Raw genomic sequence first — 288,358 nt, forward strand, 5'->3', positions numbered from 1 at the left:
CGACTCAGTTCAACTGGGGACTCCAAATTTTCGAGCCAAAGCAACGGACCTTCCCACAGTGGTCAGCTGTTGCCTCGATGTCTCGTCCTTTGATGTCCGAACAGAATAGACAAAAGTGTCGTGCTCTGCTATTCTCTGGGAATGGCTGTGACAGCACGGCGCCTTCTGAGTTCACCCTATTATGAATGATCTTATAACCCGTATAATCGTTTTGTCTTTGACTGGCTTCATATTTTGGGAATACTTTGTTCTGAGTAGCTAATCCTAGTGCACTGTATGTAGAATTGTTGCCTGTCATAATTAATTTAGAGAGATACGCTTCAGTTGTACTAACAATTATTCAAACCGCGACCGGTTTCGGGAATTTAAAATTCCATCTTCAGTTGTATGAAATTATTGTATTTGTTAAGACATAACATGCGGTCAGGCCAGTCAGCGCAAAATTTCCTGTCATTGCATGTTGGCGGAAACTGTCTTCCACCCGAACGCATGTTATGTGTTACCAAATGTAACCACTTCATACACCTGAAGATATGATTTTAAAATCCCGAAACCTGTCGTGATTTGGATAAATATTACTACAACGTAAGGGTATCTCTCCAAATTAATTATCATGCCTTTCAATTGTGAATGTCCTACGTAACAAAGCTTGTGTCTCCTATCACATTCACCCTTTTCATACCTAAAGCGTCTCGTGCTGCCTCTTGTATAATCGATCTGACAAGGATCCCCTTAAGTGCGAGGTCGTAATAGGTTAATGACGTTCACGGCAATCGACGCCCCACATATTGTATCCCACTTAACCTCAATATTGGCTGCTAAAGGCAACGCGGGGAGGGACTGGAGGTACCCAGTGGTAAGCACAGTGTGAGACTATGGGGAATACTTGAACTGCTTAGTCGACGAGTAAATCACAACAGTGCTACAGTGCTAGTGGCGTTGGTTCAAAGCAGAGTAATAGCAACGATAAACAAAGCAAACACGGCATTGTATCTACAACAGTTGCCAAAGTTGACATTTCATCAGGAAGGAACCCAAGGAATTCCACAGACGTGGGAGATGAAATAGTAGCGTTTCTGCAAGATGAGTCAGTGGAATGTTTCGTGTACATGAGGAGTAGAATGATGACGATACGTGCTTAACAAGTGAAAGGATACTGAAACAAGTGTCAACTCATGTAGTTCATTATCCTTGTCGGACAGGGAGCCACAAATCCAGTCTCCAGTGAATCGCAGTAAAGGACAATCGTTGCCCAAGCAGCGCGTACTTAACCATGTACATGGAAGATCATCCGCAGCATATTAAAAAGCAGCTGTGAAAAGATTTCGAATAATTTGATAGCCATATGATTGTGTAGCGCATAAGAATAACTACAAATATTCAGGGGCGGACAAGGCGCAGTTGTCACAAAAACTGGTGTTTCCGTGTTTCAAGGATGCTCGATACAATTTACAGGATATGCACGATAGTGACCTACTACGTTATGCACATCAAATTTCGCGCAACATAGATTATAGTGATTTTAAGGGAAGCTGTTAATGGTTGCATAACTTCAAACAGTGCTACAGGAATGGGTGACGTAAGATAAACAAATTTGAAACAAAGCGTCAACTTGACGATTCACAGCAAACTTTGGAATCGATCAGAAAATTTGTAGATCAGATAAACGAACTTATCCCATCTTCCGGTAAAGAATTCGTTTTCAACTCCGACCAGTCGAGGTTTGAAGAGGAAATACATATGAAAATACCCTGGGAATTAGAGGTAAAAAGAGAGTTCTGTCAAGATCAACTAACGTCAATGCCTTGAAGCATTAGTGTAAATTTAGTCCGATTGTTAATTTGGAAGGTAAATTAGCTGGATAGTTATTTACTGTGATGTGAGAAATTGGAGTTGCTCTGCCCCCTATGATTATTTGTCGCGTGACTGATCTTGCGAGGTCAGTAGGGAATATTTACATCACAGCAAGCAAGGAGTGGGAAAATGGGCTTAAGAAAGCTACAACTATGGTATGTGCACTACTTTTGGCAAAAAGCTGGCCAAAATAACTTGCCTTTCCTTGATTCTGGGTCTGCGTATAAAAAACCATAGTTCTTTAGATCAGACTGTCCCTTCTGAAGAGTGTGTGACATTGTAATTCATAATACCTGGAGCCAGTGGATAAATTCAACTTCTGGATGTTTGTGTTTTTCGTGTCTTTAAAATATGTTATTGCACTATCTGCAGCTACGCCTTATAGGATAGCATCAGTCTCATTACTGGGTTACAGCAATGTGATTCTATATGCATTCTTTAATAGAGGATACCTTGATGAAAGTCCTGCATGGCTTGTAACTCCAAGCGAACTCGCCTTCGATCTTGACGGTGCCAACCAGTGGAGCGCCATTTTTCATTCGGTGTTCATGGTTTCTTTGAACATTTCTTGGAAGTCGACGATATCCATTTTGTGAAATGTATTTTCCATGTAGCAACTCTTAAGTACATTATTTTCCCATTCTTTGTCCTTTTATGAGAATGATCCCGTTACGAGGGGTTTATTTTTTCTGTGACCAGCCTTAGGATTTTTTTCTCCCATGCAGGAAGCTAACCTCAACCAGGGTTTTGTTCTTCGACGTCTCCTTCCCCTGGCAGGCTGCCCTCACTGTGGCTCTCATAGATCTTACACTCCTGGAAATTGAAATAAGAACACCGTGAATTCATTGTCCCAGGAAGGGGAAACTTTATTGACACATTCCTGGGGTCAGATACATCACATGATCACACTGACAGAACCACAGGCACATAGACACAGGCAACAGAGCATGCACAATGTCGGCACTAGTGCAGTGTATATCCACCTTTGCAGCAATGCAGGCTGCTATTCTCCCATGGAGACGATCGTAGAGATGCTGGATGTAGTCCTGTGGAACGGCTTGCCATGCCATTTCCACCTGGCGCCTCAGTTGGACCAGCGTTCGTGCTGCACGTGCAGACCGCGTGAGACGACGCTTCATCCAGTCCCAAACATGCTCAATGGGGGACAGATCCGGAGATCTTGCTGGCCAGGGTAGTTGACTTACACCTTCTAGAGCACGTTGGCTGGCACGGGATACATGCGGACGTGCATTGTCCTGTTGGAACAGCAGGTTCCCTTGCCGGTCTAGGAATGGTAGAACGATGGGTTCGATGACGGTTTGGATGTACCGTGCACTATTCAGTGTCCCCTCGACGATCACCAGTGGTGTACGGCCGGTGTAGGAGATCGCTCCCCACACCATGATGCCGGGTGTTGGCCCTGTGTGCCTCGGTCGTATGCAGTCTTGATTGTGGCGCTCACCTGCACGGCGCCAAACACACATACGACCATCATTGGCACCAAGGCAGAAGCGACTCTCATCGCTGAAGAAGACACGTCTCCATTCGTCCCTCCATTCACGCCTGTCGCGACACCACTGGAGGCGGGCTGCACGATGTTGGGGCGTGAGCGGAAGACGGCCTAACGGTGTGCGGGACCGTAGCCCAGCTTCATGGAGACGGTTGCGAATGGTCCTCGCCGATACCCCAGGAGCAACAGTGTCCCTAATTTGCTGGGAAGTGGCGGTGCGGTCCCCTACGGCACTGCGTAGGATCCTACGGTCTTGGCGTGCATCCGCGCGTCGCTGCGGTCCGGTCCCAGGTCGACGGGCACGTGCACCTTCCGCCGACCACTGGCGACAACATCGATGTACTGTGGAGACCTCACACCCCACGTGTTGAGCAATTCGGCGGTACGTCCACCCGGCCTCCCGCATGCCCACTATACGCCCTCGCTCAAAGTCCGTCAACTGCACATACGGTTCACGTCCACGCTGTCGCGGCATGCTACCAGTGTTAAAGACTGCGATGGAGCTCCGTATGCCACGGCAAACTGGCTGACACTGACGGCGGCGGTGCACAAATGCTGCGCAGCTAGCGCCGTTCGACGGCCAACACCGCGGTTCCTGGTGTGTCCGCTGTGCCGTGCGTGTGATCATTGCTTGTACAGCCCTCTCGCAGTGTCCGGAGCAAGTATGGTGGGTCTGACACACCGGTGTCAATGTGTTCTTTTTCCATTTCCAGGAGTGTATTTCCCTGTGAGTTGATAGTGAAGAGGAAAATGAAAGACGCTCTTGGGCCTCGGAGCCTAATACCGTTGTGGTCGAAAAAACGAGAGATAGCCAAGAGAGGCTGACAGGGAAGGACGTGGAAGAAGCCTGACGCACGTGGAAGTAATGTCACACTTAGCTAAAGGCTCATGTGGTTGCGATCCACACGCTCTCAAGAAGGGAGCTCCTTGGTCACTACATTTTGTCTGGAATCTCACCAGCTGACCATTCTGGCATGGGTGGCCCTATCAGGGGCATACCTCCCGCAGGTCTAGCGCATTGGATCATTGACACACACAAACTTCCCCACCAACGTTAAGATGATAGTCCATGGAGAGGAGTGTCACTTCGCGGTTAAAACAGGCCGATGAATCTGGAAATGCTATGCAGAAGTGCAGAAGCATGCTGGTGGTCGTAGATAGATCAACACAACACAATAAGATCGATACGTAGCCCTAGTGACGAAAGGAAACAGACATCCCACTCCTAGGCACATCGCTGCATACCTTGCAACCGCTGCCAGCACACTTATCTCTGCCAGAACGATTTCGCAGCCATTAAATCAGGCTTGTTTGTGTCCTCGGAAGCTTATTAAATGCGTCCCACATCGACCTCCTCATCGCGAAGAAAGAGTTTGTCGAACAAAAGAGCATGTCGGTTGAGAGCGGCAGCCGTGGTCCAGAGTGATGTTCTCTGACAAATGCCACTGCACTATGGCAAGTGATTCTGGCCACCAGCCAGTGTGGCGGGAGAGGGGAACACATTACACACCACAGCATATTCATGAACGTCATCGGTATGGCCTAAGCGTTATGGTTTCAGCAGGGATTATGCTCAATGGCCGAACACGGCTGCATATTTGTGCATGAGGTACCGTTACAGCGCAGTGGTACTGTTGTGAGATATTCTGGATCGTGTCCGTCCGTTTATTGGTGCGGTGGGCTCCGACTTTCTGTTTATGGACGACAATGCCCCCCCCCCTCCCCGCAACCCCCCGCCACCCCTTCCCACCCCCGAGGACCGCTCAGGTGTCGGAGACACACTGGGAAGTGAAGATATTGAACGTATGGAATGGCCTGCGTACTCCTAGAACCTAAACCGTATAGAGCAAATATGTGCGTGCATAGAGGCGGAGACAATCAGCTGTTAAATAATCATTGAAATTCATGGTGAAAACCCTTTAGTTGTCTTTTATTTTTCGCAGTGCTATTAATTTCGGTCATGGACCATTTCCAAGCTTAACGAGCACGAATGGCAGGAATGTTACGTCATGGTATAAATGATTGCAAGCTGCTCTTGCCGGCCTAGCTGAATCAATAAAATTGTCAGCAATATAATAACTGTACAGAGCAGTCGTCACCGGAAGGCTTAGTCACCTCATAAATCCATAAGCCTGTCAGTTGAGAAAAATTGTAGAAAAATATTGGTTAGAAACAATTATTCAACTCGAATACTCGTATTCTGTTTCGTTGACTGTTATTAGCGTATCGCAGGCGGTCAGCTAATTCATTTCCAGGATCACTGTTATCTCTTCGGCCCATTGGATGTGAGCAGAGACATTATTACATACTCCTCAAGGGAACTGCCAGGACGCCAGTAAAATGTTTTGAGAAATCGGTGATTAACCGTTGAACACGACAGTAAACGTTGTCTGGTACCGTCAGAAGTGAATGGGGCATCCCGAGACTTTGTCCTCGCATTATCTGTGCTGTTATTTCACAACACGTTGACCTTCTGGTTCTCTCTCTCGGCGTATCTCTCGTAGCTCTGCTGAAAATACCGAGAACACAGCTGCGACTGGGCACGAATCTGCTTCCGTAGCGAAGATCGCTAAGGCAGGAGATGACTCTCTGCCAAGAGTTGGCTGGTTCGCACCCAGGTGGCGAGAAAATATATAACCACCGTTATCGGGCTGGTTAGGAGAGGTGATGACATAAAGTTTCTAATCACCGATCTGTGTGTCAGTTTTCAAAATCGAATTTCACATCCTTTCATGGAGTGGATCACTATTAACGGTGGTTCATATGTCGGATGGAATCAAGCGCTGCTGTGTTATTCCATACAAGTAGGCTGTTTACCTTGACCTGGCTTAACCCACTTACTCCTTCCTCTCTCACTCCCGCTAACAAGACGAACACACTATCTTACAACCACTCACCTATATATTTAAACAGCTTAAATGCTGCACAGTTGCAGGTTGCCCTTTTAACGACTTCTAGGCGCATCAAAAATTTGCTCTTCAGTATTTCATGTAACTGTTGACCGAATTTAAAAATTTAAAGTCCAGTCGTCATCCATAGAGGAATGTACTTCAACGTAAGATTACAAGAAAATACCTTCAGCAGCGCCAAACCTGCATTAGATTAGAAGTTTGACAAGGAGAGACTTAGATAACATTGGAGAGAAAGCTGAAATGAAGAAACATGAAAAAAAGTTTTGCATCACCCCAGTTCTCAGAACTCCTGAAGATAGGCGTTGACTGTGGATATTGTATCAGAAACAGTCCCTTTGACTTTCAGAGATGTCACTAAACCCGCCCAAAGATGTAAACAAACATGCCTGAGCAGCGCCTATTAGACGGAGGGGTCCGACGACCGATCAATTCCAGTCATTCCACCAGGAAGGAGGTACACTGCTCGTTTTGTCTGTAGTTCAACCACGCCTAGACGTCAATACCGCGGGTCGATCGCGTCCGCATTGTTACTTTGTTCCAGGAATCGCTCTCAACAAGGGAAGTGTCCAGGCGTCTCGGGGTGAACCAAAGCGATGTTGTTAGGACGTGGAGATACAGAGAGAGAGGGGCTGTCGATGCCTCGCTCAGGGCGCCCAAGGGGTACTACTGCAATGGATGACCGCTACCTACGGATTATGACTCAGAGGAACCCTGACAGCAATGCCACTATGTTGAATATTGCTTTTCGTGTAGCTACAAGACATCGCGTTACGACTCAAACTGTGCGCAATAGGCTGCATGATGCGCAAATTCGCTCCCGATATCCACGGCGAGGTCCATCTTTGCAACCATGAAACCATGCAGCGCGGCACAGATGGGCCGAACAACATGCCGAATGGATCGGTCAGGATTGGCATCATGTTCTCTTCACCGACGAGCGTCGCATAAGCCTTCAACCCGACAATCGTCGGAGACGTGTTTGGAGGCAACCTGGTCAGGCTGGACGCCTTAGAACACTGTCCAGCGAGTGCAGCAAGGTGGAGGTTCCCTGCTGTGTTGGGCTGGTATTATGTGGTGCCGACGTACTCCGCTGGTGGTCATGGAAGGCACCTTAACGGCTGTACGATACGTGAATGCCATCCTCCGACCGATAGTGTAACCATATCGGCAGCATATTGGCGAGGCATTCGTCTTCATGGACGACAATGCGTGCCCCCATCGTGCACATCTTGTGAATGACTTCCTTCAGGATAACGGCATCGCTCGATTAGAGTGGCCAGCATGTTCTTCACACATGAACCCTATCGAACATGCCTGGGGTAGATTGAAAAGGGCTGTTTATGGACGACGTGACCCACCAACCACTCAGGGATTTACGCCGAATCGCCGTTGAGGAGTGGGACAATTTGGACCAATAGTGTCTTGATGAACTTGTGGATGGCAAGCCACGAGGAATACTGGCATGCATCAATGCAAGAGGACGTGCTACTGGGTATGAGAGGTACCGGTGTGTACAGCAATCTGGACCACCACCTCTGAAGGTCTCGCTGTATGGTAGTACAACATGCAATGTGTGGTTTTCATGAGCAATAAAATTGGCGGAAATGATGTTTATGTTGATCTCTATTCCAATTTTCTGTACAGGTTCCGGAACTCTCAGAACTGAGGTGATGCAAAACTTTTTTTGTGTGTATGTGTCACAGACGCACATTGAAGAGGATTGTGACGCAAAATAGGATTACGTTAACTGCAAAAGTCACTGCAGAACTGAATTTCGCACTCGCAAAACCTGTCGACATCAAAACAATACGAAGAGAGCTCTGCTAAGTAGGAAATTGCGGAAATCCAAAACAACTCACCTGTGATACAAATACCCGCAAAAGGAAAACGTGCTCCCGAAGCCATAAAACCAGGACCGTGGGGCAATTGAAGAAAGTCATTTGGTCGGATGTGTCTTGTTTCACACTGTTTCCAACTTCTGGGAGAGTTTACATCCAAAGAGTAAAATTTAGCGGAGGGTCGCTGATGATGTGGACAGCCATATCGTGGTATTCCATGGGCCCCATTGTTACTCTGCTAGGTCGCATTACTACCAACCATAACACTACTGGCCATTAAAATTGCTACACCACGAAGATGACGTGCTACAGACAGGAAATTTAACCGACAGGAAGAAGATGCTGTGATATGCAAATAATTAACTTTTCAGAGCATTCACACAAGGTTGGCGCCGATGGCGAAACCTACAACGTGCTGACATGAGGAAAGTTTCCAACCGATTTCTCATACACAAACAGCAGTTGACCGGCGTCGCCTGGTGAAACGTTGTTGTGATGCCTCGTGTAAGGAGGAGAAATGCGTACCATCACGTTTCCGACTTTGATAAAGGTCGGATTGTAGCCTATGGCGATTGCGGTTTATCGTATCGCGACATTGCTGCTCGTGTTGGTCGAGATCCAATGACTGTTAGCAGAATATGGATTCAGTGGGTTCAGGAGGGTAATACGGAACGCCGTGCTGGATCCCAACGGCCTCGTATCACTAGCAGTCGAGATGACAGGCATCTTATCCGCATGGCTGTAACGGATCGTGCAGCCACGTCTCGATCCCTGAGTCAACAATTGGGGACGTTTGCAAGACAACAACCATCTGTACGAACAGTTCGACGACCTTTGCAGCAGCATGAACTATCAGCTCGGAGACCATGGCTGCGGTTACCCTTGACGCTGCATCACAGACAGGAGCGCCTGCGATGGTGTACTCAACGACGAACCTGGTTGCACGAATGGCAAAACGTCATTTTTTCGGATGAATCCAGGTTCTGTTTACAGCATCATGATGATCGCATCCGTGTCTGGCGACATCGCGGTGAACGCACATTGGAAGCGTGTATTCGTCATCGCCATACTAGCGTATCCCCCGGCGTGAAGGTATGGGGTGCCATTGGTTACACGTCTCGGTCACCTCATGTTCGCACTGACGGCACTTTAAACGGTGGACGTTACATTTCAGATGTGTTACGACCCGTGGCTCTACCCATCATTCGTTCCCTGCGAAACCCTACATTTCAGCAGGATAATGCACGACCGCATGTTGCAGGTCCTGCACGGGCCTTTCTGGTTACAGAAAATGTTCGACCGCTGCCATGGACAGCACATTCTCCGTATCTCTCACCAATTGAATACGTCTGGTCAATGATGGCCGAGCAACTGGCTCGTGACAATACGCCAGTCACTACTCTTGATGAACTGTGGTATCGTGTTGAAGCTGCATGAGCAGCTGTACCTGTACACGCCACCCAAGCTGTGTTTGACTCAGTGCCCAGGCGTATCAAGGCCGTTATTACGGCCAGAGGTGGTTGTTCTGGGTACTGATTTCTCAGGATCTATGCACCAAAATTGCGTGAAAATGTTATCACATGTCAGTTCTAGCATAATATATTTGTCCAATGAATACCTCTTTATCATCTGCATTTCTTCTTTTGGCTGATCAGATCCATCTCAAGGTAACCGTTTGTTCCCCAGTGCTCATGCTGTTTTCCAAGACGACAGGGTCCCTGTTTACACAGCTCACATAGTCCAGGAATGATTTTTTGAGAACCAGGATGAATTGTCTCACCTCCTGTGGCCACCACAGTCACCAGATCTCAATATAATTGAGCCTATGTGATCTACTTTCGAGAGAAGGGTGCATGATTGCTATCCACTTCCATCATTGTGACCAGAACCTGCCACTATTTAACAAGAAGATTGCTATGAAATTTCCATATAAACTATACAGAAGCCGTATTTATCCATTTCGAGACGACTGGAAGCTCTTTCGAATGCCAACTTTTTTTATGCACCGTATTAAGCATGGTTTTGTATTGTATTTTTGGTGTTTGAGTATTTTTATCCACGCCCTGTCCGTATCAAAAATGAAGGAGCCAGGCAGTCAGCTCAACAAGGAAAATTAATTAACTGCTAGTGCCTACTTTGACGTTTATGATGATCTTCTCAGCTGAGTCAGGTGCTCCAGCTTCTGCTGTTGGGCCACTCTGTCGCTCGGTTGTAACACTCGCATGGAGTGACACTTGCACGGAGTTTGGGGCTCGTGCCGGGCTAACCGGCTTTTCACAGGCATAGGCACACTAAAAGTCATCGATGGTCGAATACCGATGGTCCATGGTCCCTTGCCTACTGCAGTCGCAATCTATGATGTCGTTAGGTCAATATGGGAACACGTAGGGGTGGCCTGCTGTGAAGCTCCATGTTCAACAATGAACGATGAACGGTGTGCTCCAAAACACCTGGGCGTTCACCGGCATTGTGCTCTTTCGGCAGAGAAGCCACAGATGACCATCTATCCTAATTTACAGCGCAGACAACCCTTCGAACCCACGCTCTGTGAATTTAGCGCCTAATGGTAGTTTCACTGTTCTTCTGCCTCTTTCCGTACATGCTCGCGACGTTGCACGTGAACATTTGACCAGCGTCGCCGTTTTCGCGACACTGGTTCCCAGGCTCTGCGTAATAATAATCTGCCATTTGTTAGAGTCGCTTATCTCAACGGATTTTCCCATTTGCAGCTCGTATCTTCGCTAGGGTGGTTCCCCGTCCGTATCTGTTTCGCTTACATACTTTTGTTGCCACGTCACGTTCCCGCAACGCCACCAGGCAGCATCCAACGTCACGATTGGCAGGGGTCGTAATGTTCTGGATTATCCGTGTATATCTTGCAGAGACCTAGTAGATAGTGTCGGAAGTTCCATGCGGCTTTACGCGGATGATGCTGTAGTATGCACAGAAGTTGCAGCATTAGAAAATTGTAGCGAAATGCAGGAAGATCTGCAGCGGATAGGCACTTGGTGCAGGTAGTGGCAACTGACCCTTAACATAGACAAATGTAATGTATTGGGAATACATAGATACAAGTATCCTTTATTGTATGATTATATAATAGCGGAACAAACACTGGTAGCAGTTACTTCTGTAAAATATCTGGGAGTATGCGTACGGAACGATTTGAAGTGGAATGATCATATAAAATTAATTGTTGGTAAGGCGGGTGCCAGGTTGAGATTCATTGGGAGAGTCCTTAGAAAATGTAGTCCATCAACAAAGGAGGTGGCTTACAAAACACTCGTTTGACCTATACTTGAGTATTGCTCATCAGTGTGGGATCCGTACCAGGTCAGGTTGACAGAGGAGATAGAGAAGATCCAAAGAAGAGCGGCGCGTTTCGTCACAGGGTTATCTGGTACTCGTGATAGCGTCACGGAGATGTTTAGCAAACTCAAGTGGCAGACTCTGCAAGAGAGGCGCTGTGCATCGCGGTATAGCTCGCTGTCCAGGTTTAGAGAGGGTGCGTTTCTGGATGAGGTATCGAATACATTGCTTCCCCCTACTTATACCTCCCGACGAGATCACGAATGTAAAATTAGAGAGATTCTAGCGCGCACGGTTCCGGCAGTCGTTCTTCCCGCGAACCATACGCGACTGGAAAGGGAGGTAATGACAGTGACACGTAAAGTGCCCTCCGCCACACACCATTGGGTGGCCTGCGGAGAATAAATGTAGATGTAGAAGCTATGTTCAACTTCTGTCAGCTATGCATGGTATTTCACAGTTCCTATTACAGACTTCTGTGGCTTGTAGCCGGGTCTTAGTAGATGAAGTTTTGGTAAGGAATCCATATTCGGAAATTTACTATTGTGATGTAAAATATATTTGAATATCGAATGACTTCACTTCACGTTAAGTGCACAGCGCAGACAATGACTGCGACCTATGTGCTCTACATGAGATGTTCCACTTGATGACCCTGCTGTTCGTTGCACAAAGTACATCTGCGACGTGAGCTTCCACACACATTTTCCACAAACCGTGGTGCGCATCGGTGGAGCACCACGGTTAACGTCCCCTAGTTGCGAACGTACCAGTTTCAGCCATTGCTGTAGTTACACGAAAACGGTAGATCATGGACTGAGGTGACCCGGAAAATGTGCAGCTGCGCCATTACACACGGTTCAGTGAAGAGTGAGATTACAAAATGATCCAATCTTTGAACGTGTATAAAAACGGTACATTTCAGGACATACGTTCCTTATCAAGACTTTATGTCCTACATCCCCTCTAGAGCCCCTATATGCCTGTAATAGAAATCGTGAACAATCCCGCATACATGCAGGTTCCTGGCCTTTTAGTTAGTATGACAACGCATCTTACGTATATTACATATACCATACACTGATCCATTGGTATGGACCACATATTATTTTATGGTTCCATAAAAGTGTGATTTGTAAAGTAAAATTCCTTGCTTGTAATTTAGTGTTAATATTCTCTGTTATAGTTAGTAAAGATCCGCTCAGAAGTAAAAATTTTGTGATTGCGTCGGAGAGGAAGTAAACTAAATTATGCTGTTTTGCTGAAACACTGGTTGATTTTTGAACAGAAGAAAACAGCAACCAGTCGCTATTGATAAGACAGTTATTTACACAAACACCTCTCCGTTACAGGTTGTGAACCGACAGATTCACATTCAGAGGATCGTTCATGTCTAGGTATACTTTTGTTGATGTTTACATTAGTTTTTGTTTCCGAATGAAATAACAGGTTTACTGTTACTTGTAGCTGTTTATTTATATCCACAACGCGTTTCAGTGGTTTAAACCTCCATTATCAGGTGGGTTTACTTATGTTATCGCGATACGTGTGTAGTGTTACGACTTTGGGGTAACATGGGGCATTGTCAAGTGGACAAACAATAACACTATTTCAGAACATGGTTTTGAGGGGTTTTGATTACAAAACTAAAGCCGGCCGCGGTGGTCTAGCGGTTCTGGCGCTGCAGTCCGGAACCGCGGGACTGCTACGGTCGCAGGTTCGAATCCTGCCTCGGGCATGGGTGTGTGTGGTGTCCTTAGGTTAGTTAGGTTTAAGTAGTTCTAAGTTCTAGGGGACTTATGACCTAAGATGTTGAGTCCCATAGTGCTCAGAGCCATTTTTTTGAACAAAACTAAACCTTTATCTGAATCTGAAAATAAAACAACTGAAACGGAATACCTGCAGTGGTCACTGGTTCCATTCACTGTCGTAGTGTATCACGTATAAACTATCGTACTTTTTAAGCAAAGATGGTTTCTGGAAACTGTCTGGAGGAAAGATCATAAAAGAAAAACAGAAACATTATCTCGAAGTGCAAAGAATATATAGAGAAACAACACTATTATTTCACAATATATTTTAAGGGATTGTGGAGATCTTTGTTTGAACTGGCAACTTTATGCGTTAGAAATAATATTTCAAATGGTATAAAATTTTATGTTAGGTTTATACTGTTTAAATTTCATAGTTATGTTGCCAACAGTGGTAAAATTGTACATAAATAACAATTTTGGCTGAGATTTAGAGGATGAAAGGATTGTGGAAAATGCAACTAATTTTGTATATACTAGAGCTGTGGGTTTTTAAAAATTACATTTGTTACATGTTTTAACTAAGTAAAGAATGAAGTAACACATTGATACCGATTTAAAGATATGGAGATAGATACACTCTTAATAGTATAAGCAGATATACGGATATCAGGGTGCAATTTGTTGGATTTATTTCGGTGGCTCTATTGATTTTTGTGAGTTAGGCAAGTTATTTTTCATTTGGAAAATACCAAAGGAAACATGCTAATATCTAAATTAATTCGTGGAAAATGTGAAAGGGAGGATGGAGACAGAGGGAGAAAGAGAGAGGGAGAGAAGAGAGAGAGACAGAGGGAGATGGAGGGAGAGAGAGAGATTCAGGTAAAAAAAAAAAACATTAAAGGAGTGATTGGAGTACAGCAAAGTTTTTTGGAGCAGGAAGTTCTTAAGATTACATCTATTACATGTTTTAAGTAAGAAAAGGTTGGAGTAATACATTCGTTATGCATTAAAAATATATAGATATGCAGTTTGTGCTGTCATTTGATATATGCCTACTCCAAGCTGAGAGGGGGTACAAGTATTGGTGTGATACTTAATTATCTATCGTAAATATTAGTTATGGTACCACAACGGTCCTCCAATGACAATGAAATGATCTCATTTACAAATATACCATCGCACTCCATATCACCTTAAGAGTACCTCAGCTAACAGCGCATACTAATATCTATCAGCATATTTTTGAAGGATAACCAATGTACAGTCTTAGACATAAAAACTGGCCGCCGGCCGGCCGCCACAGAGACTAAGTCCGAGTCGTTTGCTTAAGGTGGCCAATAAAACTGACCGCCCCTGCCAACTCTAAGTCCGGCTATCTGCACAATCTGGCAACACTGTAAGATTCGGAAGTGTTAGGAGGAAGTGTTATCTACTTCCGAGGTGTTCTCGGGCTGGGTGAGCCCGTGGTCTAGATCAGTCTGCACTAGGCAGTGGCGCGGCACGGAACTGCTGTCCTGGCCGCGGGCGCGCGTGGACGAGGAAGTGTTTACACCGCCGGTACTCGCGTGTGTTGTTGTCTGACTCGATCGCCATGGCACACAATTTTCGAAAGAGTACGCTCCAATTTACGTTCGACAACGAATTTGCCAGACCCAAAGCTTTCGAAATAGAGCGTTTTTTGAGGGAAGAAGTTCGTTTACCTGCTGCAGACATAATTGGAATACACCTGTCCATTGTAAGCAGTACAATGTACGTAAAGATGACCGATGAAGCTGCGTGTGAAAGAACTCTCTCCGCTGCTCAAAGAGGATTTCAATTTCGACACTCTGATGGCCATATCATCCATGTAACAGTAGCTCCTTCAGGATTGGGTGTGGGGGTCATTCGGATCTTTGAATTGCCGTTTGAGGTGCCAGAATCGACGGTTACTGAATCGTTGCGACCATATGGAACGGTACTTAGTCATACGCCTGAAATATGGGCAAGTTTTAGTACCTATCCTGTGCTAAACGGCGTGCGACAGGTGCGGATCGTCCTTACTAAACATATCCCGTCTTATTTATACATTGGTGGATGTCGAGCTATTGTGATCTACGATGGCCAGCCACGCACCTGTTCTGGCTGTGGTGGAGAGGGACATATCCGCTCGGAGTGCATACAACGCCGCGTCGTGCAACTGCCACATGGAGAAGCGTCACAGCGAGCAGTTCCCACGCAACTGCCGATGACGTACGTGTCGGTGGCCCCCCGGGAGGTGTTGCCAAGTACGGAGCGTGACAAGGACGTGTTTATGCAAGAGCAGACCGAGTTACGGGAGCATGGAGGTGAGTCGGAGAATGTCCCTAACCCACGTCACGTCAGTTGAGGGAGGAACCTTCCGAAAACTCACATGTAGCACGCGACGTGGAAGTAGAGGTCGAGACAGTGGCAACGGACCAACGAACGATCGACGAACACAGTGAGGCAGCAGACGGCAGGACACGCAAACAGCGATCGCCGAAGCGTCGCAAAAAACGTCGCCATAGTTCGGGTGACACGTCCCCCCCTAGACTCGGGGACACGGAAGGTATCCTAGCCGAAGAACTGTCTGACACAGAACACGTGCCTTTAGAGGACGCTGACAGGATTCCGTCAGATGATGACCGGATGTCCTGCCTTTTAGATGGTCCCTCTTCATTGACACCGACTGACCCAGCGCTGCCGACGGAGTCAGGGACACCACTGTCCCGGCGGCCACGTCGAAATACATCAGAGGACGTTTCTCGGATGGATGACCACTGCGACTGGGCGGAACCAGTCGAAGACATACAGGAATTGTCACCCCCAAATGATGACCACTCACCTACAGGATGCACACCACGGAACGACAACAAAAGAGGGCAGCCCGTTGGCGGGCACCCCTCTGAGCACGAATAGTGGACTAAAGCCCTTGGAGTTCTCAATGACATGACACGAGCATGACAACGACAACAAACCAAGCATATAAGGTGGGCACAGTGAACATTAACACCGCACGTTCGTTTGCAAAGATGCAACTTCTCCGGGACATGATTTACGCCACAGACGTTGATATTCTGCTGATGCAGGAAACCTTCAATGCTGCTTTTCCCGACGTGCACGGATACAACACTTACCTAGCGCCGACTCCAGATGGAGGACGTGGCACAGCAATACTAGTCCGGGAAGGGATTCCGATGTGTGACCTCGATTACCTTCCTTCGGCTCGGGCTTTGGCTATGACCGTGAACGGCATTCGTATCATCAACATCTATGCACCCTCCGGATCTGACAATCGACAGGCGCGTGCACGACTCTACTCGGAGGAGATTTCCCCCCTATTTCATGGGAGGTTTGACTACATCTTGGTAGGGGGGGATTTTAACTGTGTACTCACACCGAAGGATCAAACTCCTAATTTCAGCTCCTGCCACGCATTGAGCACGATCTGCCGGGACATGGCCCTTATGGACACGTGGGAAAAGATCCATGGGCAGCGAGAGGGCTACACGTATTTTACTAGCCACTCGGCGAGCAGGGTGGATCGGATTTATGTTTCTGACGGATTAAGAGATCACGTGTTGGCTGCCGAACGTTGGCCCACAGCTTTTACAGATCATCTTGCATATTTATGCACGTTAACCCTTCCACGGCAGCGGGTCTGGCGGAGTCGTAGTTCCTGGAAACTTATTGGTGGATCTCGAATGTCGCCAGCGGATCGAAGAGACATGGCAGACTTGCACTCGCCGTCTGCCGCTGCACCGTATGATTCTTTCGTGGTGGCTGCAGTGTGCAAAACCGGCGATACGAAGAGCTCTCATAACGTATGGCAAGGAAAAAGCGAAATGGCTCCGAGATACGCTTGATTATTACTACATGGTGCTCCGCGACCTGTCCTCCAGGGCCCCATCGCCCGAGCGTCAAGCGGAAGTCCACCGCATTCAGGCCTGCATTTTATCGATCACGAGACGTCGACTGGAGGGACTTTCGATCCGTGCTCGGTGCTTGGACAACGTCGATGGAGAACGTATTGGCATGCATCATGTGTCCAAGGGACATGCGCGTAATCGCCGATCCCTAATCACAGTCCTCCATGATGACGATGGTCAGCCCTTGACGTCACAACAGGCCATTGCTGCTGAGTTTCTGGAGCATTACCGCCTCCTTTTCACTGGGACGCCGACGGACAATCGGACAGGAGAAGAAATTTTGCGACAGATGCAAACGGAGGTGGATGGTCCGGATGCAGAGACGCTATTGGAACACCTAACGGAAGATGACATCCGGGGCGCACTCGCGAAGGGTGCGGTGCATAAATCCCCTGGGCCAGATGGGTTGACACTCGAATTTTAGCGCGCATTTGCGGATTTAATGATGTCCCAGTTGGTATTGATGTATAATGAGTTATTGAGGCCTGACACGGACGTTCCGTCGCAGTTCATGGCGGGACTGCTTATACCAATACCGAAATCGACAGCGAGTGTCAGCGCCCATCACTTTAGACCGCTCACGATGCTCAATACTGACTGTAATATCTTTGCGCGAATGTTGGTGGCAAGGCTCAAGACTGTAATATCCAAGACAATACCACCAGACCAGGCTTGTCTAGGGGTTCGGAGCAACATACATTCTATCCTCGGCGAATACCGTGACGTAATTTCCCTGACGGAAGCTTGTCGCATGCGAGCGGCGTTCGTATCGGTGGATTTTGATCGTGCCTTTGATAGGATCGCGGCGCCCTTTAGACGGTGAGAGTCAATGGCAGGGAGGTAGGAACGATTCCTGTTTGCAGCTCAGTTAGGCAAGGATGTCCCTTGTCGATGATACTGTTTACAATAGCGCTCGAACCATTGATGCAGACTCTTAGACGGACTCTAACAGGCGTCCGATTCCGTGCGAGCTCCTTCACGTGTCGTGCATATGCCGACGACTTGATGATACTCGTCCGGCCGGAGAACGAAGTAAGTCAGGTGGTTACCCTTCTTACTACGTACGGAGTAGCTGCGGGAAGCAGGGTCAACATGAATAAAACCAAGATCATGCACATCGGTCGAGGGTTGGACGCTCTGCGCAGTCCGTTTACGACGGTGGACATCTTGCGATGCTTAGGTGTCTTGTTCACCCGATCGCTACGGCAATCAGCGGCGGCGAGCTATCGACGTCTCCTCCAGAACGTCCAACTGCACATACGCAACAATTCACTCCGAACGCACGACCTGCTCCAAAGGGTGGACTACACTAATGTTCACCTGGCCTCGCGACTGCCGCACTTGGCACAGGTACTGCCTATGCCACATGGTATTGCTGACAGATTAATGGCGGTCTTTGAATACTATGTCAGCCAAGGAATGTTGTTTAAGATCAAATGCGAGACTTTAACTCTCCCACACCATTCTGGAGGACTTAACCTCACGGATGTGCGGAACAAGGCTCTAGCTCTATACCTGCGAGCGACGCAACGAACTTGGAACCAACGGCAACACGCCATCACGTCGGTCATCCTGGATGTGCTTATTCCCACGTCCTTTGAACCACCGGTGGCGGTAGGCACAATCTCGCCCTCGTTTTCACACGTCGCGCGATTTTTTGTTGATTTTAGTTATGTTCAGTTACAGATACCTTCTACCAGAATCCCCACTACCCGTGAGATACATCGATACTTGCGGCGTCATCATGGCAGCAATGTTGTCGAACTTAAATACCCAACACGAAACTGGCGACAGATCTGGCGAGCTGTCCATACACCACTCCTCACCACAGCAGCGCGATCGTCATGGTATACATTAACCAACCGAAAGACAGTCAACTGCCAACGATTGTACGACATTCGCATGGTGGATTCCCCGCCTCTGCCTTATATGTGGCATGCAGGACACCGACGAACATTCTCTGCAGTGCGGTGAGGCAAAGGATGTTTGGCGGCTGACGCAACGCATCACGGCCCTCCTCCGACACACCGACGAATCAACGATCACGACGGACGCTTTATTTTTCCCTGACGCTGTCTTTTTCCCCTCACAAAAAACATCGGCAATCCGATGGATTGGAGGACACGCATCGCACTACGTGCTCTCGCGGACCTTGATATCGGGCATGGACTATTGGCACTATCTACTAGAACAACACGAAATCACCCGACGCCACTCTAAATATAAAACGCATTTTGCGAACTTTCTAGGCAGTATGTTTCATAACCCCCCGAAGCGGTGGGGAGTCCCAGGTTTACGTTGTTTCGAGGGATAGGATTTACTCCCAGTGAAGTGACGAGGATGTCACTTCGGCCCTATATTATTTCCCTTCTTTTTTATATATGATTTTTCTTTTGGGACATTAAAATTAAATGAATAAATAAAATATTATTGTTGCTAAAAAAATTACAATGTCAATGTTTCCTTCCTGCTGCCTCTCCCTTATCCTGTCAGGAGACGGAGACACCGTGGCCAGGCCTCCAAGTTCGACCCCTGCCCACTCTGCCCCCTGAAATACTTAATAAAAAAAAACATGAAAAAAGAAAAATAAACAAAAAAAGAAAAAAGTGGTAATTGCCGTGCATTCAAAACTCGTAGTCGCATGTTCACGCCCACTATTTTTTTTATTTTTTTAACCATGCGTCGGTCTAAAGTTATGAGTCTGATTGAACATGGAAGATAATTCGCTTAACATTCTACCCACCAGCAATAACAAGTATTCCAGAAACAATTCCGCAGTACAGCTTATGGCTGCGTCGCGATCATAACAGCTTACGCGTTTCCTCGCGCTGCAGCGGCTACCGGCCACCGGCTAGACGCCACCCGCAGCCTGAAATCCAGCGCCGCACAGGTGAAGGCGGCGCGACGCTGTCGGTGTATGTATCAACTGTCATTTTCGAATTTGAAGTTCTAATTATCATCTTGCAGTTAAGCATTGGATTTTGCATACTTGAAAATCATGAACTACAGTTAAACATTGTAAAATTGAGTCACAAGTGGAAAAAGGTGTAACATCTGCAACACAACGTTTACTTTTGGTATAATAGAGGGGTGAACGCAGAGGAGGTAGCTAGAAAGATTTGAACTGTGTTTGGAGCGAGTGCTTTTGGGAAAAATACGCCAAAGACCGTTCTGGCATGAATGATTTTCCACATTAAGGAAGTCACGACTACTGATATATGTGATAGATTACCATTTTATCATCATGCGACATTTGCATTCAACAGGCACAGTTCAGAAGTCTGGTATAGGAGTGCTGCATGCTCTAATTCGAAACAACAAAAATCAACGGAGTGACTGTTATTGAACGTCATCAGGTCGCTCATTGAGCATTCCTATGCAGTACTGTTACTGGTGACGTGTTATGATGCCTTTATCGTTAACTTCCTAAGAAGAATTAAAGGCTGAGCCGCACCAAAAGACGTAAACTCGAACAAAGAGTAGTGTGAATATAATATTTTACATCTGATAGCTCCAAAAGTGTGTTTTGGGCTACGAATTCTGTTCCAAGGGGTGTGTGCAACACAGCTGGAATTTGTTGGCATCAACTGAGACACCTTTCGGTCGCAGAGTAAGAAAATCGAGCAACAAAACTACATCACCTGTGCTACTGCATGATAACGCACTCCGTTGATTTGAGAAAGAAAACTATCCAGGAGATTGATAGGAAAGTCGTCTCTCAGGCACTTGTATTGATAAGGAAGTCTTCTCTCAAACACTTGTCCCTCTCGTCAGCTATTAGTAAAATTTTACCTTTTCCGCTCCTGATCGATCAACCGTCAAGGCAAATAATTTCTAGACGAATATACTCTTAAAACTACTCTGGTTTAATGACATCGTTAGAACCTGTGGAATTCTACGGGCGTAGAATATGTAAACAACTTTAGCACTGTCAGATTGTTTTAGATATGGTGAAAGAAAATTCTGCTGCTGATTAATTTCTCTTTGATGATTACTGTTGCGTTTAGTAAACTAATGGAAAATGCAATTAAAATATGCACAGTACTAATACAAATTAAATTCAGCTTACTACAGAAACATCACGACGGCAGTCTATCTTAATAAAGCAGTAAGTTCAAAAACGTTTCAAATGGGTCTGACCACTATGGGACTTAACCTCTGAGGTCATCAGTCCCGTAGAACGTAGAACTAGTTAAACCTAACTAACCTAAGGACATCACACACATCCATGCCCGAAGCAGGATTCGAACCTGCGACCATGGTGGTGCCGCGCCCCAGACTGTAGCGAAGCATAAAGTGTCCGTAAGACGACTGAGGCTATTTTAATAAGAATTAGTAGGATATTATCGACTTCTGACTTCGAAAAACTCTGTATTTACTTCACTTCCTGTATCATTCGCAAGTATTATGAAAATGTGGCAATTCATAGATAAAACTGCGTATTCACTACAGCAAAAAATATGTCTTCAGAAAACAAAAGTGACATTATGAAATTGGCAGTACCGTATGGTTTTCGCTCTGACACTAAGGATTACTGAAAGAAGCAAGACGAATTTTGCTCGAGCGTTATCTTACGATTCCCTTATTGAATTTGTATCTGCCTGCTTGTAGCTCTGCTACAAAAGAATTAAAAATCTGGCTTTCATAGAATCTCGAAAGGCGAACGAAAGCAGCTTGCACCTGGTAGCCTAGCATATTACCTGAGAAATGGTTTTTTGCTAAAGTGGGAAGACATCATTTTGAGGTTGAATTGTTGGCAAATGTCAGTCAGATGTGTGCCGTTGGTCTAAGCGTTTCGGTGTGTTGAATTTAAATTATTTTTCTATAGGTTTTTTCTGTCCCAAAATGAGAGTTGAAGTCTCCCATTAGTATTTTCACGTCATCTTGGTGAATTTTGCTCATAGTATCTTCGAGTGTGTTCCAGACTTTTTCGACATTTTCGGTGTTTTTCTTATTTTCGATGTTGGTGGGGGCATGTGCATTGATGAGTGTATATTTTTTACTGGGGCTCTGAATGAGCATAGTCATAAATCGATTGTTGATGGGTGTGATTTCTTTGACAGAGATGATGATAGATCTGTGTTCGAGAAATGCCATGCCGAAGATTGGTACGCTTTTCGCTACCTTTTGTTGTATTTTGCTCTTGAAGATACAATGGTTTCCGTAATGCAAGGTTTCATTGTCAGTTAGTCGTAGTTCTTGAAGAGCAAGGATGAGAATTTTTTGTCGGTTGATTTCTTATGTGAGATTATTTAGTTATCGTATTTGGATCAATTTATCGATGTTTAGTTTTCAAATTCATATTTTCGGCTTGTAGGGAAATTTACCAGAGATCTTCGATATTCTCTGCCGTGCTAACCTGGACTTCCCAGAATCCGAAAATCCAACTGCCGCCTGTCGACAGCCGGGTTGTGTACCACCAAGGGTAAGGTTGACTTTGCTTGCACAATTCATGTTTGTTTGTGTTTCATTGATTAGCCTGGGTGATTCCAAGACCGGACAGGACCAGAGGGTGTTGAAGCTTTGGAAGCAAATATTTTCAAAAAATGGTTCAAATGGCTATGAGCACTATGCGACTTAAGTTCTGAGGTCATCAGTCGCCTAGAACTTAGAACTAATTAAACCTAACTAACCTAAGGACATCACACACATCCATGCCCGAGGCAGGATTCGAACCTGCGACCGTAGCGGTCGCTCGGTTCCAGACTGTAGCGCCTAGAACCGCACGGCCACTCCGTCCGGCTATACAGATGAACAGAGATATTATTTTATCATCTTAAATAGTCTCTATTATCTTTGATTGCTGCATATGTTATATCTGATTTATACTTTGTCGTGTTCTAAGAGTTTAATGAAATATTTGAGATAGTATTTGTGTCTAAATTCTTTATGTTTATTTAACATTCCTCGTGGGCATTTTCTCGTGTGTATACAGACTTCCCATTCTTCAAGAATGTTCATTGCAAGACTTTTGGTACTCAGTGCAGGAGTCGGAGTGTATTTTCAGCCAAGCTCATTGAGCTAACAGACGGTGACCAGAGTAGCGGTGATTTTCACTCAGACGTGTCTGGATTTTGGATTCAACGGATTGAGTAGCCGTTCAGGATTGTGTTAGTATTTGGTTCACCACAAGTATTTGATTTCAAAATGGTTCAAATGGCTCTGAGCCCTATGGGACTTAACTTCTAAGGTCATCAGTCATCTAGAACTTAGAACTACTTAAACCTAACTAAACTAAGGACATCACACACATCCATGGCCAAGGCAGGACTCGAACCTGCGACCGTATTGGTCGCATGGTTCCAGACTGTAGCTCCTAGAACCGCTCGGCCACCCTGGCAGGCAGTATTTGATTTCCTCGGTACCACCCATATGGGGTAGGGTTTCCCCTATCCGCCACACGGGGTAATTATTATATTTATTATTATTATTATTGTTGTTATTGTCATTGTATCATCAGCAAATACAATATGGTGTATCATCCCACCACTGAAATATATGTGTATTGTTCGATTCAGTATTTCCATCACATACATATGGATTATAATTACGTTACATTGCTGCTAGTAGACATATTTCTCACTTTTTCTTAGACAGTTGCTACCTGTGACTCCATCATAGGAATTTATGTGCGCAGCATAGTTGCAATACAGACGTTTAAATTATCCGATTTCTGTAATTTCTTTTCGATACCAGATCGTTCTAATCGGATTCAGCCAGTCAGTCTTAATGTGGATATCCGACTACGGCTCTCATCATATGATGGATTTTGTAAACCACATTCTTAATTGGACTGTTGAATCTAGATCACTTATCTATGACAGGGCCTGAATTCTTAAACACTGTGGAAAATAATAATGGAATATGCTTATTACAAACACGTTACTTAAATATAAATATATGGACTAATGAGATAGTTTATTTACAGGAGTAGAGCCCTATCCATCATAGCAGAGCAGTGCGAGATTGGTTTCAGGGCCAAGAGAGGATAAAACTGTTGCCGTTTGTTCCACGATCACCGAACATCAACCAGATAGAGAATATGTGGGCAGAGGTAACAAGGTCATTTCCATGTGGACCTACAAATGCAAGCGACCTTTGGACGAATATAGAAAATGTATTGTGGGAAGTAAACCATCACGCTACACTGTCGACGACTTAATGAAATCAATGGCCCTACGCCTTCGAGAAATCTTACGTAATGATCGTGGGTGGGGTGGTTACTAAAAGTATGCTCGTCCACAAAACCCATGTGGACAGTTATCTGATAATCGGTCAAGCTTTGCTTTGTCGCAGGTCTTTAGCATACAAGTCCATTTACTTTCAGTCTCCTCCTTACAATTCTTGCAATGCAAGGTAATTGAAAAATCTCATCCACTCAACGCCAGCTGAGGAATTGACTGGTGCATGTGTTGTTCAACACACAGTAGTTGTCACCCTCACTGGAATCAATGACTGTTTGCGTGTGTGTGTGTGTGTGTGTGTGTGTGTTTTCGTGTTCACGCACAATCTGAATCAAATTGGTTTAAATGGCTCTGAGCACTACGGGACTTAACATCTGAGGTCACCAGTCCCCTAGAACTTAGAACTACTTAAACCTAACTAACCTAAGGACATCACACACATCCATGCCCGAGGCAGGATTCGAACCTGCGACCGTAGCGGTCGCGCGGTTCCACACTGTAGCGCCTAGAACCGCTCGGCCACTCCAGCCGGCGATCTGAATCAATACTATTAATATTGGAGAGACAACCAACAATAAATATTGCATCAAATATGACTGTAAAGTATTTTAATGCGATGGGAAGTTACAAACTGAAGTTTTACCCAACCCTCGTCCTGCATATTACGTTAAGTAAGATGTATTAACTCCATAGTATCGTTAGCAGAGACAGTGAGCTCTTGTTGTCGAGGCTCGCGACAAGTGCAGCGATTAGCAGTGCCCAATGCCGGCTCGATTTGTTTATGTTGACTGAGTGTGGACACTGCAGCAGACGCTTCGCCATAAACAGAAAGAAATCACCTTGGCTCTGACTGCAGTGAGCGGATATCACTGCCTGCGTGTTCTTATAGTAACCAACGTGAGACTCTACTCACAGGTGCCATGGAGCATTTGCAACGGGTATCATGTCATTAGTCATCAGAATATTTACCAGTGATGAAATGTCCACTTTATTTGAATCCCAAGAAAATAGGAACCTTCTCACAAAGGAATGTGAGGTGATATCAAGATTTATCCAACATACAAAAATTAACTGCAGCGCTTTCATGTATGCAGTAGTAGCACATCGGTATATGACTTTCTGCGGTTCTGTTGATAGTGCTAATTTCTTCCTAGTTCAGTTCCAAATTCTGATTCTATTTTCACATAAGAAGATGTGCGCTACAGTTTCTACAAGCCGACATTTGTCGCAGTATGGAGATGGCAATAATTTGATTTTCCATAATCGTTCCGCTGTGGGTATGATTTCGTTTACAACGTCGCACCATACAGCACTGACTCTAGTTGTTAGAATTTTATTGTTGATATTTGTCCAGACGTTCCTCCAGATTCTTTGTAGGTTAATTTACCAAAATTGGTTTGTGAAGACTATTTCTGGTAATATAATTATAGACGGTTCTAGTGTTGGTTTGTGCTGGTGGAAGTCTTATACAGCTCCAATCGCCATAGTACTTCCGGACGTAATCTAGGCTGGCATGCTACATTAACAGGAGGAGCGTTCCTATCCCCAGGATCTAACCAGAGGAACAGAACTTTCGTGATGCCTGTATTAGTGGCATGTGTTAGTTTAAAAGTACGTCTTTAATTCCAAGTCCTCCGTTTTGCCTCTGCAAAGTCGCCATGTGGGAGGATACTTTGAAGAAATTTTGTTTTCATACATACCAAGAGGCTACAGCTAATATTTTATGTGCAGTGACCTGTGGTATCGGTAAGACTGCTACGACATGATATATTTTGCTAAGTATGTATGTATTTATAAACTAAACTTTCTGCAGTCGGTCTAACGATCGCATGTCATACTCCTTCAACAAGGTTCCGATGACATTAAGTTTCCGCGCCCAATTGTTCGTAGGCATGCGCTTGGGATTCGCCCTCAACCACAATTCGAGTTGGAGTCTCTCATCAGTTACATCTAACCAGTGCGCACCTAATGCACTATTGTAAGAACCGAGATGCAGTATTTTGGATTTAAAATTTTGTAAATTTGCAATAAGAACTTATGAGACCAAGCTCCTTAGGTCATCGGTCCCTAAGCTTAGACACTACTTAATCTAACTTAAACTGACTTACGCTGTGGACAACACACACACCCATGCCGGAGGGAGGACTCGAACCTCCGACGGTGGGCACTGTCGGGAAACAGCAGCCAACCTCTCTACAGCACCTGTCTACACACTCTCCTCGTCAGACGCGAATTCCCATCTTTGCCGCATACGTGGAAATGTCCGAAAGAAAAGACACTACGAATTCGGGCTCGAACTTGATCAGGCACAAATTTTCATCTGACGCCGTTGTTCTGTTATAATTCCCATGACAGCCTGGACATCTGTCCTTCAATCTTTAACTGATTAACAAGGCTGTCTATTTCGATTCGTAGTGTCTGTTCATTCTGATATGTCCGAAAGAACAGACACACACACACACACACACACACACACACACACACACACACATTTTTATCTTAAGTGCCATTCGGAAAATGTTTGCCAACTCAGTGATAATGCCGGACTGGAGCTGCATCAACCTACTCATTTCGCTAGACATAGTTGTAATTTTCTGAACAATTCCCGTTTAAAAAGTGACAGCAACAGTGTCTCTCACCGTTTACTTTGTCGGAAACCTGCTTCTTTCTGCCCTAGCCTATACTATACCAATGAGTGATTGCTCACATTCTTGATACCTCACTGGATGTGCTACTGCAACTGTAGCCAAATATTCAAATCCCGCTGGAAAAGTACACTCCTGGAAATTGAAATAAGAACACCGTGAATTCATTGTCCCAGGAAGGGGAAACTTTATTGACACATTCCTGGGGTCAGATACAGCACATGATCACACTGACAGAACCACAGGCACATAGACACAGGCAACAGAGCATGCACAATGTCGGCACTAGTACAGTGTATATCCACCTTTCGCAGCAATGCAGGCTGCTATTCTCCCATGGAGACGATCGTAGAGATGCTGGATGTAGTCCTGTGGAACGGCTTGCCATGCCATTTCCACCTGGCGCCTCAGTTGGACCAGCGTTCGTGCTGGACGTGCAGACCGCGTGAGACGACGCTTCATCCAGTCCCAAACATGCTCAATGGGGTACAGATCCGGAGATCTTGCTGGCCAGGGTAGTTGACTTACACCTTCTAGAGAACGTTGGGTGGCACGGGATACATGCGGACGTGCATTGTCCTGTTGGAACAGCAAGTTCCCTTGCCGGTCTAGGAATGGTAGAACGATGGGTTCGATGACGGTTTGGATGTACCGTGCACTATTCAGTGTCCCCTCGACGATCACCAGTGGTGTACGGCCAGTGTAGGAGATCGCTCCCCACACCATGATGCCGGGTGTTGGCCCTGTGTGCCTCGGTCGTATGCAGTCCTGATTGTGGCGCTCACCTGCACGGCGCCAAACACGCATACGACCATCATTGGCACCAAGGCAGAAGCGACTCTCATCACTGAAGACGACACGTCTCCATTCGTCCCTCCATTCACGCCTGTCGCGACACCACTGGAGGCGGGCTGCACGATGTTGGGGCGTGAGCGGAAGACGGCCTAACGGTGTGCGGGACCGTAGCCCAGCTTCATGGAGACGGTTGCGAATGGTCCTCGCCGATACCCCAGGAGCAACAGTGTCCCTAATTTGCTGGGAAGTGGCGGTGCGGTCCCCTACGGCACTGCGTAGGATCCTACGGTCTTGGCGTGCTTCCGTGCGTCGCTGCGGTCCGGTCCCAGGTCGACGGGCACGTACACCTTCCGCCGACCACTGGCGACAACATCGATGTACTGTGGAGACCTCACGCCCCACGTGTTGAGCAATTCGGCGGTACGTCCACCCGGCCTCCTGCATGCCCACTATACGCCCTCGCTCAAAGTCCGTCAACTGCACATACGGTTCACGTCCACGCTGTCGCGGCATGCTACCAGTGTTAAAGACTGCGATGGAGCTCCGTATGCCACAGCAAACTGGCTGACACTGACGGCGGCGGTGCACAAATGCTGCGCAGCTAGCGCCATTCGACGGCCAACACCGCGGTTCCTGGTGTGTCCGCTGTGCCGTGCGTGTGATCATTGCTTGTACAGCCCTCTCGCAGTGTCCGGAGCAAGTATGGTGGGTCTGACACACCGGTGTCAATGTGTTCTTTTTTCCATTTCCAGGAGTGTATGTTTCAAGTCAGATGGTTTTGCTGCTCCCCTACAGTCATTGAAAACGATCACAACAAAATTAAGTATAGGTATCCTATGAAACCCTTGAGTTCATACTGCGGTGCTGTGAAGATGAAAAAAGTAGTTTTTCACAATTATCAGATGACAGATGGAATTTGTCAGATTCCACTAATTATGATTGCATTATTAACTGTTGGTTCACAGGCGCTTTTCTGCCGCTTATTGTAACTGTTATTTGAATGTTAGAGATGGAAGAATAGAAACATCAAATTTTCGCCGTATGGAATGTTCGAATTAACCTTAAGTCTTCACGTTTCGAGCAAAGGCAGAGTATCCGTCAGGAAAGCTGACAACAAAAAGCCAAGCCATGCCTGTCTTCTGGCGGATGTGCCAATGACAGTTATCTCAATAACAATATTGTACAGCAAAGATACATTGCCAACTCAAGCACTGTAGAAGCTCCAAAATTGTGAATCGCATCTGGTGAATACGCTTTCAAGGTTTCGGTCCGATTAAGACAGTAAAACACAAATAATTGTCGCAGTTATTAATTTATGACATTTAGTTTGCATTCAGTACATCGATGTATCACAACTAATTGCACTCTAGCCCCTAAATCTAGTTACAGAAATGCGAATAAGGTTCATTGACATATAATGAGGATCTTGCCACCCGCAACTTTGAGACGAAGCTATAGTCACTTCCGAGGTCACTCACAGAACACATCAGCTGGTATGCTTCCTGGCAGTATAACTGAAACTTGGGAACAGTGCAGAATATGTTTGGCAACTCTGTGACCGACGAGTTACTTCCTTGATGGCATCGAACTACCCTGCTAAATGCACTTGTTATTATCGTGTCATTTCAATTGAATACTGTGAGTGATTTTCTCTTGAGATGTGACATAAGGATATCAGTTAATGCTTTTGAGTCATCGAAAGTGGTTCCACACGGGAAATACAGCTACTCTCGTCTCTTATGTTGCGATTTATCTGCCATAGCGGCTACTGAGCCAATAAGTACGTCAAAGACCCGCACCTATTCGCTAGCTCCTAGGTAAGCCGGCACAGTAGCTCAGCGTGTTCGGTGAGAGAGCTGATTGGCCTCTGTAATAAAACAACTGAGTGGGAGGATGAACAAACGAATTTTAACGGATGTCATGTGACCTCCGCAATGACCAAACACAACGATCAACAACAAACAAAATGAAGGAAGAAAAAAAAAATGCGGTAGCGTTCGTTAAGAGCCGGCACCGTAGCTCAGCGTGTTCGGTCAGAGGGTTAGCTGCCCTCTGTAATAAAAAAACTAAGTTAATCGATCAACAAAGAACTTAAACGGATGTCTTACAACGTCCGCCCCGAGCAGATGCAACGAACGAAAGCGAACAAAATGAGATTAAAAAAGAAAAAAAAAAGGTAACGTGCTTGTCTGTCAGGGGCACGCTGCCTTTGTTCGCCTTTCGAGACTCGCTGAAAGCCAGATTTTTAATTCTTTTGTAGCAGAACTACAAGCAGGCAGATACAAATTCAATGAGCGAATCGTAAGACAACGCCCTAGCAAAATTCGTCATGCTCTTTTTAGTAACCCTTAGTGTCATTGCGAAAACCTTACGGTACTGCCAAATTCATAATGACACTTTTGTTTTCTATCGACATATTTTTGTTGTTGTGAATACGTAATTTTATCTATGAACTGCCACATTTTCATAATACTTGCGAAGCAAATCGTGTGAAGTAACACTGTGGGAAAAGCACTACCCTTTCTGGACGCTCTCTGTATCTTCCTGGATGTCGAGGGGATTCTAGTAATACGACCTTCGAGTAAATGGTTAGAGATGAAGAACTTAGTGGTGAATGAACTCATAGATGAGCTGAATGCGAGAAACTACTCTTCAAAAGAATAAGTAGACGATTTATTCACAGTAAGACTTAGAAAATTTGCTAGTACTGTTAAACATATGTGCAATGAACATTGTGAAAAAGTATTTAAAGACGAGCCTCACGAAAATTGGTGTAGTATTATTTATGGGGAAGCATATCCAGCACACATACCGAAAAATTACGTTTCTCGATGAAACTTTAGATAGGGTTGTAGTGTATATAGAGGTAGCCCTGGATGGAAAACTATTATGAACACCTCACATAAGGAATATGTTCCACTGCGAAAGATAATCTTACAAGCACTAGAAGCTTCTGAAGGGTAAACTGGGGTCTAAACCCAGTATGTACTGGGTATTCACCTATGCAAAAAGGCCAATGATAATTTATTGGGCTATAATATGAACAAAGTCGCACAGAAGGTGGCTGCTAGGGAGTCTGGCAAAGTGCAGAGACTGGCCTGCTTTCACAAACAGAGGGAATTAGCAGGACATCCACTCTCGGAATGGATATTATGCTAGACATGCCCGCCTTACACCTGTGGCTTAAAATGGAGGCAGCGGCAGGGACATGAAGGCTAAAAATTGGCAATAACTGGATATAGTTAGAATATACGGAATCCCAAATCAGTATCGCGATGGCTGGGGAAATGCTGACTAACTATACAATAACTTCTAGCTGTTTCAATAAACCTTGCCATGTAACAGTTGGAAGCAGGGAGCAGTGGAAGAACGAACCACTAAACAGTGCAGGAGACATAATATAGTGGTTTATTGACAGGTCGAAAACAAATGAAAGTACTGGGTCTGGTGTACTGCCTACAATCTCTTTAGGGATGATGGCCACAGTATTACACGGTATCTTCTATCAGCACGTGCACGGAGGAGAATTAAGAGTAGACCCTACAAAAATCGTAGCATCTACTTTTATTCAGCCAGGCAGCTCTGAAATCTCTATCAGCCCCTGCAACTAGATCGAAGGTCGTTACAGACTGCCATGAAGCATTTTCCTTCGGACATATCCGAAAGAACAGACACCACACATATATCCATATACAGGGTGTTTCAGGAGGAATAGTATATATTTTAGCAGGTGGTAGTACAGATGAATTGCATAAAACAAATTCCATATAAATGCATCTACTTTTTATTGAGTACAGAGATACAGCTGATAGTACGTAACCCTAACAAACTCAAAGAAAGGCAAATGAGGACGTTCAAAGTTGATTTTCAAAAATTCCCCCACCATCCTTAATGCACATTTAACTTCTCTTGATAACACCACGTGTAGCTCTTCTGAGGTCGTCTTTGCGTTCTTTTATGAGGACTGCACTATTCATAATCCGAATGTTCAAATCGGCTCTTGGGTTTACTTTTTCTTTGTAGACTTCGCATTTAACCATCCCCGCAGGCAAAAATCCAAAGAGATAAGGTGCGGGGGCCTTGGAGGAAAAGAAAATTGCCCATATCTAATGATCAATCTTCCGGGAAATGTTAGGATTGGATAATGTGTCACCAGACGACTAGAATGTGCAGGAGCACTGTCATGCTGGAGAAACATACGCATTCTTGTAGCCAAATGAACCTGCATCTCGGTTCTTACAATAGTGCAATAGGTGCGCACTGGTTAGATGTAACTGATGAGAGACTCCAACTCGGATTGTGATTAAGTGCGAATCCAAAGCGCATGGCCACGAACAATTGGGAGCGGAAACTTAATGTCATCGGAACCTTGTTGAAGGACCATGACATGCGATCGTTAGACCGACTGCAGAAAGTTCAGTTTATAAATACATACATACTTAGCAAAATATATCATGTCGTAGCAGTCTTACCGATACCACAGGTCACTGCACATAAAATATTAGCTGTAGCCTCTTGGTATGTGTGGAAACAAAATATTTTCAAAGTATCCTCCCACACGGCGACTTTGCGGAGGCAAAACGGAGGACCTGGAATTAAAGACGTACTTTTAAATTAATACATGCCACTAAGACAGGCATTACGTAACTTCTGTTCCACTCGTTAAATCCTGGGGATAGGGACGCTCCTGTTAATGTAGCATGCCAGCCTAGATTACGTCCGAAAGTACTATGGCGATTGGAGCTGTATAAGACTTCCACCAGCACAAACCAACACTAGAACCGTCTATAATTGTATTACCAGAAATAGTCTTCACAAACCAATTTCGGTAAATTAACCTACAAAGAATCTGGAGGAACGTCTGGAAAAATATCAACAATAAAATTCTACCAACTAGAGTCAGTGCTGTATGAGGCGACGTTGTAAACGAAATCATACCCACATCGGAACGATTATGGAAAATCAAATTGAGACCATCTCCATACTGCGACAAATGTCGGCTTGTAGAAACTGTAGCGCACATCTTCTCATGTGAAAACAGAATCAGAATTTGGAACTGGACTAGGAAGAAATTAGCACTATCAACAGAACCGCAGAAAGTCATATACCGATAACTGAAGCTTTACAACCAGACTGGAAATGTTACCCGTCCGCAAAGAATAACAGATATTCGTGGCTTCTGGGACAGTTTCTGTTTTACGTCGTAAGAAACAAAACTTAGAACTTAGAAGAGTACATGTTTTATATTACAGAAGAACATTTTAAGCTGAAGAAGAATAACAAATATAAGGAATGGTTTCAAATTTTTTTATCTATTGCTTTATGTGGGCTACAAAGAGGTAGACAGTTACACAGGTTAGAAGCAGAATACTATTCTTTACTTTTTTTTATTCCTGGAATATTCTTTTACGTTGATTCTAAAATCAGAACAGTTCTAATTTGGCAAAACCCCTCCGGCTCCGAAATTTCTTTCATTTGTTGAAAAATAAATGGCTTCGTTACAGACCTCATATGCATCCAGTGCATAATAACTTAAACTGTGAATATATTTCTGAATGAATGTTTGTTATGTATTTTTCCGTCACCCTTTTCATTGTTATAAGTTATGTTCTACAAGGAACGCACGCCATTGGAGGCTGCAATCTGTAATTTATTTTACCTTAATAACTACATCAATTTTGTTCTACAATTTAAAGTAATATATGGGTGCACACATGGAATACACGCGTATAATGCAGCTGCTCAGTGACAGGTATGGGGGATGCATTGTGGCCAGGCCTCGGATCTTCGACCCATCTCCTCTTTGCCTCCGCCTACCTGGTGCTGAAAGTCGTCTCAACTTAAAAAAAAAAAAAACACTAGTGCAGTGATCAGCACGTGTGTCTAGTAAGCAGGAGGTCCAGGTTCGAAGCCCAGTCGGTCACAAATTTTCATCTGCCGTCGTTGCTGTATTTCAACGCGCTGTGACAGTGAGGACGTCGATCCTTCGATATTATAGATGCAGTTCTTTTTTGAGGCAATAGAGGTGATTTGCGAACATTTGTCTTGCCATCAATGTAACAGGACGTCAACGGCATCCAACCCTTAGTCATAGCTTTGTGCCAACGCTAGCCCATGTCATATATATACGAATCAGATTGTAGTTCATATTTAGTCAAGTAACGAATGGTCAGTATACAAATATGCCGTCTGGAGTGGCCGAGCGGTTCTACGATCTACGGACTGGAACCGCGCGACCGCTACGGCCGCAAATTCGAATCTGTCTCTGGCATGTATGTGTCTGATGTCCTAAGGTTCAAGTTCAAAAAAAATAACGAATTGTCAGTATACAAGTATGCCGGCTGGAGTGGCCGAGCGGTTCTACGATCTACGGATTGGAACCGCGCGATCGCTACGGCCGCAAGTTCGAATCTGTCTCTGGCATGTATGTGTCTGATGTCCTAAAGTTCAGGTTCAAAAAAAATGTGTGTGAAATCTTATGGGACTTAACTGCTAATATCATCAGTCCCTAAGCTTACACACTACTTAACCTAAATAATCCTAAGGACAAACACACACACTCATGCCCGAGGGAGGACTCGAACCTCCGCCGGGACCAGCCGCACAGTCCACGACTGCAGCGCCCCTGACCGCTCGGCTAATCCCGGGCGGCTAGGTTTGAGTAGTTCTACGCTCTAGAGGACTGATGACCTCAGAAGTTAAGTCCCATAGTGCTCAGAGCCAATTGAACCAATTTTTGAAGTACACAAGTATTTACGACCAGTAGAAGCAGCATTGCAGCGAACTAAAAAAAAATGGTTCAAATGGCTCTGAGCACTATGGGACTCAACTGCTGTGGTCATAAGTCCCCTAGAACTTAGAACTACTTAAACCTAACTAACCTATGGACATCACACACATCCATGCCCGAGGCAGGATTCTAACCTGCAACCGTAACCGTCACACGGTTCCGGACTGCGCGCCTAGAACCGCGAGACCACCGCGGCCGGCAGCATGGAATCCCTGATGCGCTGATGCAGCCCTGGAGAATGGCGTATTGTATCACAGCCGTCCACAATACGAGTACGAAGAGTCTCTACATTTGGTACCGGGGTTGCGTAGACAAGAGCTTTCAAATGCCCCCATAAATGAAAGTCAAGAGGGTTGAGGTCAGGAGAGCGTGAGGCCATGGAATTGGTCCGCCTCTACCAATCCATCGGTCACCGAATCTGTTGTTGAGAAGCGTACGGACACTTCGACTGAAATGTGCAGGAGCTCCATCGTGCATGAACCACATGTTGTTTCGTACTTGTAAAGGCACATGTTCTAGCAGCACAGGTAGAGTATCCCGTATGAAATCATGATAACGTGCTCCATTGAGCGTAGGTGGACGAAACTAAAATGAGCTCTAACGTGGAAATTAAGCGTTCCCGGACACATGTCCACATAACCTCTTTTCTTTATTTGTGTGTGAGGAATGTTTCCTGAACGTTTGTATATTCCTATGATGGAGTAACAGGTAGCAACTGTCTAAGAAAAAGTGAGAAATGTGTCTACTAGCAGCACTGTAACGTAATTGTACTAAAATGTAGACTTTCACGGCGGGAAATATCATGTCCATTATAATTATCTGAGCTGTTATGCCGTGGTCGGTTCACGAATTATGTGTCAATTCCCAACATTTCGTCTCCGATTGCGGGTGTGTTGGACCTTCCATCGAGCTACGGACCCCCTTGAAGATGTCTCCCGCAGTCAGAGACGAAACATTGGGAATTGACACAGAATGCATCAACCGACCATAACAGCCCGGATAATTATAATGGACAACGTAATTATAACCTATATGTATGTGATGGAAGTACCGAATCGAACAATACACAACTATTTCAGTGGTGGGAAGATACACCATATCGGACTTGCTGACATAATGACAACAACAATAATAATAATAAAAATAATCCCTTTGGGGATAGGGGAAACCCTCCCCCATATGGGTAGTAATGAGAAAATCATATACTTGGGGTGAACCAAATACTAACACAATCCTGAACGGCTACTCAATCCGTTGAACCCAAAATCCAGACACGAGTGAAAATCACCGCTACTCTGGTCACCGTCTGTTAGCTGAATCATCTCGGCTGAAAATATTTGCTTCCAAAGGGTTCAACACCCACTGGTCCTGTCCAGTCCTGGTATCACCGAAGCCAAACCAATGAAACACAAGCAAACATCAACTATGCAAGCAAAGTCAGCTTTACCCTAGGTGGTACACAACCCGGCTGTCGACAGGTGGCGGTTGGATTTTCGGATTCTGGGGAGTCCAGGTCAGCACGGCAGAGAATATCGAAGATCTCTGGTAAATTTCCCTACAAGCAGAAAACATGCATTTGAAAACTAAACATTGATACATTGACCCAGACACGAAAACTAAATAATCTCACAAAAGAAATCGACCGACAAAAAATTCTCATCCTTGCTCTTCACGAACCACGACTAACTGACAATGAAACCTTGCATTACGGAAACCATTGTATCTTCAAGAGCAAAATACAACAAAAGGTAGCGAAAAGCGCACCAATCTTCGGCATGGCATTTCTCGAATACAGATCTATCATCAATTCTGTCACAGAAATCACACACATCAACAATCGACTTATGACTATGTTCATTCAGAGCCCCAGTAAAAAATATACACTCATCAATGCACATGCCCCCACCAACATCGAAAATAAGAAAGCCACCGGAAATGTCGAAAAATTCTGGAACACACTCGAAAATACTATGAGCAAAATTCACCAAGATGACGTGATAATACTAATGGGAGACTTCAACTCTCTATTTGGGACAGAAAAAAACCTATAGAAAAATCATTGGTACAAATTCAACACATGGTAACACTTACACCAAAGGCACACGTCTGACTGGCATCTGCCAACAATTCAACTACAAAACGATATCTTCCCACTTTAGGAAAAAACCAGTTGCCAGCTAACATGCTTGGCTGCCAGGTGCAAGCTGCTTTCGCTCGCCTTTCGAGACTTGCTGATGGCCAGATTTTTAATTCTTTTGTAGCAGAGCTACAAGCAGGCAGATACAAACTCAATAAGGGAATCGTAAGAAAACGCTCGAGAAAAATTCGTCTTGCTACTTACAGTAACCCTTAGTGTCGGGGCGAAAACCATACGCCACTGCCAAATGCATAATGTCACTTTTGCTTTCTGCCGACATATTTGTTGTTGTTGTGAATTCATAATTTATCTATGAAATGCCACATTTTCATAATACTTGCGAATGATACAGGAAATGAAGTAAATACAAATCTGTACGAAGTCAAAAGTCGGTAATATCCTACTAATTCCTGTTAAAATAGGCTCAATCATCTTACAGACACTTAACGCTCTATTAAGATAGACTGGTGTCGTGATGTTTCTGTAGTAAGCTGATTTTAATTTCTATTAGTACATTGAATATTTTAATTGCATTTTCCATTAGTTTACTAAACGCAACAGTAATCATCAAAGAGAAATTAATCAGCAGCAGATTCTTCTTTCACGATATCTAAAACAATCTGACAATGCTAAAGTTGTTTACAAATTCTACACCCGTAGAAACCCACTGGTTCTAACAATGTCATTAAACCAGTGTAATTTTAAGAGTATTTTCGTCTAGAATTGAATGACGTCGACGGTTGATCGATCAAGAGCGGGAAAGGTAAAATTTTACGAATATATGACGAGAGAGGACTTCCCTATCAACCTCCTGGACGTTGTTGGCAACAAATTGCAGCTGTGTCACACACACAGCCCTTGGGGGCAGAATTCGTAGCCCAAAACTCACTTTTGGAGCTATCAGATGTAAAATATTATGTTCATACTACTCTTTGCTCAAGTTTACGTCTTTTGGTGGGGCTCAGCCTTTCATTTCTTCTTAGGAAGTTAGCGATAAAAGCATCATAACACGTCACCAGTAACAGTAGGAACGCTCAATGAGCGACCTGATGACGTTCAATAATAGTCACTCCGTTGATTTTTGTTGTTTCGAATTAGAGCATGCAGTACTCCTACACCAGACTTCTGAACTTTGCCTGTCGAATGAAAATGTCGCATGATGGTAAAATGTTAATCTATCACATATATCATTAGTCGAGACTTCCTTAATGTGGAAAATCATTCATGCCAGAACGGTCTTTGGCGTATTTTTCCCAAAAGCACTCGCTCCAAACACAGTTCAAATCTTTCTAGCTAGCTCCTCTGCGTTCACCCCTCTGTTATACCAAAAGTAAACGTTGTGTTGCAGATGTTACACCTTTTTCCACTTGCGACTGAATTTTACAATGTTTAACTGTAGTTCATGGTTTTCAAGTATGCAAAATCCAATACTTAACTGCAAGATGATAATTAGAACTTCATGATCGAAAATGACAGTTGATACATACACCGACAGCGTCACCTGGGCGGCGCCGGATATCAGGCGGCGGTTGGCGTCTGGCCGGTGGCCGGTAGCCGCTGCAGCGCGAGGAAACGCTCGAGCGTAAGCTTTTATGATCGCGACGCAGCCACGAGCTGTCCTGAGGAATTGTTTCTGGAATACTTGTTATTGCCGGTGGGTAGAATGTTAAGCGAATTATCTTCCATGTTCAATCAGACTCATAACTTTAGACCGACGTATGGTTAAAAAAAAAATACAGTGGACGCGAACATGCGACTATGAGTTTTGAAAGCACGACGATTACCACTAGACCACGGGCTCACTCAGCCCGAGAGCACCTCGGAAGTAGATAACACTTCCTCCTAACACTTCCGAATCTTACAGTGTTGCCAGATTGTGCAGATAGCCGGACTTAGAGTTGGCAGGGGCGGTCAGTTTTATTGGCCACCTTAAGCGAACGACTCGGACTTTGTCTCTGTGGCGGCCGGCCGGCGGCCAGTTTTTATGTCTAAGACTGTACACTGACGGGAAAAAAATTAATACTCCTGAAAAGACGACGTCGATTTTGATCTGGTGATGGTATATGTCAGCTGGGGGATAGTAGATAACGTTTTAGCGTAGCCCACCAACAGATAGCGTAGTGGCACAGCTACTTGAGCGTCATCAGTGTCTACCTTCTAATAAGTGATGTTCACAGCCAGCAGGTTCAGTGTGTCGCAAACGTGTCAAGCAAGCGGGCAATCATGCCATGGAGAAGCACTCATGCTTACTACAGCTAACTCAGCGAGATTGAAAGGGATAAAATTGTGTCCTTCCGAGTGGCGGGATGGTCCTTTCGGAGAATCGGCACACAAGTTGGACGTGCTGTGTCAGTTGTGGAACGATCCTGGTATCAGTGATCACGTCAACATTCTCACACACGTAGACGACGTTCTGGACGTCCAGGCAGCACAGACGCCAGCCAGGATCGCCGTATTGTAAGGGCAGCAGTGGCAGATCGAATAGCTACCATAGCACAGATAAGAGGACTTGTGACTCCAGACGTGTCAACACGATCTATGACGAACCCGTTATTAGCACCAGGACTATGGGCACACACACCTCCCGCCCACCATCGACTCACGCCACAGCATCGACGTGCACGGCTCGACTGGTGTCGTCAGAAGATTTCTTGGAAGACGGAATGGCATGCCTTTGTATTAAGCGATTCTGTTGTACACAAGTAATGGTCGTTCGCGTGTACGATGTAAACTTCATGAGTGCTGTCCCATAGAGCCACATTACAAGCGAAATACTGCCGAGTCTACAGTATACAATATGAATATACACATGAATCGAATGGTCGAAGGTTCCTATCACTGGGCAAATGCGAATTTTGAACGTAACATGGACATTTATAAATGAAAGATTAAATTAAATAAAATCTGCAGGTAGTATTTTAACGACTTTAAATGATGAGTACAAAAGCAGACATACCTTTGAGAATGCCCTCTATTACTGTAAAACACTGGTGTCGATGGTCCAGCAATTAAATAAAATAGGAAACAATAGATTCCTACTTCACGTACTTAGTTATGGACAGCAACATAGCTCGCAAGATATTCAATTCTAAATGCATACTACGTCTCCACTGCAGAAGTCACGGAGATCTCACAAGTGCACAAATCAGCACTACGAAATATTTCTATCTCCCGTGACCACACGCAAACTGCTCCACTCTCCAAGCCTTTCCCCCGACTGTGCGTCAGTCGCCGTACTGTCCAGAACTCCCCTGTCCTCTCTCGAAATGATGCTCCTCCCCCACTTCCATAAAGTCTCTCCACGTGTCCTTTTTGGAAAGATCGCAGTGATTGGCTAGAGCGCTTCCACCCTGTCTCCAAGCCAACGCACACTCATAAACATAATGAAACACATTCGAAATACTGGATTTACATTGAAATAACTTGAAATTAAATAAATATTCCTACGGGTGGACTATAAACACGCTCTAACACACAGTATTAAATGCATACACAAATTCAATAAACATATATCAAAGTAGTAGAACAGAACTAAGCCAGTAGACTAATGTCTCTGCGCTTTCTAAAACACAGTAAATAATTGACCAATTTCTTCATGAATAGTGTATGTCGGATATAAACAAAGACATGATGAATAAATATATTTATAAGCATGCTGCTACCGTTTTTTCGTAACTGTGGATTACTTATGGCCTGACGCGATCGATAGTAATTGGCCACTTCGACCTCCAATAACTCATGTACTATTCAAGTTACATGCCTGTAATTTATACCAATTTAGGTTTACACTAATAGCTTTCTAAACGCACGTCGATCTACGAAATAGGATGAAGGTTCTAGGTTTTGGAAATTCGTTGCTGGGTGCTTCTAGTATAATTTATCATCAGACTCTTAACTTTAAACTAATAAAAATATTGAAACTCTGATTACACCATCAGAATCTTCGTGCAAATAATGGTAATGCACATGTTTCTTTTTGAATTATCATGATTCATCTGGCTACTATTAGTTTCTATATTAACTGTGAAATGTCTGCCATTAAGATTTCACAAAGTACGCCATCTTTGGTACCCCCTGCATGTCTCCTTCATCGACACAGCATCACCGTGGAATTTCCAGACACGCGGTCGGCCTGGACCACGCACTGGGGCTACTCCTCTCGCTCCGTCTAACGTTCGGCACCACGCGGCCGCCGACGAGCCGCGCGCTGCCAAACGGCAAGAGCGGTGGCCGCCAACTCCGAACTTATAATATTTTCAGGGCGCCACAACTCGCCCGTTACCTCACAGTGTTTCACCATGTATCGATACATGATACCTCAGAACTGCTTGTGCTGTTGATCTGTAAATGCAATCATTTCTTGCACTCCGTATGTACTGTTGCAGCCTACTGCTGTGGCCAAGAGGTTCTAGGCGCTTCAGTCCGGAACCGCGCTGCTGCTATGGTCGCAGGTTCGAATGCTGCCTCTGGCATGGATGTGTGTGATGTCCTTAGGTTACTTAGGTGTAACTAGTTCTAAGTTCTAGGGGACTGATGACTTCAGATGCTAAGTCCCGTAGTGCTTGGAGCCATTCGAACCATTTACGTATTGTTGCAACAATAAACGTTGAGTGAATTGCAAATATCTAAAAGGGTGTACTATTTTTTTCGGTAGTGTATTACTCCATCCTTTACTTACTTGTAACAAGTAACAATTGTAATTTTAAGATCTCCCTGCTTTAAAAAACTTCGCTCTCCTCCAATCACTCCTTTCCCCTTTTGTACCTAAATGTCTCTCTCTTTTTCTTCCTCTGCCTCCATCTCCATTTCATATTTTCTATGAATTTATTTAGTTTCTTTCCCTCTGCCTGCTTCCTCCTCTTCATATTTTTCTTGAATTAATTAAATTATTTACATGTTTCCTATGATATTTTCCAAATAAACAATAACTTACCTAACTCACAAAACTCAATAGATCGTCCGAAATAAAACCAACAATTTGTACCTATGTCAGCCCGATATTACATATATCAGTTAATTTTACTAAGAGTATATCTATGTGCGTATCTTTAAATCGGTATCAATGTGCTACTTCAGCATTTAAGCAGGTGTAACACATAACCAGTGCAAGTTTAACAAACCCACATCTCTAGCTTATCCATAAGTTGCTCCCTCTCTCGCAATTCTTTCATCCTCCATCTCTGAATCTCAGCCAAAACTGTAATTTATGTGTAACTTTACCACTGTTGCAACATAATTATTGTATTTAAGGTTTGAAAAATGTGACTTTATCATATAACGACTATGAAATTTGCCGGCCGGAGTTGCCGTGCGGTTCTAGGCGCTACAGTCTGGAGCCGAGCGTCCGCTACGGTCGCAGGTTCGAATCCTGCCTCGGGCATGGATGTGTGTTATGTCCTTAGGTTAGTTAGGTTTAATTAGTTCTAAGTTCTAGGCGACTGATGACCTCAGAAGTTAAGTCACATAGTGCTCAGAGCCGTTTGAACCATTTTTGACTATGAAATTTAGACTATATAAACTTGTATACCACTTTAAATACTTATTCTAACGCATGTAATTAAAAATTCAACCAAAGATCTCCATAACCCTTTAAAACATATTCTGAAATAATAGCGTTGTTTTATTATACAATATTTGCACTCGAGATAATGTTTCTGTTTTGTTATTATGTTCTTTGCGCCTAATGATTTCCAAAACCGTCTTTGTTTACAATGTATGACATTTTATATGTGATGTTTTACGACAGAGAAAGGAGTCTGTGAGCAATGGACGTATTCTGTTTTAGTTATTTTATTTTCTGATTTAGACAAACGTTCAGTTTTTAGTCAAAAACCCCGCGATACCACGTTTTGAAATAGTGTTATTGTTCCTCCACTCGACAGTGCCACAAGTTACCCCAAAGTCGTAACACAACACACACACATGTCGTATTAACACAGGTAAATCCACCTGATGATGGAAGTTTAAACCTTCGAAATGCGTTATTGATAAAAACAAACAGTGACTGCTAGCAGTTAACTTCTTGTTTCATGCGATATCAATAACAACCGCAGTAAAGCCTAACTTAAAATATTCGCATTTAAAGTTTTCTGGTTCTTATTCCCCCTTGCGAGGGAAGCACCTTCGCGTGGTAGTGCCTTACAGTAAAAACGACGTTGGAAATGACGTTTCTTAACGATACTATCTTAATAACGACTAAACACAATATAAAGAAAGCTTTAAGGTTGAGTTGTTATAGCTGTACTTTACTTGCGTCGAAAATCTCGCTTTACTGTTTGTTACAGTGTGTTTGCTTGTGTTCGCGAAATACTGAACAGTATATGAAGCAGTTACTTGATGTATCTCTATACACTTAGTTTGAAACCCCACACACAGACACGCACACGCACACACACACACACACACACACACACACACACACACACACACACACACACACACAAAACAAAAAGTTTTTGCTAATCGGAAAAATGTGTACAATGATGGCGATATCATAAACACAACAGTGCCAAAGAATTTCTCTCTCAGAAATATTACAACAGTTACAATGATAAAATAATACAAAATCTCCGCATATATACTTTCAGTTTCATGAAATTTGCATTCAGTGGGCATCAATTACAAATAAAGTAAACAAGTGTAGAAATCAGTTTGTTACAAAATATTACTTAAAAAATATAATGTAAATAATGTGGTATATAGAGGAAACAATATAAACTGTGAGAAATAAGTGTTTATAAATAAATACTACGACAGTGGAATTTGTATTAACAACTGCTGGCAGTTGAAAGTTTAAATTAATGAGACCATTGTATTATTGAGTGCCTGTTGTATTTTAGAGTAGAGTTTCATGTTCGTAACTGTCTGCATGTTGTTACTTTCAAAGGGAGTTGCGTCTGTTTATGTTTCAAATTGGAAAGTAAATGAAAGAAATTTTGTAGAAAGGCTGTATTGGCCAACTCAGTACATTCGTTAAGAAAATGATGTGGTGTTTTCCTTTTAAGTACATATATTTATATCTCTTCGAGTAGATTCATAAGACTACACTGCTCAGCACGATGCAGTATCGTATGTGGTCTTTAATGCATTTTGCTCCATATCTATTGAGAGTTGTGTACATTGCATCTGTAGATTTTGACGCGTTGTTCAATTTACCGTCACTTTCGTGTGTAAAAGTGGTGTTTTCCCTTTATGTACATAAATTTCAATTTTTTCGAATAGATTCATAGGGCTACATTTCTCAGCACGATGCAATATCGGATGTGGTCTTCATTGCTTTTTACTCCATGTCTGTTGAGAGTTGTGTGCGTTGCAAATGTAAATTTTGATGCGTTGTTCAATTTTGGCGTTACAGTAAGTGTCCGAGCTTCTTCAAGGCTTTTCATCAGTAGTTATTATCGTGTTATGACAGTACTGCATTTGAAGCTTGTCGACGATCGATTAAAAACGAATCGTTGTTGGTGCAATTTGTTGTAATTAAATTTCAGTTAGTAATATACGTGTATCTACAACTGAATCTTTTAGGATAGAAATATGCTAGGTACGGTCATCCAACATACATTGTCACTTAAGCACAATGAATAGCGTCACAGATTCGTGACGAAATGTATGATCTCTTGGTCGTTTGTGTCCCACTGCATCCAATTTTCTTCTAACTTCATGTTTTTAATAGGTCCAGATACTTTCTTATTAAGGGGAGGTTTACTATCTTTGGCCTGAAAAAAAAGCATGTTTGTTGAGAATTTTTTTCTCAAGATGTGTTACAGATGTCAATGTCAAATTTGGTCAAAATTTTTATTGATATTTCCTCTACAAACTGGAATTTTTTTGACAGGAAATGTCAAAGAGCAAAGGCGGAACTGCCGTCGGAACGAAACAAACTTTCGATGTAGACCTCCACGCGCGGTATGTCACAGGTCAGCCGACTCGTCTGAAATCAAAATTGAATTGACGTTAGCGAAGTACATAAGATTCTTTAGGAGTTGTACCTCGCTTAAGTTATTTGGACCATAGGAAACAAAATGGCGGCCATATGAAAAAATAGGGCTTTTTTCATCGATTTTTCGACTTCGTTGGCCAAGTAAAAATATTTATAGTTGATGGATCGGAATAAAAGTGGTACAACTCCTAGACAATTTAGTTAGCTTCGTCGGAAACAAAGAATCATGCCAATCGGTTCAGTAGATTTGAAGTTACCATACCGTGCTATAAAAATTCATTTCGAGAAAAATGCGTTTGAAGTTTTGACTACATATAAATGCAATATTATGCAACTTACGTTCAATCTGCTATTCCGGGTCCATAAACTAGTCCTTCCTCTTCCTCATAGAGGGCGTTCTGCTCGATCTGGGTCATCCTGCGCTGCTCCAGAGCTGCTCGTATAGCCGATGACAAGCGGTTGTCCGCCGCTTGAATCCGGTGGTCGTCCAGATGCTTGGCGAACTGTGTCGAATAGAGTCCCAGGGTGATGTCCATCGTTGTCATGGTCTTCATAATTGCTGAATACCCGTCGTTGAAGCTGCTCACTGCCAGTAAAGTCGCAATCTCCACAGTCTTCGCACCAGAATGCAAATGCTTGGGGGCTAACTTCCAAACACACGCGTTCAAACTTTCATTTGAATTTTGTGTGTTTCCTCCCAAGCACCGGTACAATAACTCGTCCTCCGAAAGGGCCTCATAGATGGGATCAATCACTTTTTGAGCTTCTCTGGAGAGCGGCTGGTCGTGTTGATATTCGTCCAGATGTCCGGTAGCCTCTGCAATGCGTCACTTGTACCAACTAGTTTCCCCAGCCGGACAATTTTGGTGTTTTGGGTGGTCATCCGTCGAACACTTGTGGAAATACGTTGCCCAAATTGCCTTCTTCATCTGTTCCACCGAATTGGAATGCCATCGGATTGCCAAGCTGTAGTACGGTCGTAAGCTCCTTGATCACTTTATCGGTTTTACTCATGGGCAAGCACAAAGAATAATTTTTCGTGGCTACAAAGTCGAAATTCCCGAAAAAAACTGGCGCGTGGAAAAGGCCGATTTCAGGCAGGTGCATTTTTTTGTTCAACCGCGAATAACAAACATTTCCGTTCCGTATTCGGAAAAAACGTTTCAGGGGTGGATTCTAAACACTATTATGGAGCTAAAAATGCATTTTTTTAAAAAATAGATTTTTTCGAACCAAAAGATAGTAAACCTCCCGTTACGTTAGTATAAGTATATAGTATAATATTCGATGTTATGTAAATGTAAGAGCGCTCTTTTTGAGGAGTGAGTTCGTTCGATTGGCTCAGTCTGCATGACACTTTGCACTACTTGCATTAAGATGTTTTGCCCATTTTTTCTTTTAAGTTTTGTAATTAGCATGTTGCAGAAATTCTGCTACTAACTAGGGACAGTGATCAAGCAAGAATGACGTTAGCGTATTACTAAAAAGTGAGAATGATGAAATAATTTTTATCCTATGTGGAAAACTATTGTGAATTTGTATCGCACTATTAGTAATGGAATTTTTATAAGCCTATGTCCTTATTGACTGGACATTGTACTTTCCTTTTTGCCATATAATATTCTCTCGGTTATTGACCCTCCCGCCGGTGGTTGGAGTCGTCCCCCGGGCATGGGTGTGTCTGTGTTGTTCTTAGCATAAGTTGGTTTAAGTAGTGTGTAAGTCTAGGGACCGATGACTTCAGCAGTTTGGTCCCTGAGGAATTTACACACATCTCGGTTACTGAAGTTTTTTTTTTTTTTTTAATATACTGCAGACAGAACAAACTGAGCTGGATAAGGGAGGAAAGTACGATTTAATAGAGCTAATTATTACGATTATGTAGTATTCTGCCTAGTGGCAGGTTCCTGTCTTCGTACGGAGAATTTCTGATTACACTGTTCCCGGTCTTCAGCTTCTTCCTTCAGTCTGTTGTATCTCCTTCCATCTTTGATGTCGTCCAGATGTTGAATTCTTCTTCCTCGTCCTGCGTTTCCTCTGAGTTTCCCTTCGATGACATCATGCATGAGTCCCTCGCGTCTAAGTACATGTCCAACCCAGTTGGCCTTTCTCTGAAGAATTGTACGCAGAATACATCTCTTCTCGCCTACTCTTCGCAGTACATCGTCATTTTTTATGCGATCTGTCCACTTGATCTTTTGCATTCTCCTCCAGCACCACATTTCAAAGCTCTCTAAGCATTTTTTCTCCTTCTTTCTCATGGTCCATGTCTCTGCTCCATACAGTGCAATGCAATGTAGCACTTTATCAGTTTTTCCCTCAATGCCAAACTCAACTTGCTGGTCAGCAGAGTCCTCTTCTTGTTGAAAGCAGCTTTGGACATTGCTCGGATTTCGTTGGTGCAGTGGGCATCCTTTGTGATAAAACTTCCCAGGTACTTGAACTGATTCACATTTTCCACTTCCCGATTGTCAACAGTTATCTTCAAGTGTTTCTCACGTTTTGATGTGCAAAAAACAGGAATTTTGCGCCCGTCCACTTCGTAAACGAAAGATATAGCCGACAACTGCACCAGGAACGCGTTGCGATCGCTCATACTACGTTGAGGTCCACGTACCATATGCACAAGTCGCATCGTCTCTGAGCGTTCAGCAGAATATTGAACTCGGCACGCTCAATGTTCAGGTTCGACAGCACGGTCCATGTGACGACGTCATAACCTCCTTGGTCCTGACAGAAGCGGACGAAGCAAATCGGACGCACTGCGACCAAGCTGTCGGTCGATATTATCGGGCGACCTCCGTCGACGGCGTCTGGCAATCGTTCTCGGTGCCACCACAGTCTAACATAACAGTCGCGACACTCACTGCTGCAAAAGTTGTTACCGTTTGACAGGTGGAGGGACACTAGGGCTCAAAGCGGCGAGTGACGTGAACGTCAGACGCGTCGTCAGCATAATGCTTGTTTCCATCCATTTCCTACGTAATTTACGAAATATTTGAGTTATTTCCTTGCCTCCAAGGGTTTGTGTAGTATCAGAAGGCATATATGTTTCTAAAAATGGTTCTAAAACAAGCGCAAGTATAAAAAAAACCATGAATCGAGTGGCAAGCTACAACACATGTGACGTTAGATAGAATTACAGCTTACCACGTTGAATCAAAAGAATATAAACACACAGATTCACACGTAAGAAGCACTGGCATGAACCTCTATATGCAAAAGCGATCGACAGCTCATTTATCGTTCTGTAGGCCTACTGTGTTTGTCATTATCGCCTGTTGCCACAAGTACAACTTTCATCTTTGTATGGGATAAGCAACTGCTAAAAAGTGGGAGAAATATGTTGAAAACATTATAATGAGCTGATTACATTTCACGCAAAAGCAAATATTTGAATAATTTTCAAACAATCTGTCAGGTGCTAACAAAATAATGTCATCACACGAAGGAAGCAAGGAAAATTAACTGACAAACAACAGAAGTGAATGAAATACATACCAAACATTACGCTTTTATAAGACATGAATAACTGCACTTAAACTAACAACTTCATCGCCAAAGCAGGTCTGTGTTGACGATTCACACGAATCTTGCATTGATACATGGAGAGTTGAACTGGCTGTTTCTGTGTCATAGGACTGTTTTACAGCTTTAGATGGATTGTCGCATGTTTGTGGCAGTTTTCTCTTCATCGTCAGTTGAGGTGACTTATTTGGGATGTCAAACAGTATAGGTACTGCATTCCACACGAGTTTATTATTGTCTGCGTTCATGAACTGGTTTTGTTCGAAATGTAGCGAACAAAACCTAATATTATTATACAGGAAAACTTGGTCTTTTTTCATAAGGTCTTCTCGTCTGCTATTAACTAGCCATTTTCTGCTCCTAAAACGAAACATTAATCATTAATACACATGTGGTTTGCAAGTGAATCCTGACGATACAGGATCCTTAGGAAACCCAAAAAAGACAGCTCTGGTGTCTTCTTCCTGTTGTTGCTGCAATTTATTGCGCTACAAACGCTACCGCTTGTAAAACCCATTGTAGAAATCAAAATAAACTACCACTATTCGCTTGACGATTGCGCCGAACTCACGGTTTAACTTACTGGCCGCTTGGGGCGCTGCTGGTGCGGTACTCAACAAAATACATGCGAAGTGTCGCAACTGTTACGTTAGACTGTGGTGCCACTGTGAACACAGACTGTGGCGGTGACTATTGGAACGGTGCAGGTTGCGCTGCGCGGTGAGGAGAGAAGACGTCGCGACTGACACAGCAAGTCAGCAGGCGAGCAGCGAGCAGGTAGCCGACCGACGGACCCCCAGCGAGCGCAGCGCAGCACGTGGTCGCGGCAGTGGCGGGGACCGCCGACCCCACGTGACTCGGCGTTCGCCTCTGCTGCCCCCTCCGGCTCGGCGGCTCAGTCACGCGACGCCATGCCTCGCAGCCGCTACTCGCTGCCTGCGGTCGCGCTGTCGCTGCTGCTGCTGCAGGCGACGGCGGAGGCCGCCGACGACGACTTCGAGCTGCACATCGTGCACCTCAACGACTTCCACGCGCGCTTCGAGCCCATCAACAGCGGCGGCAGCTCCTGCTCGCCCAGCGGCGCCTGCTTCGGCGGCATCGCGCGCGTCGCCACCGAGGCGCGCCGGCTGATCGACGCCGCCGGCGACAACTACCTGTTCCTCAACGCCGGCGACAACTTCCAGGGCACCGTCTGGTACTCGCTCTACAAATGGAACGTCACCGCCGCCATCCTCAACATGCTGCCCTGGGACGCGGCGGTGAGTTCTCCCGTTAGTTAGTTACGAGTTTCCCCATTAATCAGTCTCGCGGTAAGCGTTGTGATGAAGAACGTGTCAATTGCATAAGAAATGCACGCATGAGTCAAGGGTTTTGTTTCTTTAAAAAAATGGTTAAATTCTTTTTTACACTATTAGCCATTAAAATCGCTACACCACGAAGATGACGTGCTGCAGACGCGAAATTTAACCGACAGGAAGAAGATGCTGTGATATGCAAATGATTAGCTTTTCAGAGCATTCACACAAGGTTGGCGCCGTTGGCGACACCTACAATATGCTGACATGAGGAAAGTTTCCAACCGACTTCTCATACACAAACAGCAGTTGACCGGCGTTGCCTGGTGAAACGTTGTTGTGATGCCTCGTGTGAGGAGGAGAAATGCGTACCATCACGTTTCCGACTTTGATAAAGGTCGGATTGTAGCCTATCGCGACTGCAGTTTATCGTATCGCGACATTGCTGCTCGCGTTGATCGAGATCCAATGAATATGGAATCGGTGGGTTCACGAGGGTAATACGGAACGCCGTGCTGGATCCCAACGGCCGCGTATCATTAGCAGTCGAGATGACAGGCATCTTATCCGCAAGGCTGTAACGGATCGTGCAGCCACGTCTCGATCCCTGAGTCAACAGATGGGGACGTTTGCAAGACAACCATATGCACGAACAGTTCGACGACGTTTGCAGCAGCATGGACTATCAGCTCGGAGAGCATGGCTGTGGTTCGGCTTGACGCTGCATCACAGACAGGAGCGCCTGCGATGGTGTACTTAACGACGAACCTGGGTGCACGAGTGGCAAAACGTCATTTTTTCGGATGAATACAGGTTCTGTTTACAGCATCATGATGCTCGCATCCGTGTTTGGCGGCATCGAGGTGAACGCACATTGGAAGCGTGTATTCGTCATCGCCATTCTGGCGTATCACCCGGCGGGACGGTATGGGGTGCCATTGGTTACTCGTCTCTGCCACCTCTTGTTCGCAATGACGCCACTTTCAACAGTGGACGTTACATTTCAGATGTGTTACGACCCGTGGCTCTACCCTTCATTCGATCCCTGCGAAACCCTCCATTTCAGCAGAATAATGCACGACCGCATGTTGCAGGTCCTGTACGGGCCTTTCTGGATACAGAAAATGTTCGACTGCTGCCCTGGCCAGCACATTCTCCAGATCACTCACCAATTGAAAACGTCTGGTCAATGATGGCCGAGCAACTGGCTCGTCACAATACGCCAGTCACTACTCTTGATGAACTGTGGTATCGTGTTGAAGCTGCTTGGGCAGCTGTACCTTTACACGCCATCCAAGCTCTGTTTGACTCAATGCCCAGGCGTTTTAAGGCCGTTATTACGGCCAGAGGAGGTTGTTCTGGGTACTGTTTTCTCAAGATCTATGCACCCAAATTGCGTGAAAATGCAATCACATGTCAGTTCTAGTATAATATATTTGTCCAATGAATACCTGCATTTCTTCTTGGTGTAGCAATTTTAATGGCCAGTAGTGTATTATACCTATAGACTTATTTATTCCTGTTAATGAGTTTATCTGTGGTATGGAAAGAGTTGTCAAGGGGATATGATTTCAACTTATTTTTGAAACGATTACTGCTGTCTGTCAGACATTTTATTTCATCTGGTAATTTATCGACAAGTTTTACATTAGCACATTTTACCAGTAGTGGATAGTGTAAGTCTCTCTTTCTTCTGATATTATAATCATGAATGTCACTGTTGTTTGTAAATTGATCCATGTTGTTGAGAACAAATTTCATTACCTGGGTATATGCACTACGAGGCTGTTGAATTCCTAACCTTTTAAACAGATGCCTACAAGATGTGCGACTATGAGCCTCACACATTATTCTAACCATTTTCTTTTAAGTAGTGAATACTTTTTGCCTGAGTGTTGAGTTACCCCAAAATATTACTCCTTAATACGTCAGTGAGTGAAAGTATGCAAAGTATATTAGTTTATAAATTCTTATATCCTCAAAATTGGCAATTATTCTGACTGCAAAAGTTGCTGGACCTAGTCGCTTAAGGAGATCTAAAATATGAATTTTCTAAGATTCTCATCTATACACCTAAAAACTTAGTAAGGTCTACCCTGTTGATGTGTTATATTAATTGAAGGAACTATACAAACGAATCAATAACTTTTCAAAAGACATTACTTGTATCATTTCCTATTAATAATGATATTTGTATCACCAGGAAACAGTTCAGATTCTTGTGTCAGATAAGAATGGAGCTCATTCACATATATCAAGAAAAGAAGGGGATCTATGATCGAATCTTGTGGAACACTTAATGTAATTTCACTCCAGTTAGATGAAGTGATTAACTTCCTTAAATCACTTAAACCATTTAAAAATTATTTTGCTTCCTGTTCTGTAAATATGACTTAAACCACTCATATGTTGATCAATTTATACTAAAGAATTGTAATTTCTGTAACATAATGTTATGGTTCACATAATCAAACGCCTTGGATAAGTCACAGAAAATTCCTATTAGTGACGTTTTACTATTTAAAGAGTCTGTTGTGTGTGTAATGAAACTGTATATTGCTGTCTCATTGGAACAGCATTTTTGAAATCCGAACTGTGATTTACTAAGTATCCCATTAGATGGTTAACTGCACTTGAGTACATTACTTTCTCGACGATTTTTGAAATTGCTGTAAACAAGGATTCTGGCCTCTAATTATTGACATATATGGTGTCCCCTTTTTTTGTAGAGAGTCTTCATGGTAGCATATTTTAACCTGTGTAGGAAAGTGACTTGAATTAGTGATGCATTATATGTGTGACTCAGAACATCAGTTGTAAATGTTCCACATTGTTTTAATACCTTGTTAGAGATGTCATCTACCCCAACAGAACATTTACTTTTCAAAGATTTAATGATTTTCCTTATTTCGCAAGAGGTTGGCTTCTTCTTTTGAACTATTCTCACCAATTTTTTCACCTACCCTTAAGAAATAGTTGTTAAATACATTAGCTACTTGTATGATGTTGGTTAAGATGGTCTCATTCTCCTTAATAGTAATTCTACCTATCCGAGTGGTTACTTTTCTCCCTTCTAACAACATTCCATATTTATTTGATTTTATTGCCCGAATTGTTAATTTCATCGTTAATATACATATTTCTTGATTTTGTGAAAAACTTTCTAAGTGTGTTACAATAATTTTTATAGTGTAAAATCACTTTTTGGTCTTTACTGTTTCTTGCTGCCTCATACAATATTATTTTTCTTTCTGAAGACTCTTTAATACCTGTAGTAATCCAATGCTTCTTTGAAAACTGTTTGGTGTTACATTTAGTAATTTTTTTGGGTAACAATGTTCAAAAAGGGATATAAATTTAACATAAATATGTTGCACTTATCATTAGCATTTGGTTCGTTGCATACATCTCCCCAATTAATATTTCTTAAACTTTCTCTGAAATACTCTATAGATACTGGGTTGAGCAACCGTACATTTTTACTTAATGGTTCCTGAACTGTACAACCTGCTAGGTTTTGTAAGTTAACCAATTTTGCATCATGGTCTGATAATCCCTTTATCACAGGAAAAGCATGTGTTAGTTTTACATCCTCTTGCTGTACAAATACGTTATCTATTAGAGTGATACAGTCTTGAACTATATGTGTAGGGAAAACGATCACTAATTCTAAGTTATATGTCGTTAATAACACTTCTAGTTGACTTTTCCTATCAGAATTGCTTAGAAAGTTTACATTGTGATCACCACGGATTAAGAACATCTTGTTTCTGTCTGATAGACAGCGTAATAGGGAGTCAAATTTTTTTTATGAATAGCTCCCTGTCTCCTAATGAGGACCTATACACTGTAGCTAATATCAGCAATATCGGGCAATAAAATCAAATAAATATGGAATGTTGTTAGAAGGGAGAAAAGTAACCACTCGGATAGGTAGAATTACTATTAAGGAGAATGAGACCATCTTAACCAACATCATACAAGTAGCTAATGTATTTAACAACTATTTCTTAAGGGTAGGTGAAAAAATTGGTGAGAATAGTTCAAAAGAAGAAGCCAACCTCTTGTGAAATAAGGAAAATCATTATCTAGCTGTAGTTCACATGCACAGGCTTCAAATTGCTGATCGACACAAATTTGCTTACTTCTACAGTTTTGTATTTATATCGTTGTTTTATGTAAATGGCAACTCCTTCTTCATCCATACTAGATCTGTAAGTGTAAGACGCTAATGGTGTTCAGACAGACAAAGTATATCAATCTCATTCTTATTTTTGAGATCATTTAAATACACTACCAGCCCTTCCCCTGATATTTTGATGAAGTAATTTGATGCTACCCTTAGCTTTATCCCTATTTACTGTACGTAGTTTCTTTTATTATATTTGTAGTGGACTGACAAGGCAGCCAGTCCACAGAGACGGGTAGCCGAAAGGGCACACGTACACACACGCCGACTGGCGCGAAGTCTGGAACAGGATACGTGGTGAATGTGATAAAGAAAAGAACGTAGCTACTAGAACACTTAACTTTTATGTCGTCCTTTGGTATACAGCATTCTTGATGATACAAGTGAGACTCTTTAGATTCATGAAGTAACTAATGGCGCCTTGCTAGGTCGTAGCCATGGACTTAGCTGAAGGCTATTCTAACTGTCTCTCGGCAAATGAGAGAAAGGCTTCGTCAGTGTAGTCGCTAGCAAAGTCGTCGTACAACTGGGGCGAGTGCTAGTACGTCTCTCGAGACCTGCCTTGTGGTGGCGCTCGGTCTGCGATCCTGACAGTGGCGACACGCGGGTCCGACATGTACTAATGGACCGCGGCCGATTTAAGCTACCACCTAGCAAGTGTGGTGTCTGGCGGTGACACCACAATATTTTTCTTGATTTCCGTGTATTTGGAATTTGGATTTACACTAAAAAACCAGTCTGTCTGGTCCCATTAACCACAGGAATCATCCCTTGTGTGACTGTGCCCCCCCCCCCCCCCTTACAGTATCTGCTAATAGAGAACCTAACTTATCTTTCCCCTTCCTATTGAGGTGCAGGACACCTACCAATAGCATCAGCTGGAGCAGACACTTACGTGAGATTTTGCCGGTGTCTGGAACGTCCCATTCAGCTCAGTGTTAACATGTCTCACAGGTGTTTACCCAAGGCCGATAATGGCGCTGAAAGACCTTCACAAACCCCACATTTGTGTGCCCAGTTTCCGCTGCTATTTTATCCAGGTCACTCCTAATACTATATCTTGGATTTATAGCCAGGTTGTTTCCTGCCCACCCATCTATAATTACCTGATCTTACTTCTCGAAGTCCCTACATAGCTAACCTATGTTTTCTGTCACCTGGCTAAGGCTAGCACTTGGTTTCACAAAACCTGTCGGTAGTAACTACGGCCAAATCTCAGATATCTTCTAAACAGGGCGTTTGGAAATTCCGGTAACAATCTTCTAGGACTAGCAGAGATGAGTGATTACATAATATTTTGAATTGAAACCCCACCTGAAAATGTACCGTTTCCGTTCTACGACGGTTTCAGTTCAGATCTGAAACGCGTTCACACCTGCTGAGGGAAAGCGAAGTCTCAGAGTTGCTTGTCCTGGTATGCAACAGGGCAGACAAGCGGTCACCTGATGTCACTTAACGTCTGCCTTGCTGCGAGAAAGAGTAAGATCTGCTGGCCACTGAACTAGAAACTGAAGAAACACCAAGTGGGATAAATGTAACTGTCGTGTGATTAGGGCCTTCCCGTCGGGTAGACAGTTCGTCGGGTGCAAGCCTTTCGAATTGACGCCACTTCGGCGACTTGCGCGTCAGTGGGGATGAAATGATGATGATGATTAGGACAACACAACACCCAGTCCCTGAGCGGAGAAAATCTCCGACCCAGCCAGGAATCGAACGCGGGCCCTTAGGATTGACATTCTGTCGCGCTGACCACTCAGCTACCGGGGGCAGACATCAAGTGGGATGGAGAGTGTGTACCAGAATATGCATCGTTGGTACAATGTCTGTAACAACGCTTGTGGTCGTCACATCGAGCCGCGGTTACAGTGCATCAGTACTGTTCTGTACATACAGTGCGCTGGGTTATTTTTCGATCTTTAATAATGTAAACATGTGATGTCTAAGCGTTAATACAAACAAATGTTCTTAAGTGATAACTGGATGTTTCCTTGTTTCCTTTCGTGTTGTTACTTAATAATTGTAATGCGTCAAGTCTAATTCAATTCCTCAAGCAGAAGTGAGTTAAACATCAGAAATGAAACCTCGTAGAACGTAAATGGTACGCTTCCGAACACGGGTTCTTCTTAAAAATATTATGCATTCACCCCCCTCTACAAGTCTTACGAGTTTGTAACGGGAATTTCCAAACGCCCAGCATGCAGGGTGATCCTGTGATAATGTTACATGATTACAGGGATAAATTTATTCGATTCGATTCGAAAGTTACAAGCGAAAATTATTATGATACCTCTGACTGTGGAGTACGTGTACCTGTACCGTTGCTGCCACAACTGAGCCTTAGGCAACTTTCACAGATGATAGTGTGGACCGAACAAGGAAAAATGCCAGTTAAACATGGGCTCTAAAATGCATACCTCTCAAGAACGATGAGCACTTGTTCATCTCCGATTCTGTGAAACACATCTCTTCTACTCCAACTTCTTTTTCTTTTTTTTTAAATTTATGTTACGGATTGAAAACCAACCGCATAGCCCTTTGTTTTATGACCATCGGTCAGTTGTACTGGCCACGCTGTTTTTAATTACGTCATGTAGTTTTCATATTATTTTAAGAAAGGTCTTAACGATGAGTGAAGCTGTAATGGCACCACAACTAATAAAGAATTTTTTACGGTATGAAGATGGCTAGATTATTTTCCAAACAAGGAAGAGTTCATGCTCGACCTTATAGATGTTCAATCCCTAACATAAATAAAAAAGAAGATGCAGTAGAGAAGAGGTGTTTCACTGAATCGAAGATGAACAAGCGCTCAAAGTTCGTAAGGACGATTTTTAGAGCCCACGTTTAGTAAACTTTTTTTTTACAACACTAGCGATGCAAGTATTACACTATAAGAGGTACCAGAACGATTTTTGCTTATAACTTGCGACTCGGTCGCTTCCAGACGAGAGTCCTTTAACTTAAAATCATACATTTAGTCTTCTCTATCATCCCTGAAAATTTGTAACATTATCACGGAATCATACAGTATAAAGATGAACATTTGTTATTTCTTCATCTCCTGTGTTTTCCCATGCCATTGAACCGAAACTTTGATAAGCTGTTATGCGCATGCCCGTGAATGTTTCTGTAGGGGTAAAAACCACCTACCGCCCGTAACAGTGAGGGTGAAAAGGGTGACACAGAAGCTTTCAGAAACATCTGGAGTAATTTCACTCATATATATATATATATATATATATATATATATATATATATATATGTGTGTGTGTGTGTGTGTGTGTGTGTGTGTGTGTGTGTGTGGTGTCTTCTGTCCAGAGACTGGTTTGATGCAGTTCTCCATGATACTCTATCCTGTGCAAGCTTCTTCATCTCCCAGTACCTACTTCAACGTACATCGTTCTGAATCTGTTTAGTGTATTCATCTCTTGGTCTCCCTCTACGATTTTTACCCTCCACGCTGCCCTCCAATACTAAACTGGTGATCCCTTAATGCCTCACAATATGTCCTACCAAGCGATCCCTTCTTCTAGTCAAGTTGTGCTACAAATTTTTCTTCTCCCCAATTCTATTCAATACCTCTTCATAAGTTATGTGATCTACCCATCTTACCTTCAGCATTCTTCTGTAGCACCACATTTCTAAAGCTTCTATTCTCTTTTTGTCTAAACTATTTATCGTCCACGTTTCACTTCCATACATGGCTACACTCCATACAAATACTTTCAGATACAAATACACTTAAATCTATACAGATGTTAACAAAATTTCTCTTCTTCAGAAATGCTTTCCTTGCCATTGCCAGTCTACATTTTATATCCTCTCTACTTTGACCATCATCAGTTATTTTGCTCCCCAAATGGCAAAACTCCTTTACTACTTCAAGTGTCTCATTTCCTAATCTAATTTCCTCATCATCACCTGACTTACTTCAACATTCCATTATCCTCGTTTTGCTTTTGTTGATGTTCATCTTATATCCTCCTTTCAAGACACACACACACACACACACACACACACACACACACACACACACATATATATATATATATATATATATATATATATATATATATATATATATATATTGCTTCAGATGTTTCTGTTCTTTGTACAATTATTTGTACGAAAAAAAAATTGGGGTTAGATACAACCATCCTTAGGGCTGGGGATGGGAGTGAGAGGATGTGACATGCAAAAATATTTGATAACTTCCGACATTAGAATAAAATCCTTAGTTTTCGCAGTCGCTAGACTTCTTTGTAACAGGTGAAAGGGAACATTTCAGCATGTCTCTGTAATGCCTGAAGAAATTTTCACAAAAATTGGCACAGGTTTCACTTGATATCTGGAAAAATATACTGTGACGGTAAGACAATCCTAGCACTCCTATGGCTGACGGTTTGGAGTGAAAAGAACTGAGACAAAAGCATACATCAGGGACGCTTGGAGCTATTTGAACCAAATTTGGTGTGCACATGACTCATTTGTATAAAAATATCATGGGCGTAAGATACTCCTATTACCGCAAGGGATGGTTGTAGGAACATCTGAGAGCGACCGGTTGCTATTTCTTTGTTTTAAGCAGCTGACTCGGGATACATTAAAAAGCATAAAGGGCTGTCAAAAAAACGGGACAGATGGAGAAAACGTAAATAAACTGTTACTTCGAAATACACTTATCCCACTGTGTGATGAGATGGTTACCACCATCATGGACTAATGTTGGCGGTTGCCTGTGGAACCATGATTGTACCCCACCTCTTCCTCAGAACGAAATCGACGGCCACAAATTTCTTTCTTCAGGGCTCCAAAAATATGGAAATCGCATGGGGAGAGGTCGGGCTCTGTATGGAGGATGAGGACGGACCAACGTATTGCCAAGGTTGTTTCGACTGCGCTGCAAAAGTTTCGCTGGGAAACTGTAACACTCCGTTGCACAGTCCCGGTCTTTCCCCACGCGATTTCCGTATCTGTGATTTGCATATCTTTGGGACCATGAAGAACAACGTTCGTAGTCGTCAGTTTGCTTCGGACGAAGAGGTGCACTCCTGGGTATGGTCATCATTCCGTAGGCAACTGCAAACATTTTTCCATGAAGGCACTGTCCGTCTTGTTCCACAGTGAGATAAAAGTATTACCAATTATGGCGATTACTTCTTTTTTCATCTGTCTCGTTTGCATTTGGCTGTCACATACGTGAAACGCAATCTGTCTAATATTTGCGTTGTTCAGTGCACCAACCACATCGTGAAAATGAGTTGTGCAGCGAGCCAATAATTTCGCCAGTATGTTTCGGGGCCAAAGACAATACCACTCGACCCAATACCACACAAACTGTCTCTATGTGCGTGTTGTGTTGACGAGTTGCGCAACGGGTTGCTCTGACAAGTACCCTTTGGCTCCTGCAAGAAGCAATTTCCACCCCACACTACTACAGAAGCCAGACAGACACTCCTAACGTACCAAAAAGAAATGCCTGAAAAATTTTCAGCAATAAATATCTTCTGGAGTCGTCCGCTGTAAGAAAAAGACACAAAAATATTCAATTTTCTTACGTAACTAGTGTGATACTTGGGTACTGGAGTATTGCTAGTTAGTGTAAGAAGAACATTAAATGAACGGAAAATATTATTTATTGCAAAATCTGAGAAAATCAAGTGAAACTTTTATTTATAAACTGATACACAAATTTATAGGTTCTTTTCGGAATAGGAGGTTACCTCTTCCATAACCTGTTAATGAAATTTATATGCAAAGTGTGGGAAAGCTCTTTTATCCCTTTTCTTTAAGAATGTTATTTACTCGGCAGAATGGCTGAGAGCCGCGCCTACTGAACTTGAATAATTATCCGACTGAATTTTTCTAAGTACGGTCGAGGCTGTCAAGTGAGAAATGTAATGGAGTGACGTGAATGAAGTATGTAATTGAGGAAAGATGGGGCTCGCCTATGCTGTAGCGTACAATACCGTGAGCTGCAACGACTGCTGCCTGCGTAGTTCGCCGCTGAAAAATAACAAAAGAATCTCTTTCTATCTGGATTGACCTTCGCCAATCGAACTCTCACTACGCCTTGATGAAGTCAAGGACTCCTATCTGCCCCTAGTCTATTGGCGTGGTACACCGGTCAGATAACCAGTCCACCGTGATGCCACTCAATGTTCACTCGCAGGCGCTAACTAATTCTCTGTCTGTGTTCACACTGCACAAACAGTGAACAAACGCTTAATCGCGAGCGACTCAATATAGAGTATCACTCCGATTCGCTAGCGACAGAGGTGCTCTCTCAGTGCAGTACTGAGTAGAGACTTTGTTCCTCGCTCTCTGCGTACACGCACGAGCGCACTCGCTCCTGCTGCACGTTCCCGCTTCAAGAGTGTCAACGGAACTACCACTCTCCACGCAAAAAGCGAAACGGTATATAATTCGCTGTATTTTCCTCACTCGTCCGGCTCATTGCGTCAGAAATAGTCTGCCAGTCAGCGTTACTCTTACAAACAGGAGAATGGGGCCCCGTTTAAGCCTACCAGTCTGGAAATATATAGCATCTGCATTAGGTGTTTACTGTCCACTTCTGAGAACTCTGAAACTGCACACTAGGTCCATCAAAAAATGTGTATGCTGGGGCTCTGCCAAACAAGACCGTGGGTTTTGCTTTTAAGGTGAACACGCAGGCCATTATTCCTTTTCTCTGGCAAAAACTGTTTTGGTCCCAGGGCAGTCAGCCACCTGGTGCAGCTGCATGCTAACTCACCCTCCTACGGACTTTCCAGCTGGCTAGTTACCTCCACTGAACAAAAACTCCTGTGGTCGTTGTGTCTTGAATGTTTGTGTACGCCAGCCTCGACTTTTTAATCTCAGTGCGCACTTGCGATTTACTTATTAGATTTGCATATCGATTGAATGGAAATATGTAAAATTGACTCTACCATATTGAGTTAGGGCTCGATTGAACGTCTTGATATGTAGAATACGATGGTGAGGTCGGAATATGTAGGAAATGGAGGACAGGAGACCACTCCACTTTACAAAACGTCCTCGCTAAAGGCACATGGTGCAAAGCAGCGGGGAATCAGCTAGTTGCCAGCGACGCTCCTTTTTCTCGAAACGACAATCAGTCACTGGCAGGATTACTAGTTTTCTATGAATTCAGATGAAACTGCAGCGCGAAATTCGTCCTAGATGCGCATGAAATTCGTGTACAAATATGTATGAAATATGTTAAACGTGTGCAAAATATATTTCTATGTGTGAAATGCATGTGACAGGTGCATACGCACTGTGACCTGGATATCTGGGGTTCGATTCTCGTTTTACAAGATGATGATGTTTAGTTTGTGGGGCACTCAAGTGCGCGATCAGCAGTGCCCCTCGTTTTACATCTACAGCAAAAATTTCTCAAGCACCTTGCATTGTCTGACGTAGCATATTTCGTGTAACAGTACAATTAGCCTCTACTGTGTCTTCCATTCAAGAATGTTCAACGAAATAATCACTTTATTTCATTAATTTAGTTACTCTACACTATAGTTTATCATGTAATATTCTACAATGGTTCACACTGATCTTAAGGCAACCTGCGGATGATCGATGATTGGTACAAAGTTTGTAAGCGGGCCCTGGAACTAAATGAATATAACAATCTGAGCATAAATAGACGAAGAAATTCGCTACAATTGGATTACGCTACTGACTCCAATAACTGGAAGCTCAGTAACTACTATAAAGAATGTAAAGGAGCCTGCGCATGTTCAGTATTTATTGACGATACTAGTTTGTGAAACCTTCAATATATTGAAGCAACTCACACACCATCATTTGTCAATATTATCAGTTGGCAGCACGTTTGTACAAGGTTAAGATGTCCAAAACCCAGAAGGAAGCGTGTGCTGCGGTACTGTAGCAGCTGTAACAACAGGAAACAATGAAAACGAAGAAAGTGGTCTGAAAATGGCTGAAAAAGATAAGCGACTTGGAGTATGTTAATTTACTGACTGCAATCAGAATCACCTTCCCGACAGATTTCGTAAACCATTTTCAGATCAGTCCTGCATCGCACGACAAATTGTTGTCAATACACAAAAAAAGAAAGAAAGGTTAATGAGGGATCAGTTGCTGTCGACGAAAGATAAGTAGTAACTTCTAAATTTCTGTCGACAGTTCATCCGAATGCTTGAAGTGTAGTTCAGTAATAACACAATTAGTAAAAGTGTATGGAAACCTGTGAAGCACTTACATCTGAATGGCAAAAATATGTTCAGGTAATTAACGTAAAACTTCTTTTTAATGTTTGGTGAAACTGACATACACGTCGCAGAACCGTTACTTGTCATTGCAGATGGGTCTATATGACATATTTTTCGAAATGGAAGCGTTTTTCCAAACTGCTATGTAATTCACTAACCTTTAGTATATTTTCAAATTAATAAAGTAACCAGTGTCATAGAGCAGCGTCCGTTGATCATCCTGAAGTGGTACATACTACGATTACCCTAGCGTAGTGCTGTTAATATCGTTTTGTGTTAAAAGACTACATTACTTGAGAAACTGAGTCTCAAGTATTATGCACAAAGGCGAATTGAAAAAACAGTGCAAACTAACGCCGTGCGGCTGGTTCATCAAGCTTTATTTACTTCTGAAAGGAGAATATTTTCAAACCGTCTATACTTGACCTCACACGGCATGCATTCACAATACTGAGAGCTAATATGCCAAAAATCCGCTTCAGTTGTTAAATGTAACTGGTCTTTACCCAGGATTCAGCTACAATAATCTAGCCTTCTTCAGAAGCATAAAATAAACTAATACAGGCCAGAATTAGGCACGGTCAAACATAAAAAGCTAAAGTACCGTGTTACCATGTCAAGCTACGTTACTTAGCTGAGGAACAGCTGAGGAATGGAAGCGACTAAGGATTGAAATCCGATTTTTTTGTTGCTTAGGACACACTTACACATTTCGGTTTAACATTATAGGTAATTTCCCAGTACATAACATAAAGACAGCCAATGGGAGTCTTGGTCAGTACATATCCACATGCCACAGTCAGTTCCAACGTAGTGTCCGCTGGCTGGGGAAACCATTTCAACGGTCGGAGAAACGCAAGGACATACTACATCAAATAGGATCATTACGCTTAAAGCGCTGCGGTGCTCACACAAACCTTTGGATTAAGGACAACGTTAGCTAATTTGCTCATAACAAGCAAGAATATTTACTCAGGTCACAACGTTCTTTCTTTTCGTTGCTATCTTTTAACTCGTGGCCCCTAAGGTAATGCTTCTGTTTATTTCCGTATACATATGCTGCACATTAATAGCGGCAGGAGAAAAATATGTCCGTGAGAGAGAGAGAGAGAGAGAGAGAGAGAGAGAGAGAGGTGAAGACGAGCGTGCTTCTTAGGTATTACTCCGTCCTACGCAGCGAGCTCGGCATGTCGCAAAATATCGCTAATTGACGTTTGGGGACCGTAATGTCGCAAGATCAGTAATTTCCCCCGACACGTGGAAAGTCTATCTCTGTGTGCTGTCAGCTTTAGAAGTATCTTGCAGCCAGTTGCACTGTGACAAACAGGATGGCGTAATGGCACGAGTTTTACCACAATAAGACCGTCTTAGAGCAGAGGCAGACTATCTCAGTAAACAGCTAGTTGCACGCACAGCATTTAAACTTGTGGATTTTCACTGGTTGACAAAAAAGTTATAAGGCCATTGTTCAAAAAAGCGTAAAATCAACTTTATCTACTTATTCATGCGTTTGGTTCCTCAGGAAAGATAAGAGCTGTGATATCGTATCTTACATCTACCCGCGATCCTTACCAGATAGCACTGGCGGAGGACATCGAAAAAACTCCAAAGATGGGCAGCTCAGGCTGTATTATCGCGATATAGGGAAGAGACTGTCACGGATATGATAAGCGAGCTGGGGTGGTATTCGTTAAAACAAAGGTCTCTCTTTATGTCCATCTTTACATCCTGTTCGCTAGAGGATGTCAAAACACCTTTCAGCCGTCTAATTTCCAAATTTATTTTATTTGGCTACCAGTTCCGGCGATTTACTACGCCATCTTAAGGCCCTATGTACAGGCAACAATGGTACCAGTATGAAATAGATAACCAAAAAAGGGGCGCAACTCTTACATACAGTGGTAGTATGTGAATAACATAACAATACCAACCAGTACAGGAAGTGACATAAAGTTACAGATAAATTAAGGAATAAAATAAGAGAACAGCTGCACGCTGTGTTAACTTAAACTTGTGAGCGAAGTATATACGTCAAATAATGGTAAAAAAGGAGCCTACTAAACGGAGGTCAGTATTTCATGCTATGCATAGATAATCACAATATAATGCTAATGCAATGCCCGTGAAACAACTGGAGTAAAATAATATAGTCATATACTGATAAGTACAGACGGAAGGTAAAACATTTGATTACATGCTGTAACCACTTACTGGAGGTCAACCCCATAACTATGTGTATTATGATGTTGATCACAAACTCATGAGATGCAACGTATTTTTTAAAACATTTATAGTGAACCAAACTATGAATCTAATGTAATATACCGTAACGAATTCCCACTAAGCAGCAAGTATTGAAATATATGGAAAAGGCAAAACCAACTTTATCACGAAAGTGGTAAGTCCGCTGGTAAGCAGGCGTGTGGCTAGGTGACACAGCAAACCAAAAGCTATGAAGTAAGTCTAAAGCAAAGTACTGCGATACATAAGCAGTACATTAGAAAGACACTCATTAATATCACAAAACCAAAGGCGCGTCCCTCTATATCTCATGCAGCTCTTAAGCAAGGGGAGAGAAAGGATACTAAGACCTACGACAGAAAAACCACCATATAAGTTGTAATATGTCAGTTAGTACATCTGTGATTAGATGGTTAGTTGAGAATGTAGATGTCAAGGAATTTACCAGAACACTGTGTCGGTTATTATCAAGGCATTAGAGGTTCAGGTGTGCAATCTGAACAAACACCCATGTCAACTAATAAATCTAGTAGTCGCGTGAAAACGAACACTCGTCATGTAACAAGGAAACAGTGTAAAGAGGGAAGAACTCAGAACACTAACACCACAATGCCAACCAATGTAGAGTTGCAACTATCGTAGTTACATGTCGAAGAATGAAACTAAGGAAATAAGTAGGTTAAAGCAACGTTAACCTACGTCACCCATGACTTGTTGAAAAAACTAGCAAGCTGCAAAAAATTAACGACATCTGTATTATCTGATGAATAGTAACTGCACTGCTGCAGTGCAGCCTAGAAAAAGAAGGTTACGAATCAAGTAATGAAAATGTGTAAAGAAAAATTCCTGTACATGTTGAAGATAAGTAAAAACAATATCGTGTGTCGTTACACGTTTATTGTACGGAATTGTTAGCGGGAATTACGAAGGTCACAAACCACAATTATGTATTCCTCATAGAGTGGTGTCTCAAATGCATAGTACACATGAAGGCATTGCACTCAGTACTGAGTCATACTATGTTGATGTATTTTAATACACAGGCTAACACAAATGTAAAGTAGAACCCCTTTTTAATTAACAATTACCAAAATGATCACAAATTGAAAACTTGCAGTCTGTCGTGCATTAGTCTACGACTACACTTGGGAAACCAAGTCCCTCTATTTCAAGTGGATCAATCCCAAATGGAAAAAGAAAGAACGTTTTGCACAAGCTATCGACAGTGGTTATGGCATAGAACCATATTATGTGAAAGAATGCTCAACGCACTGGCATGAACTAAGCATAGGGGAAAAAAAACAGAAAGTACATCCATATCAGATTGAGAACATCATGTGTTACCAAGATTCCTGTGTTAGAAATCATTAATAATATACTGTTGCAATTTGAAACCGTTAAACCAAAAAATGAGACCCATGTTATCTCCACATAAAGTGCTGAGGACGTTGTAATGTTGTCTAAACGACAATTGTCAATTCAATAAAACCTGTGGAAACCTAGGTGATTAACCTCTGTAACATGAGAGATGACGTGACCTCATCATTTACCGGATTAGAATTATCTGTGGCGGTGCAAAGCAGCGAGAAGAGAGAGATAGAACTTCAACGAATTTAAATAAAAAATTGTTCATCTATTTAAACATAAATTTGTAATGTAGCACCAGTTGTTAACCTCTTAAAACGAGGTAAAAATTCATATTTACTGTCAGAAATACTTCGCATTTAAGTAAGAAAATACATAAATTTTTTAAATACTTCGTTTCTGCAAATTCAACTTATATTCGACTCTCTTTGAAATAAGATTCATTATCTGTCCCTATCGAACCCTAGTCAAATGGTGTTTGTGTTGTCCTCATCATTGGATCATCATCATCATCATCATCATTCGTGACAGTGGCTAGATTAGATTGTGAAAAAATTGGACTGTGTAAAAATTGGAACTTTGTACGGGCACTGATGACCGCTCAGTTGAGCCCCCCACAAACTAAACATCATCATCTACCCATGGTGACGGCTGGAGAGAGTGACAAGGAGGAACCCGCTATACAGCGCCGATACACTCTGCTAACCAACGCACGGCTGCACTGCGGTTAACTAACGGAGGTTCCGTCCATTGTCTAAAGCATTACCTAATTTAACGGCATAGGTTACAGAGTATGACATAATTGCTTAATAAGATTGCAGTAAAGTGTAATTGAACTGACGGAAAAAAATTGCAACACCAAAAATATAGTTAATAAAGAGTAAAGAGATTTCGGGAATACATTAGTCTAGGTAACATATTACAAGGTCGCAGGTTGACGTAAGCCCAAGATGTTGTTGTTGTTGTGGTCTTCACTCCTGAGACTTGTTTGATGCAGCTCTCCATGCTACTCTATCCTGTGCAAGCTTCTTCATCTCCCAGTACCTACTGCAACCTACATCCTTCTGAATCTGCTTAGTGTATTGATCTCTTGGTCTCCCTCTACGATTTTTACCCTCCACGCTGCCCTCCAATGCTAAATTTGTGATCCCTTGATGCCTCAAAACATGTCCTACCAACCGATCCCTTCTTCTAGTCAAGTTGTGCCACAAACTTCTCTTCTCCTCAATCCTATTCAATACCTCCTCATTAGTTACGTGATCTACCCAACTTATCTTCAGCATTCTTCTGTAGCACCACATTTCGAAAGCTTCTATTCTCTTCTTGTCCAAATTGGTTATCGTCCACGTTTCACTTCCATACATGGCTACACTCCATACAAATACTTTCAGAAACGACTTCCTGACACTTAAATCTATACTCGATGTTAACAAATTTCTCTTCTTCAGAAACGCTTTCCTTGCCATTGCCAGTCTACATTTTATATCGTCTCTACTTCGACCATCATCAGTTATTTTACTCCCTAAATAGCAAAACTCCTTTACTACTTTAAGTGTCTCATTTCCTAATCTAATCCCCTCAGCATCACCCGATTTAATTTGACTACATTCCATTATCCGCGTTTTGCTTTTGTTGATGTTCATCTTATATCCTCCTTTCAAGACACTGTCCATTCCGTTCAACTGCTCTTCCAAGTCCTTTGCTGTCTCTGACAGAATTACAATGTCATCGGCGAACCTCAAAGTTTTTACTTCTTCTCCATGAATTTTAATACCTACTCCGAATTTTTCTTTCGTTTCCTTTACTGCTTGCTGAATATACAGATTGAATAACATCGGGGAGAGGCTACAACCCTGTCTCACTCCTTTCCCAACCACTGCTTCCCTTTCATGCCCCTCGACTCTTATAACTGCCATCTGGTTTCTGTACAAATTGTAAATAGCCTTTTGCTCCTTGTATTTTACCCTTGCCACCTTCAGAATTTGAAAGAGGGTATTCCAGTTAACGTTGTCTAAAGCTTTCTCTAAGTCTACAAATGCTAGAAACGTAGGTTTGCCTTTTCTTAATCTTTCTTCTGAGATAAGTCGTAAGGTTAGTATTGCCTCACGTGTTCCATCATTTCTACGGAATCCAAACTGATCTTCCCCGAGGTCCGCTTCTACCAGTTTTTCCATTCGTCTGTAAAGAATTCGCGTTAGTATTTTGCAGCTGTGACTTATTAAACTGATAGTTCGGTAATTTTCACATCTGTCAACACCTGCTTTCTTTGGGATTGGAATTATTATATTCTTCTTGAAGTCTGTGGGTATTTCGCCTGTCTCATACATCTTGCTCACCAGATGGTAGAGTTTTGTCATGACTGGCTCTCCGAAGGCCATCAGTAACTCTAATGGAATGTAGTCTACTCCCGGGGCCTTGTTTCGACACAGGTCTTTCAGTGCTCTGTCAAACTCTTCACGCAGTATCTTATCTCCCATTTCATCTTCATCTACATCCTCTTCCATTTCCATAATATTGTCCTCAAGTACATCGCCCTTGTATAAACCCTCTATATACTCCTTCCACCTTTCTGCTTTCCCTTCTTTGCTTAGAACTGGGTTGCCATCTGAGCTCTTGATATTCATACAAGTGGTTCTCTTATCTCGAAAGGTCTCTTTAATTTTCCTGTAGGCAGTATCTATCTTACCCCTAGTCAGACAAGCCTCTACATCCTTACATTTGTCGTCTAGCCATCCCTGCTTAGCCATTTTGCACTTCCTGTCGATCTCATTTTTGAGACGTTTGTATTCCTTTTTGCCTGCTTCATTATTCTGCATTTTTATATTTTCTCCTTTCATCAATTAAATTCAATAGTTCTTCTGTTACCCAAGGATTTCTATTAGCCCTCGTCTTTTTACCTACTTGCTGCCTTCACTACTTCATCCCTCAGAGCTACCCATTCTTCTTCTACTGTATTTCTTTCCCCCATTCCTGTCAATTGTTCCCTTATGCTCTCCCTGAAACTCTCTACAACCTCTGGTTCTTTCAGTTTATCTAGGTCCCATCTCCTTAAATTCCCACCTTTTTGCAGTTTCTTCAGTTTCAATCTGCAGTTCATAACCAATAGATTGTGGTCAGAATCCACATCTGCCCCTGGAAATGTCTTACAATTTAAAACCTGGTTCCTAAATCTCTGTCTTACCATTATATAATCTATCTGATACCTTTTAGTATCTCTAGGATTCTTCCAGGTATACAACCTTCTTTTATGATTCTTGAAAAGCCATTGCAAATGTGAAATGCTGGTACATTCATGACCGATGTAACCGCCAGAATGTTGAATGCAGGCATGAAAATGTGCATGCATTGTGTTGTACAGGTGCCGGATGTCAGTTTGCAGGATGGAGTTCCTTGCCTGTTCCACTAAGTCGTTGAGTACAGGACGGGTAATGCTGTTTGTCCGGCGTTGTTCCATATCTGTTCCATTGGAGACAGATCTGGTGATCGACCAGGCCAAGACAATCTGTCGGCATCTGTAGAGCATGTTTGGTTACAACAGTGGTATGTGGGCGAGCGTTATCCTTTGGGAAAATACCCCTTGGAATGCTGTTCATGAATGACAGCGCGACAGGTCGAATCACCAGACTGTCGTATAAACTTGCAGTCAGGGTGTGTGGGTAACCACGAGAGTGCTGCTGCTTTCATACGAAATCACACCGCAGACCATAAGTCCAGGTGTAACTGCAGTGTGTCCAGCAAGCAGACAGGTTGCTTGCAGGCCCTCAAATGGCTTCCCCGTAACCAACACACGGCCAGCACTGGCACCGTTGCAGAATCAGCTTTCATCAGAAAACACAACAGACCTCCACCCTGCCGGCCAGTGAGCTCTCGCTTAACACCACTGAAGTCGCAAATGGGCGCGGTTTGGGGTCACAGGGAGTCTGTCTCGCAGCTGTCCTTGACGTAACCGATTTGTAATAGTTCGTTGTGTCGCTGTGGTGCCAACTGCCGGTCAAATTGCTGCTGCAGATGCAGTACGATGCGCCAGAGTCACTCGCTGAACGCGGTGGTCTTCCATGTCGGCAGCGCCATGTGGACGTCCGGAGCCCGGTCTTCTTGCGGGCGTACTTAGTAGCCACCGCTGCCAGCACCCATGTACAGTTGCTACATTCCTGCCACGTCTTTCTGCAGTGTCGCAGGAGCAATATCCAGCTTGTCGTAGCCCTGCTACGCGACCTCGTTTATACTTTGTGAGGTATTGATAATGACGTCTACGTAGCCTTAGAGGCATGAAGGTAACTAAAGCTCACGACCCTTACATCATGTGTTTAATGCAAACCTCATTTGCATCCTCAAAGTTGCGCTCCTATCGCCCCTCTCATACGACTGGCGCGTAATTTTAATCATCTTTCGGCTGTAGAAACACCCCTACCAACTTTCGTGTACAAAGTTGCGCAACTCCTTCTTGGCGTTGCAACTTCTTTCCGTCAGTTTGTTATTGATGTAATAGTAAAAAATACAAATGTGAGACGATACATAAATTATGCAGCGAAAAGAAATTTTATTTGCTATAGAGAATCGAAATGAAGTAATATCCCGTAACCTACGGTATTTCAGCGTGGCCTGCCCTTTTGTAGGAGGCTGCAACAGCGACACGTAGTCCAAAGGTGACTGGCAGGAGAGGAAACCTGAATCGACACACACTGTTGTCGATCGACGACATTGCAGAATTAGTGATGGCCAGACGCAAGTTAAAATGCGTCGCCTTCATTTATGACAGTATGCCATAACAAACGTTAAGCTTAAATTGTACGTCAAGGTACGTGATACCTGTATATCGTAAAACGAAAGTCAAGTTGCGTAAGCTAAATGTAAGTTGTAACGTTATAAGCAAAAAGTGCAGGGTTCATGTTCCTCTGTCAATCTAATCACGTATAATGAAGTATACAAGAGCGTTTAACATTTTGCAAATATGTAAGAAGTGGCAATAACAGAATTCACCAAGATGTCAACGGTTCGTGGGAAGCTGGAAAGGAAGCTACGTATTGTTTCCTGTCGATGGACAGAGTATATACCGTGAAATAACCATAAGTGTGCGCATGGATGTATAAACCATGCCATCGTATGAACGCTGGTTGGTTATATGCTCCTTGCCACTCTCTTCAGCCGACGTCATGGGTAGATGTGGAATCGTACTTTAAATTAGTTACATTATTTACATTCACACCCAAGTCTTGTCCTTTAAAGCTTTGTACGAGGGTCGTCCACAAAGTAAGTTCCGTTTCTATTTCTATCCGCGGGAGCGCTACGATCGCAGTTCCGAGCATGCGCGGCAGTTACTCTGACTCAAGGAGAAGACATGTACGCCATTTTCAGATGGCTGCTGCCGACGTGTGCTTTGTAGTGCTTCTTTATAATGTCAGCCGTAATTGAAAATGCCGCCGCGTGTGAAATCAGATCTGTGACTCGTTTTCTAAATGCAAAGAAAGTTAAACCAAAGGAAATTCATCGGCAAAGCTGCGAGGTTTAAGGACAAAATGCAATTGAGTGATTCAATGGTTAGAAGATGGATCAGACTGTTCAATGAAGGACGTGATCAAGTGCATGATGAAGAACGAAGTGGACGCCCGTCTGTGGTTACTGATGAACTGGTTCACACAATTGAAGAGAAGATTAAGCACAACCGCAAATTTCACGATAATTCCTCAAATCATTAGTGAAACACTGAAATTTCGAAAACTTTGCTCACGTTGGGTGCCTAAAATTCTTCCTCAGCAACATAGAAAACAACGGATGGGCAGTGCACTTCAGTTTCTGACAAGCTGCAATGAAGAAGGCGATGGTTTCCTTTCTCGGATAGTCACGGGGGCTGAAACTTGGGGATCATACGACACCCCTGAAACAAAACGGCAATCAATGGAATGGACGCACACTTCATCCGCAACGAAGTCTAAGCCTAAGCAAATCTTGACACTTCGAAAAGTCATGTGAACCGTTTTTTGGGACAGAAAGGGCATTTTGCTGATCGATTTCTTACCACGAGGCCAAACAACCAATGCACATGGTCACTGCGAGACCATTAAGAAATTGCGCCGCGCTACGGCATTTTCAATTACAGTTGACATTATAAAGAAGCACTACGAAGCCATCTGAAAATGGCGTACATGTCTTCTCCTTGAGTCAAAGTAACTGCCGCGCATGCTCGGAACTGCGATCGTAGCGCTGCCGCGGATAGAAATGGAACTTACTTTGAGGACGACCCTCGTATTACGCTTCTCACAGATTTTTAATGGCCTGACGATGATCGTACCACGATCGTAATCGGTCATCTGATTAATAAATTGTAAATTTTAACAACTTACATGCGACACTAGACTGTTCTTATTTAAAAAAATTGATTCAAATAATTGTCGTTAACTATCAGCGATTTGTGTGTAAGTCTGCTGCCTCACGTGAAATGAAACCACTCAAACCCGGTTGAAACCTCCCCCTACCTAATCTGCCTACTGGATCGCATATGCCTAATGAAATTTTGCAGTGACTAAGACCATCGTTACCGAAGGAAAATAACGCCGGTTAGTTGGAGGAAAGTGTACAGCAGACTCTACTGAAGGAAGAATCTATTCTAAAATTAACCTCAATACTGATGATAATTTTGAAATTGGTGGAGTATAGTGCAATCGCTCACGAACCGCATGGGAGGGAAAAAGTGTTCCACGTAATATTTACTACAGAATCACTGATAACACTTAGAAAACACTGATTAGCTAAAAGAGGATAATTAGATGGTCGCCATCTCGCTAGGGCAATCTATCTCCAGAATCCTGAGAAAGTTAATGGCAAAGAATTTTAAGCAAATAATCACTGGCATGGGAACAGAAGGTGGTCACGCTTTTCCACAGCTAAACGGTTCACAAGAAAATAAATGAATCAGAAAGCACTGAGTTTGTAGTTACTTATTCTGAAATACTAAATTTTGAAAGTAAAATTGAATGGAGTTATTGGTTAAATGAATGACTGGCTTAACTTAAATTCTGTCATGTAAAAAATAATATTTTCAGTAACGTCAGTTTAACAAAACGCAAAATTTAGAAAAAGGCGAGCAATTTACTTTTGATTATTGAAGGATTGAACTAAATTTACTTGAAGCAAATGAGCAATTGGTTTTACTTTTAAAATAGCCACAATAAAATACATACCAAGCCAGCAGAAGTCACTCGATAAGCTAAATACAGAATAAATGAAATTGCGTTCTCTTAATTTTTGCTGCATCTTTAGTTATTAGTTTTGCCAGTGAATTTTACTTTCGTTTAAGTAGCCTCTGTCATGCAATACAAGAATGAACTGTTACTCAGGGAAAAAATTTAGACTGACACTGGTCACAAGCAAACACACAAAACTGGCAGTAAATATTTAATCAGTTTTCGTGTTCTTACGATATTTATTGCATCTAAAGGGAAAGTGACCCTGCTTGGTAATAATGTCTGAGGACAATGACAACACAGGTACCCTAAAAGTTTTAACTAATGCAAATTATTATTCAAGTTATTCAAACTTTGTGAAAGAAATCATCTGGGTAAAGCCTCTACATTATTATATCTGTCATTTGACAGTGTTACGGTGTTGTAGCTGTGCAGACGACGGAGAATGTAGCCGAAGACAATACTGAGCTGCCATTGTTGCTGCTGCTGCTGTTCGAATACCCCGCTTCGTCTCCAGAGCCACGGAAAATTATGGGCAGGCAATAACTGGAATCGCAGCTTCCTCCGCCTGTCCACTCCTACCGGGTTAACCAATCAGGCGCGTCTACATTGGCGCGGTCATAGCATTACACCGCGTCGGCGGGATCGCCCAACAAACACTTCCGCACTCTTTGTGACTCAAGCTGCTCTGCCTCCTCTCCGCTCGCAGTGCGACAGAGACTCTCCATACCCAAAGATAAACGGCGGCACAGCTACTACCATTTTGTCGTTGCTATCGATACATTTCAATAAAGTTCTCTTGGATATTACTCAGCTATTTACAATATTTTCATTATAATTACAAGCAATTATATACAGTTAAAATAAATACACTAGTACATCGACTACATATTAAACATAGTTTCTGTAATACAGGTTCCAGCTTCAGAATCAAAAGTACAGTGCAAGTTATCAACGGATATTAAACGGCGAAAATTGTGGATGGTACAGCAGGTATTTTATCTGCATTTTCGGTGTTACACGGTGACTGAGTGAAAACGTTCAAGTTGCTGACTTGCAGTGCAAACTAGCTTCATTCGGCTGAGAAAATCGGCTGAACGAGAAAACAGTCGCGTGGCCAGTCTATTGTTGAAACCTGTCAGTCGTTCCATCATTATGCACAAAGACTATAGGGAACAATTAGGAGTACCACCAGACACAAAAAAACCAGTGGGATGGGTTTTGTTTCTAGTGCTATCCCTTGCTGCCGTTTGCCGTATAGTGCTTGTGCGATAGCAATAGTGACGTTCCTCTTCAGTTACTCCCCTCCTTATCGATAAGTATAGGTAAAGGTGGATAAATGGGCCCCCACTTTGTTTTTTTTATATAACACCTTTTATTTTTAGTATAATCATCTGAAATTAACAGAAATCATTTCTCTAGTATGTCCTGCAAATAGTTACGACATGTTTTGGTTCAACTTTTTAATATTTAAAACAAAATTTTATTTTTCCTGATAGTCTGCATTTTGTTGCGTCAAGAATTTGTGCTGGTAATGTGGGCCCCAAGGTAGTTTGAAATAAAAAGAAACAAAAATTTGAAAAAATAACTTTATTTAATTTTTGTGTATTATGAAAGAAAGATTCACTCTGAACATTGTTAATTAGTCTACTGGTGGGATGATTTTCACAGCCTATGCCTAGTCTATTCACAATAGTCACACACATAAGCATCTTTTTACACGTTACAAGTGATCCCCTGTCAGCTGCAGATAATGCACCAACTTGCCTTTTTCCCCTCAGGCCGATGACACGAGAAATTTTTCTTTGAATGACACTAAGACCTGAATCGTCTGCCAGCCGGGGTGGTCGAGCGGTTCTAGGCGCTACAGTCTGGAACCGCGCGACGGCTACGGTCGCAGGTTCGAATCCTGCCTCGGGCATGGATGTGTGTGATGTCCTTAGGTTGGTTAGGTTTAAGTAGTTCTTAGTTCTGGGGGACTGATGACCTCAGCAGTTAAGTCCCATAGTGCTCAGAGCCATTTTTTGACTCGTCTACATTAAAAACTCTGGCCGCAGGATATTTGTAGTTACTGAAAGCAGCTTCAAGTAAACTGAAGAAATTGTCGACAGCTTGTTTATTAAACCCATTAGCACATGAATTCGAAGTTGCGGATGGCTTCAAAATAGACGGAATATTTTTGTGCCGTGACATAAACCAAGTTCGACCAGAAACTTCGCCCTTTACAAATGGATGAGGGATTTTATTTCTTGTACAAAGCGGGTAGGCTATGCGCCTGACGTCATTTCTGGTAAGGCTGTAGAATTTGGATTCCATAATAAGAAGATATTTAACCAGTTCATCCTCAAGTCCCTGTGGTAAAATCGGTGGACGGTCCAGTTTAATATTAACTATTTCTTCGACCGGTTTATCGATTCGTGAAAGCCTTTAGAGTGTAGAACGAGGGACAGAGTACAGAGTACACTTCAACCGCTTTTTTCAACCCCATTTTTTTTCTCTATAATAGCTACAATAGCATTTGACATATTTGCTTTGTCCCACGATTGCCGTTTCGATTTTTTTGGTGGTACAAGATGTCTTCGAGGCATCTGAAACATAAAGAGTAGCAATATTTGTAAATGCTCCCATAAAATTTGATTGATTTTACGGGGCCCATAATACCAGCAGCAAAAGGGGCCCATATATCCACCCTCGACATCTTGGGAAAAATGATTTTGCCTACGGTTAGTTTAGTTCGCAACCGACGTTAATTAATGTAAAACGGCATCCCAACAACAAGCCAAATACGTACCTTACCTTAGTTTTAGTAATAACATGTTAGAAATTTGAGTTTTATTCAAATAAACACTAACCTTTCAAACTTTTGATGACAGCGAAAAAATTCACAGCACAACTACTCACAAACCATGACAGCTATTACGTCTGCACACACTACAGTGAAGTTTGGCAACTATTTCTAGTAGTTCATGTGCTTTCCGCTAGAATTCGTTTCCTGTACTTCCAAATATGTAGGGGGCCCATAATACCAGCAGGGGCCCATTTTTCCACCTTTGCCTCTAGTATTACTTGATGATCGATTGCGGACAGTTCATTAAGCATAATGGATTGATACGTCGTTATTAGTTTATTACACTCAGGTGTCAAAAGCCCGCATCTCGTGGTCGTGCGGTAGCGTTCTCGCTTCCCACACCCGGGTTCCCGGGTTCGATTCCCGGCGGGGTCAGGGATTTTCTCTGCCTCGTGATGGCTGGGTGTTGTGTGCTGTCCTTAGGTTAGTTAGGTTTAAGTAGTTCTACGTTCTAGGCGACTGATGACCATAGATGTTAAGTCCCATAGTGCTCAGAGCCATTTGAACCATTTTGAACCATCAGGTGTCAAAATCATGGGATACCTCCTTATTTTATGCTGGACTTCGTTTTGCTCGGCATAGTAAGGCAACTGGACGTGGCATGGTCTCAACAAGTAGTCTCCAGTCCCAGGCAGAAATATTGAGCCATCTTCAAACATCCATAAATGCGGAAGTGTTGCCGGTGTAGGATGCTGCGCACGAACTAAGCTCTCGATTATGTTGCATAAATGTTCGATAGCGGTCACGTCGAGCTATCTGGGTAGTCAAATCATTCGTTCGAATTGTCTAGAATGTTCTTCAAACCATTCGTGAACAATAAGCTTTTTTCCTATGTCAAAAACATCTTTGGAATTGTTGTTATTCTGAGTGATTATAAGATTCAGATCAGATTTACGGACAATATTCTTACGAACTATCACTTATTTCACTATATCACTATGTAATTAAAGCTTAGAAATCATTAAATATCAAGATTTGGTCACGTGATCGAAAGCGCTGTGCTATTGGCTGACGCTCTCTCTACTTCACACACTACAATTAAGGAGCAGTGTTACAGCTGTGTTAGCGGTAGTTACTAGGCTTTTAAGTACTTTTTCTGTAAGAAAGTTTGCTATTTAGTGGTGTAAAACAGATTTACAACTTTTAAGTAGCAATAGAAAGGAAACCTTACGAAAATTGGTGTGTTTATGCTCTACTCATTTAGAGTGGCGGTATGTACACGGACGGATATTCTTTTCCCTGCTCTCTGCAACATCGTTAAACCCGCTCAAAACGAAGGAACTGTGGAACTTTTGCAAATGGGTCTTATATCTAGATTGTCGACTATGAGTCGTGAAATATGATCCAAAACCCAATTCTTGGCAAATCGTAGTGCTGATTTTCGCTGTACAAGACACTGAGCAGACCGATGCTTAGAAGCACGGGTTTTGTGGCGCAGCGGATAGAGTATCTACTACCCATAAGGAGGACGCAGGTTCGAATCCTGAACGTGTCATAAAATTTGAAAACTTTCACACGAAACATGAAAATAGCGTTAGCGGGGACTCAATGTAACAGGTTTTCCGATTGTGGGATGTACTGTATATAGCTTCGCATTACTCTTAGTCTGAGAAATGGACAAGTGAGGATAAATCCATCTTCTTTCTTTACAATTAGATATTATGGAAAGCATTGCTAGTATTGAATATATCATAATCCCGCAGTAGAACGAGGTGTGGGACGATGAAGTTTTGTATGCGGAGAGATGTATAGCATGTACAACATGCAGGTAACACAAACGTAATGGCTTTGCTGTTTGTGAGTGTAAACGTCAGTGTCTAAAGCAGACTTGACTTCATCTTCTGTAAGATGATGAAAATTCAGTAGCTTAAAAAATAAGGAATCTGGCTGGACAGTACGAAGAAAAAAACATTGTTTCTAATAAAGTAAAAAGTGTGTGTTCACGTTAACTAGAAAATACCTATTTGAAGATACGTATGTGAGCAGATATTTCAAATGTAAGCGTATGTAAACACCTAGGAAAACACAATAATATTCTGTTTCTAATCGGTGCGGTGAAGTTTTGTAACTGTCATTTGGTTTTCGTATGAAAGTATTGTATATTTGTTTAATAAATAAATTAAAACATTGTTGCAGGCTAGATTCGAACCAGAGACCTAAGGAAATAATGTGTCAGTACTCGACAGTCCACCTTTCTATCAATCAGGCTACCAATAATGTGACAAAGTAACGGCTATGACGATAATGTTTACTAAGAGTTTAATGTAGCCTTCTTTGTAGCAGTGGGAAAGCATATCTCGGAGATAAAATAATTTGAACTTCAGACGCAGACAGCTGGGGTACCCTAATTCCGTCCCGGGGGGTATGGGGTGGCGGCAGGAAGGGCATCCAGCCACCCCTACAATTAACCATGCCAAATTCGTACTTAACCCTGCCGACCCTGCGCACAATGCGGGATAAAGGCGGTAGCAAAACAAAGAAATAAAGTAAGTGAAAGACACTTTTAATTAAGTAAGGGAACTTGGGCATTAACATGGTGGCATTTAGCCAGTACAGTGCAACCAACTTTTATGCACCTTCTCATTCTCTGAAACACTGAAAAACAACGGTTTCAAGAGTTTGTATGGAGGTATTTGTACAATGTGCTGCTACACACCATTTTAATCCATTTTCCGAAACTGGACAGTAGGAGCACCGAGCTAGCCAGTGACGTCACAGGCATCAAGTGACTCGAATGGAGCGCTTTAGCGTTCACTCAAACAATTTTAATTTCATTTCTGTTTTTATAAAAGAATACTGAAATTTAGGAAGGAAAAAAGCATGTTGTGAGCGTAAAATGACATAATTTACCATTTAAGACGGTTTCCAGAAAACCATCAAATACCCTACTGTGGCCCAGTGACATGACGCCGTTGTTTTGGAACGTGAAGCCCATGAATGGCCGCAAATGGTCTCCAACTAGCGGAACATAACAATATCCAGTTAATGACATGTTCAGTTGGACCAGACGACCCCCAGCCATTCCAAGTAAACACAACCCACACTATTATGGAGCCACCACCAACTTGTACAGGGCATTGTTGACAACTTTGGTATACGGCTTCTTGGGGTCCGTGCCACCCTCGAACCATAACGTCATCTCTCACTAACTGAAATCGGGACTCGTCTGACCCAGCCACGGTTATCCAGTAGTCTAGGATTCAACCGATATGGTCAGGAAACAAGGAGAGGCGCTGCAGGCGATGCCGTGCTATTAGCAAAGGCACTCGCTTCGGTCGTCTGCTGCAAAAAGGCCATTGACGCCAAATTTCGTCGCTCTGTCCTAAGAGATACGTTCGTGGTTTCAGCGTTTATTTCGCGCAGTGTTGCTTCTCTCTTAGCAGTGCCACCACTACGCTGACGCCGCTGCTCTCAGTCGTTAAGTGAAAGCCATCGGCCATTGCGTTGTCCATGGTGGGAGGTAATGCCTGAAATTTTGTATTCTCGGCACACTTTTGACAGTGTGGTACTCGGAATATTGAATTCCCTAACTATTTCCGAAACGGAATGTCCCATGCGCGTAACTCCAACTAAGCGTTTAAAGTCTGTTAGTTCCCGTCGTGCGGCCATAACCACGTCGGAAGCCTTTTCACGTGAATCACCTCAGTACAAATGACAGCTCCGCCAATCACTGCCCTGATATACCCCACGTACGCAATACTACCGACAGATTATGTGATCAAAAGTATCCGGACACCCCCAAAAACATACATTTTTCATATCTGGTGCATTGTGCTGCCACCTACTGTCAGGTAATCCATATCAGCGACCTCAGTAGCCATTAGACATCGGGAGAGATCAGAATGGGGCGCTCCGCGGAACTCACGGACTTCGAACGTGGTCAGGTGATTGAGTGTTACTTGTGTCATACATCTGTACACTAGATTTCCACGCTCCTAAACATCCATAGGTCCACTCTTTCCGATGTGATAGTGAAGTTCAAACGTGAAGGGACACGTACAGCACAAAATGGCTCTGAGCACTATGGGACTCAACATCTTAGGTCATAAGTCCCCTAGAACTTAGAACTACTTAAACCTAACTAACCTAAGGACATCACACACACCCATGCCCGAGGCAGGATTCGAACCTGCGACCGTAGCAGTCCCGCGGTTCCGGACTGCAGCGCCAGAACCGCTAGACCACCGCGGCCGGCCTACAGCACAAAAGCGTATAGGCCGACATCGTCTGTTGACAGACAGAAACCGCCAACAGTGCAAGAGGGTCGTAATTTGTAATAGGCAGACACGTATCCAGACCATTCTACAGGAATTCCAAACTGCATCATGACCCATTGCAAGTGCTATGAGAGGCGGGAGGTGAGAATGATGTGTTGGCAAAAGGGCCAACACCGTGTTGCTAGAGGAGGCCGAAATGCACGCGTTTAATTACATGCAGACTGGCGTGAGGTCTGGAACAGGACAATGTCTTGAGAATTGCAAATAAAGTACGTAGATGATGTAATACTTAACTTTAATCCACAATCGGTGTACATCGCTCTTGACGGTACTGGTTTTATAATAAGCTCAATATAACTGGTAATGGCGCCTTGCTAGGTCGTAGCAAATGACGTAGCTGAAGGCTATGCTAACTATCGTCTCGGCAAATGAGAGCGTATTTGTCAGTGAACCATTCCTATGTACGTCGGCTGTACAACTGGGGCGAGTGCTAGTAAGCCTCTCTAGACCTGCCGTGTGGCGGCGCTCGGTCTGCGATCACTTACAGTGGCGACACGCGGGTCCGACGTATACTAATGGACCGCGGCCGATTTAAAGGCTACCACCTAGCAAGTGTGGTGTCTGGCGGTGACACCACATTCCTCCCCCGCAAATCGGCGTATGGTTGTGTTATAAGGCTTCCGCCCGCCGGGGGAAGGACCCCATGTTGACGTATGCGACGAGGTGGGGAGCCTAACAACAGGCGAGGCTGTGCCACCCGCACCCGACCATTCGGTCCGAGGGGAGCTAGGAAACGCCTGAAAACCTAGTCCAGGGTGCACGTCAACATGCGGTGTATGCGCCCTTAGAGAGACAGGAGGGGCCGAAGGCTCGACCTCCATCGCGTCGGGGTACCCGACGGGCGAAGACATCTGGTCCGGAGCGGGCAAGAGTTCCACGTCGGAGGACAGCTGGTCACGGGAAGCGATCGGCGGCGCGTGACCCAGGGAGGCGCCCGGCGGCTGCAGCGACGCGTCCACTGCGGGCGGCGCCGGCGGGAGGACCGGCGGTGGCGGCGGCGCGTCGCCATGGGGCAAAATGGAAGGCATCGTCGGTAACACCTGGGGATGAGGCGAGCCAGTAGATGGGTCCCCAGGGCGCCGACCGGACGGCACCGTCGCTAAAAGCAGACGGGGAGCGGCAGAACCCGTGCGACGACAGAGTCGCAGCTTATTGAGATGCCGACGCACCTCACCAGAGGCCCCCAAAACCAGATACATAGCGCGGCCGAGGCAGCGAAGTATGCGCCCTGCGAGCCAACGCCGTGAACCTCGATAGTTGCGATAGTAGACAACGTCGCCTGGAGCAAAAACAGGTGGCTGCCGCTGCACAGGAACCTGATGCGGCGGATGCAGCAAAGACATCAAGGTTCGATGAGGACGACCATGGAGCAACTCAGCCGGCGAGCGACCATCTCGGGGCTGAGAGCGATACGAAGACAAGAAGAGCAATAACGCGTCCTCCCGAGAATGAGACTCTTTCAACTTCAACATCTGTGACTCGAAAGTCCGGACCAATCGTTCAGCGGCACCGTTTGAGTGAGGCGAAATTGGCGCGGATGTCAGATGTTGAATACCATTGGCCTTGCAGAAGACTGAAATTCTGCGGACATGAATTGTGGGCCATTGTCGGAGACAATAGTCTGTGGAAGACCTTCACTGCAAAAGATAGCGGATAACGCTTGGATGGTGGCAGATGACGTCGTGGAGGACATCCGGACAACAAAAGGAAAATTACTGAAGGAATCTACCACAACCAACCATCGAGTATTCCAGAACGGACCAGCAAAATCGATGTGTAAGCGTTGCCAAGGGGAAGTGGCTTTCGGCCATGCAAAGAATTTCCGCGGTGGTGCGGATTGTTGTTCGGCACACGCTATGCAAGAAAAGCACATATTCGTAATCGCAGCATCGATTCCGAACCAAGTACAGTGCTGACGAGCAAGTTGTTTCGTTCGCACTATACCCCAATGTCCTTGGCGGAGAAGCTGTAAGACAGAGGACTGTAACGAACGTGGGACCACGACCCTGGACTGATCATTATCAGAACGCAACAGCAAAACACCACGTCGTACAAAAAGTCTCTCCTTGTGAGCAAAAAATCAGCAACCAACGGATCCTCGATCCGTGACTTTGACAAGGGCCATTGAGTAGCAACAAAACGCAAAACGGTAGCAAGGACAGGGTCGGTAGCTGTGGCAGTAGCTACACGACGAAAATCAATCGGAAACGATTCGACCACGTCATCGGTTTCCGCATCAATGAACAGGCAAGCAAGTTCGGAAGAATCGAATGCTCTATCCTCAGCAACAGGCAAACAGGACAACGCACCGGCGTTTCCGTGCTTAGCAGTGGACTGATCCAAGATATCGTAGCGGTACTGCGAGAGGAAAATAGACCAGCGAATGAATTTCTGCGCTGTACGTGGAGGTACAGGCTTGTTCGGATGAAAAAGCGACGTCAAAGGTTTGTGGTCTGTGATGATGGTAAAGTGACGACCATACAAGAAATCATGAAACTTAGTAACACCAAACACGAGAGCCAATGCTTCTTTCTCGATCTGAGAATAATTTCTTTGCGCAGACGAGAGCAATTTGGACGCAAAGGCAATAGGGCGATCATGCGATCCATCTTTGTGCACAAGCACAGTACCGATCCCGAAATCCGATGCATCTACCATCAACAAAAGGGGTTTCTGGGGATCGAATGGCGTAAGGCAAGTATTTGAAAGCAACGCCGATTTCAACTGGCGAAAGGCGCGTTCGCATTCCGTCGTCCAGACGAACGGAACACCTTGACGGCGTAAGCGATGAAGCGGAGCTGAAATGGAAGAGTTGTTGCGCACATATTTCTTATAGTAATCCATTTTTCCCAGCACACTCTGTAGCTGCTTCAAATTCTGCGGCGATGGCAAGTCTTGTATGTCACGGAGGTGCTCTGGACTGGGATGTATGCCTTGGGCATTGATTACCTGTCCCAGATATGGGAAGTCACGAGCAAAAAACACACATTTGTTTGCTGCCGCGGCAAACATAGCGGAGAGCTTGGCGGCAGCTGCACGGACGAGCGCGAGGGTTGTTTACTGTTCCGTGCAGCTCGCCCGGCGGGCCGGTTAATGTGACACACAGCTGGCGAATTTTCAAATGATTCCTGAGCAAAGTCAAGTGTGTCTTGCCTATCCAATATGTCTATCACTTGTTGAAGGGAGGGATTGACTAGTTTCAAAATCTGTTCCCTGATACGAACATCAGAAACGTTCTGTGCAATTGCATCACGCACCATAGTATCTGAATAAGGGAGTCCACATTCACACTCAAAAGCACAATCCCTAGTAAGGCCTTGCAAAGTTGCAACCCACTCCCGATTAGTTTGACCGGCCGTACGTTTTGTACGAAAGAACGTATACCTTTTTGCAACGACATTGACTGATTCTTTAAAATAGGCATCTAATGCAGACAAAATTTCGTCGTAGGACAGAGTTGCTACGTCGCATCGTGGAAATAATTTCACTATTACTCGGTACGTGTGCACCCCGACGGATGCTAACAAAAAAGGCTGCCGCTTGTTACCTTGAATTCTGTAGGCGGCGAGATGGAATCCAATCTGACGTGACCACTCCGTCCAGCTTTCCAGTGCCGCATCAAAACGACGAAAAAGTGGAGCAACTGCGTGTTGTGGCTGCGGTAGCGGTGGAGCGGCGGCCGCCGCATCGTTTTTCATTGCACGTTGACCCTGGACGAGCTGTCCAAGGGCATCCAATAAGGCCTGCGTCTGCTGATTCTGCAAGCGATAAAATTCGGACAGTATATCTGGAGATTGTGGCGAAGCCATGACACACGTAAATTAGAGCAATACGATCGTTAAATCTTCGTCGCCATATGATGTGTTGGCAGAAGGGCCAACACTGTGTTGCTAGAGGAGGCCGAAATGCACGCGTTTAATTACACGCAGACTGGCGTGGGGTCTGGAACAGGACAATGTTTTGAGAATTGCAAATAAAGTACGTAGATGATGTAATACTTAACTTTACTCAACAATCGGTGTACATCGCTCTTGACGGTACAGGTTTTATAATAAGCTCAATATAACTGGTAATGGCGCCTTGCTAGGTCGTAGCAAATGACGTAGCTGAAGGCTATGCTAACTATCGTCTCGGCAAATGAGAGCGTATTTGTCAGTGAACCATTCCTATGTACGTCGGCTGTACAACTGGGGCGAGTGCTAGTAAGTCTCTCTAGACCTGCCGTGTGGCGGCGCTCGGTATGCGATCACTTACAGTGGCGACACGCGGGTCCGACGTATGCTAATGGACCGCGGCCGATTTAAAGGCTACCACCTAGCAAGTGTGGTGTCTGGCGGTGACACCACAGAGAAAACTTGGATTTCATGGTCGAGCGCGTGTTCAGAAGCGACACATCACGCCGGTAAATACCAAACGACGCCTCGGTTGGTGTAAGGAGCGTAAACATTGGACGGCTGAACAATGGAAAAACGTCGTGTGAAGTGACGAATCACGGTACACAATGTAGCAATCCGATGGCAGGGAGTGGGTATGGCGAATGCTCAGTAAACGTCATTTGCCAGCGTGTGTAGTGCCAGCAGTAAAATTCGAAGGCGGTGGCGCTATGGTGTGTCGTGTTTTTCATGGAGGGGGCTTGTACCCCTTGTTGTTTTGCGTGGCACTATCACAGCACAGACCTGCAGTGATGTTTTAAGCATCTTCTTGTTCCCACTATTGACGAGCAGTTTGCGGGTGGCGATTGCACCTTTCAACACGACCGAGCATCTTTTCATGATGCACGGCCTGTAGCGGAGTGGTTACACGACAATAATAGTCCTGTAATGGACTGGCCTGCACAGAGTCCTGACCTGAATCCTACAGAACACCTTTGGGATGTTTTGGAACGCCGACTTCATGCCAGACCTCACCGACCGACATCGATAACTCTCCTCAGTGCAGCACTCTGTGAAGAATAGGCTGCCATTCCCCAAGAAACCTTCCATCACCTGATTGAACGTATGCCTGCGAGAGTGGAAACTGTCATCAAGGTTAAGGGTGGGCCAACACCATACTGAATTCCAGCATTACCGATGGAGGGCGCCACGAACCTGTAAGTCATTTTCAACCAGGTGTCCTGATACTTTTGATCACATAGTGTATGTGCATATTGCTATCCCATGGCTTTTGTCGCCTCAGTGTATATCCTTTGTCAAAATATGCTACTGAATTGTAGTAACAAAATCGCGCCACGTAACTCGAATTAAAGGTCAACGTTCATTAATCCTTCAATCTTCGACAGTATTCCCTACTTGCGAGTTACTACTCAGTGATCTTCCAACACGCAACCGTAAAATTCAGTACACTACTTTTCTTTCTTAAGAATGGTTCCTCGGACACAGTGCTCGCGCCCCAACACCTCTGTACACTTCACTTTAACGACTGCCGCGCTGGCAAAATTATTCATTGTTGAGCCTAGAGAAGCTTAACCGCGTGTTGTCGCTCCGCTAACACAGCATTTCTTTGATCTCGTATAGATACAGCAACGGGGATCTCACATAGAGGTTGCGCTCCTATGTGGCGAGCAGTATAGGCATAATTTTTTATACTGCGTCAACAAAAGAGCACCCACAACATGCACTGTGCCCCACAAGTGATGACTCATGGTGTAAATTCCAATCAGGAAAGGAATATGCCCATAAAAAAAGTTTTCCAAATGCTGTAATTGATGTAATTAAGCCCATATTTAGAGATTTATCACAGATAAGTTTATTGGAAAAGTGTTTACATGGGAAAGTGTAAATAAATTAATTTGGATTAGGATTCCCAAAAGACTGTTTACACAGTTAAAAACATTGCGTTTTGGAGCGTATGATGCAGTGGCAACATACAACGAAGGAAACATTATCAAATGTGATGTACTGAAACGTTTAGGTTTCCAAAGAAACGTTTAGGTTTCCAACCAGGACACAACACCATTTCCACAATGCACCTAATTGATGAAGAATGACTAAGAGGTGCAGGAAGAAGAGACAAAAGCATACAAAATGCAGCAAAAGGGAAGAAAAGACCAGTGAAAAGGAAACTAACACTGGAAAAAGAAGAGAATGCTGATAACTCATCATATGGGGCAGGAATGTATTACAAAACTTCGGAAGCCATTTCCCGTAACTTTAAAATTTTCATGTTTGAGGAACATTTTCTCAAAAACTGTTTACTTCTTTTCCTTCATTTTTATAACAAATTGTAAAAAAAATTGTATAATACAAGAGTTATAGAAGAAAAAGTGCAAAATTTTGGAGAAAAAAATAATCATCTGTTTGAAAAAATTGTAAAACAAAAACCAATAAATATTTCTTAACATGGCATTATAACTTTGTAGAGAAATATTCACCAAACATGTAGTCCAAATTTCAGAGCAATATGTTAAATGGTTTTATAAAAAATATTCCTTCTATTTGCTAAAATTAACATGGAGGAGATGGATCGTTCCGGCTCTCCTTAAGTGGTCTCTGTCACATCGTGGACGGCACGAGTACATGCTACAATCTCTTTCACATCGATTTTGATTGATGAGGCGCCCAAATACGAACGACCTGTGCGAAGGCGACATGGCTGCAATCGCGTGTTGAGTTGTTATCTCCACAGCTGGCGGTAGTTGGGTTACATTCCGCCGACGGACTGTTATCAGCAGATAACGGCTGTCTCCGGCTGTAATTACTCGTGGACGACCTTGTCGTCTCTTCCCGCAGTCTGGAAACCAGTATAATCCGTGCCACTCAAGCGACCACCAAATATGACCGGTCTTATTCCAGTCTCCCAGCGGCTTGTTGCACCATAAATTTCCACAGATAACGATGTTAATGCGTTGCGTGCGTGTTTTCATCTGTGAATGACAAACAACATTCCTGGTACTACAGTACTGGAGCTCTATCACTTACCTCTTACACCTACGTCACCCACAACTACTTCCCTTCAATTTCTCACCCTTTCGATAGTTATGTGCATTGATACATTGATTAGTCTTTTCCCACCTCGTCAATAATACAGGCTGCCCAGGTTAAAATTATGGTAATATAAAATTTAATAACCTGCTATATACCTTTGTTTCTACACCTATGGTAACTCAAAATGTATTCCGTATTTCCTTGCGGCACTTAGTATCGCGTACACGTGCCCCTACTGGGTGTTGTGTGATGTCCTTAGGTTATTTAGGTTTAAGTAGTTCTAACAAGGGAACCTCCCCATCGCACCCCCCTCGGATTTAGTTATAAGTTGGCACAGTGGATAGACCTTGAAAAACTGAACACAGATCAATCGAGAAAACAGGAAGAAGTTGTGTGGAACTATGAAAAAAATTAGTTAAATATACAAACTGAGTAGTCCATGCGAAGGTAGCCAACATCAATGACACTCTGAGTCTAGGGGCGCCGTGGTCCCGTGGTTAGCGAGAGCACCTACGGAACGAGAGGTCCTAGGTTCAAGTCTTCCCTCGAGTGAAAAGTTTAATTTTTTATTTTCAGTTTATGTGACAAACTCTTATGTTTTCATCACTTTTTTGGGAGTGATTATCACATCCACAAGAAAACCTAAATCGGGCAAGGTAGAAGAATCTTTTTACCCATTCGCTAAGTGTACAAGTTAGGTGGGTCGACAACATATTCCTGTCATGTGACGCACATGCCATCACCAGTGTTGTATAGAATATATCAGACGTGTTTTCCCGTGGAGGAATCGGTTGACCTATGACCTTGCGATCAAAAGTTTTCGGTTTCCATTGGAGAGGCACGTCCTTTCGTCTACTAATCGCACGGTTTTGCGGTGCGGTCGCAAAACACAGACACTAAACTTATTGCAATGAACAGAGACGTCAGTGAACGAACGGACAGATCATAACTTTGGGAAAATAAAGAAAGTAAAATTTTCTGTCGAGATAAGACTTGAACCAAGGACCTCTCGTTTTGCAGCTACTCACGCTAACCACGGGACCACGGCGCTGCTGAGCCCACGCTTTCCTTGATGTTGCCTATCTTGCGCATGGACTACTCAGTTTGTATATTTTACAAATTTTTTTCACGGTTCCACACAACTTCTTCCTGTTTTCTCGATTGGTCTGTGTTCAGTTTTTCAAGGCCTACCGACTGTGCCAACTTATAACTAAATCTGGGGGGGGGGGGGGGGGGTGCGATGGGGAGGTTCCCTTGTAAGTTCTAGGGGACTGATGACCATACGGCCGGAGTGGACGTGCGGTTCTAGGCGGGACAGTCTGGAACCGCGTGAGCACTACGGTCGCAGGTTCGAATCCTGCCTCGGGCATGGATGTGTGTGATGTCCTTAGGTTAGTTAGGTTTAAGTAGTTCTAAGTTCTAGGGGACTGATGACCACAGCAGTTAAGTCCCATAGTGCTCAGAGCCACTGATGACCATAGATGTTAAGTCCCTTAGTGCTCAGAGCCATTTGAACCATTTTGAACACATGCCCCTAACTGCTTTGTTTACGTAAACGCTCGTCAGTAGCCATGTTGACTCCACAGCAGAAGGTGTGATATGGGCTTTTACTCGAGGAGATAAAGTCTGTTGCGTGAGTATGGACTGACGACGTTCCCATTCCCGCAACATTCGATAAATGGGACAAGCGGCTTCGGGAAACTTGGAGTTTCCTTTAGATGTCGGGCCACCAAGCCAAGCACGCCTTTCGAGAGTCTACTGTTGAATTAATCCATACATCCTTCCAGCGGAGTCCTGGTAAGTCAATACGACAAGCAAGTAGGTAGCTACACTGTGATTTCGTAGACTTTCCCGGTGTAATAACTGCTGATATTCTTCACGGGTTTGCAGCAGGATCATGTCGTCGTCCAGACACAATATTTCGGCGGACCAGCTGGCCTCCATCTTCAGGTGAGTTAATCCTAGCGCACTGCCTCGCCGGAACTGAATTCCAGCCACAACGACGGAAACCTTTACACACCATGAACAGAGCACCGCGCGTGCGTGAGATGATGGGTTCAAATGGTTCTAATGGCTCTGAGCACTATGGGACTTAACTTCTGAGGTCATCAGTCCCCTAGAACTTAGAACTACTTAAACCTAACTAACCTAAGGACATCACACACATCCATGCCCGAGGCAGGATTCGAACCTGCGACCGTAGCGGTCGCGCGGCTCCAGACTGTAGCGCCTAGAACCGCTCGGTCACTCCGGCCGGCGAGATGATGGGCAGCGCCTCCTGGCGGCAAGTAGACACGCAGCGCGCCGGTGGGAGAAGACGGCAGAAACGATAAATCGCAACAGCACTAGTTGGAAGAATCCAGTGATCGAAAAGAAGGCCGTTATTGTTTAATGTCTGACAAAATCGGATTCCATATCTTACTTAGAGGAAAACCTTTATCCCTGTTAATATTATTACTGGATAATCTAATTTCAATGGATATTTTAAGAACACATTCCCAATAGCGAGAAGCAGGAGAGATCAATTGTGTCTTGTCATACATCATCCTGTGTCCTTCGTTAAGGCAATGTTCCGCCACTGCCGACTTCTCAGGCTGGAACAACCGAGTGCGCCGATGTTCCACGCACCGGTCCTGAATAGTTCGAATAGTTTGACCAATATACGTCTTTCCACAGTGACACGGAATTTGATAAACCCCGAGCCTCCTCAAGCCCAAATTATCTTTAACTGGGCGAAGAAGGGCTCTAGTCTTGGCCACCAGCGTAAAAACACTTTTAATATTATGTTTTCTTAAAATTCTTGAAATTTTTGATGACATACTTCCCGCAAACGGTAAATAAGCACCAGCTTCAAAAGTATCCTTTATTTGCTCGCGTGACAGACCAAACTGAAGAGCACGGCATATTTGTTGTTCCGTATATCCATTCTGTTTAAAAACAATCTTCAAATGATCAAGTTCTTCTTTCAAATGTTCCTCGTCAGAAATGGCATAAGCCCTTTTGACCAGAGTCCGCAAAACTCCACTACGTTGGTGTGGTGTATTACAGCTGGTCGCATGAAGATAGCGGTCAGTATGAGTGGGTTTCCTATACACACTATGTCCAATAGTCCCATCATCCTTTCTTTGCACTAAAACACCAAGAAATGGAAGTTTACCATCACTTTCAATTTCCATAGTAAATTTAATACTTGGGTGTAGACAATTAAAATGATCTAAGAAACGATTCAAAGCATCAGTTCCATTGGCCAAACCATAAAAATGTCATCAACGTATCTCAAAAAAACACTTTGGTTTAAGAAACGAAGTTTTGAGTGTCATGTCCTCAAAGTCTTCCATAAAAAGGTTGGAGACTATGGGGGAGAGTGGACTCCCCATAGTCACCCCGTCAGTTTGCTCAAAATATACATCATTAAACCGAAAACACGTTGGAGTCAAGACATGACGACATAACTTGGAAATTTCTTCATCTAATTTTTCACCGATAAGTAACAGGATCTCTTCAAGAGGAACCTGAGTGAAGAGAGAAATAACATCAAAGCTAACGAGCAAGTCAGAAGGACCACAGTACAGACATTTTAATCGTCGAATAAAGTCGGACGAATTTGATATGCGGTGTTCACATTTTCTCACATATCGCCTGAGGACTGAAGCTAAATATTTGGCCAAAGTATAGGTAGGGGCGCCCAAGTTGCTGACAATCGGACGCAAAGCAATACCACTCTTATGAATTTTGGGTAAACCATACAACATAGACCTGGGGTTTATGAAATTCCGTGTCACTGTGGAAAGAAGTATACTGGTCAAACTATTCGAACTATTCAGGACCGGTGCGTGGAACATCATCGGAGCACTCGGTTGTTCCAGCCTGAGAAGTCGGCAGTCGCGGAACATTGCCTTAACGAAGGACACAGGATGATGTATGACAAGACACAATTGATTTCTCCTGCGTCTCGCTATTGGGAATGTGTTCTTAAAATATCCATTGAAATTAGATTATCCAGTAATAATATTAACAGGGATAAAGGTTTTCCTCTAAGTAAGATATGGAATCCGATTTTGTCAGACATTAAACAACAACGGTCTTCTTCTCGATCACTGGATTCTTGCAACTAGTTAGTGCTGTTGCGATTTATCGTTTCTGCCGTCTTATCCCACCGGCGCGCTGCGTGTCTACTTGCCGCCAGGAGGCGCTGCCCATCATCTCACGCACGCGCGGTGCTCTGTTCATTGTGTACAAAGGTTTCGTCGTTGTGGATGGAATTCAGTTCCGGCGAGGCAGTGCACTAGCATTAACTCACCTGAAGATGGCGGCCAGCTGGTCCGCCGAAATATTGTGTCTGGACGACGACATGATCCGGCTGCAAACCCGTGAAGAATATCAGGCAGCTACACTGTACACAATGTCGTCCATAAAACGTTGTGCGAACGACTGTACAAACTTGGACTTCGAGAGTAGGATCTTTTTGTGCCAACGACCTTGCGATCGTGGTAACACCAGTTCCCGTCAGATCACCTAAGTGAAGTGCTCTCGGTTCTGGATTGGACTAACTGTGTGTGTGTGTGTGTGTGTGTGTATTAAACCGGGGACCTAGAAACGATGGAGAAGCTTCGTCCCGCCGTAGTCCTCAGTGGTTCACAACCCCACAACAGGCCACTGCAGTCCACCCACCCCACCGCCGCCCCACACCGAACCCAGGGTTATTGTGCGGTTCGGCCCCCCGGGAACATCTCATACCAGACGGGTGTAACCCCAAATGTTTGCGTGGTAGAGTAATTATGGTGTTCGCGCACGTGGAGACAGTGTTTGCGCAGCAATTGCCGACATAGTGTAACTGAGGTGGAGTAAGGGGAACCAGCCCGCATTCACTGAGGTAGATGGAAAACCGCCTTAATAACCATCCACAGGGTGGCCGGCACACCGGATCTCGACACTAATCCGCCGGTCGGATTCGTGCCGGGAAGTTCGGGAAGCAGCGCGGTTGACCGCGCGGCTAGCAGGGCGGGCAGCACTTTAAAGCCGTCGGCACACGGACCGTGCTGTCGAACGTTAACGCTGAGCGTGCCAAGTTCAACGTGCTGCTGAACGCTCAGGAGCGATGCGACTTGTGCATACGGTACGTGGGCCCCCAACGTCGTATACGCGATCGCAACGCATTCCAGCGGCAGTTCAGGAATGTTTCTAGTTCGTAAATTACACCGATTACTCAACGGACGCGCGTAAAATTCCCACGTTAGCTCTATTAAAATGCACATTTCCTCCATCGTCCACGAAAAGGAAAGTATCATGTCCAATCAATAAGGACACAGGCTTATAAAAGTTCCATTACAAAGAGTGCGGTACAAATTTGGAATACTTCTCCGCATAAGATAAACATTATTTCATCATTCCCATATTTTAGTAAAACCCCAAGGTCAGTCTTCCTTGATCACTAGTCATACCCAGTAGCAGAATCTTTGCAACATGTGAATTACGAAGCGTAAAAGAAAAAGGAGAAAAATATCTTTATACAAGTAGCGCAAGCTGTCCTGTAGATTAAGTCAATCGAACAAAGTCACCCCTCAAAAAGAGGTGAACTTATATTTACATAACATCAAATATTATAGTATATAATTATATTAAACTAATAATAAATAATCAGAACATAATAAAAACGCGAATGTTAGGACAAAAAAACTTGGATGTGTCATGGCGTGAACCACTGCCCAAATCAATAATTGCATTCAGGACAGTGGCACTACTCATTACGCTAAACCAACAACTGACTTCACCCCGCTAATCGTATTATGTTACTGAAAACCTTAATCGTAGATGTGTTACTAATTGAAATTTAATTATAACAAATTGTACCAAGAACAATGCGTTTTGGGTGGATCTTCAGTGTGCCGCTGCCTTCAAATAGCCTCCTCTCGTAATACACAAATTACAGCAATTCTTTTGCCACGAATATGATGTTTCTCATTATTTTATTGGGACAAATCACAAGTTAACAACGGGTTTTCCAGTGATGCTCAATTTGCTGGTGCTCAGAAACGGCATATATACGTATAGGCTTGAAATGAATGCCAATATGGCGCCTGACAACTCTCTACTGAAGGGAGATGGCATGTGTGTGACGTAGGTGGCGATGTGCCATCTCATTGGTCAACGCTCAGACGCACGCTCAGAATATCTGACATGCCAGATACCGCTCTGCACGTTCGGAAAGACTCCCGAACGTGCTATTCCACGCTATGACGTCAGAAACTCGGCACGCTCAACGCTCGACGTTCGGATGCACGGTCCGTGTGCCGACGGCTTAAGGGCAGGTGACCGTCCGATCTACCAAGCGCTGTTGGCAAGCGGGGTGCACTCAGTCCTTGTGAGGCTAGCTGAGGAGCTACTTGACTGACAAGTAGCGGCTCCGGTCACGAAAACTGACAACGGCCGGGAGAGCGGAATGCTGACCACATGCCCGTCCATATCCGCATCTAGTGACACCTACCGGCTGAGGATGAGAGGGCAGTCGGTCGGTACCGTTGGGCCTGCCGAAGTCCGTTTGACGTAGTTAAGTTCTAGACCTTCTTTGCAGGAAATTTAATGTAGTACAGTTTTGTAGTGCGGCACGATTTCGAGTTATTCAAGACAAACGTAGAAGAGTGATATTAAATGTTATCTATCTCAGAAAACATTTGGAATAGGTCATATGTCCATATGAATTTTTTTGCTCAGAATTACTAATACTGTCATCCTTCAAAGCATGTAGCCTTCCTACTGATTCGTCCTGTATACTTTACCTTACCGCTTCACTTGTCTGCTAACCAGCAGGCGATATTGTCGCTGTAGGCAGTCGTCGAAATATTTTGTTTCACCAATTTGGCTGATCCGCAGCAGTTTACATCATTGTGTCTGTGTGGAACATCACTGAATATCCTGTTTCTTTCCTTTTCTTATTATGGAGACCACTGTTTCGAATAATTTTGTAACGCGCGTCTTTCACTCCAAGCGCACGCCAGCCTCTTCGTCCTTAAACGCTTATTGCACCGACGTCGACTTCACTGGTCTTGAGCACCTGCTCCGTTAGAAATTCTACGTTTCTCTCTATATTGTCAGAAACTTCCACAAAATTTTGGAACATATCACAAGTAATATTTATTCTGTGTTGGGTGAAATGAATATTAGCAGTTAAGAGTAGTGGTGAAGCTAATATATCACTCACATTGGCTAATATCCGTTATTCATCTTACAAGGGGAGGCCGCCAATTGTGAAATTCAGATTCGATTCATACTGTGGATAATAAAAGCTCATGGCCAGAGGTGTAATGTGGCAAAGCACCAAGATGCACTTCTCAGCCGTTGTCGAGATAATCGAGTTAAAAGAAACCGTTTCGATGAAATACTCTCTACGCTTATAAGTTTTCTACAGCGTCGTGGCGCAGCGGTAAGTGCTCGGGTTCCTAATCCGAAGGTCGCCGGATCGATTCTCGCGCCATGCAACTTTTTTTTATTATTTGTTTTTTTGTAATTCAAATGTATACACACACACACACACACACACACACATATATATATATATATATATATATATATATATATATATATATATATATATATACTTGAAATAAATCCAATCCATCGTCCACCACCAATTGTCTTCTCCGATTTTTGCCGATATGATACGATACGCGTGGTATGCATCAAACCTGACGAACGATGGAACAATGTCAATCAGGTGTTTCCCAACAGATAATTTAAAAAATAACTGTTCTTGTAAAAACGCATCGTTTATCAGATGTGCTCGATGTCGTGCTGTTTTCTGCTTTCCATGTTTCTGTGATAACTATCACTCTGGTTCGTGCGATACTCCAGCTACTTCTGGTCACTAATTGTTAATTATGTGCGAGTGTATACCGAACTTTTCAATAAATTGTATCCACTTGAATACTATTTGTGATATTGTGTTTTATTTCAAAGTTTTATTTTTCCACGACAAAAGACTTACAACAACTTATTTTATGCATAATTGTTGCAACTGATTGCCGGGAATTATATATATGTATACATTTGAATTACAAAAAAAAAACAAATAATAAAAAAAAGTGGCATGGTGCGAGATTCGATCCGGTGACATTCTGATTACGAACCCGAGCGCTTACCGCTGCGCCACGACGCTGTAGACGGTTTCTTTTAACTGTCGATTTTCTCGACAACGGCTGAGAAGTGCATCTTGGTGCTTTGCCACATTACACCTCTGGCCATGAGCTTTTATTATGCGCCGTATGAATCGAATCTGAATTTCACAATTGGCGGCCTCCCCTTGTTAGAGTAGCACCTACGGCCAATATCCCAATTCTTTTTGGACGTTCGAATGTATCTTCATCTACAATTTTCATCTACAGTTCCCTCTAGTCGCCATGGAAATTATTTCTTAATGTTTTAACTCATGTCCCATCGTTTCTCTGTTCTATTTATTACTTTTTCTCAAACAGCATTATCTTCATCTACTCTGCGGAGAAGCTCCTCATTCATTCTATTAAAATATTTTATAAAACCGAATTTTAACCTTCGCCTGTTTACTCGTCTCAGTAGTCGTCTACTGGTTTCGGTTATTAACCATGATTGGGGGTGTAGGATACAACAGATTAGTTAAAAGCATCCCATATTCCGTGGAAGCTGAACACTTTGATATAACTTATCAAATAGACAGACATCACATGAAAAACAAGACGATATCTTTGATATAACTTGACTAAGATTCTTCCAGTAATTGTTCGTCTTGTTTTTCTTGTAACGTCTGTCTCTTTCACTTGAGTTATGACTGCCAGTATTCTAAGATAAATTATGTCAGGAGTTTGCACAATTTCACTGGATAATTTCGATATTGTTCAGGATCAAAGAAATACGGGATGCTTTTAACTAATCTCATGTACCCTGCCTCCTCCTGATTGATGGTTAATAACCGAAACCGGTAGGTGACTAATGGGAGGAACAAAAAGTTGATGGTTAAAGTGCATTTTATGAAATACCTAACGGCTGTTGAACCTCACCTTGTGGAAACATTCTCTTATCAGTCCACTTAACTTTCAACATTTTATTGTATCGTCGCATCTCAACGCTTCGGTTCTCTTTTTCTCCGCTGTTCTCACATTCCAGCCGGCCGCTGTGGCCGAGCGGTTCTAGGCACTTCAGTCCCGAACCGCGCTGCTGCTACGATCGGAGGTTCGAATCCTGCCTCGGGCATGGATGTGTTTGATGTCCTTAGGTTAGTTAGGTTTAAGTAGTTCTAAGTCTAGGGGACTGATGACCTCAGATATTAAGTCTCATAGTGCTTAGTGCCATTTTATTCCTACATTCCATAAATTCACTGCCATACAATGCTGATCTGCAGATGTACTTTGGCAGAACTTTCTTTCTCAAAAAACGTTCTATTCTTTTGGCGAGCAACACTCTGCTTGCTTGTGGTACCCATCTTCTTATGTTCTCCTTGCTGCGTCCAACACGAATCACTTCGGTAGCAAGGTAACAGAATTCCTTCATTTGTCCGCCTCCGTAGCGTAGCGGTAGCGTTACCGCCTACCACGCAGGGGGCCCGGGTTCGATTCCCGGCAGGGGGCTGGGTGTTGTGTGTCTTTCATAAAAAACGGCTGGTCCCGGCGGAGGTTCTAGTCCTCCCTCGGGCATGGGTGTGTGTGTTTGTCCTTAGGATAATTTAGATTAAGTAGTGTGTAAGCTTAGGGACTGATTCAAATGGTTCAAATGGCTCTGAGCACTATGGGACTCAACATCTTAGGTCATAAGTCCCCTAGAACTTAGAACTACTTAAACCTAACTAACCTAAGGACATCACACACATCCATGCCTGAGGCAGGATTCGAACCTGCGACCGTAGCAGTCCCGCGGTTCCGGACTGCAGCGCCAGGACCGCTAGACCACCGCGGCCGGCCTAGGGACTGATGACCTTAGCAGTTAAGTCCCATAAGATTTCACATATATTGAACATTTTCCTTCATTTCGTGAGCCTAGTGATCCGCAGTACCTATGTCAAGTTTGTCATTAATATAATTCTTCTGCATCTTAGTACTTGCGTCTTTGTATGGTCTACCGTCCGTCCAAATCCGTGTGCAGTACAGTGCCGTTCCTACAGCATCTCCTATTTTTCGCAGAGTATAGGAAAGTTAGTGGCGAATGAACCCTGTGTCCGCAACCGATGTCACTGAAGCCTGGTCTACGTGTAACTTTTTTGTTGCCAGTCTTGCATGATCATGCAATACTGACGGCAATACTGACAAATTTTGCTGCTACACTATTCAAACTTTCGCTCAGTCTTTTGCCCAGTCGTTTCGAAATAATCGTGGAGGAAGAACTGTTAGTGATGACGGTTGCACTACGTGCTCTTAAACTGAAGAAGAAAAGTCCGGCCGCGCGGGGTAGCCGCGCGGTCTTTGGCGTCTTGTCACGGTCAGCGCGGCTTCCGCCGTCGGAGGTTCGAAAAAAATGGTTTAAATGGCTCTAAGCACTATGGGACTTAACATCTGAGGTCATCAGTCCCCTACACTTAGAATTTCTTAACCCTAACTAACCTAAGAACATCACACACATCCATGCCCGAGGGAGGATTCGAACCTGCGACCGTAGCAGCAGCGCGGTTCCGGACTGAAGCCCCTAGAACCGTTCGGCCACAGCGGCCGGCGGAGGTTCGACGTGTGTGTGTCGTCCTTAGCGTAAGTTGTTTAAGTTAGATTAAGTAGTGTGTAAGCTTAGGGACCGATGACCTCCGCAGTTTGGTCCCATAAGACGTTACCACAAATTTCCATTTCCAAAACAAAGTCTATATGTCGTTCACGATAGTCCCGGGACTGATTAATGAAGAAAGAGAGTTTCACCCATGTGAATTTTCTCCGAGAGCTGCAGCAGGAACCAGAGTGTTAGCGCAGTTACTTATGTATGGACATAGAAACTTTCTGTAAACTGATGAGGCTTGTAACCCATGAAATTGAAAGATAGTATCATGAGATTGCTACCAACCTCTGCGAGAGACTTATTGCAACGTGAAGGTTTTAGCGACTGGCAGGCGGTAGAAAGGTCCTGAATTGTCTCATTTTGTATGAGGGACACAATAAATAATGGTTGCTAGCCACGAGAATTAAAAGTGTTTTGTAGTACTTAACTCTTTTTCAGAATCTTCTATGTCTGACCGTGATCTTCGACATGCAAGAAGGAAAGTAAATTAAATTCCGCTTCCAGATCTCTGGGACGATTTTGTTTTCGCTCTCTGTTTACTATAAACTGTTCGAAATGAGTCAATCTCTTTGGTAACCAACTATTTTGTTGCTTTACGATCCACTTCCTTGTGCTTATGAACCAAAGTGGTGTATGCCTGGTTCTTCTCGTCTCGGTTGCTGTAATCCTTAGATTTTAGTACAGTTCTATGAATTCTGTGAAAATTCGTGAAGCTGTTGCCGCAGGTATACCATTTTCTTTCGCCACTGCACGCGTCACCGAGAATAGACTGGCAGCAGAGCTAAGTTTGAGCGATAAGACTGACGTGCGCCTACAAGCACAGACTTGTCGGCCGACTTGCATGTACACAAAGCTCGAGCCCATCTGGCTTTTGTGACTCTGTGAAACTTCCGTAAGGTCATGTAGGACTGACAAACTTCCGTCCACACGTAACGTTTTATTTAACTAATCTGGCATGATCATGCAAGACTGACGACAAATCGTTACGTGTAGACTAGGCTTAACGTAAACCTGTGCGATGGCATTCGATTCCGAAGCAGCTAGTTTTAATCCTGGAGGATGAATGAAATGTTCAGAGCCAGTAGTTAGCCCGCAAAGGAGGAGGTGTGGGGGGGGGGGGGGGGGCGTAAAACCTCTAGTAAACAGACACTGCAGAAATTTCCTGGATTAAATTCCAAACCTTTTCACATTGCCTCATGAAGTAAGGACGTGCTACACTGTGACATGTGACGTTAACCTGGCGGCCCCCTTGGTGCTGTTCGAAAGGACCAGGCTGTATGCCGGCAGCAGGTTTCACCCTTTTCTTCTCTTATCATCATAACATGTCACTGCACATATATCAGTTACAGTCACGCACACACACATTAGAGACAATTTTCTCGCAACGCAAGGGTAGCATTCACCTTGCACTGAAGAAGAAAACCCCTTACGATTAAGCGGCTGAGCCCACGCTTCGGGCCTCCCAGTCAACAATGCCGCACGTTACACTGGAGACAGCGGTAGGTTAAAACTGGAAACCTTTAGGATATCCATCATACCGCACTAATACACTACTGGCCATTAAAATTGCTACACCACGAAGATGACGATCTACAGACGCGAAATTTAACCGACAGGAAGAAGATGCTGTGACATGCAAATGATTAGCTTTTCAGAGCATTCACACAAGGTTGGCGCCGGTGGCGACACCTACAACGTGCTGACATGAGGAAAGTTTCCAACCGATTTCTTATACACAAACAGCAGTTGACCGGCGTTGCCTGGTGAAATGTTGTTGTGATGCCTCGTGTAAGGAGGAGAAATGCGTACCATCACGTTTCCGACTTTGATAATAGTCGGATTGTAGCCTATCGCGATTTTCGGGATGAATCCAGGTTCTGTTTACAGCATCATGATGGTCGCATCCGTGTTTGGCAACATCGCGATGAACGCACATTGGAAGCGTGTATTCGTCATCGCCATACTGGCGTAACACCCGGCGTGATGGGGTGCCATTGGTTACACGTCTCGGTCACCTCTTGTTCGCATTGACGGCACTTTGAACAGTGGACGTTACATTTCAGATGTGTTACGACCCGTGGTTCTACCCTTCATTCGATCCCTGCGAAACCCTACATTTCAGTAGGATAATGCACGACCGCATGTTGCAGGTCCTGTACGGGCCTTTCTGAATACAGAAAATGTTCGACTGCTGCCCTGGCCAGCATATTCTCCAGATCTCTCACCAATTGAAAAGGTCTGGTCAATGGTGGCCGAACAACGCTCGTCACAATACGCCAGTCACTACTCTTGATGAACTGTGGTATCGTGTTGAAGCTGCATGGGCAGCTGTACTTGTACACGCCATCCAAGCTCTGTTTGACTGAATGCCCAGGCGTATCAAGGCCGTTATTACGGCCAGAGGTGGTTATTCTGGGTACTGATTTCTCAGGATCAATGCACCCAAATTGCGTGAAAATGTAATCACAAAAAATGGCTCTGAGCACTATGGGACTCAACTGCTGTGGTTGTCAGTCCGCTAGAACTTAGAACTACTTAAACCTAACTAACCTAAGGACATCACACACATCCATGCCCGAGGCAGGATTCGAACCTGCGACCGTAGCAGTCGCACGGTTCCGGACTGCGCGCCTAGAACCGCGAGACCACCGCGGCCGGCATGTAATCACATGTCAGTTCTAGTATAATATGTTTGTCCAATGAATACCCATTTATCATCTGCATTTCTTCTTGTTGTAGCAATTTTAATGACCATTAGTGTATAACGAATGTGATAAATACAGGAATAATAGGCGAGATTCCAGCTGGTTTTACAATAGCTTCCAGCTCCTTCAGCAAACCTTCCAGTGTAATAATTGGAATTAGGGAACAGTGGAAGAATGAACCATCAGACCGTTCAGGAAACATACTATGGTTTACTGACGAGTCGACAACAGGCGAATGTGCTGGAGCCAAGGTGTAGAAGGTACAGCCTAGAGCTCGTTTGGGAAGCTGGCTACGGTATTCCAGGCGGAGAGAATCTACATAGGTTCCCAGAATTCATTCTGGAAACAATCCACCAGGCTATGGCTAAACCATGTCACCGCAACATCCTTTCTTCCAGGAGTGCTAGTCCTGCAAGAATACCGAAACCATATTTTAAGAGAAGTTCTATCGTTGTGGGCATCAACAGGAGGCAGACTAAACTCATAGTAGGTTTAATGACTGGCCATGGAACTTTAGGAAACATCTGCATACGATGGGTATAGAGGAATAAGCTCATAAGTGCAGACTGTGTGGTGTGGTGTGGTGTGTGTGTGTGTGTGGGGGGGGGGGGGGGGGGTGAAACCGCACCACATTTAATATTTCAGTGCGAAGCGTTGCACGGCAAAAAACACAAAATATTTAGGTCACTAATTCCTGAAGAGATTGTGTCTAACAAAGACCCAGTGAAGTGACTACTGTTACTCTTGGTTGGCTTTTCTAAAATGTCACGGAGAGAAACCGCACAATAAACTCTGTTTCGATGCGGGTGACAAGGGGCTAAGGTCACTGTTGTTTCGTCTCCCAGATTCGAATCAAATCAAATCAGTGTCGTAGGACTTTCTATTTATTTCTCCGAGTCTATCTCACTCTTGAACGTTTCTTCCATTTCTGTCATTACCTCTTCGATGTACGGGTTGAACAATAGAGGAGAAGAACTGAATTTTGGCCTGACGCCCCTTTTAATTTGAGCAGTTCCCCCGTGGTCTTTCATTCTTTTCATTCTCTCTTGGTTTTTTTGGATACTGCCTTTCCCTATAGCATATAAATTTGAGGATTCGAAACATCTAGTACCACCTTTTGTTGTCGAACGGTTTCTCTAGCCACGTAGAGGAGAGGAACTGCCCGATCGGACGTGCGATTAAACAACTGCCGTCCGCGTCCTTAGTCATCGGAGTTCTGTGTCACTCTGTGGGCGAACTGCCAACTGCTGACACCGGGAAGGCAGCCGCGAGCGGGAAACATCTGCGCATCTGAGTCGCTTCTTATCGTCTCTGGACGCCACCATTCAGACACGCTTAACTTTCGTGTTAAGTTGTGGGCTGTCACGTCATCCATTACGGTCTGCTTCGTACACCTCTCCGGTCGACCGTGTCAACACTACTATGAAATGGAACAGAACTTCTTGGAAGAGTGGAAGGAGGATTAACTCCTTGATGAATTTTGTTTCATCTACATCTACCATCTACATGACTACTCTGCAAATCACAGTTAAGCGCCAGGCAGAGGGTTCATCGAACCACCTTCACACTCTCTACTATTCCACTATCGAACAGCGCGCGAAAAAAGAGAACACTCATATCATTCCGTGCCAGCTCTGATTTCCCTTATTTTATTATGATGACTGTTTCTCTCTGCGTAGATCGGCTCAACGAAATATTTTCGGATTCGGAGGAGGTGATCGAAATTTCTCGAGAATATCCCGCCGCAGCGTAAAACGCGTTAGTTTCAATGGTTCGCATACCAAACCCTGTATCATGTCCGTGACACTCCCTATTTCTCGATAATACAGATCGTTCTGCCCTTCTTTGAAACTTCTAGATGTACTCCGTTAATCCTATCTTGGTCCATGGCACATTCGCAGGGATCGGAAAAAAATATGTAAACACGTGAGAAATGCGTGCTTGAACATACGAGGGTCACTCCAAAAGAAATGCACACTATTTTTTTTTAATCCATCTTTCATTCTACATTTTTGAAAGTTTTACAGTGTGTAGATACATCCTTTAGGCACAATATTTTCATTTCTCCACATAATTTCCATCCCTCTCAACTGCCTTACGCCATCTTGGAACCAGCGCCTGTATACCCGCACTGTAAAATTCTGGACCAGCCTATTGGAGCCAATGTTTGGCAGCGTGCACATGGGAGTCATCATCTTCAAACCTTGTTCCACGAAGAGAGTGTTTCAGTTTCCCAAAGAGATGATAGTCACATGGAGCCAGGTCAGGACTGTAAGGCGTGTGTTTCAGTGTTGTCCTCCGAGTTTTGTGATCGCTTCCATGGTTTTTTGACTGACATGTGGCCGTGCATTGTCGTAGAACATCAAAACATCTTGCTTTTGCCGATGTGGTCGAACACGACTCAGTCGAGCTTGAAGTTTCTTCAGTGTCGTCACACATGCATCAGAATTTATGGTGGTTCCACTTGGCATGATGTCCACAAGCAAGAGTCTTCCAGCAGAAGATGTGGTTTTGAATTTTTTTTCTTGGGTGAATTTGCATGATGCCACTCTACTGATTGCCTCTTCGTCTCTGGTGAAAAATTATGGAGCCATGTTTCATGACCTGTCACAATTCTTCCAAGAAATTCTCCACCATTCTCGTACTGTCCAAATGTTCGCTGCATACCGTTTTGTTTCTTTGTGAGCCACTGTCAGTATCCTGGGAATCCACCTGGAACAAACCTTTTTTAACGCCAACACTTTCAGTATTCTACAAACATTTCCTTCCCCTATTCCAACGTAGCGTGGCAAATCGTTCACTGTGATGCGTTTGTCAGCAGTCACCAATTCATTAACTGTCTGCACATTGTCTGGCGTGTGTGCAGTACGAGGCCTGCCGCTGCGAGGACAATCCTCAATATTGCCGTGCCCGGTTTCATCACGTAACCTGCTTGCCCACCGACTAACTGTACTGCGATCGACAGCAGCATCTCCATACACCTTTACAACCTCTTGTGGATGTTTCCCACTGTCTCGTTTTCACAGCACAGGAATTCTATGACAGCACATTGCTTCTGACGAACGTCAAGTGTGGCGACCATCTTGAAGACATGCTGTGGCGGCGCCACTCACGGGAACAGGTTGAACTAGGTTTGAAAACAAGCGGGAAGAATGTATCTATACACTGTAAAACTTTCACACACGCAGAATGAAAACTGTATTTTTACAAAAATAGTGTGCATTTCTTTTGGAGTGACCCTGGTAAATGCGGATGCTAGCCATGCCTGCAGGTTGCGCTGTTGTGTTTCGCTACGAACGCCGTCTGCGCAGTGTCCTCAGTATGTTGCAATTGTCAGTCGTGATCAGTAGGATGTTCTGTATAGGTGTGAATGGGTTATTTCGATGAATTCGAACGCTGGCAAGTTTCTGCAGCTCATATGGTAGGTGCAGCCGTAAGCAAGATAGCCGAAGTGTTTGGTGTTTCAAGAGGCAGCGTGTCAAAGATTTATACCGCTTACAGGGAAAGCGGAGAAACATTCCTCCGCTAAGTCACAAAAATGGCTCTGAGCACTATGGGACTTAACATCTATGGTCATCAGTCCCCTAGAACTTAGAACTACTTAAACCTTACTAACCTAAGGACATCACACAACACCCAGTCATCACGAGGCAGAGAAAATCCCTGACCCCGCCGGGAATCGAACCCGGGAACCCGGGCGTGGGAAGCGAGAACGCTACCGCACGACCACGAGCTGTGGACCCGCTAAGTCACAACGCGGACGAAAGTGTGTGTTGAATGACCGTGACAGACGGTCAATGAGAAGGACTGTGTAGAAAAATAAGAAGACGACAGCTGCAAAAGCCATTGCAGAACTCAATGTCGAACTCTCAAACCTTGTCAGCACCAAAACAGCACGAAGGCAGCTCCATAAGCAGGCAACTGCAGGTCCAGTTGGAATTCCAAAACAAGTCATCAGTGATGCAAATTCTTGGCAACAGGAAAACGTGTTGCCGAAGCCATAACACCTGAACTGTGAAACAACGCAAGTATGTCATTTGATAGAATCAGTTTTCTTTCTTATTGGTTCCAACTCCTGGCCAAGTTTACGTACCAAGTGTAAAACATGGCGGGCTTTCGGTGATGATTTGGGCAACCGTAGCGTGGTTTACCATGGGCGCTATGGGTACTCTGGATGGTCACGACACTGCCAAGGACTATCTGACCATTTTGGTTGATCAGATCCGTCCCATGGTACAAAATTCGTTCCCCAATGATGATGCTTTGTTCCAAGGCGAGAGGGACGCTGTTGACATATCTCGAATCCTACAGGACTGGTTTTGTGAGCATTAGGGTGAACTGTCGCTTATCCCATGGCTACTGCAGTCACTAGATCTCAATATTATTGTGACTTTGTGATCTGCTTTTGAGAGTTATTCTACCTGCATCATCGCTGTCCGAACTTGTCACTATATCGCAGGAAGAATGATATAAGATTCCCTTGAAGATCACCTATTGCCGGCCGCGGTGGTCGAGCGGTTCTAGGCGCTTCAGTCCTGAACCACGCGGCTGCTACGGTCGCAGGTTCGAATCCTGCCTCGGGCATGGATGTTTATAATGTCCTTAGGTTTAAGTAGTTCTACGTATAGGGGACTGATGACCTCAAATGTTAAGACCCATAGCGCTTAGAGCCATTTGAACCATTCTGATTACGCAGGACGCGTATTTATTTATTCCGAGATGACTAGAAGCTGCTCCGAATGCCAATGGTTTTCCTGTGTTGTATTCATGGTGGTTCCGTATATTTGTCCACTCCCTTGGAAGTGCATAACGTATTTCCTCCTAAAGCTGTAGACATCAACAGGAACTGCAAAGACTCAGACTGCAATTTGAAACATAGACAACCTCAAAAAGTGGACCTATTTACGTAATCCACGCAAGTGCTGATAAGACCGCGGAGTCACATCGACATTTGTTTTTCCTCTTCGTCTTTATTTGACCTCCTGCAGCTATCGGCCATTTAGCCATCTAAAAGTAAATAATTGATATACAGTCCAAAGCGCAAAATTGATGATGTAATGTGAGAGCGTAGAGATACAAGTTTAACAAAGGGCTGTAGAAGTCTGGCGTTGATTGATACACATGTGAGATATTTCATATTAGGTTTTGCTAGTTTAAAGGAGACCAATGGTGTTGAGACACAAACATAAATAAAGATGGATGCACACGTTTAACAACGGTGTTTCACAAGCCGTGTAAAATTTTACACAGTAGTTTAACAGAGTTATTTGTTCTGGCATCATAAGTTTATGAAATGAAACGAAAAGAATAGGAATAGTGGAAGTATAAATTTAGAGCGGCTAAACTGAAATAACTAGACATATAAAATACATAATAACACTAACGGCACTTAACGTAGCTCCCAGTGCTGCGTTATTACCACAAAAATGTCTTGGCAGCTTGTAAAACGTTAAAAAGTTCTTACTGAAAAAAGTAGAATGGCGACACTCGTTGGAAATTCTATTTTCACGAGACGTTACTGTTCCAGAAACGCTCGACTGTGTCTGTCCCATGTCGTGCACGTAGAGAGAATGAGACTCATGCCACCTTTTGTAGTGTTAGAGCTATCACGGAAGGAAGTAACTCCAATACGGTGAAGGTGCATCAGAAAACATGCTTGGTCAGATCTCATACAGCAGACAATGAATATGAGCCACTTGAGTAGGCAAACATCGGGAAACCAGGACCTACGTGGAAACAGGGAGGCAGGCTTAATGTCTTCCCCTGAAGAACTGAGACACGTTCCTGTCCTCTTGCCATAACTGAAGAGCATTCTTTGTGACCAGACGATTGGCGCAGTGAGGTTTAAGCCACAGGAATGCTATCGTATGACTTTGGATTTCACAATGCCAAATGATTGTCAAGACAAGGTTGTGAGTTTCTCAGTTCGACTTCATCTGTCTCAGTGATAGTAAGCCCGACGTACACTCGGATATAATGGGGACCTTGGAATCGTGAAGGAAGGTATATTTTAAGGCTTCCAATACAGCTACTGCTTCCGCAGAAAAAAAAAGAAGTTTGGGCAGAGAAAGGTACGTCCCCAATTCTCATTCTCTTTTAATTTGGAGCCATCGGTACGTACATACAAAAGGTCCGACTATTTCTGGTATACGTGGCACATTATATCGTAGTACATGAGTGGATTTTCCGTTAGTGATGTGTCGCGTAGATGTATACCCACTTCATGCGAAAGAACTCTGTAGCTGAGCGTATATACGGTGTTACAAAGAGGTACGGCCAAACTTTCAGGAAACATTCCTCACACACATAGAAAGAAAATATGTTATGTGGACATGTGTCCGGAAACGCTTACTTTCCATGTTAGAGCTCATTTTATTACTTCTCTTCAAATCACATTAATTATGGAGTGGAAACACACACCAACAGAACGTACCAGCGTGACTTCAAACACATTGTTACAGGAAATGTTCAAAATGTCCTCCGTTAGCAAGGATACATGCATCCACCCTCCGTCGCATGGAATCCCTGAAGCTCTGATGCAGCCCTGGAGAATGTCGTATTGTATCACAGCCGTTCACAATACGAGCACGAAGAAAAAAATGGCTCTGAGCACTATGGGACTCAACTGCTCTGGTCAAAAGTCCCCTAGAACTTAGAACTACTTAAACCTAACTAATCTAAGGACATCACACACATCCATGCCCGAGGCAGGATTCGAACCTGCGACCGTAGCGGTCGTGCGGTTCCAGACTGTAGCGCCCGTAACCACGCGGCCACTCCGGCCGGCCGAGCACGAAGAGTCTCTACATTTGGTACCGGGGTTGCGTAGACAAGAGCTTTCAAATGCCCCCATAAATGAAAGTCAAGAGGGTTGAAGTCAGGAGAGCGTGAATGCCATGGAATTGGTCCGCCTCTACCAATCCATCGGTCACCGAATCTGTTGTTGAGAAGCGCACGAACACTTTGACTGAAATGTGCAGGAGCTCCATCGTGCATGAACCACATGTTGTGTCGTACTTGCAAAGGCACATGTTCTAGCAGCACAGGTAGAGTATCCCGTATGAAATCATGATAACGTGCTCCATTGAGCGTAGGTGGAAGAACATGGGGCCCAATCAAGACATCACCAACAATGCCTGCCCAAACGTTCACAGAAAATCTGTGTTGATGACGTGATTGCACAATTGCGTGCGGATTCTCGTCTGCCCACACACGTTGATTGTGAAAATTTACAATTTGATCGCGTTGGAATGAAGCCTCATCCGTAAAGAGAACATTTGCACTGAAATGAGGATTGACACATTGTTGGATGAATCATTCGCAGAAGTGTACCTGTGGAGGCCAATCAGCTGCTGATAGTGCCTGCACGCGCTGCACATGGTACGGAAACAACTGGTTCTCCCGTAGCATTCTCCATACAGTGACGTGGTCAACATTACCTTGTACAGCAGCAACTTCTCTGACGCTGACATTAGGGTTATCGTCAACTGCACGAAGAATTTCCTCGTCCATTGCAGGTGTCCTCGTCGTTCTAGGTCTTCCCCACTCGCGAGTCATAGGCTGGAATGTTCCGTGCTCCCTAAGACGCCGACCAATTGCTTCGAGCGTCTTCCTGTCGGGACACCTTCGTTCTGGAAATCTGTCTCGATACAAACGTACCGCGCCACGGCTATTGTCCCGTGCTAATCCATACATCAAATGGGCATCTGCCAACTCCGCATTTGTAAACATTGCACTGACTGCAAAACCACGTTCGTGATGAACACTAACTTGTTGATGCTACGTACTGATGTGCTTGATGCTAGTACTGTAGAGCAATGAGTCGCATGTCAACACAAGCACCGAAGTCAACATTACCTTCCTTCAATTGGGCCAACTGGCGGTGAATCGAGGAAGTACAGTACATACTGACGAAACTAAAATGAGCTCTAACATGGAAATTAAGCGTTTCCGGACACATGTCCACATAACATCTTTTCTTTATTTGTGTGTGAGGAATGTTACCTGAAAGTTTGGCCGTACCTTTTTGTAACACCCTGTATAGACAGGAGGCGAAGGAGCATTCCGAAAGACTTAAGTCGCGGTTCTCCAGTTTGGAATGCAAAGGATAACCGGAAAAGGACTTCCTATTAAGCAGAAATTTGACCGCCAGCAGCTGGCTTCTCACATTGACCGATAATCCAAAACATTACGACCACTGCCTATCGCGACGCTGGATGCCGGACGCTGGCGTTGCGGGAACGTGACGCAGTAACATAATTATGTAAGCGGAGTAGACTCGGACTGGGTATCACCCTAGCAAAGATATGGACTGCAAGTGGGGAAATCCATTGGTTTAAGCGACTTTGATAAGGTCAGATTAGGTTACGCAGAGCCTGTGAACCAGTATCCCGAAAACGGCAAAGATGGACGAATGTTCACGTGCTGCTGTCGTATGTACGAAAAGAGACAGAAGGCCAGTGAAACTATCACTTGGCGCTAAATGTTTGGACGTCCACGACTCTTCAAAGAATGTGAAATTTGGAGGCCTGTCTGCTCGTAAAGTGGGATAGATCTGTGGCATCTCTACCTGAGGAGCACAATGCTGGTGCGTGCACAAGTGTTTCGGAGCACACTTTTCATCGTACATTGTTGAACATGGAGCTCCCCAGCAGACCACCCCTACGTGTTCACATGTTGAACCAATGACGTCGTTAGTTACGATTGCAATGGGCATGGGATCATCGGGATTCGACCGTCGATCGATGGAAACTTATCGGCTCTTCGGGTGAATCACATGTTTGCTACACTAGGGCGATAGTCATCTCCACGAACGCCGTCATCGAGGTGAACGGTGGATCGAGACGGTCACCGCGCCACGGACGCAGGCTGGTGGAAGCAGTATTATGCTACGGGAGACATTCTCCTGCGCTTGCGTGGCACCTGTGGTAATAATAATCGATCACACGCTGCCAGCTGCGAAGAACCTGCACCTCTTGACACTTGATGTCTTTGCCGATGGCGATATCATCTTTAAGGGGCTCCGGAAAGGCTCAAAATCATGAAAAGCTCAATCTTTACTTTTTTGCGTTTTCTGAATCTGCAGACTATTACCTTTTAATAGATATATAATTTATTCAATTCCGAAGACTACAACTATTTTTAAATTTTTTTTGAAATGTGTTCTACATGGGCGTGACCCACTGTGGCGCTGTTAAACTGCTGTCAAATGGTGTTATTATTAATGTCCGTGTTTATCAGGTACATTTTAGTGATGTGAGATAAAGTATGTGTTGTGGCTAACCTGTGATGGTTCAATATATATCGCTGGTGTGATTGTCGATTGTTTCATGTTTATTTACTCTGTCGTTATCTCGAAAATATTCGTAATTAATTCTGTTTCTTGAGTCTCTGTTTTGTTGAAGTATAATAACGAGTAAAAGTTAAGTTATTAGAAATCCTCTGAAGGCTTTTAAGAAAAGGAGAAATGTTGGAAAGCCAAAGGTATGTGTTATTACTGTAAACAATAAAGACGATGAAAATCCCCAACATAGCTTGTGTCCCAAAGAAGAAGACAGTTGGTGTAAATATAACAAAGGATTGCAAACTGGTGAAGTGTACACTCATAAGCATAGTCTGCCTCATGCAATAATGGAGGTGATAAAACCTATTTTCAGAGACTTAGCAGCACCTGAACTGTTGAAAAAGTGTATTCACGGAAAAACTCAAAACCCCAATGAAAGTGTAAATAGTGTTATATGGTCGAGAATCCCCAAGACTGTATTTGTTGGAATAGAAACACTTCACTTTGGTGTGTATGATGCTGTTGCGACTTTCAATGATGGCAACATTGTAAGGTGCAAGGTATTTAGAAATATGGGAATGAAGATAGGTTCTAACATGGTACGAGCTTTAGACAAGGAACGCCTTCGGGCTGCAGACAGGGCTGTAAAGAGTCTACAAATACAAGCAAGAGAAACAAGAGGAAGCTGGAGGAGGAGTTTGCAGAGGATGAAAATAATCCATCCTCTGGACCTGGAATGCACTAAAAAGTTAATTCAATCTTTGTCGCTCGATTCGCAAAACTTTTATTTTCTCACACTAATTACATGTTTTCTAAGGATATTCAAACATATTTGTTTCAAACTTTCAGTAAATGTTACACAGTACCTTCTGCCTAATTTAACACAGCCTTTTTCCAAAAACCTGTATATTTTTGAATATATAAATAAAAAATTGCAAAATAATGTGAATTTTCATTACAATTGAAAAAAAATCATCTTTAATAACTGAACTAAAATTTTGTAAAATCCCTGTGTTAAGTTGTAGCCCATATTCCAATAAATAATCTGTAAAAATTTCAACTTCCTACCTCAAATACTTTGTGAGGAAAGATGTAATTTATAAGCGTTATTTTAACATTGCAAGTATAGGGCGTTCCGGAGCCCCTTAACCAGTATAACTGTCCGGTCTCGGAGCCAGAGCTGTGCTACAGTGGTTTGAGGAGCATTATAGTGAACTCACTTTCATGTCTCGGCGACCAAATCCACCTGATGTAAATCCTGTCGAACCCATTTCGGTCGCTATCGCGCGTCATCATCGCGTACGCAAATCAGCGGCCAGAATTACATGATCTGTACGTATACATCTAATGCCACATACCTCCATAAACCTACCAACAAGCTATCGGATCCTTGATATGCAGACCAGTGATGTATTTCGCTCCAAAGACGGACAAACAAGCTATCACACAGGTGGTCATAATGTCTTGGCCCATCAGTATACACGGTGTTACAAAAAGGTGCGTCCAAACTTTCAGGAAACATTCCTCATACACAAATAAAGATAAGATGTTATGTGGACATGTGTCCGGAAACTCTTAATTTCCATGTTAGAGCTCATTTTAGTTTCGTCACCTACGCTTCCACCTACGCTCAATGGAGCACGTTATCGTGATTTCATACGGGATACTCTACCTGTGCTGCTAGAACATGTGCCTTTACAAGTACGACACAACATGTGGTTCATGCACGATGGAGCTCCTGCACATTTCAGTCAAAGTGTTTGTACGCTTCTCAACAACAGATTCGGTGACCGATGGATTGGTAGAGGCGGACCAATTCCATGGCCTCCACGCTCTCCTGACCTCAACCCTCTTGACTTTCATTTATGGGGGCATTTGAAAACTCTTGTCTACGCAACCCCGGTACCAAATGTAGAGACTCTTCGTGCTCGTATTCTGAACGGCTGTGATACAATACGCCATTCCCCAGGGCTGCATCAGTGCATCAGGGATTCCATGCGACGGAGAGTGTATGCATTTCCTGTAACAAAGTGTTTGAAGTCACGCTGGTACGTTCTGTTGCTGTGTGTTTCCATTCCATGATTAATGTGATTTGAAAAGAAGTAATAAAATGAGCTCTAACATGGAAAGTAAGCGTTTCCGGACACATGTCCACATAACATATTTTCTTTCTTTGTGTATAAGGAATGTTTCCTGAAAGTTTGGCCGTACCTTTTTGTAACACCCTGTATAAGGGTGTTTCATGGGCTACAATTAAGAAGGCGTTCGTAGCGGTTGGGCCCTTAGCACCGGAGCACTGTCGAATACATCAAAAGTGAAATATGCCTGGTTGCCTCAGGATGTCCTATGGTCCAGCATAGGACGCCGATCTAGCGTATTACAAATCGAATAATTGTTAATGAATGGTTGAGAGTCTCAAGGTGCTCAGGAGACTGATCGGATAATATTTAATGCTTCTACAGTCACTTAGTAAATGGTTAGTGTGAGGGATCCATGACAATCGAGAATCAAATACGACTCCCAAGGATCTTGGCTACGATGACACCGGGTAGCGTTCGAAATCTAGGATCATTCTGGCGGGAATCCATGGATAAGTACACTTGGAGTCCATAAACTATTTTTTCCTGGATACCTAGGGCTCTCAGTTTGCGGAACAAAATATCTACAATTACGCTGTCATATGTTCCCTTGACATCCAGGAACATTGCTCTGATGTTTTCATTCTCCGAAAGGAGTGTCTAGATAACACTGACAAAAGAGTGATATTGCCAGTTGGGCCTTTTTCCTTCTAAAAGTACGAATGATAAAAATCTAAGATATTGCGTGGCTGTAGCTACCACTCCAGTCGTTGTCTATCACTCCAGTGGTTTCCCAACACAAGAGGAAATCGCAGTGAGTCGGTACGAAATTGACTGACAATTTTCTTTGCCTCTTTTCAGGACAGGGACTATTATGTGTGTTTTCCAGTCTTGACGAATTGTGTAGAATCAAAAAGTGGACTATATATACACAAGAGGAGTAGCAGCGCATTGGACGGCATGTTAGGTGCCATAGCGTAGTGCGCATTATGGATGCCTTGGAAGCTGTTTGTGGCACAGTGAAATGCCCTCTTCAGTACTGCAACCATCAATGTGGAAGTGACCTGGTGGACCTGTAAGTGGTAGAGGAGGTACTGCAGGAGGAATGATTCGGCCAGCGAAGTCTCTTAACCAAGACGCTTCCGTCGTTGGAGTGCAGCCAGATTGCTTGTTTCTGATTTTATTGACTTTTTTGCCATAATTTTGTCACACTTCATTGGCTAATGAGCGGCAAAAGTTTATCCGTCTTTCTATCATTTCGCGCTTGAAGCCGATGTGTGTTATGGAAACTGTGGAGGAAAGTTTCTATCTGAATCTTCATAGCCTCTGATGATGTCTCCAGCACTTGGAGACGAAACGTTAGGCACGAAATATGTGTAGGACTACAGCCTAAAACTCATATAATACAAGTCATCATGGTCACAACACATCACCTGCATTTTATAAAGCCTTGCATTATGAAAGCATGCATTGTATACAGCAGTTTTTTTTAATGTACCGTCGATGACAAGGTTATTACAAATGCTGCACGAATTTTAATAGGGAGAAGAAGATCATGAAAATTACCATGTGCTTTTCAAAAACCTTATTTGAGTGGTAGGGCAGGGATTTCAAAGAATATATAGATATACAAGTATATATATATATATATATATATATATATATATATATATTTCTGGATATACGTAGTGTATGTAATCTTTCGAATCAGTGTACTTTTTTTAAAATCGCGTTTGGCGTACGTAGTACACATCATGCAGGCAGCACCGAATGACGTAAATAGTGCATCTAATGACGAAAATAAAAGTGCGAGGACGTACTACAGAGCTCATAGTACAGTAATTCTGCTTGGAAATAAACGCAGTTACATGTGAAGTTACAATCCCAAGTTGTATTTTCTGATGCTAGGATAGTGGCAATACAGTGGGCAATTGGTGACACTTGGCTAAATAGTTATGTGCTTCATAGATCACATTCACGATAAAATAACACATCCTGGCCATTTACAGTTTTTTTTCTGTAAACAGGCCGTTTACTTCTATTCAAGAGGTCCTCTGCCGCATAGAAGGAGTCGTCAAGGAGAAACATGTTTTACCTACGTTTGAAAATGCATCTGCTGACTGTCAGACTTGTATATCCGTGGGAAGATTATCAAAGAGTTTTATAGCTGCTTATTCCACTTCTCTCTGTGCCAAAACTAGATTCAGCAAAGGGTAATGCAGGTCATCTTTCCTTCTAAAGTTGTACTTGGGAATATCTCTGTTACTCTCAAACTCAGAGTGTGGATGACAAATTTCATAACTAAGTGAATGTACTGTGAGGCTGTGGTTAATATACCTAGCTGCCTAAAGAGACGCCTGCAAGACGTACTTTTGTGAACCCCACACATAATTCGCATTATTTTCTTTTGTGCGAAGTATACTTTTGCCTAAGTGGGGAGTTATTCCAGAATATTACACCGTAAGACATCAGTGAATGAAAATGTGGAAAATATGTTAACTCCTCGACTTCTATATCCACCAAGTTGACAAACATTCTTACGGAAAAGGTAGTCGAAAATAAACGCTTTGACAAGTCTGCTATAAGGTTTTTCCGGTTTAAGCTTTCAACTATATGAACATTTAAGACTATAGAACTTTCGATCTTGTTTATTGTCTAGTATGCTAGGTTAACATGAGGTCGAGTATTTTAGTCAGTACAAAAAGCTGTATGAGACTGGTTTTTAAAAGTTCAAAGTTAGTCCATTTGTAGAAACGACTCACTAACTTACACGAAAAAACAATTTTCTTTTTTCTCTGCTGATGTTTCTTTCATCTGCAGATAAGGCTAGTTCTGTCTCCTGATTCAATTAAAATGGGAGTCCTTAACATAAAGCAAGAACAGTGGTGGAGCAGTGATCGAATTCTGTAGGACTCACACTGAAATTTCTCCCCATGCGGATGAAGTGTCATCGCTCTTTGTGCTCGTGTTACTCGAACAGCTTACGGAACTTATTGCATTCTTTCGAAAGAAAAACGGTCTTGGTTGCAATCAAGACTGTTTTTATTTCCAAATACCATCTACAGTTGCTGTACCAGGTACACAAAGGAGTGGGAAGAACTTTACTGCATTCTGTCTCTTAAATAAGACAACTGGGCGTGTGCTGTGTTGTTTATTCCACCAAAAATTAACTTTTGTAATAGAATATTATGATTAACACGATCAAATGTCTTTGGTAAGTCACAGAATAATCCGACTGGTGAGGTTTTATCATTTAAAGATTTTGGTAAGTAGGCCTACTTAGTAAATGTGTAAATAGCTGTGTTGCTTAGTCTGTTACGCATAATGACTTCCTAACCATGATACCTTACGCATGAGAAGAGTAATTTTAATCAATTTCATGATTTAAATCAATTTCTTATAGTGAGCGAACAAGTTAGGGATTCTCTCACAAATATCTTGTGGAGGTGACGAGAATATACCGTGATGGAAGCTCGTCCTTATTATGGGCGAAAATGTCTTTGGGGCAGCAGATTTCTGATTACAATAGGTCTACTGATGATATCGTATAGCGGTTGTGTTGTAGTAAGCAGTCAAAGATAAAAAGGATTATATACAAAAAGAAATTTCACAGTATTATCGGAACAGTCGAAAGACAGATAACACAAGAAATTTTTCTATGATTCGTCCATCAGTGATGACTCTTCTGACAATGACCCTTTATTTATCATAATCCGTATTCTAAAACACACTACGTGACAAAAAAACGTGAAGCACCAAGAAGTGGAGGAGGAAACAAAATGAAGCTTTACGGGTTGAGGGTATGTGGTCTTATTTCAGTGAGTACAAAATCGAGTCAGATTTATAAGGTACTTTGCAGTATGAGCCCATTTCACAGTATGACGCTGCCCCTCTGGATAGATACACTTATTCAGTTGGGAATGGTGTCTCAAAGCCGTTGGATTCTCTCTGGGGGCTACCTGGAGCTCAGCTGTTGTAAATGGTCCTTGATATCCTGGATACTGCGAAGGAGTTCACGTCCTTACTTTCTTCACATACACCGGTGCCCAAAATTAAAGCAATAAACTGCTATTTCCCCGTCCTGTGTCTAATTCACGATATAATCATACAAATTGTCAACAGATGTCCCTACGATCGTGTTCTGCAAGACAGCTGGCATTCCGGTCAACGGACAACCGCGCCAGCGACGACGTCAGGGCGCATATCAAACGGGGTTGTGTTTGCCGTGTAGGTCCACACCCACGGTCGCTGTGTACACAGTCAGACGGTACAGTATGGCCAGAGAAGATGCCTACCAGACTCTCTGCGGTGGAGGGCAATAGGAGGAATGGAAGCAGGACAGACGCAAACTGATGTGGTCCGATGGCTTAATGTAAATCGTTCTGTTGTTTCTCGGGCGTGGGGACAGTTCGTAGAGACCGAAACTTTATCTCGAAGACCAGGTCAGGGCTGAGCACGTGTGACATTAGAAAGAGAGGATCGTTATTTGGCTGTTAAAGGCACGACGGTACCGCCTTAGCGCTGCGCATCAACTGGGATCTGACCTCGCAGCTTCCACTGGACGTGTTGTATCGAGGCGAACGGTGTACATAAGGCTTCGGCGGAGTGGCCGTTATTGTTGGAGAGCTGCTGTATGTGCACCTGTAACACGTCTTCACAGATGAATCCCGATTCGGTTTGGAGAGTGATTCTTGACGGATTCGCACCTGGAACACGATTTCGGGACCCAAACATTGTGGAAAGGAGGATCTCTAATGGTGTGGGTAGGTATCATGTTTACCACTCGGACACTTCTTCATAAAACTGTACAGGTGAATCGGCAAGGCTTAACTGCTGTCAGGCATCGTGAAGAGATCTTCGGACACCATGTGCGGTTGGTGCGAGGTGGTGTGGATCCAGACTCCGTACTGATGGGCGATAAAGCTCGACCTCATAGAGCGCGGTTGATGTTTTCTTAGAAACGGAAGGTATTGCATGCATGGCGTGGCCTCCTCGTTCTCCCGATTTGAATACCATAGACGATATCTGGGATGCACTAGGGAGATCGTTTGTATCACATCAGCATCACCAACTACTCTCGAAGACTTGCGATCCCCTCTGCATCAAGAATAGGCGTTATTTCCTCTACATGAGATTGATGACGTGATTTACAACATTCCCCGTCGTCGTCAGGCGTATATTGCTAACAGAGATAGTCACATCCCGTACTGTGCATATTGAACGGTTGTCTTGAATGTGTGCGCAAATCCGTTTAGTTGAAAAGAAACGAAGAATTTTTCGTCTATCTTTATGCATGTTGCCCTTGTTTCTACTTTACTGTCACCTGTTTATACCGATCTGTGGCAAAATAAACGAATCATGAAAAATTTACGTTTGTTGCTTTAATTTTGGACACTAGTGTGTGCTGAAGTGGGAACAGATCTAAGTTCAAATGGTTCAAAACGCTCTAAGCACTATGTGACTTATCATCTGAGGTCATCAGGCCCCTGCAGCTTAGAACTACTTAAACCTAACTAACCTAAGGACATCACACACATCCATGCCCGAGACAGGATTCGAACCTGAGACCTAGCGATCACGCGGTTCCAGACTGAAGCGCCTAGAACCACTCGGCCACACCGGCCGGCGCAGATCTAGGGATCCCACTGGCTATAGGAGTAACTCAGCATCACGCAGACAGTTCACAGCGATACTAGCCATCCATAGACGAGTATTGTCCTGTTGAAAAACGTCACAAAGATACTGTCACATAATAGGTAGCCAATGAGACATACCGTTGTGCCGTCAGAGTGGCCTCAATCACTACTAGCTGTGACCTGAAGCTTCATCCGATTGATCGACATCCAACGACGCCAGGAGAAACGCAGCTGTCTATCTCCGAAACATCTCTCCGCTGATTGCCGACATACTCGCTGACTATGGTTGCACGGGGCAACGCTGAACCGCGTCTCATCGCTTAATAATCCTACGATTCGATGCCATTCAGCAGCAGTCCATCATGATTCCCGGCCACTGCAGCACTCCGAAAGCAGCCGATTATGTTGAGGTGCTACCGGCAGCGTAGGCATCGGACCAGCTGCTGCTAGCCTTTGACATATGGTGCGGGATGACACACAATGTTTTGGGGAGCTCATTACTTAGTTGACAGGCGCAGATGTGAAGCGGTTGCAATGTGGCTGATGCACAATACGGCGAACTTGCTTCGTTGTGGTCAGACGTTGTCGATCGGAACCTTAACGACGCAGTCCAACATCGGGCCACTGTCTCATCAGAATGCCCCACAAATCTGAATACTGAACTATACGACCAGCTGGCAAAATGGAGACCGGCAGTGTGGCCTCTTTCAAACTCTGCCATATGCTGATAACGCTGTCTCAGACGATTATGCATCTCCTCGATCATTCACAATGGTCACTGAACATCTGACGTTATTCATACCCCTTATACGTCCCTTAAGGCTTGATACTGCACTAAGCACGAACAATACTAATGCACTCCGGTTGCTGTTCTATATAGGTATCACATAGAATTGCAACTCTAATCATTCACATATTCGTTGATGATGTGCACATGTACGAAATTCCTTTTTCGACAGCCGATCTTGTCTTTCGGTGTGCCACTTTTTTTTCACAGTGAGCATAGTTGTGAGCTTGCAGGAGTCCTTGTATGTCTGACATTAGCTGACAAGCCTACTCGTACTCACAGATTTCGTTCAAATTTATGGCATATAGAGGTCTTGCGCAGACATCCGCGTACTAGATTCGAATAACCCCACTGTCGCTCCTCTTATTATCAACTCTGGAATGCTTCCGCCCCTTCACAAACACATCTCTCCATCCCTACACTTACAAACGCTTCATATCCCACCTCAACGCAACTTTAACCAACTCCCTCTGCTAGACAATGAGATCCACCCCGATATTTATCCCTCCTACCAACTTTAACTCTTCCTCACATATCCCACTCCACATCAGCGCTCTTCTCTCCTTTTCGCTCTCCATCTATCCCTTTCCACTTATAACCACTACTTTCCCCGCACACTACATTACTTTCCTATTGGCTGTATCGTTCTTATTCGCCTCACCTCCTATCCATCATCTTCATTCTTTCTGTACCTAACAGCCCCTATCTCTTTACCCATACCCCTCAAACCTAAGGAACGTATTTTATCCTCCCACAATACTTCTCTGCCAGTGCAACTACTTCCTATTTTAAGTGAAAATGCAGTATGTGAGTGTTTTTTATGAGAAGAATTTCACCTTTGTGCTATGTGTTTCTAAAATGTATATATTTTCGTTTCTTTTAGTTGTCCGTCTTTGATTTTCAATTTAAAATACAACAACAGCTCCAAATTTTATTTCTCATTCTATTTTTTTTTAATTCGCTTGGCTGAAGAGAGGAATATTGTACCGCTGACAGCCCCCCCCCCCTCCCGCCCATATGGAGCGAGGAGGATGAAATAACAACAAAAGGGGAAAAATTGGCCAGAAAGGAAAGGGACAGAAGTGGGAGGCTCAAATGACCATGGGCTTCGAGAAAAATGAAATATTTAGCACAGGTCCAGCGAAACATGAGTTAGTTTTGTTAGCCTAGTTTACAGGCAACGGTTGGCCCAGCGCAAAGAGTGCAAACGATGTTCAGTGTAATGAATTTATTAATATTTTCGTAAAAAACTTGGAAAGGTAAGGCAAAATAAAATTTAGGATTGCAAATAAATTTCCTATTAGCTTCCAATGAACTTCTTGTGTGAAAATAGATACTATTATTATTTTACAATTAATGATTTACTGACACTGGGTGATATTCATCGTACAAACAGGGACAGCTGTAATTTTCTTGGCGTCCTACACACGTTATAGAAGGCTCATTCTTACATGTGTAGTTTAATTACAATCGCCCCTTGGAAAGTTATTAGCAGAGTCCTTGTGCACGTGGTAAGTATAATCCTTTTTTGGAAATTTATTTGCAATTCCAAATTCTCCTTTGCCTTTCTTTTCATCCCATTTATGAAAATTATTGAGTATTTGTGAATGTTAATAAATATAATACATGGAGCATTGTTTCGGTTTATTTTCAATTTAAGTAAAAATAAGAAACAAAAATACAGGCAGTTACCACGTAGGGATACATATGCTTCGTCCTTCCGATATCGTTCTCTACTCTTTCCACTGCGAAACTTGCTGCATGGAACATACGCTGACATAAATGACTCATGTCTCGCATAATGAAGCCGCTGACAGTTTGTTTTCGTTCCGCAGTATAGGTGTCAAGAAGCTATTCACTTGGAAGACGACAGATTCGCTCCGTCTCATCGGCACGGTGAAGAAAGTATCGGGATTCATCAGACCATGCAACGCTCTGCCACTGCAACAACTCCCAGTGCTTATGTTCGTGCTGCCCATTTCAGTTGTAGTTTCTGATGTCGTGGTGTTAATATTGGCACATGCATGGGTCGTCGGCTGCAGAGGCCCTTCGTTAGCAATGTTCGATGCACTCTGTTCAGACACACTTGCGCCAAAACTGCTATTTTTCCTAAATGCTTGTCCATCTGAAGTTTTCACTTCTGTCACATTCATTTCTGACTAAGCACTGTATATACCGTAAATCTGGAAGAAATTAGTGATGACGACTAGGCGCCGTCCCCCTATAAGTATGGGACTTTTATCGCGTTTCGGCGCTTCTAAGCGTGTGAAGCAGGAAGAAATGATAACGAAGAGAAACATCTTATAGTTATACACTGCTCAGCCACAACATTATGGCAACCGACCTACTATCGATATAAGCCCATACAGGCGGTAGCAGTGTCACCTGGCGAAGAATGACTGCTCGTCAGACACACACATTGTGCACGTAGTATCAGTGGTTGGCTGGTTCCAAGGAGAGGACCAAACACCGAGGTCATCGATCCCATCGGATTAAGGAAGGATGGGAAAGGAAGTCTGCCGTGACCTTTCAAAGGAACCATTCCGTCATCTGCCTGAAGTGATTTAGGGAAATCACCATGTAGTATCAGTGATTTAGGGCCGGCCGAAGTGGCCGTGCGGTTAAAGGCGCTGCAGTCTGGAGCCGCAAGACCGCAACGGTCGCAGGTTCGAATCCTGCCTCGGGCATGGATGTTTGTGATGTCCTTAGGTTAGTTAGGTTTAAGTAGTTCTAAGTTCTAGGGGACTAATGACCTCAGCAGTTGAGTCCCATAGTGCTCAGAGCCATTTGAACCATTTTCAGTGATTTAGGGAAATCACCATGTAGTATCAGTGATTTAGGGAAATCACCATGTAGTATCAGTGATTTAGGGAAATCACCATGTAGTATCAGTGAGCGTGCTGTTCATGTGTAGAATGGGGAAGGAGCTCCATCTGTCTGAGTTTGACAGATGGCAGATTGTGATGGCCCGGTGGCTCGGCACTAGCATTTCGCCAACTGCACTACTTGTCAGGTGTTCGAGGGGTGCTGTGGAGAGTGTCTTCAACACGTGAAACCGCGTCCAGACATGTGGGGTTGGGCGGCCACCCCTCATTACAGGTGTCGGACGTCGTAGGCTGGTGGGACTGGTAAAAAAGGGCAGGATGCGAACTGTGGCTGAACGAACCAACATCCGACATTATTTATGGGCAGAATACAAGTGTGTTTGGAAGACAGAGAGCACCGAACACTCCTAACGAATGGCCTTCAAAGGCGACAACCCACGCATGTGCCAGCACGACATCAACAACTACAACTGAAATGGGCACGGGACCATTGGCACTGGACGTTGTCGCAGTGGCAGAGCGTTGCTTTTTCTGATGAATCCCGATATCTTCTTCATCAAGCCGATGGTGGGCCGCGAATCCGTCGTCTTCCAGAGGAACAGCTCCTTGACACCTGCACTGCGAGACGGAGACAAGCTCGCAGCGGCTCCATTATGCTCTGGTGAACATGCACCTGAGCACCCATTGGTCCAGTGGAGCTCGTGGAAGGCAGCATGTCGGCCAAAAAGTACCATACACTGGTTGCAGAACGCGTACATCCCTTTATGACGATCGTGTTTCCCGACGGCAGTAGCATTTTTGAGCAAGATAATGCGCCATGTCACAATCCCAGGAGCGTGATGGAGTAGTTAGAGGAACACAATGATTATTTCCAATTGATGTCTTGATACCCTCCAACTCGCTGGATCTGAACCTGATCGATCACATCTGGGATATGATTGAACGTGGCGTTACGAGAATTAGGTGACTTGTATGTGCAGATGTGGTGCCAACTCCCTCCAGCGACCTGTCAAGGCCTCATTCCTTCCATACCACGATGCGTCGCCACTGTTGTCCGAGACAAAGACATACCAGCTATTACATTGGTGGCCATAACATTCTGGCTGATCAATGTAGGACCTGAAGAAACCAGAGCTCAGCACTCCAATGCATTGAACGAAGGATATTTCTGAAATAATAACATCGACTAAAGCTGCGTAATATGAGTATTTACAGTGTTGCAGAGCTAGTATCGGTCATTACGCCAGTTTGGAGCAGTATGGTTAAAAGTATTCATGCTCCATCAACAATGCATCGGCGATAAGGTCAGTCACAAACATAACCATAGTCTTCTTCCCTCGTATAAGTGATGGAAACCGCGAAAAAAAAATGGTTAGTGTGCTTCTCGTGCAGTGCGAACAATTTTCGTAATGCCTCTGCATATTGGCGTAATGCCCCAAGTAATAGTCAAAGCTATAAATAAACATCAATAACGACGAACCTTCAGTCCGTATTATTCACACTGCATATTGCCTACATACTTTCGATTGGAACAGCGAGCATCATTGTGTCACAAAGCAACGTTAGTTTTAGTCTGTAGTCTCAATGCAAGATACTAAAACATGATGTTTGTAATCCACTGGAAGGGCAATTGACAAGACCCAAGAGACGCAACGGTTCCGTCAGGGAAGTCAGCGATTAGAGTGCCGCAACAGCGTGCGTCAGCTATCCGACGTGTCAGCAGCTAAAGCGAATCCCTTCTACAAAGCTACATGACTGCTACTCTGCAACTCACACTCACGTGTTTGGCAGAAGGCGCAGAGGATCATTTTCTGACTATGCAGCACACTGCACAATACCTCATATAAATTAAAATTTCTCTTTTTTTTTTGCCGTAATTTCAGGCTCTAAATGACTGGGGCGAACTAATTCGATGAGTGCATTCCTCTCACCAGTTGTTACAGGCTGCAGCAACTTGGCTATCTCAAGCTGCTTACAAGTACTTTCTCACCATCTGTTCGTAGACGGAAAAATATCTTTCGTAATCCTTTTATTTATTTATTTTTAAGATTTGCTTTACACGCATGTAAGTTTAAAAACAGCTATAATAACTTCGAGATTTAGTATCTAAAATATTTTCTTTTAAGCTTTTGTAATTTGCTGAAACTCATCTTATTGTCGATAAAATAAGCACATTGTCGAGCGGAGTGGAAGGCGGAACTCGTGATTATGGATGGTGAAAATATTGGTGTGTTTATGGCTCGCCTGAAAGATGGACGTACGTGAAGTGTGGATTGATATTACGATATACAAACACGAAAACGAACGAAAAGGTTAGTAGGTACAGGAGTAGTAGATGGGACTTGTGAGTCGGACAGTGGATGTTTTACCTACGTTTTTGTCGTGTGAAACAAATGAACGCAGCTGAATTATGGTCCAGTATGTCATAAAGCTGCTTATGGTGAGAAAAATGTACGAACCCATCTTGGATCATATGAAATGACTGATTCCCGAGTTAAAGACTCAAAACTCAAAAATCCACTACCACAAATCAATACGAAAATGTATATCTTGGATCATATGAAATGACCGATTCCCAAGTTAAAGACTCAAAACTCAAAAATCCACTACCACAAATCAATACGAAAATGTATAAATGTCAACATATATAAACACTTCATATAATTACATTGATGATTATGGACTTTTTAAAAAGATAACCAGTGATAAACAATTATTTGTACTTTATTTTTGTAATGTATGTTTCAAAGATGATTTTGCATGAATAGATCCATATCCGATAGTGTTTCCTTTGCTACATGTTGTTACAGGTAAATCTTTGTTCTAGTTCAGTATGAGTTGGGAGAGCGAGTATGGATTACAAGTTACGTGTGTGTTGTGTTAGCATGGTGGGTGATGTTAATTTGTGTTGTGAAGTGAAATGACTAAGAATACAGCTATTCAACAACAGAAAATCGACCAGTTTTCATATTATTTAAGAAAATGAAGCCGAGCATCCTCTAGACTGGTACAAAAAGTTACATTTCAGAATGGCCTAAGCGTCTATAACTTTCAACACCGAACGACAATACCAGATAAGAGCTACAAAAACTGTTAATTTAAATTCTATCGTTGCTACCTCTCTCTGCAGCGTGTCACTACCTCGGCGTGCCAAGTGCTGTGAAGATGTGACCATTCTCCCAAATGTAAATATACTTAAAAATTAATAAATAGATTTTGGGTTATAAGAGTGTGGTGACTGTCAGGAGAACTATGGAAAAGTATCAAAATGTCGTACGAACGGGAATTATTCCAGGAAGTTACGCCGAGCATGGTCTATTGACTGACGTGCTTAGTTTTCTATTGGAAAGCTGCGTGTAGCATAATACTTCTTCTCTCTGTTCAGAACGTCTATTTACTCATATTTTATTCAATGCGACGTATACAAAGTTTCGTACTTACGGTAATGTGTCGGAATCTGTATCGATGTACAGTACATATTTCACAATCGAAATCTCGCAGTACAGTAAATATTTCTTTTATGAAGTGACTTGTGTCAAAAGTGATCATGTGTCTGTCTAAGTCAAGCTGGAATCATCTCTCATCATTGAGTCAGTTTTTTTGTTTTTTGTTTGTTTGTTTTTTGTTTTGTTTTTTGGTTAGTAGTTCTAAATTTACCGCTACTGTTGTGTTTCCACCTGATACAGTGCTCAGATGCAGTAAGTGATGGTTAAGAAGGAAATGAAGAAAGTTTGACTTTTGGACTTAGTGCTGTGATGAGTATTGGAACTGCGGAAGATGGTGACTGAAATTTTGTGGAAAGATCTGACTACTACTCTTTCGTATTATATATTCTTTGAACTTTTTCGATGTCCTCCATGATTCATATCTGGTAAGGATCCTGTACTGCGAGGCTGGGCAAGCGTAGTGTCCGTAGTCTCGGAAACTGGTTGCACCGTCTTAAGTGTCTTCGTTTTCTCCACAACATTTTCTATGTAATGGTTACAGCTTAAGTTGTTCATAATAGTAGCCTCTAGACATTTAGCTGAAACAACATCTTTTAAATTTGTGTTTCATCGTCCTTTTGAGGAAAGAAAATGTGTCGGGGCGGATTTCTCAAAAATCTACAAAATGTCCTCTTTTTTGGACTCAGAGGAAAAATTACAAGTTTCGAACATCGGAAATCAGTTGTCGCGCTATTTAATCAACTGTAATACTTTTGACAAGAAATGCATCTTTGCTTTGGTAAGTTTATTTTTACGTCGTTGATGACATTATTAGAAAGTTATCTATCCCGTATTGAACCAGTATGTTCTGTCTTCCGCAATATGTTCTTTGGCGTTGCTTCTGCTAGCCTCAGAGGTTGAGGTTAAAGTTGTGTTGGTTATTGGAGATAGTGGTGTACCTTTTGCTTCAAATTAAGTTACGAACATAAATACAACTTGCTGAAAAGAAAGTCAGTGTTTAATGATGTGCTTATGGGCAAACACAAATCATGTAAAAGATGAAGAATCTTACCTTTTTCTTCACAATGCTGTTCCTGTGGTTTTTAAAACACTTTTTCTGTATGAACTAAGTGAAGCTAGGTTGTTATTTGTTCACTCATTGATGTCAGTTTTCAGCAGTAACATACTGAACTGGGAGAAAGAATCAAATTGTGTAACTGAATCTATTTCTATTTTAGAACCTACTGTATAAACTCTCGAGGGAAGGTACAAACATAATTATATGCTCTTAAAAATAAAGGCAACACTTAAACATAAAAGGGAAGAAGGTCACTCACAGGCGAGTGACAGCATTGGCAAAAAGAGATGACAGTTGTGTGTAGTTCTGCTGTCGAATATCTACAGAAGTGGTTGGCCCAAGATCAACAGTTCGGGCCATTCAAGAGGATGCTGCTCTCAAGAATTCCTATTTGGGAGGATGTTGAAAACAGTACCACATATCTCAACGGGCAAACAAATGTAAGCGTTAATGATACATTATGCTGTGAACAGTTTTGAAATTTTATAAAATTTTTGAAAGACTATCAAAGGAAACAAAATCAACTAGCAACTGAAGTGTGGTGTGCATATTTCAGTCAGTCATGTATTGTTTGTTAATCTGAACTGTTGAAAATTATAGACTTCTTTTTCTATACCGATGCATAATGCTAACACGGAACGTGTCCTTACTCTTGTAAACGCACAATGGTCCAAAGACAGGAACGGATTTAAATCAGTGAGCCTAAAAGGAGTTGCGTACATCCAGTAGAGTTTCAAACAGTTGAAGTGCCTGAGCTTTTATGAATAATTGGTGGGGAACAAAAAACTATTAAGAGAGAGTTCTTCATCCTCCGAATATTCGTCGCGTAAAAGTAAAAAAGACAATAAAGAGATAACTGAGTGTAGTGATGAATAAACTGTCAAGATACTACATATTTAGTCTTAAAATAACCACAGAAAGTCACTTTTAAGTCGTAAACCGCATGTTTTTATCGATAAAATACGTCGTATTTTTTTATATGCACTGTCGTCCTTTCTTGTGATGAATGTATGGTAACCATAGTTGGGGCTAAAAAGTCGAGCGTAGAAGTTCCTTTCGGGTTAGCTGAAGAGAAAGGTACATTGCCAAATTTAACGACAGTTCACACTCTATTTTACTGAAACACGGGGATGATCTCCACATACTAGAAATCATTTCCATCGAACCCTTAAAACGTTGCTCAGCCATTTATTTGTGTGGAAGGTAATGTTTTGTACTGAAAATTACGTAACTGGCTACGTACCTACAGACCGCACCAATGCACACGAAACCTGTGACACATTTCGCAGCCTGTGAAAAGTAGCGAGTGTAGCATTTCACACGTGTGAAGAAGTACATCTCAGAGTCATACAACGGTACTTCAGTTTCACAGTTAAGCCAGTGCGCAGCAAACACCATAAAATGTAAACAAGTTCCCATCGCTTTGGAACGTTGGGAGCAGCAGTTGGATTCGCCGGACTCATGGAACGTTCATTAGGGTATTGACTCTTTTCTGGAAATTCTCTTAAATTTTTAAGTTTGTCATTTTGTACCCATAACCTACTTGTTTCCCTCATGAATTTCAGAATTAAAAAAAAAAGAAATGAAATTCAAATAATATGAAAGCCCTCTAGAACTCTCCACTTGAATCATGTGATGCCTGTGACGTCACCGGATAACACTTTTCTACTACGTTCGTAAACTCATTCGCAGTGATGTCTTGTTTCGGAATTTACGTTTCGAAAAGTGGGTGTCAAATTGTGTGAAGTGTCACATACTAGAAATACATGTATAAGCTCCTCAACAATTGTTTTTAAGTGTTCCAAAGAATGAGAAAATGGTTAAATTTTGACTGCAACTCGCTCGTAGAGCTCCAAATGAGACAGCGGTCATTTTGATGTACATAGACACTGCATCTGAGCACGTTGGCGCTTGTGGCGTAATTATTATCTACTTTCACTTATTAGCTTAATTTTACACCTGATCATTCCTGTTTTCTTTGTTTAATACGATTGTCTTTTTAAGTTTACTTTATTCGTAATACAGTTACATAAGAGCATTAAATTCATTTTAATATTATCTATTTTCATTTATTAGCTTCATTTCACACCTGCTCAGTTCGAGATTAATCACAAGAAGGATGGTGTTAAGTAACCGTGTAGTCTTATTCTGAAGAATCTGAGAAACCATTTAACAATCTCTGACCATGTTATTCTTCCCAGGCGGCCGTTGTGGCCGAGCGGTTCTAGGCGTTTCAGTCTGGAACCGCGCTGCTGCTGCGGTCGCAGGTTCGAATTCTGCCTCGGGCATGGATCTGTGTGATGTCCTTAGGTTAGTTAGATTTAAGTAGGTCTAAGCCTAGGGGACTGATGGCCTCAGATGGTAAGTCCCATAGTGCTTAGAGCCATTTGAACCATTTGATATTCTTCCCGAGCGAGTCGTAATTTGCCACTTCCAACTGTTTCCACTGAGCCTGTTGCAAAGTTGTATGATTCTTACAAATAGATAAATTGAACTTTGCTTGGAACCTATGAGGAAATAAAATAAGAACAGGGCATTTCGATACAATGAAAGTTGGTCCTGTTTAAGCATAGCGTATCAGCACCAGTTAAGTACCCAGTGGAAGAACAGATACTTAAGATCCTGCTGCATCAGCTGCATAATTTATAGACGTAAACTTCCGGTGGTTTAAATTAATGACCTGGGGGAACAGAAAAATTTTAGTGTGTAAAGCTGTTGAAGGCAAATACGATGATTCTCCACAGTTCCCCACGAGTTTTATTATGGTGTCAGAAAATTTGAAAAGTGAGAAAAAGGATCTAGAAAATAGTAGTACCTTTGTCAACAGTCACAGCAATTAACTATCAGCTTTATGTTCTAAATGAAAAAGTTGCCACTTTGCAGGCTTTCACAAGCTGCTACGGAAAACCTTTTCAGCATCGTCCGAAAAAATATTCCATTTTCAGATTACCTCAGTTTTAAGCGAATTCTGACACTTCTTGCCGTGTTACAGTACTTCCGTCCCAGTCACCATGTAACACATTTTTCACGTTTCTTGTTTCCGAAACGTAAAAATATACATTACTTTTGAAGAACGGAGAGACCATAAACGCATCAACTTTCGAAAGGTTTCCACCATCAGCCTTCACAAAATTCCTTTCCATTGATGCTTAAAAGTTGTAAATGGGTTTCTGTCACCAAATAACTGTCTGCAGAAAGAGTGCGGAAAAACATTAGTGACACTCACATAGCTTCTCCTATTTTGCGATATCATCAGAGCTTGATACAGCAACAGAGCGTTTTCGATCATGTAACCAAATTTTGAAATTTAATGGTTTTTAAGCTTTAATTACATAAAAATAACTGATATTTTGTGAGAATATTGACTGAAAATGCTATTTAAATGTTACAATCATTCGGAACGTCAACAATTCGAACCATATTTTTAACGAAGGAAAATATCTCTCCCCCCCCCCTCTCTCTCTCTATCTATCTATCTCTCTTTCCACCCGAACACGCAATGAAAGCCTAACGATACCGGCCGGCCGCTGTGTCATCCTCAACCTACAGGTGTCACTCGCTGCGGATATGGAGGGGCATGTGGTCAGCACACCGCTCTCCCGGACGTATGTCAGTTTACGAGACCGAATCGATAGTTTTGATGTTGTCGAATCAATATTGTTTACTGTACTCTGTTGTCGCTTGTATTCACTGCTATTATTGTCCCGGTATTTGGTTTTTATTTAGTGCTAATAAGTAGTTTTCTGTTCAGTTTTCTTCCGGTTTATCTTAAAAATTAAGTTTGAGTATAAATCAAGATGATGAAACGCTCAGTGTCAAGGGAAAGGAAGAAATATGACTGGATAAGAAATGGGCATCAAAATAATGCAACGAGGATTCATTTTCTGAAGCTATATTAATTTAAAAAACTCAAAGAAAATTAACGAATGACAATATTTTTCTCGAAGAAATGCTTCCTACAAAGTGGCAGGTTCATATGGTTCAAATGGCTTCTGAGCACTATGGGACTTAACTTCTGAAGTCATCAGCCCCCTAGAACTTAGAACTACTTAAACCTAACTAACCTAAGGACATCACACACAGCCATGCCTGAGACAGGATTCGAACCTGCGACTGTAGCGGTCGCGCGGTTCCAGACTGAAGCGCCTAGAACCGCTTGGCCACTCCGCCCGACAAAGTGGCAGGATATGCTCAAAATGCAAGTGATTAAGTCACGAAAACGAAGGAGAAATGTATCCCACGTGCTTTCGGCAGACGTCACCTCAGCATTTACAGAAAGAGAATTTTAAGTGATAGATGCAAACTAGCGGGAAGGGAATGACAGTTTTTCAATAAATTCAAATTGAAAAAGTAATTATTCGTTAATTAAACACAAATTTACAACGTGGCAACTCTTAAAGCCAACCAAAAGTTGTTATTTGATGTCGGAGGTATGAAAAATTCGTATGAAAGTAAATGTGTAAATTATTTAGAAAATACTTCATTTTTAGAAATGCACCTGTTATTTACCTCTCCTTGCAATAAAATACATTTTTCCATAAAAAAAGATGGGAATCGTAGTCAAGGTTCATGTGTAACCGTAAAGGCAGAACTAGAACGTAAGTGAAACCACTCAAACCCGGAGGCTGAGTGAGAACATTCTTACAACTGACGTAATCGTCAGAGACATGCCTACGTTGGTTGTCTCATATTTAGTGAAAACACTCAAACGGGGAGAGTGAGTGAAGAACGTTCATGTAGCTGATTCGGCCGCAGAGACTAGTTCGTTTGGTTGTTTCAATCGATTGTAAAAGCAGGAAACAAAAAACATCCGAACAGCCAACAGGTTGTTAAAAGCCAATCGCTTGTGCGAACATTATCGGTTACGTCAGCAGCGGACGACAATTACAAACGTAATTCTTGTAATAATTTTTTCATAATGCGGGGCCATAGTCCTGACATATTTATTTAAAGTCAGTACCGCCATTAGACTGTTGCTTATTTACAGTGTTACATTTACACTTACACAGTCATGATTTCGGCTTCAAAGTGCCATTACCAAGTGTTTTCTGAAAGCAGGTTAGACAATAACAGTGAAATATATAACAAGTGATATATTCGTCGAATATATAACAAGTGATATTGCCTAAAATGACATACTGTCGGATTAAAATATACTATTAGACACATTGTCTAAGAGTCGATTTTTCTAGCAGAGCCTTCTGCTTTGTTTCATTATTGAGTACACCATCTCGACTGAATGAGAGTTGGCTAAGTGTCAAATTGTCTTGATCAAAGAAATTCTAGTCTTTGGACTCAGTGTCCGGTAGGATAGGAAAGTTTAGGAACAATTTATTTTCTTTGCTGGTTGTTACATCTTTGCTGTACCTGTTTATCTTAGTATATAATGAAGTTGCCTGCTCATAAACATAAACAGTAACAAACCTCTCGATAATATTCGCTGCATCCGTAAATACAAAAGTCCATATAGTCATTGATGTTGTTTAAAGTACATTTTAGTAGGTAAATATACAGCTTTGTACGTAAATTAACACATGGCCAACTCTAAGTTGTATAATTTTGACTCAATTCAAAATTAATACAGTACAGTGCAATTACTTATTCTACTCACTCATTAATTAACCAGTGAGGTTTGAAGCGATATTTATGATGTACATATCATCAGGCATGTAAATCCTGTTATATGTGTTGGAAGATTACTTAGGAATAAGTGCAAATAACATATGTATGTGAAACATGTCATGTACATAAAAACATTTACGCACATAAAATAATCAAATGATTTCATGTTAAACAGCACATTTAAATTTAACATAATATAAATAAGTGGGGACGTCCTAGTATTTGTTAATGGTTGATGAGATACAATTACAAACTTAAGTGCACCGTGGTACTGATAAATGTGCCTGTAATCTTGCTGCTGTAAATCTTATTTAAATGTTATAGTAGTGACATCTTATTTATATGACGTAAAGATAACATAGTAATGTTAAACACTAAATCAGCTACCACTTATGAAAGCCCCAAGTGGGTTAATTATTATTTCTTAACAACAGAGATAAATGTAACATTATTGCTCATAATTACTTCTTAGAGAGGTAATAAACAATTGAGAAGAAACAGAAGGTCTATAATACTATAAATCATTCACTGAAGACTGTTATATGTTCCAATACATATATAAGGATTTACATGTCTGATGATATGGACATCATAAATATCGCTTCAAACCTCACTGGTTAATTAAAGAGTGAGTAGAATAAGTAACTGCACTATATTGTATTAATTCTGAATTGTGGCAAAAATAGACAACTTAGAGTTGGCCATGTGTTAATTTCACGTACAAAGCTGTATATTTACCTACTGAAATGTACTTTAAACAACATCAATGACTAGCTGGAATTTTATATTTATGGATGCAGCGAATATTATCGAGAGGTTTGTTACTGTTTATTTTTATGAGCAGGCAACATCATTATATACTAAGATAAACAGGTACTGCAAAGACGTAAGAACCACCAAAGAAAATAAATTGTCCCTAACCTTTCCTATCGTACCAGACATTGAGTCCAAAGACTAAAAAGAAAAAAAGTTACCTGCTTGTAACAGGACTTTATTTGATCAAGACAATTTGACACTTAGCCAACGGCCATTCAGTCAAGATGGTGTACTCATTAATGAAACAAAGCAGTAGGCTCTGCCAGAAATATCGATTCTTAGACAATGTGTCTAATAGCATATTTTAATCTGACAGTATGCCATCTTAGGCAATTTATAACACTTGTAGGTAAGTATTACAAATATGGACTGTTATACGGTTATATCACTTGCTATGTATTTCACTGTTATTGTCTAACCAGCTTGCAGGAAACACTTGATAATGCCACATTGAAGTCGAAATCATGATTGTGTAAGTGTAAATGTAACACTGTAAATAAACAACAGTCTAATGGCGGTACTGAATTTAAAGAAACGTAATGCTTGTGATTTTTGCTTATACGTTTTATTGTTTAGTCCTTTAAGTTTCCTTTACGGAATGTGTGAAGTTATGCAACTGCTTAGCAAAGTAGTACGACTGTTGATATGCTGCAAATCGTTCGCAATAGCTCACGTCAACGGGGATCGTATGAAAGTGCTCAGTAAAGAACCGAATAGCTGCTGCAACTACCGTAGTCGTATTGCGCTTGCACGTAACTTGAAACGACAGTATCCCCTCCTCACACGCTGTACTGCCAGTTAATTTTTTATTCTGATGCAGGTATAGTAACCTTGCAGCCTGGGTAGCAGGCATTGATCTACTAGCAGTTCAGTGTGCGGTTTTCGGTATAAAATTTTATGTGCATACCTACAACCGTCATTATTGCGCACTTCACGCCGATTAGATTACGCTGTAGAGGTACTGAGAAAGGGGAACATAAACCAAAACCACTCTTCAGCAATATTAGTTTGAACTCAACTTACTTTCAAGGCGACTGCTTGACTCATGTTCGAGCTTTTGTGAAATGTGCACTCTATATGAGCTTACTCTAATGCACAGGGTGATTCAAAAAGAAAGAACAGATTTCAGTTGTTTATTGCAGACAAACTGTGAAAGGTAGAAACACATAGCGAGTGTCAAATGGATAAAGGAAGGTTCAAAGTTTTGTGTTCATGCAGACACCATACGATACATTCAGTGTGAGCGCCATGCTTTGTCCGAGACACATCAAACCGGTAGTACTTTGGCATTCCACACACGAATCAACAGGTCCCTATTTATTGGTTCAAAATGGCTCTGAGCACTATGGGACTCAACTGCTGTGGTCATAAGTCCCCTAGAACTTAGAACTACTTAAACCTAACTAACCTAAGGACAGCACACAACACCCAGCCATCACGAGGCAGAGAAAATCCCTGACCCCGCCGGGAATCGAACCCGGGAACCCGGGCGTGGGAAGCGAGAACGCTACCGCACGACTACGAGATGCGGGCCCCTATTTATTGAATCGACAGCTTCAACAATTCGATATGTCAGCTCTTGAAGAATAGCTGCCATTGTTGAGACAAAGACTCTGTCTTTTACACACAAGGAAATTGCAAGTTGTGGGATCTTGTGACGTGGGAGGCCCAAAACAATGAACAAGGTCTTGTTCTCACCTCTTCCCGGCCAACGTTGTGTGGTGTTGTCAAGGTAACGCCGCACCTCAAGGTAAAAGTGAATCATAAAAAGGAAATCATTGGAATCTTCGTGAAGATGAAGAAACAACGAATTTAGGAGCAGGTCCAGCTAAGACATTCTGTCACAGTCTCATTTGCAAATAAGATATGTGCGAGAAGTATTCAGTTTCTGTAAGCCTATTTCATGTTCGACGACGATCGTCCTTACAAGAGGTTTCACTTTTGACAAAGAATCCGAGGAAAACAGAAGTAGGCCCAACAAAACTTAAACTGAAAGAACAAAAGTGGCAGTACGTTTCAAACTGGTTATGTAAGATTAGCAAAGTTGACCGGAGGAAGAAATGATTAAATTCCTCGAATGGAATGTCATTTGTGGCTCCATACGCGGTGTGCGAAAAAATATATATTGTGATAGCTGAAACCCTGAAAAAATAGCTGATGTTGAAAAAAGGAGTCTGATATTTTACATATTGAACATATAGCGAGGACTCAAATTTGTTTGCTAATTTCGTAAAAATTTAAAAAATGCGTCATACTAAATGTCTGTTTTTCTTGCTAAAGTTAAGAAAAATTTTGGTGGTACAGATTAGAAGACCTGCTTGTAAATTTTACCACTTTACATCTCTCCGCCTGTTGTGCTATAACTTTTAAATTGTAGGATATTTTAGAAGCTTTTGGCATATGTCTCTAAGAGAATGGTTTACACAGTTAAATAATATTATTACACATTTAAACAATATATTTCAGCAAAACCATAAAAATGCTTAAAGAGGTACAACTTATGAAACTTTAATTCCTTGGGAAAGCGAATATAGGCAACTGTCGGTTTCAGAAACTGACCGTTTCTCTGTGACCATTGTTTAGGAACGAGCTTTCAGAGTGAGAACTTATTGAAACAATTGCTACTCTTCAACGACAGTTGGAAATATTTAATCAGATTGTTGTCCCACTTGCAGAACACTCATCACCACTGGTACCAAGTGCTTTGCCTTTATAGCACCTAGTTATGAATTTTAATAAACAATACGATACATAACCTTCTATGTAGGACTGTACACTTAAGCTATTCTGCCTGGTTTCTGGTTTACTTGCATGGACACGTACGAAATTTAAATACCAAACAGAACTTACTCATCAGGCGTTTACACAGAACGCAGTTTCGTGTGTTTTACGCAGATATTCCCAAACAACGCAAATCTCATTTTTAGTAGAGTCAGTATTTTCTAAGTGTGACACGTGCGAAATTGGTGTTTACATTAGTTTGTGGTTTGTTCTCTGATATGAGAAGACACACAAACGTAAAAACAAATTCAACTGTTGCAATTCTCAAACGCATCCGATGGTTCTCGCACAAATGTTACGCGTTTGCTGGAAGCATGGAGGAGTGTAACAGCAGCCACAAAGTAACATGTACAATGTGTCTAAAAAAACGTCGAGAAATCTTAGCGACAGGTTCCTTAAACAGAAATACGTAAAAAGTCTAGTTAACATGGGCTCTAACATGCATACCTTAACAGGTATTAGCTCTTGCTCACCTACGATACTACAAAACAGATCTCTTCTACTGCAAGGTATTTGGTTTCAATATTTTGGTAGGAGGAAGAAAAAAAATTCTAATAATCATAGGGTCTAAAATGCACACCTTAAGAGCTACGAGCACTTGCTCATGTTCGCTACTATGAAACATCTCTCCCACTGAACAAGTGATCATAGCTCTTAATGTATGGGTTTTAGAGTCCTTGTTTAATGGACATTTTTTACTTGTTTTGCTGTAAGGAATCTGTCCCTAAAGTTTTTTTGCGGGGCGGGGGGAGACGGGGGACACCGTTTATATCTTTCTCGAATGAGGGTCCGGCGGGAGGTTTCAAGATAACAGCAGAATTATATACTTATATGTCCGAAAGAACAGACATCATTGATGACCTGCAGCCCTCTAGAGTGAAATTAGAATTATATATTAATACCTTCGGCTGCTGACGGGCGTTTTTATATATCAACGGAGACAGGTGAAAATGTGTACCCCGAAGCGGGAGGCGTGCGCGAGTTAGTCCCAGCAGTCGCGCTACCCTCTGTGCCCTCGGTGGCTCAGCTGGATAGAGCGTCTCCCATGTAAGCAGGAAATCCCGGGTTCGAGTCTTGGTCGGGGCACACATTTTCACCTGTCGCCGTTGATAAACAGGGAGGTCCATTGATAGTGACCGGGCCAAATATCTCACCACATAAGCATCAAACGAAAAAACTACAAAGAACGAAACTCGTCTAGCTTGAAGGGGGAAACCAGATGGCTCTATGGTTGGGCCGCTAGATGGCGCTGCCATAGGTCAAACGGATATCAACTGCGTTTTTTTTTTAATAGGAACCACCATTTTTTTTTAATTTAAAAAATCGCAGTTCTTTGTAGCTTTTTTGTTTGACGCTTATTTCTTGAGATATATGGCCCGGTCACGATCAACGGACCACCCCGTATATCAACGTCCGTCAGCAGCTGAAGGTATTAATGTATAATTCTAACAGCAGAATTTGTCGTAGGACTCGTCCTGGCGTGGCAGGCAGCGGGCGTGATCTACGAGAAATATGGGCCGTGCAACGAATTTGTGACGTCACACTAGCTCTCTTGTCCCCCGCACTCCGCGAACGCTCGGCTGCGTACAGGTCCCACGAGCAATCAGTATATAATACAAAATGTACTTTGTAAAGGTCTGGACTTTGTCATATGCTATCGACAGCTCGCGCAAATTTAAACGCGTCAAATCGAAAGAATTGCACCCGGCGTACGGGCTACCCGTCAGGTGACGGGAGGCCCTAGTCACACGACATTTACATTTATTTACGGGCTGCTCGCCTTCTGTAATAATAAAAATAAAAAAAAACAGAGTAAAGGATTCAACGATCAACTTGAACGGATGGTTTGTGACGTCCGCCCAGAATATCAAACAAAATGCAAAAAAAGAAAGCAAGAAAAGAAGCTGAATGGTCAGAGTAGCTGAGTCCCGAGCGGGGAACAGGGGTCATGGGTTCGATTCTCAGCTGCGTCAAAATTTTTATCTGCTCAAAGCCTGGGTGTTGTACGACACTCATCATCATTTCATCAGCACCGATGCGCAAGTGAAGTGGCCTCAAAAAGACATCCACCAGGCCGCCGAACAACCGCAGATGGGGTCCTCCGCCCAATGGCGCCACACCGTCATTTCATTTAACTTCCACACTCAGTCTCGCTTCATAATTTAATAATTTAGTTTCAGCAATTAGGTAATTTGACCTACTAGAGGCTCCGTTCACCACAGAAAGTCACTCAAGAAAGTCACTCACAGAACCGTTTTGGGCTGCCTGTCTACAATTGACAAGGGGAGACCACGACGTTCGGATCATGGATTTACATCAAACTCTGTATATTTTTAGTAGTTGATTAGGGAAACACAATGTGGAAGCAGTAGGGAATACTAATTAGGCGATTTCGAGAAAATCGCAAGAGAATTTTTACGCATCAGTGATGCACCGTTACGTTGCAGTCCTGAGCACGAGATGGCAGCGGCCACGCAGTTAGTGTTCAAGCTCCGTACTCAACGCTAGTCATATTATTTCGTACATATTACATTTGATAGGTAATATGATCAAAGCACAAGTGTAACTGAACGAACATTTGTGGAATTTCCAATGTTATTTGCTTGTTATTGCTAATTTTTATTATTACAAAAAAAGTGTGTGAAATCTTATGGGACTTAACTGCTAAGGTCATCAGTCCCTAAGCTTACATACTACTTAACATAAATTATTCGAAGGACAAACACACACACCCATGCCCGCGGGAGGACTCAAACATCCTCCGGGACCAGCCGCACAGTCCATGACTGCAGCGCCTTAGACCTCTCGTATTATCACACCAAATAATATATTTATAACTAGCGACAAGTAAACGACAAATCCCATGAAGCTTTCCTGAAAATGAATGCCTTTAGCGATTTCCGATAATTGCCTTCCATCTGGACGCTTCGATCTGCAGACACAGATTTCAAGGACAGGCTTGGAAAGCCCTAGTCAAACATCGACAAATAAAGGTGTAAATAACTTTATTCAGTAATATAAAGAATAACACGATGCCAGAATACGAAGATAACGTACGATTAATCCTCGGATGTGATTTCGACTCTACAAGTTGGATTATGATACTTGTCATACAGACACTAAGAACGCAAATTAAAACGTCATTTGCTACATCGAATGAATGCAATTTTTCCGCATGCACAAGAAGTCTTCAGAGATTCTAAGGAAAAACAAAGTTCGCTGCAGTTTTGAAAATAAATTCTCTTTCTTCCGATAATTTGGGTGCAACACGTCACTTTCGTAAACATCGATACCGAAAATTGGCGATGTGCGATTGACTGTATTTTAATAACGCCTTCACGGGAAGCAATTTCGCGTTCATTGTCAGTCAGATATGAACAACTCTTAAGGCGCTTGATAAAGATTTTACTTGCCTATAGAAAAGAAGTGCATGTGATATTCACCCTAGATGACTAATGTCAAAACTGTCATCATGTAGCAGAATACGGCCTTCTCAATTACGATGTTTACGTATTGTCGCTCGAGATCTAGGTGAAATTTCGTCACATCACGCCTATGTGCAATCTCATCATCTTTAGCTGAACACTCTTCCCGTGTTTAATATAACCAATGTGCAATTATTACAGCATTGTTGCTGTTGTGATCTTCAGTCCTGAGACTGGTTTGATGCAGCTCTCCATGCTACTCTATACTGTGCAAGCTTCATTTCCCAGTACCTACTGCAACCTACATCCTTCTGGATCTGTTTAGTGTATTCGTCTCTTGGTCTCCCTCTACGATTTTACTCTGTACGCTTCCCTTAATGCCTCAGAACATGTCATACCAACCGATCCCTTCTTCTAGTCAAGTTGTGCCACAAACTTCTCTTCTCCCCAATCCTATTCAATAAGTCCTCATTAGTTATATGATCTACCCATCTAATCTTCAGCATTCGTCTGTAGCACCACATTTCGAAAGCTTCTATTCTCTTCTTGTACAAACTAGTTATCGTCCATGTTTCACTTCCATACATGGCTACGCCCCATACAAATACTTTCAGAAACGACTTCCTGACATTTAAATCTATACTCGATGTTAACAAATTTCTCTTCTTCAGAAACGCTTTTCTTGCCATTGCCAGTCTACATTTTATATCCTCTCTACTTTGACCATCATCAGTTATTTTGCTCCCCAAATAGCAAAACTCATTTACTAATTTAAGTGTCTCATTTCGTAATCTAATTTCCTCAGCATCACCCGACTTAATTCGACTACATTCCATTATCCTCGTTTTGCTTTTGTTGATGGTCATCTTATATCCTCCTTTCAAGACACTGGCCATTCCGTTCAACTGCTCTTCCAGGTTCTCCGCTGTCTCTGACAGAATTACAATGTCGTCGGCAAACCTCAAAGTTTTTATTTCTTCTCCATGGATTTTAATACCCACTCCAAATTTTTCTTTTGTTTCCTTCACTGCTTGCTCAGTCTACAGATTGGATAACATTGGGTATAGACTACAACATTATCTCACTCCCTTCCTAACCACTGCTTCCCTTTCATGTCCCTCGACTCTTATAACTGCCATCTGGTTTCTGTACAAATTGTAAATAGCCTTTCGCTCCCTGTACTTTACCCCTGCCACCTTCAGAATTTGAAAGAAGTATTCCAGTCAACATTGTCAAAAGCTTTCTCTAAGTCTACAAATGCTAGAAACGTTGGGTTGCCTTTCCTTAATCTAGCTTCTAAGATGTGTCGTAGGGTCAGTATTGCCTCACGAGTTCCAATCCAAACTGATGAAATTAATAAATGGCCAAATAACATTGGAAATTCAATACAATTTCATGCAGATACACGTGTATTTTCATCATATTACCTTCCAGATGTGATATGTACAAAATAACATGACTAGAGTATGGAGCTTGAACGCTAACCTCATGACCGGTGCAAGGTCGTGCTCAGGGTCGCAACGCACAGGTACGTCATTAAAGTGTAAAACTTCTCTTGTGGTTTTGTCGAAATGGCTTACATAATAAACCTTACAACATGCACATTGTTTTCTCCCAATGGACTATTAAACACATACAAAGTTTGAAGTAAATCCATGACCACAAAATCTTGGTCTTCCCTTCTGAGAATAAGCTGATCAATTGTTATCCCATTACGATGTATGTAGGAGCCGCTGCCATCGTCTTGTTTTGCTGCAGCGCTCTAAGTATTCCACTGGACTGTCGACCTCGCCGTAGTTGTTTCCTCACTGAGACGCTTCCCCTTTCTCACAGACGCTGGGCAACCACGAGTTCGACGACAAGATCGCCGGCCTGGTGCCCTTCCTGGACAACATCAACTTCCCGATGGTGGTGGCCAACCTGGACATATCGCAGGAGCCGAGACTCACCGGCAAGTTCAACAAGTCCGTGGTGATCGAGAGGGGCGGCCGGCGCATCGGCATCGTCGGCTACATGCTCAAGAGCACGCCGGTGAGTGGACGCACACCATTTACTAGTAAACAGCCGTGGATGTACTCAGTCCCACTTGAATGGAAGTGGTAAAGTAACTGCCGTGATCGCTGAAATAACTTAATCATATAGATAACCGGTTTTTGGCATTTCTCTGATGCCACCTTCGGATCTGCAAAAGATGGGAATGAAAATGGCAGGATACAGCAAGTAACGTAACAGCACACGTAATTCTATCCAAGATTTGTAATACATCGAATAACAACGTACCTATGTTTGCAACACTGCACAGTCTTCTCCTTCAGTACAATAACTCGTGCTATGTAATGTATATCTGTGTTGATGTCGAGAGCTATTACTGTATGTCGGCAAGTCAGTTTTAAAATAACGGCTATGCACACACATTATGCTGCACCGATTACAAGTGCTGACATTCTTCACTACTTTACAACTAATAGATCCCAGCATAAACATTCTTAGTGATATATATCAGATCGCACAGTGGTGGTACATTACACTAAGGCTACTATCCCATATAATTACTGTAAGTAGGCTGTTTGGTTTTTTTTGGTAACGCCACCTCTGTATGAAAATCACTGGCTGTGCTGTGTGCAGTCTGTGGCTGCTTTGCATTGTTGTAATACTCAACCATTGTAGTGTTAGGCAGCTGGCTGTGAACAGCGCGTAGCGTTGCGCAGTTGGAGGAGAGCCGCCAGCAGTGGTGGATGTGGGGAGAGAGATGTCGGAGTTTTGAAATTTGTCATGAACTGCTCTATACATATATATATATGATGATATCAAGGTAAATACATTGTTTGTTCTCTATTAATATCTTTCATTTGCTAACTATGCCTATCAGTAGTTAGTGCCTTCCATAGTTTGAATCTTTTATTTAGCTGGCAGTAGTGGCGCTTGCTTTATTGCAGTAGTGGGAGTAACCAAGATTTTTGTGAGGTAAGTGATTTGTGAAAAGTACAGGTTAATGTTAGTCAGGGCCATTCTCTTGTAGAGATTATTGAAAGTCAGATTGCGTTGCGCAAAAAATATTGTGCGTCAGTTTAAGCACAGTCCTGTATAATTGTTCAAAAGGGGACGTTTCATGTAAAATAGTAAAAAGGGGACGTTTCATTACATACGCCTAAATTATTATCGTAATATATAGGCCAAGTCAGTATTCTGCAGTTATAAAAAACTCTCTGAAAAATCGGGTCCAACATTAAAAAAAACCATAATTTATACATAAAAACCTTTATACCATTTGTAATTTTTTTTTTCATTTTATAAAAATTCTTAAAAATCCTAACCAAAATTTGTCGTAAGCATTTTTGTTAAAATGTTTCTTAACAATATGGTGATCTGGACACTGGCCGTATTCTGTTTCATGATGGTATTTTTGACATTAGCATCTAGGGTGGATATCACGTGAACATGTTGTTCTAGCACGGACTGTGAGCTGGTAATGCTAGATCTGGGACTCACTTTAAGAGCGATTTCAATCGCATAAGCTGTAATAATTGCACAATCGTTAAATATTGGAAGAGTGTTCCGCTAAATAGTAAGTGATAAGATTGCACATAGGCGTGACGTGATGAAATTTCAGCAAGGCCTCGATCGATAACACGTAAACATCGTAATTGATAACAAAAGCACAAACATTAAATTACTCCGTTGTTGGTATATTTTTTGAATGTACAGTATTCTTGTGATTCTTCAAGTTTCCCGGAGTACTGAGTATTCTATCAGGGTTCGGTATTTCAGCCGGATTATGTTGACTACTTGCCACAATATTTTCGGCTGGCAACCTTCCACCCATCTTCAGGTGAGTGTCCGCCACAGTGGCGGAAACTCACCTGAAGATGGCTGGACGGTTCCGAGCCGAAATATTGTGGTAGGAAATCAACATGATCCGGCTGCAATCCCGAAACTTCACGGAATATACAATATTCTTGATGAAATATCATAATACTGTCTGTAGATACCGAGCTATTCCTAGTTCTATTAAAATCAACCTACATATGAATAGTATTAAATGCACAAAGAGAGCTTTTAAGTGGTTATACGCTGTCATATTGTTTGTGACACTGTATGAAAAAAAATTATATTTTGCATACGAGTGTATTTGTCTATGACATCCTAATTGTATTACTTTATATCTGGAATCACCACACTGTCAAGTTTTCATACGTGTGGGACACTGTAATTGTGATTCAAAGCTGACATTTTCTTTCCTTGGTCAGTAAAGTTTTGTAAGCTCAAAAAATGTTCAAGTGTGTGTGATATCCTATGGGACTTAACTGCTAAGGTCATCAGTACCTAAGCTTACACACTACTTAACCTAAATTATCCTAAGGAGAAACACAGACACCCATGCCCAAGGGAGGACTCGAACCTCTGCCGGGACCAGCCGCACAGTCCATGACTGCAGCGCTTGAGACCGCTCGGCTAATCCCGCGCGGCGTTTTGTAAGCATTGATCACTGTTTTCCCTGTGTCGATGTGAGCGACACATCCTTGGAGGGGTGGTGGTGGGGGGTTGGAGCCCGTTTTGTTACAACTCCTTCGAGGAAAAAAGCACCTCATCGTAGTTGTAATTTGCATGTCAATGGTGCAGCCAGACGGTGTTCATTTATTTATTATAACGAAAGAGATCACGTTTCCTACACATGCCGTCAGTTATGATACCTCGTGCAGCCGTATCTAATGCGGACTTGACCATTAGATGTTATGAGAGCCACACATTGTTGTATAAAAGGAGGCAAGTAGTGTTGTGTTGTCAAGGGGTGCAACTTTCTCTGGACGTACAGACGTGCTCTCCGTGCCAGGAGCCACAGCTGGATATGTTTGCTCAAAGAACAACCCGAGATAGCAGTTTACTTGCAAAATGTTGTCACCTCGTTACCTTACAGTCCTCAGGAAATGAGCATTGGGGGGTAAGAGGTGCACACGCGGTTGAGGCCTTCCCCTGACTTGTTATAAACTGTCAGATACGCATGACTGTGGTCAGAGATTGTACAGAGCACTGCAGTGTTCCTGTTGTTGTGGATTAGGGGCAACCTAATCTTTTCTTACAGAAAATCCCCATTCTCACGGATACTGGCTAACAAGCAGGTTTCAGATTTGGTTGAAAGGGTTCGACGTTCTATCGCACTGTAGATTATTAACAAAGATCCGAGAATGCAGAAGCGATTCTAAAATATGAGTCTTGCTCCAAGACTTTTTAAGTAATGGAACTTTGTGTCCTGGATGGCGAGTGTTCATCAATGACAAAAGCAACGTTGTGAGTTTCACATGGTAGTGTGATACGACCTCTCCTGGCGGATAGGGGGAGCACCATTTTGAGACGTTTACTGATGACGGTAAAGTCTACGGGAAATAGTCTTTGAGTGACATTAGGGGGCATCAGGATGACTTGGACGGGTTTTCTGTCTGGTGCGATGAATGTTAGCTTTCTTTGAAACTGGGTGAATGTAAGTTAATGTAGACTGGCAGGAGAAACATTCATGAACTGTTAGAAAACAGTAGTAATGGTATGCTACTCTACTCAGTCACGTGGATTAAATATGAGGGCGCAACGTTGTGAAATAGTACCAACCGCAACGAGCACGTAAGGTCAGGCGAGTGAAATACTGTAGTCTGTATGGTGAGTTCTGGGAAACTGCAGCATTCTTGAGCACTGATCGATTACTTGGGACCTGCCCAGCTCGAATTAAGGGGCTCCGGAAAGGCTCAAAATCATGAAAAGTTCAATTTTTACTTTTTTGCGTTTTCTGAATCTGCAGACTATTACCTTTTAATAGATATATAATTTATTCAATTCCGAAGACTACAACTATTTTTAAATTTTTTTTGAAATGTGTTCTACATGGGCGTGACCCACTGTGGCGCTGTTAAACTGCTGTCAAATGGTGTTATTATTAACGTCCGTGTTCATCAGGTACATTTTAGTGATGTGAGATAAAGTATGTGTTGTGGCTAACCTGTGATGGTTCAATATATATCGCTGGTGTGATTGTCGATTGTTTCATGTTTATTTACTCTGTCGTTATCTCGAAAATATTCGTAATTAATTCAGTTTCTTGAGTCTCTGTTTTGTTGAAGTATAATAATGAGTAAAAGTAAAGTTATTAGAAAACCTCCGAAGGCTTTTAAGAAAAGGAGAAATGTTGGAAAGCCAAAGGTATGTGTTATTACTGTAAACAATAAACACGATGAAAATCCCCAACATAGCTTGTGTCCCAAAGAAGAAGACAGTTGGTGTAAATATAACAAAGGATTGCTAACTGGTGAAGTGTACACTCATAAGCATAGTCTGCCTCATGCAATAATGGAGGTGATAAAACCTATTTTCAGAGACTTAGCAGCACCTGAACTGTTGAAAAAGTGTGTTCACGGAAAAACTCAAAACCCCAATGAAAGTGTAAATAGTGTTATATGGTCGAGAATCCCCAAGACTGTATTTGTTGGAATAGAAACACTTCACTTTGGTGTGTATGATGCTGTTGCGACTTTCAATGATGGCAACATTGTAAGGTGCAAGGTATATAGAAATACGGGAATGAAGATAGGTTCTAACATGGTACGAGCGATGCTTGCTTTAGACAAGGAACGCCTTCGGGCTGCAGACAGGGCTGTAAAGAGTCTAGAAATACAAGCAAGAGTAAACAGGAGGAGGAACAAGAGGAAGCTGGAGGAGGAGTTTGCAGAGGATGAAGATAATCCATCCTATGGACCTGGAATGCACTAAAAAGTTAATCCAATCTTTGTCGCTCGATTCCCAAAACTTTTATTTTCTCATACTAATTACATGTTTTCTAAGGATCTTCCAAACATATTTGTTTCAAACTTTCAGTAAATGTTACACAGTACCTTCTGCATAATTTAACACAGCCTTTTTCCAAAAAACTGTATATTTTTGAATATATAAATAAAAAATTGCAAAAAAAATGTTGTGAATTTTAATTACAATTGAAAAAAAATCATCTTTAATAACTGAACTAAAATTTTGTAAAATCCCTGTGTTAAGTTGTAGCCCATATTTCAATAAATAATCTGTAAAAACTTCAACTTCCTACCTCAAATACTTTGTGAGGAAAGATGTAATTTATAAGCGTTATTTTAACATTGCAAGTATAGGGCGTTCCGGAGCCCCTTAAAGCAAAGATTGAAGCCATTCAGACGCGTGCTGGGTAATTTGTTATCAGGGATAAAAAAAAGGCTTTTTCGAGGGAATAGGATGATTATTTTGTGAAACGTCGTTGAGGAAGTGTACAGAGCTACGCGGTCCAGTCGCATTAATTTAACTGCTGTCAGAAGGCTGAGTAACCACCTTTTGCAGCGCGGACGTGCAGGAAGAAAGGCAGTGAGATTCTGGACGGTACTAAGTTTCACCGCTAATGATCCATGGCGGTTACAGCCTGATCGTAGCGATCCCACAGATTCTCAACTGGATTTAATTTCAGGGGGTTCTGTGATCAGAGGAATGTGGTAAACTCATCCTGGTGCCCTTCGAACCACGCACGTACACTGCGAGCTGTATGACACATTGCACTGTCCTGATGGTAGTTGGCATCGTGCTGAGGTGGACACTATCCTAAAGTATAAGTGCACACTTGTGTTGATACATTCTGTCACCCAGAATGTTGAGAGCACCCAGGGAATGCCAAGAAAACAGTCCCCCAGAACATAACGCTCTCTCCTCCGGCCTGCATCCTTCCGAAGACTGTTGCAGGGTCGTAAACGCCAAAGGCCATCTGAAAGATGGTGCATCTGAAAAGGCCACCTGTAGCCACTCAGTGGACGTCCAGTTGCGGTATTAGTGTGAAAATTCCAGATTTCGTCGTCGATAACAGCAGGCAGCATGGTTGCACGAACCAGGTGACTGCTGCGGAGGCTCTTATATTCGAGGCCCCTACACAGCAAAGTTCGCTCAACGGTCGTTGAGGAGACACTGCTGGTAGCCCCTTGGTTCATCTGGGCTGTTCAACAGTTGCGCGTCTATTCGCCTGTACAAACCTCTGTGGTAATCGTTCACCCCTGTCATCTTTCCCCTTGATGCACTACAGTTGACTCGGTACCGGTTTTCGATAGCGACATTCTGTCATGCGCTGTATACTTTGATCACAGCGGCACGCGAACTGCTTACAAATTTAGCCGTTTCGGAAATGCTTCCACCCCTGCGCCGAAAGCCAAGGATCAGCCCTTATGGAATTCACATAAATCGCTCCGTTTGCGCATCACGACAACGACTCCACTGTTTCCTCCTCTCCCCCCCCCCCCACCACCCCCCCGCAGCATGCTTCACATATCCTCCCATGTTAGTGCTGCCACCTGCCGTCTGCGAGCGATTATTGCACGCTGACGTAGAACATATTAATGTGGACCGTGTACTATTTGCGACAGATTGCAAAACGATTCTGCTGCCCCCAGAGTTCATCACGTCTAAGGACGCCAGAGCAAAATGGGGATGCGGTTGTACAGGGCCGTAGAAGCAACACTTTTCCCTCGTTTATATGAGAGTGGAACAGGATTTTCTGTCATGACATCCTAAAACTTATGGACAGTCGGGTAGATACAATATTTCTTGATTTCTGATAAACATTTAGTTCCACACCAACTTTTGTTAGTGAAGTTACAGTCGTATGGGGTATCACACGAATTTTGTGACTGTATTGCGACTTTCTCGGTAGGTAGGACGGAGCATCTTACCTAGAATGAAGAGTCTTCGACATTTGGTAGAAGTAAGCTCTCGCATGCCCTGTGTAGGTTTGTTGGTGCCCCTACTTTTCCCTTTGTGTTTGACCTGGCAGCATGTACAATACTTACATACATACTGTAACCTCCCCGCAAACATGAAAGTCTAATCTTACTCAAATGGAAATGGACCTAGAGCTAAGTGTAAGCTCCCCAGAGAAATTTTAAAACACAAAGACAATTAAATAAAAATTAGCTATCTGACCCAAGTATAAGTTCGTCACAAAATGAAAGTCAATTCAATGATAATGAAAATCTCAGTGACAATGGAAACGCAAATAGACGGAAATATCAGTCTTTGGCCCTGTGCGAAATCAGAATTAATTTCTTACCTCAGTATAACTGCATGTCAAAGTTCTGCTCTTATTGTTGGCCGCGGCTTGGAGGAAATGCATTGCAAGTACTTTTTTTTTTTGAAATCTGACTGAAACTTTTCTTTAAAGGAAATGTAAGGAATTTGTTCGTTCAATTAAATGGTTCTTTATCAGAATGCATTGAAAACAAAATTATTATTAGGGCGATTCTTGCACAAATTAGTTACAGTCAATTTACATTACTAGCTGAGCGCAGGGCTGCTTACTTAAAATAATATACCTCATCCTGAATCTTGACCAGAGTGCGATGTCGACGCCCGCCGACTGCTCACACACAACTAAACTCTCTCGCATCTAGACCGCGACTGCGTCGTCTCCGACGCGCTACTCGCAACCACTGGGCTACCACTACCGGCAGACTCCTGTTCGCTACTGAACTCTCGCGCTCTCTGGTCAGAAATTTTATGATGCCTCACTATCGCCGCTACACAACATACGTGTTTCAATACAAAACTACTAATTTTATGTGGCACAGGCGAAATTAATTAGAGGAAAAGAAGAAAAAACACACAAACAAACGAACACTTCAGAATAAGTCTGTCACAACACGGTGAATCTTCAAGTGATTATCGAACACGAACCAAAGTAACAGTGTGTTTCAAGTCATAATTGATGTGGATGTTCATGATCCAGCAGGTAACATCTGAAGAAGGAATTTGTAATTACGAAATCTATAACATTCTAAAGTAAAGCTATTAATGTAGCGCAGTTATTTGACAGACCTATTCCTTCAAAAGGAATTTCTGTGAGCCATAAATATAATGTTGCATATCACTGAAGGAAAGGATCGTGAGACTGAACCCCTAGTACGATGTGGTTAAAGACGCTACATCTTCTAAGGGGTTAGCCAATTTCTACCGTCTTAATTCAAACAAATACAGCAGCTAATTTTCAACGAAAGATTAACTGAGTTCTGTAATAAATTTCAACTAGTAGTAGCGAATATTCTCTTCAAGAATCACAAGAGAACGAGGTACACTTGGAAAAAGTTTTGTGTTACGACAAGATTTCAGTTAGATTACATCATGGACTGTAAGGCTTACCCAGGATCAGATATAGACTCAGGTCACAATTTACTAGTGATGAAGAGCAGGTTGAAGTTTAAGAGATTAGTCATAGAGAATCAATATGCAAAGAAGTGGGATACGGAAGTACTAAGGGATGACTAGACGCGCTTGAAGTTCTCTAAGGCTGTAGATACAGCAATGAGGAACAGCTCACTAGGTAGTACAGTGGGAGAGGAATGGACATCTCTAAAAAGGGCAGTCAAAGAAGTTGAAGAGAAAAATATAGATACAAACAAGGTAACCATGGGTAACATAAAAAGTACTTCAGCTAATCGTTGAAAGAAGGAAGTACAAAAATTTGCAAGGAAATTCAGGAATACAGAAATACAGGTCGCTAAAGAATGAAATAAATAGGAAATGCAGGGAAGCTGAGACGAAATGGCTGCATGAAAAACGTGAAGAAATCTAAAAAGAAATGATTGACGGATGGACTGACTCAGCATACAGGAAAGTCAAAACGACCTTCGGTGAAATTAAAAGCAAAGGTAGTAATATCAAGAGTGCAATAGGAATACTACTGTTAAATGCACAGGAGAGAGCGGACGGGTGTAAAGAGTATATTGAACGCCTCTATGAGGGGGAAGATTTGTCTGATGTGATAGAAGAAGAAACAGGAGTCGATTTACAAGAGATAGAGGATCCAGTATTAGAATCGGAATTTAAGAGAGCTTCGGAGGACTTAAGATCAAATAAGACAGAAGGGATAGATAACATTCCATCAGAATTTCTAAAATCGTTGGGGGAAGTAGCAACAAAACGACTATTCACGTTAGTGTGTGGAATGTCTAGTGACATACGATCTGACTTTCGGAAAAATATAATCCACACAATTCCGAAGACTGCAAGAGCTGACAAGTGCGAGAATCAGCTTAACAGCTCACGCCACCATGTTGCTGACAAGAATAATATACAGAAGAATGGAAAAGAAAATTGACGATATGTTAGATGACGATTAGTTGGGCTTCAGGAAAGGCAAAGGCACCAGAGAGGCAATTCTGACGTTGCGGCTGATAATGGAAGCAAGACTAAAGAAAAAACAAGACACGACCATAGGATTTGTCGACGTAGAAAAAGCGTTCGACAATGTAAAATGGTGCAAGATGTTCGAAATTCTGAGAAAAATAGGGGTAAGCTATAGGGAGAGACGGTAATGTAGAATATATACAAGAGCCAAGAGAGAATAATAATTGCGGACGACTAAGAACGAAGCGCTCGGATTAGAAAGGGTGTAAGACAGGGACGCAGTTTTTCGCCCTTATTGTTCAATCTGTACACTGAAGAAGCAATGATGGAAATAAAAGAATGGTTCAGGAGTGGGATTAAAATTCAAGGTTAAAGGATATCAGTGATACGATAGCTGATGACATTGCTATCCTGGGTGAAAGTGAAGAAGAATGACATGATCTGCTGAATGGTATCAACAGTCTAATGAGTACAGAATATGGACTGCGAGTAAATCGAAGAAAGACGAAAGTATTGAGAAGTAGCAGAAATGAGAACAGCGAGAAACTTAACATCAGGATTGAAGGTCACGAAGTAGATGAAGATAAGGAATTCTACTATCTAGGGAGCAAACAACCAATGACAGGTGGAGCAAGGAGGACATCAAAAGCAGAGGAGCACTGGCAGAAGGGGCATTCCTGGTCAAGGGAAATCTACGAATATCAAATATTGTCCTTAATTTGAGGAAGAATGTACGTTTGGGGCACAGCATTGCATGGTAGTGAAACAGGGACTGTGAAGAAATAGGAACATAAGAGAATCGAAGCATTTTATATGTGGTGCTTCAGACGAATGCTGAAAATTAGGTGGATTGATAAGGTAAGGAATGCCGAGATTCTGCGCAGAGTCGAAGAGGAACGGAATATGTGGAAAACACTGACAAGGAGAAGGGGCAGGACGATAGGACATCTGGTAAGACATCAGGGAATGACTATATCTCATCGATATGTTTGCACATATTAGATGACTAGCAGTAAATCTCTCCCATCGCCGCCACCCCCATCGCCGATTCTTTAAAGAATCGATCTCCCACCTATAAAACTTTACAAATGAAGTAATGTGTTAAATATTTGATGTTAAGCATATAATCATTTATGGTTGAAGGCGTAAAATTCTGTGTTGGTTTCGTTAGTTTCAGATTATCACTCACACAGTGGCTACCGATGTTCGGGAGGATGAAATAATGGGAAATAGTAACAGCAATTCCGTTACAAACGATAAGTTATATAAATTCTTTGCCAAATGCATCAGTGGTAGGGTATCTCAGATTTCTGTACAAATTATAATATCAATTATAATTACAGTCAACTTTATTTTTTTGAACTCGGAAATCATAGGCCTAATATAGTAGAGTCACAGAAGAAATCCCAAGAGAGTTCTTTAATTTATGTATACATTTATACAACCGATATTGATAAACGTTTACATTTTGCTGAAAATTTAGATTTTCTCTAAAATTATGTTGTGTAAAATGACAGATTTCAGCTTCAGTGTCATATGTAGATACGGTGTGCAAAATGGGTACCGAATTGGGTTACTGATAACGAAATAATAAATTAAAACGTCATGCTTGACGGTGAAGGTTTACCGCATGAAAAAGAACATTTAGTAAGCGATAAACTGTTCCCCTTTCGCTAATTTGTGTGACTGTAAGCGCCGGCCGGGGTGGCCGAGTGGTTCTAGACGCTACAGTCTGGAACAGCGCGACCGCTAATGTCGCAGGTTCGCATCCTGCCTCGAGCATGGATGTGTGTGATGTCCTTAGGTTAGTTAGGTTTAAGTAGTTCTTAGTTCTAGGGGAGTGATGACCTCAGAAGTTAAGTCCCATAGTGCTCAGAGCCATTTGTAACATTTTGTGACTGTAAGCAAAGTTGGAAGTGGTGTTTGAAGTTTATCGGAGGTTGTTAAGTGCTCTCATGATAAAACACCAGATGAATATGTTCTGCGTAATTTGCATGCCACGAGTTATGTTGCCTCCTGATATATACATAGTTTCTCGCTTTAATACTGCAATTGGCCAATTGTGTTAAACCTTTAAAGTAAGAGTAATACCTCTTAAGAGTGGATTATGGCAACATTTTCAATTTTTTAATTCATCCAATAATTACGTGAAGTAGTAAAAGTCAAATTATTGTTGCCTTGTAGCCGTCAGATAAGCAACCTTTAAATGATACCAGGTCATCGTTTTGCTGTTTAATATTAAGGGTGGTCCATTGATAGTGACCGGGCCACATATTTCACGAAATAAGCGTCAAACGAAAAAACTACAAAGAACGAAACTCGTCTAGCTTGAAGGGGGAAACCAGATGGCGCTATGGTTGGTCCGCTAGATGGTGCTGCCATAGGTCAAACGGATTCAACTGTGCTTTTCAAAATAGGAACCCCCATTTTTATTACATATTCGTGTAGTACGTAAAGAAATATGAATGGTTTAGTTGGACCACTTTTTTCGCTTTGTGATAGATGGCGCTGTAGTCGTCACAAACGTATAAGTACGTGGTATCACGGAACATTCCGCCAGTGCGGACGGTATTTGCTTCGTGATAGCGTTTACCAATTGCGGAAAAGGTCGATATCGTGTTGATGTATGGCTATTGTGATCAAAATGCCCAACGGGCGTGTGCTATGTATGCTGCTCGGTATCCTGGACGACATCATCCAAGTGTCCGGACCGTTTGATGATAGTTACGTTATTTAATGAAATAGGAAGTGTTCAGCCTCATGTGAAACGTCAACCACGACCTGCAACAAATGATGATGCCCAAGTAGGTGTTTTAGCTGCTGTCGCGGCTAATCCGCACATCAGTAGCAGACAAATTGCGCGAGAATCGGGAATCTCAAAAACGACGGTGTTGAAAATGCTACATCAACATCGATTGCACCCGTACCATATTTCTATGCACCAGGAATTGCATGGCGACGACTTTGAACGTCGTGTACAGTTCTGCCACTGGGTACAAGAGAAATTATGGGACGATGACAGATTTTTTGCACGCGTTCTATTTAGTGACGAAGCGTCATTCACCAACAGCGGTAACGTGAACCTGCATAATATGCACTATTGGGCAACGGAAAATCCACGATGGCTGCGACAAGTGGAACATCAGAGACCTTGGCGGGTTAATGTATGGTGCGGCATTACGTGAGTAAGGATAATTGGCCCCGATTTTATCGATGGCAATCTAAACGGTGCAATGTATGCTGATTTCCTACGTAATGTTATTACAAGATGTTTCACTGCATGACAGAATGGCGATGTACTTCCAACATGATGGATGTCTGGCACATTGCTCGCGTGCGGTTGAAACGGTATTGAATAGCATATTTCATGACAGGTGGATTGGTCGTCGAAGCTCCATACCATGACCCGCACGATCACCGGATCTGATGTCCGCGGATTTCTTTCTGTGGGGAAAGTTGAAGGATATTTGCTATTGTGATCCACCGACAACGCCTGACAATATGCATCAGCGCATTGTCAATGCATGTGCGAACATTACGGAAGGCGAACTACTCGCTGTTGAGAGGAATGTCGTTACACGTATTGCCAAATGCATTGAGGTTGACGGACATCATTTTGAGCAGTTATGTCATTAATGTGGTATTTACAGTTAATCACGCTGTAACTGCATGCATTCTCAGAAATGATAAGTTCACGAAGGTACATGTATCACATTGAAACAACCGAAATAAAATGTTCAAACGTACCTACGTTCTGTATTTTAATTTAAAAAACCTACCTGTTACCAACTGTTGGTCTAAAATTGTGACCCATATGTTTGTGACTATTATAGCGCCATCTATCACAAAGCGAGAAAAGTGGTCCAACTAAAACGTTCATATTTCTTTACGTACTACACGAATATGTAATAAAAATGAGGGTTCCTATTTTAAGAAACGCAGTTGATATCCGTTTGACCTATGGCAGCGCCATCTAGCGGGCCAACCATAACGCCCTCTGATTTCCCCCTTCAAGCTAGACAAGTTTAGTTCTTTGTAGTTTTTTCGTTTGACGCTTATTTCGTGAGATTACTGGCATATTATAAAGTTCTCTTCACCCACAGGATATTGCCAGCACGGAAAAGTTGATCTTTCTGGATGAAGCGGAAAGCCTGGCGGAGGAAGCCAAGCGACTGAAAGAGGACGGCGTCGATATCATCATCGGTCTGTCCCACAGTGGACTCGACGTGGATCGCCAGGTGGCCGCCAAGGTCGCAGACGTGGACATCATCGTGGGCGGACACTCCCACACGCTGCTCTACACAGGTGACTTACTGCAAGTGGCACTGTGTGCTAGACGCTACAGCGTTCTTACAGAAATAACAATGTTTTTAAAAATGAACGGTACATGTGACACAGTTTGCATATAACACTTTTCACAAACATATTGACTTTCGTCGATTATACACTCCTGGAAATGGAAAAAAGAACACATTGACACCGGTGTGTCAGACCCACCATACTTGCTCCAGACACTGCGAGAGGGCTGTACAAGCAATGATCACACGCACGGCACAGCGGACACACCAGGAACCGCGGTGTTGGCCGTCGAATGGCGCTAGCTGCGCAGCATTTGTGCACCGCCGCCGTCAGTGTCAGCCAGTTTGCCGTGGCATACGGAGCTCCATCGCAGTCTTTAACACTGGTAGCATGCCGCGACAGCGTGGACGTGAACCGTATGTGCAGTTGACGGACTTTGAGCGAGGGCGTATAGTGGGCATGCGGGAGGCCGGGTGGACGTACCGCCGAATTGCTCAACACGTGGGGCGTGAGGTCTCCACAGTACATCGATGTTGTCGCCAGTGGTCGGCGGAAGGTGCACGTGCCCGTCGACCTGGGACCAGACCGCAGCGACGCACGGATGCACGCCAAGACCGTAGGATCCTACGCAGTGCCGTAGGGGACCGCACAGCCACTTCCCAGCAAATTAGGGACACTGTTGCTCCTGGGGTATCGGCGAGGACCATTCGCAACCGTCTCCATGAAGCTGGGCTACGGTCCCGCACACCGTTAGGCCGACTTCCGCTCACGCCCCAACATCGTGCAGCCCGCCTCCAGTGGTGTCGCGACAGGCGTGAATGGAGGGACGAATGGAGACGTGTCGTCTTCAGCGATGAGAGTCGCTTCTGCCTTGGTGCCAATGATGGTCGTATGCGTGTTTGGCGCCGAGCAGGTGAGCGCCACAATCAGGACTGCATACGACCGAGGCACACAGGGCCAACACCCGGCATCATGGTGTGGGGAGCGATCTCCTACACTGGCCGTACACCACTGGTGATCGTCGAGGGGACACTGAATAGTGCACGGTACATCCAAACCGTCATCGAACCCATCGTTCTACCATTCCTAGACCGGCAAGGGAACTTGCTGTTCCAACAGGACAATGCACGTCCGCATGTGTCCCGTGCCACCCAACGTGCTCTAGAAGGTGTAAGTCAACTACCCTGGCCAGCAAGATCTCCGGATCTGTCCCCCATTGAGCATGTTTGGGACTGGATGAAGCGTCGTCTCACGCGGTCTGCACGTCCAGCACGAACGCTGGTCCAACTGAGGCGCCAGGTGGAAATGGCATGGCAAGCCGTTCCACAGGACTACATCCAGCATCTCTACGATCGTCTCCATGGGAGAATAGCAGCCTGCATTGCTGCGAAAGGTGGATATACACTGTACTAGTGCCGACATTGTGCATGCTCTGTTGCCTGTGTCTATGTGCCTGTGGTTCCGTCAGTGTGATCATGTGATGTATCTGACCCCAGGAATGTGTCAATAAAGTTTCCCCTTCCTGGGAGAACGAATTCACGGTGTTCTTATTTCAATTTCCAGGAGTGTACAATTACAAATACTTACACTGGGGCATACCTGTGAAGGAATATATAGTGAGGTGACAAAAGGCAAGGGCTGCCTCCTAATAGCGTGTCGCATCTCCTTTTCCCGGCGTAGCGCAGCAACTCGACGTGGTATGGGCTCAACAAGTCATTGGAGGTACCCTGCAGAAAAAGTTTAGTCATGCTACGTCTATAGCCGTCCATAATTGTGAAATTGTTGCCGGTGAAGGAATTTGTGTACGAACTGAGCTCTCGATTATGTCCCATAAATGTTCGATGGGATTCGTGTCAGACTATCTGAGAGGTCAGACCATTCACTCTAATTGTCCAGAATGTTCTTCTTGTGGCCCGGTGACATTGCGCATTGTCATTCATAACAGTTCTTGTTTGGCTGCAAGTAGTCGACAAGTGAGCGAACATAAACATTTCCAGTCAATGATCGGTTCACTTGGACCAGAGCACCCAGTCCATTCCATGTAAACACAGCCCACACAACTATGGAGTCACCACCAGCTTGCACAGAGCCTTTTTGACAACTTGGATCCATGGCTTCGCGCAGTGTGCGCCGCGCTCGAACCCAATTATTAGCTCATATCAACTGAAATCGGGAGTCACCCGACGAAGCCATGGTTCTCCAGTCGTGTAAGGTCCAACCCAAGCCCAGGATATGCGCTGGAGGTTATGTTGTGCTACATCTACATCTACATGGATTCTCTGCAAATCACATTTAAGTGCCTGGCAGAGGGTTCATCGAACCACCTGCACAATTCTCTATTATTACAATCTCGCATAGCGCGCGGGAAGAATGAACACCTATATCTCTCCGTACCAGCTCTGATTTCCCTTATTTTATCGCGGTGATCGTTGATTCCTATGTAGGTTGGTGTCAACAAAATATTTTCGCATTCGGAGGAGAAAGTTGGTGATTTGGAATTTCGTGAGGAGATTCCGTCGCAACGAAAAACGCCTTTCTTTTAATGATTTTCAGCCCATATCCTGTATCATTTCTGTGACACTCTCTCCCATATTTCGCGATAATACAAAACGTGCTGCCTTTCTTTGAACTTTTTCGATGTACTCCGACAGTCCTATCTGGGAAAGATCCTACACCGCGCAGCAGTATTCTAAAAGAAGACGGACAAGCTTAATGTAGGCAGTCTCCTTAGTAGGTCTGTTACATTTTCTAAGTTTCCTGCCAATAAAACGCAGTCTTTGGTTAGCCTTCCCCACAACATTTTCTATGTATTGTTTCCAATTTAAGTTATTTGTAATTCTAATACCTAGGTATTTAGTTGAATTTACGGCTTTTAGATTAGAGTGATTTATCGTGTAACCGAAGTTTAACGAGTTCCTTTTAGCACTCATGTAGATGACCTCACACTTTTCGTTATTTAGGGTCAACTGCCACTTTTCGCTCCATTCAGATATTTTTTCTGAATTGTTTTGCAGTTTGTTTTGATCTTCTGATGACTTTATTAGTCGATAAACGACAGCATCATCAGCAAACAACCGAAGACGGCTGCTGAAATTGTCTCCCAAATAGTTTATATAGATAAGGAACAGCAAAGGGCCTATAACACTACCTTGGGGAACGCCAGAGATCACTTCTGTTTCACTCGATGACTTTTCTTCAGTTACTACGAACTGTGACCTCTCTGACAGGAAATCGCAAATCCAGTCACGTAACTGAGACGATATTCCGTAAGCACGCAATTTCACTACGAGCCGCTTGTGTGGTACAGTGTCAAAAGACTTCCGGAAATCAAGGAATACGGAATCGATCTGAAATCCCTTGTCAATAGCACTCAGCACTTCATGTGAATAAAGAGCTGGTTGTGTTTCACAGGAACGATGTTTTCTAAACCCATATTGACTGTGTGTCACTAGACCGTTTCCTTCGAGATAATTCATAATGTTCGAAAACAATATATGTTCTAAAATCCTGCTGCATATCGAAATTAACGATATGGCCCTGGCCCTGTAATTTAGTGGATTACTCCTACTACCTTTCTTGAATATTGGTGTGACCTGTGCAACTTTCCAGTCTTTGGGTGCGGATCTTTCGTCGAGCGAACGGTTGTATATGATTGTTAAGTACGGGGCAAATGCATCAGCATACTCCGAAAGGAACGTAATTAGTAAACAGTCTGGACCTGGCGACTTGCTTTTATTAAGTGATTCGAGTTGCTTCACTGCTCCGAGGATAATTACTTCTACGTTACTCATGCTGTCAGCTGTTCTCGATTCGAATCCTGGAATATTTACTTCGTCTTCTTTTGTGTTAGCAAAGGCAGTCGCGTCGGTCGTCTGCTGCCGCAGCCCAGTAAAGCCAAATATCGCCGCACTGCGCTAACGGATCAGTTCGTTGTATGTCCCACATTTGTTTCTGCGCGGTGTTGCTTGTCTGTTAGCACTGACAACTCTGCGCAAATGCCGCTATTCTCGGTCTTTAAGTGACGGCCCTCGGTCACTGCGTTGCCCGTAGTGAGAGGTAATGCCAGAAATTCAGTATTCTCGGCACACACATGACACTGAGGTTGTCCGAATACTGAATTCCCTAACGACTTTCGAAACGGAATGACCCATGCGTCTAGCACCAACTAACTTTCCATGTTCAAAGTATGTTAATTCCCGTCGTGAGAATATAATCATGTAGGAAACCTTTTCACCTTGAGTACAAATGACAGCTTCGCCAGTGCACTGTCCTTTAATACATTGTGTACACCACATTACTGCCACCTGCATTTACGCCAATCGCTGTCCCATGACTATGTCACCTCAGTGTACACAGCCTGACACACAAAGAAGTTTTCCCACAGAAGAGGCACAGGAAACGAAATGTTACTTCGTGGGTTGAAAGGGTGAGGGATTCTATTTTGGTGATTACAAAATAAGCAAATGCGCTAAGAACTAGGCAGTATGAGCCCATTCAATAGTATGACGTTGCACCCGCTCTGGCCTGGAGGCATGCACTGATTAGGTTGTGAAGGATGTTATAGAGCCGTTGTAGCCCACTTCTGAGGCAAACTGGCCCAACAGCTGTTGCAACCGGTCCTTGATATCGTGGATACTGCCGCAGCGATGGGGTTGATGTCGGAGATGCTCCATGTTCCATCAGCGATAGTTCTAAAGAGCACCTCAAAATCACACAGACAGTTCACAGACATATTTCCATTTCTGTATGAAAATTGCCCTGTTGAAAAATTGCATCATGATACTGTCGCAGGATGTCTGTGACGTTCTGTTATCTCAGTCACTACCAGCCGTGGCCCAAATATATATGCAGTGGCTACCAAACCACTGTGCTTCTCCAAAACATTGTAGGGATGGGACACCTCTTCATGTCATCGCCATACTCGCCGACGATGATCATCCTGTGGTGGAGAGAATTGTGACTCGTCGCTGATGTGATGCCATTGGTCAGGAGGCTCTGCTTCCCACGCATGGCAGCACTTCAAACGCAGCCGTTTTTGTTGTGTTACAGGCAGCCTATTATGGGACGGTAATTCCTTAGTCCGGCTGCTACTAGCTTCCCGTGGTGTAGGGGCGATACACTGAGATGACAAAATTCATGGGATAGCGACATGCACGTAGACAGATGGTTGCAGTGTCGCGAACACGAGGCATGGAAGGGCAGTGCATTGGCGGAGCTGTCTTTCGTACTCAGGTGATTCATACGAAACGGTTTCCGACGTCATTATGGCCTCAAGACGGAAGTTAATAGACTTTGAACGCGGAATGGTAGTTACAGCAACACGCATGGGACATTCCATTTCTGAAATCGCTTGGGAACTCATTATTCCGAGGTCCATTAAGTCAAGACTGTGCCGAGAATAGCAAATTTCAGGTATTAACTCTAATCACGGAAAACTCTGTGGCTGACAGCCTTTACTTAATAACTACCGATGGTAGCGGCGTTTGCTTAGAGTACACGACATCACTGCCACCTTCAAATGTGCATATCGCTATCCCATGACTTTGTGTCACCTCAGTGTACGCAGCCTGACACATAAAGAAAGAGGTACAGGAAACGAAATGTAGCTTCGTGGGTTGAAAGGGTGAGTGGTTTGGTGAATACAAAATAGTAAAATTCTAATCACGGAAAACTCAGTGGCAGACAGCCTTTACTTAATAGCTACCGATGGTAGCGGCGTTTGCTTAGAGTTGTCAGTACTAACAGAGAATCAAAACTGCGTGAAAAAACCGCGGAAATCAGTATGGGACGTACGACGTACGAATCCGTCAGGACAGGGCGTTCAAGAGCTAAGGCAGCAAATGACCGACGCGAGTACCTTTGTTAACAGCACACAATCGCCTGCAGCGCCTCTTCTGTGGTCGTGACCACATCGGTTGGCCGCTAGACGACTGGAAAACCGTGACCTGCTCAGGTGAGTCTCGACTTCAGTTGGTAAGAGCTGATGGTAGTGTTCGAGGGCAGCGCAGACCCAACGAAGTCGTGGATCCTGGTTGTCAACAAGGCACTGTGCAAGCTGTTATTGGCTCCATAATGGGATGGATTGTGTTTCGATGGAGTGGACTTGGTCCTGTGGCGCAAATAAACTATGGGACTTAACATCTGAGGTCATCAGTCCCCTAGACTTAGAACTACCTAAACCTAACTAACCTAACGACATCACACACATCCATGTCCGAGCCAGGATTCGAACCTGTGACCGTAGCAGCAGCGTGGTTCCGGACTGAAGCGCCTAGAACCGCTCGGCCACTGCGGCCGGCTCAGCTCGACGAGAAGATCCAGTCCATTCCATGTAAACACAGGCCACACCATTATGGATTCACCACCCAGTTGGCACATGGCCTTGTTGACAACCTCTGTATACGGCTTCGTGGGGTCTGCACAACACTCGAACCTTACCATCAGCTCTTACCAAGTGGAATCTGAACCCCTCTGACCAGGCCACGGTTTTCCAGTTGTCTGGGTTGCAACCGATATGGTCACGAGCCCAGGACAGGGGCTGCAGACAATGACGTGCTATTATCGTCTGGTGCCATAGCCTATTAACGCAACATTTCGCCTCACTTGTCTGATGGATAAGTTCGTCGTACGTCCCACAGTGATTTCTGCCGTTATTTCACGCAGTATTGCATGTCCGTTAGCGCTGACCACTCTAAACAAACGCCGCTGCTCTCTGTCGTTAAGTAAACGCCGTCAGCCGCTGCGTCGTCCGTGATGAGAGATAATGCTTGACATTCACAAGTGTCAGCACTCTCTTTACACTCTATATCTAAGAATACTGAATTCCCCCAAACGATTTCCGAAATAGAATATTCCATGCGTCTAGCTCCAACTACCTACCCACGTTTAAAGGCTATTAATTCCTGTCGTGCGGCTTTGATGGCGTATGAAAGCTTTTCACATGATGCACCGCCCTTTTGTACCTTGAGTACGCGACAGTATTGCAATCTGTGTACGGGCATATCGATATCCAATGACTTTTGTCACCTCAATACAATGCAGTGTATTTCAAACAAAGAGACAGAGACAGAACCACGATAACGTATGGATGTCAAACCCATATGACATAGCTAACAAGTTTTATAATAATGTTTTATAATTAATATTTGCCTGTAATGTTAGAACTATTGTACCAAAATTATGTACCATTTACTTACAGTTACCCTGACGAAGTCTACTTGCTGAAATTGGCCTATTGTAACTAATGAAACGATCTGACTTAGCAACGTTTTAGGAGTTGTAACTACATTGTTACTTTTTTACTTATTAAAAAAAATGTAAACTGCGTAGATGTTTCCAGAATGAGATTCTCACTCTGCAGCGGAGTGTGCGCTGATATGAAACTTCCTGGCAGATTAAAACTGTGTGCCCGACCGAGACTCGAACTCGGGACCTTTGCCTTTCGCGGGCAAGTGCTCTACCATCTGAGCTATCCAAGCACGACTCACGCCCGGTACTCACAGCTTTACTTCTGCCAGTACGGGGCGTGAGTCGTGCTTCGGTAGTTCAGATGGTAGAGCACTTGCCCGCGAAAGGCAAAGGTCCCGAGTTCGAGTCTCGGTTGGGCACACAGTTTTAATCTGCCAGGAAGTTTCATATCAGCGCACACTCCGCTGCAGAGTGAGAATCTCATTCTGGAAACATACCCCAGGCTGTGGCTAAGCCATGTCTCCGCAGTATCCTTTCTTTCAGGAGTGCTAGTTCTGCAAGGTTCGCAGAAGAGCTTCTGTAAAGTTTGGAAGGTAGGAGACGAGATACTGGCAGAAGTAAAGCTGTGAGTACCGGGCGTGAGTCGTACTTCGGTAGCTCAGATGGTAGAGCACTTGCCCGCGAAAGGCAAAGGTCCCGAGTTCGAGTCTCGGTCGGGCACACAGTTTTAATCTGCCAGGAAGTTGCATAGCTGTTTTTTTAACTTTCTTTCTAGATCTGAGTATCCAAAATTTTATCCAAACTGCTCAGTAGAATAAATGTGCAAAATAAACGATAAAAATGGATAATAATATATTTTAGGGGCCGGTACTCCACAGCCCTTATGTATTTGAAAAATGCCACATTACCACCTTGAGCTGCTGGTATAATACTTCTCTTATACAACCAGTTTCAGTCACCTGACCGTCATCAGGTTCCTAAAAGTATTAACAGAATCATCTTAGGCGAAATATAAAATCTTTATTGTCGGGTGATAAAACCGTGAGCATTACGCTGTCATCACAACGCAGTGGCTCCGAACCTGGGGGGTATTTACCCCCTGAGGGGAGAGATAAAAACGAAACTATTCGATTCTGTTTCAGTCACGAAACTAAATTATTTACATAAGATCATTGCTATTATCACAATGTTGTAAGACTGTAATACTGATTATATAAGTTATCAATAGTTAGTTTTTCTCAGTTAGTAGCATTAATGCGGTGTAGGTTACAGGTTCCTCACATAGTCCACCGTTACACATATATGTTGTGCTTTGTCCCACAGATCGCTGATGATAAAAGTGAGTCATATACGTAACAAATGCCATTAATACGTCAAGAAAATGTCTTCTCCAAGTTGTAGATATTACCTGTGGTAGTCCAGAAATTGTTTCATTACTCGCTTCGAAACAGATAAATGAATTAATTGGCGGCTCGATACAGTATTAAGTACAAAAGGGCTAGTATAGTGCTGTACACAATTTTATTTTTGTTATTGTTATTACTGTTAGAGTGGTTAGACAAAAAGATGAAGTCATCCAGTTTCTACCATTGAAGAAGTAAGGAGTACAGCAATGAAGTGATTCACAAAAGGAAGGTATAGTGCACACATGTGGACTTGTTCAATTTTAAATGGGGTTGCACCGCGCAGGTCAAGCGAGTGCCGCAATGGAGAGAGTAACGCAGGGGAAGTATGTTCTGTAACAAGTGACTACCCTCACTGTGAATAGTTAGCTTTCTTCTCTGAGGTAGAGTTGAGGGTAGCACTTGCGATACACAACGAATTCCTTCTTCATTCATTCTAACACACACACAGGCAAACTAAATATCATTCATCTTTCACTATTTTAAAAATAAAAGTGTTCCAAGAAAAGTCTTTCATTGCACAGTTAGTTAGGTGCTAAAGTTGTTGATAATGTGGGGGAGGGCGGGGATACCAAGTAATGTCTGATTGCACGGTTGGGTACAACTGTCGTATCGTAATATAAATTACATCGTCAGTCTATAAAAACTGTGCGACTGAGTGTACACATTCGTGATAAAACTGTAATCACCATGCCGTGAATACTTTCGTGAAAATGATGATGATCATACATGTTAAACATCTTGAGTAAATAAACTACTTTATCACCAAGGCGGTAATATGACGTTTTTATAATGGGTAAACTTTCGTGACGTCAGGGACTCCTCCGGACAATGACACCGCCGAAGACGTGTACCCGGTGATGGTGACGCAAGAGAGCGGCCACAAGGTGGCCATCGTGCAGGCGATGGCATACACCAAGTATCTGGGATACCTTGTGGCCACATTCGACAGCAACGGCGAGCTGCTCAGCGCCACCGGGAATCCTGTGCTGCTGGACGAAGCCGTCGAGGAGGGTGAGTAGAGACGCATCTTCTGCCGGAGGCCACATTTCAGCACGCGTGTGGGTTGCCGCTGTAACGCCTGCTTCACTGGGCAGTTCGAGCAGGGCAACGCAAAGTGGCAATCCTTTGCGGTGCTATAACCTGCCGCACTCGATAAATTCTAACCAGCCACACTCACAAAGTGTCGGCAAGAAACGACGTGTTTGGATCTTATTTATTTATTTATTTATTTATCATTAGCTGCAGTGTCCGGCAGCTGGTGGTGGTGGTAAATTCTTATGGGATCAAACTGCCGAGGTCATCGGTCCCTAGGCTTACACACTACTTAATCTAACTTACGCTAAGAACACCACACACACACACACACACACACACACACACACACAAGCTCGAGGGAGGACTCGAACCTCCGACAGGGAGAGCCGCGCGAACCATGGCAAGGCGCCCAAGACCACACAGCTACCCCGCGTGGCGCCCCGGCAGTTGCCACGCAAAGTGATTGACCCTGTGCCTTATTGATATTCACAGCGAATACAAGCCCCAAGGGAAACTGGAATCGAACTAAATCAAAGGGCATTTCTGAATCAGTAGGTGTTAACGGTATGCGACGAATGAATACGTCTTTACTGTATGTAAAGATGATTATTTGCGCCATTTGTTATTACGTTTGCGATAAGCATCTCATTAGTTTTTTGGAGCATTCGTCTTCAATTGTTTCAGCTCAGTGTTCACTGTTTCAAATGGGTCTGTGTTTGAGCAAGACCCGAACTGTTCGAACAGTTAACGCCACAGTTCGAGAAATCTCAGGTTCTGCTCGATATTTTGATCGGCCCGCTATCTAGTGACGTTTGTTGGAACTATATCCACGAGCTGCCTTATCGTTGGTAAGGGGTTTTAATAATAAATAAATAATAAAAATCACTGTGAAACAAGATGTAAAAATATTTTCTAGGCTTTATATCATATGCAAAAACGACACCTAATCAATAAACAAGAATTTCCAATCAAGTTTCTGTCAAATTCGCGAACTCTTTCCTCGTTCCACGATCTAGTGATGTCTGATGCTACTACATCCAGGACGGGTATTGTCGCTGTAATTTATTCTCGCGACAGGAATTACAGGCCGTTTGCTACGATATATTTCGTTTGTTAGGCATTTAATTTCTATTAATTTTGTTTATTACTTCATCTCAATGTACAAATTTGAAGTAAATCTACCAAGAACTTTTAAAGATTTTCCGTAACAACCTTTCCCTTATTATATTTCGAAAAATATAGCGAAATCTTATGTAGACAGTGACCTTCCTCTTCTCTTGAAAATAAATTGTGTAAAATTTCATCAAGATCGGAATAAAACTGTAGATTTGTAGAAACTACAAACACACACACACACACACACACACACACACACACACACACACACACACATCCCGTCGGATGTTCGAATCCTCCCTGGCGCACGGGTGTGCGTGTTGTTCTTAGTTTAAGTTAGTTTAAGTACTTTGTAAGTCTAGGGACCGATGACCTAAGCAGTTTAGTCCCTTAGAAATTCACAGACATTTGAACACACACACACACACACAGACACATTTCTTCATATGCATAGATGTTCCATTACATTGTAATATTACACGTCGGGCAGTTGTTGTTGTTGTTGTTGTTGTTGTTGTTGTGGTCTTCAGTCCTGAGACTGGTTTGATGCAGCTCTCCATGCTACTCTATCCTGTGCAAGCTTCTTCATCTCCCAGTACCTACTGCAACCTACATCCTTCTGAATCTGCTTAGTGTATTCATCTCTTGGTCTCCCTCTACGATTTTTAGCCTCCACGCTGCCCTCCAATGCTAAATTTGTGATCCCTTGATGCCTCAAAACATGTCCTACCAACTGATCCCTTCTTCTAGTCAAGTTGTGCCACAAACTTCTCTTCTCCCCAATCCTATCCAATACCTCCTCATTAGTTACGTGATCTACCCACCTTATCTTCAGCATTCTTCTGTAGCACCACATGTCTGGCAGTTAACTTAAAATATTATCTGTAGAATCTTATGGATTCATGGTTCTAAATGGCTAAAGCCGTCACCTGGGCACTAGGTCCTCAGCTTTCAGTCGCAGGTTGCCTCTCTAATGGCTTCCAGAGGCAATAAAAACTTCATTTTCAGTATTTCACATGATTATAGATTGAATTAAAAAAAATTAAGATGGCGCCATAACCGACTCATTAAGAGGTTAAATCTTACGTTAATCATTTGACAAATATTGAAGCTAGAAGCTGTGTATTTGTCTTGGCGCAACTTTACTTGGAGTGCACGAATTACCCAGACTGTATTAATCCATTTACTACTTCTGACAAACTTCACACACAATTTCCGATCTTTCCGAATTTTTTTTCTCTGGCACCTCCAGTAAAATAATGGGAGGAAAAAGTTTATCACTTACTGCATTTTCGCTGTCTATGCCGTAAATCTTCAGCATGAAGCATGACGTTTTAATTTATAACTACTTTACTACTAAATCTATGTATCCACACACGCCACGGAATATACCTACAAAATTATTATGAGACACATATTTAGCACATTAGTTCGTTTGTAGAGTAATCAGACGTTTGAATTTGTTTTATACATTGGCGTTAGATTCAGTAAAGAAACTGGTCAACAATGATAATACAACTCGGTATGCGTCACATACATTTCTTTGCAAACATAAAATTAAAATGCAACAAGACCTAACAATCGCATTTATATCTGCATATACAGATGTTTATCTTGAGTTACAATTACACAGATCTGTTATTCTTCTATCACATACCCGGGTTTTTCAAGGTCTGTATGAAGTTCTAGTTGACACCAAAGTATTGTCATAGGCCTACAACCCGGAATGTTACTTAATTACAAGAAATGGTATAATCTGTCGTGAATTTATGAACTAAGTCTGATTTGGTGGGCCATCATCCTCGTTTTGCGGTTATTTGTTTCCTGAGAATGCCCCTCTCTTTTGTTAACCTTTCGCTTTTTTGAGTGAGCAGTCTTCTGACTGCCTTGATGCGACCCGCCACAAAATCTTCTCCTCGTCATCTCAGAATTACGTCTGCACCCTACGTCCTCAGTTACGTGTTGGATGTATTCCAAACTCTGCCTTCGTCTACATTTTTCTGCAGCTACATTCTCATACATATTCCGAAAGCCAGCATACGGTGCGTGGCGGAGGGTACTTTGTCTCACTACTGCTCGTTGTTTTTTACTGTTCCAGTCAGTAATGGAACGAGAGAGAAACGACTGTCTTTATGCCTCCGTAAGGGCTCTGCTATCTATTGTCTTCGCACCCCTTGCGCGAAATGTACATTGGTGACAGCAAAATCGTTCTTCAGGCAGCCGGAAATGCTAGTTCTGCAAATTTTCTCAATAGGGTTCCACGAAAAGAATTTATTTCCTCCCAGAAATCCCATTTGAGTTCACATTAAACAGTCCGGGCAAATACGTAAACATAACACTTGGCCTCTGTCTAGTGCGATATACCGATTGTAGGATCACAGTGTTGACATGCATAGGCAAATCCTTATACAGGGATGATATTGAAGTGTAAAAAGCAGTACAAAATTACTAAACACACATGCAAAAATGGATAAAAACTAACATTAAAAAAACAACTATGTACAATAACAAGGACACGGATGAAAGTGCTTACACGAAGCTGTATCGACAGATATGACATTTACATTAATCGAATTCGCAATGGCAAATAAGGACAACAGTCAGCTGTTGGATGGAATGACGACAATGAAAATCTGTGCCGGACCGGGACTCGAACCCGGATTCCCCGCTTATCGCGAGCGGTCGCCTTACCACTCGGTTATCCGTGCACGACTGTTGGCCAGACCCAGACTTCCACATGTCGTCAACCGTGCGTCTACGACCTGTACTCGTACATCCATTATGTATATTCCCGTACAGGTCAGACATGCATGCATGCACTGTGCGTAATTGTTTTGCTAATCTATGTATCCATTTTTGTCATTGTTTTGAGGAAATGTGTACTGTTGTTTCACATCTTAATATCACATCTGTATCTAAGGATTTGTTTGTTCTTCTATGAATTATGACTCCCACAATCGATATATAGCAGTTACCAGAAGGTATCCAGTATGTTTTGTTTTTATCTGTCTCGTGGAAAGGCAGAGTCCCGACCGCTTCCTGTACACAGCAAGCCATGTCGCATGCACAACGCCCGCCGTGCTTACGTGTTGCCCCTGCGGACGGTAGAATGCTTATATCGCACCCGGCAAGGACAGTGACACAACTGAAAAATGCTATACTTGAGAGAAACCGACTGAAATAATTCTATAAAGCATATGCTGAAATGATATAAGCTTCTTTTAAATTTCAAGTAAGTATATTTGGCAGTATATTCCATTATATTCTATGCAACAATAATATGGTCATGTACAAAGAGGCGCCAAAGGAACTGGTAGAGACATGCGTATTCAAATACAGAGATATGTAACCAGGCAGAATACGGCGGTGCGGTCGGCAACGCCTACGCAAGACAACTGTGGAGCAATTGGTAGATTGGTTATTGCTGCTACAGTGGCAAGTTATCAAGATTTAAGTGAGTTTGAACGTGGTGTTATAGTCGGCACAACAGCGATTGAACACAGCATCTCCGAGTTAACGATGAAGTGGGCGATCTTCCCATATGGCCATTTCACGAGGATAACGAGAGTGTAAGAATCCGGTAGAACATCAAATCTCCGACGTCGCTGCGGCCGGCAAAAGATCCTGCAAGAAGGGGACCAACAACGACTAAAGAGAATCGTTCAGCGTCACCCAAAGTGCAACCTCTCCATGAATTGCTGCAGATTTAAGTACTGGGCCACCAGCAAGTGTCAGCTTGCGAACCATTCAACGAAACATCATCGATATGGGCTTTCAGAGATGAGCCTTGCGTGGCTCGTGTTTGTGCCGGTTATTGCTTGACATATTTAATTTGCGGTACTGCCGTCCCGTTTCTTATTCGGTTTACTATCGTCACTAAGTTGCTGGCCTGCCTGCCCGTGAGTGGCAGCAGCAGCGCTTATCGATAAGAGCACTGTCGTACTATCTCTGGAGCGACCGCTAGTATTTGCGAGTCGTCGTGTGTCGGGAGTTGAGTCGGGATGGAGCAGCAGTGAGGTCCGGACAGCCATGACTCGCCCGACCGTTGCCAACACACATGACTTGAGTGGGGACGACCTTGGTGTACAGTTCGGTTGGTCGTCTCATCGGACGACGTGTGTTTGGTCGCCGACCACTTCTGGGTTCTCCGCTAGTTAGTCGGTTGGGATGGAGCAGCGAGCAAGTCTCCGCGGTGTGCAGCGCTGTCGGGTCGTGAGGCACTAGCTGTGAGAGTGACAGACTTCGTTGCCCACCGAACCTGGACACTGAAGCCGAGTGATCAGTTAACCTCTTATGAAACCTCAGCTATTGTGACATCTCTTCATTCATTTGCACATTGTTGCTCCCTGGGTTGTTCGGGCTAACAGCAACATATGATGTGTTGTAATTGGCGAAATCTTGCAGCCGTCTTCCTACATTCTGATTAATTATTAAATTGTCTGTTACCAGTGAAGTGCTACAGTAGTATTTTTTGCACTGTGGCCGTTAACGCCCCATTTACCTGTCCTGGTCGTTGGCATAGTTTTCCGGCAGTGTGCCTTTCCTCATCATGTTGATGCTGTCCAGCACAGCATGTAGTTCGAAAGCCTTTTAAGTTGTTTGGTTAATATTTTGCTTAGTGTGGTGTCACTGCCAGACACCACACTTGCTAGGTGGTAGCTTAAATCGGCCGCGGTCCATTAGTACATGTCGGACCCGCGTGTCGCCATTGTGTGATCGCAGACCGAGCGCCACCACACGGCAGGTCTCGAGAGACGTACGAGAACTCGCCCCAGTTTACGACGACGTTGCTAGCGACCATACGGACGAAGCCTTTGCTCTCATTTGCCGAGAGTTAGAATAGCCTTCAGCTAAGTTAATGGCTACGACTTAGCAAGGCGCCAGTAGCCTTAAATAGCTTGTATATAAAGAGTCACTTGTATCGCCACAATCTCCAGATGTCTCATCAAGAACGATGTATACAAGGATGTATTAAAAGTTAAGTATATTCCAAAGATACGTATTTTCTTTATCACATTCATTAAGTCTCCTGTTTCAGACCTCACTCCATCCTTCGTGAGTTAGCGCGTGCATCTTGGCCGCCTCTTTCAATTAGTGTGCGTAGTGTTGGCAAGTCTGCCGACACTACACTTAGAGCGGTTATTGTTTCGTTGGCTGTTTTTAGACTCCAATTTCTGAAGTCACAGTGCTGTTCATATCCTCGTCCTCGGCTCATATTTTTCGTTGTTGTGCCATTGGTCAGATGGAAAGGAATTGGTTAAACTGTTGTTCGGTTCTTGGGCCGTCCCTAGTTTGGGTTTCCATCTGATTATTTAACTTCAGCTCTTGACTGCCTGTCTCACCTCACATTACGTTTGAGCTACCTTCTCAGGCCGACCCTTGGGACAGTTCTGAACACCACTTGCTTTGTTTGTTTTAGATTGTGATTTTCATTTTAGTTTTTGAAGTATTGTAGAAGGCCTTCACCTGTGCATTAATTCAGTTCTTTTTAAATTTTACATAAAGGCCTTCAGCCATGTTAAACTAAAATATTGAAGATTGATTTTATTTTTAAAAAAAGAAAAAAATTTTTTTCTTAAACTTGGTTCTATCTGAAATTGTTTGTGATCCAGGCCCTAAGCCTTTAGTTGTTCGATGTGTTTTGTGTGGCCTTCAGCCAAGGATTTATGTGAACTCCTTTTAATAAGGCCTTCAGCTATGTGTATTCTTCAAAGGAATTTTTTTTAATAAGAAGGAAGGGGTTTATTTTGAATTGTTTGTCTGACTTGTTCAGCCATTGTTTCAAATTTGTTTGTGGCCTTCAGCCGTGCAATAAGTTAATATTTCTTTAATTAGGCTTTTGGCCGGAGTGGCCGAGCGGTTCTAGGCGCTACAGTCTGGAACCGCGCGACCGCTACGGTCGCAGGTTCGAATCCTGCCTCGGGCATGGATATGTGTGATGTCCTTAGATTAGTTAGGTTTAAGTAGTTCTAAGTTCTAGGGGACTGATGACCTCAGATGTTAAGTCCCATAGTGCTCAGAGCCATTTGAACCATTTTTGAATTAGGCTTTTGGCCATTCTGTTGTAAGTTTAGAAAGAAATTTATTGGTTGGAGTAGTTGCTTATTAATGTGTTTTAATTATTGTTGTCCTTCAGACGTCTAGTGTAGGCCTTCAGCCACTAATTGTTTTCAATTGCATGTTTTTTTTAGAAAAAATAATTTTTACCCTCTATTTTTATCGATCTTGATTTCTAAGCCAGGCTTCAGCCGTTCTTGTTTTTGGTGTGGTTTTGGGCCTTAAGCCCAGAAGGCATCTCAAGTTTTCTTTAACTAGGCCTTCATGCATATTGTTTAATTGTGATCTTTTAAGCAGTGTGTAAACAAGTGGTATGCAGGAAAATAAAGTCGTGTGTTTGATTGTGCAATTCACAGTAACTGTTTACAGCCCCATCCACAATCATAACCTTATCCTGTGCGCTCTCTGAGAACCTACCAACCAGGTTTCAGGAGCTGTGTACCCTTGATGACTGCACAACACAAAGCTTTACGCCTCGCCTGACCTCGTCAAAACCGACACTGGATTCTTGATGACTGGAAACATGTTGCCTGGTCGAACGAGTCTCATTTCATATTTTATCAAGTGGATGGACGTGTAAAGGTATGGAAACAACCTCATGAATCAATGCACCCTGCATATCAGCAGGGGACTGTTCAAGCTGGTGGAGGCTCTGTAATGGTGTGGAGCTAGTGCAGTTGGAGTGATATGTGGGGTGTCGCATTGTCCTGCTGGCATTGCCCAAGTCCGTCGGAATGCACAATGGACATGAATGCACGCAGGTGATCAGACAGGATGCTTACGTGTCACCTGTGAGAGTCATATCTAGACTATGAGGGGTCCCACATCACTTCTACTGCACACAACCCACACAATTACAGCGCCTTCACCAGACTGAATAGTCCTCAGCTGATATGCAGGGTCCATGGATTCATTAGGTTGTCTTCATAGGCGCACACGTCCATCCGCTCTATACAATTTTAAACGAGACTCGTCCGACCAAGCAAAACGTTTTCAGTCATCAACAGTCCAGTGTCGGTGTTGACGGGCCCAAACGAGACGTAAAGCTTTGTGTCGTACAGTCATCTATGGTACACGAGTGAGTCTTCGGCAGCGAAATCCCATATCAATGATGTTTCGTTGAATGGTTCGCACGCTGACACTTGTTGGTGGCAAAGCACTGAAATCTGCAGCAATTTGGACAAGGGTTGAACCTTTGTGACGTTGGACGATTCTCTTCAGTCGCCGTTGATCCTGTTGTTGCAGGATCTTTTTCCGGCCGCAGCGATGTCGGAGATTTGATGTTTTACCGGATTTCTGGTATTCAAATGGTCGTACGGGAAAATCCACACTTCATCGCTACCTCGGAGATGCTGTGTCCTATCGCTCGTGCGCCGACTAGAACACCACATTCAAACTAACTTAAATCTTGGTAAACTGCCATTGTAGCATCAGTAACCGATCTAACAATTACTACAGACACTTGTCTTATATAGGCATTGCCGACCGCAATGCCATATTCTGCCTATTCACATAAATCTGTATTTGAACAAGCAAGCTTATATTCTCTGACGTAGCCTTGCTATAGGAAAATTTAATCAAATAGAAAAGCTTTAGCACTCAATCGATGCAGAATTTAATGCTCTGAATATCTGTTAGCCATAGATTTTTGGATTAAACGCTTAATCTCCGAGGACTCAAAACAAATAAATAAATAAAAACTAAATTTAGGTGGTTTTCTTTTGATCACATCTGAAACTCCACTCAAAGATTGAGCAAACTCTGATTATTAATACCAGAGACCTACTTGAGTAATTAAAACAGTTTCCACAACTCCACTAATTATTGGAAGGCAGTACTCTAATTTTCTTGGCCTAAGAATGATTGTCGGTAAGCCTCTTTAACAACGGCAGTAGAAGTGGGAAAGAGTTTATATTTCTGTCCGTTACTTCGCACACAGAGTGCCCTGGGCCATCCTTACACGTTCCTGACGTTTTTTTGTTATAACCCATACAAAATTGTAGAATTTTGCACACAGCATAACTTAATCATAGCTAACACATGGTTCAAGACTCATAAAAGAAGGTTGTATACCTGGAAGAATCCTGGAGATACTAAAAGGTATCAGATAGATTATATAATGGTAAGACAGAGATTTAGGAACCAGGTTTTAAATTGTAAGACATTTCCAGGGGCAGATGTGGATTCTGACCACAATCTATTGGTTATGAACTGCAGATTGAAACTGAAGAAACTGCAAAAAGGTGGGAATTTAAGGAGATGGGACCTGGAGAAACTGAAAGAACCAGAGGTTGTACAGAGTTTCAGGGAGAGCATAAGGGAACAATTGACAGGAATGGGGGAAAGAAATACAGTAGAAGAAGAATGGGTAGCTCTGAGGGATGAAGTGGTGAAGCCAGCAGAGGATCAAGTAGGTAAAAAGACGAGGGCTAATAGAAATCCCTGGGTAACAGAAGAAATATAGAATTTAATTGATGAAAGGAGAAAATATAAAAATGCAGTAAATGAAACAGGCAAAAAGGAATACAAACGTCTCAAAAATGAGATCGACAGGAAGTGCAAAATGGCTAAGCAGGGATGGCTAGAGGACAAATGTAAGGATGTAGAGGCTAGTCTCACTAGGGGTAAGATAGATACTGCCTACAGGAAAATTAAAGAGACCTTTGGAGAGAAGAGAACCACTTGTATGAATATCAAGAGCTCAGATGGCAACCCAGTTCTAAGCAAAGAAGGGAAAGCAGAAAGGTGGAAGGAGTATATAGAGGGTCTATACAAGGGCGACGTACTTGAGGACAATATTATGGAAATGGAAGAGGATGTAGATGAAGATGAAATGGGAGATAAGATACTGCGTGAAGAGTTTGACAGAGCACTGAAAGACCCGAGTCGAAACAAGGCCCCGGGAGTAGACAACATTCCATTACAACTACTGATGGCCTTGGGAGAGCCAGTCATGACAAAACTCTACCATCTGGTGAGCAAGATGTATGAGACGGGCGAAATACCCACAGACTTCAAGAAGAATATAATAATTCCAAACCCAAAGAAAGCAGGTGTTGACAGATGTGAAAATTACCGAACTATCAGTTTAATAAGTCACAGCTGCAAAATACTAACGCGAATTCTTTACAGACGAATGGAAAAACTGGTAGAAGCGGACATCGGGGAAGATCAGTTTGGATTCCATAGAAATGTTGGAACACGTGAGGCAATACTAACCGTACGACTTATCTTAGAAGAAAGATTAAGAAAAGGCAAACCTACGTTTCTAGCATTTGTAGACTTGGTGAAAGCTTTTGACAACGTTAACTGGAATACTCTCTTTCAAATTCTGAAGGTGGCAGGGGTAAAATACAAGGAGCGAAAGGCTATTTACAATTTGTACAGAAACCAGATGGCAGTTATAAGAGTCGAGGGGTATGAAAGGGAAGCAGTGGTTGGGAAGGGAGTAAGACAGGGTTGTAGCCTATCCCCGATGTTATTCAATCTGTATATTGAGCAAGCAGTAAAGGAAACAAAAGAAAAATTCGGAGTAGGTATTAAAATTCATGGAGAAGAAGTAAAAACTTTGAGGTTTGCCGATGACATTGTAATTATGTCAGAGACAGCAAAGGACTTGGAAGAGCAGTTGAACGGAATGGACAGTGTCTTTAAAGGAGGATGCAAGATGAACATCAACAAAAGCAAAACGAGGATAATGGAATGTAGTAAAATTAAATCGGGTGATGCTGAGGGAATTAGATTAGGAAATGAGACACTTAAAGTAGTAAAGGAGTTTTGCTATTTAGGGAGTAAAATAACTGATGATGGTCGAAGTAGAGAGGATATAAAATGTAGACTGGCAATGGCAAGGAAATCGTTTCTGAAGAAGAGAAATTTGTTAACATCTGGTATAGATTTAAGTGTCAGGAAGTCGTTTCTGAAAGTATTTGTATGGAGTGTAGCCATGTATGGAAGTGAAACATGGACGATAAATAGTTTGGACAAGAAGAGAATAGAAGCTTTCGAAATGTGGTGCTACAGAAGAATGCTGAAGATTATATGGGTAGATCACATAACTAATGAGGAGGTATTGAATAGAATTGGGGAGAAGAGGAGTTTGTGGCACAACTTGACAAAAAGAAGGGACCGGTTGGTAGGACATGTTTTGAGGCATCAAGGGATCACAAATTTAGCATTGGAGGGCAGCGTGGAGGGTAAAAATCGTAGAGGGAGACCAAGAGATGAATACAGTAAGAAGATTCAGAAGGATGTACGTTGCAGTAGGTACTGGGAGATGAAGAAGCTTGCACAGGATAGAGTAGCATGGAGAGCTGCATCAAACCAGTCTCAGAACTGAAGACCACAACAACAACAACAACAACAACCATAAAAAAATTGACAGGAATTTTTAATGAAAGCTTCATTCCGTCGATGCCTTGAAACAGCATATTTTCATAGGCTCCAACATCTAATACAAAGTTGTCCAAGTTCGAGTAGCACTCGAACACTTGAGGATTCCGTACGAAGTTAATTATTTTCTTATGTCTATCCTTCAGATTGGAGGTTTGAGTGACTTCGGCCGTTCACTTACGTAAAAAATGGAGCACCAGTAGCCGTCTTTACGATGTTATTTATTGTATGTCTACCAGTTTCGGTGCTTCAGTGGTCCATCTTCAGGCCTTACCTGGCACTGAGGGGTTTAACTACAGTCGTATACAAGATTCTTCAGTGGCCAACTTCTATGAACTGATTTTCGCAAATGGTTCAAATGGCTCTGAGCACTATGGGACTTAACCACTGAGGTCATCAGTCCCCTAGGACTTAGAACTACTTAAACCTAACTAACCTAGGGACATCACACACATCCATGCCCGAGGCAGGATTCGAACCTGCGACCGTAGCGGTCACGCGGTTCCAGACTGCAGCGCCTAGAACCACACGGCCACACCGGCCGGCCTGGTTTTCGCAGACTACCTGTAACAAGGATGTTATGTCTCCAACCATCAACCACTATATAGTTCATGCATCCCAGAATCTAAAATTTCAACGATTTTTGCATGTTATCGATGTCGATACTGGCAAGGTACTGGTCCCAGGAATTCAGAGACGATTCAGAATCTCTGTGGTAGTTCCTCAGACTAACCTGGACAAAAAGGAGCGAGCAGAGGGCTTCCGTTTATACAGGGTGAACATTAATAAAACCGACAAATTTCAGGGACGGGTTCCTGGCTGAGAATGAAGAAAAAAATGTGGTATGAACATGTGTTAGGAAATGGACGGTATGGGTGGACAACAACAAATCGTTCCGGAACACATTACCGAGCTGTATAGCGTCCACGTGACAACAGATGTTCAAAGTGGCCTCCATGGGTTGCAATGCATGCGTTCACACATACCTATCACGCAGGATACACATGAAAGTACTTTGGCTTACACCATGTTGGCGGGCCACTTGCCTGGAGCCTGCAGAACCCGGTCGTCCAAATCTGGTGTACGCCCCGTCCACCGACTCCCAGCACGTTCGCATGTCTGAAAGGACCCATTATCACACAAACACCCAAAAAGGGCTTGAAATGTTGTGTAATGTGGTTGGTGTCTGTGAGGGTACTTGTTTTGTTACAGTCGTGCTGCCTCTCGAACGTTTCCATCCGCTTGGCCGAACACGAACGCCTTTTCGCCTTGTTCCCGACACGAACACCGGACCACTCTGCTGCTTACAGTACTCTGCGTCAGTCACACAGCCTGCAGCACACAAGGAACACACGGCACGTGGTCACAGAAATTTTCTTTCTTCAGTACCATCAGCCGTGGCAACGATGCATTTCCGGACACATGCTCTTAAGACTTTTTCTCTTCCCCATTTCCAGTCAGGAGTCCATACTTGCTGCTTGTCGATTTTATTACTGCTCACCCCGTATAGGCAGAGAGAGAAGATTTAGTAAAAAAAAATTTATTTACTTAGTAAAACATGACTGTAGCTTACATTTTATGTTTACATGCAGTAATGTTAGTGTGTTATGCCTTTGACAAATGACGAATGCAGTGTGTATTCAAATGGCAGAAAGATATTTCTGATGTGAAACAATTACAATTTAACAAGTTTCAGATATTTTACATTGCTTGTGCTGCGAAACCTTGCTTCTCACCGAATTGCATGATTCAAGCTCAAAGGGAAGTGAGTTAGCGAGTTTGAAAATATGTGACATAAATGACCAAATCTTTTCATCGCACCGACTTAGAAGCTTAAATGTTTTACACTGCCCAGGGGCCAATGACCTTAATATGTGACATAAATTTGAGCTTGATACGTCTACCCGGTCCTGAGAAAAAGAATTATTGACAGTAGGACAGAGAGGCAGACAGATAGACTGACAGATGCACAGCAAAGCTATTTTATAAGGGTTCCGCTTTTCAGATTTAGGCACGGAACCCTAAAACCCAGCTTCAGATAGTCGTCTTCTAATACGACGTCCGTTCGGTTCAGCTTGTAACCTAGAAAGCGTGTTTCTAAAATCCAAAGCGGTCCATTCTTTTGATCATAGTGGGAAATGCATCGTAACATGAAATTCTATTCTATGATGTCATAAATATTGTCTGCTAAGCATCCACGCTTGCGTTCACGTCCCTTGTAACGATAACATTAGCCGTCAGCCAGATAGGCTTATAAGAAACCGAGTTAGAAAACTGCTGCGGAAGCAAAGGGAACTTCACAGCAAACATAAACATAGCCAAAGCCTTGCAGACAAACAAAAATTACGCGAAGCGAAATGTAGTGTGAGGAGGGCTATGCGAGAGGCGTTCAATGAATTCGAAAATAAAGTTCTTTGTACTGACTTGGCAGAAAATCCTAAGAAATTTTGGTCTTATGTCAAAGCGGTAGGTGGATAAAAACAAAATGTCCAGACACTCTGTGACCAAAATGGTACTGAAACAGAGGATGACAGACTAAAGACCGAAATACTAAATGTCTTTTTCCAAAGCTGTTTCGCAGAGGAAGACTACACTGTAGTTCCTTCTCTAGATTGTCGCACAGATGACAAAATTGTAGATAGATGACGGAGGGATAGAAAAACAAAATCGCTCAAAAGAGGAAAGGCCGCTGTACCTGATGGGATACCAGTTCGATTTTACACAGAGTATGCGAAGGAACTTGCCCCCCTTCTTGCAGCGGTGTACCGTAGGTCTCTAGAAGAGCGTAGCGTTCCAAACGATTCGAAAAGGGCACAGGTCATCCCCCTTTTCAAGAAGGGACGTCGAACAGATGTGCGGAACTACAGACCTATGTTTCTAACGTCGATCAGTTGTAGAAATTTGGAACACGTATTATGTTCGAGTATAATGACTTTTCTGGAGACTAGAAATCTACTCTGTAGGAATCAGCATGGGTTTCGAAAAAGACGATCGTGTGAAACCCAGCTCGCGCTATTCGTCCACGAGACTCACTTGGCCATAGACACGGGCTCCCAGGTAGATGCCGTGTTTCTTGACTTCCGCAAGGCGTTCGATACAGTTCCCCAGTCGTTTAATGAACAAAGTAAGAGCATATGGACTATCAGACCAATCGTGTGATTGGATTGAAGAGTTCCTAGATAACAGAGCGCAGCATGTCATTCTCAATGGAGAGAAGTCTTCCAAAGTAAGAGTGATTTCAAGTGTGCCGCAGGGGAGTGTCGTAGGACAGTTACTATTCACATAAATGACCTCGTGGGTAACATCAGAAGTTCACTGAGGCTTTTTGCGGATGATGCTGTAGTATATCGAGAGGATGTAACAGTGTAAAATTGTACTGAAATGCAGGAGGATCTGTAACGAATTGACGCATGGTGCAGGGAACGGCAATTGAATCTCAATGTAGACAAGTGCAATGTGCTGCGAATACATAGAAAGAAAGATCCTTATCATTTAGCTACAATATAGCAGGTCAGCAACTAGAAGCAGTTAATTTCATAAATTATCTGGGAGTAGGCATTAGGAGTGATTTAAAATGGAATGATCATATAAAGTTGATCGTCGGTAAAGCAGATGCCAGCCTGAGACTCATTGGAAGATTCCTAAGGAAATGCAGTCCGAAAACAAACGAAGTAGGTTACAGTACACTTGTTCGCCCACTTCTTGAATACTGCTCGCCGGTGTGGGATCCGTACTAGATAGGGTTGATAGAAGAGATAGAGAAGATCCAATGGAGAGCAGCGCGCTTCGTTACAGGATCACTTAGCAATCGCGAAACCGTTACGGCGACGACAAACTCCAGTGGAAGACTCTGCAGGAGAGACGCTCAGTAGCTCGGTACGGGCTTTTGTCGAAGTTTCGAGAACATACCTTTACCGAGGAGTCAAGCAGTATATTGTTCCCTCCTACTTATATCTCGCGAAGAGACCATGAGGATAAAATCAGAGAGATCAGAGCCCACACAGAGGCATACCGACAATCTTTCTTTCCACGAACAATACGAGACTGGAATAGAAGGGAGAACCGATAGAGGTACTCAAAGTACCCTCCGCCACACACCGTTAGGTGGCTAGCGGAGTATGGATGTAGATGTAGAACACGTACGGAAATTTACTGCTGTCCATTTCATAAAACGCAAAAATTTATTGGTCTTAGAGCTGAAGATTAATGACTAACAGTCAAGGGTAGTTACTCACTGCGGACTTTGGAGTCAGCATTTGAGGCACCATGAAGTCGAATGATCAGACAGATTCATTAGTCGGTAAAGCAGTGGTTGGTGCAGTGGTTGGTTACACATAAATATTAGTTAATATAGAAATGATTTGAACTTTCGTTTGATCTATTCCGAAATACTGCCTGAATATATTTTGTTAATTTGGTAAGAGCACTACAACAATCCAACATGATAGTGAAAAATGTAGCTAGATACAGTTTAAATACACTGAATAATAGTATATTGTGGAAGGAAGGAAATCCACCAAAGCAGCTGCAATTTTTATGAAATTTGTTAGCAGACGGGTTTCAAAGCTACATAGCTCCACCAGAAATGTGTTAGAGGTGTCTTCACAATACACAAAAATTCACTGATATAAAATCCCAAGAATACGTGAATGAAATTTGCTCTACTTTGTAACGAATGTTCGAGTAAATGATATGACTCTTGTAGCATGTCATAACAGCAAAGGTTTCACCAATCGCTACCACAAACAAGTAATTAAAATTCAGAATTTGTAAGCTAATGATTGCTGCTTGTATTAATAAAGAAAATAAGTACAGTATCAGTATGCATGCGACAGCAAGATTACCAGTATGTACGAAAACGCCGCTCGTAAAAATGGGATTTTACGGGGGATCATCTTAGTGTCACTATACTAAAATATAGGGTCAAAGTATGTATGTTACATACTTCCAAGAGCTTGAGACAATGGAGCAAGTCGGTCGGTTCTTTTTGCATTTGATATGGTCTAAGGGGGGCTTGTTGAGACTTGCGGAGGCACGATTAGCTCATGGCCGGCTCCTCAGAAAAACCCTCACTTCCTCTTTTATTTGCTATAGTTGCGCCGTCACCAGCGGACCAAAAAACAGCCGCGGGTTCCGAGACAGCTGTGCACAGCAAATTGCTTAATTTTTTTCACTGTATTTCTAAGATTGCGATCTCGAACAACCTTGAAAATTTTCATATTATGTTTATCCGTTTGCGAGATATAGAGGGTCAAAGTTACCCTACTTGCACGCGTAAAATCCGGTGTGAGGCGGAAACGCGGATTATAAAGTGACGTAGAACGGGTAAATATGCTGTACAGTATCTCCATTAGCTGGAAATCTCACTTTGTAGTACTGAAGAACGTGCAAAGCTTTTTGTACATAAAATCAGTCTGAGCTGTAAAATTAGTTTCATGTTATTTCAATTTCACATAAGTAAACCATGTAAATTTTACTGACCAATACGTTCCTTTTCATTTGAGTTAGATGTTATGTTACAACAAAGGAAAGAAGGGGGCCAGAGGACATATAATCACATCTCAGCTCAAAGAATGCGAACATGTTCGTGTTTATTTAAAAGACAGAATGAGACAGCTGGTACCCCACTTTCCAGTCAATCTTCTTCAGCACCTTCAAAATTTCGCGTTTGTTTATGCCAAGAGAAAATGGTGACAAAGAGATTGAAAAGTAATAAATAAAGGAAGATAGTAGACAGTGGTTGTGTAATAGAAAGAGTGCAGTTGACAATGCCAGAGTGAGAGAAAGAGTGGGACACAGTGGCAATGGAAACAGATGACAGTGGCAGAACAGTGCTAGAAAAAAAGTGAAGGAGACAGTGCCAGGGGGTTGGGGTGCAGGAATAAAGCGGCAGTAGGAAAAGACAGCATCAGTAGGAAGAAAGGAATAGGATATTAGCAGTAAGAGACAGCAAGAGAGAGACAGCGACAGTGAGAAGAGAAGCAGCAGTAAGAAGGAAGAAATGAGATATTAGCAGTAAGAAAGAGCAAGATAGAGGCAGCGAAAGTGAGAGGAGGCCATTGTAGTAGGACGGAACGAAGGGGACTGTGGTTGTGACAAAGAAACAATAGCAGAGGGACACAAAGAGATAATGGTAATGAGTTGGGCTGAATGAGAAAGTAAGAAAGGAGTGGACCGATTTGAGTTACGTACAGCGATCGACTATGGTGTGACTTGAGTTACAGTTAGGGGAGCTTGTGGGATTTTGAGGTGAGCTGCACGTTTAAAAAAGCGCGATATATTTACTTGCCAAAATTTTTGAGATAATTTTTCGAGGTTTTGGGGAAGGTAGAATGAGACACTTTTCAGTCAGATTGTTTTAAATAAACAGGAACATATCAGTATTTTTAGTGTTCCGACAGCATTTTTCCGCTAGTTAATGAATTGCCATATACTGCTTCGCCCACGGCCAGCAACATGGCTACGCAGTTCTGTTTTAACGCAATAGGTAGCGCTGCCAGCACCACCTGTCACGGGCTGCAGCCTATCGGGTTCCGAATATTGTCAAGAGAGAGCGCAGTGAGCGCACGCTGGTCGGACTGACAAGTGCGCTAGCCAGCTGAAGACGGCAAGTCTTAGGCTGGCCTAGAACCGTGACTGCTAAGAAACGAGTGAAGACATTCTTATTTAGCAGTGCGTACGCTAGGCGTAAGACAGCATGCTCTTCGGTGGCAGTGGTATTTCTGTCGAAATAACGGGACTTCGTTATCACAGGACCATATCTCCATCTGGCTAGTTTAGCAATGAGCTTACGGTCTTGCATGGCTGCAAGAGAGAAGTGACAGAAAGAAGATTTAGTACAACAGTCTTGTCTGGATAATTATTCCTGGAGCACATTGCCAAGGGAAAACTGTATGCCCATATGCAAGTCTATATCTACACACATACTCCGCACGCCATCACACGGTGCGTGGCGGAGGGTACCTTGTTCTACTACTAGTCATCCACTTACTCTTCTCTTCGCGGTCCTTATGCGAAATCTTCGTTGGTGGCAGTAAAATCGTTCTGCAGTCGGGGTACAAAATGCCGATTCTGTGAACTTTCTCAGTAGCGTCTTTTTTCCTCCAGGAATTCCTATTTGATTCCACGCAGCATTTTTGTTTCACTCACTTGTAGATCGAACCTGCCGGAAACAAACGTAGGAGCACGCCTCTGAATTGTTTCGATGTCTTCTTTCAATATGACAGGGTGAGATCCCAAACACTCGAGTAGTACTCAAGAATGGGTCGACAGGTGTCCTATTCTTGGTTTCGTTTATAGATGAGCTACGCTTTGCTAGAATTCTCTCTGTGAACCAGAGTCGATCTTCCCTACAACCGACCTTATCTAGCCTAGTTGTACCATTCCACATATTGTCATAGCCGTTATCAATTGACGAGCACAAATTTTCAGGACTACCTATATGTGGTAAGCAATCAGTGTAGGGGTAAGAAACATTATTTTATACTTTTTAATCTGTTTTAGAAACGTATTATATAAGAAAATCAATTTAAATAATTATTTTTTGCTTTTTTATTCTTGTGTGTGTGTGTGTGAATTTTTTCAAATACTTTAACATTTTTAGATGAATTGACAGAGACATGTGGTAAATTTCAGGTTTATTTCAGTTTCTCTCCATCCTGGATCAGCCAATGTACTTCGTTCCCTTCTACTTATATCTCGCGAAAAGATTGTGAAGGTAAAAAGTAGAGAAATTCGAGCGCACTTTGAGGTTTACCAGCAGTCGTTTTTACTGCGAAACATTCTAACTGCAACAGGAAAAGGCAGGAGTAGCAGTGGTACAAAAGCACCCTCCGCCACACACTTGACAAGCGAGCTAACCCTTTCATGGTTAAAATTTGTTTTAGGTATGATTGCAAAATTAAACGTCAAAAACTGTCTTCCTTTGTGATAAGTTATACACTTTCACTACCGAAAAAATTTTGAGCTGACCGATTTTGAAAATAAGTGAAGTGGGACACGTGTCCCACGAACCTTAATGGATCCATGTTTTCATGTGAACCTATGGTTTATCGGGATGGAAATTATGGAAAAAAGTGTAAGAAATCAATACTAAAACACATTTATTCTCCTGACAATGAAAAACATGAAATATCGCTCACAAATTTTCAGCATAACGTTTGAAGATGGCTTTGAAATACAATATACCAATGTTTCCTACATCCCATGAAGTTCTGTGGGGCGTACACGTCCCATTACGTGCGTAGTAATGTTTCAAAACAATGTGAGGTATAAGAAAACACATCTTGTTACTTCGACATCGTTGGGATGTAGAAGGAGGAGATTTAACCTGGCGGACTTAAAGCACCGGTATTAGAGGAATACTGGGCTATAGTTCCACTGCCACCATCGAATAACTGGCTCGGTTATAGAAAGAACACAATAAACATATTTGGGTTGGTGAGATGTCGATTCAGATGAGATAGTGATGTTTCCCACGCTCAGTACGCTAATGCGCCAAGACAGAAACTCTTTAATAGTGGTGCGAAGTAACAATCTTAGCAACAAGTGGCCGGGCATTATTCCGCAACAGCATGATGCCGAACGTCGACGTTCCCGAGGATTTAGACTTGGTAGCGGACGTTAGTTTTTACAAAGTGTCCACGTATCGCTGTGCGTTAATTGTGGCGCAGTGTTCCAGGAAGTAAATGATCAACGGGCCCTTGCAGTCGGAGGAAAAGTTTAGTGTGACTTTTCCTGTGCTGGCGTGCCTGTTGTTTCGACTACGCTTGCAGAAGTTACGCTGGGAGCCTTTACACATGCCTCCCCACGCGATTACCGTAATTTTGGAGCGTCGGTTTGCTTCGGTCGAAGATGTATACGCCTGGATACAATTATGTTTCCGTAGGCAACCGCAGACGTTTTTCCATAAGTCTGGTGGCCAGTGGAAGTGTTTAAACTCAGAAAAGAGTTCCTGGAGCCAATCTGTAGCAATGCTGGACGTGTGGGTTGTCGCATTGCCCTGCTGGAATTTCCTAATTCCCTCGGAATACACAATGGACATGAATGGATACAGGTGATCAGCCGACCGTGTCACCTGTCGTATCTAGACGTATCAGGGGTCCCATATCGGGCCTACTGCGGACGACACACGCCATTACAGAGCCTCCACCAGCTTGAACAGTCCCCAGCTGACATGCAGGGTCCATGGATTCATGTGGTTGTCTCCATACCTGTACAAGTCCATCTGCTCAATACAATTTGAAACGAGACTCGTCCGACCAGGCAGCATGTTTCCAGTCATCGACAGGTTAATGTCGGTGTTGACGGGCCCAGGCGAGGCGTAAAGCCTTGTATCGTGTGGTCATCAAGGGTACACGAGTGGGCCTCCGGCTCCGAAAGCCCATATCGATGATGCTTCGTCGAACGGTTCGCATGCTGACACTTGTTAATGGCCCAGCACTGAAATCTGCAGCAGTTTGCGGAAGGGTTGCTCTAGTGTCACATTGAACGATTCTCTTGAGTCGTTGTTGGTCCCGTTCGTGTAGGATCTTTTTCCGGCCGCAGAGATGTCGAAGATTTGATGTTTTAGCGGACTCCTGATATTCGCGGTACACTCGTGAATCGGTCGTACGGGAAAATCCCCACTTCATCGCGACCTCGGAAATACTCTCTTCCATCGCTAGTGAGCCGACTGTAACATCATCTTCAAACTCCCTTAAATCTTGATAACCTGCCATTGTAGCAGCAGTAACCGATCTAACAACTGCGCCACACTTATTGTCTTGCATAGGCATTGCCGACTGCACCGCCTTATTCTGCCTGGTTACATATCTCTGTATTTGAATACACATGCCTATACCAGTTTCTTTGGCGCTTCAGCATATATATTAGTGTCCCTCCTAAGCGCTGGGATACATGTGAGAGTTTTTTGCTCTCAGAGAGTTTGCCACGCGTCCACACACAGCAGGATGTCAGTGAGAGCCGAGAGATCAGTCTCCACGAGATTTTTCTGTCGTAGTTCTGCACGCGAAGGAAGAGGTTGCGATGGAAAGGCGTCGGGCTGCACCTGCTCTTTTAAAATTTTTAGTGGCAAAGAAAAAACGCAAACGACCATGCTAGTGTTGGATAAGAGCGCGGGTTAGACGACGGCATGATTCTGGCGTATACAACAATTTCATTGTACAGTTTGTGATGGGAAATCGACAATAAAATCGAAATTTTGGAGAAAGACAGCCATGGAGATGGAAGAAATACTCTTTATAATTGGAAGCATTATTAACAGTCTAGATACTATTATGCGTAACTCCATTAGTGTTAAAGATAGCATGTTTGTGACACTAATATTTCTAGCATGAGCTACGTTTATTCTCTTTAATATCTGATAAAGTACAAGTGCGATGATATAACTTTACACCAGTTTTATCTTGATATCCGTAGACGTTCGAAAGCCACATAGGGCAGGTATCTGACAAACGGATCATTTCCGGACGTATATTTATTTGAACATTTTTGCTTGTATTGACTTAAGTAACCATTCGTAAATTCCTGAAGGTTGAAACACGTATGTTGTGTGGCGGCGATGGCGAGGCATTATAAAATCTTTGACCAGAGAGTCCCTAGTCTGCGCTTGACCGCGCGAGAGTTCGGTTGCGAGGCAGTAGCGCGAGAGGGCAGTTGCGGCCCAGTAGCGCGACTGTTTAGTTGCAGTTTAGTTGCGAGTTAGAGTTCGAGAGTAGTAGTGCATGCGAGATGACGTAGTCTGTGGTAGTAGCGCGCGAGAGATAGTCGCGGTTGTGTGTGAGGAGTCGGCGGGCGTCGACATGGCACACTGGTCAAGATTCAGGACGAGGTAGATTTTTAAATAAGGTAATGAAGCAGCATTGCGCACATTTGATAATGTAATGTAAATTAACTGTAACTAATTTGTTCAAGAATCGCCCCAATAATAATTTGTTTTCAAACCAAGCATTTTAACAAAAGAAACATTTTATTGAAAGAAATATTTCCCTTGGTATTCCTTAAAGAAAAGTTTCCCTTAAATTCAAAATTTTTGCAATGCATTTCCTTCGAGCTATGGCGAAAAATAAGAACAGATCCAGTTTTACTGAGGTAAGAATTTGAGTTTAATCAGGGCCTAAAGATCGACATTTCGGTCTATTTGCGTTTTCATTGTCACTGAGATTTTATTATCACTGAATTGACTTTCATTTTTGTGAGGAACTTATACTTGGGTCAGATTGCTAATTTTTATTTAATTGTCATTGTCATTAAATTTAATTGCTGGGAGGTTACATATAGCTCTATGTCTATTCTCATTTAAAATATTATCTTAAATTTCTCTGGGGAGCTTACACTTGGCTCCATTTCTATAAAATATTATCTTTGAAATTTTTCTGGGGAGGTTATAAGGTTTGTTCTTCAACACAGAAAATAAAAATAAAATCAATATATAATGTCATACAAAATACAACTGTATCACTTGAAGTTCAATGCCAACTTTACATGTTCCAAAATGACTACGTTTCAAACGTAGCTTTACTTGTTTCTGTGTGTTAGTTAATCTGAGTTATAAAACTACTTTGCCTCGCTCCTTGAACTGTGGATATTCTGGCAAATTTCTTCTGTGGATGCGTCAAAAACTGTAGCCAATCTTTGTTTTTCATCTCAGTTCCTGTAGTCCATTAACTATACCAAGGGCGCCCATGCCCTGGGCCAATTTGGGGGAGGGGGCGGGGCGTACCACCCCTTGCTCTCATGGAAAGGAAGAAAAATAGTGCACTGAGGTGATTTCTTTCAAAAAATGATGTAAAAGTCCATGTTATGCAGGTTTTAACAGGGTTGGAACTGGAACTTTATTACTACTACTTACAATACAAGTCGCCTTTCGCCTTCCAAAATATAATAATAGCTCATAAACCTCCCCCCCCCCCCCCCTAGCACCGGTTTGACTACCTCACCCCTACAAATTATTGTAAGGGCGCTCTTGAACTGTACGTCTCAGAACTCCTACCTTTCCTTGTACGTACTAATTAAATGCACAGTTTCGTCTTGAGTCCACTTCCTGGTAGCTTTCTTCATTACTCTTTTTGCCGATATGTCGCTGATATTCACCCAACATGCGTATCCATCGAGACAGTAGTCTCAACTGTTCCACAGTGCTACTACATGCTTATAAAGCGTGTTATTGTAGTGTTGATGCTGCGCCGTGGGTAGCGTGCTAGTCTTTTATTCGTATTTTCAAATTAACGCGGGATCGAGTCTCTCATTGAGAATTTTTTTAAATTTTTGTTTGTTAATTCTATATAATATGTCTGTGACATATTTATATGTTATTTGCTGCGTAGGATTGTTTAGACCTAGAACTTTCGAAATAGGCTAACTGCTCGTACAGTTCGTTTAGGAGGCAAAGTGGGCGATTTCTTCGCTCAGAAACGTGTCACGGTCACACATAAGGGCTCATAACAACGTATAATAGGCTCAGAACACGCAGTTTTGTGGGTTAATTTTATTTAATGAGTGCGACAAAGTAAATTACCGAGATGTGGTAGTGTAGAAAACTATGAGGTAAGGCACAAATCTGGGACGAAAAATGGCCGCTCACCACTCTCCATATACTCTCAACTCTCCCGACAATCCGGTATAGTTTATCTGGTCTTCGAGCTACATCGAGCCCCCTCTCGTCAGATGAAGGTTGCTGTCTACACGAGAGGCCTAAACTCTCAGAGTGCTACTATCTGAGATCTTGCTCCACACACTAACAATGTCGGATAGCTGACTTCGGCACTGTTTACACGTCACATATTACCCACAAAAATTCCCTGAGAGCGAAAAACTCTCACTGTATGTCTATCTTAAGAGTCGTCAGGAGCATTTTCTAAGATGTTTTGCTAGTGTGTGGCTGGAATTATTCCAAACAAATACTGCTGATCTGATCCTTTGTGCGCTGTATTAACGTGGACAGTAAAATACGAAGAATAACCAGTACTGTAGCAGCGACTGACCAGCGGTACTTCGTGGCCAGGGAGATGCTGTCGATATTGGAGTACTAGTCATTCTTCGCTAATAGATATTGATCAAACGAACATCGCACTAGACTAATTTGGGACCGCTCTATCGAACAAGCACGTAAACTTCCGCATTAAAAACAAGTTTCCTTGTAATGGGAAACAAATCGATGCTTGCCATCGACATTGGTTAAAATATAATAGAGATGTCTAGCAATATTTGTTTGGCTGACTACGGTTACACATTGCAAAAACAAAGCTGCGAATATCTGTCGAAAAAACAGGGAAAACGCGCCTGATGATTCTTAGGAGGGAAATGTACATGTACACTCGAGCGAGGAGGCGCAGTGGTTAGCAAACTGGACTCGCATTCGGGAGGACGACGGCTCAAACCCGCATCCGACCATCCTGATGTAGGTTTTCTGTGATTTCCCTAAATCGCTTCAGGCAAATGCCGGAATGGTTCCTATGAAAGGGCACTGCCGACTTACTTCCCCATCCTGATGGAACCGATGACCTCGCTGTTTGGTCCCTTCCCCCAAATCAATCATCAACCAACCGCTCGACAAAATTGGAACACCGATGCGGAGACATATGAATACTGTGCAATTTATTCCAAAGGTTAGTGACTTAACAATGTACTGAGCAAGTGAAATGAAATACAGAATTTTATATGCACTTTGGCTGTGAGAATTCGGTGCGGCGTGAAGCCGCCATATTCTTCAGTAAAAGTACCTGCAGAACACCCTGACATAGGACTTGCAGGCGCGTCCACAAAGCATTGAGAACGGTTACAGGAGGTCCAGAACAGACGTTGCAGACCGACCATATCCCAGACATTTTTGATGGATGACATTCCAGGCAAACGGGCAGACCAGAGAAGCGGTGGTACCCGTCGTTCTTCGTAGAAGCTTCGCACATTCCTCTCCACATGTGGCCGGACATTGTTCTGCTGAAATATGGCGTATGGAGCTACCTGCAGGAGGGTAAGCGTCTCTGTTTTTAAAACCTCCGCCAGGGGACTGGGTGTTTGTGTTGTTCTCATCACTTCATCATCATCCTCATCATTCACTGTGAAGAAAATTGGACTGTGAAAAAACTGGGACTTTGTACAAGCGCTGATGACCGCGCAGTTGAGCGCCCCACAAACCAATCATCATCATCATCATCTAAAACCTCCGTGGTGTAGTGATTGCTGCTCAGGTTGTGCTGAATCACTAGGAGACAATATCGCAAGTTGTAGCGAATGACCACCCAAACCATCACCATTGGCATTTGTCTGCTGTGCGGTTCAATAATTCGGTCTGCCCGATTGCCTTCACCACTTACGTGGCCATCACCGTAGAACAAGCTGAAGCGAGATTCGTCTGGAAACAAGACATTTTGTCATTCGGCATGCCAGTGACGGCTCTGACGTGCCCACTGCAGTCCGGGGCATTGGTGGTGTTGTGGTCAATGGAAGATGAAAAAACGGCATGCGTACCACAAGCCCATCCCTCAGCATGGCTCTGAACGTTGGATGCAGACATGTCTGCACCCGTTACAGTGCTCCAAAGTCGAGAAAACAGTATGGACAAAGTTCTTCTGTCAGTTACTACCATGTGGACAAGCCGGCAGTCATCCCATCCTGTGATCACACAGTGTAGTTCAGTACCCGCTCATCGCCGCTGTATTCGACTCTCCTCTGTCCACGAGTTCCACACCCGTATCATTGTCGCAGGAGAGCGTCCCATACGAGCCACAGTGACACGCTCGTTTCCTGAATAACAGTGATTCCATTCCTTTCGACTCGCTCAGATTCTGACATTGTGCTCTCTGACGTCGATAAGGCATACCGGCACTTAACGTGCACGTTTCCAGTTCCTTCAACGGCTCTTCACCGAGAGAGCGTGCCGTGATAGACCCGTCTAGTCTGGAAGTCGCTGGGTCTACGTGCACAATATCTCTCCACAATCTTAATTATTATGGCTCCACTGTTCTACACATTTTCCGATTTTGGAACGATTCAGAGAATTCCTTTCGTGTGCTGCAGTTCTCAAAAGCAGTAAGTCCGGATGTCTATCCCGTATCAGTCATAGGCACTCTAGCCGAGCGCACAATGTAGATGTCTATCAAATGATACCATACGGTTCCTAAGACCTTCTCAAGTCTCAAATATCTATGATCTATGTATGCAAACTAAATCGACAAATGAAAATTTGTACCAAGGCCGGGATTCGAACCCGTGTTTCCTGCTCAATAGGCAGATGCTCCAACCACTATGCCACCCTGGCACATCTGGAGGGACTACCCTAGCGCGCCTCCCTGCTCAAATTTTCATTTGTCGCTTCACAGTAGTGGATGTGTATATTTTACAGTAAACTATAGTTCTCCACCGGTTGTAGCAGCCAGAGTTCACGTGAAAGGAAGTTACGGATGTATTACTCCCGATAGAAATATATAACTTGCATGTGTGGTCCCGATGCTGCTTCAACTCCTTCCTTCTTTTTCAGACCCAGAGATTCTTGCAGCACTGGCCCCATGGCAAGCAGGCCTGGAGGAACTGGAGACCCGCAAGGTGGGGGAGACCAAAGTCCTTCTCGACACGTCGAACAATGCGTGCAAGCAAGGGGAGTGCAACATGGGCAACTTCATCACTGGGGCGATGCTGGACGAGGTATGGCTGCAGCAGAGTCGGAAGGATTGGTGTGGACACTTTGTGCTTGGTGTCGATAAAAAGTAAAACTCTGAGCGCTATTGGCGGATGACACAAATACAGCTTGTGGATTTTATCAGTAACACACGGTGAATTTAGATGGCTACAGTCCACTCCAGAACTCTCTTCTGCTATGTGCCACTAAAATACTGATAAGTCAAAACAGGTCTCCATATTGCAATATTTATTACATAAGCACAACACTGAAAAGGAAAGTTGCGTCCCCCCCCCCCCCTCCACACACACACACACACAGCTTGATTTCATTTCGACTAAAGCACGTTGTCAGAAGGATGTTGCGTTGGTAAGTACAATGTGGTACTTGGTATACACTGAGGTGACATAAGTCGTGGGATATCTCCTAATATTGTGTCGGACTTCCTTTTGTTCGGCGTACTGCAGCAAGTCGACGTGGCATAAATTCAATAGGTCGTTGGAAGTCACTTTTAGAAATATTGAGCTACGTTGCCTCTACAGCCGTCCATAATTGCGAAATTGTTGTCACTGCAGGATTTTGTGCAAGAACAGACCTCTCAATTCTGTCTCTTAAATGTTCGATTGGATTCATGTCGGGAGATCTGGGTGGCCAAATAGTTCGCTCGAATTATCCAGAATGTTCTTGAAGTCAACCGCGAACGATCGTAGCCAGGTGACATGGCTCATTGTCATCCATAAAAATTCATCTGCATCTGCATCTACGTGATTACTCTGCTATTCACAATAAAGTGCCTGGCGGATGGTTCAGTGAACCACCTTCATGCTGTCTCTCTACCGTTCCACTCTCGAAAGGCACGCGGGAAAACAAGCACTTACGTTTTTCTGTGCGGGCCCTGATTTATTTTATCGTGTTCTCCCTATGTAGGTGGGTGCCAACAAAATGTTTACGCAATCGGAGGAGAAAACTGGTGATTGAAATTTCATGAGAAGATCCTGTCGCAACAAAAATCGCCTTTGTTTTAATGATTGCCACTCCAGTTCACATGTCATGTCTGTGACACTATCTCCCCTATTTCGCGATAATACAAAACGAGCTGCCCTTCTTTGTACTTTTTTGATGTCGTCCGTCAGTCCCACCTGATGCGGATCCCACACCGCACAACAGTACTCCAGAATAGAGCGGACAAACGTGGTGTAAGTAGTCTCTTTAGTAGACCTGTTGCACCTTCTAATGGTTCTGCCAATGAATCGCAGTCTTTGATTTGCTCTACCCACAATATTATGTATGTGATCGTTCCAATTTAGTTTATTTCTAATTGTAATCCCTAAATATTTAGTTGAATTTACAGCCCTCAGATTTGTGAGACTTATCGCGTAATCAAAATTTAGCTGATTTCTTTCAGCACTCATGTGAATAACTTCACACTTTTCTTTATTCAGGGTCAATTTCCACTTTTCGCACCATACAGACATCTTATCTAAATCATTTTACAAGTCGTTTTGATCATCTGATGACTTTACAAGACGGTAAATGACAGCATCTCCTGCAAACAATCTAATAGGGCTACTCAGATTGTCTCTTATATCGTTAATATAGATCAGGAACAATAGAGGGCCTATAACACTTCCTTGGGGAACGCCGGATATTACTTCTGTTTTACTCGACGACTTTCCGTCTATTACTACGAACTGTGACCTTTCTGACAGGAAATAACGAATCCAGTCGCACGACTGAGGCGATACTCCGTAGGCAAGCAGTTTGGTTAGAAGACGCTTGTGAGGAACGCTGTCGAAAATTCTGGAAATCTAAAAATATGGAATCAATTTGACATCCCCTGTCGATAGCACTTATTACTTCATGAGTATAAAGAGCTAGTTGTGTTTCACAAGAACGATATTTTCTGAATCCGTGCTATTTGTCAGTAAATCATTTTCTTCGAGGTACTTCATAATGTTCGAATACAGTATATATTCCAAAACCCTACTGCAAATCGACGTTAGTGATATACACCTGTAATTCAGGGAATTACTCCTTCTCTTTTTGGGTATTGGTGTGACTTGAGTAATTTTCCAGTCTTTAGGTACGGATCTTTCTGTGAGCGAGTGGTTGTATATAATTGCTAAATATGGAGCTATTTTATCAGCATACTCTGAGGATTATCCAGAATGTTCTTCAAGCCAATCGTGAACAATCGCGAACAATCGTAGCCAGGTGACATGGCGCATTGTCATCCATAAAAATTCCGTCGTCGTTTGGGAACACGAGGTTCACGAATGGCTGCAAACAGTCTCCAAGTAGCCGAACGTAACCATTTCCAGTCAATGATCGTTCCTTCGGACCAGAGAACCCAGTCCATTCTATGTAAATACAGCCCACACCATTATGGAGCCACCACCAGCTCGCACGGAGCCTTTTTGATAACTTGGGTTCGCGGCTACGTGGGATCTGCGCACACTCGAATCAGACTATCGGCTCTTACCAACTGAAATCGGAGTGCATCTGACCAGGCCACGTATTCCCAGAAATTAGGGTGAAACCGATATGGTTACGAGCTCAGGAGAGGTGCTGCAGGCGACATCGAGCTGTTAGCAAAGCCACTATCGTCAGTCGCCTGCTGCCATAGCTCCATAGCCTATTAACGCCAAATTTTGCCACACTGTCATAACGGATACGTTCGTTGTACGTCCCATATTGTTTTCTGCGGTTATTTCACGCAGTATTGATTGTCTATTAGCATTGACAGTTCTCTGCAAAGCCGGTCGTTAACTGAAGGCCGGCGGCCACTGCGACGTCTGTTGTGAGAGGTAATGACTGACACGTGGTATTCTCGGCACACTCTTGACACAGTAGATCGTGGAATTCCTGAAATGAAATATCCCATGCGCTTAGCTCCATCTACCATTCCACGTTCAGCCTTAATTCCCGTCGTGCGACCATAATCATGCCGGACACCTTTCCATATTAATCACCTGAGAACAAGTGACAACTCCGCCAATGTGCTGCTCTTTTACACCTTACGTACGCGGTACTACCATTGTCTGTGTTTGTACATGTTGCTATCCATTGGCTTTTGTCACCTCAGTGTATATCTGTCGGTGGGGAAATTGTACTGAAAAACTTACATATAGGGAAGGTAACTGGGTAGAAACCATGGATAAGAACAGAAAAAAATCAGCTGATCGACAAAAGAAGAGAGTACAAAAATGTTCATGAATACAGACATGTAAGTCGCTTAGGAACGAGATAAATAGGAAGACCAGAGAAGCTAATACGAAATAGTTGCATGAAAAATGTGAAGAAATCGAAAAATATATGATTGTCAGAGGTACTGACTCAGAGTATAGGAAAGTCGAAATAACTTTCGGTGAATTTAAAAACAAGTGTGGTAACATTAAGAGGGCAACGGGAATTCTACGTTAAATGCAGAGGAAGAGCGCTTAGGTGGAGAGTACGTTGAAGGCCTCTATGAAGAGGACTCACCTGATGAGATGGTAGGGAAGAGATAGGTGATCCAGTATTAGAATCAGAATTTAAAAGAGCTTTGGAGGACTTAAGATCAAATAACGCAGTAGGGACAGATAATATTCAACCGGAATTTCTAAAATCATTGGAGAGAAGTGACAACAAAATGACTATTCGTGTTGCTGTTAGAATGTATGAGACCGACGAGGTACCACCAGACTTTCGGAAATACATCATCCACACAATTCTGAATTTTGCAAGAGCCGACAAGTGCGAGGATAATCGCACAATCAGCTCAACATCTGATGCATATAGAAATATGGAAAAGAAAGCTGAGGATCTGTTAGATGACGATCAGTTTGGCTGTAGGTAAGGCAAAAGTACCAGAGAGACAGTCGAGACTTTGTGGTTGGTAATGGAAACAACACTAAGAAAAATCAGGACAAGGTCATAAGGTTCGTCGACCCGGAAATGGTACAAGATGTTCGAAATCCTGAGACAAAACAGGGTAAGCTATAGGGAAAGACGGGTAATACAGTATGTACAAGAACCAAAAGGGGACAATAAGGGTGGAAGACGAAGTGGCGCATTAAATAGGGATGAGATCTTTCGCTTCTAGTGTCCAATCTGCTCATCGAAGAAGGAATGACGGAAATATAAGAAAGAAGCGTGGGATTAAAATTTCTTGTGAAAGGATATCGACGATAGATTCATTTATTAGATTACTGTCCTCATCGGACGTGAAGAAGAATTACAGGATGTTTTGAATGGAATGAACAGTCTAATTAGTACACAATATTGATTGGCAGTAAGTCGACGAAAGACGAAAGTAATGATAAGGAGCAGAAATGAGAACAGGAAGAAACTTAACATGAGCATTGGGGATCACAAAGTAGACGAAGTTAAGGCAGCAAAATAACCAATGGCGGACGGAGCAATAAGAACATCAAAAACAGAAAAGACAAAAATGGCTCTCCTCGCCATCTAGTATCAAACAATAACTGCTGGCCACCGTAAATACAACACCAAGAAAGACAAGAGGTAGCACAACAAAATTTATTTTGTAGATAACATGTTGACCAAGTATCAAATGATTACGTTTACAGACGTCTGTGATATGTGGTTCCTGCCTGAATCAGTAGCCAGAGTAGCCGCCATTGTGGGGAGATCACCGCTGCCACACGTCTCGCCATTGAGTCAAAGAGACGTTGGATGTGTTCCTGGGGTACAGCAGCCCAAGCAGCTTCCACACGTTGCCAAAGATCATCTGGTGTGGCAGCTGGGGACGTAATCTGGGTCACTCGTTTAGCAACCATGGACCACATGTTTTCTATCGGCGAAAGATCCGAAGAGCGAGCCGGCCAGGGAAGCAATTCAATCTGGTTATTGACGAAGAACCTTTGGACAATGCGTGCCACGTGTGGTCGCGCATTATCCTGTTGAAATATGACTGTGGCGGAGCCCTGAAGGTAAGGAAGGACAACTGGCTCCAGCACCTCGGATATGTAGCGCCGGCTATTTAAAGTACCGGCAATGCGTACTAGAGGCGTGCGAGAGTAATATCCAATACCACCCCATACCATAATACCCGGTGCAAGACCAGTGTGGCGGTGCATAATGCAGCTGTCCAGCATCCTCTCTCCACGGTGTCTCCACACTCGAATCCGACCATCGTGGTGCTGCAGACAGAAGCGTGCCTCGTCAGTAAAGACAACGTCATTCCATTCTGCCGTCCACATCCGTCTGTCATCACACCATTGGCGACGGAGACGTCTGTGGTTCTGCGTCAATGGTAGACGAAGCAATGGACGTCTTGCGGACAGACCACTCTGCTGTAAACGGCGTCGAATGGTACGCGCAGACACTGGATGATGCGTTACAGACGCAATGTGCTGTGCTATGGTTCGGGATGTCACTGAGCGATCCGTCACTGCCATGCGCACAATTTGCCTATCAGCACGTGCAGTGGTGCACCGAGGTGAATGCGATCGACCACGTCGGTCCGTCGTACCCTCCTGCATCCAACGGTCACATATCCGCATTACAGTTGTTTGGTTTCGTCCAACACGACTAGCGATTTCTCTGTATGATAATCCACAATCTCGGTAAGCCACTATCCTTCCTCTGTCGAACTCGGATACTTGATCAAAAGATGTTCGCTGTTGTCTACGAGGCATAACTGATCGTCTTGTGAAACAACCACAAGGTAAACACACGTGCCGAACGTACACTCGTCGAAATCGCCAAGCATTAAATGGCGCTATGAGGTGGCGCCACAGGCGCGCGTGATGTGCGTCTGCGCTGAAATTCTAATCAGTTGCATATCTCATCGCTGCAAACCCATGGTGTAAATTTCACTTGATTCGGATGCTTCCTTCAGGGTGTTGCATTTACGGTGGCCAGCAGTGTAGGTCTCAGTTTGAAGGAGGAATATCTGACAATGTTCGTTTGGAACACTGCATTCTATGGCAGAGAGACATGGACGGTGGGAAAACCGAAACAGAAGAGAATCGAACCCTTTGAAATGTGGTGCTACAGAAAAAAATGATGAATATTAGGTGGCCCGATAAGAAATGAGGAGTTTCTCCGCACAATCGTCGAGGAAAGGACCAGAAGAATGGGCAGGACGATATCTGTTAAGACATCAGGGAATAATTTCCACAGCGCTAGAGGGGTAAAAATTGTAGTTAAAGACGGATATTGGAATATATTTTGCAGATAATTGAACACGTAGGTTCCAAGTGCTACTTTGAGATGAAAAGGTTGGCATAGGCGTAACAGCCCTAGAGGAATTAGTCTTGGGCCGCATTGTTTTGAAGACAAATAACTAAAAAAAATGGCTCTGAGCACTATAGGACTTAACAACAGTGTTTCCAATCTATATTTACATGGATTTTAGAGACATAAAAGCACTGTACGTCTGCATGCCCTGCACAAAGGTTAACTCACACGTTAACTATCGTTTAGCGTCTTTCCAGTCTCTGGGTCTACATGACTCGACGTTTCTCAGCAGGTAAGCACTGGAATGCGTTATTATTACTCTTTGCGTTTTGCTTTGTAACCAAAGTTGCTTATGACAGTGAAACCTGAATGCACTAGTTTTGACTAATCACCTTAAAATCTGAAAATAGATGTGAATCAAACAGTTGGCTGACAAATGTGATGACAGAAACATAACACGTGTCGTAGGCGTGTTATGTCGCTTTTGGATTATCGTTTGGGATATAGAATTGTTGCCACAAAGTATAAACAACAGCGAAAACCTTCTGTTCTAATTGGCCCGGTATGTGATACTTAGACGTAATTGGACGAAGCCGGCCTTTTCGCTCAATACTACGCCACCAATTACCCACTTACTCTCCTATACTAATATTTTCACCTCAGAATAACATTCCCATCGTCGTCAGTCGCTTGTTGTTTATATACCAATCTCTCACTTCTGCTACTATTTTCGCCCTGTAATACCATCAACGTTACTCTGTCGTCATGTACTATCATTCTCTTTCGTCGTCTACTTTGCGTTTACCACAAATTCCTTTCCTCACTGATCATGTGCAGGACTCATTTCTTATCAGTCCGTTTATTTTGAGCACCTTTCTGAAATACCACATCTGGAAACCTGTTTCTTTCGTCTCCAGTTATCAGTTGTTTACACAAAATGTAGGCGAATCTGAGTTAGAGTATTTGCATGTGTTAGTGGTTTGCGCTGTTGCCATAACAACGCAACACCATTTTACTTTTGTATTAACTGTCTCTTATTTCCAGGATTATTACTTTTTTTTAGTGCTCTTTACTTTAATTAGTAAAAATGAACCATTATAGGATCATTTTGTCGTTCACTCGTCTCTCTGCCTGTTAAGACCCCTTTTTCTTAAAAATGGGTAGAGGTATCAAATCGAAATATATGTCAAATACGAAAATCTACGGTCCCTTGGTTTTGCAAAGAATTTAAGGTTCTAACAATGCAGTCAAAAGAGAAGGTTATTTATAGCACATATTTTGACACCCATACACTTCCTCATCAAAACCTGTAGAAGAACTATCTATATAAATAATTAAGTGTGTACGGAACCCCAGGAATGCGAACCCTCCTACTACCTGTCCGGATTTTTTATGATTATAGCTCTAAGTGAAAAACAATGCACGTTCAACAAGACTGAGGAGGGAACCAAAGGAGGAAAGGTGTCCCAAATTCATTTCCTGTTTCGTCAGTATTGTAATTTGTTCAAATGGTACAGACATCTGTTAAAACTTCATTCAGCATGATCTCTCAAATTAGTGGTTAATTCGTACAATGCGCCAAGAGAGGTAAAGTGGATGCCGCTGTGACCCAATGTGACATTTGCAGTCTTGATGACTGGTTTTTGTTCCCTTCAGATGGCAGTGCTGCAGAGCAGTTCCGATTCGCAGCGATGGACGGAGGCTCCCATAGCCATCACCAACTCTGGAGGTATCCGGGCGCCTATCGAAGAGACCAACAATGGAAGTAAGTAAAGGCCTTTTGTTATGTACTACGTTTTTATTTATTTGACTGCAGGAGACTCTTAAGTACCTCGCGTGAGATCGTTCCAGATTGGATTTGAACACTTGAGATTTACGGGCGACAATTTCCGTTTCTATTGCAAATGGAGCATCCAAAATTTTACACATCTGCTAGCAAAAAGAAAAAAAAACCTCAAGGAAATTTTATGCAAGATGCTCTTTCCGTCAGGTGTTCACTGACTGCACTCACGTTTACCTGACGCGGTTGACATCTGTAGGTTGTTTGACTTTTAGGTGTTTGGGCGAGTTAACACAAAGGAAGTTACCCTTTGCCAACCCACTTTTCATCACTTAACCTGAAGATTAATTTGAAAGGCGTCTTATTCTAAAGTCTTTTAGATATAACGCCACAGTTGTCGGAGTAGCCGGAAGAGTACCCAGTGTTGGCCAGGTGTTGTAGCACTTGACTCGTAGAACAGTATCCGATCATTAGGACCAAGAAGATGTGGTTGACATCCTCCTCTTTGTCTCAGTCGTATAATGGGGATACGTCTAAGTCAAAGCGGCGTACGTGTTTCCTGTAGCAAACCTTGGTCTAAAGTAAGGCATTTTGAAGCACTGGAGTATCTCAAGACAGAACTTGGTCACTAGCATCGCTTTATTTATTTTCTTATTTTTGGCGTGGCTTCAGCCAACAAAGAAATATGGTAATTACAAATTGCCCCTACTACTAATACGCGATGAATAATCCGCTAAAGCTATGGCATCATACAGTGTTAGGAAACCAGATTTCGTCCGTATTGGTTTGGGAAATTGCTGTGAGCGGTCACCAACAAACCTTACGTTCTCATCACAAAAATCATAACACCTAAATTTGATTAATTTCAATGACTATCACAACGAAATCAACGTTAGGTTGTACTGTGCCTATTGAAAAGTTTTCAGCTTGGCATGAAATTATTACCGCCACAGATCTTGTTTTCCAGGAAACAAGTTTGTGTAATCCATTTTGGAGCTACATAATTACGGACGGTTTTAGATTCCCGATCGTCGGCCATTCAGAAAATGTGACCACTGGTCAGTAGCACCTTGCATTGTTTGCCAGACCGGTGCACTGACCCCTTTACATCCAGAGCCCAAGTTTCCGGTGCATCAAACACTTTTTCCTCTGAGGACTTCTGTCTTAGCTTAAGTCCAAAACTGATTATCCTTTCATTGTAAAAGTTTTTGCCTAATTTTGATACCCTACTATTGATTACTTCCTCCTATTCTTGCCTACTGCGTTGGACTATCCCTCCTAAATATTTAAATTTCCCATGTATTTGGTGCATGCTGTTGACAGTAGTACTGTCTATTTTACACGTCGCCCTCAAGCTTGCAATCAGTACTGCTCTGTTCTGAGGTTTGTTTATCCGACAGTGGTAGTTGTGCATTAACAGTGATGCACAACAGCAGGTGGGAGGCAGGGATCAGGGAAGAATCGACGTGTTGTACCTATCCCCCTAACCGACAAGTTCGATGTGCTGTCTTCCATTCAAAGTGAAACTGGGCTACTAGGACTTGCTTCATCTGAAAGAAAAGCTGCTGTGTCCTGCGTCAAGAGAAGGAACGCAAAATGGAAGGGGGGTCTATTAATCGCTAGAAGTTTAAACTTATGGCGAATAGTGGCACCCCTAGGGCAAGGACTTTGAGGGACAGGAAAGAATACCAGGTATACTCGGTGTGTATGCGTCCCCCCTGCCACCGTTCAACATGGTGAAGAAGCTATTCTGGCAGGCGTTGAGGGAAAGGGGTGCAACCAACTGGAGATTGCGGCGCACAGTGGAACAAAAAGTGGCGTCATCTGGGATCAGAGGTCATACTTGGATCATTCCAGTGACGGAGCTTCAACGAAGCTAACAGTTTCCAGCATTGACCCCAGAACTGATCGTGGCCCCCTGGCTCTGAGTTGAGTGGAAGGACTGAACCAGAGACATCGAGGGTTCTGTGACAAGTGAGGCTGTGACTTCCTGGACTTTCACCATCGAGATGAGAATTGTAGGGTCCGCCTTAATGAATGAGGTATGCACTATACACCATAGGTTGCTATCCAGGTAGCTGACTATGTGTGGGGAGCACACAAGGGTTTCGTAGATTAGGTGGCTCTCCGGTTCAGATAACGGTAGCTGGAGGAGATCTGGAAGTATTATTCTAAGATCCAAGGAAATGCCAAACATAGAGTATTAAAATCCTAGCAGTAAACTGCCGAAGCATGTGCAACGAAGTTGCAGAGATTGAAGCGTTCGTGAAAAGCAGTGAAACTCATATAACACTAGGAACAGGAAGCTGGTTAAAACCTGAAGTTGATAGCAGCGAGATTTTTGGAGAAAGTTTAAGGGTACTGGGAAAGGATAGGCTGATCTCAAGAAACTCAAATCCACCGAGACAGGAATTGAAACTGCATGCGACATGGTTTGGGCAAGACTGAGTACCAGGGGTGAGGATGAAATTGTAACTGAACCCTTCTACCGAACACCAGACTCACCTCCTGATATAACCGAAAACTTCAGTTCACTTGTACATAAGCTCCCCAGTCGTACAGTACTTAACGGTGAAGACTTAAATCATCCAACAGTCAATTGGGAAAATGTTGTGTACATAGTTCCGCGTAGTCAGCGCGTACACAACTTTCCCACTAGAGCGCGCCCCGCTAAGCACAACAGCGCAGGCGCAGCGCTCGTCCGTCTCCGCACTACGAAATGCCGCTGTCTTAGAGACGGACCAAATTCTGCTTCCGCCGATCCGCGTATTAATATGTAACGCAGCCAATGAGATTGCTGCTAACGTAGAATCTTTTCTCCTCGCGGATCACACTCGCGCAGTGATACCTGAACGCATGAGGTATTATAACGAGTGTACAGACCTCCGATGAGTTAGTCCGCACCAGTCTGCATTAGTCTGTACCAGTCTATAATCAAGTTTCAGTCTGTGCCTAGTAAGATTACCATATTCCTGTACATAGCCATGAAGATAAATGAATAGACACTTTGTCAAGTATCAGAGATATGTGAGAATAAGATTAACGTACCAAGACCAAAGGAACTTCAGATTGTCAATTGTAAAAAGCATCCAGAATCAAGTTACGTAATATCTATGATTTTTATTATTATAATATATGTGCGTAAAAATTAATCAAGTTCTGTTTAAATTTGGTCACCGTCAATCTGCTACTCTAAGCGTGCAAGTGGCATTTCTATCGTCTGACCTAACGGCAGAAGATAAACACGCCACGATAAGACCACGAGACATTGCTGACACTCGCATACTTCGTTAGAGCGACAAGTCAACTAATCTGATGGTGTGTGTACCGAAGGTCTTACAGTACGCACACCACAGAAAATTACATCTTTGTAAGCAGTGGGCGTGACAAGACATCTTGTGATAGACTATTAAATGCTTCTTTGTAAACTACTTCAAACAGATAGTTCGGGAACCAACTCGTGATAGAAATATGTTCGATCTAATGGCAAGAGGTACACTTGACCTCTTTAAGCATGTCCACATGGAAGTAAGGTATAAGTTACTATGAGGCAATTGTAGGAAAAATGATTATCCAAGTCCAAAGGGCGACAGAATCAAGTAGAAACATTTATATGATCAGTAAACATAAAAAAGCAGTAGTGGTATATCTCGTTGAGGAACTTGAAACTTCTAGATCAGAAGAGGAGTATGTAGAGGAACTATGGATCAAGTTTAAAAGAACAGTTCACCACACACTGGATAGTTATGTACCCATTAGAACAGTTCATGATGGGAGGGACTCTTCTAAAAAAACAGGCACTACTGCATAATAAGCGTAAAACAAAGCATAGGGCTATAGATTAGAGAGATGCTGAAAGAAACACAGTTGGCCGTCGAGAGAAATGCGTGAAATAATTCGGCCTAAACTAGTAACTTATTTCTCCTAAGTATCGTTTTAAATCACGCACATCAATGATAACTAATCACGGCAGATCAAAACTGGCACCTTTGCCTTTCGCGGACTTTACCGACTGAGCTATCCAAGCACACCTCATAAAGCGACTGCAGAGCGTTATTTCCGTCAGTACGTCTTTTACCTTCCAAACCTCTTTCTTCGAGACTACTAGTCCCTCAATGTATGCAGGAGAATTACTGTGAAGATCTGAAGGTGGGGAAATGGGGTACAGGCGGAATAAAGCTGCGAAGGTACGTCGTGAGCCGTGCTTGGATGCTTCAGTCGGTAGAGTACTTGCACGCGAAATGGGAATGTCCAATGTTCGAGTCGAAGTCCGGCACACAGTTTCAATCTGGCGGAAAGTTCCAAACCAGCGCACACTCCACTGCAGAGTGAAAATTCATTATGGATCGTACTAGCATTTACTCACGCCTCCACCATGAATCGCAACACCAAGAAGGAGTTGTGCGACATAAACGAAGGCTGGTAGGCGTGTTTCTATATCTGGAAGATGAGGTCTATCCATATTTCACGACAGTCGCGTGAGAGTGGCGCTAGTAGGGCCACTATGAGGATGTAAATCAGGTGTTGTAGGGAAGCAGCCTACTCACACTATAGTACATTCACATCAGTCTTTCCATTGTGTGCCAGCCAGTCTGCTGTAACTAGCTCTGACGTCATAAATGTTGCGCAATACTTCAAAAATCAAGCAAATAACCTAAAACGTTTCTAGCATGTCAGGAGTAATACTAAATTAATGTGTGTTGAATATCAGTTCGATAACTTTAGCCATTTTCGGAATTTGGACGTTTTCCTGTAAAAATCATTGGCGCAACAGAAAAGAGCTAGAGAATTAAAAATTTAAATGTAGATTCCTCTTTCATAATAATTTAATAAAAACAGTACTTTGGATTTCACAAATTAAAATTTTAGTGGAAATTCATGATTTTCTGGTTTTCGTCTTAAAACTTAAGGAAGCAAGATAGATTAAGTAGGCTAATAAATAAGGCTAGGATGTTTATATTTAAGTAGAATGGAGATCCGCTATCACCATAAGGATGTGAGAAGTTTCATTTGAATAACTATAGAACTATAGCGATAGCGTATCTCCAAAGGGCCAGTTCAGAGCTCGTCTACTGCGTGCAGTGTAATTAAATTAATTCTCTCGCCTAAAATATTTAACTTAGCCACATCAAAATTTTATTATGATTACTTACCTGTGTGCTGAATGCACATTTAAATTAAGAGCTTCATCGGCCATCTGCAAAAGAAGCTATGATTTATTCGGTAACCTAAAGTGGTGCATTACTAGTCCAGCGGCTAGTCGGGAGAGCCGATTTGATCAGGCGTTCCCTTAGCCATCCGCACCGCGGCTTTATATATAAGAACGCTGCGCGAGGAAGCAAGGCCCCAGTTCTCTCCAGACGCTGAATAGCACGTCATCTGTGTCGGGAGTCGCGTCGCGTCGGTATCATTGCTACAAACAGCCTCGGATGCCGTATTAAGTTACTCGGAATACGCGTAACCATGAAATCATTTTCGAGTGAAGTGTTAATTCTGGGATGATTTTAATTATCTAGCTTCAGTTTGCGTATGTCGTATTTTCACGTGCCGCCGCGGGACAGACATTCTACCATTATTTAGCGTGGCGTTTGATGAACATTATCATCAAATTATGGCGAGCATTCATTTAAACATTTAATTTGGACAGTTATAGTTGCATCAGCGCATTAGACTCTGAACTGCTCTGTTAGTCAGATTGGGTGGATTCTTTGTTTTACCTGTGATTTTCAGAATATAGAGAAAGTTTTTTCACGATAGTTTTTGATTATGAATCCCAGACATTCTCCTAATTCCTCAGAGCTATAAGCTGTAACTATAAGTGTATTCTCAGATGAAGTGGGCACTAGGAATTCTAATTACAGGCTTCACGTTTTGCTAATCACTTTCTGGTAGCGAATATTGTAGTTAGAGAGCCAGTGTTGAGAACGGCAAACAACAGCAAAAATAATAGGAACATTTTTAAGAACAATAATTTCACCCGCCGCCGCACATATGGTTAATCGGCCGGGAAGTGGTTCTACATTCTACAAAATTTTATACCACCATAATTTTTTTCACCAGCCGCCCCACAGTGTGCTTGAAATACACGCTGTAACGGTCGTGAGCGTTAGTTACCTTTGAGACTGGACGTGGTGAGTTGATGTTAGTCAAGAATGCCTTTAACGCGACGAAGACACCGTTATCAACACCACACTGTATCTGAGCGAGGTTGTGAAGTGTAGGCTGTCCCATGTGCGATATTGCAGAAAGACTTGTCACGAATGTAACCACTACAGCTACCTGAATGCTGGCAGCGGTGGTCGCGAGAATGTACGGTCACAAGAAGACCGGTCTCCGGACAGCCACGTGGCACTATCGAGAGGGAAGACCATCGTGTTCGGTAGCAATCTGAGCAACAAGTTACTTCAAGGATAGCTCCGAACCACCGACACAAAACCACCGCCATTTGCGAGTACAGTGGTGTCAAGCGAGAGCTCATTGCAGGCCAGGGTCGAGATCTGTTGTGTTTTCTGATGAAACATTATTCTTTTTCGGTGCCAGTCAAGGCCTTGTTTTTGTTAGAGCTGTATCGAATCTGCTGCGGCCAAGACACACTAGACCTACAACTGGAGTGCGATTTCTTATGACAGCAGGAGCACTCTCGTGGTTATCCCAAGCACCCTGACTACAAAACTGTACGCCAGTCTGGTCATTCGACCTGTTCTGCAGCCATTCATGAACAGCATTCCAGAGGATGTTTTCTAACTGGATACAACTCGTCCACATACTGCTGATGTAATCCAATATGCTCTACAAAGTGACGACATGTTTCTTTAGCCTGTTTGATCACCATATCAGTCTCCAGTCGAGCACACGTGGGACATCACCATCGCTCGACAGCTCCAGCGTCATCCACAAACGGCATTAACTTTCCCTGTATCGACCGACGTAGTGCAACAGGCATTAAGCTCCAGGCCGCAGACTGACATCTGGCACCTGTACAACACAATGCATGCTCATTTGCATGCCCTCATTCAACATTCCGGCGGTTACACCGGTTATTAATGTATCAGCATTTCACATTTGCAATGCCTTATCCATCGCTTACATTATCCTGTGATCTTGCAATATTAATCACTTACATATACAAATGTATTCGCAAAATTTGTTTACTCTAGATGAATTATTTTTGGATGTTATGATTTTTTCCCGTCAGTGTATTTTACACATATATATATTTCGCATACACTATGTGATCAAAAGTATTCGGACACCTGGCTGAAAATGACTTACACGTTCGTGGCGCCCTCCATCGGTAATGCTGGAATTCAATATAGTGTTGGCTTTCATGATAACTTCCACTCTCGCAGGTATACGTCCAGTCAGGTGCTGGAAGGTTTCTTGGGGAATGGCAGCCCATTTTCCATGGAGAGGTATCGATGTCGGTCGGTGAGGCCTGGCACGAAGTCTGCTTTCCGAAACATCACAAAGGTGTTATATAGGATTCAGGCCAGGACCCTGTGCAGGCCAGTCCATTACAGGGATGTTACAGGGATATTATTGTCGTGTAACCACTCCGCCACAGGTCGTGCGTTATGAACACCTGATCGATTGTGCTGAAAGATGCATCGCCATCCCCGAATTGCTTTTCAACAGTGGGAAGCAAGGAGGTGCTTAAAATATCAATGTAGGCCTGTGCTGTGATAGTGCCACTCAAAACAACAAGGGGTGCAAGTCCCCTCCACGAAAAACACGACCACAGCATAGCACCACCGCCTCCGAATTTTACTGCTGGCACTACCCCCCCTCCCCTCCCCCCGTGACAGATGAAGTTCACCGGGCATTCGCCATACCCACATCCTGCCATCGGATCACCACATTGTGTACCGTGATTCCTCACTCCACACAACGTTTTTCCACTGTTCAGTCGTCCAATGTTTACGGTCCTTACACCAAGCGAGGCGTCGTTTGACATTTACAGGCGTGATCTGTGGCTTATGAGCAGCCGCTCCAAGTTTTCTCACCTCCACTTGCAGTGGATCCTGATGCAGTTCGGAATTCCTGTGTGATGGTCTGGATAGATGTCTACCTGTTACACATTACGACCGTCTTCAACCGTTGGCGGTCTCTTGTCAGCCAACAGACGAGGTCGTCCTGTACGCTTTTGTGCTGTATGTGTCCCTTCTCGTTCCCACTTCACTATCATATCGGAAACAGTGGACCTAGGGATGTTTAAGAGTGCGGAAATCTCGCGTAGAGACTTATGACACAAGTGACACCCAATCATGTTACAACGTTCAAAGTCCGTGAGTTCCGCGGAGCGCCCCATTCTGCCGTTTCACGATGTATAATGACTACTGAGGTCTCTGATACGGAGTACCTGGCAGTAGCTGGTAGCACAATGCACCAAATATGAAAAACATATGTTTTTTGGGGGTGTCTGGATACTTTTCATTGCTTGGTGTACATTGATCATTCTCACGATTTGGTTGACGCAACTGAACAACGCAAAGAAAAGACAGATTGGGCTTGGTAGTTTTGAAGCATTACAAGTCGGCTACATACAGGAAAGAAATTCGGTCGTTTTCGAATGCCCATCCACATCTCCGCCCCAACTACAACTCGTAGTAGGGACATCTTCCCATAGTATTTTTAGACGAAAAATGAGTCGCATATGTATAGCAAGTTTGGTACAAACTGCATCAGGAGTTTTTGAGCTATGTTTTTGTCATCTCTCGACCCTCAGTCAGAGGAGTGTTAGGGGTCTCTGTCTCAGCATTTTTTCCAGAAAGCAAGTGTACTTGTGCCAAGTCGGGCAGACATCGGTTTGGTTCTGTCACCAATGTGGCTAACGACCCAGAAAACGATGGATTCTGTACTAATATTGGTCTTTATCGAATATTTATTACAAGTGACCGGTTCTCATACCATCTCTAACTTTTTTTTCACCAGGTGCAAATCTTGCGCTATGGTTCAGATGGCTCTGAGCACTATGGGACTTAATTTCTGAGGTCATCAGTCCTCTAGAACTTAGAACTACTTAAACCTAACTAACCGAAGGACATCACACACATCCATGCCCGAGGTAGGATTCGAACCTGCGACCGTAGCGGTCGCACGGTTCCAGACTGTAGCGCCTAGAACCGCTCGGCCAATCAGGCCGGCCTGGCGCTATGCTTACACACGTATTGAAATGTTTTCCTATATAATCGATTAGCAACGGAACTTGGGCAGGAGACGTCAAACAAGTGAGAAAGGTATAATGTTGATTTCATTATTAAGTGACGCTTACGCAATTCGCTCAAGATGAACACTGGTGATGTCAATGACGTGCTGCATCCGTAAAACGACATTATCAATAGTTCTCGCAGCATTTCCGGTGGAATCTGAGCAATGTGTGCCTGTATAATCAACGGCTTTCATGTCAGGTGGAGACAGCATGTGTTCTTGGAAACCGCGTTCTTTTAGATAATAGCAGAGCTGAAAGTCACATGGATTCAGATTAGGTGATCTTGCCGGGCGTGCGCCTGGAAAACCTCTGGAGATAATACGTTCGTGGAAGGTCATATTAAGCAGATATTTCACAGGGCGAGCGATATGAGGTGTTGGACCATCTTGTATGAAAACGGTGGTTTCCACGCACTTGCGCTCTTCCAAAGCACATGCTGTACAAGGAGACCTCAATAACGTGCAGACTCAAGGTACACCTGCCAGGCCCACTCGGTGTATTCTCTTGAAAGAAGAACGGACCAGGAGTAAACGTGCTTGTCAATTCACACCACACAGCCTCATACGGCGAGTGCAGTGGCTCTTCGTGCACAAGACGTGGTTTAAGAGCATACCAAATTCGGCAGTTCTGTGCATTCCCTGCACTCCATAGAATGTTGCACGGCCGAGCGTCATCAATTTCGATACGTCCCAGAAGCAGAGGAGCTAATTCAGAACGTTGCTACGGGTTTCAGTTAATGCATCGTCTGGGTCTTGTACGGATACTAGTCTAAAACAGACCACAAAACTTTCCGTACTGTTGACCACAGGATGTAGAACGAGCACTAGCGTTAGCCGGGTCACGTGCTGCGTGGTCAGTTACAGCAACAACAGCCTCGTCAATAACTTCCATCGGAACAAGACGCCTTTCTCTTCCAGGTGCCACAACAAGCTCACCCGTGTTTTGAAATTCCATTATCATCTTCTTTAAACCTTTTAATGACATCGGACGTCTCCTCAGACCTTTCAGTTGGAGATACTCTCTCAATACAGCACTGAACTGCTCACGTTCTCACAAAAAATTTTCACCAACAGTGCACTGTCATTCTTCTCGATAACCATTCTGTCCACTCGCGTTGTAGCTTGTCAAGTCACAGTGTGGGTCTCATACCGTCATACTAAAAGTGTACAGCGCCAGATTTGCACCTGTTAATTTGTTTTCCTGCGTAAATCGGTTCCTCATTAACACATTAGCACATGTAACAAGTTTCGCTACGTACGATAATTACAGCCACCGTCAGAACCCCGTGAGAAGCTGCACGTTTGTTATAACCACCCGCAACAAATAAGACACATAATGAGTGATTATTCACAAAATTTACTTGAAACTGCTCTAGATGTTTCTGAGCTATATTTCTGTGTCAACCTTTTTCACCCCCACCTCTGAGGGGAGTAGACAACTTTTATCCCCACAGTGTTTCTTTCCACATTCTAAGTGATATATTTAGCAAGTTAGGTGGAAATTTTAGACGTTCATACAGACATACATACATACAATTATTGTTATAAATTCATAGAGATAGGGGTGTAAATGTGGAAACCCAGTTTGTTTTTGCTGTATAAAAGAAATGTTTACTTCTCTTTCAGCTTCAAAAATCAGCCAAAGCTAATTCATAATGTTTTAGCAGTGATTGTAATATTATGAAACACAAAAACTAAATATGTTAAAAATTAAAAAAAAACATTTTCTGCTTGCACAACAACTCATTAATTTTTCAAGAACTGCGGGTAATGGGGAAATGCCTTAAAATTGTGGAAACTGACTACTTCAAACGAAAACTATTAAAAATGTTAGAAACTATTTCATTTTATATTAAATTTAAATTACACAAAAATATTTTTAAACGTAGCTGTAATAGAAAAATGCTTCATAAGCGAAGTTCACTTGCAAAAATCGCATATATAAATATCTCCTTCATTTCCGGCACACACAGTGACTCCACAATTCTCCCCGAACGTCTTTGGAAAATGCGCCTCCACAAAAAATACAAATGGCATCTTCTTCAGTAGGTTTTTCTTCCCCAACTGGGAGATTCAAATCTGAGAGAGACAGTTGGTGCATTGGGCTCTTCATCTGAATCCTTAGAAAACTTAAACCGTTTTTTGCATGGTTTTCTAGTAGGATCTTCACGTTTTTTTTCTTGCTTTTGGCCGGTGCCTTAGGAAGCTTCTGTTTACCCTTCAGTAAGGAGTCTCCAAGGCGTGTTTTATAAGGCTGATTAACCTGGCTTAAGACCTCTGTTGGAAACCTTCCTCTTTAGAGGAGGGATTGGCATGATATCTTGTGGAGACACTCACGTGTTTGATGAGGTTTTTGACAACGATGTTGACCTTCTGCTTTCTCTTTGGCCATCTTCACTTGGGCTGCCAGTTGTCACAGGTCTGAATGTTTTCTGAGTGTCTTCTTGTCTGAGGTCATTACTTCCACCTGGAGATGCTGGATTCTCATAAGTTCCTCTCAGACTTCTGGTCTCATCTAAAGCCGATGTGGAAGCTATAAAGTCGATTTCTGCAAAAACAGTCCTGTCACATGGGAAAATTCCAGTCTCCAAAAATCCTTTTGCAGCAGTAGAGCCACTCTGGCACTTTAGGTAGGCTTTCCCAAACAACTCATATGTCATATGTTACTAAGGGCCGGCTGCTGTGCCGCAATCATTGGCGAACGTACTCAGCGTAATAGGTTTTTAGAGTGATCATAAAGTTCTTATCAAGTGGCTGAGTTTTATGAGAGGTGTGAGGCGTAATGCTCACGATTGTAACATGGTTCTCCCTTGCACATTTTATAACTTGAAGGTTTCTGGCATGACTGTTATGCCCATCAAGAAATACCAACACAGGAGATTCTTTTGAGGGATGTGCCTTAGAAATGAAGTGGTCAAACCACTCGGATAAGAGCTCGGTTTGAATCCAGCCTGAAGGATTGCATTTAACAATTGTTCCAGGTGGTGCTCCTTTCAATAGAGTATCAGTCCAGTTCTTCCTAGGTAAAATCATCCCTGGTGGCATGAAAGTACCACCAGCACTCATACAGCATATGACAGTCACAAGGGATCCTCGCTCTACTGATATGAGAGCACCTACTTGACGTTTACCTTTCAGTCCAATTACATGTGGTATTCTGCTCTGGACGATAGAGAGCCCATTCTCGTCCACATTGTACACACGATCAGCACTATAGGAGTGTTTACTGTACTCAGATTCCAAAATGTCAAAACAGTTGTCTACAGCTTCTTTGTTGAACTCGTTTGCTCTCTAGAATAGGTTTGTGGATTGTGAGTTTATTTCTGTGTCGTCTAAGACAAAGATCAAACGAAATTCTACCTGCAGCATTTGAAGTAAAAGGATGATTAATATTATTCCTTTCCGCTAGCTGATATGCCATTCTCTTGATATCTAATCTGGTAAGGCCATAGAAGCGACTATTATTTATTTCAATGAGATACTGTAACAACTGCTTCTCAATAGCACCAGGGAGTACAGGCTTACGTACAAGTCTCAAAGAAACACTTTCTTCAGTTGACATATCACTATGCACAAACCTTTGAAGTGTCGTCTGAGGTAAACTGAAAGCTTTTACTGCTCTTCTTAACCCCATCTGCTTTTCCCTTAAGGCTGTTATAGCCTTAATCATGTTTTCAGCATTCCACTTCTTCACAATAGCTCTTGGTTTCCGATCAGTTAGCTTTCGTGGCATCTAGAAACAGACGCAAAACATATTAGAAGTAATGTATTTGACGTTGGTATTGTGGAAACGTTTCCACAATCCCATCGTATGTATGCTTCCACATTACCTACACAATGGCCATTTTAAATTTCGGTGGATTACTTTAAGCAACTATCCATTTAAGGTTGACAAATGACTGCTAAAACCTTCTGTGCACCTCCCTTTATAAGCTATCAGACGTAAAGAAAGATAACTACAAAATATGTACCGGTAGATAAATGTAATACCAAAACTCACCTCGAAAAAAAATGCACGAACGTAAATTGCATCACTGTCACGGCGTCTGTTGCTCAACTGACTTCTAACCCTCTACCGTGACAAATAGGAACTAATTGCAACAATTTATGGCTGCCCCACTAGAGTGCAGCAGTCTGGAGGCCACATACTAGACGTTTCCACATTACCCACACGCTTCCACATTTACACCCCTACCTTTATATATATTTTTCTTTATTCTGATTTTAGGACTGGCCAAGGTATAATTCGCCCTAAACCGACCATTTCCATAAAATATGGTGCATTGCTCACAAAATATAAACAGACCTAGAGAGCACGCAAAAGAACAGAAGTGCTGTCCTAACAAAAATCTTAAATACAAATTTTTGAGCAATTATATTTCTGAAGAGCATGTTCTTATTAATATTAATGTAGTGATGTGAGTATTTCTGTATTGCAGCCATAACTTACAGCGATCTGATTACGGTGTTGCCGTTCGAGAACACGATAGACATCATCGAGATCACAGGGGCGACGCTGCGCAAGGCGCTCGAGTTCTCCGTCAACGACACGAACACGTGGAGGAGCAAGAGGCAGGGCCCGCTCTACTTCAGATACCTCCTGCACTACTCCGGTGAGCGGCGCTGCAGCCATTTCACTTTTATTGCTCCATGATAGCGCTCCGTTTCAAGAAAATCTAGTTTCTCACGCGTCTGAATGCTTAAGCCGCCGTCACTTATGAACTACTTGTCGTATAAATACATAGTTTTGCAGGTACAGTGAGTGTTATGTTCCCCACTATGTGATTCCGTATGAAATGCATCGAAAATTTACCTCCCGCTCTACAAAAAGTCTGCGTATTGCCTAAACTATGTCCACATGAACTGTTATCCAACTTAAACTCGTATGCTAATCTTATGCTAAACAGACCCCAATATCAACTGAACTATAACACGTTTCAATTCATCTTGTCTATGTACACTACTGGTCATTAAAATTGCTACACCAAGAAGAAAAGCAGATGATAAACGGCATTCATTGAACAAATATATTATACTAGAACTGACATGTGATTACATTTTCACGCAATTAGGGTGCATAGATCCTGAGAAATCAGTACCCAGAACAACCACCTCTGGCCGTAATAACGGCCTTGATACGCCTGGGTATTGAGTCAAACACAGCTTGGATGGCGTGTAGAGGTACAGCTGCCCGTGCAGCTTCAACACGATACCAAAGTTCATTAAGAGTAGCGACTGGCGTATTGTCACGAGCCAGTTGCTCGGCCACCATTGACCAGACGTTTTCAATTGGTGAGTGATCTGGAGAATGTGCTGGCCAGGGCAGCAGTCTAACATTTCTGTGTCCAGAAAGGCCCGTACAGGACCTGCAACACGCAGTCGTGCATTATCCTGCTGAAATGTAGGGTTTCGCAGGGATCGAATGAAGGGTAGAGCCACGGGTCGTAACACGTCTGAAATGTAACGTCCACTGTTCAACGTGCCGTCAAAAGCGAACAAGAGGTGACCGAGACGTGTAACCAATGGCACCCCCATACCATCACGCCAGGTGATACGCCAGTATGGCGATGACGAATACACGCTTCCAATGTGCGTTCACCGCGATGTCGCCAAACACGGATGCGACCATCATGATGCTGTAAACAGAACCTGGATTTAGCCGAAAAAATGACGTTTTGCCATTCGTGCACCCAGGTTCGTCGTTGAGTACACCATCGCAGGCGCTCCTGTCTGTGATGCAGCGTCAAGGGTAACCGCAGCCATGGTCTCCGAGCTGATAGTCCATGCTGCTGCAAACATCATCGAACTGTTCGTGCAGTTTGTTGTCGTCTTCCAAACGTCCCCATCTGTTGACTCAGGGATCGAGACGTGGCTGCACGATCCGTTACAGCCATGCGGATAAGATGCCTGTCATCTCGGCTGCTAGTGATACGAGGCCGTTGGGATCCAGCACGGCGTTCCGTATTACCCTCGTGAACCCACCGATTCCATATTCTGCTAACAGTCATTGGATCTCGATCAACGCGAGCAGCAATGTCGCAATACGATAAACCGCAATTGTGATAGGCTACAATCCGACCTTTATCAAAGTCGGAAACGTGATGGTACGCATTTCTCCTCCTTACACGAGGAATCACAACAACATTTCAGCATGCAACGCCGGTCAACTGCTGTTTGTGTATGAGAAATGGGTTGGAAACTTTCCTTATGTCAGCACGTTGTAGGTGTCGCCACCGGCGCCAGCCTCGTCTGAATACTCCGAAAAGCTAATCATTTGCATATCACAGCATCTTCTTCCTGTCGGTTAAATTTCGCGTCTGTAGCACGTCATCTTCATGGTGTAGCAATTTTAATGAAAAGTTGTGTATTAAATGCGCAACTGAAGTACAAAAATTATCTGGCCCCAATCAGAACTTCCACTTACCTCGCGTGTTTGCAACATTTTTGCAGATTTCTCGAAAGCACAACAGCAAGCAGGCAATGGCTAAGCTTATAACCCTACCACTACTATTGTAATTTAGTATGCTTTTAGCTAAATAACAGAAAAAAAATGTTTCAAACGGCTCTGAGCACTATGGGACTTAACTTCTGAGGCCATCAGTCCCCTAGAACTTAGAACTACTACAACCTAACTAACCTAAGGACATCACACACATCCATGCCCGAGGCAGGATTCGAACCTGCAACCGTAGCGGTCTCGCAGCTCCAGACTGTAGCGCCTAGAACCGCTCGGCCACTCCGGCCGGCTAAATAACAGAAAACCCTGTCTCTATGTTGCCACGTATAACCCTCTTACTACATTTAGTTTAGTTTACAAATAAAGTACACTATGGGAGGATAGTCTAGTTCATAGCAAAAGCTAATCAATAGAGGTACCCTTTTTACAGGATTTGACCGTGTGTTGTGTCTAATGGATAAGTAAATCAGACTGTTCAATTCGTTTCGTAAAATCTTACCCAGCTGTTAGAAAGAAACGCAGTATCACTAGTATTATACTGAAGCTAGGCCACTCAGTTCCAAGTTCACTTGCCTGTCCAGGCAAAGAAAGAGTGAAGTTTCGGAAAAGCACAAGAATAAATTTTGCCTATTTTCTTGCTATTGTTTAAGTTGCTTCTCCAAATAAATATTACTCAACTTAAACAATGTTGGACTACACCCTTATACATTACGTTTTTAAAAGAGAAAAAGCGCAGTAGATACCTTCAAGGAAGCTAAAAAGAATTTGCCCCCGGGGGGGGGGGGGGGGAACTTTAGAAAAGCACTTTGCATAATCAGTAAACATGAATCCTAAAATACTTAGATACTAAAGCACACACTTTTTATACTGAAAATTACACTTCAAGAAAACCTCTTTCTTACTGGAAGTATCTTTCAAAAGCTACTATTCTTTGAACTAATTCTATATAGTCATTTAAAAGATTCTGTTAACTTGGCTTCACTCTGCTTGAATTTTACATAAGCAAACTTTTACTATAACAGTTTGCAATAGTTAAGAACCTTCGGAAAATTTACATAAAAACTATTTAAATGGTGCCTCTTTATATTAACATGGCACCTCGTAAGTCTGTAAAACAGGATACTGCATTAATCAAACACCAGGAAGGAACCCTATACAGGTGTATGATTAGGATGAAGTAACAGACTGAACCAGTTTCTTGAAAGTTCCAGAATGATTATTCACTGGAAGAAAAAAAAAAAAATAGTTTAAATTAATGGTTCACGCTGCACAAAAGTAAAATACAAAAAAAAAAAAATCTTATTTGGTGGATATAGGCTTGGGTGTGACGAGCAACATTGGCAGTATACTACCCACATTACGACCTGCAAGTATTTTGTTGTATAGGCCCAATTTCTCTTCTTGGCGTCGTTCAATTTTACATACAGTAGTCCAACAACTCGCAGCTATGCCGTGAGCCGTTTTCAGTCTTCATCCGAGGCATTTTTGTGCAAATTTGTAGGCAAAGCTTCTCCTGCTCCACAAGGGTGTTGCCTCATTCACTGCTGCCTACAGACTGTGCGACTTACTTCCCGCGATTGCTCTAGGTAGCGCGTCAATTCGCCCTTGCCACCTTTTCCACTACCCAGAGCCACTTTCGTTTCGAACAAAAGCACACTGGCTTTTACCCTAATACCTGTTTCTTATGTTGTTCCTAAGCGTGACCATTTCTTACAACTGTCAAATTTACATTAACATGAACAGTTTATACACACAAATATTTTTAAATACAAAATGTCATAAGAAACAATTTAACAGTATTTTACATACATTACTTACATATAATGTAAAGAATGTCAACATCCAGCACACTTTACTTTACATACACAGAAAATTTAGTACCAATATGCGAAAATTTTAAAGGAAAAAATTATAAAAATTTAGATGAACCATAAACAAATAGTGTTATAAGCTATATTACTGTTTTTACACCGGCCGCTGTGGTCGAGCGGTTCTGGGCGCTTTAGTCCACAACCGAGCTGCTGCTACAGTCGCAGATTCGAAACCTGCCTCGAGCATGGGTGTATGTGATGTCCTTACGTTAGTTAGGTGCAAGTAGTTCTAAGTCTAGGGGCCTGATGACCTCAGATGTTAAGTCCCATGTTTTTATACACATCAAAAAACGTTATGCATATACTCCATACGTTCTGTTGTACCAATTCTCAATTCTGTCTTTTACTCCACTTCTGTATCATCTTCCATATGTAGTACCTCTCCAAGATATTGTTCAGTGCTCTTCTCACATATTAATTTCACATATTAATTTCATTTTATTAGGGTAATTTAATTTAAATTGTTTTATAGGCACTGCATTTTCGTTTCTCAGTGGTAACATATTTCCTATTTGTTCTCTTCATATTTAGTTACTGTTTAACATACTGTACACTTTTTGACGACTATAGTCGATGATCGCATTGTAATCTGTGAACTGGTTAACAATACAAATTAATACTGTAGAACGTACACAATATTGTGCTTGTCATTTAGAATATGTTTTCCTAAGGAGTCATATGGCAGTAGGTGGGAATATCTAATACACCAAGGAACATTATCGAACATGATTGTTTTGCGGTACTGGTGTTAAGGGAGACATAATGTTGCAGGGGGACTGAAATCCGAATCTCTGAACTCTGTACACACACCAGTCATCGTTATTGTAATACTGTACTTCTTCGCCATGCGCGTCTTTTCAGGATTGGATTCGGCCCCAACTCCAATTTTGTGGATAACAATGCGCAGCTGCCTGTAACTACGCAGGTGAGCCAGTTGTCGGAGCAAGAGGATATTCGGCGAATGAACTGCCCTGACCCTTCCCCCTACTGAAATCCCATTGAGTATTTGTGGGTGGCGTTGGGTAGACGTTTTTCAACACGACCACGATGGACGACAACTTTTTAGTGTCATCCACAAATAGCAATTAACTGAAATTTTCTGGAAGATTAAAACTGTGTGCTGGACCGTGACTCGAACTCGAGACGTTTGCCTTTCGCGGGCAAGTGCTCTACCGACTGAGCTACCCAAGCACAACCCACGACCCGTCCTCACAGCTTTACTTCTGCCAGTACCTCGTCTCCTACCATTCAAACTTCGCAGAAGGTATCCTGCAAAACTTGTGGAACTAGCACTCTTGGAAGAAAGGATACTGGGGAGAAATGGCTTAGCCACAGTCTGGGGGATGTTTCCAGAATGAAATTTTCACTCTGAGCGGAGTGTAGGCTGATACGAAAATTCCTGGCTAAGCCATGTCCCCGCATTTTCCTTTCTTCCAGGAGTGCTAATTCCGCAAGTTTCGCAGGAGAGCTTCTGTAAAGTTTGGAAGGTAGGAGACGAGGTACTGGCGGAAGTAAAGCTGTGGGGACGGGTCGTGAGTCGTGCTTGGGTAGCTCTGTTGGTAGAGGACTTCCTGCGAAAGGCAACGGTCTGGAGTTCGAGTCTCGGTCCAGCACACAGTTTTAATCTACCAGGAAGTTTCATATCAGGTTACATTCCGCTGCAGAGTGAAAATTTCAAATGATTCAAATGGCTCTGAGCACTATGGGACTTAACCTCTGAGGTCATCAGTCCCCTAGAACTTAGAACTACTTCAACCTAACTAACCTAAGGACATCACACACATCCATGCCCGAGGCAGGATTCGAACCTGTGACCGTAGCGGTCGCGCGGTTCCAGACTGAAGCGCCTAGAACCGCTCGGCCACACTGGCCGGCTGATGTATCAAAGTACCTCTACATTAATGAAATCAAATCTGAAAGTTGTCTCAGAAATATGTTAACTACTTCACGCAAACACAGTAGAATATTGCTGGTATGGAGAGGTTGAGGTGAGGTGCCGTAATGGTTACGTAATTCAAGTACCATTACAGACACCAGCCTCGGTCGTACCGCAAACATCTGCTCTCGTTTCACTCGCTGTGATGAAGGCATCCCGCATCTCTGTTCTGTCATGCGGGATGCCGATGTCGCAGGCGTACGGGACGTCCGCTGCACTGACACCGTATGGGGTTTCCACTGCCGGCAGGTCTGCGTGTGGAGATCGACGTACGGCAGCCGGTGGGGCAGCGCGTGACGCGAGTGTCTGTGCTGTGTGCGGCCTGCAACGTCCCGCGCTACGAACCGCTGAAGGACGACGCCTGGTACCCCGTGGCCGTCAACTCCTTCCTGGCCGAGGGCGGCGACGCCTTCTACATGCTCCGGGACGAGGCGCGCAGCCGCACCATAGGTCAGTCTCTTCCATCTCTCTCACTGTACTGCGCTCTGTTCTCCGTAGGCGCCCTCAAATATCTGTGCTGGTGGCAAACACTGGAACTAATCCTCTACGCTACATCCGATAGGTCCCAACTGTCTTTCCCAGCTTCATATTAACCAGCTGGACATGAAGTGCGGAAAGTTCAAGTAGATGGTTTGAGCTGCCCGTACTCTATTTCAATCAAAAGTTGTGATTACATCTGTTGTCCAGACTTCCATCTCTCCAGCTACAAGCAACCCATCCCTCCGTCTAACACAGTAAAGCATTTAAACTCCCTACAGGAAACTGACTTAGAATGTACACCGCTTTCCCATCCAGCACAAAACCTAAAACAGAATAAAACTACTTTTGGGACACACGTGTTTTCTACATCCTTCTGTTATTATCCTCACCCATAAATCGCTCGTCCAACCCACCTTAATTTATGGCCACATTGGCTGGATCTCCACCTCTCCTAAATTCTACAAATCCCTTGGACTCTTGGAAAGACATGCACTCTGCCTCGCCTTCCCCATCTGCCTACCCTCTCCAACTCGCTTATTGCACTAACACATCCACTTCCCGCATCTTCTTCTCTTCTTCGAGCACCTTCGGATAAAATACATTAATCACAAAACTCAGCCCTGGTATCCAATATCCCACAGCTTAGTCATCAAACTAAATACCCTGATGCGCGACTACATACATATTTCACATATTTCTCACCTATAAATCCCTCATCCGCCACACACGATTTTATGCCAACGTTGCCTTGATCTCTGCGCCCCCTAAATTCTAAAAATCCCTTGGACCCTTGGGAAGACATGCACCCCACCTCGCCTGCCATATTTAGCTACCTTCTCCCACTCGCATGTTGTACTAACTCATCCACTTGCCACATCTTCTCTTCCTCGAGCATCTTAAATTCAAATACGTTAATCACAAAACCCAGTCGCGGTATCCAGTATCCCACAGCCCAATCACGAAACCTGGTTCCCTGATGCGCCACTACATCCACATTCCATGCATTCATTATCCTTCCTCTTCCGCCTGAATTAAAGGCAACTCCCAGTGATGAAATCTTTCCCGAGATATAACCATCCTTCTAACCTTAGTCACAACGTTCCACCTCACACTGTTCTCCCATTTTCATCGAACCCTCCTCCTTCGCCTCATCGACTTTTAGTCGTTACCTACCGTTCGACAGACCACCACAGCCATACACATGATTGCACCTACTTCACGACCATGATAATTTTCATGCACTTCCAGCATCGCCAGTACACCGTAGCATCATTGTCACCATGAATGATTGTATTTTAATTGTTCTACAAAATCATGTAAAACGTTTATTTAAACGCAAATCAGTTTTTAATACACTTAGACAAAAAACGACGCACGACGAAGGAATTACCCGAATGAGGCAGAAATCAGCAGATATGACGTACATGTACAGGCAATAAAATGATTACAATTTCAAAAAAATTGTGTGATTTATTCAAGTGAATGACCTTCACAAAGTAAGCAAGTCAATGACGCTTTGGTCCACCTCTAGCCCTTAAGCAAGAATTTATTCGACCTGGATTCATTGACAAAGTTGCTGGATATTCTCCTGAGGGCTATCGTGCCAAATTCTGTCCAACTGGCGCGTCAGGTCGTCAAAATGTGGAGCTCGTTGGGAGGCCCTGCCCATAGTGCTCCAAACGCTCTCAACTGCATAGAGATCTGGCGACTTTGCTGGCCAAGGCATGGTTTGGAAAACACGGAGGCAAGCAGTAGAAATTCTAGCCGTTGCAGGCGGACTTTGTACACGTTTCTGAGCTAGTTATTCACTGTATCGAAAATATACAACAGTGCCTACGTCTGCTTTCTCCTATAGTTAATTTTGAGTCTTCGTTTAGGTACTGACTGGGAATTGCTTTTCCATGTACTCCAATTATTGCTTTTCGCTCCTTGATCCAGTTCGCGTATTTCCCGCTGCCACGCTATTGAGATCACTACACCAATTCACGGACGTGTTCTAAAACGTACAATACCATACAACTCATATTAAAGCCGCTAGGCACAATCCTTTCATGAAACGTATTTGCGATCTTCATATATTCCTGTGCTAGTTGTTTCATTATCATATATTTGTGCCCACGCTTCGTTCTCTATACATCACATTCCGATACTTAAAATTGTGAATAGTCTGTCCGCTTGCTCCAGTCACCTGTTCCAGTCCCATGATGTGCTTAGCACTTTGTTTTTGTTGACCGGTCCCTAAAAGTATGCTACTGACCTCGCGACAGCTGTATGGACATTAGTTCCCATAATTTCCATCCATAGCGCCACTTGTCGTCGATATTAACTTATCTGATTTATCATCAGGTTTGCTGTTTTGTTGTTTTATATACTTTCACCCGCACTCTGAAACCAACTTCAAGTTCTGCATGCCAGTGGCTGACTGGCTCATGTTCTGGCGTGATGTCTTGACTTCTTGTTTCGCTTCTTTGTACTAGTTTTATGCAGACATTGAACTACATGTAAGCATCTAAGAGCTCTTATTGTATTAACTGACTCGATGTTGTATTACTTATTACTCCTGCATATATACACTCCTGGAAATTGAAATAAGAACACCGTGAATTCATTGTCCCAGGAAGGGGAAACTTTATTGACACATTCCTGGGGTCAGATACATCACATGATCACACTGACAGAACCACAGGCACATAGACACAGGCAACAGAGCATGCACAATGTCGGCACTAGTACAGTGTATATCCACCTTTTGCAGCAATGCAGGCTGCTATTCTCCCATGGAGACGATCGTAGAGATGCTGGAACGGCTTGCCATGCCATTACCACCTGGCGCCTCAGTTGGACCAGCGTTCGTGCTGGACGTGCAGACCGCGTGATACGACGCTTCATCCAGTCCCAAACATGCTCAATGGGGGACAGATCCGGAGATCTTGCTGGCCAGGGTAGTTGACTTACACCTTCTAGAGCACGTTGGGTGGCACGGGATACATGCGGACGTGCATTGTCCTGTTGGAACAGCAAGTTCCCTTGCCGGTCTAGGAATGGTAGAACGATGGGGTCGATGACGGTTTGGATGTACCGTACACTATTCAGTGTCCCCTCGACGATCACCAGTGGTGTACGGCCAGTGTAGGAGATCGCTCCCCACACCATGATGCCGGGTGTTGGCCCTGTGTGCCTCGGTCGTATGCAGTCCTGATTGTGGCGCTCACCTGCACGGCGCCAAACACGCATACGACCGTCATTGGCACCAAGGCAGAAGCGACTCTCATCGCTGAAGACGACACGTCTCCATTCGTCCCTCCATTCACGCCTGTCGCGACACCACTGGAGGCGGGCTGCACGATGTTGGGGCGTGAGCGGAAGACGGCCTAACGGTGTGCGGGACCGTAGCCCAGCTTCATGGAGACGGTTGCGAATGGTCCTCGCCGATATCCCAGGAGCAACAGTGTCCCTAATTTGCTGGGAAGTGGCGGTGCGGTCCCCTACGGCACTGCGTAGGATCCTACGGTCTTGGCGTGCATCCGTGCGTCGCTGCGGTCCGGTCCCAGGTCGACGGGCACGTGCACCTTCCGCCGACCACTGGCGACAACATCGATGTACTGTGGAGACCTCACGCCCCACGTGTTGAGCAATTCGGCGGTACGTCCACCCGGCCTCCCGCATGCCCACTATACGCCCTCGCTCAAAGTCCGTCAACTGCACATACGGTTCACGTCCACGCTGTCGCGGCATGCTACCAGTGTTAAAGACTGCGATGGAGCTCCGTATGCCACGGCAAACTGGCTGACACTGACGGCGGCGGTGCACAAATGCTGCGCAGCTAGCGCCATTCGACGGCCAACACCGCGGGTCCTGGTGTGTCCGCTGTGCCGTGCGTGTGATCATTGCTTGTACAGCCCTCTCGCAGTGTCCGGAGCAAGTATGGTGGGTCTGACACACCGGTGTCAATGTGTTCTTTTTTCCATTTCCAGGAGTGTATTTTTGGGACCTTGGCATTGTACTGTATGCACTTTATTATTGATACTCGCAAATAAAGCGATAGGGGTAAATGTGTATTATTTTCTGTCTTTGATTAAAAAAAAAAATTTTAACTTTTTGCCCGCTGACCGTTGTGGCCGAGCGGTTCTAGGCGCTTCATTCCTGAACCACGCGGCTGCTACGGTCGCAGGTTCGCATCTTGCCGCGGGCATGGTTGTGTGTGATGTCCTTAGGTTAGTTAGGTTTAGGTAGTTGTAAGTCTAGGGGACTGATGACCTGAGATGTTAAGTCCCATAGTGCTTAGAGCGATTTCAACCATATCTTTAAACTTTCTGCCCTTAATGTTAATATTCTTATCTGACTCCTACTTATTGTGGTGTATTTTCCTGTACAGCCCTCCGAAGAAGGGCACAAAGTGCCCGAAAATGGTCAAGAAATTAGATTTCTTATATGCAGCTGTTTGCTTATTACTTCATTATATAGTTTTCTTTTATCAAAGTTCATAGTTAGATTTTGTGATTACAATAAGTTTCAGACAAGACATGATTTTCTGAAGATTCGTGCAGTTAAATTTTTCTATTCAGTCTCGCACTTGAATTTTTATCTCAAACAGTTAGTGTTAAGCAACTGTACCTACAGATTCAGATTCACTTGCGGATCAGCTTTTACGTTCACTCTCAAAAACAATTCGAAATATAAGTTTCAGAGTTCAGTGAATTCAGTATCGTCCTGTACGTCACGTCTTTCACGTCGATACTTTAGTCATCTGCTAATGGATTCTTTTTTAATCACCTGCCGTTTTTAGCTGCATGTCTTGAAAAGTAACAGATCCTGGACGGAACCGTGACGTGTGTGTGTTGATGCCCACAGGCCGCGTCGACGTGGACGTGATGCTGGACTACATGGAGAGGTTCAGCCCCGTCGTGCAAGGCCTGGACGGGCGCACCGTCGTGCTGTCGTGACGCCGCGGTGACTTCTGGAGGCCTCTGAGGCCAGCGCCTTCCCCGACTGTGATGTTTATCTAACTGTTGTCTACTTATGACTGTTCTGTGCATTGTAATTAACGACAATATCTTTCCCAAAAAACAAAATAAATCGCATGTCTGACACTGTTGCTGCTATTGCAGATGGAACTATATCCTCTATGAAATCTAGATATCATTTTAATTGAAGTAGCTGTGGGTTCTTGGTGAAACATCATAAATTAACTAAACAAACTCTGTTTTTTGCTTTGTTTCACAAATTTTAATATTGTTACTGTACAACTAGTAACGTTGTTGCATTAATTTGATCTGCAAGCGGTGCTGCTATTCAAGACCATAAAAGTGGGTTAAAAGCTGTGAGCTGTCTGGGGATGTTAACCGTGCATTACTGCGCAACTGTTTCACCAGGTATCTAGTCTAGGTTTACCAAATTCCCAAACAGACGAACATTAATTATAATCTTTTAATAGTCATACAACAACCGGTAATATATATATAAAAAAAGAGAATTTAAATAAAAAGAAAGAAATCAATTTATATTTGGAAATTTATTTAAGATTGATCATTGAAATTTCAGCATATTAAACTCGATTCATAACTAAGCTGGTGCCTTATTTAGGATTGTGAAAATGTGAGATTGTAATCTTACGGAACACATCAAATATGGAACCAAGATTGGGAGACTGCATACAACACTGCATCCATAAAATAACACACGAAGAACGTTGAAACATATGCAAGAGGAAATTAACCACAGCCAACCGATTCAATTTTCACCCAAAGAAATTACGTTCGTAGCACAATCCTGTCCGTCATGTAATTACCACACACTGGTATACTAAATTCATACTAACTCTCTGTGAAATCTTCCCAAAAAGAATAGCTGAGGGCTACTTTGATGATTACACCACATGCTGCACGTGGTCAACTTGGTTTACACAAAGCGTATAACTCCACAATAATTTTGATAATTAAAATAAATTACATCGAAAAGGAATTTACAAAAGAAAAACCTCGAACTGGTTACTAACGTCTTACTATTAACCTGATGGGTCAAACAGTTATATAAGCACGTGGTACTGGTCTCGCAAAGTACACCCCACGTGGGTTGAACATAAAGAAAAGTTGCTATATTGAAAAATATTGTCAAGACGAGACGTTATAATCACACAAGCATTCGCATTTAAGATTGATCTTAGTTAGAGTTACTGATCAACACGTGGTTCCACTTTACTCACAAAGTAGTGACAAAGCAACTACCGGAAAATAATCTGAACTTCACACGAGAATTACACTGCGCTGCAATTTAAGCTAACATTAGATATTTTAGAGCTAAACCTGAAATAAAGGTGATTAAATTTTCAGTTAGGCTGAACTTAAGAAATCCATTGTCCTACGGACTTAGCAGACACGCGCTTAGCCGGAGATCTTACCACTTCAGACGCTCGCCACCGACAGACTGACTGGTCCCTTCCTGAGGGGTGGCTCACAAATACCAACGGAAGTGGCCAGAGGGGCAGCTTCCTATACCAACATGACAACGGACGGACAGGACCATACTAAGGATAGAAACCTCTTTGCTTTTAGAAAGCGTAGCTACCTGTTCCGACGTTGGTCCTATTGTTCTCTAGCAGACAGGCTTGTCTGCTACCCTCAAGCATGCAACTAGATATACATTTGCTCATTCATCCTCTCACACAGAAGGGAAGGGGGATGACAGTATCTTATCATATACTGTATATAAAAGAAAGCGGATGTAGGTTCCGTATGAGACTGTGACATGAATTACATATAAACTGTGTTTTAAAGTGTAGTAGTGTGACACATCGTTCTTGTTTATGTGTAAAAGTAACACGTTCCACTACTCAGTCTCCTCCCAGATAGTCAGAAACGCCACAATAAATTTAGAAGAGGAATTTATGCCGTAAATGACAACAGATTTAAGAAATTAAACATGAAAGGAATCCAACAGAGACCTTTCAAACATAGGTTTCGCGTTATAAGCCCATCTTCAAGTACATTAATGATTCCCAAAGATGATAATGCACAAATAAACATGATGATAAGGAAAAGATTGTCATCTCAACTTCATAATGTATCCATCCATGGCTTACTTTAAAATTACTTCAATCGCCATTTTTAACAAATTATGTATGGAATTACACAATTCAGCAGTTACACCAACATGACTAAATATAAAAAAGTTTCAAATCAGCGCACACTCCGCTGCAGAGTGAAAATCTCATTCATGACTAAACATACCTTGGAATAAAGATATGCATCAGCCAATAACTTTTTACCTACTGATGGATTGAGGCCCAAAGGCGGATAGGCACTTGGTGCAGGGAGTGGCAACTGACCCTTAACATAGATAAATGTAATGTATTGCGAATACATAGAAAGAAGGATCCTTTATTGTATGATTGTATGATAGCGGAACAAACACTGGTAGCAATTACTTCTGTAAAATATCTGGGAGTATGCGTGCGAAACGATTTGAAGTGGAATGATCATATAAAATTAATTGTTGGTAAGGCGGGTACCAGGTTGAAATTCATTGGGAGAGTCCTTAGAAAATGTAGTCCATCAACAAAGGAGGTGGCTTACAAAACACTCGTTCGACGTATACTTGAGCATTGCTCATCAGTGTGGGATCCGTACCAGATCGGGTTGACGGAGGAGATAGAGAAGATCCAAAGAAGAGCGGCGCGTTTCGGCACAGGGTTATTTGGTAACCGTGATAGCGTTACGGAGATGTTTAGCAAACTCAAGTGGCAGACTCTGCAAGAGGCGTTCTGCATCGTGGTGTAGCTTGCTCGCCAGCTTTCGAGAGGGTGCGTTTCTGGATGAGGTATCGAATATATTGCTTCCCCTTACTTATACCTCCCGAGGAGATCACGAATGTAGAATTAGAGAGATTCGAGCGCGCACGGAGGTTTCAGACAGTCGTTCTTCCCGCGAACCATACGCGACTGGAACAGAAAAGGAAGGTAATGACAGTGGCACGTAAAGTGCCCTCCGCCACACACCGTTGGGTGGCTTGCGGAGTATAAATGTAGATGTAGGCTCAAATGGTTCAAATGGCTCTGAGCACTATGGGACTTAACATCTGAGGTCATCAGTTCGCTAGAACTTAGAACTACTTAAACCTAACTAACCCAAGGACATCACACACATCCATGCCCGAGGCAGGATCCGAACCTGTGACCGTAGCGGTCACGCGGTTGCAGACTGTAGGGCCTAGAACCGCTCGGCCACTCCGGCCGGCGAGGCCCAAAGGTTTTCTTCTATCCTGCAGTTGCGATATCATCTAAAGGAGGTGAATAATTGAATTGGGTTTGATCGTTTAATTATACGTGTAGGGATGTACACACGTGTTTTTTAATTTCTAAAATTTCTAACCGGTTGAGTTTAGCCCCTTTTCCCTCTGTGTGTAAGACTTGCAAGAAAATGTGTGAATTTCTAAGGGACCAAACTGCTGAGGTCATCTCTCGCTAGACTTAGACAGTAGTTAAACTAACTTATGCTAAGAACAACACACACACCCATGCCCGAGGAAGGACTCGAACCTCCGGCAGGGGCGGCCGCGGAATCCGAGACGTGGAGCCTCAAACCGCGCAGCCACTTCGCGCGGCTAAGACTTGCACATCTATTATGTATTTGCGGCTTTTGTTAAGGCAATGTTCTGAAAAGGCTGAATCGGGCTTCTTCAGTCTCCAACTTCTATGATGTTCTTTAAGCCTGGTGCAGATTGACCTCCCCGTCAGTCCAATGTAGTAAGACTGACACTCGCGGCATGTTGTTTTATGAACCCCACTTTTTGTGATGGCTGGTTGTTTGTATTTTGCTTTGAACAAGCAACTACCTATTGTCTGAGGGGTACACAAAAACATATAGAAACTCTTTGCCTTCAAAATGTTACTTGTAAGTAACATCAAGCCACGAATCGATACATTAAGAAGTTGAGATGGCTATCTTTGAGTTATCATCACGTTTATCTGTGAATTATCATCTTTGGAAAACAGTAATGTACTTGAAAATGGCTAGGTTTTACAGCAACAGTAATAAAATTTTTGAAACAAGGCAAGAAACAGTGTTTGTTCAGTTAAATCTAAAGTTATTTGTGTATCTGACGATATCAAACTGCAAAACATTTCCGGGGGCAAACGGCGACTCTGACCGTAACTATTAATTATGAAATGCAAATTAAGAGAACTGAAATTGCATAATTATAAGAGTTTTAAAAAGAAGCGACCTATATGAATCGAAACAGCCAGATGTTGCCTCAGGTTTCAAGAACTATAGGCAACGACTGACTGAAGAAGCCGATAGAAATAAAAGATGAAGCGCTACGTTTCAGAGACGATACAGCGAAGGCAGGACAACTACTACAAGACAGCGCCCAGGAGGAGTCTTTGAGTTGCACTTGAGGCATTAAATTTAATTGATGAAGAAAGAAGAAAGTACGAAAATGATGTATTCAATAAGTCAAGGCCCTTTAATTAATGAAAGAAGGAAATACCAAACTGCAGCAAAATAAGCATGCAAAAGTGGTCAAAAACGTCTTAAAAATAGGTGACAGTAAGTGTGAGGTCACGAAGCAGAAAGGCCCAGTAGAAAAATTAAAGAAATGTTTGGCTACAAGAAAGCAACTGTATGAATATAAAAAGATCAGGTAGGAAGCTAATATAAAGCAACGAAGGAAAGCTGAAAGATGGAAGGGAGGAAAGAAAGGTCTCAATGCAACATGGAAAGAGAAGGGGAAATAAATAAATAAGATGGGACGTGTGATGCTGCAAGAAGAATTTGACACAGCATTGAAGACCTACATCGAAACAATGTACGTAACGTGGAGTACTACGATCCTTGTGAGAACTAACCATTACTCTTACTTCAGTTACACGAGTCATATGGCAATTAGAATCCGTAAGTATGGCCATATAGCATCTTTCATGCTAAATATGGCCATATACGTGTGGATATGGCGAGAGAGCTTGAGGCGCATTCTCAAGATCAGCTACGGGGAACACTTTCCAAGTGATGAGTGCTGGATAGAAGTTGCCTACGCAGCCGGCATAAAATCGTTACTGAAAGAAGTCTAAAGCTTGGAGTATATGTTATATGCATGAAATGTGAAGCATCCCTAAATCGGTACTGTTCTGGAAACTAAAGGATGGGCAGAGGAGGTTAGGAAGGACTACTGGAAATGAACTTTTGCGAAGGATCTTCAGTGCACGGACATGAACAGGGAGGGAGCTGAAAACCTAGCAGTTGATCGAGTTCGCTGGAGGAAACTTATTGCCCAATGTCCCGAAATGCTACCTTCCATTGGTGGAACCAAGTCTAAAAGAGTCAGTTACATGAGACGGGCGAAACACACTCGGAATTCAAGAGGAAAGTGATAATAGCAATTTCAAACAAGACTGGCGGTGGCTGATATGAATATTTTCATCTGTTTCAGAATGCAAGTTACTAATACGAATTGCCTTCGGAATAACGGGAACTGGTAGAAGCCGACTTGGAGAAAGATCCATTTGGGTTTCGGAGAAATGCAGGAACGAGTGAAACAGAAATGGGAACCAGACTACAGTTTGGAGAGTCGAGGCCAGTAATTGAGGAGGGACTGAGACAGGGTACGAACGTATCCCCGCTGTTATTCAGTATGTACGTTGAGCAAGGAGTACAGGAAAAAAGAAATGATCGCTTAATGGGCCAAAATTTAAGGTACAAGGGATAATTAATTTGATTAGGAAGGGAAGTGTGGGGTATAAAAATCGTACATGGAGGCCAACAGCACACGACTGATTTCTGTGGAGAACTGCATGAAACCAGTCTTTGGACTGAAGACGACGACGACGACGACGACAACAACAACAACAACAACGGCAGCAGTACATCTGGTGACAACTGTATTCCGTTAGTTTGGATATTTTTATCGTTAAATTGCTCTGCACCATATTACGAGGAATAAAAAGGCAAAATATACGTGGTATTGTAAATTCCCGTCATATATCTTGTGATTTCACCGTCTAAACCGAGTAACTGCTACTTTGAACTGTAGTCCACATCCGGAATTTTACAGTCTGTGTGCTACATAAACAAAACTGTAAAATAATGTAGTCCACTCTTCTGCATTCTCTGGATGAAAGAGCATCAGTTACTCTCGCTTTTTAACTTACACATCTGTAACGATTTAATTAGTATGGTAATAATACAATTTTAAACATGGCTGACAGCAGCAACCGTAAACAAATTTTCAGTATATAAAGTATACAGCCAACTGATTGCATAAGTTTCTCGAAGAAAACCTTTTTAAATGGGCTGCACGTGTATAACAATTTTCACTGGTCCTATGGAGGACTTTATTCAGTTTTTTGTACTATTTGACTTTCACTCCTTTGATACAAAATATGTTTACAATTGTAACGTCATGTAATATACGTGACTTTCCTTCTGGAGAAGATACTCTTCAGTGGTACTGAAATCTGGTCAAGGTTTTTACAACAAAATTGTGCATTCGGTTGCCTGTATACTTCATATATTGAAAAAAATGGTTATAATATTTATTGCTGACCGAAGATGCAGCAGTGAAACAGAATGAAGACCGTCAGTGGAAGGAGAACCGCCAAATGTACAACACGAAACATGAATATTGCTTATTTTGGCCCCTCTCACTGGAAATTATTGGCTCATCCTTAAGTAGTTATGTGCAAGTGCGTATTGCGCCTGGCCAGAACCGTTAAACTGTGAGAATATATCTTTAGGTTGCGTTCAAATGACAAAATTAACTTTTAATGGACGATAAGGAAGTTTATTCCTAGCGCAGGTTCCAGTTTGTGCACCCAGTGTAGCGTTTTTACCACGTACCTCCTTACCTCTAACTAGGTAGATGATAATAGGATGAGATATGGAATGAACGTGCCGTGAAATATTATTAAGTCGGGTGCGCCAACAGTGCAAGTTGCTCTTTGAGAATTGTTGCATGTGGAGTCTTCCGACTGGTTTGATACGGCCCGTCACAAATTCTTCTTCTGTGCCAATCTTCTCGTCTCAGAGCAGCAATTGCACCTTATGTTCTCAATTATTTGCTGGATGCATTCCGAATTCTGTCTTCCTCCACAGCCTCCTCTAGTACCATGGATGTCCTGTAATCCTGTCCCTTCTCTCCGTCAGAATTTTTCACATATTCTTCTCATCGTCGATTTTGCGGAGAACCTCCTCATTCTTTACCTTATCCATCCACCTATTCTTCTGTAGTACCACATCTCACTATATTCTTAGACATTTCTTCCTCAAGTGAAGAGCTACGGTATGTTTGATACTAGCATACTTCTCTTGGCCAGGAATGCCATTTTCGCCAGTGCTAGTCTGCTTTTCAGGTGCTTATTGCTCCATCCATCATACAATATTCTGCAGCCTAGGTAGCAGAAGTCCTTAACTTCGTCTACTTCGTGATCCCCAATTTTGAAGTAAAGTTTTTCGCTGATTTCACTTCTGCTACTTCTCATTACTTTCGTCTTTCTTCGATTTACTCTCAGTCCGTGTTCTGAACTCAGAGTGTTCATTCCATTCAAAACATCCTGCAATTCTCCTTCACTTTCACGGAGGATAGCAATACCGTCAGAAATATCATTGATATGCTATCACCCTGAATTTTAAATCCCACTCTTGAAACTTTCTTTTATTTACCTCATTATTACTTCGATGTATAGACTGAACAGTAAGGGCGAAACACTACAACCATGTCTCACACCCTTTTAATCCGAGCAATTCGTTCTTGGTCTTCCACTTTTACTGTTCCGTCTTGGTTCTTGTACACGTTGATTATTACCCGCCTTTACCTATAGCTTATCAATATTTTTCTCAGAATTTCGAACTTATTGCACCACCTTACATTGTCGAATTCTTTTTCCAGGTCGACAAATGCTATGAACATGTATTGATTTTTCTTTAGTCTTGCTTCCATTATCATCCACAACGTCCGAACTGGCTCTCTGGTGTCCTTACCTTTCCTAAACGCAAACAGATCGTCAACTAACACATCCTCAGTTTTCTTTTCCAGTCTTATATATATTATTCTTATAGCATCCTGGATGCATGAGCTGTTAATGTGATTGTGCGATAATTCTCGCACTTATCAGCTCTTGCAGTCTTCGAAATTGTGTGGATGATGTTTTTCCCGAAAGTCTGGTGGTATATCGCCCGACTCATACATTTTACAAGTCTATGTGGATGGTCGTTTTGTTGCCACTTCCCCCCAATGATTTGAAAAATTCTGATGGAATGTTATCTATCCTTTTTGCCTTATTTGATATTAAATCCTCCAAAGCTCTATTCAATTCTGATTCCCATAGTGGATCCCCTGCCTCTTCACTGTCGACTCCTGTTTTTTCTTCTATCACATAAGTCTTCCCCCTCGTAGATGCTTCGGTGTACTTTTTCCAGCTACGCTCTCTCTTCTCTGCATTTTACAGTGGAATTCCCAGTGAAATCTCAATTTCACCGCCCTTGCTTGTAATATCACCGAAGGTTGTTTTGACATGCTGAATTCGATATCTTCACATTTTTCATGCAAACATTTCTTCTTAGCTTCCCTGTACTTATTTATTTCATTCCTCAGCGACTTGTATTTCTGTATTTCTAAATTGCCCTGAACATTTTTGTACTTCCTTCTTTTGTCGATCAGTTGCAGTATTTCATCTGTTATCTGTGGTTTCTACGCAGTTGCCTTCCTTGCTCCTACGGTTTTCTTTCCAACACTTTATATGCGTCAATCCCTGTTCAACTGTACTGACAGTGTCTTCAGCCTGAGAGAACTTCGAGGCGTATCTCTTTATTCCTTAGTGCATCTGTATCCGACTTGTTTGAGTACTGATTCTTTCTGATTAGTCTCTTAAACTTCACCCTGTTCTTCTTTGGTAAATTGTGATCTGGGTCTGTATCTGTTGCTGGGTACGCCCTACAATCCAGTTTCTGCTTTCTAAACCTCTCCCTTACCATGATGTAATCTAAATGAAATCTTCCCGTATCTACCAGCTGTTTCCAAGAATATGTCCTCCTCTTGTGATTCTTGAATAGAGTATTCGCTCTTACTAGCTGAAATTTATTGCAGAACTCAATTAAGCTTTCTTCTGTCTCGTTCCTAACACCAAGCCCATATTCTCCTGTAACCACTCCTTCTAGTCCCTCCCCTACAACCACATTCCAATCACCCATGACTATTAGATTTTCATCTCCCTTTACGTACTGGACTACCCGTTCAGTATCTTCATATACTTTATCTCTTCATCCTCTGCTTGCGACGTCGCCATGTATACCTGGACTATTGTACTAAAGTGGAACACCTACATCCGTGCTTACGATGTTATTTCTTATATGGTGGCAGTTTCGGTTCTCCAGCGTGCCATCTTCAGACCTTACCTGACAATGAGAGGGTTAACTCCAATAGCATACACGATTCACCAGCGGCCAATATCTGTGAATTGGTTTTTACAGACTATCTTTCGCAACGATGTTGTGTATCCAACCATCAACTTCCAGCTATTGTTTTCGGTGGTGGTCTGCTGTCGAGTCTGATAAGAACAACCGTATCACTGAACTGTTCACAATAACTCATTCTCTGCCCTACCTTCCTACCCATAACTAATTCTACTTCTGTTTCACCATTTTCCGCAGCTTTTGAACTTACCTTATACTCGTGCAACCAGAAATCCTTGTCTTCGTTCCATTTCACTTCACTGGTTCCCACTATCTCTTGTCTGAACCATAGCGTTTCCTTTTTCAGATTTTTTAGCTTCCCTACCACGTTCAAACTTCTGACATTCCACGCCCCCATTCGTAGAACGTTATCTTTTCATTGGTTGTTCAGTCTTTTTCTCATGGTCATCTGCCCCTTGGCAGTCCCCTTTCTGAGATCCGAATGAGAGACTAACCCGAAATCTTTTGCCAATGTAGAGATCATCATGATACTTTCTAAATTACAGGCCACGTGTCCTGAGGATACACGTAATGTGTGTTTCATGCAGTGGCACACTGTAATCCTTAGTTCACTTTTGAGTACCTGTCACAAACTTGCTAAGCACACATACTGTCTGCATGAAAGCTGGTTACCAATTGCCTTATGAGCTTTTCTGACTGGTTCACGCCTGACCGCTAAGGGAGCGTTCGTGATTGCTTGGTTCAGTCAAGCTATGATAAATAACATTATATGAAATCTTTGATTAACCTCTGTGCGTGCATTTGGAGTTATTGAAATTATAGTTAGAAAGTCGTCTGTCTGGATACTGATACAGTCGTCAGTATAGTTGCACGCAGGTATAAAAAATTTAAGTAGTAGACATTAATTACCAGAGTTAGGTGCCTGCTGCCTAGTGTTGCATGTCAATTACTGCTTTCCCTACACGGTCCAGTACGACAAGTGTGGTACTCCTGGCTTTGAAGCCATAAGATTTTTTCCCAGGATTCATTTCATAGTTTGGCTGCGATCACAGCAGATGAGACTTCACGTAAGAGATGGGGTGAGAGGAAGATAATAGACGGTACAGTGAGTACCAGTTCCGTGAGAAGTGGGGCCAGTCTAGTCGCAGGATAATCCGACTGGCTACCATCACAGGGGCCAAAGCTCCAAATTAGTTACACTGATTTATTTATATTTAGTAAAAGATAGTTCAGATTTTATTGTCCGTCATGCTGAATACACTCTTAATAGCAAACTTTAATTCACTAATTGAGATATTTTCATAACAGTTTTCATTAACATTACAATAACAATATTCAGACGAAGCACTTCATGTACCTTCGGCTCCTACCAAAATTGCACTGCGAAGCGATTGGGGCTGTCTGCCAGTCTGGAGCGAGGGCTTGAACGGTACCGTTCGCGTTACTGGCCGCACAAATAAGATCTGGGATGCGCGCCACTTAATATTGTATTCAAATAACGCGACCCTGCGTGCAAAGCAGAGGAGAAAAGAGTAACAGTGTATAAATTTTGTAAACATGTTTTCTAGAGGACTTAATCTAATGACATTGTGATTATTACTAAAATGAACCGTGACACGCGTTATTTTGTAATACACTCCTTGAAATGGAAAAAAGAACACATTGACATCGGTGTGTCAGACCCACCATACTTGCTCCGGACACTGCGAGAGGGCTGTACAAGCAATGATCACACGCAAGGCACAGCGGACACACCAGGAACCGCGGTGTTGGCCGTCGAATGGCGCTAGCTGCGCAGCATTTGTGCACCGCCGCCGTCAGTGTCAGCCAGTTTGCCGTGGCATACGGAGCTCCATCGCAGTCTTTAACACTGGTAGCATGCCGCGACAGAGTGGACGTGAACCGTATGTGCAGTTGACGGACTTTGAGCGAGGGCGTATAGTGGGCATGCGGGAGGCCGGGTGGACTTACCGCCGAATTGCTCAACACGTGGGGCGTGAGGTCTCCACAGTACATCGATGTTGTCGCCAGTGGTCGGCGGAAGGTGCACGTGCCCGTCGACCTGGGACCGGACCGCAGCGACGCACGGATGCACACCAAGACCGTAGGATCCTACGCAATGCCGTAGGGGACCGCACCGCCACTTCCCAGCAAATTAGGGACACTGTTGCTCCTGGGGTATCGGCGAGGACCATTCGCAACCGTCTCCATGAAGCTGGGCTACGGTCCCGCACACCGTTAGGCCGTCTTCCGCTCACGCCCTAACATCGTGTAGCCCGCCTCCAGTGGTGTCGCGACAGGCGTGAATGGAGGGACGAATGGAGACGTGTCGTCTTCAGCGATGAGAGTCGCTTCTGCCTTGGTGCCAATGATGGTCGTATGCGTGTTTGGCGCCGTGCAGGTGAGCGCCACAATCAGGACTGCATACGACCGAGGCACACAGGGCCAACACCCGGCATCACGGTGTGGGGAGCGATCTCCTACACTGGCCGTACACCACTGGTGATCGTCGAGGGGACACTGAATAGTGCACGGTACATCCAAACCGTCATCGAACCCATCGTTCTACCATTCCTAGACCGGCTAGGTAACTTGCTGTTCCAACAGGACAATGCACGTCCGCATGTATCCCGTGCCACCCAACGTGCTCTAGAAGGTGTAAGTCAACTACTCTGGCCAGCAAGATCTCCGGATCTGTCCCCCATTGAGCATGTTTGGGACTGGATGAAGCGTCGTCTCACGCGGTCTGCACGTCCAGCACGAACGCTGGTCCAACTGAGGCGCCAGGTGGAAATGGCATGGCAAGCCGTTCCACAGGACTACATCCAGCATCTCTACGATCGTCTCCATGGGAGAATAGCAGCCTGCATTGCTGCGAAAGGTGGATATACACTGTACTAGTGCCGACATTGTGCATGCTCTGTTGCCTGTGTCTATGTGCCTGTGGTTCTGTCAGTGTGATCATGTGATGTATCTGACCCCAGGAATGTGTCAATAAAGTTTCCCCTTCCTGGGACAATGAATTCACGGTGTTCTTATTTCAATTTCCAGGAGTGTAGAACACATGAAAAACGCCATATTAGCAATTTACGGCTTTATCTGCTTCGCGTGTTGTCCATACAACAGCTACTGGCATCCCCAATTTAAGAGAATCGAGAGACTTAGCCACCTCAGCAGTTAATCTACAGTCTCACTTCAAGAACGACGAAATTGCAACCTGAGAACTACAGCTGCGCTGGGACATCTACAGAAGATATCAGGTTAGTGAAGTGTAACAGAATTTCAGTGTTCTATTTCAAAGCTGCAGGACACGACTAGTCCACTGGCATGTCCTGCAATTCCTGTGCAAATGGAGACAGTTAAATGTTCTCCGTTGTAACGAGGGAGGTGGGTAATCGAAGGTAGATTTAATGTGGGGTTGTGGGGAAGGGGTGCTGATTGGAACACAGACTAATTTGTCATTTCCAATACCCGGTTCAGTCAATGATTTTTTTTTCCATGGGTGCTCCATAGCAGCCCTCTTTTATGTCTAAATTCATTTCTCACGCCCATATTACCTCTTCTCCTTTCCTTTCGTACCGCCGCACAAGGCTCCTACTCACACCATCGTTTTCACGCTCCATGATCATGTGTTGCTTTGTGGTATCTGGAGGGTACAGCTTTTAATTACTTGTTGGATTGCAGCCACGTGAGCCTTTACATACTGTATGATAAAAAATGGTAAAAAGTAAGTTAAAGTGTGGCATTAACACCACACCTGGATGCTTTACAATTGCACCATGCAGTGGTAGTAGGACCAAAGGAGGATTTTAAAATGTCAGATTACCCTTTTAGGACCAGATCCAGAAAGGAGCTAGGAGGAATAAAGGTTCTAACTAGTCGTTTACCAGTGCAAGAGAGAGCTTGTGGCCTGGAGCCAATTGTGTTCGTTGGTAGTCAGCCGCCATCTTCCGCTATCTTTATAGACCACGGGCAGTGAGTGCTTAGGGGACAGACTAATCAGTTCAGGGTAACAAACACCATCTACTAAGGCGACGTTCATAGTCGGCACATAGGCCACACTGAACTGTAGTTGAGCAATACAAGGCAATACGTTTAAGGAATAATGGAACTGAATCACAAAATTACTTCGATAGTTTAAATTTTAACCAACAACGTACTTCCTCTTTCAAGCAAAAATTCAATCTGATAACTGTAAACAGTAATTTTATACACAAATAAATACAACTGCGCTTGGGGAAGCATCAAAAATTTTAATATATTATTTTTGAATGTGGTCTCCAGCCTACAATGATATTATTTAAACGCCTTTGCTTCATAAGTGATGACGTAGATAATTTTGTGACAAAGTGGAAAGTGGGATGTGAATGTAGCTTCAACATGTGCGCATCACTGCCCCCTATGTAAATAGTGCTGGAATTGCCTGCGAGAGGTTCAACAGCTACCCGAGTCATGAATGTTATTCGTATATAACAATTTGTCCATTTTATTTGGTCTGTTGAGCTCCGTGGCCGTAAACATAAAAATCTTAATTCTAAAATCTTAATTCTCTCTTTGTTATATTGTAAATGTATGAATTACTGCTTTGTATAAATGTATTATGTTAGTTTATTATCTTCAATACTGAAAAAAAATGTATATATCGTACTTAGAATACTTCTATCACCCAAGTCAATGTTTAGAAAACAGTAGCTTATCTTAGAACCTCAAAACTTTCGTACAATATAACTCTGTCCATAGATAAACCGTTTGCATGTCAACAAAAACTGTCAGTCGACAACATGGCGGATAACGCAGTGCGCCTGTGTAAAATGCGTGATAAAAAGTGTTTGTGTTGTTGCAAAAAAGAGGAAAAGCCAATAAAAAACAAGGAGAGGAGAATGTAAGTAAAATGAACAACTGATAGTGCATAACTTTAAACTCGCGAAATTGAAGTAAATGATTGGAATCGTTGCTTTTGCACAGGCCTGCTGCAGCATCCAAACTGCTGTCGAGATTGTACTACTGTAGTAACTGAAGATCCATGTAATTTGCCAGCTGAAGATGGGTGCAAACCCGAAATGCATATTGGCATAAATAAAAACGCTTTAAAAAGTGGCTGGTTGCTGTATTTTTACATGAAATATCAATGTTATTCGTGTTTAGTCTTGTCGCTTGCCAGGCCTGGTAGCGTACATGAGGAGGGTGAACAGCTTCTGGTGTTGAGTACGGCTGTGAGAGATACGGAGATGCCGCATACTCATTTGAGACAGCATCATCAGCACCCGACAGAGTTTGGAAGGGGCCTCATTTTGGGTCTCCATTTGGCTGGCTGGTCGAATCGTTCAACATACAGATCTGTGGGGCATTCAGATGTGACAGTGGTCCAATGTTGGACTGCATGGGAAAGTGAGGGCAACCATACTTATCGTCAAAACTCTGACGGGTTAAGTCTGACCACCACGAAGGAGGATCGCCGTGTTGTGCACGGAGCACATTGTAACCACGACACATCTGTGCCGCCCATCCTACAACATGTAATGAGCTACATGTAACATTCTGTGTTTTCACATGGGATGCGTCTGAGACAAGCAGCAGCTGGACTACGGAACACAGTTCATGAGGTGCAGTCCTTGTAATCTGGGATTTCAGAAAATATGATTAATTTGTTTTTTCTTGATATTTTTGAGTCTGTGCGCTTTTAATTCTATAGTGGACAATAAAAAAATCTTACAGAGGAGAAAAATGTAAGTAAACTGTTTATTATGTCAAAAGTAATCGTCATAACTGCTAATAAATCTATTCCACTATGGGAGAAGACGGTTGGTGCCTTCATGGAAAAATGTTGTGGTTGTCTACAGAACCATGATGGTAACCAGGAGTGCAGCTCTTCGTCCAAAGCATATATGATGAAAGAAAACGGGTAAAGCTTCGACGAAATCGTGGTGGTAAAGTTTTCCCAATTGTGACTTGACAATGTTGACAAATCTATCTGCTAGTCCGTTGGACGCTGGCTGGAAAGGTGCTGTGTGCGCTAAGGTGATGCCATAGGAGGAACAAAAAGTGGAAATTCAGAACTATGGTTTCCAGGAACCCTTCCACAGAAAAAAAGCATGCCAGGGCCTGAATTGGCAGAGCTGATGATGTCGAAGATAAACGTTAGGCACAGGGGTATCCAGAGCCTGCGTCAACAACCATAAACTGAGAAAAGCATAAAAGTTGCCGGCTGCCATGATGTTGTCAATGTATTTGTCAACCCTACATGTTTCGAGAAAGCCATTTTGTCAGGACGGTACCCCGATGTCTGTAGTGAAGGGGTGACAATATGGCATGTTGAAAGACCTGCTGGGCCACAAAGCAGGTGCTATCATTGTCGCTCTGCACTAGACGACGCCTTTAAGGGTGAATAACCCTTTGCCCCTGCACCAAAATGCTTGATTTTCAGGGTGGTTCAAGTGTTTGCACTGGACAACCATGGTTCAAGAGACGTTACACTTCGGATGACTGGTTCCACACATGTGTGGCTCCTCTGTAGTAATGCAGAAGCAGACTCCTCCAATGCTGATCAAATTCTGAGTCCTGTCCCAGCGGCAGTCGAGAGAGTATGTCAGCACTGGTGAGTTGAGACGTGGAATGGTACCTGATGTCGAAGGAGACTAAAATAATGCCCACTACTGAAGGCGACGTGCCATCATGGTCTGAATGTTTGCTTCAGCTCTTAACAAAAGTGGTAAGAAAGGTTTATCATCAGACAATAGTATGAACTTTCGCCATACACATAGTCATGAAATTTTATTAGTCCAAACACAATGGCTAGAGCCTGTTTCTTTTGTAGTGTTGGCTTAAGAGCCAACACCGTATTGCTAGAGGAGGCCGAAATGCACGCGTTTAATTACACGCAGACTGGCGTGAGGTCTGGAACAATTAAAGGAGTTGAGTCTAATAAGAAAAGAACATAGTTCTTGGAATACTTAACTTTAATCCATATTTGGTGTACAGCGCTCTTGACGGTACATGTTTTATAATTTCAATATTAATTGAATACGGCGCCTTGCTAGGTCGTAGCAAATGACGTAGCTGAAGGCTATGCTAACTATCGTCTCGGCAAATGAGAGCTTGATTGTCAGTGAACCATTCCTAGCAACGTCGGCTGTACAACTGGGGCGAGTGCAAGGACGTCTCTCTAGACCTGCCGTGTGGCGGCGCTCGGTCTGCGATCACTGACAGTGGCGACACGCGGGTCCGACGTATACTAATGGACCGCGGCCGATTTAAAGGCTACCACCTAGCAAGTGTGGTGTCTGGCGGTGACACCACATCTTTATTTGGCTGTAGTTGTGTTGGGCTGGTGTTAAAGTTTTGGAAACAAATGCAGTAGGACACATCATGCCATTAACTTTGTGAGACAGTACACTGATGCATCAGCTGCAACAATTAATGGCTTGGAAGGGACAGGCCATAAGGCATGTTGTCTGAAGAAAAGCTTGTTTTGGATCCCTGAAGGGTTTGACACATGCGGCAGCCCAATTTCATTTTACATCGTTTGTAACAACTGATGGAGCAGTTCCTCTACGGTTGCTGCATGGAGGGTGAATTTTCCATAGTATATTACTGTGTCTCTAGGGACCAAAAGTTTCTTGGTGGCGTAGATGTAGTGAGGTGGAATAAATACATCTCGATTCCGTAACCAGCTTCCAGCTCATGAATAATGAGAGATATCTAAGTATTTGATACTACGCACACACCAATTAAGTTACGGTTCAGTACAAATTCTGACGCAGAATGATTACTAGATAACTATGCAAATATTTGTGTCACATGGCTGAAATTATCTGAACAGCACCTACGACAAAAAAACTACAATGAGGCACACCAAAACACCAACAGAGCAGTCACATCCTCTGGCCTGCTTCGCTTCCATTTCTGGAACACAGTGTTCTGTATTGAAATACAGATGAACTCAGGTGCAGCCAACCGTCAGTGTCCCTGATTAGCTGAAGGCCAAGCAGCATGCCGAAAATGAAAACTCGCCTCCACAGTGCCAGAAAGAGACAACCCGATTAATTTTCAGGACTAATGAAAGCTGATCGCTAGATTTATTTGCTGAATATTGCAAAGACTATTTCGTGGTATTAAGAAAATCAAAAGCTGCCGGTAAAAATGAAAGTGCAATTTAATATGCAACTTTCAGTATATTCAGAGCTACACTCGACGAGCATAAAAATGGAACTTTAAAACGAGTACAGAAAGTTGTATTGATTAACAGTTGCACCCACAGGAAAATATATCACATTAAAGCAGTGCTACCAGTCCCCAAGGATACAGGGCACAAGATTTTCGTTGTAGCGTATTGGTTCCCACCCTGTATTATCGTAGTACGTTGATGGTGGACGTCTGTAAGGTCCAAACCTCCAGTACTATAGCTGACAAGATGACTTCAAAGAATATATACAGCGTGGTCCACTGATAGTGACCGGGCCAAATATCTCACGAAATAAGCATCAAACAAAAAAATTACAAAGAACGAAACTCGTCTAGCTTGAAGCAGATGACGCTATGGTTGGCCCGCTAGATGGCGCTGCTATAGGTCAAACGGATATCAACTGCGTTTTTAAAATAGGAACCCCCATTTTTTATTACATATTCGTGTAGTACGTAAAGAAATATGAATGTTTTAGTTGGACCAGTTTTTTCGCTTTGTGATAGATGGCGCTGTAATAGTCACAAACGTATAAGTACGTGGTATCACTTAACATTCTGCCAGTGCGGACGGTATTTGATTCGTGTTAAAATGGACCGTTTACCAATTGCGGAAAAGGTCGATATCGTGTTGATGTATGGCTATTGTGATCAAAATGCCCAACGGGTGTGTGCTATGTATGCTGCTCAGTATCCTGGACGACATCTCACAAGTGTCCGGACCGTTCGCCGGATACGTTATTTAAGGAAACAGGAAGTGTTCAGCCACATGTGAAACATCAACCATGACCTGCAACAAATGATGATGCCCAAGTAGGTGTTCTAGCTGCTGTCGCGGCTAATCCGCACATCAGTAACAGACCAAAATCGCGAGAATCGGGAATCTCAAAAACGTCGGTGTTGAGAATGCTACCGTACCATATTTCTATGCACCAGGAATTGCATGGCGACGACTTTGAACGTCGTGTACAGTTTTGCCACTGGGCACAAGGGAAATTGGGGGACGATGACAGATTTTTTGCACGCGTTCTATTTAGTGACGAAGCGTCATTCACCAACAGCGGTAACGTAAACCGGCATAATATGCACTATTGGACAACGGAAAATCCACGATGGCTGCGACAAATGGAACGTCAACGATCTTGGCGGGTTGATGTATGGTGCGGCCGGCCGTGGTGGCCGAGTGGTTCTAGGCGCTAAGCCTGGAACCGCCCCACCGCTACGGTCGCAGGTTCGAATCCTGCCTCGGGCATGGATGTGTGTGATGTCCTTAGGTTAGTTAGGTTTAAGTAGTTCTAAGTTCTAGGGGACTGATGACCTTAGAAGTTAAGTCCCATAGTGCTCAGAGCCATTTGAACCAAGCCATGTATGGTGCGGAATTATGGGGGGAAGGATAATTGCCCCACATTTTATCGATGCAACCTAAATGGTGCTATGTATGCTGATTTCCTACGTAATGTTCTACCGATGTTACTACAAGATGTTTCACTCATGACATAATGGCGCTGTACTTCCAACATGATGGATGTCTGGCACATAGCTCGCGCACGGTTGATGCGGTATTGAATAGCATATTTCATGACAGGTGGATTGGTCGTCGAAGCACGTTCACCGGATCTGACGTCCCCGGATTTCTTTCTGTGGGGAAAGTTGAAGGATATTTGCTATCGCGATCCACCGACAACGCCTGACAACATGCGTCAGCGCATTGTCAATGCATGTGCGAACATTACGGAAGGAGAACTACTCGTTGTTGAGAGGAATGTCGTTACACGTATTGCCAAATGCACTGAGGTTGACGGACATCGTTTTGAGCATTTATTGCATTAATGTGGTATTTACAGGTAATCAGGCTGTAACAGCATGCGTTCTCAGAAATGATAATTTCACAAAGGTACATGTATCACATTGGAACAACCGAAATAAAATGTTCAAACGTTCCTACGTTCTGTACTTTAATTTAAAAAAACCTACCTGTTACCAACTGTTGGTCTAAAATTGTGACCCATATGTTTGTGACTATTACAGCGCCATCTGTCACAAAGCGAAAAAAGTGGTCCAACTAAAACGTTCATATTTCTTTACGTACTACACTAATATGTAATAAAAATGGGGGTTCCTATTTTTAAAAACGCATATGATATTCATTTGACCTATGGCAGCGCCATCTAGCGGGCCAACCATAGCGCCATCTGGTTTCCCCCTTCAAGCTAGACAAGTTTCGCTCTTTGTAGTTTTTTCGTTTGACGCTTCTTTCGTGAGATATTTGTCCCGGTCACGATCAATGGACCACCCTGTACATATTGTAAGTGGGCTGCTTCTGTGTTTGCAACGCTGTGTAGCGCTTTGCATTGGATCTCTGACTGCGCTTTCTTTGTAAGAGACTCTGTGGCTGGTCGGACGCGTTGTTGGAAGTTAATCCCCAGTACTGTTGGGCAGTTGTAAGTTAGTCGCCAGCAGTGATGGAAGTAGTGTTGGGCAGTTGGAGGTGAACAGACAGCAGTGTTGGATGTTGGATGTGAGAAGTTAGCATTGATGGAGGGTAGACGTCTGAAGTGTTAGCGTGGGCTAAAAGATCTGTACATGTTCGACTTGGAGACTGAATATTATTCATGAGTATACACCTTTGTACTAGATGTCAATGACGATTTATATTCGTGTTTGAACTGGATGTCACATTATTAAGGTAAAAAATACATTATTTGGCCGCGCGGGATTAGCCGAGCGGTCTTAGGCGCTGCAGTCATAGACTGTGCGGCTGGTCCCGGCGGAGGTTCGAGTCCTCCCTCGGGCATGGGTGTGTGTGTTTGTCCTTAGGATAATTTAGGTTAAGTAGTGTGTAAGCTTAGGGACTGATGACCTAAGCAGTTAAGTCCCATAAGATTTCACAAACATTTGAACATTTTTTTTACAATATTTGGATCGCAACAAAATCTTTCCTTTGCTACCACATGCTGTTAGTAGTTAGTGGCTCTGGCTCTGAGCACTATGGTACTCAACATCTGTGGTCATAAGTCCCCCAGAACTTAGAACTACTTAAACCTAACTAACCTAAGGACATCACACACATCCATGCCCGAGGCAGGATTCGAACCTGCGACCGTAGCGGTCGCGCGGTTCCGGACTGAGCGCCTAGAACCGCTAGACCACCGCGGCCGGCAGTAGTTACTGGCTTTGGTAGTTAGAATCTTTTATTTAGCTGGCAGTATTTACGCTCGCTGGATTGCAGTAGTTCACGTAATGAAGATTTTTATGAGGCAAGTGCTCAATGAAATGTATAGGTTATCGTCAGATTTCTTTTTAGTTAGGGCCATTATTTTGAATTAATTATTTGAAGTCAGGTTATCCTTTTTTTGAGCAGTCAGATTGCGGTGCGCTAGGAGATTGTGGGTCTCAGTCATTCAGCAATTTAAGTTTAGCCACACTCATTTAAATAAAGGAAGTTCAATATACATAAAGCACCAAAGAAACTGGTATAGGCGTGCGTATTCAAATAGAGATTCATGTAAACAGGCAGAATACGGCGCTGCGGTCGGCAATGCCTATTAAAGACAACAAGTGTCTGGCGCAGTTGTTCGATCGCGTACTGCTGCTATAATGGCAGGTTATCAAGATTTAAGGGAGTTTTAATGTCGTGTTGTAGTTCGCGCACGAAGGATGTGACACAGCATCTCCGAGGTCGTGATGAAGAGAGGATTTTCCCGTACGACCATTTCACGAGTCTACCACGAGTATCAGGAATCCGGTAAAATATCAAATCTCCGACATGGCTGCGGCCGGAAAAAGGTCTTGCAAAAACGGGACCAATAACGACTGAAGAGAATCGTTCAACATGGCAGAAATGCAACCCTTCCGAAAACTGCTGGAGATCTCAATGCTGGGTCATCACCAAGTGTCGGCGTCCGAATCATTCAACGAAGCATCATCAATATGGGCTTTCGGAGCCGAAGGCCCACTCGTATGCTCTTAAAAGACTGCACGGCACAAAGCTTTACGCCTCGCCAGGGCCCGTCAACACCGACATTGGACTGTTGATGACTGGAAACATATTCCCTGGCCGGACGAGTCCCGTTCACATTGTATCAAGCGGATGGACGTGTACGGGTATGGAGACAACCTCACGAATCTGTGGACCCCGCATGTCAGCAGGGAACTGTTCAAGCTGGTGGAGGCTCTGTAGTGGTGTGGAGCGCGTGCAATTGGAGTGATATGTGACCCCTGATACGTCTACGTACGACTCTGACAAGTGACACGTACGTAAGCATCCTGTGTAATCCCCTGCATCCATTCATGTCCATTGTGCATTCCGACGGACTTTAGCAATTCCAGCAGGACAGTGCGACACACCACACGTCCAGATATGCTACAGAGTGGCTCCAGGAACACTTTTCTTCCGCTGGCCACCGGACTCCCCAGACATGAACATTGTTGAGCATTTCTGAGATGCCTTGGAAAGTGCTGTTCAGAAGAGATCTCCACCCCTCCTACTCTTACGGATTTATGGACATCCCTGCAGGAGTCGTGGTGTCAGTTCCCTCCAGCATTACTTCAGACAGTTGAGTCCATGGCATCATGTCGTGTTGTGGCTGCGGCACTTCTGTGTGCTCGCGGGGGTCCTACACGAGATTAGGCAGGTGTTCAAAATAGCTCTAAGCACTATGGGACTTAACATCTGTCATCAGTACCCTAGAACTAGTTAAACCTAACTAACCTAAGGACATCACACATATCCACGTCCGAGGCAGGATTCAAACCTGCGACCGTAGCAGCAGCGCGGTTCCGGACTGAAGAGCCCAACAACAACGTACTACGATACACACGGTGGGAAACAAACTCTACCACATCATATATTTCCGAAACGAAACAATTGTGAAAATGGCAACTGGTCAGGTATGCACCTGTGTCAGGGGCTCACACAATGGACGGAGAAGTAGAATACCTGAATGCAAAAGAGACACCACTTTCAACAAGAAGTTACGTTTTTCCACTTGTGCATGTACGTTTATTCTGCAGAAATGAGAACTAGAGGCACAATTAATGGCGGTAGACTTTTTTTCACTGTTCTAAACCTCATACCTTAAAGAATGGCAACGTCGCCACACTTTGTCGTAATGCGTCGACCTAGGGTTGTCTACAGCAGGCTTTAGTTCAGTGGAGGCAACCCACACTACGGCATTGCAGCATTACGCCAGAACCTGTGGCACCGTTTCCTTTATTTGAAGTCTCATTATTATTAGGGTTTAGAGCAGTGAAACCGAGTCTGCCATCACTAATTGTACCTGTAGTTTTCATTTCTGTAGGAAAATCATACATGTGTCATTTAAAAAAAAGGAACGTTGTGTTGAAAGTAATGTTTGTTTACTTGTAAGGAGTCCGCATTTCTGCCCACTGTGACAGCCTCTGATACAGGTGCATCACCTGCCAATCTCATTTTTCGCATTTTCTTTCATTTAGAAAATATATGAGGCGGCAAAGTTAGATGGAACATCCTACATATACCCTATTTGTAAAATACTGTTGTCAACACAAAAGACAATCACGGAAACATTTGTTCATCAGTTTAGCCACCACTAGCAAGAGGGCTCCAGTCGACATCGGCCGCGCCGTTAAAAATAGTGGCCTCATGGTTGTTGTTGTTGTGGTCTTCAGTCCTGAGACTGGTTTGATGCAGCTCTCCATGCTACTCTATCCTGTGCAAGCTTCTTCATCTCCCAGTACCTACTGCAACCTACATCCTTCTGAATCTGCTTAGTGTATTGATCTCTTGGTCTCCCTCTACGATTTTTACCCTCCACGCTGCCCTCCAGTGCTAAATTTGTGATCCCTTGATGCCTCAAAACATGTCCTACCAACCGATCCCTTCTTCTAGTCAAGTTGTGCCACAAACTTCTCTTCTCCCCAATCCTATTCAACTCCTCCTCATTAGTTACGTGATCTACCCACCTTATCTTCAGCATTCTTCTGTAGCACCACATTTCGAAAGCTTCTATTCTCTTCTTGTCCAAACTGGTTATCGTCCATGTTTCACTTGCATACATGGCTACACTCCATACAAATACTTTCAGAAACGACTTCCTGACATTTAAATCTATACTCCATGTTAACAAATTTCTCTTCCTCAGAAACGCTTTCCTTGCCATTGCCAGTCTACATTTTATGTCCTCTGTACTTCGACCATCATCAGTTATTTTACTCCCTAAATAGCAAAACTCCTTTACTACTTTAAGTGTCTCATTTCCTAATCTAATTCCCTCAGCATCACCCGATTTAATTTGACTACATTCAATTATCCTCGTTTTGCTTTTGTTGATGTTCATCTTATATCCTCCTTTCAAGACACTGTCCATTCCGTTCAACTGCTCTTCAAAGTCCTTTGCTGTCTCTGACAGAATTACAATGTCATCGGCGAACCTCAAAGTTTTTAATTCTTCTCCATGAATTTTAATACCTACTCCGAATTTTTCTTTTGTTTCCTTTACTTCTTGCTCAATATACAGATTGAATAACATCGGGGAGAGGCTACAACCCTGTCTCACTCCTTTCCCAACCACTGCTTCCCTTTCATGCCCCTCGACTCTTATAACTGCCATCTGGTTTCTGTACAAATTGTAAATAGCCTTTCGCTCCCTGTATTTTACCCCTGCCACTTTCAGAATTTGAAAGAGAGTATTCCAGTTAACGTTGTCAAAAGCTTTCTCTAAGTCTACAAATGCTAGAAACGTAGGTTTGCCTTTTCTTAATCTTTCTTCTAAGATAAGTCGTAAGGTTAGTATTGCCTCACGTGTTCCAACATTTCTACGGAATCCAAACTGATCTTCCCCGAGGTCCGCTTCTACCAGTTTTTCCATTCGTCTGTAAAAACTGGTAGAAGCGGACCTCGGGGAAGATCAGTTTGGATTCCGTAGAAATGTTGGAACACGTGAGGCAATACTAACCTTACGACTTATCTTAGAAGCATTGTAAAAGAGGTCTCCATGTGTGAAGAACTGCACAAGATAAAACTGAAGCAGAATCTGCACTGCAATCATTGTCTTATTGTTGACACTCTGGCACACACTCTAATCCGCAGAGATCAATTCCAAATATCGAAATGGACTAGAAAAAAACTCTCAAGATTACTAGGGGAACGGAGACTGCTATAGCATTTAAAGATGTAGTGTACCTCAATGTGGTCTATTTCATCCAGACTGAAATTATGTTCCTAAAACAAAGAACGGTAGCTGTACTTGGATTTTCAGTGAGTTCGCATACTTTGTAATGACGATACATACATATACATACATATACATGTACATACATATACATATACATATACATACACACACACACACACACACACACACACACACACATTATATATATATATATATATATATATATATATATATGGTGATTTTTTCCACTGTGTGCAAACTCGAGGGTTATACATATGTTCATTAGACGCTTTTTCTTCCGTATCCTCTCATCAATCAATCCCTAGAGTTTGTACACGGTGGAAAAAAAATCACCCTATATGAGAGGATATGGAACAAAAAAGGTGTAATGCACTTAGGTCCGGAAATGTATGGTTTCCGTGCTAGAAACCTTTATTCAATCATACAGAGTCTAATACGTATTGTACCATGCATCCACAGTTTCAGTATGTGTTGAAAATGGCATCAATGTGCCTCAAAGCATGCGTGTACGCCCTGTAACATGTTCTGTCACTGCAACTGAACAGTGTCAAAGGCAGCCTGAATACGCGACTCCACCCCTCTCCACATCTAGAATGGGCTCTGCATACACGATACTTCTGAGATGGCTTCTCAACCAGAAATTGCACGGATTGAGATCCGGTGAACGAACAGGCCATGCAACTGGACTCCCTAGTCCGATTCATCGACCAGGGAAGACACGATTGAGATGCATCCGGACGGTAACGGTGAAGTGGACTGCAGCAGCATCACGTAGCAGCCACATAACCCTTCGAATCATCTATGGCACTTCTTCCAGCAGGTGAAGCTAAGTCACTCGCAAGAAACGCCGACAATTCCGGCCTGTTAGGCGACGTGGAAGGAAGACTGGTCACAAAATACGGTCGCCCACACGTTCCGGCTGCACCGATGCTGACGATTCGCTGTCACCATACCATGGGGGTTCTGCATACTATCCCACAGATGACTTATGAAAGTTGAAGATACCACTTCGCGTAAAGGTGGCCTCATCTGTGAATAGGACGGATGACACAAATCCCGGAATCGTGGTTGCCTGTTGAAGAAACCAGTGAAAAAACTGATCCCGATGTGGAAAGTTTGTCGCTAGTAAGCCCTGCACACGCTGTAAGCTATAAGGGTAGTAACAATTGTCATGGAGAGTGTTCCACACGGTCGTCTGACTTACCCTGTACTAGGCGGGCCAACTGCCTGGTACTGACACGGTGCTCGCCTACCACAGTGTTAATCACATTTTCCTCCAAGCCTGGTGTCCGAACATTTCTGATACGCCTTTGATGATTACCTGCTTTCTGAAACGACTCTGTCTCAGAAAAACGGCGAAACTGTTGCAAACATTGAATAATGTGGTTGTTGCCGGCGGGCATAGATATTGTGTTACAACCTTGCTGCCAGCCGCACGTTGCCATTTGGCGTTCCATAAATAAAAACCGTGTCGGCAAACTCTCGATTCGACTATGGAACCATTCAGTACAACGCTGTATCACATTCTCTACAAGGTGAGTCAGCAAGAAAAGTGAATCGAACACAATATTACCAATTACTATGACGTATGAGGAACAGTACTACCCTTTAGGACGAGACCACGCATTCTGTAGCTGTGGCGCGTGTTAGACCGCAGTCTCTGTAACGAAGTATGACTGAACAAATGGTCTCTAGAATGGGAAACTTGCATTTACGGACAAAAGTTCATTAGACCTTTTTTCTTCCGTATCCTCTCGTGGATCAGTCCCTACAGTTTGTACACGGTGGAAAAAAATCAGGGTAATGGAAGAACACCATAATCTTCAAAACAACCCAAAATACAAAACGTTGGTTCAAATCTTCTTTACTTCAAGTAAACATAAAGAAGTGAGAATTTTTAGCCTGTGCTTTTTAGTTAAGAGAGTTGCCAAGAAGTGGGAATTTCTTTTATTTAATTTGTTAAGAAAAGTTCTGTTTTTCAAAACATTTTCGTGACTCAAGAAAACTCTAATTTCGACAGAAGTTAAAAATTTCCCAGAAGAGCACAATATTTTTTCTCTGAAAGATTTTAGATCCTTTAATAACGAAAGTATTTTTTTTCTTTTAAATTGCAAGAACGAAGAACTTAACCTTTTAGTTCACTGTTCACGAGAAGAACTGAAGTCAGGCCGAGAAGAGCCGAATATTGGTGAGCACAAAGAAGGGCTGAACGGGAGGCAGGTCTTTAAAATAAAAAGTTAGTGCAGTGGGAATAGTTTATATTAGAAGACAACGAATACATGAGTTTGATTCTAGGTCTAGGTCTATTATTTTTTTATTTCCTAATACTATTCTGAGTGATACGGAATGTGGTATTACACTTTGTGACATGGAATCTGGCTTCTTAATCTTTGTACAGAAATTACAACAGATTTTTTAGAAGAAACGTATAATGATTTAGTACCAATACAGATATGAAAGCACAGCCGATATTGTTACTGCACGTTTAAAGACGTTAAGTTGCCTTTATACGCTTACTCTATTCTCTTCCATACACTACACCCATCCATGCTTTCTCGCTCATTGCCAGCATTTCTTCGCTTTCCTTCAGTTATACCCCCCCCCCCCCCCCCCAAGTAAAAAGAACCTACTCCTTCCCTCTTCCTCATTGTGTATCTCTGCTTCCTTTATTCTAAGTAATTTTCTCTCGTTTCGTGTAGTAAACTTGCTATGAACTGCGAAGACGACCGTGTGTCCATACGCAAAATGTCAGAAAACCTCCGTATGTCTATGATTACGTTGAGCTTGCAGCTGTTCGCAGAACACTCAGTCCAAAACGTTCTGCAGGAAACTCAATCACATTCTCCCCATTGCTTCAGCTTATATTACGCCTTACTGGGAGGTGTTCATACATATTTGAGTTTCTGTAATTGCCAGTGCTTTCATTTCATTTCCATGTGTATTTCAAAAGCCAAGTAACTTGTGTCGGATGCTAACTCGATTTAGCAAACAATTATACGACGTAATTGCTTATTCTGTTCCCCATTTACATTTTCCTAACCCATTTAGCGAATATTTACGTACAGTTTTTAGGTCGCTTTGTCTGCTATCATTCCGTGTTCATGTGTGTTGCAACCTTTGTCTGCCTACACGTTAACTTCACAAAGTTCACGAAGTATTTCAGTTCTCAAACGGTTTCCCCGTATTTTTTTGGGTAAGTACCCCGTTCTCTGCGTGTAATTCCAGCTGTGAAAGCAGCTCTCAACCATCTCTGAATGAAGAACAGCTGTAAAGAGTATGTGTTCATGATCCAGGAACTGAATTACAGAGAATGTTGCATCGATGCATCCAGTATTATTTTATAGGTCATTAATTTTCAAATCTATCGACCTGCATATTATTCTAGCGATTCTGAGACGTACTGCCAACAGTTAATCACTTTTCATATTTGGCTATCGCAATTACGGAGAGAGGAATCGATCCCCGCTGCACAATGATCGACAATAAGTTGGTCACTGTTGCACTTCGTAGGATCTTACGAGCTGTCTTCATACTCACTGACGTTCAACTATTCATACAATGCCTGTATTTCATCAAGCTGCGCCATTTACGTAAGTGTGAGCTACTCATTGAATTTTCTTTTTCAGTAACGAAGTCAGATAGCATTACAAAGGTATTTGGTTGGGTCGTGAATTTTAGTTTCACTAAATCAAGGCTCAATGTTCCTACATGTAGTTCAATTGTTAAACAGAGCAGTCAGTTTACAAGGCGTATGAAATGGATGGCAGTCGGCTGAGTGTGATACGTAATTTTGGTATCGTGCCGTCACCACCAGCCATCTTCCGCGCTACGGTTGTATACTGTGTTGTCTGTCCGGCACTCCAGGTGTTTGTACCTGCCTACCGGATAGCATCCCGAGTGGTTTCGTTGCCCTCCGCTGCGCGTGCAGACAAATGTCCGAATGTTTATCACCGTGGCGCTTATCGTCGTCAAGGCGATGTCGCTGCCACCTGGCGGACGGGCGGTGAACTAGCTCTCTTTACTGATGCATCAGATGGCCTCGGATGATGGCCCCATTCTCTGCGGCCACGAATTTACTTGTCGGCTTATTCCGGATGCGAAGCAGAAAGAACACACACAAAGAGCATCCAAGACTGTGACTTTTGCCCTTGTTGTTAATGGCTCGGAGGTTTCTTCTTTATCTTTAGGAAGGTGAACCGACTTGCAGCTCTTCATCCAAGACAATACAGTGTCCCGGGGTGCTCTGGTAACCTCGCGATGGTTTCGTTTTCGTATCTGATCATGGTGTCCCACATGGGTACGTATATGGTCCACTTTCCCCTCATGTACATTTATACTAACGTTCTGATTTAAGAATTACACTTAAGCGTCAATATATAATGGCAAATTTTCACAGTATCGTTTAAGGAAATATAAGGTGACAAATATTGAACAACATGAAAAAAAGACTTAAATTAGTTACAAACTTCTTGTCTAAATCAGGGCCATTTTGGATAATAGGGATGAAATCACCTTCCAAAACCTTCACTTACCTTTCGGTAGTCATCAAGGAATATCGAACCGACTATTCCGTGACAGGACATTGCACACCACAGAGTCACCCGTTGAGGGTGAAGAGACTTCTCGATCGTTAAATGCGGTCTGTGAGTCACCTAAATGCGCCATCAAAATGAAAGTGGCCTTCGTCGCTAAACCAAACCATAATGCACTTACTCATTCCCATCATGCTCGCGGCCAATTGTGCAGTTTGAATGTCCTAACGCAAACCGTTCAGAAGTTACGACGATTTTATTTCATATCGTTCAGTATTTGTCACCCTGTAAGTATGTCATTGATGGACTCCTTTTCAGCGCAGTATTGGGACAGGAATTGTTATGTACCGACCTTTATTCTCAAGGGTAATGTACATTAACTATGATTGAGCATATCGGCAAATATGAGAATCTGACGCAGTTACAATAAATGATCCAGAAGACTCTTTCCACTAAACAAGTGATCTTCCATTTCATAAACTGTGTGTTAAACTAGTTAGTTACTCTTCCATAGATCATATCGACGTTAAACGACATAATAAAACGTGTCAACAGATCTAACACCAGACAAAAACTATGTATGTGGCTACATCCTGGCCATTTACAGGTATTTTGTGTAAAAAAGGTGAAATATTTCTATTCAAGAATTCCTCTGTCGTATAAAAGAAATTGTTAAGGAAAGGCATATTTAGTCTGCATTTGAAAACTATTCTGCTGTGTGTCAAACATTTTATTTTCACTAGTAAATTGTCAAAGGATCAGTAGAGGCGTATTTCTCCCCTTTCTGTGCCAAAGGATAATGCAAATAATTTTTACTTCTAGTACTGTAATTGTGAATATCCTTGTTACTCTGAAACTCAGATAGATCGTGATACAAATTTGATAAATGAATAAGATTTGCTGTGAATCGGAGGTTAATATTTCCATCTGCGTACGAAGTACGTGATTGAGCCCCACAAATTAGTTTCTTTTGTGCAGTGGCAATTTCCTTGCCTAAGTGACCGGTGTCTTCTCAAAGTTTTAACCTACCCCATTTGCGCAAAACCAATCATTAACTTTAACAAAAATGTCATATTCGGTTTTCTCTGTTGATGCTTCCTTGATAGGCTTCATAACAAGTGCCTGTTCATTCACCAGTTTCGTTATTACCCATTGTATTTATTTATTTGTCGTATGGCATTATACACACTTTAACAAAAGTTTGAAATATCACAGAGTTTACTACAATGACTTCATATGGTACAGCCATTGAGGTTTGTACAATACCTTAATAATTTAAAAAAAATCATTCTGAAGAGAAGAACGATTTTGGTTAGCTACAAAAAAATCATTACAAAACAAAACTGGCTCTCTCCTGAGTGCACACCTTGTCACCAAAACAGCGATAATCTTTATCTCATTATCAGTGTTTAGTAGTATGTCCTCCCCGCACATGGATGAGTTCCTCCACCCTGCGAGGCATTCTCTGAACGAGACCATCAAGTTTATCTTGGGGCATGGGGACCTACTCCTCAGTGGCAGTTTCAGTGAGGTCCTGAAGATCGTCAGGTGGATTCAGACGCTGTGAAATGGCCACCTTCAACAAGTCCGATGCATGCTCAGTTGCATTCATGTCTGGGGATTGTGCTGGCCAATGAATTCGGGTGGCGTTGTATTTTTGGAGATACCGAGACACTGCCAGAGTACAGTGCGGTCTTGCATTATCATTGACTAGGATAAAGTTGTCACCGACGTCACGTATTTAGGGTCTTACAATCGTTTGTAGGACCTCTTGCAGGTATCAGGGACCAGTCAAAATGCAGTTGATGGGAATTTGACGATTCGGCCGTCCCATCATTACTGCCGCCCGCAACATTACACTTCCAACAGCGAACGGAAGGACTTCCTGAACCTATCGGAGTTCCTGGTGTCATCTAGCGCTTCTCCAGCCCCTGATACTTTGAGAGGCACCCACATGCCATGCTCATATTGTGGCATCAAGCAGTCAGGCCTGCAAGATGAGTGGATTCATTCTTAATTTATCGAGTAACATGAACTCTCGTATCTTACTATTTAGTTACAAATTATCCTCCTGTATGAATAATACGCAACGGAAACACGCATCTGACTATCAGTAATTTACAGAACTCTGACTGTACACTACGCACTGGCAATACCACATTTCCTTTTTGTCTTTTATTTAACGGCTTTTATCAACACGTGGCCACCACACTGAATATGAATGGCGCACACATTATAAATTCGGGACATTATGACAACATACAATTCGAAGGAAAAGGCCACCAATCTTTTTCTTTTCACTATCTTATTTATTCCGATAAATTCTCTAACCTAAACACACAAATTCTATAACCTACAACAATATCACATGAGAAATTCCGCCCAGTGGGCATGGCTTTACATTAGTGAATCTCTATATTATGGTCTCTTAATTATTTAACGCTACAGTGCACTTTCTGGATAGGATGGTGGATCTTTTATTATCTCTCACACTTCGACTCTCACAATCATCATCACGAAACTATCCTCCAGACCGAGCGGTACCGAAGGAACATGCATAACCCGCTAATCTTTTGAAACTACCTTGCTACTCTCCCATGCAAACCACACATACCAAAATTACATGACATACACCACACAACAATATGAAATACTACACAGAGAATGGTTACAACATTATCACTCTCAGCTTTCCCACTTCAATTAATATTTATCCCAGTTTCACACGACACTGCCCCACTTTGTAATTCTACTTTCCTACTGTGAACTCTGGAGATAAATGCACGTCTTCCTGTGCAATGCAAGCCAAGTGGCGTTGCTGGATAGACGGCCGACTCACCTTGATTCTCTCTCAGAGTTTAAATCTAGCGTCACACGGAATCATATCACGCAATTTAACATTAAGAACATAATCATCACACACGCGAGTCCTCAACTGATACCATGGACGAGTACTTCTCTTTATCCTTTGTCTCATACACAGATGGAGACTCACACAGTACTCACCACGTGGAAGTACTCGTCTCTAATTTCAAGTCCTGCACACGCCATTTCTTAAATATTTCAGCTTATGGTACACACGCTATTTCTTAAATATTTCAACTTATTGTACACACGCTAGTAATTCAGCTTAACTTAAGCTTCCGATGATTACTACAATCCCATTACTATTACCTGCCTGACATTTAATTCTCCCCACAAAAGTTCCTGAGATAGAGAAATTATTATTTCAAACTACTCTTAAATATTCCACATGCATACCATGTCTCCACTCTTTCGTCATTACGGAGCACAACTCAAACAGGTCTTAACAGCACAAGATCCAGCGGCAGAGTGCTGAAACATGGCCGTTCTCTAGGTCCTCTCCCATCTCTGTCGAGGTGGGGGAAGCACCTTGCTATCGTATTGGTCAGCCACATTTCAGGAGCTCAAAGCTCTGGTAAATTTCATCTCTTTGGTCCCACCAAAGGTGGCCAAAGGATCGACTCAAAGATGATCATATATTCACATTCACTATCTGCGGTTAGCAGACGACCATACATTCATTTCACAGATCTCACCAAACTGGATGTAGGGATTTGCTTTGTGGGAGTGCACGCACATGTGATCAATTAAATAAATAAATTGTCATTCTTTCCCACACTGGTATCCGGCTTCGCTGTATTAATTGAAATTGAGTTATTTTACAAAAAAAATGTGTTGTTCTGACAAAAATAATGAAGTATGTTGTACCTATTTTCAATGTCGGGCGGTACTGTACCCTTTCAACTTATAGTGTCAGGTAGCAAACCAATCCTGGTCTTGTCAGCAAACACGAAATTACTCCATTCTGTAATGGTTCAGTGCTGATGTGCAAGAGCCCAGGTCCTTCGACAGCGTGGGCTTCGTCGGTTCAGTGCAAAACATCTCACTTGTCTTCTGGAATGGAGACGACCCTGATGCCATCTTCTACGTACTATCTGCTCTGAGATTCAAATCCCTGTTGCCTGGGAGAAGAGATTTCCAATATTTCTGACAGTTGATGTTGGGCGCCCGCGATCCGACAGTTGGAGGAAACGACCCTGCATTGATGTCGTCATACGGGGACGACCACTGCGAGTTCTGTTAGTCACATTTCCCATCTCTCTGTACTTTCTACGCACCTCAGACACACCAGTTTGAGTGATACGTAACCGATCAGCAGCATCTTGCTGCGTGTGACCTGTTGAAAGTAAAGCCACTATCCTGACTATCAAACTGTTGTATGTCACTGCAATGCTGAACACAAACCGAGTAAAGCTTCACAAGCTGCGACATTATCGCGAATAAAACAGTGACCGGTACATGCAATAAGTTTCCTTTACTTCACGTCTGTGGTCAAACTTTTTGTTAACAGATTACCGGTTTCGTTCTATAATGACCATCATCATGACTCGTGCATATGATGTTTTTTATGTATATTTGACGATGCTTGTGCTGATTCTGTATTTAACATTTGAAGATGCCAATATGGCTGCAGTGCACTAGTACTTTGTTTTTATGAAACAGGTATGCCTCTTCATACTTAAAGCGCACACATGCATATATTGTCAGTAGTACTTTTCATTATAGTCTATGTATTGTTTTTAAGCTGTCGACAATCTGTGATTGTATTTATGTTTTTTCCCATTTTTTTGCTGCAGATCTGATGATGGTCATTACAGACCGGAACCGGTAATCTGTTAAAAAAAAAAGTTTGTGACCATAGAAGTAAAGTAAAGGAAACTTACTGAAAAAAGCTGTTGTTGATACTGGACTGCTCGCGGGGTCTTTACATGACTGGAGAGCGGCCACGTAATATGTCAGTAGTGAACACTGTCGAGTATATGGGCTCTAAATGGCTCTGAGCACTATGGGACTAAATATCTGAGGTCATCAGTCCCCTAGCACTTAGAACTACTTAAACGTAACCAACCTAAGGGCATCACACACATCCATGCCCGAGGCAGGATTCGAACCTGCGACCGTAGCGGTCGCGCGGTTCCAGACTGAAGCGCCTAGAAGCGCTCGGCCACACCGGCCGACATATATGGGCTCCAACTGGACAACGCATCAAGTTCCTAGGTCAATGGGACGTTTTGTGTCATAGACTAAATTTTGCGATAGCATTCCGAACTTTTTTGAGCAGTGTTTTTTGCTTTTAGCAAGTCAAGACAGTTATATTTGCAATAATATTCGTGTCTCTACTGAGCTTCAACTGATCGATTGATGTTAATGTAATTTTTGATTAACCTCTTTGCATGTCACTGTGACACTTTCGCGTCTTTGGAAATCCGGTTTGTCTTAGTTCATGGGAGGCATTCGCGGTTGAGGAACCTCGAGATCTCCTTAACTGAACTGTCCTTTGCCATTCCGCTCTGCTCCAAGCTGATGTTCTGTTTTGTTTGCTGCTGTGCTGCTGGATTCTGGGGGGAACACTGTCTTTGTCTGGTGTCGACCTGATCTGGAGAAAGTGAGATTCTTTCAGTTTCTTGTCGTGTTGAACCCTAGGTGAACTGGTTGGGTTATCTTGGAAGTATTTGCTAAATTACTGGGCAGTTTACCCGTGATTACTCCGTGGTCAGGCTGGTGGGAGTATTCTTAACGCAGGGCGAAATTGAAACTCGTAAGTTGCTCAATTTTGATTAAATATGAGACCATTACGCTGGCGAATACTATCCTTTCAATCCGTTGTCTTTTAGATTCAAAGTTATCCACCCTTTCTTGAATTGCACTGAACGATATGCTACCCAATTAAATGTTGTGTACTGGGAACTTAATGTCCGACTGTGAAATTCATGAATGTTTGCCTTGCCTTGAGGACTCAGTAATAATGTAGAGAAACATTGTGCCTGCCGTAGTGGCCGAACGGTTCTAGGCGCTACAGTCTAGAACCGCGAGACCGCTACGGTCACAGGTTCGAATCCTGCCTCGGGCATGGATGTGTGTGATGTCCTTAGGTTACTTAGGTTTAAGTAGTTCTGAGTCCTAGGGGACTGATGGACTCAGCAGTTAAGTCCCATAGTGCTCAGAGCCATTTGAACCATTTTTAGAGACATTTTAACACAGAGACTTGTCAGAGACATCTGGAGCACGTGTGGAAGTCTCCATAGCGGTGCAGTCCACTACTTGTGGAAAGTGAGAGGGTAAAAATAAATTAAAATTGCTCTTCTAATCTCAGATTCGGGTTGCTTACACAATTATGAGTTGAAAGGTAGTAAAAGATGGTGAAAAAAGATGGTGAATTTAATTCGTTTATTTGTGCATTTAAGTAATTTCCTCAAGCCATCTGTTACCACAGACTGTTTGAGTACAGATCAAATGGTGCGCATGGTGAAATGTCTGAGTTCACCAATCAGTTAGTTCGTAAATTCTTCAAAATGGCGTAGAGCTACGCAAGATTCAGGGCCCGTTGGCTTCAAAAATCCACTGGTGGGCGACGGTTGCGCGGAGGGACACGGGCCGCACGCCTGGAGCCACCCCAGTGACGCCAGCCTGTGCGTGGGCGGGTCGAGCGGCCCTTCGGCCAAAGGTCTGAGGGACCATCGGCATTTCCGCCCTCGCTCATGTTGGCGCCAGTGATCTTTTGCTGTCGGAGGAGGCAGGGCTGGTGAGAGTTTCACTACGACTTCCGCGACCATGAATCGCGCGGCAATATGCGCCATTTGCGCTGCATGTGTTCGTTTCTACCACCATGGGAGCAACTACGTAACATTAGGCTTCGTAGTTATGAAGTCATTCGTGGTACAATGCACTTTTGTTACAATACAGCACCGCCAGTCTTTTGCAGTATAACTGTGTTGGTGAGGCAGTAAATTTATCCACAGGGCAGTGACGCTGCGTCGCTGCAATACACTTTGGAGGTGTGGCGGCGGGACTTTGAGTCCCGTACCACCCTCCAACGGTGACAGTACTACACCAGTTAGGCAAAGTAGTGGGCGTAGAATGGGGGGCTAGTCCCGCCAAAGGATGCATCTGTGGTGGGCGTACCAGTCCTATCGTTAGCCCTTGTCGGAATCCGATTCCTCTAGGATAGTTAGAGGAACCGGACGTCGCTGCCAGTGGCGTGGAAGTGTGGTCCCAACGTGGCGTAACTCATGGACAGTGTCCCGCAGGGCATCCACTTTCTCATAGAGCAGTTACGTGTGTTGCATATGGTCGTCTTGAGGGGGACGATATCCGCTTCCTCTTGGAGAGCCACAGTTCTCGGGAGTGGCGGGGCGTGCAGGCTCCACATGAGAACCTTATTCTGCAGGCGCTGCAACGCCTGCATCCTGGTGACACTAATCGTGGCCTATGCAGCGGAGCCATAAGTGAGGGCGGGCAGAATAACTGTTCGGTAGATGCGGAATTTGGTATGCAGGTTAAGCTCCCTACTGCAGAAGAGGGGGTATAAAGCCCTGGTCTGCTTTTTCCCCCCTGTTGGCGACATACTCCGCATGACAGTGGAAGAGCAGCTTGTGGTCCATCCAGATCCAGAGATAGGTGGTTGTCAGGGACCAGGGCACCTGCACACCTGCAGTCGAAATATTGCGGTGGAGGACTGGGTGCCGTTTGGTGAAATAGACTGCCGTAGTTCTGGCAGCACTGAGAGCTATTTTGTTTATCCGGCGCCAGGTGACGGTGGCGTCCACCTGTCACTGGAGGTAGGCGACGACGGCGCCAGTAATATGGCCAGTGGTATATAGTGAAGTGTCATCAGCATATTACGCTAGGTGGCACTCGGGGATGACAGGCATATCATTCACATAGATATTATAAAGGATGTGAGACAACACCGATCCTTTTGGAGTGCGTGCCGATAATTGGCGGATGCCAGAACGCATTCCCCATTGAGCCACTAGGAAAGACCTACTGCAGAGGAAGTCATCCACGATCTTGACATAAATATCCGGTATAGGGGTCTGCGTCAGCATCTTGTGTACTAGGTTGTCTTGCCAGATCTTGTTGTGGGCGTTCTGTAAGTCCAGGAAAACGGCAGCTGTCGGCGGTGTTGAATCCTTTGATGACGTGTTCAGTGATCCGCAGGACCTGAAGTTCAGCAGAGAGGTGCTAAGTGAATCCAAACTGTTCAGATCGGATCGTCCCAGTCGTCGCCATAGGTTGGGAGAGTCGGTGGAGGATCACAGATTAGGACCTTCGCCACAGTATTTAGGAGGTTGATGGGCCTGTTGTTGGTGGGGACCGTAGGGTTCTTGAACCACTTGGGAATGGCAATGAGCTTGGCTTGTTTCCACTGAAGAGGAAAAAGGACAGACCTGAGACAACTGTTTAAAATGTTGATGAACAAGATGAGAGGCGTGTGGGGAAGGTGACAAAGATGTTCATTTAAAATTCCGTCCAACCCAGGTGCCGACTGGCCACGTTTCCGTCGTAGGACACACTGAATTTCTGCCATGGACGTAAGGAGGGGGGCAGACTGTGGTGGGCATTTGCGGAAAGTGGCAACAGCTGTCTGGACTTCATGTTCGTCCTGTAGTTCGTCCAGAGAAAGGTCCTGGACAAGAGGGCGGTTTAGAGCCTCAAATGCATCTGCCAGAGTTTCAACAATTTGGAGGGTGTCATATGAGAAGCCCACTGCCATGTGAATACGACGGGCAGTCGCTGGCACAGAATGCCACAGGGCGCAAATGACAGCCCAGTGAGACTTATGTGGAGGAGGAAAGCGGACATCCTGTCCTCACATTGTTCACACCTCCAGTCGGCTAGCCGGTGGCAGAATTCGCGCTGGAGGAGTCTCATTTGGCGTTTGTCCTGAGGATTGTGAAACTGCTTCAACGCCAGCAGTAGCAGTTCTTTTGCACCTTCAGCTCCCATACTAGGGCAGGCAAATCGTCCATGGGGGTTGAGGCTCGAGGTACAGGGGAGGTAGAGAGATTCACTGCTTTCTGTATTTTGGCTCTTAAGGTAATCCATGGCATGTACTATATTGGCTGGTGTTGTTGAGGTCATGTCGGGTGGTGTTATTAAGTACCCTGGCAAACTTGCCCCAATCACTGAGGGTCACAGTGGAACGAACATCAAATGAAAGGGCAGAATCGCTGAGGTGCACGAATACTGGGTCATGGTTGGAGACCAGTTCATAGAGAACTTCCAGTGAAAACTGAGCAGTGATGTTTTTGAAGATGGACACATCCAGAACATTTGGCTGGCAGTTAGAACAGACTGGGATATGGGTAGGTTTGTGGGGACCACAGACCAATCATGCTGAAGTATCCTCCAGGTCAAAGAGGAGCCAGTATATGGCGTTAGAGCCTGGGAATGCCAAGCCAGGTGCTTGGCACTGAGATCCACCCCAATAATGAACCTGTTGAAGGACGTCAATCTGAGGGGGTTCACTCCCAGTAGTGGCTCGTTTGGACTCAGATACACTGCTGCAAAGGTAATGGCCCCAAAGCTTGAGGAGATGGTAACCACTGTGGCATCTATGTGTTCCATTGGGTGGCGAGTCTCTTTGATATGGACAAGAGCTTTGTTGAGGAACACTGCCATGCCTCCACCATAGCGGTCAAGGAGGTTAGAGTAGTAACACACCATGTTGTGAAGGCATAAATTGTCCGCTGGTTTGAGGTGTGTTTCTGTGACAAGTAAAACATCCATACAATGGTCATGGAGAAAGGCGTTCAACTCTATCTTAATCCATTTTATGCCATTGGCATTAAAAATGCAGGTGATAATATCCCAAGGGGGCTGTTCGTGGTGTGGTGGTCGATTCGCCATTACAACAATATTTGACTAAACTCTTCCACTAGGGCAGTGACCTCGGAGAGCCTGTCCTGTGGCTGATAGATTTTGTGTGCAGTGTCCCAAATAAAAGCCCAGATGTGGGGTTTCATGAAGAAGGAGATGACCTGGAGGATTTTGCACATGTCCTCCTGAAAGGATGCATCAGTCTCTACTACTGGGGGAGAGCCCTGGGTGGGCTGCTTGCCTCTGCAGCAGGCAGGAGCGGGTATAGTAGTAGGTAGAGTGGGGGTAGGGTCAAAGGGCTGGCCCCTGGCCACAGGTGCATTGGAAGGGGCTCCAGCTGGCTCCTGTAGTCGGTGAGCAGTGGAAGCCATCATGGAAGACGGACAATGAAGAGGAGAAAAGGCTGCAGCAGCAAAGGATGTCACGGGAATCTGGGCAGAAGGGGACTCAGGAGCCACAGAACCATCCAGTGCCTGAGTGGCCAGTACCAGAGCAGCTGCTGAGGGTGGGGCAACAGGCTGGCCCTGCAAAACAGGAAACTTGGTCATGTCCCATTGCAATGGGGGAGGTCGATTTGTTCTTGGTTTCTTTTTGGAAGGATGGGAAGTCTTCAGTGACTTCTGGCAAACAGGGCATCCCCTCCAGGACGCCATGTGGTGGGATAGTGGGTTGTGTCCAAGCACCTGATGGAGGTAGGATTCTCTGAAGTGGGGAGTGTGCAGGTCTCCACTGAATGTAGGCCAGCACACTAAACACACCACAATGGCAGGGAGCTGTAATTCCCAGTATGTCGTAGACTCTGGCATTTGCGACAGATGACTGGCCTGTTGTGGCCCTTGTGTGATTCAGTCTGGACCTTCGTGTACAGAAGGTACCAGATTTGGTAAGTCTGCTCTGTGTCCTCCCTCTGGGAAAAGGAGATGACATAGGTAGGACAGGGGATCAAAATCCGGTCTCAGGATCCCTTTTGCTATACTGGTGGACCAAAGGGTCTTCGAAATGAAGCCAAAGCAGTTCCTCCTTGACCTTCTCTGCTGTAACCTCTGGTGGCAAGTCCTTGATGACGATTTTGGTTTGTCGATTATCCAACGTCTGGTGCATAAAGTAAGGCATCTCCTTTGATTTGACAAACTCGAGAATGGTAAGATAGTCTTCCCTACTGTTTAGCAGGTATTTCACATGAACTTTTTGGGAAGCAGCTCGGTTGGCCAAAAATGAGCCACTGGAGCTCAGTATTAAGTTTTGTATAATTAGTGACATATGCCACAATGGGGGGGATCTTCTCTTAGGGCTTAAGGTGGTCTCTTGAGAAGGAGGGTAGGGAGCAGGAGCCATTTCCTCATCGACAGGACCATCCGGTGCGGCATCCCCCAGGAGGGAGGTATCGGAGCACGATCCACTGTCACCACATCCCGCGTGGGTGGAGGGGCGTCAGGGGCGACGGCCGGGGTGTGGGTTGGCGGTCAGGGGACTTTCGAAGTGGATCGCGGTGCCCATCCAGGGTCTCGCCATGGTGGCGGGGCGGCGTGGGGTGGTGGGTTGCGCTCATGGGTGTGGCCTGGTGGTGGTCAGGCGCGGCCGAGGCGTTCACCACCTCACTTCGAGAGTGATCATTTACTGGGTCGTCGGGCGGTGTGGCAGGACTACAATACACATAGTGAAGCCGACCGCATTTAAAGAGTGAATAGTTGCTGCGAGAGATGAGCCCCCTGGTTTTAGTGCTGTTACTTCGTTAGTCTTCGTCGTGCTGCCTATGTCCATATGGTTACAACATGTTTCCACTCATGCCTCTTTACCATAAATTGTGATGCGAATCCTGGAGTTCACCTTTGTTAAGCTGCAACAAAACTCTCTATAGTGACTGGCGTAATTATCGTTATCTTTGTTCGTATTTTGGGTGTTTCCATGTAATTGTGGCTTGATCCACAGCAACCTATTTGTACCGAACTGCCTCTCATTTGAATGCCTTCACGAGAATATATCTGCTTTTATTGTAGCTGTCTGTTAGCGGTCTATAGTCTCCTCCTGTTCACCCCTTTAACAAATTAATTTCGGTACAGTGAACGTAGCTAACAATGCAGGTTTTTTTTTTTTTTTTTTTTTTTTTTTGCTGTTGAGGCATGGAAAAGATCCAGTTTGGAGTTAAACTTAAATCATTGCATAATGTCAGCGTTTTGACCAAGGAAAATGAATATAATGCCAACGTTTGGACCAAGGACAATTTTAGTTTCAACCTTACACATATGCCCTGTGTTAATAGGCGTAATATTCTGTCCTCATACAATAGAAGAGCCAACAGGAAACTTGGACAAACAACACGTACATACAAAAATCAGACATTCAGTATCTTACAGAGGAAACGAGAATATTTAAGTATTACTTCTACTGGATATCAAGGAGCACAAGTTCAGACTGGAATAGGATGCAGTAATGGAAGCAGACATTACATGGTTGAAGGATTCATCTCTGCATTCACCTGAAGTTATTTAGTAAAGTCAGGGTAAAGTTAAATGTGGACAGCTGGCCAGGGATGTAAAGCCTGAATATGAGACCAATCTCTGAGCCACTGCAGCATCGTGCATGATTTTAAGAACAGTATTTGACCACTGCCATCTTCCATTAGATTTAGAATAATAAGAGGCTGTCGTGATTATTCTAATCCTGGAGTAAATGAACCAAAAATGAAATCGCTAGCTCGCAAATTCCCAAGCTGCGGAGGATAGCTCATGCGGTTGTCTGTTGTAGCCCGGCAAAGAGCCCAACGAAGCCAAGAATATCCTACCTGTCTCCCTTTTGTGGAGTCTCCTCGGGTTGCTTGAATAAATAGTACGTAACAAATGGTTCAAATGGCTCTGAGCACTATGGGACTCAACTGCTGTGGTCATTAGTCTCCTAGAACTTAGAACTACTTAAACCTAACTAACCTAAGGACATCACACACATCCATGCCCGAGGCAGGATTCGAACCTGCGACCGTAGCAGTCGCACGGTTCCGGACTGCGCGCCTAGAACCGCGAGACCACCGCGGCCGGCGGTACTTAACAGCATCGCTAGTTCTGACATCCCAAAAATCTGGACTGAGACCAAATGGTTAGTATTAATGGTTAGTATTATGGGCCGCCTTTACTCTCACACAACACATACATCATGGATACCAACTTGTATAAGTGAATGCCATTGTCGTCTTTGACTTCAGCGTCGCTTGTAATAAAATAAACTGCAAATGACTTATATGTCACTCAGTATCATGAAATTTACTGAATGCATGTTGCAGGAGCGACTCTTGTATGATTCATTCCAAAACAAGAACAGACCTCAGGAGACACCCAACAATGGGCTGGCACAAGGCAGTGTTCTTGGCCTCCTTGTGTGTAGCCCTTATGAGAAATAAAATTTTGTTGCAGCGGAGCCCATAGTCAGCACAAGTTGTCTGAATGATACCATTCTGCTATGAGGTCTATCCATGAAATGTTTAAAATGTCCCTTATCTAGAATAAAGATATACACTGAGGGAAAAACTGGCATGACCAAGAATTAGTTGTTCGACATAAAGAAAAGTTGGTGGGCTCATCTGGAAGATGACGCGTGTTCAAATTTCAAGCCAGTCGCATAAGCGTGGCGTTATTTGTGCCACTATGAGGATACAAAACAATTTGCTTTAAATACACACTGTAACGCTCGTGACGGCAAGTTACCTCTGAGATTGGGAGTAGTAAACTGTTGATAGTAAAGAATGCCTTGAAAACGACGAAGATGCCATTATCAGCAGCTCACTGAGTTAGAAAGAGGTCGTGTAATAGAGCCACGGGAAGCCGGATATTCTTTCTGGTATACTGCAGGAAGACTTGGCAGGCATGTAGCCACTGTGAGTGATTTCTGACAACGGTGGTCACGGGAATGTACGATCGCAAGATAACAGGGCTCTGGACGAGCACGTGGCACTACCGAGAGAGATGATCATCGTATTCGGCGTATAGGTCTGTTGTACCTTACACCATCTGCAGCAGCAGTAGGCATCACACACAACGAACTGTTACAAATCGATTACTTCAAGGACAGCTCCGATCCAGATACCCTGTAGCGTGCGTTCCACTGACTCAAAACGACTGTCATTTTGGTTTTCAGTGGTTTCAAGCGGGAGTTCATTGGAGGGCAGGGTGGATGTCTATAGGATTTTCTTATGAAAGCTGGTTCTACCTCGGTGCCAGTGATGGTCGTGTGTTGGTTAGAGGGAGACCAGCAGAGGGACTGCAACCAGCCTGGCTGCGTACTAGACACACTGGACCTACACCTAGAGTTATGATCTGGGCTGCGATTTAGTATGACAGAAGGAGCACTCTCGTGGTTATTCCAAGACCCTGATTGCAAATTTGGATTTCAGTCTGGTGATTTAACCTGTTGTACTGCCATTCACGAACAGCATTCCTGGAGGTGTTTTCCAACAGGATAACGCTCGCCTACATACCGCTATTGTAACGCAAGATACTTTACAGATCGTCGACTTGTTACCTTGTCCTGCTCAATCACCAGATCCGTCTCCAATGGAGCACACATGGGACGTCATCGGATGAGAACTCCAGCAGCATCCACAACCAGCATTATCCGTTCCTGTATTGAGCGACCAAGTGAAACAGGTATGGAACTCAATCCCACAAACTAGTATCAGGCACCTGCACAACACAATGCACCCACGTTTACACAGGGCGAGGGGGGGGGGGGGCAGTGGTTAGCAAACTCGACTCTCATTCGGGAGGACGACGGTTCAATCCCGCGTCCGGCCATCCTGATTTAGGTTTTCCGTGATTTCCTTAAATCGCTCCAGGCAAATGCCGGGATGGTTCCTTTGAAAGGGCACGGACGACTTCCTTCCCCATCCTTCCCTAATCCGATGAGACCGATGACCTCGATGTTTGGTCTCTTCCCCCAAACAACCCAGACCCACGTTTGCATGTTTGCATTCAAAATTCTGGCGGTTACATCGATTGTTAATGTACCACCTTTTCACATTTTCAATGGCTTATCTCGTGCTTATAGTAACCTGTGACCTTGCATTGTTAATCGCTTAAGTATATTACCTAGACAAATGTATTCCCAAAATTTCATTACCCTACATTAATTAGTTTTTGGTGTTACGATTTTTTTCCTGTCAGCGTATTTTAGTACATCCAATCGCAAATAGGGTGGTAGGATATTTTCTTTCAGGCTATGTACATATACGACCAACCAATTCATCCGGAAGTGAACCACTTCATATACAGTGATACGACAGAGTGGCGACACAGAGCTGCCAATTCGAAATGTGGGCTACAAGTTGACTAGTTCCGTGAAAGTACTTTCAATGTAATGAAATCACACATTTCAGAGACTGGTCTCAAGCAAATGTGATTTTATGTATAGAGACTGAAGTGGCAAGTGAAGATTTGTACCAAGGCCGGGAATCTAACTTCGGTCTCCTGCTTACCTGGCAGGTAGGTTAACCACTAAGCCACCTCGCCACAGTGGTTAAGACAAGTGCTCGGATTATCGTGGCACACGTTCCTCCTCCAACCAAATTCTCACTGCCGCCCCAGTCTACTTTAAATCCCTCTTACACACGAACAAAATTACAGAGACTCTCCATGTTCTGGAATAGCACCTCAGCATTGAACGTAAATGGGGGATCCAGCCTGACACCCAGGTGCAGGTGCTTATAAAAATAAAATGACACAGTTTCAGAGACTTTACTGGTTTCATACAGCTATGATTTTATGTACATAAACTGAAGCGGCGAGTGAAAATTTGTACCAACACTGGAAATCAAATCATGTACTTCTCTCAACATAATGTTACCTCATGTATCTGAAGCCAACATCGGAAAGACCAGCGTATGTGTTTCTCCCCCCAGAAACTAACGTATCTGGAGAAACCTGCAGATAAAATGGGGACAAGACATATACCATTGCTTATCATTAGGGAACGGATTATGTTCCAAAAAACTTTAAATTGTAGGAAAAATATAAAGACATTCATGAAATGAAAAAATATTTTGCCTCACTCTTATAAAACTGTAAACACTTATGTTAAATCATCACTCACCAACCATGCTGACGCAATTGCGGACTGAAACAACTCGCTGTTCCAGTGAACCACGAAAACATTCTCCAAGTTTTCCGACACAGACCGATGTTAGTTGTCTCTAAACATTGCTCCATACCGGGAGAAGAATCTTCATACATCACATGATGATAGTCTTGCATATTTCACCAAAGGAATGTTATTGGCACACACATTTTCAATTTAACCAGTGTATTTTCCTTTCCAAAACCTTGGCCATTTTAAACATAGTATGTTATTCACTATTTTTTCGAATACACTTTTAAATTTCTGTTTAATAGCTTTCAGTTTCGCTCCTTAGAGGGAATTAATTTTTTCTCGGTGTCATGCACTTCATTAACTACCTCAGTTAAGAGCCATGTTTTTAATTTTTTGATAGAATGAAACAGAAAACTCAAATTGGCAGATATGTATGACTTCATTTTTTAGTCTATTGTAGTTGAGTAAGTTCTGAAGAATTTCAGTTGCTGAATCGTCATCCTTATTTAGTTTATCAGTCACCGATTTATATTTTTAAAATTGGCTGCGTAATTGCTCCCAACGATTTATCACAACGAGTATCTGCGTGGAAATGCAAGATCTGGATTTTTGACTTAACAAATTAGTTCTTGTTGACGCTTTCACAAACATCGTTTTGCATTTGAGATAAGCTTGTTCACTTTAGGATACGTTGTACGTATCTGCTCACATTCTCCTTATAAACCACGTACTATACAAGTTACGTGTACCATGTGTAGGAAGCTTACGGAAAAGTCTTGCCTGCCTTCCTCATATGTGGAGCAGCATCCGTAAGTAAAAGACTATAAAATTTCACACTATTCGGCCAACTGCAGACATTCACTGAATAAACGAACCATTATTACATAATTCGATGTCAATATTTCTTTACATGCTAACAGAAAATAGAAACTGTTTCATCATTTTCTAACACACCTACCACTACATTTCCCTCTTTCCTACCGCTAGAGTCTAGTGATTTCTCAATGCTTACGCAATTTTTTTTTAAATTTGCACATTCTGCCTGATCTCTGTTAGCACTTCTTTTTAACAGGACGGCGCATTCAGTTTTGTTACTGTTGATTCTTCTAGTGTTTCTAAATTTGGGTATTTCGTAAAAAAATTTCTGAACGCTTGACTTCTCTATTTGTACAAAGCAATATCACACGAAAGATAAGTGTTGCATAAATCTGCATAATAATCGGAACTTTTTGAAACTATGGTATGTGGAGGCGAAACACTTTCATCTAAAAGAACTTACCCAGAAATTTTAAGAGAAACGGCCATTCTACGTTTACTACCAGCTAAATGCTGCAAGACATGAGATCTCTGGTCTGCTTTAATTGATTTCCCGCATTTTTCACAGAACAGAATTCTTCCATAACTTGTACAGATGCCAATATATTCAGCAACCAATTGTTGCAAACAGGAGCGAACGCTTTACTTTCGTCATTATATGGCCAATCACTTGGCTTACGATACCATACTACTCTCTGGTTTAAAGAAGACGACGGCAATGAATGAAGACTGTTGTGTACACTCGTGCTCATAAATTAAGAATAATTGCAGAATGTGGTGCCACACAACGTGGCACTACGCAGAGCTGGCGCTAATAGCATAGGCACATAGGGAACACACACAACACAGATCTGTAAGTCCACGGTATTGGTGATAAGTTGAGAAAACCGTTCGGAAACACATGTGCTGCAAAACGCCACTGTTTCCTGCGCCTGTACCCCGACAGCAATATTGGATATGATCACCATGCAAACTTACACAGGCCGCACAACGGGTTGGCATACTCTGGATCGGATGGTCGAGCAGCTGCGGGGATATAGCCTCCCATTCATGCACCAGTGCCTGTCGGAGCTCCTGAAGTGTCGTAGGGGCTTGAAGACGTGCAGCGATACATCGACCGAGAGCATCCCAGACGTGCTCGATGGGGTTTAGGTCTGGAGAACAGGCAGGCCACTCCATTCGCCTGATACTTTCTGTTTCAAGGTACTCCTCCACGATGGCAGCTCAGTGGGGCCGTGCGTTATCATCATTCAGGAGGAAGGTGGGGCCCACTGTACCCCTGAAAAGGCGGACGTACTGGTGCAAAATGACATCCCGATACACCTGAAATGAAACTTCCTGGCAGATTAAAACTGTGTGGCGGACCGAGACTCGAACTCGGGACCTTTGCCTTTCGCGGGCAACTGAGCTACCCAAGCACGACTCACGCCCCGTCCTCACAGCTTTACTTCTGCGAGTCTCGGTCCGGCACACAGTTTTAATCTGCCAGGAAGTTTCATATCAGCGCACACTCCGCTGCAGAGTGAAAATCTCATTCTGGACACCTGACATGTTACAGTACTTCTGTCAAAGACATGCAGGGGTATAAATGCACCAATCATAATCTCACCCCACACCATCAAACCACGATCTTCATACAGGTCCCGTTCAAGGACTTTAAGGGGTTGGTATCTGGTTTCTGGTTCACGCCAGATGAAAACCCGGGGAGAATCACTGCTCAGACTATTCCTGGACGTCCGTGAACATAACCTGGGACCACTGTTCCAATGACCATGCACTGTGTTCCTGACACCAGGCTTTGCGGACTCTCCTGTGACCAGGGGTCAGTGGAATGCACCTTGCAGGTCTCCGGGCCAATAAACCATGTCTGTTCAGTCGTCTGTAGACTGTGTGTCTGGAGATAACTGTTCCAGTGGCTGTGGTAAGGTCCCGAGCCATGCTATCTGCAGTACTCCGTGGCCGTCTGTGGGCACTGATGGTGAGATATCGGTCTTCTTGTGATGTTGTACACTGTGGACGTCCCGTACCGTAACGCCTAGACACGTTTCCTGTCTTCCGGAATCGTTGCCATAATCTTGGTTCAAATGGCTCTGAGCACTATGGGACTCAACTGCTGAGTTCATAAGTCCCCTAGAACTTAGAACTACTTAAACCTAACTAATCTAAGGACAACACACACATTCCAAGCCCGAGGCAGGATTCGAACCTGCGACCGTAGCGGTCGCGCGGTTCCAGACTGTAGCGCCAGAACCGCTCGGCCACCAGCGGCCGGCCCATAACCTTGAGGTAACACTTTTGCCCTAGTATTCCACCCTCATAACGTCATCAATATGTGTTCTTTGAGCCATTTTTAACACACTGTCACCATTAGCACGTCTGAAAACGTCTGTACACTTACTCGCTGCACCGTACTCTGACATGCACCAACACACCTGCGTATGTGGACAGCTGCCAGCGCCACCGTGCGACTACCGCAGGTCAAATGCATCGCATGGTCATACCCTTAGGTGATTTAAACCGCAAACCGCCCACCAGAGCATTGTTTCACCAAGTATCAGCATTATCCTTAATATATGAGCATGAGTGTACATTGCATCAGCCGTCCGCGTCATAAGCGAGGGATTCCCCTTTCAGATAGCGAGGCAGCACGTGCAGTGGAGGTCTCTCACTATGCACTACATTCACAAATGAAATTCATTCAAATTGCGCTCTCTTGATTTGTCAATGCACTAGATTTTTTGTTAAATTTAAAAAGTTATAACAAATGAAAGTGACAAATTATGTGATTTTAGCAAAATTATTTAAAAAATTTACATAAAATATTACAAAAATATTACAAAAATTCTTATTTTTATGTGAAATTGAATTTCGTATACGACTAAAGAGTGGTGGAGTGTGCTGTTTCAGGAACTTCTGTCCTAGTTACAATTTCTTATCTGTAAGCAAAAGAATATGTATTTATATAAAAACCCGTTCCCTACTAATCACCAAAGCTTAACACTAAACAAACTTTCGAGGTTTTTAATTTGTATGTACGAATAACCGTTACTCGTCTTCTGCAACTGAATTTTTACTGTCGTTTCTACCCAAATATGTTTCACATATCCGTGTTAGGCACGTTCAGTGGGCTAGAAGGAAATAAGACATAATTGGATTATATGGATTATAACCTGGAAACAGTATCCAACTGTAATATAAAATTTTATTTGCATTTAATCATTGTGGGTTTCGAAATTTTTAGAATGTATCGTCAGATGGTTTTTACAGACTTTCATGCCAGGGCCTCGCATTGTGCTCGTTAATCGTTTGATGTCTTCTTCTTCTTCGGTTATCAACCCACAGGTTGGTTGGCAGCAGCACGCCATTCCGTTCTTTTGTCAACTTTCTTCTTCATATCTGCATAGGTCTGGCACCCGATGTCATTTATTACTTGTTGAATGTAGCTTAATCTAGGTCGTCCTCGGCGAGTTCTTCCTTCAATGATTCCTTCTAATATTCTCTTAATGAAATTGTTATGCCGTAAAATGTGACCTATGAAGGTTATTCTTCTTTTCTGTATATTTCGCCAAAGAGATCTGTTTTCTTTCACTCTTCTGAGGACATCTTCGTTTGTAGCCTTGTCTCGCCAGCTGATTTTTTCCATTCTCCGGTAGCACCACATTTCGAATGCCTCTAATCTTCTCTTTTCTTCTTTTCCACTAGTCCAAGTTTCACATCCGTAAAGGGCTGTACTCCACACATAGGTTTTCATGACTCTCTTTCTTACGTCTAAACTAACATTTCTACTCGTCAGTAAGTTTCTTTTTCCATTGAATGCTATTTTGGCAAGTTGTATTCTGTTTTTAATGTCACTTTTGCTCCTTCCATCTGCTGTTATTTTGCTACCTAAGTAGTTAAATTCTGTAACCTGCCCTAGTTTCTCTCCCTTTATTGTTATTCGTATGGGTTCATTGTAGTTCAGGGCGCCACTCACCATCACTTTAGTCTTTTTCTTATTTATTTTCATTCCATATTGTTCTTTTAAGGTGTTTTCCATTTCATTGAGTGCGGCTTCTAAATCTTCTTTCCTTTCTGTAATTATGGCGATATCATCTGCATATCGCAACATATCTATTTTCATTCCGTTAAGTTTTATTCCTACTTCAATATTCTCTCTTATTTTATCTATTGCTTCTTGGATATATGCGTTGAAAATTACTGGAGATAGTGGGCATCCCTGTCTCACTCCTTTCCTTATTCTTGCTGTTTCTTCTTTGTTTTCCTTCTTAACTAAGGCTGTTTCATTTTGGTATATTTTAAAGATTATCCTTCTGTCATTATATTTCAGACCAGCCTTCTTCAGAATTCTAAACATTTCTGGCCATACAACATTGTCAAATGCCTTTTCGAGGTCTACGAAGGCTATAAATACTTGTTTGTTTTTGGAAATTTGTTTCTCAATTATTAGTCTTAAAGATAAGATTGCTTCCCTCGTCCCTACACCGCTTCTAAAACCGAATTGGTCTTCACTTAGAGTGCTATTCAATTGGTTTTCAACTCTTTTCAAAATTATTCTTATTAGAATTTTTGATGCGTGTGAAAGAAGACTGAGTGTTCGATGGTTTTCACAGTCCATAGTAGATGCTTTCTTAGGTATGGGGAATATGATGCATTTCTGATAGTCTTCAGGAACTTCACCTGTTTTGTATATTTTCTGTATGAGTTGCAGTAATGTAGCTTTCATTTTGTCTCCTGATTTCTTAATTAGTTCAGAAGGTATATCATCAACACCTGCCGCTTTCTTATCTGGTAGTTCTTTTAGTGCTTTTTCAAATTCATCTTTCAGAATTGTGTCCCCTAGTTCTTCTTTCTCTACTTCTTCGCTTAATTCTATCATATTATCTGTTAGAGGGTCTCCTTGATATAGCTCTTCAATGTATTCTTGCCATCTCTTCAGCGTGTCATATCCAAATAGTACCTTGCCCTCTTTGTTCTTTATAGTTCCTGAAGATTTTACTTTCCGTTTAGCAAAGTTTTGTTTTATTGTTCTGTAGGCCAAGTCAGTTTTTCCTTTAACCATGTTTTCCTCCACCTCTTTACAAATGCTGTTGAGGTAATTTTCTTTTGCTTTCCTAGATTCTCTGTTTATTTGGTTTCTAAGCTTTCTATATTTGTTTTCGCTTTGCTCGTCAGAGGCATTTTTGTATAGTCTTCTTTCTTCCATTAGACAAATTATTTCAGGTGTTATCCACTCTTTCCTGTTTACAGGTTTGGCTTTCCCAATAAATTCTTCTGCTGCTTTATGTATGCCTTCTTTGATTTGTTTCCACTCCTCGTTAGTACTCCCGGGAATAATGTTTGATGCCATCTCATCAGTTTTCCGTGCATAAGGGATCACTAGTTCTTCAGACTTTAGGTTATCTCTGTTCCATACTTTGTTCGTTTTTCTCTCTAATCGCTTGAGTTTGAGTAAGCATTTCATCATTACAAGGTTGTGATCACTATTAATATCCGCAGACGGGTAGCTTCTGCAATCCTTGATTTGGTTTTTAAAACGCGATTTTACTAATATATAGTCGATTTGGTGTCTTCTAGTATCTCCTGGGGCTTTCCACGTGTACCTTCTTCTTTTATGGTGGTTGAAAAGGGAGTTCGCTATGACCAACTTGTTTTTGGCACAAAATTCAATTAGCCGGCTTCCTCTTTCGTTCCTATCTCCTAGACCATATTTCCCTACAATTCCGTCAACTTTCTCTTCTGTGTGAAATCTTATGTGACTTAACTGCTAAGGTCATCAGTCCCTAAGCTTACACACCACTTAACCTAAATTATCCTAAGGACAAACATACACACCCATGCCCGAGGGAGGACTCGAACCTCCGCCGGGACCAGCCGCACAGTCCATGACTGCAGCGCCTTAACCGCTCGGCTAATCCCGCGCGGCAATCGTTTGATGCTCGAAGATAATAAATAGAAGTTTAAAGTTCGGTAAACGCATGGGAAAGTTCCGTAATTCTAGGAATCATACACGAAATGACGTTAAAATTGATAAAACACTCCCTAACAAAAAACAATGAAGTGCACAGAACAGGAGCAGTAAATGAAATGAAACTTCACGTTTTGAGATTGTATGTGTGTTATTTGAGTGATTACAGAACAGAGTGCAGTTTACAAGAAACCTGGCAATATGGGATCACTTATCAGTATGATGTTGCACCCACACTGGTCGGAATTCGGTTAAGAAAGGTGTCATAAAGCTGTTGTATCGTCTAATGCGGAAGCTGGCCCAGAAGTGTACCGTAACTGGTACCTGATACACTGGACACTGGGATGGAGTTCACGTCCGAACTGGTCACACACGTGTCCTGTCTGGGTAGTTCTGGGGATTTTGCTGTCCACGGGAGTACCTCAACATCACCATGCGTGAACGAGCATTGTCGTGATGAAAATGGCACCACAATACCGTCACGCGTTAGTTAATACATGAGGAGGCAGGATGTCCGCGACGTAGCACTGCGCCACCAGTCTCCCCCCAACCACTACCAGCCATGATCTGAAGTCATATCCGCCCACACCATGAAGTCAGGAGTAGCCCCTCTTTGCCTGTCCAGAACACTGGAAGAATGGGCCTTCTCCCCTGGTCGCCATCTTAGTCGCCGACGATGGTCACCTGGGGCTGCGCAGAATGTCATTCATCAGCAGTTCAGGCTCCTCGACTATGGCACCACCGCTTATAAGGCGCTTCATCGCCCGATTCTTGAGTATTGTTCATCTATCTGGGAATTCTATCAGGTAGGACTGATAAAGGAGATAGAGAAGATCCAACGAAGAGCGGCGCGTTTAGCCATGGGATTGCTTAGCTGGCGAGAGAGCGTTACGGAGATGCTGAACAAACTCCACTGGCAGACATTACAAGACAGACGTTGTGCATCACGGAGAGATTTACTATTGAAATTTCGGGAAAGCACTTTTCAGGGGGAGTCGGACAACATATTACTTCCCGCCACATACATCTCGCGTGTTGATCAAGAGAAGAAAACTCGAGAAATTAGAGACAATACAGAGGCTTACCGACAATCATTCTTTCCACGCACTGTTCGCGAGTGGAACAGGATTGGGGGGATCAGACAGTGGTACCGAAAGTACTCTCCGCCACACACCATTAGGTGGCTTGCGGAGTGTGATGTAGATGTAGCTGAAATGCAGCCACCTGCGTTGCGCTGTTAACGCCAGCCTATACTGGGACGGTGATAGGGAGCTGTAGATGATTTCATGGGCATTTATGTAGTATTTGGATGTCATGAACGCGTAAACGCCTTTGTACTGTGAAATGGGGAGGCACAGTAGTCGGCAGTGGTGTGTCGTGAGTACCAGTACGGCGTAGGCCGAGTGGTACGTTCTAAGGAAGTGCAGCATGATTAATTATTTGAGATGAGAAAAGAGTCTGAAACAAACCATATTTTATTACGATTATTTTGACGAGTAGTAAAAGAGGATTTAATTTGAGGTAACTGATTTCACATTTTGTGTTTTATTGCGGCAGCTTGTAGTTACGCATTGTTGATTCAGAGTTCCAGAGACTTGAGTACAGGAGTGCAGCTTTCAGTTTGAATTTGGGGGTAGGACAACTGGTGAATATTCAAAGTCATTATTACGAGCTCAATTTCTGAAAAGATCTCATTTGATGATATTGTGATTTAGCACTTAATTTTGTAATTTCTAGTCTCGCATTTCACTGCTTCTACAACATACCCGACTCGTCACTCTTTTCCTACCCCATGCACTTCCCATGTTCCCCCAAATAACCTAGACGACAGATCAAGTGCAGCACATTCCAGGAATCTGATAGAGATTTATACAACAATTAACAACAGTCTTATTTAACCGAGTAAATTACCCGTCGGTGTTATTCAACAAATATGCGTCTCTGAACTGCCTTATCCCACTGACAACTGCTGTATATCGCTCGGATATCCAGTTGTCTGCTACGCACACTGTACACAATATGTGCAGCTACAATTATGTCGCGTAAGGCAGCATTGGGCACCGCTACTGTTTGCAGTTACTTTTTCTTTTAACGCGTTGTTGATAGTCACCGATAGATTTCACTATTGGAAAGCATTGCAGATAACATACTGCAATAAATAGTGCTCTACAGTTTTAATTAACACTACACATTCCTGCATCCGGCTGATTGTTAAGATCGCCTTGGCACACGAGAGGGTGCAGACGGACTAGGGATGGCGGCTATCGCTGTAACAGGTTTTCGGTTATATCGCGTCTTTTTTGTTTCAGTGCCATTTTAACTGGACTCTTAAAAACGCTCAAATTACCCGGTCACTTAAATAACAGATTTTCTGTTTTTTATCCCTATTATTTTCTGTAATAAATCAGAAATCGAACAAACGTTGAAATATTTTGATTCCCTCAGTTTCAAGCTACACAGAATCAAAATATTACATTAAATAGGCAAATAAGAGAAAATTTTGTCTGTTTACCATTCACTGGTGTCCTCCAAAAGTGAAAAGTAGTTGTCTACTACAAAAATCACCAGTATTTCTGCTCAAAAATCGTACTATAACCTTGATCATACCGCTTTTTGGACATTACGAACAGTCAGTGCTAAAGGGTGAAAGCTGAGGCTGGATAACTATTTTTCATGTTAATAGGCTCGTTTTCAGGGGCTACAAGCAGATGAAGGGATGTTGTGTAGAGACAGACAGCTTTATATTTATTGTAAACTACGAATGAACTGTTATATTATGTCCGAAGTTTGTTATGGCTCCTCCTGTTCCTAATCTTTTGAAGCAAATGGAGCATTGATACCGATCTTCGTAAAACACTTACAGACTAGGGACGACGCTAATTGTAATACCGTGTAATACAACTTATGTCAGATGACAGTGACGAATTACTATGTAGATCAGATGGGGCAAGTCTTGCACGCTGCAAGTACACGCCTACCATCCAACAGGTCGTGCCGCGTGGCAAGAGTCTAAGAAGCCTGTTTGTATGAGACTCTGTGGTTGGACGGACTAGCAGTTTGCTAGTGGATGGAGAAGTGTATAGACATGTTTTTTTTGTGGAGACTGTGATCGTAGGACATGCACTGTAATGAGAGACGCAAGGAAATGTAAAATGAGGATGAATGTTGTTGGTAATCTTTGGGTTGTGGAATTATTGACAACTATATAATCTTTGGAACTGGATGTCACATGAATAAGGTAAAATTTTCTGAATACATTGTTTGCTCTTCAACAAATTCTTGCTTTTACTAGCCATATGCCACCTAGTAGTTAGTGTCTACAGTAGCTAGAATCTTTTTATTTAGCTGGCTGTAGCTGCTGCTTGCTGTAATTGGTGTCGTTCGTGTTAAGATTTTCTGTGAGGCAAGTGACTTATAAAAAGAAAATGGGGTTTGTGATTGAAATGATTTAGGCAATTAACAGAGTTAGATGTAGTTTCATATTTCTTTAATTTCATATTTTTTGGATTTTTATTATTGTCAGGATTTCTTTAAATTCAGGGCCATTCTTTTGTGTTAATTATTGGAAGTCGTGTTGTCACTGCATAGCAGGCAGATTGCGTTGGGCTTGTATATTGTGGGTAATAAATGAATAGGTTAAGCCTGAGTTGTCCTTGTCAAGGAAACTTCTGTAGGTCAGTATTTAAATGATAAAAGAATAAGTTTCAAGAGGAACATTATTGTCTCAGCAATGCTGTACCAATTCTTTAACCATGTGTTTCTTGCTCGTTTCTGTCGGCATTGTTATGAAAATAGCACTGATCGCTTTTCCCCATTTTCTATAATAATGCAATATTTCAAAGCAATGCTAATATAACGAATAAAAATTGCTCGTTCTTTAAAAAAAACTTACCACTGCTGCTATGGATAATTTATGTTTCGTTTTTTTAGCAGGTTATTAGTTAAAATAAAAACACCTGTTATAGCCGAGACCAAACAACCGGTCAAATGGTTCAAATGGATCTAACAAGGGAACCTCCCCATCTCACCCCCCTCAGATTTAGTTATAAGTTGGCACAGTGGATAGGCCTTGAAAAACTGAACACGGATCAATCGAGAAAACAGGAAGAAATTGTGTGGAACTATGAAAAAAAATTAGTAAAATATACAAACTGAGTAGTCCATGCGAAGATAGGCAACATCAAGGGCAATGGGACTACAGGAGCGCCGTGGTTCCGTGGTTAGCGAGAGCAACTACGAAACGAGAGGTCCTAGGTTCAAGTCTTCCCTCGAGTGAAAAGTTTAATTTTTTATTTTCAGTTTATGTGACAAACTCTTATGTTTTCATCACTTTTTTGGGAGTAATTATCACATCCACAAGAAAACCTAAATCGGGCAAGGTAGAAGAATCTTTTTACCCATTCGCCAATTGTACAAGTTAGGTGGGTCGACAACATATTCCTGTCATGTGACGCACATGCCGTCACCAGTGTCGTATAGAATATATCAGATCTGTTTTCCTGTGGAGGAATCGGTTGATCTATGACTTTGCGATCAAATGTTTTCATTTCCCATTGGAGAGGCACGTTCTTTCGTTTACTAATGGCACGGTTTTGCGGTGCGGTCGCAAAACACACACACTAAACTTATTACAGTGAACACAGACGTCAATGAACGAACGGACAGATCATAACTTTGCGAAAATAAAGAAAGTAAAATTTTCAGTCGAGGGAAGACTTGAACCAAAACCCTCTCGTTCCGCAGTTACTCACGCTAACCACGGGACCACGGCGATCCTGAGCCCACATTGTCCTTGATGTTGCCTATGTTGCGCATGGACTACTCAGTTTGTATATTTTACTAATTTTTTTCATAGTTCCACACAACTTCTTCCTGTTCTCTCGATTGATCTGTGTTCAGTTTTTCAAGGCCTATCCACTGTGCCAACTTATAACTAAATCTGAGGGGGGTGCGATGGGGAGGTTCCCTTGTAAGCACTATGGGACTCAACATCTGAGGCCATCAATCCTCTAGACTTAGAACTACTTAAACCTGCCGGAGGCAGGATTCGAACCTGCGACCGTAACAGCAGCGCGGTTCCGAACTGAAGCGCCTAGAACCGCTCGGCCACAGCGGCCGGCAATACCGGTCATCAGAACTAAAATACTGGCATCGGTTTTAACCGGTCAGTTTTTCCCATCCACAAGATGGGCCCCGACCCAGCAGCAGATTGCGGCAGTTGGCTGGCACAGGGTGCCTTAATCCCAGCTCTGACCCAGCCGAGCGGGGCTGCCAAAGACGCTTACCCTGCCGCCTGCCAGCTGCCGCGGTACGGCGCTGCCACCGCAGCGTGGGACCTGTCTAAGCAGTCTGCTCCTCGCCTACCTCAAGTTCATCACATTTTCACAGTTTGTTTTCAGCGATAGGCACAGTTATCTCATTTTATTAGGTTGGTACAAAGTTCGTACCGTTTTTGTTTTGCATATTGGTATTCCGACTGCTATGGGTTTACTTAGCGATTGTCTTTTTTTTTTTAAAGCACTGTTACTAACTGAATTTACATATTGTCATTTTGTCGTTTGGGGATATTGAGTGGAGCTAGCCGCGCGGGATTAGCCGAGCGGCCTAGGCGCTGCAGTCATGGACTGTGCGGCTGGTCCCGGCGGAGGTTAGAGTCCTTCCTCGGGCATGGGTGTGTGTGTTTGTCCTTAGGATAATATAGGTTAAGTATTGTGTAAGCTTAGGGACTGATGACCTTAGCAGTTAAGTCCCATACGATTTCACACACATTTAAACATTTGAGTGGAGCCAGAAAACAGTGCCAAATCGAGAAATTAGAACATTTCCCACATATTCTTCTGTTTGAGTTCAGTAGAAGAGTGACAACAACGTAGACAGCCATAAACATTTGCGCGGTGTATGAGGATAATGTCACTTGACAGAGCACGCCAAGAAAAAGGTCTTCTTGTTTTAAGGAGAATCGTTTTGACATTACTGACTCTCCACGCTCAGAAAGACGTTCGGGTTTGATGAAGATAGTTTAAACGCACTAATCCACAGTGATCTATGTCAATGTACTCGAGAATTGGCAAATTCCACCATCGTGTGACATTTGTATGCAATAGGGAAGATTGAAAATCGGATTATAGGAACAGTAAGTTCTGCGAGTCTACACCAAAATCATAAAAATCAGCGGGAGGACATACATGCTTATATTAAAAAACTAAAAACCCGCCTCGATTGCGAAAATAACACCTAGTGTTAACCCAGGTTTCGGCGTAGACAACTACACCTGCTTCAGACAACAATAAAACCCACGAGTACCTAAGAAGACGTTTGTCAATGATTAAAAGAACACCATAGCTATACATTTATAAACGAAAAAGAAAAGGAAACACAAACAGTACATATTGACAAAGTCAATGAGTTTATGGCGGGTCATGGCCCATCGAACATAGGCCGGTGTGAGGTGCAGCGTACACTATTAAGTTAAGGAGTGGTTTTGACTTTGTACATACAGGGTGTTTCAAAAATGACCGGTACATTTGAAACGGCAATAAAAACTAAACGAGCAGCGATAGAAATACACCGTTTGTTGCAATATGCTTGGGACGACAGTACATTTTCAGGCGGACAAACTTTCGAAATTACAGTAGTTACAATTTTCAACAACAGATGGCGCTGCAAGTGATGTGAAAGATATAGAAGACAACGCAGTCTGTGGGTGCGCCATTCTGTACGTCGTCTTTCTGCTGTAAGCGTGTGCTGTTCACAAACGTGCAAGTGTGCTGTAGACAACATGATTTATTCCTTAGAACAGAGGATTTTTCTGGTGTTGGAATTCCACCGCCTAGAACACAGTGTTGTTGCAACAAGACGAAGTTTTCAACGGAGGTTTAATGTAACCAAAGGACCGAAAAGCGATACAATAAAGGATCTGTTTGAAAAATTTCAACGGACTGGGAACGTGACGGATGAACGTGCTGGAAAGGTAGGGCGACCGCGTACGGCAACCACAGAGGGCAACGCGCAGCTAGTGCAGCAGGTGATCCAACAGCGGCCTCGGGTTTCCGTTCGCCGTGTTGCAGCTGCGGTCCAAATGACGCCAACGTCCACGTATCGTCTCATGCGCCAGAGTTTACACCTCTATCCATACAAAATTCAAACGCGGCAACCCCTCAGCGCCGCTACCATTGCTGCACGAGAGACATTCGCTAACGATATAGTGCACAGGATTGATGACGGCGATATGCATGTGGGCAGCATTTGGTTTACTGACGAAGCTTATTTTTACCTGGACGGCTTCGTCAGTAAACAGAACTGGCGCATATGGGAAACCGAAAAGCCCCATGTTGCAGTCCCATCGTCCCTGCATCCTCAAAAAGTACTGGTCTGGGCCGCCATTTCTTCCAAAGGAATCATTGGCCCATTTTTCAGATCCGAAACGATTACTGCATCACGCTATCTGGACATTCTTCGTGAATTTGTGGCGGTACAAACTGCCTTAGACGACACTGCGAACACCTCGCGGTTTATGCAAGATGGTGCCCGGCCACATCGCACGGCCGACGTCTTTAATTTCCTGAATGAATATTTCGATGATCGTGTGATTGCTTTGGGCTATCCGAAACATACAGGAGGCGGCGTGGATTGGCCTCCCTATTCGCCAGACGTGAACCCCTGTGACTTCTTTCTGTGGGGACACTTGAAAGACCAGGTGTACCGCCAGAATCCAGAAACAATTGAACAGCTGAAGCAGTACATCTCATCTGCATGTGAAGCCATTCCGCCAGACACGTTGTCAAAGGTTTCGGGTAATTTCATTCAGAGACTACGCCATATTATTGCTACGCATGGTGGATATGTGGAAAATATCTTACTATAGAGTTTCCCAGACCGCAGCGCCATCTGTTGTTGACAATTGTAACTACTGTAACTTCGAAAGTTTGTCTGCCTGAAAATGTACTGTTGTCCCAAGCATATTGCAACAAACGGTGTATTTCTATCGCTGCTCGTTTAGTTTGTATTGCCGTTTCAAATATACCGGTCATTTTTGAAAAACCCTGTATGTACTGTTTGTGTTTCCTTTTCTTTTTCGTTTATAAATGTATAGCTATGGTGTTCTTTTAATCATTGACAAAGGTCTTCTTAGGCACTTGTGGGTTTTATTGTTGTCCTGAAGAAGATTTAGTTATCTACGCCGAAACCTGGGTTAACACTAGGTGCTTTTTTCGCAATCGAGGCGGGTTTTTAGTTTTTTAATATATTAACCAACGATTTCTGACGCGCTGCAATATTGAAGGTTCTTACATATATGCTTGCCTTCAATTGGATCATGAACAACGTCGACCGTTTCTGTCCTTCATCGTTACTGGTGACGAGAAATGCTAACATAAGGAAAAGAAACGAATGGTTGAGCCCTAACAAAGCAGTAACTCCCCGTCTAAAGACTTGTGCTTTAATGCTGTGCATCTAGTGGAACAGCGACGCTCTAGTGTACTAGGAATTGCTTCTCCGGGGCGTAACCATCACTGCTGACATTCACTGCCAACAACTTACACGTCTCGCTGATGCAAGACAAGAACAACGACCTGCAAGGCCTCGTGAATTGATACCACTGCACGATAACGCCCGCCCGCTTTCTGCTAGACTGACAAAAAACACGAGCTGGGTTGGGATGTCATTCCGCACCCACCTTATTCGCCTGATCTTGCACACTCGGATTTTCACCTTTTCCGCTGTCCATCGAACAACAAGGAACTTACTTTCCGGATGAAAATGCGCTCCGAACTTGGCTCGAGGAGTTCTTCGCCTTAAAACTATGTGATTTCTACATTCGCGGAATCGAAAGTTACCCCAGCGTTGGCAGTGCGTTGTAAATATTGAAGGAGAGTATATTATTGACTACTGAAGTCTCTCTTACGTGTAGCTGTTGTGTTTTTCAAACTTATGGAGAAACTCTACGAACTTACGCACCAACTCAACAGAAGGAAAAGTTGGAAGGTGCGAAGGAAATATAGAGAGTCTGCATAAGGGAAGCAAAGCTGACAATATTATAGAAAGATAAGAGGAATTAAATGGAAATGCGGGATATGATACAGCGGCACGAATCTGGAACACGACTGAAAGACCTAAGCGGTAAAACGGGCTCTGGAGTAGGCGACGTTCCATCAGAATTGTTAGGATTCAAGGGAGACCCAACAACAACAAAATTATTCCACCTGGTGGGCAACACATTACGAGACAGACGAAGTACTCTCAGACTCCAAAGCATGGTGTGAAGTCGACCAATGGTGCACTTTAAAGTTAAATATTTATGAAACCAATAAAAGTAATGTATCGGTTTTTCTCTAGAGCGTAGGTTCTGAGCTCTAGTAAAAAATTTTTTGTTTATATTACCTTTTGCTCTAACAGATCGGAAAATTTTATTTTTTTAAAAAAAATCTGCTTTGACAGAGTTCACGCCACCTGGGCCTGAAGTCTAACGATTATCTGTTATGGATATGATTACTTGGTCACTTAATTCTTCTAAAACTTAACCAATTATTGAAAAAAAATTGAAAAATATATCTTGCTTAATAAATTGTAGTATAATAAATTTTAATATTAATTTCAATGTAAAAAGAAAGTTTATGCATAAAAATGTGATCACAAATTTGCCTAGTGAAATTCCAAAGAAACACACACTCTTCTTTAGCAATGGAAACCAGCTGACAACCTTCCAAGGATATCCTTTCGGAATTTGATACAGTAGACGTCTTGTTAATGCTTATTTCCCATTTAAAACTTCTACGAGACACAGTTCTAAGATATCCAGGCTATATTTCTTCACTTTAGCCGATTTAGCTTTGTACACTTGCGGCATTTTCATACTGACAACTCTCACGAACTGAGCTGTGTGATGCAACAAACAGAACCTAGAACTACGTAACAAATTAAGAAGTTAACATAAGACATTTGCAATAATGAGTTCCTCAATCCACGACTAACCTGTCAGAGACAGTTGTTGCTACACCCACTGAATCACATTGTTGCTGCGTCCAATAGGCCACATTCACGCCGCAATCACGAATGTTTGGTCATAAAAAAATACACTAGAGAAAAGACCCCCGATATCACCAATAATTTGCAAAGTTTTATTTCTGCGTCTATAAACATTGAAGTATAACATTAACATTTGTTACTGCAATACGATCATTGTTAAGGACCAATGCTTGACACACATAAGACCTAGACACATGACTTCTTTTACGCCAGTCACACGAATAAAGGTTTCAACTCATTAAAAAGTTAAGAAGTCAGTCCTTCCGAAAACGATTAGTATTCATATATAGATTAGGAATACTGTACATGTAAAATACTGACACGAACTACGCTTTCAACACGAAGGAATTATCCGAATGGGACGGAAATTTTTTAGATGTGATGAGCATGTATAGAAAAACTAATGGTTACAATTTCAGAAAATTTGGATGAGGAGAAAGGGCTTCACAAATTGAGCAAGTCAATAACACGTTGGTCCACCTCTGGCCATTATGCAAGCAGTTATTAGGTTTGGCGTTGACCGATAGCTACTGAATGTCCTAGTGACGCATTCGTGCAAAATTCTGTCGAACTGGGGCGTTAGATTGTCAAAATCGCGACGTGCTTAGAGGGATGTGCCCGTAATGCTCCAGACGTTCTCGATTGGGGAGAGATTCGCAGTAGCGGCAGCTTAAGGGGGGTGGCATTTTTTGCTCTGTACTCATTTTAACCTTTTACATTTTAAAACAACTGCGCTTAAAAACGACAAAAAATTTAATATTGTTAAACAACTTGCTAGTTTAAATAAGCCTTAAGAACGAAATTCGACAAGCTTGGAAACATACATAGTTTACTTGGTAACTGAATGGAAATTTAACATTGGGTTTCTGTATGGTATGGTATGGTATATTTTGAAGTAAGCTGTCAGGACGGCAATCTACAATACAATGTTTGAAACATTACTCTGAGACTATTGTCGGCTTCTACTTAACCCTACCATATTTTCCCAGTGAAAATACCGGAACCCCTGAAAAGCTGTGATAAACTAATCAGCAGTTTTTTAACTACTGTAACATGAGAGGGTCTCAGTATGTAAAACCCGACTCTACTTAAATTTCTTGTAGAAATTACGGGGAAGTATCAAGTCATCCCTCCATTATTGTAATTAATGTGAAGGCTCTGTGGTCTTCAGTATCTGAACCTTGATTTAACGACACCCATTTAACAAAACATGTTGATACTGGGAATGTTTTACATAACAAAACATGTTGATACTGAGAATGGTTTACATTTTTAAACACATGTTTATACGAAAAGAACATAAGCAGAATATGTAATAATGTCTGAAATACACTTCACAACACTTTAAAAATTTTATTTATTTGTATACTTAGTTACCTTTTTTGGAAAAAAAGAAGAAGAAACGATCTTCCGTTTGTCTCATTTATTATGCTGCAGCCTGAACGATATCAAAGTCCTCACTTTGTGCAATCGAATAGTATGTGGCATTGCAAATTTTATGTTAACTTCTTAACTAAGCTATTTTCTTCGAGGAATGGTTATTTTTATGTTGGAACAAAAGGTGCATTTGCGTGTAGACATAACTGCAGTGTTCACATAAATGACAACAAACCACACCAACTGCGAACATGACTACTTAAACTTTGTAGTCTGTCTTCTCTGACCACAGAAACCGCTAAAATGTTGTAAGAATAAGTGGGATAAGAGTATGTCCAGCACACCTCACTGCATGAAATTGCAAAAATTATTTGCTTTTTAAATTAGGAAGAGAAGACATTGCCAAGAATATTCAGAACATATTTGCGTCCAAACTAAAATTCCGGTGATACGGAAAACAGAAGCCAAAACACGAACTCCAGTTTTGTTTCCGAGACAAATTCCAGCCTGCAGGTGTGCTTCTTCTACTGTTCACTGACAACAGAGAAATGGGTGACAATGAAATTAAATTATTCTGCACTGTCGTTCTTTCATAGCCCAGTTACGTCGAGTAATCCGAGTTGGTCAGTTCATCGCTCCGTGTTTAAAGGAAAAATTCTTTGTGCTCGTGTGCCTTGTTTAAAGTAAAAAGCGTTGTACTCATGTGCGGTGTAGTATGATTGGTACTGGATACAGTCTTTCTTTCTTTCCTTTAACAATTTTTTTTCTTTTGTTTTGACTGTTGGTTGGCGATTTTGTAAGTGCCTTAACATGAATAACAGTGAAAAAAGCAAACGTACAAAATTAAGTAGGGGGGCATTTCGGAAATCATCAAAAGAAAGGCGAGAACGAGAAGCGAATGCTCTAAAAACGCTTGGCAGAGTAGATAAATTTTTCACAAAAAATGTTGCTGGTTCGACTTCGAGTTCAAGTAGTACGGATGGCATTTCTGGCACCGCAGCTGTTGTGAAAGAAGTAAACACAGACGAAACGAAAGTTAAAAATGAAGAAAAGCAAATTGTTCCTGATTTCGGGTTTCACGAAAAACTAATTACAAAAAGAAATAACCTCATTAGTGATAATCCAGCAGAATGGTGCGTCAATCAGTCAACAATCGACATTCTCTTACACCGTAGCCTTAATCAAAATTGTAACAGTGATTTTTCTATTTTAAGAAGATCAATAGGCGATAAAATCAGATATTTGAACAAAAATGTATTTTACAGCAAACTTTTAAATGGTGATTCAACTTTGCGTGATTTTCTAGTATACTTCTGTAGCACCGGTGCTGTTTTTTTGTTCAAATGCTTCAAATGGCTCTGAGCACTATGGGACTTCAACAGCTGGGGTCATCAGTCCCCTAGAACTTAGAACTACTACAACCTAACTAACCTAAGGACATCACACACATCCATGCCCGAGGCACGATTCTAACCTGCTACCATAGCGGTCGCGCAGTTCCAGACTGAAGTGCCCAGAACCACTCGGCCACTGCGGCCGGCACTGTTGTTTTTTGTGCACCAAGTAAATTGTTCGGAGGTAAGACCGCGATTGCTACTAATGGTACAGCAGATTGAAAAAATTTTTGTAATGTTTTATCTCATCATAAGAACTGACTTGAAAATAATTCTGAGTTATCACTCTTAGCCGGCCGGAGTGGACGAGCGGTTCTAGGCGCTACAGTCTGGAACCGCGCGACCGCTACGGTCGCAGGTTCGAATCCTGCCTCGGGAATGGATGTGTGTGATGTCCTTAGGTTACTTAGGTTTAAGTAGTTCTAAGTTCTAGGGGACTGATGACCTCAGATGATAAGTCCCATAGTGCTCAGAGCCATTTTATCACTCTTCACAAGAAGAAAGTCATTTGGAATAATAGATAACCATTTCGTGTCACATGCTGAGACAGAAGAAATGTACTGGCGCAGTCGGTTGAAAGGCATGTCTGCAGTAGTGACGAAGCTAAGAAGTCGTGGACTTCCCCTGCGTGGACACGTTGAAAAGATTCCATTCATTACATAATGGTCAATTTATGATGTCT

General features: G+C 43.2%; 1 protein-coding gene and 1 non-coding gene across 2 annotated transcripts; both read left to right on the forward strand.

Moving 5' to 3' along the window:
• The first annotated feature begins 48,874 nt into the window (after positions 1 to 48,874).
• LOC126235961 (apyrase-like) lies at positions 48,875 to 223,150 on the forward strand. Its single transcript, XM_049944933.1, has 9 exons — positions 48,875 to 49,380; positions 139,700 to 139,897; positions 153,133 to 153,334; positions 162,736 to 162,933; positions 190,001 to 190,164; positions 197,981 to 198,089; positions 211,751 to 211,924; positions 217,825 to 218,025; positions 222,907 to 223,150. The coding sequence occupies exons 1-9, from the start codon at positions 49,033 to 49,035 to the stop codon at positions 222,996 to 222,998; spliced, it is 1,686 nt and encodes a 561-aa protein (XP_049800890.1). The 5' UTR covers positions 48,875 to 49,032; the 3' UTR covers positions 222,999 to 223,150.
• Trnag-acc (transfer RNA glycine (anticodon ACC)) lies at positions 96,209 to 96,280 on the forward strand. The gene has a single exon. It is a non-coding gene; the product is annotated as a tRNA-Gly (tRNA).
• Positions 223,151 to 288,358: the final 65,208 nt, after the last annotated feature.

The sequence above is a fragment of the Schistocerca nitens genome, chromosome 2 (genome assembly GCF_023898315.1).
Source record: "Schistocerca nitens isolate TAMUIC-IGC-003100 chromosome 2, iqSchNite1.1, whole genome shotgun sequence".
Lineage (NCBI taxonomy): Eukaryota > Metazoa > Arthropoda > Insecta > Orthoptera > Acrididae > Schistocerca > Schistocerca nitens.

Bases quoted from the DNA above. Each gene is read 5' to 3' on its own strand.
- LOC126235961 (XM_049944933.1), top strand. From the start codon at position 49,033: ATGCCTCGCAGCCGCTACTCGCTGCCTGCGGTCGCGCTGTCGCTGCTG. The intron at 162,934-190,000 runs GTGAGTAGAGAC...CTTCTTTTTCAG, and splicing joins GGACGAAGCCGTCGAGGAGG to ACCCAGAGATTCTTGCAGCA. The intron at 218,026-222,906 runs GTCAGTCTCTTC...TGATGCCCACAG, and splicing joins GGCGCGCAGCCGCACCATAG to GCCGCGTCGACGTGGACGTG.